At 45.0% G+C, this 232,074-nt stretch overlaps 7 protein-coding genes across 47 annotated transcripts; 3 read left to right on the top strand and 4 right to left on the bottom strand.

The window, feature by feature from the left end:
- Window positions 1-1,234: 1,234 nt before the first annotated feature.
- Window positions 1,235-36,892, bottom strand: MIGA2 (mitoguardin 2). Of its 8 annotated transcripts, none has more exons than XM_073314752.1 (17): window positions 36,818-36,887; window positions 35,322-35,456; window positions 34,057-34,305; window positions 31,726-31,936; window positions 30,190-30,302; window positions 22,463-22,580; window positions 21,897-22,030; window positions 19,947-20,061; window positions 19,039-19,139; window positions 18,496-18,611; window positions 17,909-17,981; window positions 16,821-16,907; window positions 15,967-16,065; window positions 15,165-15,299; window positions 14,137-14,190; window positions 12,764-12,880; window positions 1,235-2,069 (listed from the first exon to the last, which is right to left on the bottom strand). In XM_073314752.1, the coding sequence occupies exons 3-17, from the start codon at window positions 34,150-34,152 to the stop codon at window positions 2,046-2,048; spliced, it is 1,593 nt and encodes a 530-aa protein (XP_073170853.1). In that variant the 5' UTR covers window positions 34,153-34,305; window positions 35,322-35,456; window positions 36,818-36,887; the 3' UTR covers window positions 1,235-2,045. The 8 variants fall into 8 exon arrangements, with proteins under 8 accessions (XP_073170853.1, XP_073170847.1, XP_073170846.1 ...); XM_073314746.1 differs by lacking the exon at window positions 1,235-2,069 and adding an exon at window positions 6,396-11,978 and having other exon boundaries at window positions 35,322-35,441; window positions 36,818-36,892; XM_073314745.1 differs by lacking the exon at window positions 1,235-2,069 and adding an exon at window positions 6,396-11,978.
- Window positions 36,893-37,158: 266 nt separating this feature from the next.
- SH3GLB2 (SH3 domain containing GRB2 like, endophilin B2) lies at window positions 37,159-77,175 on the top strand. Of its 6 annotated transcripts, none has more exons than XM_073314229.1 (12): window positions 37,159-37,497; window positions 51,371-51,512; window positions 51,927-52,055; window positions 54,849-54,982; window positions 55,506-55,598; window positions 60,987-61,049; window positions 66,805-66,828; window positions 70,295-70,384; window positions 70,992-71,092; window positions 71,582-71,596; window positions 74,432-74,681; window positions 76,811-77,175. In XM_073314229.1, the coding sequence occupies exons 1-12, from the start codon at window positions 37,435-37,437 to the stop codon at window positions 76,826-76,828; spliced, it is 1,122 nt and encodes a 373-aa protein (XP_073170330.1). In that variant the 5' UTR covers window positions 37,159-37,434; the 3' UTR covers window positions 76,829-77,175. The 6 variants fall into 6 exon arrangements, with proteins under 6 accessions (XP_073170330.1, XP_073170327.1, XP_073170328.1 ...); XM_073314226.1 differs by having other exon boundaries at window positions 37,163-37,497; window positions 75,539-77,175; XM_073314227.1 differs by lacking the exon at window positions 66,805-66,828 and having other exon boundaries at window positions 37,163-37,497; window positions 75,539-77,175.
- Window positions 77,176-80,891: 3,716 nt separating this feature from the next.
- NUP188 (nucleoporin 188) lies at window positions 80,892-128,337 on the bottom strand. 3 transcript variants are annotated; one of them, XM_073314221.1, is made up of 45 exons: window positions 128,279-128,337; window positions 124,358-124,412; window positions 123,649-123,722; window positions 120,054-120,138; window positions 118,882-118,962; window positions 118,358-118,402; window positions 117,163-117,255; window positions 116,922-117,041; window positions 116,024-116,235; window positions 115,370-115,484; window positions 114,371-114,571; window positions 113,146-113,235; window positions 111,421-111,486; window positions 110,351-110,470; window positions 109,389-109,515; window positions 109,072-109,227; window positions 108,247-108,373; window positions 107,709-107,796; window positions 107,547-107,623; window positions 106,925-107,039; window positions 106,261-106,381; window positions 105,998-106,064; window positions 105,308-105,436; window positions 103,152-103,208; window positions 100,873-101,006; window positions 100,052-100,158; window positions 99,245-99,451; window positions 98,477-98,646; window positions 97,286-97,355; window positions 96,245-96,312; window positions 94,620-94,815; window positions 93,960-94,037; window positions 92,096-92,181; window positions 91,427-91,572; window positions 90,195-90,376; window positions 88,623-88,823; window positions 87,782-87,874; window positions 87,396-87,554; window positions 86,489-86,626; window positions 85,889-85,963; window positions 84,894-85,103; window positions 83,332-83,463; window positions 83,074-83,144; window positions 82,500-82,629; window positions 80,892-81,744 (listed from the first exon to the last, which is right to left on the bottom strand). In XM_073314221.1, the coding sequence occupies exons 1-45, from the start codon at window positions 128,302-128,304 to the stop codon at window positions 81,574-81,576; spliced, it is 5,271 nt and encodes a 1,756-aa protein (XP_073170322.1). In that variant the 5' UTR covers window positions 128,305-128,337; the 3' UTR covers window positions 80,892-81,573. The 3 variants fall into 3 exon arrangements, with proteins under 3 accessions (XP_073170322.1, XP_073170323.1, XP_073170325.1); XM_073314222.1 differs by lacking the exon at window positions 103,152-103,208; XM_073314224.1 differs by lacking the exon at window positions 103,152-103,208 and having other exon boundaries at window positions 105,308-105,433.
- A 51-nt stretch (window positions 128,338-128,388) lies between these two features.
- On the top strand, window positions 128,389-137,930 carry DOLK (dolichol kinase). 5 transcript variants are annotated; one of them, XM_073314665.1, is made up of 3 exons: window positions 128,389-128,446; window positions 129,417-129,906; window positions 135,666-137,930. In XM_073314665.1, the coding sequence occupies exon 3, from the start codon at window positions 135,763-135,765 to the stop codon at window positions 137,350-137,352; it is 1,590 nt and encodes a 529-aa protein (XP_073170766.1). In that variant the 5' UTR covers window positions 128,389-128,446; window positions 129,417-129,906; window positions 135,666-135,762; the 3' UTR covers window positions 137,353-137,930. The 5 variants fall into 5 exon arrangements, with proteins under 5 accessions (XP_073170766.1, XP_073170767.1, XP_073170768.1 ...); XM_073314666.1 differs by lacking the exon at window positions 129,417-129,906 and having other exon boundaries at window positions 128,391-128,446; XM_073314667.1 differs by lacking the exon at window positions 128,389-128,446 and having other exon boundaries at window positions 128,817-129,906.
- On the bottom strand, window positions 134,395-153,653 carry PHYHD1 (phytanoyl-CoA dioxygenase domain containing 1). Of its 7 annotated transcripts, none has more exons than XM_073314672.1 (12): window positions 153,496-153,651; window positions 152,161-152,319; window positions 151,461-151,536; window positions 151,216-151,263; window positions 148,253-148,308; window positions 148,022-148,084; window positions 147,903-147,924; window positions 146,910-147,038; window positions 144,475-144,591; window positions 143,967-144,093; window positions 142,768-142,849; window positions 134,395-137,703 (listed from the first exon to the last, which is right to left on the bottom strand). In XM_073314672.1, exons 1-11 carry the CDS (start codon window positions 153,625-153,627, stop codon window positions 142,804-142,806), a joined length of 975 nt encoding a protein of 324 aa, XP_073170773.1. In that variant the 5' UTR covers window positions 153,628-153,651; the 3' UTR covers window positions 134,395-137,703; window positions 142,768-142,803. The 7 variants fall into 7 exon arrangements, with proteins under 7 accessions (XP_073170773.1, XP_073170772.1, XP_073170778.1 ...); XM_073314671.1 differs by having other exon boundaries at window positions 134,396-137,735; XM_073314677.1 differs by lacking the exon at window positions 134,395-137,703 and adding an exon at window positions 153,001-153,091 and having other exon boundaries at window positions 138,486-142,849; window positions 153,496-153,652.
- Window positions 153,654-163,078: 9,425 nt separating this feature from the next.
- Window positions 163,079-194,071, bottom strand: LRRC8A (leucine rich repeat containing 8 VRAC subunit A). Of its 4 annotated transcripts, XM_073314370.1 has the most exons (5): window positions 193,874-194,071; window positions 188,541-188,666; window positions 183,441-183,561; window positions 176,143-178,306; window positions 163,079-168,819 (listed from the first exon to the last, which is right to left on the bottom strand). In XM_073314370.1, exons 4-5 carry the CDS (start codon window positions 178,297-178,299, stop codon window positions 168,544-168,546), a joined length of 2,433 nt encoding a protein of 810 aa, XP_073170471.1. In that variant the 5' UTR covers window positions 178,300-178,306; window positions 183,441-183,561; window positions 188,541-188,666; window positions 193,874-194,071; the 3' UTR covers window positions 163,079-168,543. The 4 variants fall into 4 exon arrangements, with proteins under 4 accessions (XP_073170471.1, XP_073170470.1, XP_073170472.1 ...); XM_073314369.1 differs by lacking the exon at window positions 183,441-183,561; XM_073314371.1 differs by lacking the exons at window positions 183,441-183,561; window positions 193,874-194,071 and adding an exon at window positions 193,773-193,867.
- On the top strand, window positions 193,394-231,354 carry LOC140899232 (putative methyltransferase C9orf114). 14 transcript variants are annotated; one of them, XM_073314359.1, is made up of 26 exons: window positions 193,396-193,543; window positions 194,740-194,882; window positions 197,934-198,087; window positions 205,381-205,503; window positions 209,512-209,570; window positions 210,211-210,361; window positions 211,626-211,775; window positions 213,957-214,043; window positions 215,028-215,156; window positions 215,887-216,007; window positions 216,359-216,435; window positions 216,670-216,759; window positions 217,497-217,683; window positions 218,246-218,322; window positions 219,028-219,114; window positions 222,282-222,324; window positions 222,868-222,984; window positions 223,871-224,030; window positions 225,453-225,542; window positions 226,073-226,122; window positions 226,564-226,694; window positions 227,329-227,401; window positions 227,857-227,955; window positions 228,913-229,015; window positions 230,193-230,340; window positions 230,899-231,354. In XM_073314359.1, exons 4-26 carry the CDS (start codon window positions 205,420-205,422, stop codon window positions 230,971-230,973), a joined length of 2,388 nt encoding a protein of 795 aa, XP_073170460.1. In that variant the 5' UTR covers window positions 193,396-193,543; window positions 194,740-194,882; window positions 197,934-198,087; window positions 205,381-205,419; the 3' UTR covers window positions 230,974-231,354. The 14 variants fall into 14 exon arrangements, with proteins under 14 accessions (XP_073170468.1, XP_073170460.1, XP_073170456.1 ...); XM_073314355.1 differs by lacking the exon at window positions 197,934-198,087; XM_073314362.1 differs by lacking the exon at window positions 205,381-205,503.
- The last annotated feature ends 720 nt before the right edge of the window (window positions 231,355-232,074 follow it).

The following is a 232,074-nucleotide window of genomic DNA, read 5'->3' as shown; positions in this document are numbered from 1 at the left end:
TTATGCAGATTAACCAATCAGCAGGTGGCCTTGGTCTCATTCTTAGCCAATCAGATGTTTGGATGGTGGTGGATAAGGGGTCTAAGGGGTGAGGGGGCAAGCTGGCAATTTTGAGTTAAAATGGCTTCCTCGCCCCTCCCCCAACCCAAGCAGGGCAAAAGCCTTTCACTCAATGGGGGTAGTTCTCAAAGAGCAGCCTTATGAGATATGAGGCCATGAGTACAAGAGAGGCCCAGAATTACCTCAGCTGGTAGTCCTATTGACAGAAAATGGGGGAATAGGGGCATTTAGCTCAGCCCCCGCCCCATTGATAGGGAATGCGGGGACTAGGACCAGAGTTAACTCACCCCCAGGCTCACTGACAGAAAACAGGGGAATGGGGGGTTGAGTTACCTCACCCACATCCCACAGACAGAAACAGGGGTTTGGGGATCAGGACCAGAGTTAATTCACCCCCAGTTCCATTGGTAGAAAATGGGACCTGAGAGAATGAATCCAGGAGTTGCCTCCTTCATGGGTCCTGTTGACAGATAATGGATCTAGTGGCCAGGGGCTCTGGCTTGCTTCCCTGGGTGGTCCTGTTGCCAAAAAATGGGGAGACAACAGAAGGAAATGGGGCTGTGAGTTTTCTCTCCCTGGACCTGAAAAAAAGAGAAGGGGAATGGAGGCCTCTTGCCCTACTGTCAAAATCGAGGGCTCGGGAAACTATGGCAAAAGTTACCTTCCCTCTCCAGGCCCAGAAAAGGAAGCTGGGTTAACTGGGGAATGAGCGTCTGTTTCCACTGTCAGAAAAGAGGTTGGAGAATTGGGACATGCGTTGCCCCTTCCTCTGCTGCCCAAAATGTGTCGGAGACAAGAGTAGAGAAGAAAATGAGTTGTTTTGGGGGGAAGCTGGGGTAGCTTCTACAACTCATGGCTTGCAAGTGGTGGAGACTCCCCATAAGTGCAGGGTCACAACCAGCCCTTACTTGTGGGGAAGACTGGTGAAGATAGCGCAGCTGGGAAACCTGGGGAGTGAATATGAGAGCAGTCATGGTGGTGTGCTGCACAGCTTCATTTTGATCTGAGAGTACAGTCACACACACTAAACTGCTGTGGGAACTCATGAATTAATATCATGCCAAGGAACCACCCTTTGAAACAAGAGTCTGCTAGCAGCAAGCAGGGCAGACTAGAAGCGTGGGAGGTATGTGTCAGTGGGAACAAGTAGTTAGAGCTGAAATATGCCACTCAGACTGCGGGGTGATTTTAATTGATCTATTATTTATTTTTCTGCAGAAAGATGGTTGATTGACAAATTCCTACATGTACTGAAACTACCCATTTTATCAGTATTTGGCAACATGGAGAATACGGAATTCCTCTTTATGATCAGACACAGTGGACTATAATTACATCCACATCTACTTTATAGCTTTGCAAGTAATGATAATTTCCTGAGTGGCACTAAAAAAGGAAATGTGAGCAGTAAGGGATTTAGTACTGTCACTTTAATGGAGAACAGGGTGCTGCTGCCATCATGTGCCAGCAATGCCCCTCTGCTATGTACATTGGCCAAAAGGGACAGTCTCTACGCAAAAGCCAGTCGGAGAGCATTTCAATCTCTCTGGACACTCAATAACAGATTTAAAAGTGGCTATTCTTCAACAAAAAAACTTCAAAAACAGTCTTCAACGAGAAAGTCTGGAGCTGGAATTAATTTGCAAACTGGACACCATCAAATTAGGCCTGAATAAAGACTGGGAGTGGCTGGGTCACTACAAAAAGTAATTTTCCCTCTGTTGATATTCACCCCTTCTTGTCAACTGTTGGGAATGGGCCGCATCCACCCTGATTGAATTGGCCTCGTTAGCACTGACCTCCCCACTTGGTAAAGCAACTCCCATCTTTTCATGTGCTGTATATTTATACCTGCCGACTGTATTTTTCACTCCATGCATCCGGTGAAGTGGGTTATAGCCCACGAAAACTTATGCCCAGATAAATTTGTTCGTCTCTAAGGTGCCACAAGGACTCCTCATTTTTTTCTTCTGTATTTGTGCACGTTAAACACCACTCACTTGGAAGTCCTGGGTAGGGAGAAGAATACAAAGGGTATGTGTTACATCAAAAGAGGTGTATGTACTGGAAGCATTTGCACAAGGAAACTTGTGAAGAGAAAATTTCAGGAATGGTAAGGTCACTCAAGTTAAAAGCTGCAAAGAAAATGGGCCTGTGCATGTAACGTTTCTTACTAGACTGTGGAGGAAGTCGGAAACCTAGTTAAGCCAGCCCAGATAAGAGCAGAGCGGTTTTTGGTTTATTTTTGTTGTTGTTTGATGGCAGCCAAATAATGTATGGATTCGTTCAGATCTACCCCGGATCATGTTCAACTAAATCTTTTAAATATTTTATTTAGGGACAGGAGAACTACTCCTTTCTCTTTACAGCTATAATGTAACTAGTTTCAGGTGGAGATTATGATCCTGCCCAATTAATTTAAACAGTGGATCCCTCGCTTGGCTTTCCAAGAGAAAAGGTAGCAATTGTAGATAACAGGCACTCTCTATTGAGAGTAGATGTTTACTACAAAAGTTAGGTCTTCAAAAGTCTGAATTAAGGAAGTGTGAAGGATTTTCCTTTCGCCACTAGAAAAGGAGTACTTTTGGCACCTTAGAGACTAACCAATTTATTTGAGCATAATGCATCCGATGAAGTGAGCTGTAGCTCACAAAAGCTTATGCTCAAATAAATTGGTTAGTCTCGAAGGTGCCACAAGTACTCCTTTTCTTTTTGCGAATACAGACTAACACGACTGCTACTCTGAAACCTTTTGCCACTGAAAGCCAAACAGATCCTGTTCTTCCAGAAATAATTAAAATGTTTTCCAGTCAAAGACTTGTCAGTTTATATTTACAATGTGACAAGCAGTGAAACCTCTCTTGGACATCATTTAGTACTAGAGGTACTTCAATGAGAATGTTTAGTGGAAAGGAAACTAGCAATTTTAAATCAGTAAATGATACAATAAGTGCTCCTATTCCTTATCAAGCACCTCTGAGCAGGCTTGGACACAATGGGGTTCTCACAGTAATCCAATATTCAACAGGAAAATATTAATGTTTTAGAAGTATCAAGTAATCCTCAGTATCCCTGTAAGAGGGCCTTCATCATAATTCAGCCAAGCATTATTCACAGTGTACAGATGGGAAGACTGTAGCACAGCACTTTAGGGATTTGTCCCTATCTCTAAGAAGCTAGGACTAGAACCCAATATGGGTCAACCTATAGTTCTCTGCTCTAACCTCTAAAATATGCATTGTCCTTTAATTTGAAAGCTCTGGTCATTATTATATTAATCTACCTCTGTTTAAAGTTTGGTTTGAAGGGATCTGTGTAGTGCTCATGGAGGCAGCCTATCACTTTTTCAGGCTCAGCTATGTTTCATTTGGCAGATTCACCTAAAGTGCAGACTGAATAAGTATCTTGGCAATAAATTCTAGCACATAAGTGTGAACTGACCCACAGCTAGGGTGACCATATTTCCCTATGCTGAATATTGGACATGTGGTAAAACTACTTGTATTCAAGCAAGTTCAATGGCAAATAATCAGAATTATGCAGTACAAATGTTCAAATTAACAACAAGTTGACTGAGCCCCTGTTAAAAAGAAATACTGCGTAGCTGGATTCTTTTTATTTACCTTCTTATCTTTAAGGCTTTAGGGATCACACAGGGAGAGGTGACACACACACTTCCATACACCTCTCTCGGACAGGGGGGTGTGACCGACCGACCCAGCCCTTCCTGCCTTGCGCTCTCGTCCCTCCATGCCTTGCTTGGCCCCTGGGATGGACCCAACTCTCCTGGTGCCGCATCTTCCCATGGCAAGACGTGGAGGGACACACTGGGTCATGTATCCCCTGCCCCCCTGATTTCTGTCAGGGTTCACACCAGAATGTGGCCAGCAGCAGCTTTTTGTCACTGTGCAGGAGAGAAAGGACAGGAGCTGCTTCCAGCTGAGGGGCGGGGTTGGAGGCAGTCATCTCATCTCTTCCTCTTCTGCAGAGCTCATCTCTTCCACTCCTTTCTCCCCTCCCACCCCCGCAGGTTTGAAGCAGCTTGTCCCTTCCTGCCTGCACAGCCTGGAAAGGCAGCTAACATCTCCAGGTTACTGCTGGCCACCGACATAACCCAGCCACCTCCTGTCCGCCCCCCGACCCCCAGCTACTGCACGGGCAGGAAGGGGTTAAGTCCTAAGGATGCACTGTGCACCAGAGCCCAGGGAACCTGACTGCAGGGGCTTCAGCAAACCGGGCCAGAGATATGGCTCAGCAGGGAGCGTGCCTAGGGGACGGAGCAGCCCTGTTCTCTGGGGGGGGGCCGGGGGGGGGAGTGTATGTGAAGAGGGTGTAAGCCCCTGCCTGGGGGGCTGCTATGGAGCCTGCAGGTTTGGGGGTGCGAACAGGCTGGAAATTGCTTCCCACTCCCACTCCAGAGCTCAGCTGAGGGGCGGAGGGGCTTTCCCCGTGCCAGAGCTGTCTGGGGTTTTGGCACATGCTGGGCTTGGCTCCTCCTGGCCAGTGCCCCGGGCTGAAGGGTGTTGGGCTTTTCCGGGGCACTGGCCCAGCCAGAGGCAGTGGCAGAAGGAAGCCTGCCAGCCAGGCTGTTGGTGAACTGAGCTCTCCGACCAAGGGCTGGTTCTCCGCACAGCACTGGGACGCGCCCTGCCGGGGGGGATATAAAAAAGCTGGATGAGGTGAAGGGGCAAAGCAGGGAGAGGACTGCCAGAGGGAGAATATGTAAAGGGCCGATGAGTGGGCAGCAGAGGTGACACGTAACGGGCCACTGCCTGATCGCACTCACCAGCCACTGCAGCTCATAGCAAGTGCCAGCTGGAAATGAGATGGGGAGGTGGGGCCCTGCTAGCCGAGAGCCGGCACACAGCAGGGGCTGCACTGATGAACCAGCAGGGGGAGCAGCATCTTCACCCCACCACCAACCTTGCACACCCACCCCCGTTGTCAGCCACTGGACTCCCCCACTCGCTGCTGGTGGGTGGGCGACTGGCAAGCAGGGATCTGGCAGAAGCAGGACCTGTCAATACTAATGGGGGGGTGGGGGAAAGAGACAGAAAATATGGGACAATTTGCCCATTTTTGAGAAAAAGTCAGGACACCTGCAGGAGCGCTTAAATATGGGACTGTCCCTTTAAAAACAGGACATCTGGTCACCCTACCCATAGCTCAAACCAAGAGCACAGAACAGGAGCCTCTCCACCATTTCTTGTGAAAATAACAGCATTCAGGCCTCTCCCCCTATATTCTTAAATCCACTACTCTTTCCCTCTTCCAAAGCTCTGGCGTGCAGCACCTGCAAGGCCCCCCCCCCTTTTTTTTTTATAAGGAAGATAAGAAATTGCTACACTGAAGCAGTTCGGTGGCTTATTCGTCTGGTGTCTTGCAGAACCAACTATTTCAGAGGTTGCCCCTAGACAATTAACCTATCCATAGATAAAGTTTCTTCTTAACCTCTGCTAGTGTTTGGATTACAGACTGAAGCATGGTGGTGATCTGTCTCATTTAACTGTCAATGTTCTTATCCATATGAATGTTTAATTCTTTGAATATATCTAAGCTTTTCACCTCACTGTTAGCGTGTGACAGTGTGTTCCACACATCAGAAATGTTCTGTTTAAAGAAACTATTTCTTTCTACAAATGCGATATTCTACCAAAAGCTGTGGAAGCACACGACTGTTCTGGTTCAACATAGTTGCTTCATGGCTTGAAAATGAAAGTTTTAATGTGCTGTAGTTGCCTACTGAAAGGAGCCTACACTTTTCTACAGGTCTCAGCGGACAGACATTTTTAAGTCTTTCAAAAGTATTCTGCAAATCTTTACTTTTGTCTTTCAGACCTAGTTCTCAGACACCTTTTAATGTGTGCAGTATACAAATCCACACAGACCATGAGGTTAATTGTTGAGTTTCTTTCTTTAACACAGAATTCTCCTTTAGATGAGGTCACCTTTGAATGGGAAAATCCTGGCAGATGAAGCATATGGATTATCAGCCATTGCAGAAAGTACATAAAGTGGATCATAGAATGGTCAAGAAATCAAATCTAAGTGCTTGTCTATATATGGAAGTTTGGCATTTCTATACCAGTATAACTAGAGTGATATAATAATACTGGAACATTTTCCCATGTTGATAAGCCCTAAGAATTTACTTGCTATCAGTTCTTAACACACTGATTCTAGAAATAAGCCACTGTTTGCCTGCATATTATAAGTGGATTCTCTCTCAAAAGAACTGTTCAGAGTAACATACAGGTTGGCATCTAAATCAGAAGTTACAAGAGCCTTTATCATAATTCAGGATCCACTAGGTGGAATTAGAAACCAAAACCATATATGATGAAGGAAAGATTTATTTGACTTGCATTTAATACCACATCCAAAACAGATATAAAAGTTTTAGCTGGGGGAATGAGGGGTGGGAGAGCAAGATTCAGATGAATCTTTACACATCAGGAAATAAAGGTAAAAGAAAAAAGCAACAGGCACAAGGTTACATTCTTTAGTTTCAGGTCTGGCAGAGGAATGTCCCACTGAAAACAGTTAAGGGAAAGCAGAATTTCATATCCTCTCTCCTTTGCCATGAATGTGTGGGCCATGCTCATCTTCAAAGCCATTCTGAACTCTAATATTTTGAAGCAGGTTTTTCTCTTCTTTAATTTCATACATTTGTGATTGAAAAAAATATTTGCCTGACAGACCTGTTTAGAACATATCTGTACTGCATTTAAACACCAATGGCTGGCCATTGTCTGCTGACTCGGGCTTGCAGCACTCAGGTTTTGGGGCTATTTAACTGGGTTGTAGACATTCGGGCTTAGCCTCCAGCCCAGGCTCTGGGACTCTTACAGCACTATAGCCTGAGTCAGCTGACATGGGCCATGTGGGTGTTTAATTGCCATGTAGACATACTCTAGTCCAGTGGTTCTCAAACTTAATTGCACCGCGACCCCCTTCTGACAACAAAAATTACTACATGACCCCAGGAGGGGGGACTGAAGCCTGAGCCCTGCAACCCATGGCACTGGGGCTTGGGCTTTGGCCCCAGCAAATCTAACACCAGCCCTAGCAACCCCATTAAAATGAGGTCGGGACCCCCCAGTTTGAGAATCACTGCTCTAGTCTATTCTCTAAATGTATTAGAATAGTGCACGGGCACATTAACCACTTAGTGAAGCTCATCACAACAACTCCCACTCCAGATTAACTGAAGTCAAATTTCAGTTTAAGAAGGAAATATAATCATGCATGTTTGGAGTGCTGAGTTTAAGCATCAGGTTTTTATTTTTATAATGCTCAAGTCATGTTTTTTAAAAAATTCCCTCAAGGCTAAAACCTTGTTCATTTTAGCCCAGATTGATGTATTTAAGAGATGTTATAACCCCTTGAAAATAAGGGTTTGTTATAAAAAATGCTAACACCACTTATCTCTAGAGCAGGGGTGGGCAAACTTTTTGGCCCGAGTGCCACATATGGGTATGGAAATTGTATGGTGGGCCATGAATGCTCATGAAATTGGGGGTGGGGTGTGGGAGTGGGTGAGGGTGAGGGCTCTGGCTGGAGGTGTGGGCTTTGGGGTGCAGGAGGGTGGGACCAAGGGGTTCAGAGGGCGGGAGGGGGATCACTGCTGGGGCATGAGAGGAGGTCAGGGGTGCAGGCTCCAGGCAGCACTTACTTCAAGCAGCTCCTGGAACTAGCGGCATGTCACCCCTCTGGCTCCTAAACAGAGGCGCAGCCAGGCAGCTCTGTATACTGCCCCGTCTGCAGGCACTGCCCCTGCAGCTCCCATTGGCCCTGTTTGCTGGCCAACGGGAGCTGCGGGGGTGGCGCTTGGGGCGGAGGCAGCATGTGGAGCGGAGCTGCGTAGAGCAAGCCCCTGACCTTGTTTCCTGGCAGGAGCTCGAGGGCCAGATTAAAATGTCTGAAGGGCCGGATGTGGCCCCCGAGCTGTAGTTTGCCCACCCCTGCTCTAGAGTCTAACCAAATATGTCTCACTTGCTATTAACACTGAAGTATCTTTTGCTCTAAATACAAAGTGCTGGGAAATATTTTCTGTTAGAGAGATCTCTCACTAAGCTGGAGGGTAGAAGGTTGTTTATTCATAACCCTCATGCCTGCCTCCCCATCACAAAACTGAATCCCTTAGGAACTCTCCATATAGGCATGTAGTAAGGCGGGTGCTTCATCTGTTGGACTTTCACACACACAGCATATGGTGAAATTTCACAAACACAAAAGAATGTACTAGTGCAAAAGTAGATTCTATGGCAACTAGCTCAGTTGTGCATTTACATATAGAGCGCTGTGACACTCCACAAAATATTTTAAATATAAAAACAGACAGGTCCTTAAGGTCTTGCAACTTGAGAAGTGATACAAATCACATTATCTTTCTTTTGGACCCAAATCTGCACTGCACTGAGGTCAATAAGAGCATCCCTGAATCCCTTCAGAGGTTTATATCCAAAGCAGCATACCATTTCTATCTACAGACTGTAGATCAGCACTGGTTACTCCAGGAAGAATATCTCCTTTGGATTTAACTATTTTGAACAAATATTCTTGAGGCTACTATCTCCTCATAGGTTGCACCAGGTTTGTTTTGTTCTGGGAGGCTTTTTGGTGGGGGGATGGAATGCGGTTTTGTTTTGTTTTTTTTAAAGATCTACCTCCCCTTTTAGAGCAAGAGGCAGCTCATATCAGTAGGCCTAGACTTTGTTGTGTGCATGGAACAGGTCAGTTTTGGGGAGGGGGAGAGAAGAGAAGAGAAACAAAAATAAATACTATTACATCGAGTTGCATTACCAGCCACAATCACCCTTGAAGAGGAATTCTTTGCCTTCATCAAAAGGACATCACATCAGATTATGAGTAGGGGAGTAAAGGAGTCATTTCCTATCCCCCACCTTCTCTCGACTGATTAGGAATTAACTTTTCCTAGCTTAAGAAGGACCGTACAAGTATAGGGTTGTGCTTTATAAAAAACAACACCCCCCACCCCCACCAGTTTTAGTGTCCTCTCCAGTGAGGATTTGAAAGTCAGAGCTAATATTCTTACCCATGTACCAGATGGGTTGCTTCTGATCCACTCATCTTCATTCAGGTAAAGACACTCAAAGCAGCAAATACACAGACAACAAAAACTCTAAAAACCTAAAGCGAATAGCATCAATTATTTAGAATTACAATTATCCTTCCTTATTCTATTTGTCTTCACATTCATTAGCATCTTTTCAGCTACTACAAAGCTGCTGGAGTTCATCTTTCATCCAAAATAGCCATGCAAGGGCACAAAATGGTATAAAACATTTTTTTTGGTCAAAGTAACTTGCTTTCAGAATTCAACCCACATTTTAATTCTGATCAATATGGGTATGAAAGGTTGCCAGCATCCTCTGTTTTTCTAACTGTTGTTTGGCTCCTGCCAGCGTGCTTGGAAGAGCTTTCCTGGTGTCAACTGCCATCTCTCAAATCAACAGCCCTTGTTTCATTAAGCCTAAGGTATGCCTTTACTAATGTCTACAGCTGTGCTGCTGTATTGTAGATGGCTTCCCACACTGAAAGAAGAGGTTTTTGTGTTGATGTAGTTAGTGCATCTCTTTAAGAGATGGGAGCTAGGTCAACTGAAGAATTCTAGCTGCATCTATAGTGTGGGTTAGCTTGACCTCACTACGTTGCACTGGGCACAACATTTTTCACAGCCTGAGAGATGTAGCTAGGTCAGTCTATTTTTAGGTGCAGACCAGGCCTCACTAAGGTTTGTTGCTTTTCACTTTCTCATGCCTAAACAATTGTCTTTGTATATTATGTTTGTTAGGTCTTTGGGGCACACCGTTTTGTTTTTTTTCTTGCACTTGTGGAGTATCATGATCATAACGCTACATGCGTATTACACTTGGCTTTTTGCAAGAGTCTGGGAACTCCGTATCTCCTCATTTCATATCCTCTCTCATACTCTTTTTTGCTTATTTTCTGTCTGCTTTTACTATCAGAAACTGTGTCACAGATGTCTTTGCAGAAGAACCTCTCTGACTATAGCCCAGGAAATAGAGAGGACTGGAATAATTCACAACTTTCTCAGTTCACTCACTTCAACTTCTATAAGATCTTTGTATTCTCATCATTTGCAAAACACAGCCAGACAAGGCTCATAAAGCTCCTGAACTAAAAGGAGCCAATCTTTCCCTGGGGCAGAACTGGAAAAGCCGATCACACTAAAAGCTGAACCCTATTTGCATCAATACTCTTGTTATGGTGTCTGCTTTTCCACTCTTGGATATGTCCTCTCTTTGAGGCCACTATCTTTGACTTGAACTAAACCTAGGCAAACCAAGAGATGTGTGGTAGTCTCCTGAGACTTCTCTTGTGGCTTTACAGTAGGAGGTGGCAGTATATTCAGAGCATCATCCACAACCCTTCTCAGCAAGAACTGTGGGAGTCCCAAACCCAAGTTACTTGAATGCTGCTAAACTAACGTCCAACCCCTGCATCACCAGCAGGAGCCACATTTTAACCTCAATCATAAGGCTTCCGACAGTTAATGGTCAACAATTTCACTCCAGCAGGAGAGCACTTCTGAATGTCTGTCTTTAGAACATGTATATATCCATTCCATAGAGAACTGTAAAAACCACTACATTGTTTAATGTGGTGAAACTAGAGATTTAAGAGCTTCTCTCCAGCAGCTTCAACCAGAATCCCAGCTCTTTAAATAACTGCACCATGTAATACCTTCTGCATTTCGTATCTAAACTCCTACTCTGCTCATTTTACAAGTAATGGCAGCAGGTGCCATCTTACACATCCTTCCTCCACCTGTGTATTTCATACCCTGTGATACCCATCCAGTGACAGAGACTGATTATTATTGGCTAATTCTGAAATACAGCAAGGCACTCTGATGTATATTGGAGGAAATATTTATGCATGTATAATCAGGATACAAGTCCAACCCCTTCCTACAACCACCATTCTCAGGATGCCTATTATAGGCTGCAATGGTATCTCAATGAGACCCCCAGTGAAAGGGTCTAGTTTACAAAAGCAACAACACATAGGGATGAAGGACAAACTCCCTTCCAGTGTCTGTCATTACAAAATCTGCATTTTACTTCCATTCGTTAGTCTTCAGTGCTTTACAGAAGCATTTTTCCTCCACACAGGAAACAATTATTTCTCTTCCTCTCCATCATATCTGAAAGTAGCGTTGTATACCATAAAATTTATACGTTAAAATCAGCAGTAATGTCCAGAGAGACATGGCAGAGAAGTCACTTTTAAAAATACCTTCTCAATCAAAGAGGAGGTAAGCGCCAAGGCGAGAACCTGTCACCATTTTACCTACCCACCTACTCCCTGCAAGTATCAGGGATCTGCTCCCAGAGAACACATAGTGGAGGGAAGGTTCTTGTCTGCTGCCCCTTGTAATATGGGAGGGTAGGATCTTGGGCCCAGGCAGTTTATGTCACAATTAAAGAAATTTTTTAAAAAACAGAAGATGTGGTATAGACAACAGGAGGTTCAAATCATAAGCCTGTGCGTGGTCCTGGAGCTATTCCAGCCAACACTACTGGCCACAAAAAGTAGTAGTTCTGGGCAGGTCCAGTGATGTCAGGGGATGAAATAGTTTTGTTGCCACTGATTACCACAACAGGTGGTGTAGCTACCTCTTAGAAAAAGGTCTCTTAAGAAAATGGATTTTCTCCCCTAATTCAATATTAGTTGAGCTCATCCAAGGGTCCATTTTCACTGGACAGTGTCCCATTCATTTCTGGGGTCGTCTCACTACCCAAATATCCCAGGAGGATCTCACTGCGCCGCCGTGACAGCTGCAGAATGTCTTCTGCCAGCAACTGCACTGTTGTGTATCTCACATTGTCCAGGTCAAACATGTCCTTCAAATATTGCACTATCTGGTGCTGCAAAAAGAGGGGGAATGTTTATAGTAAGGAGATGTGCCCCCACCATACCCAAAGTCAAGCTGATACATGTCAGTTGCCTAGCCCTAAGAGAGTATATTCCATATGGGATTCTGCAAGTTTCCCCCATCAGACACACAAAAGGTCTATTTCAGACTGTACCAACTCTCTTGCTAAAGCAACCCTGTCAGTTTCCTGTGAGGTCAGAAATTTTGTTTTAGGAGACAAAGATTGACATCCCTTGAAGAAAACAGGGGAGGGAGAGAGCACAGAGCAGGTTCCCTGGAGTCAGGAATGTGATCACACTCTGTGGTAATATTTCATGACAACTGTGTTGTAAGATTAACATTTAAGAAAAACGTTCCATGTTAGGCAGAGTCAAATAAGAATCTAGAAAGAACAGAGACATTTAGAATTTAAGATCAAATATGGGCCCCACATGATCTTAAGCTTCTGGCTGACCTCTGAGTTGATAAGAAATACATTAAAATGGAATATATACATGTGTGCCCTTAATCTATTCTGAAGTTACAGATTTTGTCCAGTGTCTCATTTTGTATGTTCTTACAGGAGTAGCATGGTTAGCAGCAAGTTCTAATAAGAATTCTTATAAATCTTATCATGCAGGCTGCTGATTTAAAAAAAGCAAAGACAAACCAGATTACACTAAGCCAAGTTCCTTAGTGTTACTCCAATAGAGGCCCTTCAATGAATACATGGTCACAGATGCAAGCCAGAAGATGGAACCAATATATAAAGAAGTAAGGTACAGAAGGCCAGCTTACCTTGAAGAAACCACAGACCTCAGACAGCTGCTGTTTGGGCCCCAGAAAACCAAAGGCTAGAACAGGACTGACGTGCTCCGATACGGAGTAGAAATGAGAGATAAAGCCATCTGGTACCTGTCATGGGAAAGAAATCCAGATCTCATTTTTGCTCTGAGAGAGAATTTACAAGCTAATCCACTTTACATTAGGCATCCTCATCTGATAATTTAAATGCACATGTCCTGTGTATGACAAGGCAGCGCTGTGTTACCACATACTGTTAAAACAGCTGCTACAGTCCACCCATTTAAGACGTTGAAGTTGGGAAGAGAAGCTACAAAAGAGACTTATTCAGCCACCCCTCTTGCAAAGTTAGACACCCATCATTCAGATACTTTGAGATCTTATAGAACTTCTATATCTTGCTGTTTTTAAACTGCCCTTTGATGGAGAAAGTAGTACAAGACAACGGAGGCCTGCAAGAGTCCTTCAGCTATCAGGCAACCTTCATGGTCCTGAAACGGCTCAAGATCTCTAATCTTCCACTTAACACAAGAAATTGGATGAAATAATTTAAGTCCGCAGTGGTCTGAATGATTTTTAGTACTACAGCAAGGACCTGGAGATGCTGCCACATGACAGCACCAGTACTTAATAGTTACCTAGAGCAGTACATCTTCGAGGAATTTTACAAATGTTAGTTAAGCCTTGCATCACCCCTGTGAGGCAGGCATTATCCTCATTTACTGACTGATTATGGCACTGTATTTAAATAACTTCCCAGAGACCAGGGAGTGAGTGGCAGAACTGGATTAGAACTCATGAGATCCTGACTCTCAGTCTCCTAGGCTCATCTGTGATGACAGGGCACGTTTGGAAAGCAGCAGAGAGTTAGTGAAAAGGGAAAATACAGTGAGCAAAATCTAATCAGCCAACCAGCGAGCAATGCTGCCAGCAGGGGTGCAGGTAAGTAGCCTTAGTCCATCCTTCACCAAAAAAGAAACAGCCCACATAAAAGGGAACCACTATTAACTTGGAGTCTGTGGCCATTACTATAGTATTGTAGGCAATGAATATGGAATACTGAGATTTGCTTTCAATAAGCAAGATTGGAAACCAGAATTATAGGAACTTCAGTAAGAGTGCCTTGGTATCTCAGAGGTCCCTTCAGCAAAGGTGTCAGTGGACTCCTGCTGTTTCAGATATGGGTAATAGGACAATTTAGTCTGTTCTTGTAAAAATTACATCTAGATTCATGCTTCACCAGGGTCCAGATCATATCTTGGTAACAACCAGGTGCCTTGTGTTCCTTCCTCCTTCCCCCCGCAGTATCTCCCCCCGCCATCTCTCTCACAGTCGCCCACAACACCTTATTTTTATGTTTTACTTACCATTAGAAGCCTCCTCTTTGCTTTCAGAACTGACCAGCAGGCAGTTGCTAGGGCCTGCAATTAAAAAACCCAACATCATTTAATGGTGTGAGCCTTTCCAGAGAACAGGATGCAACTTACCAATATATTGCCATCACTATGGCATGGAGCATTACTTGTTCCCACCATTCTGCAGCCCTTTACCAAGTGACAGATAGGGTCCCTGCTAAATTCCAAAGTTAAACTTATGCAAACTGAAAGCACGTTTGGTCACGTCAAATCCATTCCAGACCAGCCACAGGCTTATGAATACCCCTAATAGCATCCAGTGAAGGAGGCCCCCAGTTACTCCAGAATGCAGATCATAAACAGAATTTTAGTCCACCACTTCACCAACAATGAAACAGCCCATGTAAAATGGAAAACACCATTAACTTGTGAAGTCTGTGGCCATTGTTACTGTATAGTATTGTAGGCAGTTAATTTGGAATATTGAGATTTGCTTTCAATAAGCAAGATTGGAAACCAGAATCATAGGAACTTCAGTAAGAGTGCCATGGTTTCTAAACAGATACGCTTTTTGGGGCTCCCTGCAGATTAGACAGTCTAAGGTATGCAGGACAGCTAGATCTAAGAAAATGCATTAATACTCAGGATTCACTTTGGTAGGGTCTCCAATGGAGAAAGACCTACAAAGCAGTAGACACTGAGCCACTACCCTCCCAGTTGCAAAGTACAGGAAAGTATTATTTCCTTAACAGCTAGGAAGGTGATGGCTAAGTGTCTGCTGTCTACACACATTATTCTTTAACATAATATTATTACAGAGAATAACTGCTAAAGGAATGAACCTGCTATAGCGAACACAGATTCCCTATAAATTACTCAGATCTATCAAGAGACTGGCCAATTCATGTGTTGGTAGAGGGACAGAAAAATAGGATTGTTCCTTCAAGAGACTTCTGTGTAATCAGAAAGCCTGATTCTCTTTTTTTTGTCCTTCTAATAGTGAAATAGTCATTTGGAACAAGAACCACCATTTAACACACCGTCTCCTTGAAGCTGTCTGAGAGCCAGCGGTTGCGCAGGACGGCTAAGACAGAGGAAGGAGGGTTCTCTAGGTCCTCAAAAGCATCCATGAGAATGAAGTCCAGCACAATATCAAAGAAATTCATGCACACCACCTGCCAGAGAACAGACGAGTCACAGACAAGAGCTTATAGAAAGGAACTCAGACCAAAGAGGTACCATCTGAAAAATGGACTATGAATTCTTTAGTTAAAAAGGGCCAAACTGACCAGTGGTGTAAGAGGGCACAACTCCACTGATTTCAGTTCAATGGTTTGAAGTTTAAACCAGCAAGAGTTTGCCCTACTAGTCTTGTGTTAAGGATAAGCAGATTCAAAACCAACTGAAACCAAATACAGCTGCAAGCTTTACAATTGTAGTAGTGCCACTCAGGAGAAACAGGTTCAGAAAGAATTTATAATCAGATTTTTGTTGTTGTATTAAGTTATACTGAAGACAGCTACAGCCCTGGATAGGTATTTTCCCTACTCATTGTGTTACAGGCCTAACTACAAAGCCATTTGCAGATAAAGAGTTGGAATACTGGGTACCTTTAGTTGCCACAATTTAACTTCCTGGTGTTAAGAGCTGGAGTCTCCCCTCCCATAAACTATTGCAAAATAGTTGTAAGTTAACCACTGTAGCTTTGGGGTCCAGTGACACCAAGTGGTGAGTACCAAGGTATTTAATTTCGAACTTCTGTTCACCGTTGGGCCTTCTAGAACATTGTTTCAGGCTTTCATTTCAGCTCTATCTTTCTAGAGAGAGAATTCCTCTACAAACCCCTCGTCCTTCCAGTTCCCGCTGAGTAGTTGGCCAGGTGTCTTGCTTCAGTGCGTAATGTAGCATCTCCTCATAGCACTCCAGAAAACCTTTGGGGTTCTTCATGAGAACAGGGAAATGAGACAATGGGAACAATTAGAAGCGATACACAGTCTCAGGTTACTATAAAGCATTTCTCTAGCCTGTTGATCTGAATATGTCAAAACGATTTACACATAATTAAGTACTCGCCTAATTTTTTTGGCCAACAATCATTTGCAGAAAGAGAAGGATTTTATTTCTGGAAGGTGTGGTGGCCACAAGACCACCACCACTTGAAGCTTGTATGTTGTATGCACTTGGATACTATGATGAAAGCTATATAAGTATCTACGCAGACATCCTTATAGGTGACTAATTGATTCCAGTAACAAGCTACCATTTCATGCATTAGCAAGGCAGCATAGTCTTACTGTTCTAGAGGTTGGTTTAATGAATAAATGCCACGTTAAAGATTCCGACTCATTGACCTCTACAGAACAGATGCACTGTACAGAGTGCCTGATTCCCCTTCTCCCTCCCTCCCAGTGGGCATCAACTGGGAGCCCCCTGGAACCTCTTCCCACTGATGAACCTCAACATCAGTGATGGTGGCTTTGGAGAGGAGATTGCATACAGAGTTTCTACCAGGAAGAACCAGTGAAGAGAGGGCAAACATGGGAACTGTTTTTTCCCTTTCAAGTGGGTGATCACAGTAATGACAGGGGGAGGGGGAAATCACAGGGATTAACCTGAAATTGGGACTGAGTAACTGTGTCTATAAGGTGCTCATACAAGGTGCAACTGAGTGGTCTCCCACTCATATGCCCTCCTACCTTCTCAGCCTTTGTCATTAATCCTGTCACCATCTGCTTTCCAACCTCCCCAAAAAACAACTGGTTGCTCTCATCCTGCAGAAGGACCTATAAAGAGACCAAAGAAGAATCTTTCACTGATTTCGTAAACATAAGTCCTTATTCCACGACGGTGGAGACAGGAGACAATAGGAGGGTTCCTACATTAGTGAAAGAGCCAAATGTGGATTTCACTTTTTCCTTGGCCTGAGAGCATACATGAATTTAAATAGTGGAATCTATTCAGCCCAAGGCAATGAGCTCTGTGAAGCCTGTGCTTCTAGTTGATCTACTACCTTCAAGTCACTCAGCAACTCCTCATGTCAACTACTGATTATTCAGAGATGTCGTAAAGAAAAAGTATCCAGTACTCCCTGGCTGGAAAGAGGATCATCACAGTGCTAAGGCTTAAAAAGGTGAGGTGCATAAAAGCAAAACAGAAGGCCGCATGGTAAAGGTGAAGATGAAGTAAAAGACTTCCTTCCTGTAGGATATAGGCCTAGAATGCTGGAAAAGTCTGGGAGTGGCAAGAAAAAAAAAAGTATGTGAGCTCTTGCAGTCTGATGATGCAAGGATCTGGGAGGTACATAGTCACCTGCAGCCTAAAGATATTACTCAAGGAGCTGAGGATAGAAAGCCTTTTACGCCACAGTCACAGGTACAACTCCAGGCCAGTTACCATCAAGCAGCCTGGGTGAAGCAAGTTTGGTAGTCTCCAGACAGTTCCCAAATAACCAAGAACTTTATTATAAGAACTGCTATATGCAAACCTGGTGTCTGCCTTGGCTACAAAGCCACATCTTGAATGGGCACAGAGCCTGAACTATCCTGTCACTCCTAGAGAAAGGGTTGAAACACATTTTGGGGAAGATGTAGGATAAGGGAAGTTTGCACTGCTGCTTTCTATGCTTTACTTGTTCTGTAGAAGTGGAGGATTTCAGTGTCTAGGACAGGCTTGACAGCCCCTTTTAATTCACAAGGACAGATACTGGAAGTGACACATATTCTAACAGTCAGGAAGCCTCTTAAGTGCAGATGCAACAGAGTTCTGATAGCTAGAAAATTCCTACCTGGAATGCCTGCCTGACACAGTGCAGCTTTGCCAGGAAATCCTGATCATGGTAGCAGCCTAGAAGCTCTGTCCTAAGAGAGGAAAGCAGGATCTTACAAACTCCAGTAACAAAACAAGTTTCCTGAAGAGGCAGAGACGATGGTCCTAATTTGGGCTCCTAATTCCCTTAGGCCCCTTTGAAAATCTCAGTAGGCATTAACTGAAACTTTCATGTAAGCCACTGAGCCACTTTCAGGTAGTCATTTTGATCATTACATTCCATAGCTAGATTTGAGCCAACAACCCAGAGGTGAAAGGTGCAGTAGCTCACTGCCCCAGGAAATTAGTAATCTTAGAGTGTTTCTCACAATGAGGATGCATCCAGCCTGAATCAAGTTAAACAAACCCAAGCACCATCTGAAGTCTTGGGCTAGTTAAAACCTCCTTGGAATTTCCAAGCCAATAGAGAAGGTGCTAAAAAACTTCTCTCTCTCAAAATGGTATTCTAACCCCCATGCCAAGCCCTTACTAAGTAACCTGAGGAGTTCATACCTCTAGCTAAAGGAGTCTTGTCATACGGATTGAAGACTCCTTTTAGCACCTCACCTTCGTGTTCTGCATGAAACGCTCCCTTCTTTCACCAACTGTAGAGCTTCTTCGTATGCAGCTGCTGGCTTGGAAAGCTGAAAAGGTATTTTCCCAATCTGGAGGGAGTCAATGAGCTGCAGAGAAAGCAGAAGAGGTCAGAAGAAAATTTTTGTTATATCTGTGCAAACCCTGGACTTCAGAAACAAGAGATTACAGTCTATCAGTTTGAGACGGCATTGGTATGCACACTTTCACACCAAGACATTCAGACACCACTGAAACTCCCATTCTGATTGGATCACAACTTCCTTAGCCCAGCATGGCCCAATTCCTTCTTCTACTACATCTGTAGTACAAGCCATATTAGTGGGTGCTGCAGCTGCTTTTACAGTACTTTTCTAGCTACTACTACATGCCGCTAGATAAAGTAAACACATGGCCATCTTCATACTCTACCCAGCATTAGGAACATGGCAGAACCACCAGCCTGGGCAAGTTCCCAATGCAGCAAATTAAGTAATGTTCGATTGGTTTATTTACAAAGGATAGAGTTTGAGTCACCTCTGCAGCAGAGAAGAAGGAGTCCTCAGAAGTCAAACTGTCTTCGTCATCTGTCCGAAGTCTCAGTGACCCATCTGTCAGGGGAAGCATGAGAGTTCTCTCTGGAGGGGGCAGAGAAAAGTATATGTTTAGCACTGTATCTCTAAAACTCCATTCCTCCCACCCAGCACACTTTTCCCTATATGCAAGTCCTTATGTGGCAGCAGTGCCCCTTTGTGGCCATCTTGAAATTCCTGTTTATGCATCCGATGAAGTGAGCTGTAGCTCACAAAAGCTTATGCTCAAATAAATTTGTTAGTCTAAGGTGCCACAAGTCCTCCTTTTTTTTTTTGTCACTTCCCTGACATTCTCAACTAAAGAGATCTAGCGGGCCTTCAGGAGAGACGTATGGTACATGAGGTCTATTAAGAAATAATATGGAGCTAAGCCATTGGCTTCCTAATTCAAATACTGTTTTCCACCGGAAACCTGTATTCTCCTTTAAGTCTTTCTCCCATCAACTCTTATCTACGACTAGGAAAAGAAAAAGGGTCTCAGAGCTAGATTCATTAGTTTCCTCAGTCTAGCAGGCAAAGACATAATTTGAAACCCAGGACCAGCAGCTAGTACACTACAACGCACTGCATGTTTCCACTGCTGTTGTTCACAGGTTGCACACAAGTCAAGGTGTTTTATCTTCTTATCTGTCCATCCTATAACACCATTAAACTCAAACGCTGTTGTAACAGCCATCCCTACCCTGCCAGGAGGAATTTGTTGAGGCCTTGGCAAATAAAACATTAGAATTTCATGGAAAGGCTTGATACTCATCTTCTATTAAGATTCTATGGAGCTCAGTTCTACCCCGTGGTGTGGCTTTAGCATATTCTCATGGCTGCACCTATAGTTGACTCCCAGACCCACCTTACCCAGATCTAGCAGCATGCTGTCCGAAGGGAGCGTTGACCCAAATTCTTCCTGAAGGTGATATGCCCGGTGCAAGAGAGATTCAAGCTTCTCTGCAAACTCCTTTTTCTGGGACTCCTGCTTAAACATAAGCAGACACTATCCCTCAATAGCCAGTTGTACTGCTGACATAGCACAATTGTTAGAGATGCTTAAAGCAAAGTACTGATGTGAAATTTTGCATCAACAGTTATGATTTACCAATTCTAGTTAAGTTCATGAACTGAACTAATTAAAGATTCACTTCAGGTTAAACTTGCAATAAAACCAGGGCAGCTTGTATGCAATATACTCCAAATTACAACTTTTTCCTTATGCTGTTTATCCATTTAAGAGGAAATAGTACATTAACCTATCACCTGTAGAAACAGTTATACTGAGCTATCAGTCACAAGGAAAAATTCAATGATCTCAGTCTAGTCTCAAGTAGAGGTTTGTTTATTCCATGAAGTCTGCATTAGTTTGCTCTGTTCACAGGCCAGACACCAGAATAATGCAGATCAACTTCACTGTTATTAGACAGGAGTGAAGTCTGCTGTTAGCACAGTTGTGTAAGATCAGTGAGTGGGTGAAATAAAAGCTTACACAATGTCTACCTTCATTATACTTTGCTTAGATCTTCACTTTCATAGAGATCTAAGCCCTCAGCTAGAAGAGTTAAATAAAACGACCAGGTGTGTTTTGATTATGAAGCAACTCTTTTAATTTAGCTGTAGAAACACAAGGGGACACTTCAAGCACACACAGCAAATATCAAAAAGAATCCAGATTTGACTTGCATAAACATAATAGAACACAAAAGATAAACATCCCACATAATGAAGATACTGGGTTCTGTTTTAGAAGAATCTTAGGGTATGTTACATCACTATCCCTAACTTCTACAGAGTTCAGAATTTAGCCTCTTTCATTACCTGCAGGTGCTATCTCTTTAGCTATTTAGTCACCACTAAAATATTCTACTTTGGGTGCACCCTTTTATAAGAGCCTTTCCCAGCATGCTCCCTCCTATGGTAGTTGACCCTTTAAATCTGGGGGAGACAGCCAATTGCAGCCTTAGACTGTCCATTTTGTAGGTGACTGGATAAGCCTGCACCTCTCTTCTTCTAAGTGAGTATTTTGGCATGTATTTTCTCCTAACTTTCCCTTTCTCTAATAGCTGAGAGAAAGAGCTCTAATTGTCCATCCTCACATTTGTTTTCCTCTAGTTAGCTTTTCCATTTCAGTTCAGTACAATCTTGGCCACCAATCTAGCTAGACCCTCCATTTTAAAGGCATTAAAAAGAGAAATAACATTGGGCAAGACAAACTATTCTTAACCTAGTTTGTTGCTGTATTTAACAATAATTAATAATACATAGCTCTTTGTTAACACTTTTCATCTACGGATCTCAAAGTGCTTTACAAAGAAGGTTAGTATTATCCCCATTTTCCAGATGGGGAAATGGAGGCATAAAGAGGTAAGTGATTTGCATAAAGATGCAAAGCTGTGGTGGAGCCAGGAATTGAACCCAGGTCTCTTAAGTCCCAATGTAGTGTCATAGCCACTAGGCCACACAGGCTTCCCTGTAATGTTCTTTTCCAAGCAATAACTAACTCTGAAGTTTGACAAAGAATCTTCTGTCTTAAGTCACTGTGAGTTTTTACAACTGGTGGAAAACTCACTAGGAAAAAGATTTAGCCAAAAATGTTGGAAACACATCCTCTCTAATTCCAGCAAAGCTATATCATGAAATTACAAGTGGTTACGGATGGGTCCTAGCCATACCAGATACTCCCTTGCCTAGTTCACGCTCCTCCAAACTTGCTTTTCAATGTTTAGTCTCCTACTGATGACCTCCCCTTCTCCTGTCCAATCTAGCCCTTCACAACGTTCACTGGTTGGATACTGTAGAGGAGAGGTTGGTACGTACCTCAGGCAACTCCTCAGACATAGCTTCTTCATGTTTTTTGTTGTCCCAAGAGACTGGTGTGCTAGTATTGTTTCTCTGCCTTACGGTCAATGCCTGCTCCCACTTCTGCAGCGCCTCTTCAAATAGCTCCATCCCTGGGCAATGCAACAAAACATAAGCAGTGAAATCAGAGCCACTTACACAGCAAAAGGATGTAGAAACCAGTAAGATGCCTTGCTCATTTGTGAGGCAGAGTATTCAAGAGAAGAGGGAAGTCTCGTCCCAAACCCATTTGCAGCCTGAACCAATAGAATACAGGGCAGTATCAGATATTTCTTTCCTTCTGGAGATTGTCTCATTTGGGTTAGGATTCAATGAAATCATCACCATTCCTCATCCAAGGAGACGAAACTGATTTCTCCAGGTGAACAACAGTTTGTTGGTGGAACAATTTTGATGTTAAGCACAGGAGGAGACAGTGTTCATATCTATTGGTGGAGCAAGGACCGAATGAACATGGAGACAGTACTCCAAATCCCTTTATGTTGTGAGAGTAGTCTTTCAGGGTAATATTAATTTTTGTTTACCTTGAATATAGAGGTTTTCAGCACTAGAGTCACCAGCTGCTCCAGGATCTTCCATTGCTCTCGTCTCCCAGGGCCCTGTAGATGCTGGTGTTGGGCTGGAAGAGTTCACAGCCACTATCTATCCCGTGAAGAGAGAAGAAAGAACAGCAGCTCCTTTTAGAACTTCCTTCAAGTATGCCGTAGACTTAAGGTGTAGACATCATCCTAGCTACTGCTGCTCAGGAAGGTGGATTACTTACAGCAATGGAAAACACCTTCTATCTCTGTAGGAAACATCTACACTATGGCAGCATAGCTATGGGGCCGTTGCTGTGCTGCTGTCATGCCCATAGTGTAGACATCGCCTCAGTCTCGCCTGCAATTTTCAGGGTTGTTTTCAGTATTCTCTTGCTTTTCCAAAGTGAAAATACTGAAGATGTAGATGGCAGGGATATCGGTGCTATGCAATCCAAATCCATTCTAGTTCTGAGTGTCCATAAACTTTAGTGCAAGACATTGGTGCTCAACAGCTACTTCACAGGGAGCTGCGGAGGGCCCCAGTGCTTCACCAGATCCTAACGCAACAGACAAAATCCATTCACTAGGCAAAGAGTAGGAGTACTTGTGGCACTTCATCGGATGAAGTGAGCTGTAGCTCACGAAAGCTTATGCTCAAATAAATTGGTTAGTCTCTAAGGTGCCACAAGTCCTCCTTTTCTTTTTGCAAATACAGACTAACACGGCTGCTACTCTGAAACTAGGCAAACCCTCCTCCAGCCAGGAGCCTGATAACCTCTTTAAACATAAGAAAGCAGTGTTTTTTACAATACCATCTACCTGACCCCACTACAAAGCAATGACCAAGCCATGCTCACTTTGGGGTATGTCTACACTTTGAGCTGGGGGTGGGTGATTCCTCAGCTTAAGGAGATACATCTGCACTAGCTTTGATCAAGCTAGTGCGCTAACAATAGAGTTCAGAGTGGTAGCTGTGTTAGCCTGTATCAGCAAAAAGAACAGGAGTACTTGTGGCACCTTAGAGACTAACAAATTTATTTGGGCATAAGCTTTCATGGGCTAAAACCCACTTCATTGGATGCATGGAGTTAGAGTATTGCAACCCCCATCTTTTCATGTTCTCTGTGTGTGTGTATATATTCCTACTGTATTTTCCACTCCATGCATCTGGATGAAGTGGATTTTAGCCCACAAAAGCTTATGCCCAAATAAATTTGTTAGTCTCTAAGGTGCCACAACTATTCCTCGCTCTTTTAACAATAGAGTGTAGCTGCAGAAGGAGGGGCTAGCCACCCCAAGTAGGCGCCCATCAGAGACCATAGGCACATATGATTGGCTCCATCTCTGAAGGCTCCAAGATCTACAGTCTGGGTCATTGGACCTGGTTACTGTGGGCTAGGAATTGTTCTACTGAACTGGTTTAAAACATGGCAATAGTTTGGCTTGTCAGTGTGACAGGCCAAACTATGGAACAGCAAAGCTTAAAGAACATGCTTTACTGCAAGTACTGACCTAGGCTACATTTTGTTCATAGATGTTGTCTGACCAATGGTTGTTCCAAGCTAATTTCTACAACAGCACTTAAGCATAGCTTAAATTTGGCTGTACAGGTATATGTCTTTGAGCTGGGAATCACGCTCTGAGCTCAAAGTATAGGCATATCCTTGGCATGCTTGCCTGGAATGCTGGGGAGGGCGACGAAAAAAGGGGAGGAGAGAAACACTAAGACAGTTGCTCCAAGAAGGGGAAGGGAGGAGGGACTGCATGGAAATAAATGGTGGTCCCAAGCCGCACTTAAAGAGGAAGGCAATAGATGGGGAAGCAACTGTAAACAAAAGAGGGAGCAGGTTATCAGTGAAAAATACTAGAGAGAGAACTTGTGCCTGAGATTAACTCCATTCTGTTCTTTCCAATCACATGTTCCTGTGTGGGCAGTGGTGGATTACTGAATGGGCTCATGCCCGGGGGCCCCCTGCAAGTTGGAACTCTGCCCCCCGGCCTCCTCTCCTTCCCCCCAGGGCCCTGCCACCCTGCTCCTCCTCTTCCCCCTTGAGACCCCGCCCCCAGCCAGGCCCAACACAGGAGCTGAGATAGGGTGAGCACTGGGCATATTCCCCCTATGTGGAGCTGCCCCCCAAGCCTTCTCCTTCCCCCCCGCCCCAGCTCCTCTCCTTCCCACATGGAGCTGGGCCACCCCATCCCAGGCCCTCTCCCTCCCGCGTGGAGGTGGATCCCCAAGACCTCTCCTTCCCCACATTTTACACATGGGTATAGTGAAACACACAGAGGTTAAGTGAATTGCCTACAGTCGAGCACAAAGTGAATCAAGTATAACTGCCAGTTAGAGCACTCAAGAGCCCTAACTGCCAGTTTCCAACACTTACCAATAGATATTTCAATAAAAAACCTTATGTCTCAGCTATTACAATATTTGGCACTTAGGCAGAGTTCTCTGGCATAATGCTGTATTATGTGTATAGACAGCTGCAACTGTCCACTCACTCACCTGAAACTACAGGCTCCAAAGCTACTGACACAAGTATCAGCTAGGTTATTAATTCAACTGACAAGATGACAACTTTAAGATAGCCACATTTTTAGTGCACTGAATCATTTATTTTCATTCATATTTGTTTCTATTCTGCCTAGTTTATATTGTTTTATAGTGTTTGATTCTTTGACATCTAAAGAGACAAGGCTCCCACCCTGAGCAGCTTACAATCTCTAGTATTTTTCCAATCAATATGTAGCTTATAGTTAGTGTTTTTAAACTTCAAGCTGCTTTATAAAAGCTAACTAATTAATCCTCACTCCTTGCTGGGAGATTAAGTAAGTAAAAATCATTTTATAATGTGGAAACTCAGATAATGCAGTTATGCAACAAGCAAATGATCACCTAGCAAGGAAGAGAACTCATTTTTTTGGCTGAACAGCTTGTGTTCAGTCACTCTGACTACAACAGCTTCTCAAACCACTTAAAACGGAAGGTTTACATCTTGTATCTAAGTTAAACAGGAATAACTGAAGTATTTTAAATCATTACATGTTTTTCTTTATTAAACCAGTTGCAATAAGATAGGTAGTTCTAACTCATTTAAAAAAATAAAGGCAGTAAAATAAAGTTCAGCAACTGTACATGGTTCCTTTGTTGTCTTCAGTAAATACCTGGTTTTCCCCCATAGCCTTTTTTAAAAAAAGACTTTTTCAGCAAGCCCCATACATTATATATAAGCTATGTAGGCTTTTCTCTGCTCCCCTCTCACCCTCACTCAGACGCATTCCTTCCCTATTTGAATGGGCCTTTTAGACAGCCAAAATTCCCCCTCTCTTTTAAATATATATACACACTGCTCCTTTGCTCCCTATATTTGTAATCTTCCCTTCTAGGGGGCCCCTGCGCCCCTCCCCCCCAATGCGGAGCTGCCCCCACTCCATCCCTTTTTGGCAAAACTGGGCATTTGTACCCTTTGCTCTTGCCAACTGATGATGGACAAATGCCCAGTTTTGCCAAAAAAGTCAAGACGCCCTGGGCAGGGCTTAAAAAGGGCACTATCCTGGCCAAAACAGGATGTATGGTCACCCTCGACTATAGTAAAGAGCCCCCTCGGGCAGCTGTGAGGAGAGAGCAGCCCCTGGCCTGTGTCCCTGCCCCCCAGGGCAGGTGGAGGGTCCAGGGCTCCTCACAGCAGCCCAGACTCCCTGTGCAGCTCTTACCATGGCCTGACTTTTGGCCAGACCAGAAGGCAGGGCCATGGGGGGAAGGGGAGGAGCAGGGGACGGGACCCCAGGATGGAGGTGTGGGGGCACCCCCAATGTTCTTTGTGCCCAGGGCCTGAATAAATCTTAAACTGCCTCTGTAGTTGGGGGTTGAGCAGAAGCAAGAGATGCACGTTCTAGGTCTTAGTTCAGTGTGCCTGGCTAGTGCCATAAAAGCATGTTTAGATCTGATATTGCAAGCCATCAGGGCTGGGTTCAAAGGCTGTAGGATACTGACATTGCATGTGATTGTACAGCAGTTGTTTCTAGCCACAGCAAGTCATAAAATATGAGATTTAAAAATCACTTAATTCTGTTTACCACTTTGCTTCCCCACATGCAATTCAGATGTGATTTTAGTTGCTCATCTCTCATGAACCATTATGTTACAATTTATGTTTTGCATTACTGGAAAGTAGGGATTCCAGGTGGTTATGCTGCACTGCTGCTCTAGGGGACGCTATGTGAGGAGGAGGATATGATCTTGGGGATACGGTATGATGTTTTAGAGAAGCTAATTCTGCTCTCCTGTCTTCAGAGCTCAAGGATGGAGTTTCAAGAGCCAAATGAGTTGAAAACTCACCTCAGCAGTTTAATGATAAGGTCTCCTTAATCCCAAGGTCAAGAAAACCAGAAAGAATAATCAGTATTGCCCAGAGCCTGGCTAACACTACAGTTCCATGGAAATAAATTTAATCCTGATCTTCTGGAGGTTGCAAGAAAAAAGACACAGGTTCAACTCTCCCAGGAATTTACCAAGTATAGAACGGCTTTAGCAAGAGGCTTGGAAGACATTTTGTCAAAGGGAAATGGGGAGTGGAGGAGTCATCAAGCTTACCAGAAGTTAGGGTACGTTTTTGTCTAAAGTGAATTCTCTTCTCTCTCTGAACCTACACATCTCTTAAATCCACTTCTTACTGTGCTTTCTAACTCATCCTGCTGGTGAATCCTGATTTACAGAACAGCAGAGTAGCACTCGAAGTAACTAGTACAAAACATAAGGGGGAAATCTCAGCAGCCCTGCACTCCCCTTGCCAAAAACATGCTGGAGAGCAGAACGGCTCACTTGTTTGGAGGGTATTTGACTGTACGTGAAAAAATATATAGATTCAGAAGTCACTCTAACTATAAATCGTACGTTTTAAAGAAGTCAAACTGCATTTGAATCGCTTTTCTATTATAGATGGAGTCCACTTACCTTGCCTTGCACAAAGCTGAGGCCCAAGGTTTTGAGTCCAAGTATGCTAGAGAATATACCTGTCTCCAAATAGGTACTGCACTCGCCATGTTTCAGAAGCAGGAATGGAATCTATCTGGTGTCTCCCTTCCAGTCTACCTACTATGAAATGACTGGTGGTGAATGTGAGAGGGCAGAGCCTGCCCCTGCACTTTAGCAGCCTTACAGGAACCTACCACCAAACAATAGCACCAATGATTAGTTTCCCCACCCCTGTTCACCTTAACAAGGTGGGAACTTCTGAAGGTAAGAATAGAAACTGCTTCACCTACCATCCCCTCCCCCTCTTCAGGACCTTTGGCTAAAGCAATGCTGTCAAACCCTTGGTCCACAAACAGGATCTAGCCACCTTGCATATGCAGATTCTGAAGAATCTCCACTTCCATTTAAAAAGTGGTTTCTAACCCTCAGGACTGTAAAGAAATAACAAAGACTTTTAAAATGTGTCCCTAGTATTTAAGTGCAAGCCTGAATCCACAGGCAGCCTGAAACAGCCACTCCAAGAAGGTGTGAACTCCCTCCACGCCACCCATTAATCTTGTTTACTGTAATCTTGACTACTTTAAAGGCCAGAGTTAGCTTTATCATTGCAGATCCTTTTGTCAGATGCAATGGGGAAGGAGGTGGAAGGGAAGTCCAGAGTGTGGGAACTGGGAGTTACTGCAGAGAAGATAATGCAAAGGGAATAAAAGGAAAGAAAGACACAAGAGTGGGGAAGGAAAGAGAGACACACACAGGAGATGGAAAAGAAATAAAGGGCAGAAACAGCAGTTGTCTTAAAAATGGACATCTTCCCCCTGAGCAATGCTAAATGTGACAATAGGGTACTGAACTAATACATAATGATCACAAGTAAAAATTTAGTTACTACATAAATTCAGATTCTACGTTTGATCTCTATGCAACCTCCCCTTGACATCAGTGGGAGCTGTGAATAGAGCCAAGCATCTGATCCTAAACGTATATCTGTACCTATGAACCAGATTTAAAAATGGAATTCAGGTCTCCCCCCAAGTCAGTTTGATATCCCTAGGTTAGAGGCAAATATATACCATGTAGAAACCCCTATTCGTGTCTCTCACAAACATCAGAAGTGGATCTTGGAGCGGCTCTGTATTCACCCATTACAGAAGTGTTTCACCCTAAGTTTCCCCAACAAAATAGGTCAAGGTTCCAAAACTATCTTTCAGTGGAAGATAATTTTTCTGCTATTCTCCCCCCCCCCCCCACATCAAATTAACTAGCCCAATTGTTTGGGACCAGGGCCGTCTGGCAACATGGAAGGGGGGTTTGTTCCCACCCATCCTTTCTCTGAAACCAAGAATACCAGGGAATGAGAGAAGAAACACATCCATGGGAAAGAGGGGGGGCTACCCGCCACCCCCACTCCGTCAGTTTGCTGCTTAGCCATTGGCTTGGGTGATGGAGCCAGCTCACTGGCTGTTGTGTGCCCCCCCCCGCCCCCGCCTTGCCTATTTGAGCTAAGCCCTGACTTTTACTCACTCTCCAGTTAGCTGTGATCTGTGCAACATAACAATAAAATCTGGCAGGGGGTTATTCCCACCCACCCTTTCTCTGAGACAAAGAAAAATGACATGTACATCTATTTGGTAACCTCTGCTCTTGGCTGGGAATGGGCAAAAAGATGGAAAAGTCTTGAGCTATATAACCAGTTCTTCTCCTATGGATGAAGGGAGAGGCTGACAGGAGAATTGAAGGAGTTAGTGTGGAGCTAGAAAATTAGATTTTACAAACTAAGGTTTTACAAACTCACTGCCTAAATCTTCCTATGCTTCAGTTGGATTGGTAGTAGATCTAACGAGTAACTTCCACTTGAATGCCTTGTCTACCCTGGCAGCTTTCAGGAAGTCTCCCACTGTTTCACAGCCCCACTCATGGGAGCACTAGTGTAGACAAGACACAGCATCATTTAGACCTGTTCTGAATAGAGTTAGATAACATGGTGATAGAAATGCTGGCATCCAGACTGCACTCGCAATGGAGCTATACTGCTGGGAGATCTGACAATGGCCAGTGTAGACCTAGTATATGGTATAAGCAATGTCTACATTATTAGCTGTCTTTTTTTGAGCCTGTTTACACTGGGGAGATGTTTTAAAATTGTTTGAAGACATTGTATAGACCCAGTTTTATGAGGCTTAAGGTAGTTTGACCTGAATCATTTTTTTCTGGTCCAGGCTACTTTAAAAGGACTAAAATAGGATCTGTGCTACAGCACAAAGCAGTTTTAATGTTGGTTAGAAAGTTTCCTAGCAGAAGAAGGGTCCTAAACATCTACACTTTGTACATAAGCTGCACTGGTGCAGGCTGCAGTGATTATGTTGAACCAACATCTACTCTCTCTGCTATAAAGCTCTCCTTTTCTTACCTTGGTCATTGGGGACATCCCAAAATGGCCAGGTACAGTATCACAATTGGTTTTTAGCTCTGGCTGATCTCCAATCAGTAGCCACTAAAATCCTATTGGAATTGACATTTGGAGGGGTGAGGAATAAAGCATACTGGTAATCAGAATGATGAAATTTTAAGGGCCAATACCTCAACCTGCAGGGCTACAAAACCTCTGACATAAAACAAATTGTTTTCAGGACAAGTAAATTCCACCCACTCTGCTGGTCCTGGATGACTAATAACAATCTTGTTAAGTGTAGGCAGGTAGGTGCGACTCCTTCCTCTGCTGGCTAGAGCAGACAGCAATGGTGTTAGGGTCTCTTACCGAGGCTAGGCTGTGGGAGGAGCTGGAATGTTTGCTTGGCTCAATAGAGGAAATCCCGCTGAGTGTGTCATTGCTCTTGCTGCTAGGACTTTGTACTTTCCTGCTGGAGTATCCTGTAATTGGAAGGGTGGTAAAAACAAGCCTTTAGGTCTTCCCACTCTGTTTACAGCAATCAGAAAAGGGAACCTATGCAATCAGATGTGGTGCAGCTCACTCTAGTCTGTCCTGTGCTGCCCCAGGTTAGTACCACTGGAAGAAGGGTCTCCAGAAGGCTGCTGAGAGGGCAGTGCCATCTCCAGAAGAATCAGTTCTCAGTGAGGTGAGAAAGGTAGCAGTCACAGAAAAATCTGGTTCAAAGCAAAATGGCTTCATTGCAGTCCTGGATGATGAGGGGAACTGTGATTAGTTAGTGACAGAGCACAGATCTGCTGAGTTAAGGAATGTGCAGAAGGAGGAGGAAGCGTATTTCTAATAGCTACAGCTGGGAGACAGCTTTGTCACCTTGGGCAAGTCACTTAACCCCGACTCAGTTTCCCCATCAAATATGGAACTATGAATACTTATTCACCTCTTTGGATGAAAGGACGTACACAAGTGGAAAGTGTTATGAGAGAAATAATATGCATCAATGCCTCACTTCTCTCCTGCCATGTACAGTGCTAAAATAAGTGTCGTTAGTGCAAACACAGCAGCAAACTTGCCAGTATACGGCCAGCAAACTTGCTTGATTTCATAATTAATGTTTTTATAGAGCTTCATAATTTCACAGAGCTGTACAGACAATAATTAATCCTCACAACACCCCCTGCGGTAGCTGGGTAATTGTTAGTTCCATTTTACAGATGGGGAACCAAGAGAGCAGTGAAGTGACTTGGGCAAGTCACACAGCAAGTTAGTGGGAAAGCTGGGTTTAAAACACAACCTCCTGACTCCCAGTCCTGTCCTCATTCCTCCAGACTACATCACCTCCTTAACTGCTTCCAAGGACTGCTGAAGGTGATTTCAGGGCAGGGCTGCCAATGCCCATGCTTTGGGCAGATGACGTTAGCAATCTGTCAGAAACCCACTGCCACACCTAATAGGCATCAAATGGAGCAAATCATGGTCACCAAGATCAATACACAGATGTGGGTTGTGGATCACTGCATGCATATAGTCACACACATAGAGTGAAAGTATTGCACAGTGGGGTCGATAGTCTCCTTTTGTATTAAAGTTGATGGCAATAGCAAACTCCACTGTAAAGCCCTGCAGCCACTTTTCAATCACTTGTGCTCTAGGGTAATGATTTTGCCCATTCTATCTATTCTGCATTGTGGCTCCACTTAGGCTACTGTCTGATTAGTTTTGCCTCCCAGTTTCATTCTTCCTCTGTATAGTGTTTTGAACCATTTTAGCAACCTGATCTACCCATCTGCTTGGAACTACCTGGGCTTCTGTCCTACAGTTTTTTCCTCCCAGCCAATAATGCTTACACAAAGGTTCCTTTAACATTGCATTGCATCTTCCCCCAGCAACTGCTTTTGCAATACCAACCTTTTTTCACTGAAGGGACCTTCTTGGTTGGTAAAGAGAGGGCAGGGACTCCTCCAGGCTTAATGCCACACTTTTCTGGGGTGATCTGTCTCTTTCGACGTCGACGCCGCTTCAGCTGGTGTGCGGCAAGAGCTATGGCAACTGTCCCAAGAGCCGTAGCAAACAGCACCTTCCTCAGGCCTGGGGAGAGCCTCAGCTGAGAGAAGACAGACTTTAAACACAAGAGATATAAGAAAGCAACAATGTAACACCACCTGCACCACCCATTTGTACAGCAGTTTTAATCCAGGACAGCTAGGACCAAAAGGTGCTTTACAGGCACCGATTTACCCACCAGTGAAATGTAGACATCCATAGGATAGAACGCAGCAACTGTTCAATAGTGCCCAGCAACGCTAAACTGTTCAGGACAAGATGTGAAGGAGAGAATATCTTACTGGATAGACTGCAGATAGAATTAAAGTCCTATAGGATTTACATGCAGTGCTCTCTGTATAATCATTTCAGATGAGATCTTGAAACCTCCGGGGCTGCCTTCTCTATGTGGATATTAAAGATCCCATGGCATTTTTCACAAGAGAAGGAGTTTGGCTCAGCAATCCTGCTCAGAAGATTCTAGGTCCAGACTAACAAACCAGAAGTGAAATCCTAGCCCCACTGAAGTCTATAGCAAAAGCTCCCAATGACTTCACTGGGGACTGGATTTCACCCACGCACATATCAGTTATACTACAGATGCTACAAATTATTTTACGTCCAGCTAAAAGGGATGGGGAGTGGAGGGGACGATATACATGTCCCACTACAGTGTTCTGAATGAGTTCCATCATTTTCCAGGCAGAGGTACTCGAGACACCATTCTGAGGACTAAGAGGTGGTAGATGGCATGTTCAGGAAGGCCTAGACAGCTGGGAGGTGGGTTAGGTCTGGGCCATTTAGGGCCTGATTTAAAGCTCCTGTAGTCAAGTTAAGTCTTCACAATAAAATCTTAAATAAATGCAAAATAGCAGTACATTTATTATTAGGAAAGCACTTACTGTAATATTGATATGTGAGACAGTTACTGTTATTAACCTCAACTCTGGATTTCCTAATTTTGGGGCAGTTAGTCTTATCCCTACTGTTGCATTAGTATATTTTTCCATTTATGATAACAAAAACTATATCTGAGTGTCTCTAAAGATGACCCAAAGGTTCTGCTTGGTACAGAGAAAAGTGGGGTGAATAGCATGTGGCATTAGCAATTTTGGAGTTATGACAGTGTTACACCTCCATAATTCTAACCCCCACTTTTCCAGATGTTTATAAAACTAGCTGTTACACTTGGGACTAAAATTTCAATTTCTACTTGGCCAAAGGTGACCTTTTTTTAAAAAAAAGTCAGTACAATTGTGATCAGCCCAATGAGTTATCAAAATTTGGTGTTTCCACAAAAACTCTGGCTCTTGGAACACAGAGCAATATACACCGAATGTTCTCTACAGAGCAAAAAGAAAAGGAGGACTTGTGGCACCTTAGAGACTAACAAATTTATTTGATGCATCCGATGAAGTGAGCTGTAGCCCACGAAAGCTTATGGTCAAATAAATGTGTTAACCTCGAAGGTGCCACAAGTACTCCTTTTCTTTTTGCGAATACAGACTAACACGGCTGCTACTCTGAAACCTCTACAGAGCAGTTTCTGTACAGTGCCCATTCCTTTCCCCAGCAACTATACTTGCCTGCAAATCCTCAACTTTCCTGCTACCCTTCCCTACTTCACAGCTAAATTCCCCTCTCTGTTTGATACTTATATGGCCCCCCATCACTGCAGTAGCTGAGCACCTCACAATCTTTAAGGTACTTATTCTCACAACACCCTTGTGAGATAGGGAAGTTCTATTATCCCCATTTTACAGATGACAAACTGAGAAACAGAGAGGCTAAATGACTTGTCCAGGGTTATGCAGGTAGAGCAGGGAATTGAACCCAGGTGTCCCAAGGCCTAGATTATGACCTTAGCCACTGGACCAGCCTTCCTCTCAACACACCCCCTCCCCACTGCCAAACCCACCTTCAAAGCTTCCCCAACAAGTGTCCCCCTTCCCTCTCATCTGCAAGATGCTCCCCAAACCTCCCCAGATGACACTTGACCTCTTGAAAAAGCCTCTATTCCCAATTCCTCAAATAAGTGCAATCACCCCATAGCAACTGTTAAATCCTCCCTTTCTCTTGCCCCAGCACCACCCTGTTATTTCTGTTCATCACCCTCCAAAACAACTGCCGCAGACAGCCCTGTAAAAGAAAACCCCAAATAACTCTGCAGAAAATCCAGCTGTGTTTTTTTTTTACCTGCCCAAATGTTGTGTAAAGAAACACAGGGATTTCTGCCACTGTCATTGCCAAGGCTTGGATGATGGACATTCCCTCCGTTCTCTGAAAGGCCATGTCTGAATGAGGCTCAGAATATCCACAGGAGTCAGTGTGGGGGAAGTTATGGGAACTTATGGGAACTGCTCAGAGAGTTCACAAAGAAATCCAACTTTGTTTCAAAATGTGCCTTGGGATTCCAGAATCAGTCTCCAACTGGGAATTTTCTCTCTGCAAGGAAGAGGAAAAAATATGGTAAATAGTAGCAAGAACAGTACAATCTCCTGTGATAAAGAAATTTCCGTACAATGCATCTGAAAGCATGTTACAATCCATTTAAAATAGCAAGACAACTATAATGGGATAAACCACAGAAAAGAGATATTCAGCTTATTCTTATAAACAGTGATGTCTGCCTCTCAAACAAAACAAGGATGAGAATTTCCAATCCAAGTAGCTCTGGAGCTTGCGACCCCAAAGATTTTTAGACTAGATCAATGCCCCAATCTACGAGGGATGAGGAAGTATGTTAGCTGAATGGCTTTTATAGTAGATCAGGGTCAATTGGTTTAAATACAGTTTTGCTGGCCAATGTGGACAGCAGCCAAGTCACTTTACAACCAGATTGAAACAAAACTGCTTTAGCTCAGGCACAGAACTAAGCTACAACAGGTTTGTTTATTTTTAATAGAATACAATTATAACACTTTTTGGCCATAGCCAGAGTGCCCAACCACCCGCCAGTTCAACCACAGCCACATTTAAGCTATGCTTAAGTACAGTTGTGGACAAACTAGCTGTGAACAAGCACTGTTCAGCCGGCATGTATCACCAAAATGTGTTAAATATTATAGCCTTGGTCTGTACCTTGACTAAAGCATGTTCTTTAAATCTGGTTATTCCATTGTTTGGCCCCGTTTCACTAACAAGCCAAACTTGTCATGTTTTAAACCAGTTCAGTAAAACAATTCCTAGCCCACAGTAACCAAGTCCAATGACCTAGACATAAGATCTTTGAGCCTCCAGGATGCAGCCAATCAGATTTGGAAGCTGAGTTATGCATAAGCATAGCTTTTAAATGCAGATGAAAGTGAGAAGTAGGAAGGGTCTAGAATACACAAGTCCAAACAGATAGAAATGTTTTCCATTGCAACAGAACAATTTTGTATTAAATACAAAATTTAGTCAATATATATATCGAGAAAACAACTTGAGAATTTGAATACATGCAGGACTTGAGTACATACATCTGCTAATCCATAGAGTGATGGGTTACAGCAATCCAGCCTGCAAGTTATCAAAGCGTGGATTGCCTTCTCTGCATTGCCTCAGACAGCACAAGCCAAAGCGCAGTGGTGTTACTCGGACTGTAAAAGGAAAATCTGTTTGGAACAGCAAAACGTGACCTTCAAATGGCAGAATTAGATATAAAAGAACACCAAAAATACTGATAGCAGCAATGAAAAATAATAACTGGATCACAACTGTAACAACTGCCTAAAGGGCAACAGCATGTAATGAGACCAAAGGCCAAAAACTGTCTTACTATTTTCAAACTTAAAAAAAGCATCTGATACCCAACTCTGGAGGCTGGTAACACAGACAACAGCAACACATATTGCTTCAATTATATCAGCAGAGAAAGCATAAGCAACAAAGTATAGGACAGTTATTTTCTTATGACATTCCAGTAGAGTCCTAGACAAAAGTTAACAAAGAATGCAGTATACCCTCCTGGGCTATAAGCTTAAGGCAATTAATATGCCTTTTGAGAAAATTAAGGATTTTAAAGGGTCAGGTCTTTTGGAATTACTTTGTTTTATGGTTTGATTTATTACTATTGTAATAATTTAAGGCGATTTAATTTCTCATGTCCATTATTGCGGGATGCTGGGTTCAATTACTTATAAAGCATAAATTTAAAACTGATGCAAACTATTTTCAGGGACACAGTAAGTCAGATACCGTACCCCAGAAACCCTTTCTGATATTGCCTGAGGTGCCCTAATACAAAGCTGAGCATGGGTCACCAACCTCCTTGGGTACTCTCTTACAAGCCATTAGGTAGATACTTCCCCAGCACAAACTCCCATAAACTCTAGAAGTGGGGGGCATCTCCTGCAGTGCTCTGTTATGAACCCCACTGTGGGAACCTAACCCTGCTGCTGCCCCCTCCTAACTTTCAGTGTTGCACAGACGCTGCTCCAAAGCTGCTCCTTTCTGGCTGCCTCCTTCTAGCCCCAGAATCAATTCCACGGTGCAGCATCCACCTCCCTGCCCTATGAAGGCACCCAGCTCCCCTAGCGTCTAACCCCGGCCTCCCCACCACGGCTGCAGCGGCACAAACCCCACCGAGGCCGGCGCAAATCGGCCACCTCCGTGGCGGCTCCATGCCAAACCCCAGCGCGGCACAGCCCCGTCCCCAGGGCGCACCGTCCCCAGCCCCCCCGGCCAGCCACCGATCCCCAGCGCAGCGAGCACGGCACGAACCCCCGGCCCCGCGCTGGGCAGCCCCCGGGCAGCTGTCCCGGGGGGCCGAGAGGTGCTGGGGGGCTGCGCCAACCCAGCCCGGGGCTGCTCGCCCCGCTGGTCCCTATTGCCCCTGGCCCCATCGAGTCCCCCCTACAGCAGAGAGACAGTAACCCTCCCCTCCGCGCGAATGGAAGAGTCCGCATCCCCCGGCACCCCGGGCGCTACCACCCCCAACAGGGGGAGCCCGCAGCCCTGGCTGAGCCGTTCTCACCCAGGCACATCCCATGGCTTCGGAAGGGCAGCGTCTCCTTCCCCTGCGCGCCGCAGCCTAGCCTGACAGCCACCAGGCGGAGGAACCCGTAGGAGGCCGCCCGCCGCCAGCCAATCAGAACAGCGTGCTGCTCCGGGGCGGACCAATCAGCTGGCTGCCCTGGCCAGGCAGCGGCGGCTGCGGAGTGTGCGGTTGAGCAGCAATGAGCAGTCTTCCCTGTGGGACTGCATACATAGTGTTGATTGACTGTGATTGGCAGGCTGAGAAGGAACGGGGAGGAGCTTCTCTTAAAAGGGCAGCGTCAGCTAGCGGCATCCTGAGGTTCCTTATTTACCCCAGAGCCCACACAGCCGCCCAATAGGACTCCGGCGCTGCGTCCATAGGCCTCGGCCTGGGCTTGCACGAAGCTGCCATGGCACACAGGACCACAGCGAGGCCGCCCTTCAGGGGGTGGCGTGCCGGGCACTTTCCCCTTTAAGAGGCAGCCGCGAGGATGCCAGAGGGCGTCGATGGGCCCTATAAAGGGGCGGGTGCGCCGAGGGCTGAGTCGGCTTCGTTCTAGTTTTCTCCACCGGCTGAGGCGTTGGAGCTGAGCGCCCGCGGCGGCGCGCGGGGAGATGGACTTCAACATGAAGAAGCTGGCCTCGGACGCGGGGGTCTTCTTCAGCCGGGCCGTGCAGGTGCGCGGAGGGGTGGCGGGGCTCCCTCCGGCTGCGCATCCCCGCGGGGCGGGCGGGGGGATCCTGAAGGGGCTGTTTCGGGGCTTTCAGCTCCCCCCCGAAAACACTCTGGCGACGCCTGGGGTTTCCCGCCCCCCTTCGCGGTCCGCCACCGCCGGCTCCGCAGTCGGGCGGCGGGTCCCCTCCTCCCTGGAAAGCGGCGTCTTCACTCCTGGGGCGTCCGGCTGGCCCGTGAGGGGCTGAAGGCGGAGAGAGCCCCCGCTGCTCTGTGTCGCCTCGGGCCTCCCCGCCTCTAGGAGCGGGTGGGGAGGGGTCCCCCCTTCCCCGGCTGCCTCCCTCCCTCCCCTGCTTGGCAGCCTGGTGCGGCGTAGCCCCCTGCGACTAGCTGCCTCGCCTCGGGCTACAGCAGGCAGACCTCTGGCTCGAACCCGTGTTGTGTGGGGGGCTGGCTCCCAAAGAGAGCGAGTGTGAGGCTGAATCTTTGGGGCGGGGGGGGTGTCTCTGGGGCACGGCTGCAGCGCACTCGGGGTGTGTGTCAAGTAGATTCTCTCCTTATCCTTATGCCCCAGGGCATCCTGCTCCTGAAGGGGACGTGAGCCCATTACGCTACTCTGTCCTGCCCCTGAAGCCTAGCCTGGGAGTATGTGGAAAAATGACAGTGGACTTCTCACTCCCCATGCCTGGCATGTAGAATGACCCGGCTCTTAGCAAGACCCATAACTAGAAATGCTGGGACAGGAGTGGGGGGAAGTAGGGGGACATAAAAACCAAGAGCCTCCTGTATAAGCATCCTGACTATGAACATTGTTCTCTAGTCCTATGGCTTCTCCATCTTAGTAGGCATCCTCAATTATGGTTAGGGTTTTTGTACGGGAGACTCTTCCTGTTAGCCTCCACTACAGACTAGCATATATAACATTTACTCTAAGACATTTTGGGGGTGTATCAAAGGGAAGTGACTCCTCCCTTGTGTCAGTGGGAGTATTGGAATGACTGAGAACACTTGTGGGGGAAGCTGCCTATGTGGTAGGCACTAGCATTCCAGTCTACACCTTTCTAGGTCAAGTGTGAACTAGACAAATCCTCTTCTACCCCTGAAGAAGGTGCCTCTCTGGTTTCCCTTGAATGCCAGAAAAAGAGGGCTAGGATTGTAATGAGAAATAGGGAGGGTAACCTCAGTTTAGCATTTCCAGTGACTGTTTATTGTAAAGCAGCTTTGAGTCCCTGCATGTGAGTGGTGGTCGGACTGTGGTGTCTGCTTCAAGCAGGCAAGAAGAATTTCCCCTGCCCCAGAGTAAGAGCAGCTTGAACAAAACTCCTAAAGGCTGGCACCCTCCTTTGTATGGTGGTGGGCCTCAGGTCATTGGAGAGGAAACTGATTAATGCTAGAGCATATGAGTGAGATTTGAGTTCCTATTCTTTTTTTCTACCACCAAATTGCTTGCTTAGTACTTCCTGCTAAGTTAGTCCACTCATCAGTTTGTTGCTGTTTTTCAAACTATTATCCCACCTCTGGTCTGTGTTCCATTCTGGAAATGGGGTACTCGGAACTCAGCATTGTTGCAGGTGCAGTTGCACCAAAGCCCTATATTGCTTGTATATAATCTTGAGATTCTTGCATGGAGGGCTGTATAGAAAGGCAAAGTAAGTGACAAATCGTGCAATGAAGAGACTAAAGTGCAGGTTATGATCAGAGAGAAACTGTTAACACCAGCTTTATCAGTGATTTGCTTGTATTCTATATCTGAATTGTAACTCCACTCTCTGAATAAGGTGTGTGTGTACACACACACACACAAAGAATACCAAGCTTTGGGTAATGTCTTGAATGGTGGTGAACAAACTGGGAGCGTTGAGAAGGAAGGGCTTAAGTAAACTACATCCCCTTTGGTAGCAGGGGGCAGCAGGCTGCTGCCTTGTTTGACAAGTTTAGTAAGCCAGAGTTCTATTGTCCATGCAGGTTTCAGAGTAGCAGCTGTGTTAGTCTGTATTTGCAAAAAGAAAAGGAGGAATTGTGGCACCTCATTAGACTAAAATTTAATTCAGTGCTCAAAGAGACTAACAAATTCATTTGAGCATTAAATAAATTTTAGTCTCTAAGGTGCCACAAGTCCTCCTTTTCTTATTGTCCATGCAGTAGCTGGAAATGTGCAAGGCACTTCACAAAGACTTTTTATCCCAGAGACCTCACATTTTAAACAGAGGTGGCTTGAAAAGGGGTGGCAGAGCAAGAGGGAGGAGGATGACTAACAGTAGCTTGAGTTGCTTTAGAGGTGCTGTAGTGCAATATTAGATCACAACTCTTAAGGAGAAGCTTTAGCTCTGCAATGATGGTCTTAACTGTGCCCGTACATGTGGTAAAATGGCTGTGTTTTGCCCCATGTTCTTGGAGAGCAGTTCTAAAGCAAAGCAAGGTTGTCTGAAGTAGAGATGTGATCCCTGCTCTTGGAGTCACGCTAGATCGGTCGTGATGTTAGATCATCTCTTGTACAAGAGGTCAAATAGCAGATGCCTGCAAGTACCCTGCTGGGAACTTGGGACAATGTCTGACTTCCCTTCCTACAGCTGTAGAAGGGCTGTGGCATGCAGTAATCCTGCTTGATCTGAGTGAGCACTGAATGCTGGGGTAACTGACTGAAACATGGCCCAGCTTTGGCAAACTAGGTTTACTGTTTGCTTTCTGGCATGTTTTCAGAGTGGTCCTTAGTTGAACAAAATCTGGTTCTATAAGGGTAGCCAGTTGCACAACCCCAGTCAGTGTAGTAGGTGGTAAGACTCCATGCTTCTTGAAAAAAGAAAAGGAGTACTTGTGGCACCTTAGAGACTAAACAATTTATTTGAGCATGAGTTTTCGTGAGCTACAGCTCACTTCATCGGATGCATGCTTCTTGACTAGCTTCAGCTCAATTTGAAGATTGTTCCTTCCCATGTCCTGGCTATAGCCTTCAAGAAAGGGTCTGTGGAACTTTCTGTTCAGTTTTTAAACTGGCTTAACAGGAACTGAAACGTAATTAAGACAGTTCTGATGTAGGACCTGGGCGCTCTCTATCACTTAACTTGGGGGGTTGGGTAGGTATGTTATACTTGTCTGTTGAAACAGGCGAATGCATGCAGTGGTGTAGTTATGTTGTACCCAGGATGTAAGACAAGGTTGGTGAAGTAATATCTTTTGTTGGTGAGAGATGAAGAGCTCTTTGTAAGCTCAAAATCTCATCAGGTCAACAGAAGAATGCAGGCTCCTCAAGAAGCTAGTTGATTGTAAACATGTCTATTATGGCAATGAGTCAGATGCAGTGAGAAGACAAATAGTTCAGGTACAGAATAAGGAGCAGATGGAAAGCTTAACGATCCTGTTCTCATGCAAATATCTTTGCAACATTTCTCCTTCCCTTTGTTACCAAGATATGGCATGTTTAGATTTGGAAGGCCTTCTAAAGATCATTTATCAAAGACTTGTACAGGGTGTAGGAAGGAGCCAGCCTAGGAATCAGCAGTTCTTCACATCAGTGATTTTCAGTGCGCAAAGAGGAGTTTATAAATCATTTCTCTTGGCTACTATGCCCACTTAATATATTGAATATGAATATTCACATTAATTACAGGCATAATTAAAAGAAACAAAGCAGCATAGGGCAATTGGTACCAGGGGAGTGACTCTGAGTTTTTGGTAGGTGGGAGAGGATAGGGTGTGTTGAATAGTGCTCATGAAAAACCCTCCCCCTAAAATGTACCAGTGAGATTAGTCCCATTTGAGTTGTGTCCAAGTAGAGCCCTGGTATTTGGATGAAAAAGCTAGTCACAGCATAGACTCCTACATCATGGTGCCAGACAGGCAGATATATACACCCACCAAGGGGTAAATGGTTGTGAGCAGAGGTAGCATGTGATTTTTTTTTTATTCTCCCCCCCCCCCCCGATATCTTTGCTGTTTTGTTACGGTTGAGGGAGTGGAAGGGAGAGCAGGTCTGTAGCTGCCTTTCTTCAGCACAGCAAACTTCCTGGGGAAGGGACTCTGAGTTGGCTAGACTAGAACTCAGTTTTGTAAAGCACCTGGTGTTGCTTCCTGCTGCTCAAGGCATTTAACAAAATGTTTCTGGAAATGCAGTGGCTGGGAGGCAAATGGACTAGCCATTATGTACTCAGCTATCACTCATGTTACAGGCTGTCTGAGAGTGAACCACTAGCCAGACAGTGGAGCTTTAACTCCTGTTCCCATAGAATCTCCATCCCCAACTAGAATGTGGGAAAGGAACATTCCCCCTTAAGGGTGGATACCCCTTGGTTGTGTCCATAATGTAAAAACCATTCTTATCCGATCCTGCGTCAAATACAACCACACCATGCCCCCATCAAATTGTGTGTGGAGTCTTGTGCAAAAAGTCTGCCTCATGACATAGACAAAATTAGCTGAGCTCAACCAGAGCTGTGACCAACTTCTACTGAACTCTTATAGTGCTACAACAGGTTCCTGAACGCCATTGACCCCTGCACATAGGCAAAGTTGTTTGCTTTTTCCTCTGAAGCAAGGAGGGCTTGTAAATTTCCCAGTGTAGATGAAGCCATGGGCCCCAGATACTGCAGGTTCAAGCAGAGGTGGCTTCAGCAGTACTGAAGTTGTGCAGCATCTTGGCAGAAAAGGTAAATTTTACATGACAATTAGTCCCCTTCTTGGCATCTTGTTTTCTATCGCATCTTGGGTGAGTCTCTTCCTTCCTCATCTTCCCTATAAGGCAACATTGGGTGGGCCTCATTTGACTGTTATGCTATTGCCCTTTAGAAAGACAGAGCAGGAGGCAGCGACTAGATCTGAGTTTCAGCACAGCAGCTAGGGAGAGTGCCCTGGCCTTACCCTGGAATAGGAGGCTGAAGAAGACTAGTGGAAGGCTTGCAGGTGAAGGCAGTTGCTAGCAAATGGGGTTCCTTTCTTGAATGGCTCAGGAGCTCTCTGGCAGCTGCATTCCCTTGCTGTGAGGGAGTCCCTTATGTCCCTGCCTGCCTCCCCCATCTCATTAGCTTGACTGCACAGTCCAGAAAGGCTCCCTCCCTGCAGAGCTGAGCCCCACAGGTGTGATCTTACTCTGTTGGTGTGCAGACCAGTAAGCTGTGTTGGTTATGTAATAGGTAAAAGACTGCACTACAGTTTGACTAAGCTTTCAGTCTGAGAAACAATAAACCACTTAACACTGCAGCATAATCAACTGTTGCTCTGCTCCATAAATTGGGGGCGGGGGATAGACTGACTGGGAAAGGACTCCTCATGTAATGGGTCCAATGCACCAGGCGATCCAAAGTGTTTTGCCTATAACACATCTGTCGTCCTACCCCCCCCTTAAAATAAAATTTCTGAGCACACCAGTCCCATAACCTTGCTAGCAGTACTTATGGCTAAACTCTAGTGCTGACACAGTTCTGCTGTGGATGTTGGAGGGCCCTAACAGCGCAACACCTCCCAGTACTGCACTGGCCTCCCTGCATGAGGCCTGGTCCTGGCATGGAGTTGTACCACAGTCCATGCTGTGCTCCTGCACCACAATTGCCACCACCTGAGCTTCATGGACTATCCTGAGCTTTTCCTGCTCCAGAGACTGGATGCAGAGCACTGGGATTCTGGAGGACACTTTGGATGTGGGAGATGCTTTCTGGCACAGCTTGTTGTTGACAGTCTTCAGACAGTTCATTCTGTTAATTTTCCTTTGATCAGAATAACAGACATGCTGGTTCTCGGAGATGGTGAGGCCCTGGACTGATCTGTAAGTGGGCTCTGTTGCCATAGAAATGGGAATCTCAAATATTATTAAAAAGGGACTGTTCTGAACATCAAAGCAGACAAGTGGCTGGTGTTAGTCTCTCTGCCAGGGTAGCAAATGTGGATGTTTCTCTATTCTTATGCACAAATAGAACACACTTTAGGGTCTTCAGAGGTTTCTAGAAATAATTACTTGGGCAGATGTGCCTGGTTTTACTTTTTTTATATTCATGGAAACTGGTTATCTGTTAAAGTTCAAATAATGCATAATGTGCATCATTAACCCATAAACTCTGAGACACTAACCCTCAGTAGTACAACTAATACTAGCAGCCAGATGTGAGGCTCAGTTCTTTTTATTTTTCCTTTTTGAAAAGGGCATCCCCATTCCCAACATCAATGACATGGAGAAAGAAAGCATAGGAAGTACTTTCAATGGACAGTCTTTTAAGCAGGATCAAGTAGATCTTGTGTGGCTACTGTTTTTTGCAATTTGGTCAGCCTCTTATCTGTTTTGTTCGGACACAAATGGTCCTTCTGACAGTAACAAATATAGGCAATGTATACTCAATTAGACTTAAAAAATTGAAGGGGCATTTTAAAATGGATTTAACACTATACCAGCATCTGCAAGACTATCCTAGTGTGAATGGCTTTCATATCCTTTCAGCACAAGCACTTAATTTGGATCCCATTCTTCTGCTCTGACTCATGGTTGGCTAAGAAGGCTATGTATGAAGCTTGATGCAAACTGGGTTTAGGCCTCAGTTTGAGGGCATATTGTGAGCTGCAGTAGCATTTTTCAAAGTGGTGCTCCACAGAGGGAGTGCAGTGTGAAGGTTCTGTAATAGAACTGCCTAGGTTGGATGAAGCTTGCCTAGATTAGTTTCTTTAGGTGTCAAACTTCATTAAGCCTCTGTGGGTGGTCTCTGAAATAGCAGAGGTCACAGCAGCCAAGGGCTATTGGCTTCCACAATGCCACAGGCACTGTGTAAAGTCCACTGGTAGGACCTCCAAGATATAGCCTTGTCACATGTCTTCTACAAGCTACTGGCAAGTAGAACCACATTTTCAATTTCAGAGGCCTCTAAGCGGCTTGTTTTAAGGTGGGGAATATCACCTTAAACCTGATCTCAGTAAAAATTCAACACTAAAAGTAATCTAAATTTAAGATTCCTACATTGACTTTAACTCTGCCTTACATCTCAGTTCATCTTCCCCAGTCTCACATGGGCCTGCCCTCTTGAGTGTTGTACAGCAAGATGTTCTCAGAGCACCATGTTAAGGAGGAAAGGGCAGAAATCTTCTACAGATGCTTGGCAGTGTGGCTTTCCAAGGGATTGTAACTTCCTCAGCTAAAGCTGTAAATGTCAAGGCCTTGCATATGTCAGTGTATGACTAATGTGGTGCAGGTATAGCTCAGGGAGTAGGTGCCACTGACCCACCTTGGGAAGCTTTTAGACGCTAAATTACTTGACCAAAGAAAATGGTACATCCCATGTTTGACCACAGGTGATTGTCTTGCTACCTGAGCCATGAGGGCTGTGGACAGAACCTCTATCTCTAGGACATGGTCTAATACCTTACTCCTGAGCATCAAAAGGACTTCCTCCCATGCTGGAAGTATAGCATCTCCTCTGTCTCCCACAAGAATTGATGAGGATTCTAGCAAGCTGCAGTTCAGGTCCCCAGGGGTTTGATTGCTGTTCTAGCTGCTGTGCAGAGCCTGCTAGCCCCTCTTCCTAACCCCCATTGTTCATTCAGGCTTTCCCCAATTGAGGGGTCCCATCAACTGTCTCACTGTGCTTCTGTCTCCATAAGCACTAACAGTGCACAGATTATTCCTGCTGATCGCCCAAGCCTCCAAGAGGAAACCCAACCCCTCAATGAATTATTGAGGCCCTGGAATGCAGCATGACTCTTCTCTTCCCTGGTCGAGTGAGAGTAGCACTAAGTGGAAGACTGCACTGCATTATTCATTTACCATGTTGGCTTCCCTGCACAAAAACAGGCCCAGATACTTAAGTGGGTCAGAGGTGCATGAGCATCATCCTGGGGGACAGGAAAAGGAAAAATCTGGAATCAGCTGATCCTTATGTACCAATTGGCAATGTGCAGTGCATACAGACTCCCAGGAGGTAGTTGAATTATTTCAGGCCTGGGACCAATTCCTCTTACAATCAGGTTCCAGTAAATGGATATAGAAGGACCTAGCAGCTGGACTTCAGGAGTTGTGTGTTATCCCTAGACCTCACATCCTTAGGGAACAGTGCCAGGGCAGGGGGGAAAAGGCCTTCTGCTACATTGTAGATAATGTCTGCTGTTTTCTTCCCCACTGCTTTTGTGTAGCAGTCATAGGATACTGGCACAGCTGCTTCTAGATGCAGTTTATTCTGGGTCTTCTAGAAGTAGTCTCACATGGGAGACACTTTGGGTAGATACAGGCCCCAAAGCAAGGTTTAGATTTCTGGGGAAAGTGCAATTCTAAGGTGTTCAGAATCAAGTAAGTGAACTTACACCTTCCTCTATCCTCCTAGGAGATACACTAGTGTAGTGTATGTGCCAGCTCTGAATCTGGCCCCGTCAGTGTAATGGACTCTCAGCTGGTGTAACTTACATCCTGAGGGGCCTGAAGAGAAACATATGAGGTTTGGAGGGGGAAAATGGGACACAACTAGCAGAGCCAAGAATAGGCAAATTAAAGTAGCCACTTCTGCTGTATGTGAAGTACAGCCTCTTGGATGCCTTTTCATCCACTTAATGACAAATCATGCATTGCCTCTGAACTTGCTACTGTGTGTTGCAACACTCGGGGAAATCTGAAAGTTCACTTTTTTACATACACTTGAGTCACAGGGTCTGTCAGCTGCCCTTCTTCCTCCTTCTGTAGCAGGGGTTTGCAACAGTCATCCAGCACATGTGAGAAGGAAGACTGCAAGACAAAGCAATAGGCTGTTCAACTTTTTCTGCATGCATGAATTGAAGGACTTAGTGTTAAGACTCAGTAGCTATTGTGTGGTATGGGGCCATGAGCAGTCCATCTACCAATCTGTCAAATGGAGCAGACTGGGGAGGGAGAGAGATGTTTACTTAAGGAAGTAGCACCGGAGCTGTAAATGTGCAATGACACTTGGAGATGATGCCTTCCCTGTGGAAGTAATGGGTGAAGTCCCAAAGCACTGGAAAGCCTAGAGGAGGCAGTGCTAAAGGGAATGCAACAGCCATTCATCTGCAGGCTGTGTGAAGCCAGCTGTCTCTGGAAGAGGTCTGACTTTTCAGCAGGTGTGTAATCAACCTAAAAACCATAAATGGCTTCTGAGAGACCTCAATCAAACACACCAGCCCTCTTGGTGCAGATGCTTGGCAGGAGTTTCTAGACTGGGGAATAAGCAGAGACTGTTTTGGAAATGGAAATATGGCCCTTCCTACATAAAGCTGTTCACAGGTGTCATAAATATAAAAGGAAGGGTAAACCCCTTTAAAATCCCTCCTGGCCAGAGGAAAAATCCTCTCACCTGTAAAGGGTTAAGAAGCTAAAGGTAACCTCGCTGGCACCTGACCAAAATGACCAATGAGGAGACAAGATACTTTCAAAAGCTGAGAGGAGGGAGAGAAACAAAGGGTCTGTGTCTGTCTGTATGCTGCTTTTGCTGGGGATAGACCAGGAATGGAGTCTTAGAACTTTTAGTAAGTAATCTAGCTAGGTATGTGTTTATGATTTTTTTAAATGGCTGAGAAAAGAACTGTGCTAAATAGAATGACTATTCCTGTCTGTGTACCTTTTTTGTAACTTAAGGTTTTGCCTGGAGGGATTCTCTGTGTTTTGAATCTAATTACCCTGTAAGGTATCTACCATCCTGATTTTTACAGAGGTGATTCCTTTACTTCTATTAAGTCTTCTTGTAAGAAAACTGACTGCTTTTTCATTGTTCTCAGATCCAAGGGTTTGGATCTGAGAACAACCTATGCAAATTGGTGAGGATTTTTACCAAACCTTCCCCAGGATGTGGGGTGCAAGGGTTGGGAGGATTTTTGGGGGGAAAGACGTGTCCAAACTGTTTCCCAGTAAACCCAGTTAGTTTGGTGGTGGCAGTGGAGATCCAGGGTCAAAGGATAAAATTAATTTGTACCTTGGGAAAGTTTTAACCTAAGCTGGTAAAAGTAAGCTTAGGAGGTTTTCATGCAGGTCCCCACATCTGTACCCTAGAGTTCAGAGTGGGGGAGGAACCTTGACAACAGGTATCTGTAGCCCTTCTGGGAATGAGGGGGATTGAGACTCTTCATTCAGGTTCTTAAATTTGAGATAAGCAATTCTCCAGTTGGAAGGGAAGAGTGCCTCAGCAGGGGAGTGCCAAAGATTCCCCAGTGTTCTGATCTCTAAAAGCTCTAATAAATAAGGAGTGCTGATAGCCTAGCGCCAAATATTGGGGAAGCCCTAGTTTGCTGTTATGGTGACTCTGGCTAAGATGTAGCTAAGATTATTTAAATGCAGATAATATGGATTCTGCTATCAGCAGGAAAAATTCTTAGTCAACATGTGGAAGTGTGAATTCCTTTGTGCTTGAGACTGGGCATGGTGTAGCAGCTTTCCTGTTTAGCACCCGCTGCGAACCCCTGGGGCAGACCCCTGGGGCAGTCTGCCTTGTATGACTTGGCCCTTGTGCCAGTCACACTTTTTGTTCCCACCCCTTCCAGGCTTCTCCAGTTCAAAGTCCACAACAATACCCAAAGTTCCAGTCCCTTCAGCCTCACTTCCTGGGGTTTACCAAGATTCCCAAGTCTTCACCCAGGATCTTCAACAGAGACCACTCAAAGAAATCCCACCTCCAGTACTTCTAGTCCCATTCAACTCCCAGCACTTGATCAAACTTTGTCTTGGGCTCACTATGGCAGAACCCCATGCCTCCCACTGTCTTGGTACCTTCTGTCTCATCTCCCTATTCAACTGTCTTTCAGGCCTACTGCAGTGAGAATCATCATCTCCTGTAGTCTTTATCTCTTAGCTGCCCACACCCAGTGTTCCCTGCCTCTATCAGGACCTGGGGACCTCTGCTTTCCAGGCTTCCTTTCCAGGTTCCATACATGCCTTCCTTGTGTTTCTTGCTGAGGCTCAAGCTACTGCCTGCAAAATTCTGGCTTGCTTTTTACTTCAGAGCACTGCCTTCTGGTTAAGGCCCCTCCAGTCTGACTCCCAGCTTCAGGCTCTTCTCTTAGGCTAAAGAGACAGAAGCCTTAGAAGCAGCCGGCTACCTCACCTGGGTCTCCTCCCTGGCCTTCCTTCTCATGGTCCTGTGCTTCTATGATGAAGACCCAGCTCAGCTTGATCACCAGTTATGCCTAACACCCTTCCAGGTGCCACCCAGTGATCACTGTAATTGGGTCCAGGCTCCTGTTAACCTATGGCTAACTGGTATGGGGTTTATATGCCCCATCACACACAGTTTTGCCAGAGAAATAATGCAGAGATTTTTTGCTGCTTTTATGACTGCTTTCATTCATGAAAATCAGACATGATTTTAATGCAAAAAATCCTCCAGCTCAAGTATTACTTCCCACTTTCCTGTTTGCCTCTCAAAGGGGAGACAGCATGGTTCCATGGTTATGGCTCCAAACTGGGAGTTGGGACTAGAACACAGTCCACCCAGCTCTGCCACTGATCCCTATGTGGCTCTGGGCAAGTCACTTAATCTTTCTGTATCTAGTTCTCCCCCTCTGTAGTAATGCTTGCCCACGTTCATAAAGTACTTTGAGATCTGTGGATGAAAGAGCTGTGGAAGTGCTAGGTACTTAACTCTCAAACTCAGGTAATACAAAAATCCCCAAGAACCACTGTTGTGAGGGCTTAAAAGGCCAGCCACCTTGGATCACACAATTCAGTCTTAAAGCTTTGTAGCTATGATTGCTACAAATGACCTCCAAGATTTCTAGACCTGAAAGACTTCAACCTTGTCTAAACAGTACTAGCCTACCTTGGTAGGAGGCAATGCAAGTGATAGAGATGTGCTGAAACTGTCCCCATCCCTCAGATTCCCACCCCCACCCCCAGACTCTGTTCCTGTTGCTTTTCTGCCCATCCTGATTTGGAGGGGGTAGCTTAATTGTTCCACTGATCCAACAGATCTTGCAACACATGACAACTTCAGCAGATAGTTCTTTAAATCTAGCATGATCCAGACATAACAGGTCATTGTGTAAACAGCCCTGCTGTGGGTTTTAGGTATCTGGCCTCTAACATTTGCATGTGGCTGGTAACTGGATGCTAAAAGGTTTTTCTACCTGCATTTCCACATCACGTGCCAGTTCCACTTTGCTATTTATCACTTATTCTAGGCGGTGTACTGAAATGGCTCTAGCTGTGACAACATTCAGTATTTCTCCCTAACTCAGCAGAGTGGGACTTGCTCCAAAGACTCTCAGAACAAACCCTAACATCCCCTGTATATACTAGCATTCCTCTCTAGAGGGGCTATACAGCCCCATGTAGTACTATCCAGGAAGGGGTGGTGGAATAGGGAGGATCAGGCAGGACTTTTGTACTCAAAAGGTTCCATGTCCTTAATCTCATCCTGTGATTGTACCAGGTATTTGCAATGTTTCAAGAACATTAGCAGGTTCTGATAGCCTAGAAAGTGAATTAGAGGGCCAGCAACAGGGGTTCATACTTCTCAATAATCTGAAGTAGATATATGTAAAGCATTTCAAGTTTATGAAAGGATTAAAGGTCTCAAGGGAATGCAACCTCTATACCTTCTATAAACAGAGGATGGTCTCTTGAGCCATTCTCTATCATCCAGCTGTTTTATAGGCCTTTCTAGAGCTAATAAAAAACAGTTTCCATCAGTGCATGTTAAAATCCTGTAGACAGGCCTTTTGGGGGCTTGTTTGATCAAGTTGATATGCAGCTTTCTATCTGAATAAATGCAGGAGGAAATAGATGGGATTATTTGAGCAGGGCATTAAACTAATAGAACACTAGGCAAAATGTATGTGCCAAATCTGATGACAGTGAGTTATTACCTGGCTTCCTCTTTAGCCTGTAACACTTCTGTAGGCTCTTAAAACACTTCATGATGGTAGCTAATATTACCATTTATATAGGTAGCAAGAAGTGGGTAAAAATAAAAATGGAGGCAGAGCTGGGAATGGAATAGAGTAAGAAGTTGCTTACCTCTAGACTTGTATATTAAAAACTGGGGCTCATGTGTCCTCCAGGTGGGGATGGGGAGAGAATAGCTCAAGTGTACACACTTGCTGTGTGAAAGGCATCACCAGTACAAAAGTCTGAGAACCCTTGCTCTAAGCTGAGAGTTCTCCCCGGGCCCCTGCCCTGAAGGGTTTATTAGCTGCCCAGAATGTCTGGGCAAAGGAGCTGGGGTGGGATGCTGCACTGAAGCAGCATGTGGCATATGGCAAGTGAGTTCCCTGGTCATAAAATTAGACAAACTATTCTGTGTAAGAAATAGTTCTTACAAACTATTCTGTGTACTGTTTCTCAGTAAGAAAGTTTCCACGTTTGGGAACGTTGGCTGGTAAACTCTGGAGATGAGACTCTCTCAACCTTCTCCCCCATGCTGAAAACTTAGTGTTTAACTCTGCAAGGCACTCAGTATTAGTGGGAGTTGAGGGAAGCCTGCATGTTGCAGAAGTGGGCCCTAAATTTGGAGCGCATTAATAATTCTGCATAAAGGAATGGGATATCTGTGGCACAAACTATCTAGTACTTCACATGTGAACTGTGAAACAGTCTGATTAGACTCTAGCCTCTAATTAATTTGGATTTTAATAACTTATTCCTAAAGGGAGGTAGGCTAGTCCTGAATGCAGGTCAGACCAGGTTCTGTTTTTAGCTCTTCCACAAGTCACTCAGCAATGGCAATGCTCTCTACCATGCTGACTGTACACAATGATACTTGCCCTCACCTGTAAGGTTCTTGGAGATCTACGGACAAAAAAAGCATTAGAATTGTAATGAGGAGGATTTTAATGGGCTCATTCCCTGAACATTCCTTTAGGGGAATGTCTAACCTGCTAGATGTGGCAAGTCTCACAAAACCTCTTCAAATGGCTTAGCTCCCTGGCTTCAGTGGAGCAGACCTAATGTCTTCTCCCTCTCCCCTGCTTCTGCAGTTCACAGAGGAGAAGCTGGGCCAGGCTGAGAAGACTGAACTAGATGCCCACTTTGAAAACCTTCTGGCCAAGGCAGACTGCACCAAGAACTGGACTGAGAAGATCTTGCATCAGACTGAGGTGTTGCTGCAGCCAAACCCTAGTAAGCACGGATTCTGTGGCAAGTTTGCACAGTGCTGGTGCTCTAACTGGCACAGCAGCAATGGAGTTAATAGAAATTCCCGACAGCTAGTTGATCTCTGCTGAATCAGATCTACCGGGGGAAATCTGAGAGTGGTGCTTGCAAAGACACAACCATCATCCCCAGGGATGGGCAGAAAGCTGGAGTATGTCAATATCTGGTTGGCATTCAGTAGCCTTAACCTGCCCAGTGGATTCTGAAGAGGGCAAGAAATGAGAACTGACCTCCCTCTTTCTCCCTGTACTCACACTTATGTCTCAAGCATGGTGACCTCCTATACTGGCTATTGTCATGTGAGGGCTCTGTGGGTGGGAGCATCTCCCTCTCCGCTCTCCCTAGTTGCTTTTGTGACAGCCTGGGGCACTCTCATTCCAGGTGTCAGAGTGGAAGAATTCCTTTATGAGAAACTAGACCGGAAGGTACCATCTCGTGTTACCAATGGGGAGCTGCTGGCCCAGTACATGGTGGAGGCAGCCAATGACTTTGGGCCAGGGACTCCATATGGTGAGTTACGTGGCATTGGCAAGTGGACAACATCTTATGTGCTTGGTTCAGTCCTTACAAATCTACTGGAGTTCCTAAAATTATTCTCTCCTCCCCACCCAGCCCAAAGATATATGAGACCTGATGCCTCCTGTTTTCCAATGCCAGTTAATGCTGGCAGGCTTCTGGGGAAAGCTTATGGTGTTACTGTGTACCATCTAATACACTCTTGTGTAAGCAAGAACCAAACTGGAATGTTGACATGCTGATAGGTTCTTGGTGATAAACTCTCAAATGAAAGAATTTTGGATACTACTCAGATGGAACACATTATACAATGTGGATAAGCTGGGTTTGCTGCACCACTTCAGATGGTGATTGTGCACAGCTGCTTTTATTTCTATATTGGGATGAAGCTCTTATCCACAGAAGCTCTTGCTTTGGCTTCAGTCTCTGTTCCCCCACCTAAACACAACTGGGTTCAAGTTGCTACGTCCGAGGTGCCACAGCAGTGGTATTGGGCAAGATCAGCTGCTAATGTTCTAGTGCCTTTATAGGCAATAAGAAAGGAGTGGCAGAATCCACAGGAAAAGCCAATGGTTCTAGAAATTCGCTTTTCAGAGTGACTACCTTGTAACTAAATGCATGTTCCAGCAGCTTTGCCATGCATATTACACAGGGCCAAAGGTATCTGAAGGGCTGTGATAATGCAAGTGAATCTGTTTGCTCCATTCACTTCCCTAATAGTGGTCATGTGACCCAAAGGGTTGCTTTCCCTATCCATAGTATTAAGAACTTGATCTCCAATCTGACTGACTCTATTGGGCCATTACCAGACTTCTGAATTGAAGAGAGGACCAGTAACTGGTTCAAGCCATGTCTAATTCTCCTTGGCTCCACTGAACAAACTAATTTTTTTTTCCTTCAGCCTTTGCTCTTTTCCTCCTTCTCCGTATAGTTATCTGGTCAACATTTGCTTTCTTGTTGCTCAGGGGCTAGGGAGCCAATTAACAGATGGGAAAATACAGACAAATTGGCACAAGTTCCCCTCCATAAGGTTTAATGCTGGGAGCAAAGTCTCTAAGTAAATCTACTCTCCTCTCTGGAGCCAGAGATCTCCATATGCTGGAAATGAGCTGCAGCTCCCTGGAGCAGCAGCATATTACAGGTGGTGTCTAAAGACCATCTTTAAGATGGCATTTAAAGTTGCAGTTAGTCCTACTTGCAATCTATTCTAATGGCTCAAATTTTATTATTGGCTCTCTCCCTCCAACCTACGCCCCCACCCCTTCACTTTCTAACTTGTGCTTTGAGTAATGTGTGTCTCCTCCTTAGTGCTGGGTTTAGACACTCTCCCTACCCCCCCACCCATACTTTTAGTTAAAAGGAGGCAAGCAGGCCACTGTGGGGCACTGGCTTCCACATAGCTGGAATAGCTGAACTGAGTATCATGGATCTTATATTGCTAATGGAATCTCCTTTAGCCTAAGTGGTAAGGGCCTCTCCTTTTGCAGTAGGAAGATCTAATTTCTAGCTCTGCCTCAAACTTCTCAGAGAGGAGAGTGGCTGGGAACCAGTGAGTTCCCCATATTACTTTCTTCTCAGCTGAATGGTTTCCTGATAGGGTGGAGAGGGAGTGTGGAGACTTACCAGGGTAGCTACTGGAGTTGGCATGTCCTGGCAGGATGCAGTAAATGCAGGGCAGTAGCTGCAGATAGTACTACTGTGTTTGAACAGTGAGTAGTTGGAAGGTGAAATGTCTAAGGATATGACAAAATGGCTGCAGATAGTAGTACTTTACTTCTGGCAGAGGCTTTACAGAATATTCATTTTCACTTTTACAATTGAAAATCTCTTCACAACCATGAGGGCTAGAAAGCTTGAAACTATAAACCTTAAAGGCTCAAACCCTAAAGGGAACCATGCACAGTTCTTTTAAAAAGCTGTGTTTTTTTCTTTTGTGGGAGGTGGGGATACTAACTCAAACTCTGCATTTTGGCATTTGCTATCCTGTAGCCTTAGCTAGAAGTTCTGACAGGTTAATGTCAAAACACACAATAACACCTTTCTGCCTCTCAAAGCCAACAGAGAACCCTAAGCCTACTAGAGGGACCCAACTGCTTCTTAGGTGGATAGACTCTGAAATCAGACATTGACTTTCCCTTCTAACTTTCAGCTGTGACAGCTCAGTGAGCTCTGGGTTTTATTGCCTTCTAAATCAATAGCTTGCTCCATAGCACATCCTGTTGCAGCCAGAGCCATTGTAATTGTACCCAGTCAGCCAGCATTGCCCTGATCAGACCCCATCAGCTTGTTTATCTGCTCTGGTGCCTCTTAATTAGATGATGCTGTTTTTGTGCATCCATGAAATACACCCAGGGCTATAATAATCTGTCCCATAATACCCTTACGAAAGATTGTGGGCTGCCTCACATGCTCCTGGGCAGGCCTGATACTAAAGACTGCAGTCAGTAAGTGCATCAGCAGGCAGATATCAAAGCTGCAGCAAGAGCCAATGGTAGAGAGAGGCTTCAAACAAAGGGTGGACTGTGTTAGCATAGCACTGACTGAACATTCTGCCCCCTCCTTGGCTAGGCTAGGATTGGCTTGCGGTCAGCAAGCAGTGAGCCATAACCACCTGGTCTAGGTGTCAGCTAGCACAGCTGATCCACAGTGTACACACCTGAACAATGTACTGTGTGAGAGCATCCTAACCTAAACATGCTGGGCAACTAGGATAAGGCTAAGGCATAGTGTTAACCCGATACCTGCTGAAGCTAATGCCTCTCCCATCTGGGCTCTGGCAACTTGCAGGGAAGACCCTACTCAAAGTTGGAGAGACCCAAAAGCGCCTGGGGGGAGCCGAACGTGATTTTATGCACTCTGCCTCCATCAACTTCCTGAATCCTCTGCGCAACTTCCTGGAAGGGGACTGGCGAACTATCTCTGTGAGTAGGAGAGGAAGGGGGAGCTGACTAATGGGGTGGGAACTACCAGTGTCCACCCACCTGTGACTCTACATTCATTCTTCCCTTTCAGGAAACTGGGGAGAGGGGTGAAAACAAGGCCAGAGGACTCCCCCCACCCCCTCCAACCCTCTAACAACCCTGTCAGGGCAGGGGAATAAGAGCTACAAACTCTGGAGTTCTAATCCCAGTTCTCCCACTAGCTTCCCTCATTTGTGTGTGGGGAGGGAGGAATGGGGCTACTTGTCTCCCTTGTGGGGATGATAGGACAATAAATTAACCCTTTATAGCCAGGCTGGCCAGACCAGAAGCTGCTTCTCACTCTTGAAGGTTGGTCCTTTATCCTTATCCAGAGCTCCTACCAATGGTGCCAGTGCATCCTCTGTTACCCCCTCTTGCTGCCAAACAAATCAGCTTGATTTCTAGGTGGCTTCTAACTCTCATAGGCAGGAAAGATAATTTCTAAGCACCTTGTTCCTTATTTGTCCCTCTGCTCCTTTCCTAGAAAGAGAGGAGGATCCTGGAGAACCGCCGTCTGGATCTGGATGCCTGCAAGGCCAGATTGAAGAAAGCCAAGGCTGCTGAGGCAAAAGCATCGGTAACTTCTCCCATAAGTCCTTTCCTCCTTTCTGCACACAGGGCTTGGCTCTCATGTGAGAAGGAGTGCCAAGTGCTCTCATGGCCCAGAGTTGGTCTATACTGCCTGCTTTGTCATCAGTACTGCATCTGGTAGGGGTATGGGTGACTTTCCCACAAATGAGGGAAGAGAATAACTCTGCATGGTGAGAGGCACTGGCTGTACAGCACCTGTTGTCTGCAGGGGACATAGTGGTTCATGGGCACAGCCTTGCTGGGGAGCTTTGGAAATGGTGAGTGTCTAATCTGGTCCTTGAGAAACCCTGCTGTCTGATTAGCGGACACAGGTTCCCAGCTGTTCTGAGGGATTGCCGCTAAGCAACCCAGTCCGATCTTGGTGAAGCTTGTGCCAGTAACCAGAGACACTGTCCTGTCAGAAGGCTTGTAAAATTCCAGTCAGAAAATAGGGACTCCAAGCTGAATCTGGGGCTTCTTCCCTAGAAAATCAACTGAGAGCACTGGGGAGGTGGGGGTTAACTGTAAATTTCACTGGGAGCCTGCAGGAGTCCTGGAATCTCAAACCAGGGCTCAAAACTAAGCAGTGTTCCACCTTCAAGTTCTAGCCTGCCCTGGGCTCCACCAATAAGGAGCACGTGAAGCACACAGTCAGGAAAGTGACTGTACTTGCGCCTCTTGATAGCTGCTCCCTTGGCTTCTGAAGTCGTGTCTGCTTCGCTTGCTGATCAGACTGCGCCCAGTCTCTCTTGGCACTGCTAGTCTAGCTGCAAAAAAACCCACAGGCTGGTTGCTCCACTCTGGCTTGGGAATTAGCTGGTAAATTTTCTTAGTTCAAGAATCTCTAGTTACAGAAACAGAAAGGCAGGGCTTGACAAATACCACTCAAACTCCAGGTCCAGTCACTGGAGTGCAGGGAGCCTTGTTCTGACTCCTGAACTCAGACAGAACTATGGAAGCAATTGGAGAGAATTTCCAACAAATGTTCTTCTGACCAGATGCCTGTGCCTGCACCTGGGTCACACAATGGCTAAAACACCAGGGTGCTGGCTGCACCAATGCTCTTTGCTAGAACAGGCCAAACAGTAGCCCCATGTTGGGGAAATAGGAAGGAAAAGCTAGTGCAGATGCAGCTGTAGGTGGCCCCTCAGAATATTCTGATCAACAGATCTGCAGTAGAGCCGAAGTTAAAAGTGGACACATGGATATGCCCCACACAACTTCAAGCCTTCAGTCTTGCAGTGAGGCTTCAAACTCTACCCAGTGAACTAATGGCCACAGTCAGAACAAGCTGAAATCCTTGTCACCCAGTCTGGCTCTTTCCTGCTACGAAATACCAGAATGGGTGTCCTGGCCTGATCCATCATGCCAGCCATCAATGCAGCTAGGTTTGATTTGGCTTCTCCACATGTCCCAGATGACTTGTGTCCCAGGGACTTTTCCTTCCCTCTTTCCAGCACTGGTTCCTGTTGTGTGGCCTCATCTAACTGAGGAGCATGGGTAGCTATGGTAAAATCAAAGGCCTTCAGTCAACAGGTCTGTCCCAGTTCTAACATCTGAGAATGCATGTGCTCTGTAGCCCACTGGGTAAGGTGGTTTTGCACACACCCTTTAGTCCTGAGGCTATCAATACCCTAAGAGAAGCCAGCTCCCCTTGCTCTGCAGATTGTTTAGTCACTGAGCCTGTGGTTCCATCCAACATGGAATAACTGAGATTGCATGAAAACTTGCTCTCCGTCTCCCCGCTTCCACTTAAGGTGACTCTTGTTCTCCCAGATATACAATTTTCAGAAACACCAATTTCCCCATGTGTAGACATGCAGGGGGTGGGGTGAGGAACATGATCTTGGTTTCAAAGAGGTAAATGGTGAATACTGGTATGGGTCCAAATTCAGATAGGAGTGTGGTGGAAAGTCTGTACCACTTCCCCATCCTTCTACTCACACACCCTATCCAGCTCATCATGCCCCAGGCTATTCTGGAAATGGTACTTGATTAATAGTCAGCAAATGCTAACCCCTTCTCTTTTCCTGCCTTGTTCTCTTGGAGCAGAATTAGACTTTTCCTCTTCTCTTCAGTTGTACAGGCAGCACAAGTTCTGGACAATGACTCAGTAGCTCAGTGCCCTAAAAGGCTTTGGCTTAGGCTTTGTCCAGGACTCTGCTGGTGTGTAGCAGTAAGCCAGGCTCTGGTAGGGTGACTTTTGGTCAGGCATCTGGCCCTTAAGTGCTGCAGCTGCAACAAACCATGTTACAGGAGATCACAAACCTTGTTGCTGGGATATTGAGCTTGAGTCCCAAGTACCCTCAACCCTAGAAATGCAGATGCTCATGCATAACCCTGCTTCCTGGAAACGTAACTAGTCATCTAATGTAGATGAGCAATCCTGACCCAGGTGGCCACCTTAGATACCAGCATAGTTAAGAATCCTCTTATCCAGCCCAGTTTATGGAGACTGATTACCTGGACTCAGTAGAGCTATGGGGAGGGTTCTGTGCTTTCTTATTGTGGCTGTCACTATTGTGTGCAAGGCCCTTGTAGCAGATGGACAGAAAGTGCCAACATGGGATATGTTGGCTCTGGATTCTAGTCTGGTTTTAAATGTACGTGAACTAGCAATTGGTTCTAGTGCAATCATGTTGGTTAACATGTTTAAAACCTGACCTGAAATCCACTGTCAGAAACAACCCCCTCCATTAGTGTCCTACCTTTCCTGGGTAACTCCTGTCCCTCCCAACTTCATGCTAATGTCCCCCTCCGGATAGTGCAGATCTTGTGCATGTCAACTTTGTTCCCCTTGGCTTTTGTTTTCTCTTGGTGCTGAACCTCTGAAGCTGGTATCCCCAAATCAGTGAGTTGCTGTTCTGTCTCGTGGGTTAGCTTGTGTCCCCTCTAACCTTTGTGGGGTTCTTGCTTTGTCTTTGATGTTGATGGTGTTTTTGTTCACTAACCTTTGTTTTGTTTTTCTGTAATTTTGCTCAGTGTGAGGGAGATGTGAGTATTAACTGTGTTAATAGTGCTGTGACTTCTTTCCTTAATGCCTCTCATTGTCCCTCTCCCATTTAAAAACCACTCCACTCCTGTGTCCGGCAGCAGTCTGGGCTTGTGGCTGCCTGACAAAAGGGTGCCCAAAAAACAATGGAAACCTCCTGGTTCTCTACAGCCCCTCCAGGAGTGTGCAGTCAGTTTCCATTAAAGTCTCTTGCAAGCAGTGTTCAAAGGAGGCTGGGTCCCATGTACAAACATGACTGTGGCTCTTACCTCTGGCTCCACATTGGGTGTGGGGTTGGAGAAGTCTCCCTCCTTGGGGAAAGAAGGATGTGAAAGTTAGACAATGATGGGTGGTGCCTGAACTTGGTCTGCAGTGCTGTACTGTCCCTTCTTAAGCTTCAGGGCTCTACCCTCTTTTTTTTCCCCACCACAACATTGGGATGGGGGGAGGAGAGGTGTATTCATCCAGTCTTCATGTTCCCTTTTGATCACTGCTTGCAAATGAACCCTGCCAGTGTGCACAGGTATGACAGCTGCTTGACTCCTCCATACCATGTGCTACAAGACCAGTTCTGGGAGTCCAAGGAAGCTATCCTGGAGCCAAAGGGATGGCCATGGAGGGTGGGGGGACATCTTTTCAACTTAGCTTCTTTACCCAGAAAACTGAGGCATAAGAATCTTGGTCTTCTGGAGAGAGCACCTCTTAACTTCCACATCTGGCCAGTGGGAGTGTGGATTTGGTCAGCTGTGCCCTACTCAGGAACACCTCATCGGCAAATGCATTTCTTTTTGGTTTTTTAATTGTTCCCCCCTCCCATTTCAGCTTAGGTTATTCTCTTCTCACCCCCATAAAACCCATGAGGTAAAATCCCTTATTGATGAGAGGCTGGCTGCATCCTTTTGTGTATGGAATTGGGCCCTCACATCTCATGGAGTTGTGAATCTGCTCAGTGGTGCTGCTAATTGGAGCAAATTGGGCCAATTCATGTGAGTCAAGCTGGGTGTGCAGTAAAAAGATTAGTATGGGTGGCATGTACTCGACCCGGAAAATTATAGAGATCTAGTTGGGGTTAGAAATGCTGGATCATATGACTGTCGCACACCGACTTGCTGCATGATCAAAACTTGCTGGGCCATATTCTGATCGGTTATGCTTGTGCAAATCAGAAATTGAGGAGCTCACACTAGAGTAACTGACATCACTCAATCCATTAGAGCCAGCTGCTCTTGTTATGGCCTTCAGTTTAATATAGTCTTAGATAAATTGTGCCTTCCACCCCAATCTAAACTACAGCTGCTCCATGATGAAGTGGCTAATGAGAACATGGTAACTACGGCATGAATTGGTCATCTCTTGGCCATGTTCCACATTCCCACAAGGGAAGAATCTGCTGTTTAACCTTCCTGTCCTACTGCCTCAATAGCAGGGGTCCAGCTATGGCCAAAGATGGCTTGGTTAGTCTCCCCACCCACTTCCATAAAGTACAGGTAGAGTCTGCAAATGCTATTGAATAGAGTCCTCCGCCAACAAGGCAATGGACCAGATATGCTCCTGTGCACAATGAAGGTGGGATTCTTAAGAGGTTTTGATGTGGTGGTGGAGGAGTGATTTGTATCTCCTTCCTTTCCACTAAAAGCATGGGTCTCAAGGTGCTAATACCAGAGATGTGAGCACAATGAAGAGGTTTGGTGCCTCTGGCAGAAATAGACCCTGGAGGGAATGGAGCTGGTAGATGAGGCAGTGTCTCCACATGGTGCATGCTAACAGTATCATGGGTAGAGTAAGTGCACTTCCTCATGAACATAATGCAGGACACTAGAGCAGACTCTGCCCAGTTATAAGTTTCCTCATACCCCATTCTGTGACTGAACTAGCTGCATATTCATCCTTTGTAACATGTGATATCCATAGGTTGTAGGTGAGAAGGAACCTTGGAGTCAGTACAAGAGAAGCTAAGGCCCTGTATACACTGGGCTTGGAATTGTTTTGAGTCTTCACTCTGGGTCTAGCTAAGACTGTTTAAAATCCTCCCACATTAGTCAGCCAGACGAGGAACAAATGGCCTTCATGTCTAGGGCTAGGCTCAAAGCACTCAGACTCTGGTTTAACTTGTTGGTGTAAATGGATCTGTAACTGCTCACTTAGTTGACAGATGATTCTGGTGTAGGCAAGGCCCTCCATTCAGCTGGAAGTTTTTCATGATCTCTTCCTTGCAGCAAACACACAGTTGTCAGGCTACCTCACACCCCACTACCTTCTAGGAGACCTCAAATGTGTCTGCCACTATTTTAGGAGCTAATGTCCGGGGCACTGCCAGCCCTTTTTCCCATTCATTGGGAGGACTGATTTCCATGGACTCTTCTGTGTGACTTGTATATGAAACTCTATTCCCCCCTTCCCTAGGCTGTACCTGACTTTCAGGAGACTAGACCTCGTAATTACATTCTCTCCGCCAGCGCATCAGCGGTAAGATCACCTCTTCTTCTAGACATCTACGCTCTTACCTTGGTTTCTTCCAACCCGATTTCAACTCTGACCCAGCATTATGCTGTTTTCAACATTTTAATGTGAAATGGGCTGCCCAGGATTCCTTCCTTCCTTCATACCTGACTGTTGCCCTTAGTGGTGGGAGCAGAGATGTGCTGCAGATAAACCTTGATGGCAAAGGCAGAAAGTTGTGGGTGGAGATAGTCAGTGACTGGCAGCCAAGTATTTACTGGCCCTCTTTGTTCTTTCCCAACCCAAACTGGGAATCCTTTACCAGTGTTTTGGTTGCACTTGCAGGAACTGGAGAGGGAGGAATATAGTCCTTTGTGAGCTGGCTTCCCCCCTCCCCCACATGGATGGAATAGTCTATTGGGTGCTAATGCAGGGTTGCTGCCCTGGTGGAGTATAGTGTGTATGGCTCCCTGACCAGATCAGGACTGCCACCAGCATACTGGAGTTCAGGAGGCTTCTAGTTAAATTGATCAAGCAAGGGGTAATCCTACAATCCCACTCCTAATGCTTGTTTACTACCTGTGGTACAAGAGATGGCAGGCCAACAGTACAAGGCCTTTAACTTTGTTAGAAGTGGAAGAGAAATGGCCTCAAAACTTTCCAACTGCTTTGGTTCCCCCACATCAGGAGTCCCTGGCTGGTGGGAGATCTTGGTGGCTAGATGACAACATAGAGTTGTGCTGGGAGTGGATGAGTTGCCCACTGCCTCTCTAGCATGTTGCATCAAGTGTGGCTGAACCGTCAGTGTCCAGCGCTTTGCTCAAGGCTCCCCATTGCACGATATCCAATCTTTTGTTAAAATGTTGAAAACTTGGTGACTGTCTTGCTTTCTGAACCACTTGTGAAACAACACTGATGCCCCATCAGCCTTAGAGTGACCTAGGACTGGGAGGCTGGAAGACAGGTTGCATAGGCACCAAATGGGGAAGCCCAATGCATAAGCAAACCACAGCCCCATGGGAGTGATTTAGGTGCTGTTAATTCAGCATATTTAATATGTAATACCCAAACTGGGGAGAAGTGCCTGGGCTGAAACATCAGTGTTGGTATCACAGGGAATCTGACCTGACCTTTTTAGATCATGATGCTGGTACAACATTGTTTCCAATAGGCCAATTCAGTAACTATATCTTGTTAAGAATCTCTTATGGAAGAGACTGAGCAATTGCTGCAGATTTCTCCTTTCTCCTCTAGAGTGGCACTTCTAATCAATTCACAGCTCTGGCTCCCTTGGTGAAGGGTGAGACTTTTAATCACAGTGGAGGTATTGTGATTACCAATTTGGGTACTGGAGAGCAGAGGGCAAAACAGGACTAGCTCCTTACTAGCATTTTGGCATCTCTGATCAGACCAAAATATTGGAGCATGCCCTGTGCTTCTGCAGACCATAGACTTGAGAAGCCAAGGCTCTTGGAAGACGCAACCTATCCATGTCTTATAGATTTCCATGACTTGCAGCCAGAGATTAGACTCTAACTTCAGATTTGGCTTGCAATACCTAATGCCTAATCATGGCATTTGGCCCATAGAATTCTTCCCCACCTCAAAGCTCAGGTCAAACTCCTCTCTGATGTAACTCCATTGACTTATCCACAACATGCTCAGCACTGCACAGAACTAGCTCTGCAATGAGCAGGTCAATCCCTTTAAAAGACCAATTCTGAGACTAGTGTGCCTTGGGAATTGAAGTAATAGAAGGCTTGGTTGTAAACTCTGTACTATGTCAAATCCAAACTCCTCCTACAGGATTTTTCTTTAGGATTTGCCTATTAATAGTGGAATTGTACATGGGCCTTGCCCATAACCACTCCTAACCCAGTGAGTTGGTTGGCAAGTGTCTCTATTACATGAAGTGCTTGTAGCGGTGATAGGGCTCTGGCTGCTTGTTCTGTGCATTCACAAGTGCTTGTGACATTTTATTCTGCAACTAGAAAGTGGATGGAGAGGAAGTACCACCTTGGCCCCTGCCTGCACTGAGCAGGGATACTGGTGGTACCTCTAGGAAGGCTTAGTCCACCCTGGCTAGCTGGAGAGATGCTAATTGAGCTTCCCTGCCCAGTGCAGACAAGGCCACCTTAGTAGCTGTGGAGGTTTCTCTAGCCAGCTTGGAATACCAGCATCCATCCCAAAGGGCCTGGCATCCCAGTGGGGAAGGAACTCTTCGTGCTGTCACTCTGCTTCTTTTCTAGGCTGAATTCCCATGTACCTCTGCTGTTTGTGACCTGATGTTAACCCTTTCACTCCTGCAGTTGTAGCAGCTAATCTTGCTTTTGTTTCTCCCTCCTCCTCTCTGGAGGGAGGGATTGTTGTTGTCTCCAGAAGGTAACAGGCTTGTTTTTGTGCATGAGCAAATGAGTCAGCGTGTTCCCAGCTTCTCATGATTCTAAACTGCAGACATTCTGGGCAAGCCAGATGCAACTTGGACAGAGCTGGACTCAGACTTCAGAAGTCTATGGCTTTATTTGTGGGAGAGAAGAGGCATACAATGATCCTGGATGACCTCATCCCATCTGATCCTCCAGAGGGATGTGCCTAGGGAAAATTCTTAACTCGTAGGCTGCCCTACCCTAGTCTCTCAGCTGTGTCCTGAGCTGAAGTGTAGGAGCTAAGGAGCAGCCCTTCTCCCTTGCTCTCAGACTGCAGAATAATCTGCACTCCAATGGATCAGGTCTCCCTTCTTGGAGGATGCTGGTTTGGCCACTCCTACCATGCTCTGTACTCCTAGGACAGGCTCTAAGGAAAACCTATTGCATAGCCCTAAGGAGCATTCCTTGGGCTCCAGCTAGGCTTCTGAGAATGTCAGTTGGCGTTTTCTGCTGAAACAGCTGAGCTGTCTCCCTTCATATGGGAGGGGGTAGAGAGGTAAGGTAGCACTGCATTCTGCCTCTCCTGGTCTCTTATCAGCCCTGTGCCACTCATTGCCCATGATGGCACTGGAGGGATCTGGTGCCTTGCTGAGGCATTGTGAAATGCATGACTGCCTACAGCCACACCCCTGCTTGGAACTCTCTTATGCTCCAGAGAAGTGCAGGGTCCTAATTGGATAACTTCACAAGCTCAGCCAGTTGGGCTCCTCAAAACCTTGAGCAAATGGCACCGATTCTATCTGGTGAAGGGCAGTGGTACACTTTGGTAGTATATGGGTGGGGTGGAGAGGTCAGACCTTCCCTACTAAGAGCAGCATGAATCTGAGCGTCTGTCACTACCTCTGCTGAGGAAGTAACAGTTTCTGGCTGGACAGATCTCAGAGGAGAATGAGAATATTAACCTGTGAATTCCTGCTTAGAATAACCCTTCCCATTAGGTAGGGGATCTCCACCTAAACCCTGTAGAAGGGAGGGCTGGTGCTTGTGGAAACCTCATGAGGCAGAAGATGTGTGCTCCACAAGGCTAAACAAATGTATGTGAAATCCCACTCTAGTACAATCTACTGCCTCTTGATAGAAGCCTTTTAAAGAGAGTTTGCTAGTCTTCCCTGTGTTGCTTTAACAGCCTGCATGAGGTCCACACATGGACTCTTGCCCTGCCCACCCACTGTCTTCTATGGCTGCTGGGGTTGGGATGAGAGAATTGGGCTTGATTTTTTTTTCTCCCAAGTGTGGGGTTGGGGGAAGCTCTCCAGGGCTGGTTTAGGCAGCACAAAGCTGGATTAAAGATGAACACTGGTGACTAGTGCACTAAATACATAGGGTTAGGAGGGAGGGAGAGCACATACTTAAAGCAATGGACAAACCTGTGTGCTGAGACTAGAATGCTAGAACAGGGCACTAGAGCCCCATGGAGCTGTCAAATTTCTGGAGTCTCTCTATCACTGTCCACAAACAGCTCTGGCTTTCAATGCAGGGTATTATTGTGAGATGGCTAGTATGTGTGTACCACTACCTTCTACTGGATAGATTCAAAACTGTTATCTTTGTATCATAGGCCCTCTACTGCTGGAAATGCCAATCTAGCCCAAGCCTTTCTGTAAAAGGGCCTTCACTTCTGCATCAGGAGGATTTGGGACTTTTTGACCAGGAAATGCTAAGTGGTGACAGCATACAGTGTAGCTACAAAAGTAACTTACAAATTCCTCTACATCAAGATAATGCTATGGGTGGCCAAGCTTAAGCAAGTGCCAGGAGGAGTGTATTACATCCTAATAAGGCCAGCTGCTGCCAATTTCTCCTCATTAGGTCCTCTGAACTCAGTCCATGAGTAACCCCAAAATTCCCCTCCTGGGCTCCTGTTTTTTGGAGTCCTTACACACTGGTCTTCCATGCCCCAGTCCCAGTTCAGTCACTCTCCTAGGTAGGGAGTACTCAGAGCTAGGTCCCAGTTCAGTATTTCAGGCTTTACCACACCAGAGCTCAGACTTCTGGCTTCCAGGCCACTAGACCCTTCTCCCAGCTTGCTGCAGTTCTTGTCTCAGCTTCCTTGGTATCACCCCCCCATTAGTCAATAGTAATTATGTGTGTGGCTGTGCTGGAGTGGGAAACTCCTCATCATGGGGAAAGACCAGGCCAAGGACCCTCTGGGGTAGATCAATGTTTTTCTGCCTGGTCTCTTCCCTCTCCTTTTGCTGTGTGTTTTTTGTGTTTTTGTTGACTGTTATGTTTCATACCTCCAAGCCAGATCCCAGAGAGCAGCTGACTGTGCTACCCTACCCCAGGAGTTAGTGGGGAGGATGGGAGATGAGGCTCACCCACTCCTGGCAGGAGTCTTCCTCTGACAGAGGCAAAGCTTCAAGCTCCAGCAGGCCTGGGAAGGGGAGCTGGGGTTCAATGTTGCCTTCCTCCTATGAAGGACAAGCTTGGCTATAAACACCCATATCTGCCCCCCGCCCCATGGAATACTTTGAACTAGCCAGAACCTTGGACCAGCCTGGATTCCATGTAGCTTTTTCTGTTCTCCCAAGCTATGGATCAATGAGGTGAGGGACTCCTTTAAACTGTCACAACCACTCACTTGGCTGCACATGCCCCCCTCAGGCCATGGTGAATTGTCTGCACTAGCCTTGTCTCACTGCAGACCTTGCTCAGTTTTACACCATGCCCCACCACCATTCTGGAAGAAGCTCTCCTTCAACTCCTGCCCCACCATAGCTTCAGGGGTGCAGATCATTGCATTGTTGAGCTATTCTGACCTTGCTGTTCAGAGATTTTCACTCTATCCATCCCTCCACCTCTGCCCATCCCAGCTCTTGCATTCTGTTCTGTCCAGAGCTTCTTTCATCCTTGTGTTGTAGAAGCCCACTCCCTGTCTAGGAGCCCCATTGTGCTAGGTGCTGTACATGACAACTACAAGGATTCCTCTCACAGAGGGTCAGATTGAGACTTGGCTACATGAGGAGTCATTCTGGAATAGCTAGTCTTGTTAAATTGTTCTGGTTTAATGTAGTCTGAGATTCTCTGCAATAAGAGCATCCACACAAGAAATTAATCCAGAATAAAGTGGGGTATCAATTCAACACATTGAGTCCTGACTATCTTCCATGTGTAGACATCTCCTGAGTTTGAGGATATGGGTCGGGGGAGGTAGGAAGGAGTGCAAAATGGGCTCCTTGAGGAAGGTGTCCTGTCTGGGGCAGAAGGCTGCCTGCTGCTGCTGGGTGAAGGGCTGGCTTGTTCCTGGAGGTAGCCTGCTGCATCTGTGAAGTATCCCCACCAATTGCTGTTGTTGCCAAGTGCTTCTTGAAGTCTCCAACACTGATCTCCTTTCCTGTTGCTCTGTGGCCCACCAGCTCTGGAGCGATGAGGTGGAAAAAGTAAGTACACAGGCAAAAAAGGTGCTGGAAATGTTAATGAGTGGGAAGGGAGGCAGAACACACACACTGCAGATTTCTTCCTCCAAATGTGGAGGGGGGTGCTTGATCAAGGGTGTCTCACTGCTCTCTGCAGGCTGAAAGCAGAGATGTTAGCTCTGTCCCCTGGGTGCCTCCCACTGGGGTTAAGTGGTGAGGTGATGAAGAAAACTAGAACGGCTAACTCTACTGCTAGTAGGACTGGAGAGGAAGGAATTTGACCACATCTGCAAATCTCCAGGACCTGCCCATTTGCCTTTGGAAAAGTTAGGCTCCCTGTGTATAATAATACAAGGCAGTCTTGGGTGCTCCCTGGGCTGCCATGCTAGCAGCTGAGCCACTGCACTATAATTTCAGCTCTTTTCCTGCAGCACAAACTCCTCCCACCTCAATATACATGCACCATTAAGAGCCATCTCTTCTATTTGTTCTGGAGGAATTGAGTCTGACGAGGAGCTTTGAGTCTAGACTGAAGTAACCAAGAGGAAGGAATTCCCGCAAACACCCTAGACGGCCCTTATGAAAAGTTTTTGGTCTGGCATAGAAAAGTGAGGGGAAATACTCTGGCTCAGAGTAAAGATGGTCCTGCATAGGAGACACATACGCACCCCCACCCCCCCAAAGCCAGGATAATAAACCAGAGCTGCTCCTTTTGCATATTCAGCAGCAGAAATGCACACTCTAAAAAGGCAGAGATGCAACAGGTATGTGACCGCACATACTTGGGTATCGACCTTCTTGTATAGGGCCTCAGAATGGTAGGGTGCTGATTAGAGATATGAGCATGGTCACAGACCTTCTGATGTTTTAGGCAGGTATCTAAAGTGGTGATACGTCATCTCTTGACATCGAGTGCTCTCGTGTATCTCTGCATCTTTAACCTAATACCTAGTGAAGGTGTCCAGATCCCCAAATGGCCAGGGAGCCTGGCGTGCTATGATTGCATTCTCTAGAGAGCAGACGGAACAAGCTGGTTAGGGCTGAAATGCATTGGTAGAATTGTGCAGGAGGAGTGTTGTTAATTCCTTGGTGCCAGGTGTGGCGCAAATCAGGGCCACTGGTCTCTTCCATTAGACACATGTAACTGGTCATGTTTAGCACCAAAATATGAACTAGCTACTAGCCCCCCTAACTTTCCCTATATGATAGAACTCTTAATGTTCCTCAGATCTCTAGGCAAACATGCTGGTGTGGGAGCCAGTTCAGGATGTCCCCAAGACATCCCCAGATCTTGGATGGGGAAAAGACACCCCCCCCCCCCCAAGCCCCACTTGCTGGCAGCAATTGCTGGGTGTGAGAGCAAACCCTGTGGCTTGAGTGGCATGATGCTTCACCTCTGCCTGCCAATGAAATCCCAATGGGAATGGAGCCAGGGTTGCCTGACAGAATGCTCAGCTGTCTATAGCCAACTGTTTCCCAAAGGTCTCACTGCAGGTGCACAATACACCACTGCTGGTGCTCCCCAAAATCTAATTTATTTTCCCCTAAATCTCCTTTCACAGAGGATGCGAGAAACTGTTCAGTTGAGTTGGCTTAAACTAGAGACCAGTTTTTAAAGAGTGTTTGTTGGAGTACTCTAACCCACATTGTGCTAGTGGTTCTCAGACTTTTGTACAGGTGCCCCCTTTCACACAGCAAGCCTGTGCGTGTGGATCCCCCCCTTATAAATTAAACTCTTTTACATATTTAACACCATTGTTTGGGGTGGAGGCTGACAGCTCACAAACCCCCCATGTAATAACCTTGACCCCCAGTTTGAGAACCCCTGTGCTAGAGAGTAACATTGGATCCACAGCAGTGGGCCACAGCAATCTTTCTGCTTTAAAACCAAGCTTGATTTGCATGTATAAACACTGGACTTTTGGAGGTGGTGACCTATCCTAAGAAATACTACTGAGCTCCAGCCTCAAGCTATTAAAAACCTACTAAGGGCTTGACTAAGAGAAACTGATCAGCATAACTATCCTGCAATATCCTGTGTGGACACTTACTCCAGGGTGGGGTTGAGGAGTGGGTCTGTTCTAAAATAGTGTAAGCATAGAGCTATTCTGGTCAATTTCCCTATGTCCTCAAGCCCTAGGAGGAAACTGGCCATGGCCCAGGTAGCACTGTTGAGGTTCACACAAGACTCTTCCTGGGTGAGAATACACATGTTCTTTGCTAGCGTGCTCCACTTCTCTCCTATCAGGGTATGTCCTCCCCTCCCCCCAGCCCCAAAACAAACCCTCTGCCTGCTCTAATTGCACTGAATGCTATTTTCGCAATATCTGTTTGGACATGGTTCCTGCATTGCAAACCACCCATTAATTTGTAAGTGCGCTGTCTGCAAGGCCAATTATGGCTCTGATTTTGCATATTAATCACTCTGCCTGGCAGGGCTTTGGCCTTTACATTTAAAGCCCTCTTCTAATTGTACAGTCTCTCCTCCCACATGGGCAGCAGTGCTGGTGAGTGGGGTGTTTCCTCCCAGTGCCTCTTCTGCAGGGTTGTCTTGTAGCTGACATTCTTGGGCCTGATCTTGTGCTAACATGATCTCAGAGCAGCTCCCTGGAAGCCTCTGGAGTCTGAATAGTGGTAAATTCTTAGTTACCCATTAAACACTTCCCCCAGCAGTTCTTGGGCAATTTTAGGGTAAGACACTCCTCCCAGCTGGGCTGTGGAAACCTCTCCATCCCTGTGGTTCTCTAGGCTTAGGTTGGGGGCAGAAGGAGCAGACCTTTGAGAGATTCTCTCAGCAGCCATATCCCCGGCCAACTCCCATGGGAATGCTGAACTGCCAGGTGCCCTTCCACATAGCCGCCCTTCCACATAGCCACCCTCTCCATGAAGAGGCACTGGCTCTCCAATTCCAAGTGGAGCCCTTCTACCATAGACAATGCAGTGAGGGGGTTAGTGGAGGACTGGCCCTCTGGGTGCTTCAAGATCCGTAAGGCCTGCCTATGCTCTGACTTCAGTGGGGTGGGAGGGTTACACCACCTGCTCTCCTCCTCATCCTGGATTAGTCTCCATGGCCTCCAGGTTGCCGCTGTCCTGGGGAAGGCCTGATCTTGGCGGTGATGGGCTATAAACATACATTGCAGGCTCTGCTGGAGGCTTGGGACCTAGCTTTCAAGAGTGGCCATTGATTCTTGGAAGCCCAGTCCCACCACTGCCATAAGCCAGGTGTTTAGAGTTCTGAGCAAACACGGCTCCCAGGGAGTCCAGGGGTGCTCTGCACCGCTGCATGCCAGGATCAATGCATCTGATGTCAGGCTTCTCAAAAGGAGGCGTTCGATCAGTAGCCACCTGTAAATGTGTCCCTGCTTCTGTCCTTCGGGTGACAGGAAGGGTCTATAGCTGGTGTCCAGGTAGTTCCAGGAGAGAGAGGAAGCTGGACTCAGCCTTTCTCTCTGCAGCCTAGGAAACACCTCATGCTCTTATTGTCTTGCAGGCAGAACATGAGCTCCGGGTGGCCCAGACTGACTTTGATCGGCAGGCAGAAGTGACACGCCTCCTGCTGGAGGGGATCAGCAGCACACACGTGAGTTCCCAAGGGGCAAGTGGTCTGAGACTAATGACCTATAGTGTCCTTCTAGAAGGATACTGTGATGATGCTGAGCCTTTCTGAAGAGGGTTGGGAGGAAGAGAAACCAAATGTGATGCCCAAGTTCATGGGGTAAACTGAGGCCTTAGTGCAAACCTGGAGTGCTCAAGGCAGGGGTATAATAAGCCCTGTACATTGTGCTATTAAAAATAACCAAATTCTACCTGGCACATACAGCTCTGCAGGTGTCAATGCACTTCACCAAGGTGGAGAAGCCTGGCTCTTCCTATTATCTAGAGGGAGTAACTTGAGCTGTGGGGACTAACTAGCTGGGCTCCTAACCCTGTGCTCAGTTGGCTAGAGCACAAGGCACAGGCTCCAGTTGAAGAGACCCCATCCACTTGTTCCTACGGAGTCCCAAACACTTAGATGGAAGCCTCGGTTCAAAAACACCTCTTGATCAAATCTTAAACGCTGTCCTGCACCTTGCTGCCCATGCATCTCTGCTGCCACTTCCCTATACTGGAAATGCCTGTCTGTAGGGAGGGGTTCCCCCTGTGCCGATCACAAACAGACCAGCTGACAATCTGTCTTCTCCCTTCAGGTGAATCACCTTCGCTGTCTCCATGAGTTTGTAGAATCTCAGACTACCTACTATGCTCAGGGCTACCAGTACATGCTGGACCTGCAGAAGCAGCTGGGCAGGTAAGGGATGAGGCCGCCTTGCCTTTGAGGCATCATTTCCTGGTCTCTGTGTTCTCCATCTATGCACGCACACACAAACCTGAGGTTAGGTTTAAAAATCAGGCCCTTAAAGCTTTATTTCTGGGAGAGCTCCTCTGAGCAACCTTTGTAATGGGGAATCATGATCATGCTGCCTAGGCCCAAAGGGATTGAGGTGGTTTTATTATGTGTTTAATTTCAGGATTCACCTTTCTAAATGGATCTATAAGCAACTTGGAGCCACATTAAATTAATAGCTCTTTGGATCGCAAGTGGAACTGTTTTCCACTGAAGTCTAACTTCTGTACCTGTAGAGTGAGCTTCCATATGCTGCATGTACTGTGCTGGAGAGCTGGCTGTGGGGTGGGGGTGAGGGGTATTCCTTGGCTAATTGCCAATGCAGTCTGACTTGACCAGGTGGTCGGTCTGCTGCAGAATGACTGCAATTTGCTTTCCTTTCCATGCCTGCAGCTCCAGAGGAGAAATGTAAGTAAGATGCCCTAGATGATACAATCAGGAAAGCTCTTCATCTTCTGTTCATGTTAATCATGTATTAACTGTGGATTCTGGAATAGCTGTTAGTACACACAGGCAGCAAGAGCATCTAACTGAAATGGTGCTGAACATGACTTGGTCTTGCACTGAGCATGAATGTAAGAGCTGCTGTACTGGGTCATACCATGCTCCATCTTGCCCAGTCTCCTGTCTGACAGTGGCCAATCCCAGAGCTTCAGAAAGAGCATACAGAACAGGATGATCATGAAATGACCCATTCCTGATTTCTGGTAGTCAGAGGTTTAGGGTTGCCCCAAGCATGTGGCTATATCATTGACCATCTTGGCTAATAGCCATTGATGGACCTATCCTCCATGAACTTATCCATCTTATTTTTTTGAGCCCAGTTATACTTTTGACCATCACAACATCCCATGGCAATGCATTCAACAGGTAAGTTGTGCATTGTGCAGGAAAGTACTTCCTCTTGTTTGCATTAAACGTGCTGCCTATTAAATTAGGTGACCCCTGGTTTTTGTACCATGTGAATCATTTTATAATTTCAATAATCTTCCCCCTCCCCCAGAGAGTTGGCACTCTAAGATGAACAGCTCTAATACTTTTAGTATCCTCATTCAGAAGCCATACCATACCCTTGAATAACATTTGTTGCCCTTCTCTGAACCTTTCCAGTTCCACAATCCCCTTTTTTGGATGGGGAAACCAGGACTAGACATAATAGTCAGGTGTGAGTGCACCATGAATTTATATAGTGGCATGATATTTTCTGTCTTGTTTCCTGTTCTTTCCTAGTAGTTCCTAACCTACTTTTTAGCTTTTTGATCCATTATTCTGTATGTATAGATGTAATTCTTTCCAGTGTGCCTTTTTTAATTTAATTTGCCATTTTGTTGCCCATCCACCCAGTTTTGTGAGACCCTTGCCATCTGCTTTGGACTTCACTATTTTGAATAATTTATTGTCAGTGCACACTGCCATTTCACTGTTCACCCCCATTTTCCAGATCACTTATATGTTGAACAGCCCAGGTCCCAGTACAGATAGGGGGTTGGGGGGAACCCCAATGTTGTTCTTCCTCCATTGTGAAAACTGACGATTTATTCATACCCTCTGTTTCCTATTATTCAACCAGTTACTGATCCATGAGAGGACCTTCTCTCTTATCCCATGGCTACTTAGGCTCTGGCTATGCTAGGGAGCTTACAGTGACATAGCTGCATTGATGAGCTGCACCACTGTAAGCTCTTTAGTGTAGCCACTCTACACTGATGGGAGAGCTCTCCTGACAGCTTAATTACTCCAGCCCACACAAGTGGCAGTAGCTATATTGGTGGGAGAATATATCCCCTAACATAGGGCGGTCCACACTGGCGCTTACATCAGCATAAATTATCACTGGGGGGTGGCTAATGCACATCCCCTGAGTCTTAATTTGTCAATTTAAGATGTAGTGTAGCCATAGCCTTAGTTTCCTTAAGAGCCTTTGGTGAGGGACCTTGTCAAAGGCTTTCTGGAGGTCAAAGTACGCTGTAGTGATTGGATCACCTGCATCTATGTGCAGGTTGACTCCCTCAGAATTCTAATAGATTTGTAAAGGGAAGTCATGCCTCCCCAAAGCTGTGACTCTTCCCTGACAAATCATGTTTGTCTAATTCTGCCAATTTGCTAGGTACTGAAGTTAGGCTCACCAACCTGCAATTGCCAGGATCTCCTCTGGAGCCCTTATTTTAAAAAAAATTGGTGTTGCATTAGTTAGCTTCCAATCATTTGGTACAGAGACTGATTTCAGTGATAGGTTGCTTACTACAGTTGGTAGTTCTGCAATTTCATATTTGAGTTCCTTGAGAACTCTTTGGTGAATGCCATCTGGTCCTGATTTATTACTGGTTTTTAATTAATCAGTTCTAAAGCCTCTTCTATTGACAATCAGTTTAGGACAGTACTTCTGATTTGTTACATCAGAGCTGCTATTTTTGGCAGAGAAGCTAAATGAATTCTCTGCTCTCTAACACTTTAACAGCACAGTTTAATGGCATGTTACACATGACCAGCCATGGGTGCAGTTGAACTTTAATGGGTGTGTGGGATCCACAACCTTATTCAACCACCCCACTATTGATGATCTAGTACAGTAGAGCCTAGAGGCCCCAGCTAAGATTTGGGGGTCAGGGGCATTGTGCTGGTGCTGCCTGCACACAAGACTACAATCTAGGTGGACAAAAAGTGGAAGACAGATGAGCCAAGACCAAGTAACTTGGCCAGGGTTGCACAGTAAGCCACTGGTGGAGCCCAGGTCTCCCGAGTGCTGGTCCAGTGCTCTAGCTGCTTGGCCACACTACCTCGCTTTACCCTTTCACCACAAGAAATCTACTCCAATCTCTTAGGTTAAAACTATTGTGACGTTCTCAGTCAGTCCCTCTGGGGGTGGCTTCTGCTGAGCCTCCTAAGGGGGAGGATGGGCAGTGCTGCTGCTGAGGGCTCGGGCACATTGGCAGTGCAGACTGGAGAACCATCTGTTTTACTCTTGTAAACCTTAACACTGCTCTCCAAAGTGACTCAGTGACAAGACTGTCCCCATAAGCTACAATCGAGCACATTTTGTGTAATGTGACATTAGAGAAACAGAGCTGCCTGATTGGACGCTCAACAGAAAGTTCTGCATGTCTTTTCTGAATCTCTAGTTACCCTGGCTGATGGCTTAGAACCCCCTTAGGGAGCAGTTTCCTAGTCAGAATCATGAACCAACAGGCTACCTCTCTTGTGCAATGCTGGAGCCTCACTAACTTGCCTTTTCCTCTTACTAAGGTTTCCAGGTACATTTGTGGGCAATACAGAGTCCACATCGCCTCCCCCAGCTACCACCTCTCCCCCCACTGTTGCTGCCACCATTCCTGTTGTGCCCACTGTAGGCAGGGCACCTAACCCTGCCACAGCTGTTGAGGGGGCACTGAACCTGAATGATGTCAAGCCTCCAGCCAGCGGGACCCGGAAGGCCAGAGTTCTCTATGATTATGAAGCAGCTGACAGCAGTGAGCTGGCACTATTAGCAGATGAGGTTGGTATCTGCCCTTGAACTCTCAGCTACTTGCACTCCGTCTGGCACTGCTGCACAGCAGTGCCGGATAAGGGCTTGGCAAGGCCCTTGGTGCTGGGACTAGAGACTCCCCTGCCATTTCACTAGTGGGGCTAGTAAGTGAGCTTGGCTTCTCATTTACACCAGTGTAAATTGGGACTAATTCCTACTGCAATTAGTGGAATGACAGTAGTGGAGAGGAGAATGGGTCCAAATTCTGCAATGCCATAGGTCAACCCGATGGGTACACCCCTGCTGCTTCCTTTTGATCCCACTGAAGTCTCTTGCCATTAATACACTAAGGCCTGAATATGTTACCCAAAGAATTCCGTCAGCTGCCTTGTCTCACCTAACCAAGCCCAGGGGGTTAGATAAAAAGGCCACTCACTTGTTCTTTAACTCTCTGGTGCTGAGGACTGAATGGTCCAGTCCTCAACCACTGGATGGGTAGAAAAGTCCTGGGAAGACATTAATAGTTCAGAGCAGGCTGAAGTTTTAAGCAATTTCATGGCAGTGTCTCTGAACTCCCTTCTGCCATCAGTGAGAGGGAACATCTGAGCGCAGTGCTGTGGCCTGACACAAGTGTGCTTAAAGTCCTGCCATGACTAAACATACAAACTTGGAAGCCACTGACAGGTCCTTGGGGAATTCCCAGGCAAGAGTCTGTCTACTAGTGGGACTAACTCAAAGTGGGCTTTGGGGAAAGGTCTAGAGATGCTGGGAAACACTAGGGGGAACTAGATGGGGTACTGCAGGCAATAAAATAAATCTCAAACCTAATTCTATTCTTGGCTCCATCTGAGGCATGAGATTTCATGTAATTCTCTTTTCTCTCCCAGATGATCACAGTGTACAGCCTGCCAGGGATGGATCCAGATTGGCTCATAGGGGAGAGGGGCAACCAGAAGGGCAAAGTTCCTGTCACCTACTTAGAACTGCTCAGTTAAATGCTGCCAGGAGGGAGAATCTACAAGCAAAATGCAACCCTCCATGTCCTGGCATTTTTAATGCCAATTCCTTCATGAGACCATTGCTCTCTTCAGGGTCAACTCACAACTAACATGGGAATTAGGAAGAGATGACTAGCTGGTCGGAGGGGGAGGAAGGGTCACTTCACCTTTCAAGGCCCCTGGAGCTAAATTCATTTTAACTGTCCACACAGCCTGCTTTGAGGATTAGTTGTAAGGGTCATGTGGTGTGTTGGGATTCCCTCTACTGATCCCTTTCCCCTACCCTGCTTGTGTTAACTGGTGGCTTTCCAGGAACCAGCTCTGTCTCTTCTTCCTCAAAAGCTGCTTGTGGTGTTTGAGACCAAAACTATTTTCTTTTTTGCATTCAGCATCTTCATGCCTGTCTTCCCTCCCTCCCTTTGTCTTCTGAGAGGCTCTTTACCAGGGTACTCCTTGCTTGGGCCACATCATTGTATGCATTCCAATGGGGCAGAGGCGCTGGGTCTCCTTCAAAATGCTAACACTGGCATGCTCTAACAAGAACAGAGGCCAAGGTTATGAGGCGCTGTATGGAATATTGCTGTATTTGGATTGCATGTCTCTGTAACAGAACACAATTCCCCATCCAAAGCACTCCATGACCCATGGAGGAACAATAAAGCAGGGCTTTAATGCCAAGCAGGGCTACTATAATGGTGTTTGATGGCTGCTGCCTGGCACAGAATGACTAGTTAAACTTTCTTCCAGTTTCACTAATCTAATGACCCAAGGCCAGTACTGCAAGAACTAAACCACCTTTCAGTGCAAGGGAATGTGCATCTTGCTTGAATTTCCTCAAGCAATTGGGCATGGACTGAATTTACAAGCCTGTAAAAAAGCTTTTGCTCCCTGTGTTCATACTCACTCCTCTTCTTGGGGTTTTTTCCAGGCCTGCTTTGTGGGGGGTGGAGTTTAGCCTGCTAGTCTGTCTTAACAATGAGATTAATTTAAATGCTCTTGTCCCATCCAGCTGGTAGTGAACAGACCTGGCACATCCTAGCTCAGCATGTGGGATGGGTCCTTACACTTTGTATATTCACAATGAGCCTCTTACTACTTCATATGCCAAGAGGTAGTAATTGGTTCTGCTTTCTCATCCCTTCTTCCCATTTTGTTGTCCAGGGTGCCCTTGTAACTTGAACCATCACAAATAGCAAGGAGGAAAATGGATGAAGTAATAGACACCTTGGTCTGAAAACTCTCCCTATGAGGTAATGAGCTCAACAGCTAAGGGATTTAGATGGCAAAATAAAATTGCTTTAGCAGCTCAAACCCTGTGTAGAAGCATTCAACTGCACCAAGATCTTTGTTCACTACCCCTCCCCTGGTGTGTCTAGACAGACACTGACTTGCTTGTTTATCCATTGATCTTTTGCATTCTTCCTTGACTGCTTTGTGACCATCCTAATGTAATTGGGCACAGAGCACCTGTGTATATAGGGTTCTTGGTTTTCAGCATTTATTTGCCAATAAACAACCAGTCTGCCCTCCTGTCTCAGAATCTTGTGTGGGTTCCATACTGCTTCACTTTCCAGCTAGCAGTGAACAGTACTGAGTGGGGTAATGTAACTTAAGAGTTGTGCAGTATTGTTACTCAGATGTCACAAGAAGTTTGAGATTAAAGACGACGCTGAATCCTCTATGGCACTTCTCCTTTTTTATCTCCCACCCTATTAGCTTAAACTAAAGTTCAGTGTGAAGCTTTCCAGCTGTGCTAGTACTGTTTAATGTGTCTGCTTGTGGGAGTAGGCTATGTCCTTAATAGCATTCAGTTCTGTACTCTGCTCTGTGTGGGGTTTGGGGAAGGCACAGTCTACCCCTCCCCTTCTAGCAGATCCTGGTATAGAAGTGAACTAGGCAGGCTAACTTGAATTAACAAGTAACAGGGGCTATCTAAGCCATGTTTCCCTAGCCCAGACCACAGGTGTGGTTTATAAAGAATACAGCCACACTCTGGTCTGGTAACATTTCCAGTGTTGCTGTTCTGGGCTTGACTATTCCTTTACTGCCACTATAAGCTCTGTTTATTGCTGACTTATCCTAAAATTATCCCTTCCCCACATTGGGGAAGTTCCAAGAATACCTTTATTTGTTCACTTGGCTTCCTTACTCAAGTGTTTGGTGTCTGTCTTGCATTTAACAAATACAAAAATCAAGTGGCCAATCCAACCCAAGCTCTTCTTAGCCTTTAATGATCCCTATGACCACCATGCTAACTTCCCATCCTGGGCTGTTCCTCAACAGTAAGCCAGACTTAAAGCCATGATGTGGCTTGTAGGCTGTATTGCCTTTAGAATATCTCCTAATGGTGGCAAGAGCTTCCCCCAACAGGTACTGGCTCCTGACCCAGGTAAGTCAAAAGCTGCAGCTTCATGGAAAGCACTGGCTGAATGCTAAGAACAAATATTTGATCTTTTTCCTCTGAACAGCTTCAAGGACTCTTCCTCCTTGCCAGTGGAGCCCTAGTTCTTTGATTAGATGTGAAAGTGACTAAGCAAACCTCAATCCAGTTAACAGCTGTGCTGCTGTGTAGGAAAAATACTGCCTCTAACAGGCATACACAGAGCATAAGTTTGTGTGCCTTAAAGTTAAAAGGTTTCAGAGTAACAGCTGTGTTAGTCTGTATTTGCAAAAAGAAAAGAGTACTTGTGGCACCTTAGAGACTAACCAATTTATTTGAGCGTGAGCTTTTGTGAGCTACAGCTCACTTCAAGTGAGCTGTAGCTCACGAAAGCTCACGCTCAAATTGGTTAGTCTCTAAGGTGCCACAAGTACTCCTTTTTTCTTTTTAAAGTTAAGTTGCTTTCAGAGAAACTGAACCAGTTAATCCTCAAAGCTTCATGTGATACATGCTGGCTGTTTAGAGTGATGCCCAGGACCACTCCTGGGGGCTTTATGGCTGTAATTCAGAATCAAGGTGTGGTTTGTTTTTTTTTGGGGGGGGGGGGGAGGTGGCCACACACAAGAGAGGGCTCTAGTGCCCCTGCTTTAATGTTTCAGCTCTCAGCTTTAGAGCAGGTGCACACTACTGCCAACCTGGCAAAACTAAGGTTAATAAGTAATACAGGTTTATTTCCCCCTGTCTACTTCATACATTCACTGTTCAGTTTTCAATATTAGTTGAAGGATTAACTTTTTGTAGTGGACTGTTGCAATCTAACCTGCTATATGGCTTCCTAAGCCTTCATATCATTCCCCTATTTTCTTAACTTGACACCCTCAAACTTTGTCACCCTTCATTGCTCTTCTGAATGATTCAGACTAAGCATACTGCAACTGAGGGGCCAAGACACCATCCTATTTAAAGTAACTTCACAAGAACCTACCTCTAAATACCATTCCCAGTAGCAAACTACTCTGTCTAGTACCAGCCCTCATTACAGCTATTTCACTGACACAGGCTAAAATGAATGTTCAACTTCATTTGTCTATTAACTGTTTAAAACAGCTCCTCTTGTTCCTTTCTAACAATGCTATAAACTCCTCAGGCACCACTCTGTGTAGAAAATTAATGCTTAACTCAACAGGTGAAAGTCACTAACCACAAAGTGTGCTCTCTACTGTAAACTGACTGTCAGGTGGACTAAAAGCATGAGCCAGCTGTCATCTACTGTGGAAAAGGGGAGAAGCAAGCAGAGGCTGATCTTGCTGACTAGGGAAATACTGACAGCTGTATAACTAATCACCAAGCTTGCCCCTTTTGAGTTGAATCTCTATGCACTAGGCATGTTTCTATTGCTAGCTCCTCTTGTGAATTTGTTAGTGCTAACTCTTCCTATTCAGCTGTACCTGCTGTCAAGCACTAGTGTCTTCTAAATAAGAGTAGGCCTTAGTCTGTATGTTGCAGGACCACTCACCTAGTCTGATCTTCCCATCTTACTGGCCATAGCACTTCCCTTTTGTGAGTTATTACCTTCACACCTCTGCTAAGGCAGTAAAAAAGATCTTGGTAAACTCAGGGTGAGATGATGGCAGCAGTAAAATGCCTGGAATGATTGTCACTAACTTAGTCCAGCTATAAGTAAGGTCCCAAGTCTGTCACAGATTGGGACTTCCATGACTTTGAGAGGGGCAGTGCAGCTGGCTCTGGCAATCTCAGGCCACTACTGCCCCCCCCCCCCCCCCAGCAGTGGGGGTCTTGGGCCACTATGTCCCCTACTTCCTCCTCAGTACCCAAGGGGGTCCTGGGCAATACACTGCCCCACCCCAAACCCAAGATTTAGTCAGGTATACAGTACAAGTCATGGACAGGCCCTAGGCTGTGAATTTTTGTTTCCTGCCAGTGACCTATCCATGACTTTTAAAAGTACCTAGACACAAACATAGCCTTAGCTATAAGCTACACCATTCATGGCTGCAAATATGTTAGGACAATAGTGGTATATTAAGCACAGAACCAATCCTGACCTAAGATTTATTAATGGGATAAAATTTAACCATTTTTATTGGGTTTCCCCCTTAACAGTGACCAGAACATTGGTCAACACTGCAACTAGAAGCTGTAATTGCAGGACTGTCTAGACCGACCTGAGTTAGCCAGGGTTCTAGATGGCCAGGACTAGTCCATGCTGCTGTAGCTTCACTGCTGTTACTCAAGCTACTGGGGTACGTGTACACATGCTGCAATCACATTTCCTGACAGCAGCGTACACAGAGCTGAAGGAGGAGCAGTTTCCTGTCCCTACTACCTCAATGCAGTTGTAGGGAGAAGTTGTCTTTTAAAAGGTGCTAATTCCTGCTCACTTGTAGTAAACATCCCCCACCTTTCTGCAGGGGCCTGGGGTTAAATTAAGGAGCGATATGATGAAAAACACACATTAGTAGCTTCACCCACAAGGCTTTTTCCTCTACTTCTTAACTTAACCCAGCGTGCAGTGCTGGTATCAGTTAGCACTTATACGACAGGTATCTGAACTGCCTTGTGAAAGTGTAGGTGAGTGAGGTAATCACTTTTATGTCACCAACTTGTGGGTGAGAGGCAAGCTTACACAGCTGCTCTTCACATCTCTGTTGGTGAAAGAGGCAAGCTTGGAAATTGTCCCATGAAGATATTACCTCAGCCACTGAGCCACTCTGCTATCCTGAGACTGACACACCTACAACTACACTGCATACACCATTGAGAGTCTTAAGTCAACAGACAGCACTAGTCTACTGCAGGGAAGCTGCTGCTGTGCCCCAGACAAAGCCCCTCAAGTCCAACTGTTGTTTATAAATGTTTTAATATCAGTATAAATAGGGCACAGTTACAAAAAATGCAAGACCCGAGCTATGGAATTTTTACTTAAAAACCTTTTGGAGGAGGCTGCCTTCTAGTCTTCAGAAATGTACATATCACGCAAATCAACAGCAGGAGGGGGATGGGTGCACACGTACGCCATTTTACCTTGCTCTGCCAACCCAGCAGCAGTGCCTGGCACCCCTTTGATACAAAAATAGCAATAGAAAGCTGGTCTCTAAATTGCTGGCTTCTCACGACCCTGTGCCTCATCAGACTCGTACTGATGGGGAGAGGAAGACTGCACCTTGTACTAAGAGCAGAGTTAATGCCCAAAGGAAAATATTTAAAAACCTGCCTCCTCTCCCCCACCCGACTGCTGTGTATAAGCTATAAAAATAAAGGTTTTGACTGGTCAATACTTAAACCCAGCCAGATCACTCTAGCACGCGGAGCAGCAGGCAAGGAGCATGCATGGACGCAGCAGTTCTTCGAACAGGGCAACATTCTTGGACCTTCTTATGATCACTTGCCTGCTCAGGTGCAAGCATTCAACAAGATCTATCTCCCCAGCAGATGTTACAACTCAGTTATGAGCCCAACAGAGCATGATGCCTTCTGTTGTGGGAATGAATAGTTCCAGTGCAATCCTGAAATAGCACACAACCTATCTCTGCACATGTCTGACAAAGGCTTGTACCAGCTGAATCAAAGGCTCCTGCCCCTCAGGGCCAAGCTTGGAGGCAGACTTTCCCTGGGGGGAGGGAAGAACCCCACTGGCTGGAGAAGAGGGGCCGCCCCGGCGAAAGTAACGAGACAGGCTTGAGAGCAGCGTACTCTGAAATGAGAAGTGCACAATGAGTTAGCTTCCCCAGGACAGGAATCCTGGGAGACTGTGCCACCTGACTTTGTGACCCGAAGCGGGAGGTCTTGAGGCACTCTACTGGAGACAGGAACTGGCTGCCATTGACCAGTCAAGAACTAATGGTCCTCTGCCGATACTGCATTTTCACTGCATCATTCACAGCCAAAGGGGCAAACCAAGATAGAAGTAGGCACTGCAGAAGCACATCATAAATCCCTGTCCCATTTTCACTGTGCCTCCAATTTGAGGCTCGCAACGTGCTTTATACACCATGATTTAAGCCTCTTGATATTTGTGAGGCAAGTCAACATTACCCCTTAAAGCCTGGGAAAACTGGCATATTTAACCAGCTTGCCCCTGCTCAAAGAGTGTTCTATGATGTTGCAAATCCAGGAACAGAGTTTGTTATCCAGTTCTGGGTTTTAGTCTCATCTGTTCTTCTGCAGATTCTATGCAGCTCCGTGTATTTATCCTCCAAAGTATCACTGAGCCTTACACACAGGAGGATACTTACATGGCCTTGACAGCCACGGGAGAAAGGTCTGAATATTTTAATTGCAAGCACTAGATCTAATGGGATTCTGTGCACATCCATTAGACTGGCCAGACTATCGCTGAGAAGGGATGGCCTTTGGGCACCACAACAGACAAGTCTGCACGAGCTAAAAGGAGAAAGAGGGATGTAGCACAAGGCATCAAAGGCAGGAAACCAGCTCCACAATGCTTACCAGCTCAGAGCTGAGTTCCTGCTTCATCCGCTGCTTGTCTCGTGGATGCACCGCTGGGTCCCTCAAATACCGAACAGCCTGGGAGATGAGCAGGTAGAAACAGTTTTCCATTGTAAACATGAGCAAAGTCCTGTGCAAGGAAACACCACGAATTAGCAGGAGCAAGACAGTGCAGTTGCACTACAGCAAGAATATTGTCCTCCAGCACAGACATACCCATGAGCTACTGTCTGCTAACTGGTTACATGCTGGAGCAATAGAAAAGTCACCCTAAAGCACAGGTAAGTTAGGCTACAGTGGACTGGGTACCAAGTAACCACCACCTCTTCTCCTGTGCCCACCAACAGCTGAATTAGTATGGGATGATCTTGGATATCAGCCTCCCAAGAGCCCTGCCTGCTTTTCGGGTTATGTGTTCGGGGGGAGGAGGGGGAAAGCTGAACTGCTTCACATGGAATTGGAAGAAGGCGGACAGAAGCTACACTTATACCTACAGCTTACGCTCTGGGTCAGGCGAAGAGCACTGGGCCTCTGCTCCTCAGCCATAGGGAAGTAAAGGAACCCAGAGACTTACTTAAGAGTTTTAGTCTCCTCTTGTGTATTCAGCCCTGCAGCTTGAGTGAAGGGCTCTTTCTTCTTATCCAGCTGGAGGGGGAAGAGAAAAGTTATATTAGAGCCTGGAGATGCAGAAGGGGAGGAGAGCTACCTGGGTCAGCCCCCACTCCTCCTCAAAACAGCAGCTGAACAGAGCACAGAAAATAGCACAACTGCTCTGCCTCTTCTCAGCCCCTTCAGCTTTCACAGCCTGAATTGGGAGAACGTGGACTCCTACCTCTCCCAGCATGTTAAGGGCCACGTTGACAGTGGCCAGAAGGGTCCCAAAGGAGGGAGCAACATCTGAATCGAAGGCAGGTGTTGTAAAACTCAGAACAAAGAGAAGGTTGTACTCAGCCAGGTCCAGTGACTGGAGGGAAGAGGAGATAGGAGTGAATCCAAAAGGCAGGAATGCATTGTAACACCACCTAGCTCCTACACAGCACTTTTCATCTATAGATCTTAAAAGGACTTTACAAAGCAGGGTCAGTCTCATCATCATCTCCAGTTCACAGCTGGAAAAAGAAGCCTTGTCTACACTAACACAGTAAGTCGACCTAAGTTACGTGAATAACGTACCTGGAGTCGACGTAGCTTAGGTTGACTTACTATGGTGTCTACACTGTGCTGCGTCGATGGGAGATGATCTCCCGTCGACTTACCTTAATCTTCTCTTTCCGGTGGAGTACTGAAGTCGACAGGAAAGCGCTCTGCAGTCGATTTAGCAGGTCTTCACTAGACCCACTAAATTGACCTCCGCTGCATCGTAGACATGGCCAGAGGCACAAAGGGAAGTGACTTGCCCAAAGTCACTCAATAAATGGGAGGCAGAATCAGGAACAGAACCCAGATCTCCTGGGTCCCAGTCCAGTGCTCTACCCTCTAGATTACGCTGCGTTAGTATGGATCCATACTCGGCTAGCAAAGTGGATGTTTGGAGAATGCCTTTTCGTGAAGTGTGAGGCATGTGTAACTGCCAGAGTAGGATGTAAGACTAGCTGGAGCATTAGTCTGCTCTGGTAAATTGGGTGGGATGTGTGTGGGTGTCTCTCTCTCACACCCACAGTTGTGCTAAACAATCCCAGTGAAAGCTATGAAAATATCTGCACCTCCACCTCTCAATAGGAGAGCGCAGACAGGACTTCCTTTCAGACTGGTCTGTGTCTGATTCCTTAGGGTTCGTGGACCCTGACTTCCTGCTTTGGGCTCCACCTTTCAAAGAACAGCAGGCAGACACAGACGTGACAGCTGGGGCTACCATTTTGTTTGCATTAATGTGAGTGCTAAAGGTCTGGGTGTGGCCACTAACCCTGCTTAAGGTATTAGGGGTGAAAAGGGTGTTAGAGGGGCAATAAGAAGAGAGAGTCTCAACCTCCAGTTTATCCTGCACACTGAGACAAGTCAAGTGTCTGAGGAGGGAACACTATCATATCATCTGCATAGCACATGAGTTTTTCTCCATGCCAAACAGCTATCTGGCTACTAGGCTCTTTAGAATCAAAAGACTCATGTGGTAAATAGAGGTGCAAAGGTCCTATTTCACCGCCTGAGATGGAATCAACACACAGACATTGATGAATAGCAATAAAATGCTCATTCTGGTTGCCTAAGATCTAGGGGTGTACCTTGCAATTCAGTTTAGGTGGTCTGGGGTGCATGTAGGGACTCCTGTGTGTTTTAGGGGGAGGGATTAGTCCCCTGTATGAATGGGACAGGCTTGTGGCTCCCTTGAGACCCACAATATCAGTTAGGGTGCTTCAAACTCCCTCCCCCACAGAAATCACTCTCCTATTCCTGTACCTGATCAAGGAGGATCTGGCAGACATCGGGGGTGAAGTGGCGTAGGGCAGCTAGAGATTTGCTGAGGATTTTCAAGAGGCTATACTGCACTGTACGCAATGCCTTCTGCTCGGCTGCCTCTGACTCAGGGCTTGGATGCTTGGAGGAGGTCTGGGGGGTGCGTTGCACTCGAGGTGTCACAGCTGATGGGAGGGAGTCGCCATTTTTTGTCTGTGGAGAAGGAAATCAAATGAAGACACACACACACATACAGAGGCAATCCCTTGCAGTTTAAGACTAAGCTTTCCAGAAAAACAAGTTACCAGTAACAGGAATCCCTAAAGCAAGATACTCACGCTTTGCCCAGCTAAGGGCCATGCTGGCAACCTACTAGAAGCCTGAGGTCTATGCTTAGCTTGCATCATAAGGAGCAGCCTTGTCTTTATTGCAAGGGTACAGTGTGCAGATGTGTTCAGTGACCACATTCTGGAAAGGGCTTTTCTAATCAAAATGTTCACAGAAAAAACCTTAACCCCAACACAAGTGGTGCCTGAAGTGCATCACCTTCGCACCCAAACTCCATCTAGGGATAACACAAGAGCAGGAGCCGTATTTCACTACCACTTTAAATCAACCCAAGGACATGAAGTCCTTGCTGTCTCCCCATTCTTAGGAGGCAGGGTTGTACAATAACCGCTGGGACACAGCTTCCACCCTGCACAGCTGGTAGTTCGGAACTAGCTAATAAGAGTTCAGGCAGTGGCTACGGTTTCTTCGTCAGATACATTCTGCTTAATATGACTGGCCCACAAAACGTCCCCTATTTCAGAGCTGTTCTTTGTAGGTTTTGGTTGTGGAGGGGTATAATTAACTAAACCTTGGCTCCTGGGCTGGTCATGGTCAGCAGTTGTCACTGGAAACAGTGACTGGATATTGACTGATCTTTTGCTTGGTTGGGGTGAGGGACCCAGGGCCAGAACTCCCCCCTTCAGTTTTCCAGGGACCCCCATCCTCACCTGCAGGTAGTGCTGAAGCATTTTGCGGCTATGCAGGAGGGAGGTACAAGCCTGGCAGAGGTAACACAAGTTCACCTGAAACAAGAGGGGGGTGGGGAGGAGTTGATCCATCCATAGCTGACACTCTCCACAGCTGCAACCTAAACAAGCTCCAAATTCTCCATTATTGAGTCCCCTCACAAGACTAAATTATACTATTATACCCTAACAATTTAAAAATCCAGTCTGAATAGAACCTTTCATCCCAGAGAACGGGCAACAGCCGTGTTGTCAGATTTTACCAGTGTTTTCCTTAATTATCTTGACCCTGAGGTTCCAACCCAAATGCACTAAGACAGTCAATCCTCCAAAAGTTGTCACCTCCAAGTCCCAGTCAATTTCTCCCCCTCAACTAATTGTACCTCGCTATGTGACTGTAAGGTCCAGAAACTCTTCATGATAAAGAGCTGCCTTCCTTTAATGTCCTGTTATGATCCTCATTAAAACAGCTTCAGTGAAAGAACTATCTACAAGCTCTCTCTCTTAGCCGCATTCTCTGTCCTGCTGTGCTGGGCAGTGTGTGGGAAAATGTAGCACGCAGGGGAATGCTCTGGATCCTACCTGTATGTCCCTCAAGAGCTGTGGAAGGTGGAAATGCCACTCTTTCATAAAGTTGGAGAGCTGAAGAATGAAGCCAACAGTGTGGTCAGCTTCTTCCAGACAGGCCAGGCTCTGCACTGTCCGTACTGCATTCAGGCACTGGAGAGAGAGAAATGATCCAGACCATGATGGACAGAGCACAAAAATACTTATCACCTACTTAGAAGGAAGAGCTGAATACACACAAGGAGAAATCAGCATCAGAATTACCAGCTCCAATATGGACAGCAGTGACATTCTGAACGCATTGAGGTTTACAAGTTAGCCAGTTTCAGTCAGCAGGTGCTCCTGCCCCAAAACAAGAGAACTCTTTATCGAAGAAGTTTGCTAACACAGGGACAATTCAGCACCTACCTAGGAACAGGGCTTTTCAGCAAATTTGCCCTGACAAAATTCAGCTGTTACAGGGATTTAAGTATTCGATATTCAAGCTACCCACCTAAGTGGACACTGGACCTTGACCGCAGTATTTTCATTAACGGATGGAGTCCGAGCAAGGTCACCTCTAAGAACAGTTTTCAGTTCTCCTTTTCCAGCCAGATGGTTACAGACTTTAGGCTCTCACCCAGCACCCACAATTGTTATTGCGTTGAGTGAGTGCATGAAACAGCTGTAGCAATATTATGACCCCCAAGAGTAAGAGCGATGAATGAGTGCTAACAACCCAGGATCTAACAGCTACCAAGACATGTATCCATCACCTGCCTGACCCCTTTGCTTGTGTATCCCTTTCCCCAACTCTTCACCTATTTTTTGAAGAATGTAAGCTATTTGAGGCAGGGACTGTGTCTTCTGTGTCTAGCACGTTCTGGCTGCTACTGTTACATACATGACAACTGAGGTATTACGGGGGAAGGGGTGGACATACCTGAAGAATCCTCTCCTGATGGACACCCACAAAGTCCAGTGCCTCTGTCAGGAAGTTGTACCTTAGTGTCTTAAGAAGGCGCTCCATCAATGATATGGAGAGACGATAGACCCCAGGCCAGGATGGGGCGTCAAGAGACTTCCGAGATGAAGCAGGTGTCTGAACAGACCAACCACAACAACAAGACACAGAGTTTATTTGTTTTTCTGCTCCCTCAGATACACCCCACACTCCTCACAATGGCATCAAAGTTCTCCAGGGCCACGTGACAGTGCTTGCCTCTTCTATTCCCATGACGGCTCTACAGTACAGAGCCAGTAGAGGGTGAGCAGGCCACAGCTTTCCCAATGAGTTTCAAATCCACATTAAGAGGAAGCAGCACTCACCTGAATTGTTCCATTCGTGCTGAGCTGGTATGCGCTCAAGAGGGACAAACAGATGCTCTGTGTGACACCAGCACTAGCCACAGCTGCTGCACCCTGCACAACACAGAAAAGTTGCTGTCAAAGGTACCACCATTTTCTCTCAGCCCAGGGAGATGCCCCTAGCACTTCTGTTTTCTACACATCTACCCTTCTCTTTCAGACACTTCCCTGCAGCCCAGAAACCTGAATTCCATCACCCCAGACAGTGCCACTTTTCTTTCATTAAAATGAAAAACAACATCTCCCTCCCCCAACGTGACTGTGTGGTGAACACACCTCCTCATCTCCTGGTACCCTGTGTGTCCCCTCTGTCTTTGACTGAAAGCTCCTGTAAGAAAGGAACCTTATATACTCTTCCCCCTGTACAGTGCTGAGGTTTCAATAAACAAGTATTGCTTTATATTATGGCTACAGGGAGAGCAGATTCCTGCATTTTAGTGCTGTCTTAGTTGTACTGGCTACATTTGGATGGGAGGGGGGTGTTTGCAGGGAAAGCACTTGCTTTGAATTATAGGTTTACACTAGGGCAGGATTGGTTCTGTTCGTCCAGCACAGACATTCCATTATCCAGAAGAACAAGGAAAGGAAATACAAAGCAGCTCTTTGTACAAGACCTACAACTAACTCCTCCCCCTTGGCAGGGCTTTAATGGCACCCGTAAGGCATAATGCACTGCTCAGCTGTAGAGTGTGAGGCATAATGCACTGCGCTGCTGCTGACAAACAGTGCAGTGAGATGAACTGCATTTTAAATATAGAGCCAACAATCCAGCAAGAAGCTCTCATTTGTGTCTCTCTCTCACCTGTTGCGTCCTGGCTAAGGTCAGCAGTAGATGCAACGAGGCTTCTGTGAAGTGAAGATTTTGTTTAACTCTCAGGCTGATCTCTAGGGCAGTGAAGATCGTTGGCAGCATAGGGACCTTCCTAGTAACCTGCAGCCAGTAATCTCCATCTTCATCTACTTCACAGAGTTCCTTTGCCAGATGCAGCCCTAGAACACACACCTGCAGCAACAGGGAAGGAGGGAGAATGGGACATGACAGATCCCAGAGCAGGGGATAGGGAGGAAAGACAGACATTAAAAGACTGTCCAAAAACAAATGGGTAGATGGGATCTAAGTTGTAACTGTTCTCACATACATGAATTATGGCATCAGTAAACACTGGGTGTGGCACCGTGCACACTTACGGGGCTGCATAGTAGCAAAGTTCCTTAAAGCAGATCTGGGCGAGAAACAGTAACAATCCATTTCCTGCAGTAATGTACTCAGGGGAGACCTGACACCACCAGACTCACAGCTACAATAGTCCTTTGCAGTCAGGACCAACCCACAGTCTCTTTAGAGGTAATGGGTCACAAAGGAGTGAGGTATGAAACTTACACAGAGGCCACTGAAGACTTTCGCACATTTGAGCCCACCATTTCAAGGGTTCACCCTTCCCCCTTTGAGGTGAGAGTATCCTAACTGTTTGTATGACCACCACCACATTGCTCTTATAAAACCTTTCATGATCATTTCAAAGCAAATTTTAAGTATTAATAGTCTCAATGCCCTGGGAGGTAGTAAACATAAGATTAATTTTACAGAGTGGTTAAGTAACTCAGCCAAGGTTACAGAGCTTGTCAATAGCAGAGATGGTACCCAGGTACCCCAAGTCCCCAGCTCCAACAAAGAGACCACAATCCTCCTTGGTATCCCACTTACTGTAGTCTATAGGGCAGTTCAGACCTATCTGCTACTTGGCAAATGTACATTCAGTGTGCAGGACGGACAGATGGATACAATCAGACTTCCAGACTTGCTCTCCTGGGGTTGTTATCCCAGTAGGTACATATATTGCCACTAGTAACTGACCTGTTTGATGTATAGGAGATGCAAGGGGCTGGAGGCAAGGTCTTTGACTTGCATTATAGAGAAACAAGCCAGCCATGTACACTGTCAGCAGACAAATGGTAGGGAATATTTTTAGACACTCCCGTAGAGAAATCAGAGGGTGTTAACTAAATACTTTGGAAGAGACGCCTGCTAAGAACAGGCTCCGTGTGTTTTCAGGAACCTCGTATTAAAGTTTGAACAGGCTTGCACACAAGAAGGAGCAGACTTCTGAAGAGCACCTTCCCAGAACTTGTTGTATAGCAAGAGACACACGTCTCAATAACCTGTCCCCTATGTCTGGACATAATCACAGGGGCTCCACCACCAGAAAGTGAATAAGCCTGCAAACCCTATCTGGCAAAATAAAGCATCAAGACACTCCATTTTCTACCTAGTGATATGATGCAGACGGGGCATTTTATGGTACAGTGGACACTGCAAGTAACTTTGTTTACAAAAAGAGAACATGGCTGCAGAGCAGGCAAATAATGCCTTTACCCCATCTCGCTGGTCCTTGTGTTTAGCCCTGCAGGCATCATCTGTTTCCATGCTGTCCTTGTCATCTACAGAGTCTCCAGACGTGAGGCTGTGTCGTGTCTGATCAAAGAGCACAATTACTTCATCTTGGAGGGTCTCACACACGCTCATCACCAGCTGGGAGTACTGAGGGATCTCGCTCACTGTGGCGCACACACACAGAGCACACAATGGATTAGCTCATCCCCCTCACGCTTCCGTTTTCAGTGTAACTACTGCACTGGTAGCACTGCAGGGGCCTCCACCTCTCAGAGACAGGACTTGCTTTGCATTTCACTATTCTACAGGTATCTACTTATAACCTACCCGGGGCTGTGAGGGGGGCTCCAGAGGGACCTAAGAAAGCCAGCCAAATGAGCCAAGAGCTTAGGAGGACTCAAAAAGGGATTAGACATTCATCTGGATAATGACAATATGTACAATCATAATAAACAGGATCTCTTGGGGGGGGGGGGGGGGAAATGGCTGGAAACCTCTTATGCTTCAGAGTATAAACCAGTCATTAGCAGGGCAGTCATTCTATAATTATCCATTACAGGGTTTTTTGCACCTTTCTCTGAAGCAGCTGGTACTGGCCATGGTCAGAGACAGGATACTGGACTTGAAGGACCGTGGATGTGATCTAGTTCAGCAATTCCTACATTTCTCTCATTCAACGAACACCCAGCTCATGTTTGAGAGCCCTTAAAATATTCAATTCCCATCATATACATACTCCAACTTTATGAACTGCATCACCCTTCCTTATCATTATAGCTGACAATAACCCATTGGTGGGCACAAGTGCTAATACAACTAAAATTAAGCCCTCTCATGCTCAACCTGAATTCTTCCCCAAAAGTGCATAGAGACGGGCCTTGCAGCATTCAGATCGTGGGGACAAGGGCCATATAAAAGGATTAAGTGATAAAACTGTAAGCTCTTTGGAGCAGGGAGTGCTTTTGACTATGTGCTGTACAGCGCCAAGCAAAACAGGACTTGGGTGCTGATTGGGGCCTCTGGGAGCTACCATAATACAAATAATAAACAAGATAAATTGAACAGAAAAATCCCACTGGCTACCAACTATAGTCACTGTCCTGCACTGGCAACCAACAATGTGTGCATTCCTGACTCAAAAATGTTTGACTGGGACACAAATGTTTCCAGTGGTTGCAGCTCTGATCTTCATAACCTCTGCCAGGCCCTCTCACCTTTCATCTCCTTCATCTGCAGAACAGTGATGAGAGCAGAGAACACCTTGGCCTTGGTCTTCTCCATCACCTGCTGATCTGCCTGCAGCACTCCCTCCAGAATCTGCGTCAAGGAGTTTATGATTTTATCCACAGAACCCAACTCGCTGACAACAAAAAAGGGAGAGCTCGTCAGATGAGACAAGATTCCCCACTTATTATCTTGGCTGTGACTGATCTGTGCAAATCATTTCGAGGGGATGTGTGTGTAGGGGCACAGATACAGTTTGCTTAATTTAAGTCATCAGTAGGGTCTCCTCATGGACATTTCAGAAATGTGTGGTGGAAATACAGTGAGACTACAGGCTCAATATAATTTAAGTTTCCTTGTCCCACTTTTCCACAGTGAAAGTAAACTCACAAAAGCATAGAATCACTATTTAACAATAAAGTTCAGCAGCAGCATCCATCATCAATGCCACCCTCAATGTGAATCCCACGATTCCACAGTCCCCGAAGCCACGGCCTGGCAAGATAAAGAGTATTGTACAACAATAAGGTATTGCTTTAATTCCCAGATCACCATGACAATTCAGCCTACACAGCAACTCAAACATCTTCTTCCAAGTTCTTACATTCATCAGTGACTATTAGCTTACTTATGAAGAGTTATGCAAATAGAGCACCTACCTCTTCCATTGTCTAAGCAGGATCAGCAGAAGGGTGCACAGCATGGACCCCAGTTGCAGGCACAACACTGACATGGGGACCAGCAGCTAAGGAGAAATGTCCCAACAGTTACAATTGCAACATTCACAGATGAGAAAGATGAATAGGCTCAACACAGACATTCAGAGCACTAAGAGCTTGCTTCCCCACCCCACCCCTGCCCAGCTGCTATATTCCAAGCAGATTTGTGTACAGAGCAGGTAGTCAACAGAATATGTGCAGAAAGAGCCATAAAGAGGTTTATGGTACTATCCATTATAAAAAAGATGATGCAACTCAATATGTCCTTCCACAGAGCTATGGGAGCAGAGATCCATCCCCACGACTGCTAAGGAAGGTGTATGGAATCATAGATATTAACAGCACATTCTAAGCGCTCGCCCATTTGGTCAACAGAACTTAACTCTCAGCAGTGCGGTCACAGTGTTCTACGGATCAATTGCAAGAGCCCGTTGATAAATTCTACATCTCAATTTGCAACCTACTTGGAATGGAAGCTGTGGCACACTTGTTTTTTATTGGCGTAAAGCCGTGCATCACAGTTCCCTCTTGCTATCGCAAGAGGAAAGAGAGGAAATTATTCCCAGGTGAAACATCCACCTAAAAGAAACATCTATTATCGTCATCATCAGCCCATGCAGCGACTGAAGATCTAGCACTGGGGCAGGCAAACTTTTTGTCCTGAGGGCCGCATCAGATTTCGGAAATTGTATGGAGGGCCGGTTAGGGAAGGCTGTGCCGCCCCAAACAGCCAGGCGAGGCCTGGGCCCCACCCTCCCCTGCTTCTCACCCCCTGATGGGCCCCCCCCCAGGGACTCCTGCTCCATCCAACCCCCCCGTTCCCTGACAGCCTCCCTGGGACCACTGCCCATCCCTGCCCCCAGAACCCCCACTCCTGACAGCCCCCCCAGCCCCATCCAACCCCTCCTCTCATTCCTGACTGCCCCCCCTGGGACCCCTGCCCCATCCAATCACCCCTTCTCCCTGTCCCCTGACTGCCCCATCCAACCTCACCTCCCTCCTGACTGCCCCCCTCTGAGACCCCTGCCCTGATTCAACCGCACCATTCCCTGCCCTCTGACCACCCCAACCCCTATCCACACCCCCGCCCCCTGACCACCACCCCAAACTCCCCTGCCCCCTATCCAACCCCCCCTGCTCCCTGCCCCCTTACCGCGCTGCCTGGAGCACCGGTGGCTGGCGGCGCTACAGCCCGCCACCCAGCTGGAGCCAGCCACACCACCGCACAGCACAGAGCACCGGGTCAGGCTGGGCTCTGCAGCTGCCCCACCGCCCAGACCATTGCCGGTGGTACAGTGAGCTGAGGCTGCGGGGGAGGGGGAACAGCAGGGGAGGGGCTGGGGACTAGCCTCCCAGGCCAGGGGCTCAGGGGCCAGGCAGGAGGGTCCCACGGGCCGGATGTAGCCCGTGGGCTGTAGTTCGCCCACCTCTGATCTAGTAGGTAATCAACCTTGCCTTCAATAGCAAGCAACACCGCAGGTAGCTGGAATGAGTACACAGGGTCCAGCCAATGACCATGCCTGCCTTTCAACAGCTGGCAACGCTGCAGGATCACTAGGTAGCACTAATTGCAGTGTTACCCGCTGGCCAAGAAAATCCAATATAATTTGGAGAATAAAGACTTATGGAGAGCAAAGTAATTCTAAGAGATACCTTCTTGTTTCAGTCTAATCTCACAGAATCAGGGAAAATCAGAACCACAAACAGATACAGGACTAGAGCTCCACAAAGGAGTTGGACAATTGTGTGCCCAGTCTTGAAAGAGATTCCTTGAAGAGCTACAAATTGAAATGTAAACACTTACTAAAGCTTTGGTCCCACTTAGCACCTCCAGAAACAGTTGCTGCCGAACTGCAGATTCAGTCAGATGCATTATATCTGCCTAGAGACAGATCAGACTAATTATACACCACAGTGAAAGTTACATCACCAACACACACACCCTTGTGTTTCCAATCCAACATCAACCCCACCTTTTTGAATTTGTTATTAATTTACAAGGTGGCATAGGCTTTTGCATCTGCTGGATGATTCAATTATAGAGAAAGAAACGAAGAATTACTAGTTGTTAGAAAAGCAAGGGGCAAAAAGTCAACATTGAGTGACAGGTAATTGGGAACAGAGTGTACACAGGGCATCTTCATCACACTTTACTATAAGTATCTACTGCATCTCTCTGGGTATAGACAGTGTTATTGGCTTTCTTTACACTTATTATAGAAATGATGCAACATCCCCTCACTCCCATGCCACACACATACAGTATGCTAGTTTTGATCACTTAGCAAAACAAAACTCACTGAGGTAATTCTGCTCTATGGTATTGGTGTCCATTCAGATTGTGAGTACACATACAAGATAATGGAAAAAAAAACCAACAGCCTGATCCCTCACTGCACCATATGTGGCTTGAACAACAGGGCACGTATCTATTCAAAACATTATTAGTCAAGGTGGCTCTTACATGACTGGTGGAGATAATCAGCAGCATCCGCCAGGCCGAGATCAGCATCTGATACTCTGTCAAGGAGGTGCAGCTGCTACCCTCTGTCTCTGCCATATGCAGTGCCAAGGACTTCACATATCCTGACCAGTAAGCAAAGCGCTTTTCTGTGGAGAACTTCTTCAGAGTGTCTTTCAGGGACTGGTCCAGTGAGCCCCTGACAAAGTCAAGAAGAGCAATCAGATACATTTTCATTTATTCTCTGATCAGAGAACATGCTCCTTCTAAGATGCAGAATGGAAAGTTAGCTTGTGGGGCAAGACTGTCCCACACAGAGTGAATTCAGAAGGGGATCCCACTTATTGCATCACATGGTATGGAAGAAGGGTGACCGCTAGAGAGAAACAACTCATCTTTTTAAACGTGTGATTTTTATTTATTCCTGAATTTTCAGAACAGTAGTTACATTCAAGGAAGTGAGTATATAAGAGGGTCACATTCTTACTCAGCAAATCAACTCCCTGTCTGTGTATTCTGCTGACTTTAGGGATAAAAGTAAGTTACTGCTTCCTATTAGGTCTGCAGAACAGCACAGCTCTGGGAGAAGAACCTGGAACCCATTCTGGATCATGCTTCAGACTTAATTTTAAATCTTACTGAGAATTTTATTTCTGGTGGGCCTGTGAGAGAGAACACACATCTGAACTTCGAAACCTCAGGATATGTTTTGCAAATCTGGAAACTAGAAAATCATCCATTCATTTATAAGCTGAGGAAGTTTGATTTAGAAGTCAGACACACAAACTTTAACCACTTCAGTGTTATTTTACAGAGTTGATACACACTTCAAACAAAAAATGAGCTTATCAAAGTAAATATGTTTAATAGGGGCTATTCTATGTCATATTACCTCAATACCATAAAATACCACATCTGGCGATGCTAGACCAACAGAAGAATGTCCTTGCCCCACCCTCCAAAAAAGACACAGACAACATTACAAAAAGCTAAAGTAGTAAATTGATGTCATGCTATAATTATAGATGTTAAAATGGTGAAACTTTTTTCTAAAACACATGATTACCCCACTCTATCCAAAGAATCCTACTGAAGCAAAGTAAAAATTTCTGACAAACGTCATAGACACAAACTCAATACTATGCACTGCTACAGAGTTGGAGAAAAGCTAGATTGTCCTAATTTTAGTCCTAGCATCCAGTGTATGATGGGAACATTTCACTGTATTACATGTGGCTAGAATAGTCCCATAATGAGCTTAAAAATATTTAAAGTGTCATTATTCCAGGACAGATATTCCTCTTTTGAGATCCATACCCAGTATGTCACATTTACAGGCCACAGAGACTCTTCTCATGACACCTATTCCTCTAATAGATGGCTGCATGAAATTCAAATCAAAGGAGGCAGACTTGTGCTCCTCTCTTCTGAGCTGCAGCAGCCACAGGTAAACTATTGACTGTCCATCTAGCACTTCCACGGAACTGTTAGCTCCAATTTGCCTCCCCCTCAAACATGGATAATCTCTTAGGATTTAATCCACACACAGCGCAGGACTTTGCCCTCACTTTCAGGTGCCCCTAGCATCGCTGAAAACTCTAGAACAGGACAGATTGGCAATGACTCACTTGACCACATAGTAGATCTCCAGGCAGATGATTTTCATGATTAAGGCACAAGTGTCCAAGACACTGAGCTACAAAGAGGGAATAAAAGCAGAACATGAGCAGGTTATCTGTTCCTCCAGGTCAGATCTGGCAGCACTGTGTCCCAAGCTCTGTCTTACAAAGAGTGTTGAGGACCACAGTCTAAAAAGTCCAGTACACCTACACTGTCAATCAAGCACCCTTGTGGTGTTCAAGTGACCCCCGTTTTCATGTTACCCTTGGATTCCTGAGCATTATGCCAACAGGGCCTATGAGTAGCACAAAGGCAACCCTCTGGACCTCCTTGGGGCTGAGACAGGGATGGAAGCAAGACTTGGCCTGCTTATCACGTAGAGGCAGAGTGAATGGTATGGCACTTTCCTATGAGAAGTGTCCCTCCCATGAGAATGCCACAGCCATCTTCTCTCGTTAGGAGGGAGTAAGGATCAAATGGCCTTATGTAAGAGCAGCTGCCTCAGTAGACAGCGCTCATCTACTCTGCCAACAAGGGAAGAGCACCATATTCAAATCTGGATGGCAGTTGGATGGAGGGGGATTAAGATTTTCACAGGGAAGACAGAAGTTTCCAAAGCAGAAGAAAGGCAAAATCCTCAGGAACCCAAGTCAGTCTGAGGTAGGCCCACTAAGGAGGAGAGATTGTTCAGATGTCTGGGAACAGGAGCAAAATATCCTGTACACGTATGTACATACACTATATTGCACATCTAGTGTACTAGTTCTTTACAAACATTAAGGAGGTAAGCATCATCATCCCTGTTAGGTAGATGTTATCTCTGTTTTACAGATGGTGAAACAGAGGCAGTGAGAGTTTAGGAGACTAGTCCAAAGTTACACAGCTAATCCGTGCAAGCGTTGGAAACAAAACCCACCCTCAGAACTCCCCCTTGTGCCTTACCCAACCATATTTCCTCTGAGATGGCAACAAGCAAAAGGAAGGAAGTTGCACACACCACTCACTTCTCAGAAAAACACAGCTATTGTCAGTCCTTATAAACAACTCACCTCTGATGTTTCTAAGGGGGGAGAAAGGGTCCCAAAGAGGGGGTTGGTTAAGTTTTCCCAAAACTTTGGCCTAAAAACACATAAAAATACTGTAAGTTACCATACTTCTCCTATTGCTCTCAACCTTTCCAGACTACTGTACCTCTTTTAGGGCTCTGATTTGTCTTGCGTACCCCCCAAGTTACACCTCACCTAAAAACTACTTGCTTACAAAATCAGACATAAAAATACAAAAGTGTCACAGCACACTGTTACTGAAAAATTGCTTATTTTCTCATTTTACCATATAATTATAAAATAAATCAATTGGAATATAAATATTGTACTTACATTTCGGTGTATAGTACATAGTGCAGTATAAACAAATCATTGTCTGTAGGAAATTTTAGTTTGCACTGACTGCACTAGTACTTTTACGTAGCCTGTTGTAAAACTAGGCAAATATCTAGATGAGTTGATGTATCCTCTGGAAAATCCCTGCGTACCCCTGGTTGAGAACCGCGGACCTGCACAGCACACCTGACAGGAACAGTCTGATCCTGCCAGCCTTTCACTGCAAACTCCACTGTCTGAGATATTTCACACATGTGGTAACACTACTCACCTGGCAGTGCAGAGCACACTGAAAGAGAAGGGTTTCTTCAACAGAACCGTGCACATGTGCTTCACAACTGAAAGTTTAATTTTTCCCTAACATAAACATCCCTAACTACTGAATTTTTCCCCAATGTTTTGCCTGCAAAGCAGGTTACCAGGAGACTGGAGGAAGAGGTCTAATCAGCTATTAGCTGAGAAGACTCTGAGTCTGACCACCCAGTATTTAAGTTACAGTTAAAAGGCATCCTCCAACTTGTCAGAACTGGTGGGATATGTTTATTTCTATTCACTGAAATAGAGTTTAAAACAGCCCATTCTCAATCAGCCTGTGAATGGTACTAGGCCCGATGCTATTCAACATCTTCATCAATGATCTGGAAATAAATATGAAATCACTGCTGATAAAATTTGCCGATGACACAAAGTTTGGCGGTATGGTAAATGCTGAGGACACGGCAGTCATACAGAGCAATCTGGAGAGCTTGGTAAACTGAGCCCATTCAAAGAAAATGCATTTTGAAAACAGCCAAAGTTATATACTAGAAACAAGGAATACAGGCCACATCTCTGAAACATAGAAAAGCAATGACTCACTTGGTCCTCAGGACCAGCATGGCACTATCCCGACGGTCCTGCCACAGGGCATGAAGGAATGCAATGGCGGCCCGGTGCAAGAGGGGAGGGCACCAGTATCTTTCCTGCTGTTTGGAGTCTATCAGTTCCAAGACCACTTGGAGGCAACTCCATTCCCCTAAGCTGAATTCCTAAAGCAAGAGGGAGAAAATGAGAGACATCTACATCCAACCACTTCCTGTTTCAGTATGCTATTTAATTCCACCGACAAAATACACAAGGAAGTAAAGCTTGAGCACATGGTATAGGTGTGTGTTTCATATGCACATACATGTAATATATAATGCCTATGAGGAATTGCTAAAAAGACAGTGAAGAGCGGAATAAATTATTTTTATAAGTAGATTACTTCAAAGGGCAAAAAAAAGCTTTACTTTCCTGTATATTTTGTAGGTGCAATTAAATAGCATACTGAAACAGGAAGTGCTTGCATAGTCATTGGAGAACACAGGAAGATTTCTCTTTGGTCGAAGGGAACCTCTTGCCAATTGATCAGAAGGTCATAAGGTTCTCATCACAGAATCAGGCAACACAGCATTAAAACCAATGTTCAATATCTTGTCAGGCACCTCGGGGTGTATGACAAAGATACTCATACTGAGGACAAAGTAAAGCCTTAGAGATCTTTACTAAAATAAGGAACAAAGCCAGGAAAGCTCCAAGTCACATGAAAAGATAAGGGTTTACTGGAGTAACAGGATATTCCTATGTAGACACTTGTTGTTTTACCTTTGACCCATCACTCCCATCTTTCACTTCCAGGTTCAGGAAGAGCTCAATGAGCCCCGGCTGTGTCTCTACAGCAACAGTGAGGAACTCCAGGATCATGACTTTAATGCGCATATCCTCAATCTTACTCTGCAGGCGGGTCAAAAAGGCATCACGAATGGCAGCAGCATCACTCCCCAGGCAGGCGTAAACAGACATTGGAGCCACCTGCAAAAGGGAAGAAACACACTAAAAAAAATGTTGATAAACGCTATGATGCTTCCTCTCAATATATAAATGAGGCTTGTGATATTTGTTTGAAACTGAAAACAAGAAAATTCTCACCCTTGAGTGCAGGGACGTGGGAGAGAGGAAATCAAGAAATAATTTTGATTTTAATGGAACATATAGAAAATTGTCAAATTGTTCTGAGTTTTGGTTGCCTCTTTAGGAATTCTGCTCCATTCCTTGTCTATTTCACAAGGAAAGGGGCAAAACCTAAGAAGAAAGACAGACAGCTACATAGATTTGGGTTGAGACATGTTAAAATAAATACCCCCAAAATTACAATATTTAAATGCTTAAATAAAACCCAGAGGCGCTTTCAGATTTTAACAACCAAAAAGTGTTAGTCCAATAGGTAAAGAATAAGTCTTAATACAGGGTCCCTAGATAACTGTTAATATAGGTGCCTTTTTGACAAGGTTGGAAATCTCAAAGCAAGAACACTCACAGGTTGTATCTTGGAGGGCCATTGGAGACAGTTTAAGTGATGGAAGCAACATAAAGGGAAAGCATGGGAAAGCGCTTGTGAGAAACTAGTTTTACCGTAGCGAGTCGTTTGAGCAGCTGGATGGCAAGGCGTGGCAGTGCTGGGTCGTGTTTGTGGTAGATATATTTGGCTAAGACAGCAATCAGATTGTTCCCATGAGCACCTGGTGAGAACACAATTAAATCACAGGTGAGAAACTGGAATAGTCTCCTATGAGGGCTCTTCGAGAAAGACTATTCAGCAACTATCAGTAACAGCATTGTACTCTATACTAGAGTGGAAAGGGAGTGAGAGGGAATGAATTCAGCTTTCCAAGAGGACAACAGATGGGTCTGGCCATAGGTACTACTGGCAGCTGCTTTACCATACTGTTCAGCACTGTCTCATGTTAGAAAGCAGTAAACAAAAGAAGTGAAAATAACAGTAGGTGGCTATTTGAAAGCAGTCCTGGTGAGCCAACAATGTTAATATAGTCCAAAGCTTCCACACTGCTCTCAGAACTGCAAAGAACCAGAAGCATCAGTGCCACCAATATCCTAGCAGATGAAGAGCAAGAGAAAAACAATTCTGCTACCCTCCCAAAAGTGGGCCCAGTGTCATATACCCAGCATCACTGCATAAGAGGGTTCCGTAAAGGTATAATGCAAGGGGAAAACCTGTTAGCCTAGTCCACATTATAGGGAATTTACTAAATGTCCTTTGGCTAATCCCTTGGAGGAGGAGAATGCCCTCTGGCACCCTCCCCTCACAAGTACGCTGGATGAGAACTGCTCTGTTCAGAGAAGTCATACCTCAATCTAGTGTTAGCAAGTTACACATTATCTGTGTGCGAGGGACAGACACTACTGCCTGGGCTGGCCAACAAAGAGGTACATACCATGCTGAGTAAGTGCCTGTTCTAGTGGGGATACCACGCTAGAAGGGGATTTCAACCGGATGACGTTATTGGTGACCGAGAATGCCAGCTTTACTGTCTGGATCAGCAGCTGGCCCTGGCCCAGTGACTCATCGCTGTGTTGCCAAACAGAAACCAAAAGGAATACATTAAAATCAACTCAAATGATGCTAATAAGCTGTACAGTATTCAAATAGCAAATTCAGTATCCTGTGGTCCTATCATGCATTAGCAAAGGTTGTAAGAGAACTCCACTTACTTTCACTTATCATGTAACTGTTGCAATATAATACAAAAAACTACTGCAAAACCAATCTTGAGTTTATAATAGTAGCACAAGGGCCTGAGAGTGTTTCTGTTCTAAACCCTTGTCTTTGGGGTACATAACTGTGATTTTACTTCTTACCTAGGTTGGAGTTAAATTAGCTCATAAGTTTTTAAGTTTGAGGAGTGCAAAAAGCAGTTTTCAGACAGATCCAATAACCCAAAAAATTTAAAACTCTTGTGTCGTCCATTATTGCCGAGGAGTAGGAGGAGGGAGATTAAAACCAACAAAAATTAAGCTAAAAACTTATCAGACAAAAAAAAGTTGTTGAAATACAGTTAAGGTTGAGACATAATTCACCTAAACTTTAGAAAGCAAAGACATCTGAAGTTAAGATTCCTCCACCCACAGTAACTCTCCCCATATCGTGCTCACCCTCCAATGAGAGTTTCGCCTGTTTCTGCATGAAACATAAACCCACCCTTTAGAGTACATTTTTTTCTCCTATGATGGCTTTTTAAAAGCAGAAACCTCCACTGGCTGTTAGCACATTTATGCAGCATGAGAAGTCTCTTGTAACTGTTGTACTCCCCAAGGTTCTAAACTCTGCTGTCTATATCAGTGGACGTTAGAGGATCCACATGGCCTTTGGTTTCACAGTAGATGTTCAAATTGGCAAGGGGCTGTTTCTACCATTAGTCTCACTTATAAGGAGTCCAAACCAGTCAGACAAAGAAAAAACTGGTTCTGAATTTTATTAACCTTTTTAACCCTTATTAAAGTTCATCTGTTTAGGGACCAACTTTTTAGAGATTAATGCCACAATCTCCCAACAGATCTCACCTCCTCCTAACAAGTCCAGGCTCCCCCTTCCCTTTTGTTCTGGAACAAAGCAGAGGTGGAAGGGATGAGCCTTAAAACCTCCTAACCCTTTTCATCACAACCTATCTTTAGGGGTGAGCAGGCATGTTAAGATGGGAATGGTCATGGCAAGGAAATAGGAAGATGAGGTTGCTATACATGGGGCAGAGGGTCACTCAGTGTCTCACAGTGAAACTGGAAGTAGGGTCACACAGTTTTGGGTGGTGGCTAGATGGGATCTCAGTATGAAGACCAATATTTCCCCTGAGCTGGACAGCTGCTTTAGGAGCTGCTTAGTTTGGGACAAAGAGGGACCAAAGGTCCCCTGCTGTAACTGGACCCAACTCCTCCGCTGTCTGTAGTGATTTACTTGAGATCTCCTTCAGGCAACAGGCAGAGCTTATAACCTCTTCAAATCCCTAACTAGTTCCTCTTATGAAACTCTGCAGATACATGCCATGTTACCTACAACTGCCACAAAGCCTGTCACAGAAATCATCTTATACTTAAAGCCTTAAAATCTGACCCTTCGTCATTACGAGCTTTTCCACTTCAGCTTGTTAGTAATAGTCCTGTGTGTCAGTTCTAACTGAAAATTAGCATGTAAAACAAATGTGAAGTTTTCAGACCAAGCCATTTTTCAGTTATGAAAAGACAAAACAAGTTGTAACAATTTTGAGTCCCCTTCTTTATTTCTTCAGACTCCCATAACTAAGAAACTAACCTCAAAACTTTGCTAAAAGATTCTACTATGCAAAGAGAGTATGGAGAAGAAATTTCAGGAAGAAAGGAAAATTTACAGAAAGTTACACAGAGCAGAGCCAAGTTCAAGATCAGACTTATAATGGCAGCTGTTACAATCTGAACGATAGAGTTATTACTGTGTCTAGATAATTCCATGAAAACAAGGAGGCAATTCAGAATTGAAACGGATGCTTTATCCTTAACCCATCCTACCATGCCAACGTCATGTATGTTTCAAATTACGGGTGATCTTACCTATTACAAAGGCTATAATACACAGGGACAAGAGGATGAGCTAGTCTTCATCATAAGTCAGACACTGCATGTTATCTGAACATAAGGGTTTTTTGGAAGGGTGGGGGGGTTCTGGCTTGCACAACATTACACTTACTTCCACAAATCTGCAATGCGTGCAATTCCCTTGAAATTCTCCAATGAGTGAGTATAACTGTTGGACCAAACAAGTAAAATAAATCTAAAATTTCTAAGATCATGCTACTTCATTTTTATAGAAGCAAGTCACAGGAAGCATGGAAAGGGGAAATACAGAGGCACAGCAAGGACAATTCAAGGACTAATGTATAAAAGCAAGAGTATCAAAAAGATTAAAATGTCCTTGGCATAGATGGGTAAACAAGGCCCTGGAGCACACATAACTGCTGATGCATGCTACCTTTGATACAGATGTAGGGTAACTGTCCAAATAGCTATGTGTAAGCTCAAAAGCTTGTCTCTCTAACCAACAGAAGTTGGTCCAATAAAGCTTACTTCACCCACCTTGTCCCCCTAATATCCTGGGACCAACACAACTACAACAACACTGCATATAAATAAGTGATGGTCATATTAAGGAGACGAAAGGGAGAACACTATTGGGACACTATTGTTAAGAAACTATTTTTGACTAAACCAAACTTGGCTAGGGAAAAAGAGCCAAGCTGTATAAACAGGGTGATGAGACAGCATCAGACAGCTACTGTGAAATAACCAATGATAGCACTGTCATGTGTCTCTATGACAGACCAAAGAGTTGAGGACCTCTGAATACCACTGGTGGTCTGGGAAGCAGTTGCTAGTGATCAGTGGAGAGACAGCAAGCCACACAGTTCTGGCTCTCTTCCTTTCTTCCTGAATGTGCAGAGGAGAGGAGGACTACATGGTAAAGCAGTATGTGCAGAGGGGCAGGTGGCAGGAGGAGCAGAACAGACAGGATGGGCAGATGAAACGAAGAGCCAAAGCAAGCAGCTTGATTAACTTTCTTCACAAAGGGCAACCCACATTAAAGGCAGCTAAAATGCTTAGATACTTTCCTAATGTTACTTTTCCACATAAGCAACTGCTATACTCATGAGAGATTTTATGCTATCGTGAACGGGAGAGGATGGGGTCCACAAGGTCACAATTGGAAGGGCAGGTGTCCTCTGTGCGCGTGCGCACACACACTTGAGGTCCAGACTAAGAAGTCTGAAAGCCCCTACTACAGATTATCTGTACTGCAGTCATGTGGCATCAGTCTGTGAAAAACCTCTAATTCAATATTTCTATTTGTTTTCATTGTGTTCTAGGTTCCCTCTTTCTCCAACAGATTTGTTAAAGTATCTTAAGAGTTAACTGTCCCAGACCAGAAAGGCTAAGTGGGTCCCATGAGCACACTATTAAGGGCCAGAGAGTGTTTTTCAAAGCACAGAAGGGCCTTCAGTTACACACTAATAAATAAAGGCATTTAACCATTGTTGAAGTGTTCAGCAGTAACTGTCCTGATAACTGGCTGGGGAGGAGGTTTAAGTTGTGAAGCAGCCCCAGAACTGCCTTCAGGAATCCACATATAAGAAACTGATTAATCAAGAAACCACAAGGACTTTCTAACACTGCAACTCAAGCTTTGTAATAGTTTCTCAAACTAGTGGATTGTACTGGACTCAGGCATGATTTGGAGGCACGAAAATTGGAACTTTTGCTATAATTTTCCTGCCTTTTACTTCATTTGGTACTTTCATATGCTGAATCTAGTGATTTCTTTATAACAGCATTATACAAGCAAGTGTGAAACAATCAAGCTTACCGACATCTCATTTCCACAGTGCAATACTCGGTTAGGCTAAGCAAAATCAGAAATGAAAAGAAACTGCAGGAATTAGGGAACGTATACAAAGAGAATAAGAAAAGGAGTACTTGTGGCACCTTAGAGACTAACCGATTTATTTGAGCATGAGCTTTCGTGAGCTACAACTCACTTCAGAAGTGAGCTGTAGCTCACGAAAGCTCATGCTCAAATAAATTGGTTAGTCTCTAAGGTGCCACAAGTACTCCTTTTCTTTTTGCAAAGACAGACTAACACGGCTGTTACTCTGAAAAGAGAATAAGCACAGCAACGGAAAGCTGTGAATAAGCAGCAGGTTCTTGGTAATTTTTTCAGAATTTTGATCAGAGATGGTTGCCCTGACTGGCAGCTCCACTGAGTCCCAGCAACATGTAACCCAGTTAAGCCACATTTCAAGTATTATTTGTAGCTGCTTTTTCCATGCAAGAGTGGAACATGCGACTCACCTACAGGACTGCGAGGCCATGACCATATCAATGGTGTCCACACCGATGCCCATGATGTTAATGACAGCCTGTCCTGCTTCCGTGTTGGCCAGGCTGAAGATGCATAAGGACTGCAGGCTTGGAGCACTGCTACAAGACAAGGACACAGACAATGGAAAGCAAGGAATGAAAGGAAAGGTTCTCTGCCTGATCTGATACACTCAGCATGCATCAGTGCCCGCATCAGCCCAAACGCTACAGGGATGAGCACATTAGAAATGCGCAAGATAGAAAGGTCCTACTGATCCACCATGCACCATGAAAGTGAACACAAAGTAACTTCTTCCACATTCTATACCACTCCTTAGGTTCAAACCCTCAGAGTGGGCACACCAACCACAGAGAAGTGGATGGCAGTCTAATGGGCCCTGGAATGTGCACATCTGCAGCAATATAAAATTAAGTCTGTTTCCTTCCCCTCATCAGCGGGGATGACCATCTGGGTTTGCCCTCTCTCCCACCCCTTTCTGCATTTCCCTGGGCTCAGCGTAAGCAAGGGGGCACCAAGACTACAAAGCAGCACACTATACCCTTGCCAGTTTAATATTTCACATTCTAGGTTGCAAACAAAAGAACAGTGACTGAGATCTTCTACACTGTAAATGGGGCTGTTGCATATATATTGATGTATGAAATTCACTTCCCCCTTACCCGCTGTGAGGATCCATTTCAGGGCAGAGATTCAGAATAGCATGGATGAGCTGCAGGATTAGACACCCTGAAAAGCAGGAAGAATGGATTTAGTCTTCAGAGAGAACAGTTGTTGAGCTCAGAAGCAATAGGTACCATTACATTATAAAGTATAAATCCAAGTGCTCACTGAGCCATTTATAATGAAAGGGGAAAAAAACAGAGAAAGACACATTCTCTCTAGACAGAGTTCAACTTTGCTTCCCTTGAAGAGCTATCCTTACCAATTCGTTCTCTGACTCCATGGGAGTTATAGCGCCATTTGTGGTAGTTTGGTAACATTTCCTTCAGCACAAACACAATGCAGGGCATTAGCCCTTGGCTCTGGGTGCTGCCAAGTTGTCCCTAGAAAAAGCAGCAACATTACAGTTCCGATTCTAATTCAAAGGTGTGAAATCTTTGGTTGGAAGACATTTAATGCTCACACTCCAAAGACAGAAATAGGGGCCAGAACAGTTCTGCCAGCAGTACAGCGCAATGCAGCATGGGGACAGAGGTTTATGAGCAATTTCTATTCTCTTGCACTCAAAGCAAGTGAAGATCAGAGGTGTTAGGGATCTCTAGAAGAGGAAAAGCAGCAAAGAGCTTTCCTTTCCTGCTTACACAGAGCAATGTTAATGGGATTTGGAAGAGACTGAGCACTCCCGCCACCCTGATTGGGGAGCGAGTGCAATTTGCATCTTGAAGATGATTGTTGGGAAGACCAAAACATGGGAAAAGCAGGAGCCTCAGCACAAAAGGCGGGTATGTTGTCAAGTGCATACCAGAGGTGGCCCACCCAAGGGAACCTCATACATTCAGTACACACCTTTACCTCATCTTCACCCTCATCAGCTCGTAGTAATCTATTGCTGCCTGAAAATGTAGGAGCACTGCAGAAACACTTACACGGACAAGAGTTGTGACCAAGTGTAGGAAGGAGATGGTGACACCATACTCGCCCTGAGGCTGTTCCACGCTCATCAACAGGTTTCCATAGCCCCCAGCATTCATTCCCTCTGCACTGTGGAAGGAGCGAGAGCATGCATTGTATGTACAATAGGAACCAAGCATGATGGAGAGGTGTGCGCATATGTGCAGTGGGAAGGGGGATCCCATTAACTAATACACATGGGGGAATGATCCTGAGTAGAGAAAAGATGACTCACCAAGCTCAGGACAAATCACCCTTGCACTTAAGAAGTATTTTACTTCTCCTTAAGGGCAGTATCTTGTATTTTATAGGTCTGATTAATCTTGCTTCTGCTGCAAAGCTAAGCACATTTATGATCAGAGGGTGTGTCTAAATGTAGTATTTTCTACTTATAGAAAATATAAGGAGCTCAAACACTTTACAGTCACATGTGATTCAGTGGAACTGAATTTAGAATAAGGATTTTGCCAGTTTATTATGTAAGAATGGAACATTAGGTGTCTGGATTTTAGAAGGTTTGGAATTCACACTAATGAAACACTTACTCATATGGCATATCATCAAGGGAAGCAAAGGCACAAGAGAAAACTGAATTACCTGATCATGTGACTCATAATGGAAACTGGATTGGCAACAAATGGTAAGAACCCCGTGTGGTGAAGGTCAGTCCAAACCTAGAAGAGGAGAGAGCAGTTTATATATCTATCTATCTATCTATATCTCCATCCATTTCAGAAAAATCAGAAGGTATACCCTCACCTTAGCTGGCATGCGGGCAGCCAATACAGTCAAACAATTGACACAAGAAGCAATAACATCCACTGGGGGAGAAATCACACTTGTTAACCTAGGAAAAACCCAGAGTATTACATATAAAATCTTCAGAACTTAGATCTGGTCTACACAGTTTTTATACTGGTATAGAGAGGTTGTGATTTCTCTGTGGAAACAGTTAACTCTGTACAACCCATAGCGTGGACACAGTTATATAGGTGCCTTATACTGGTAAAGAGTATTCCCCTTCCCTTCAGGGATAGCTATATCAGGTGCCATTGCATCCACATTAGGGAGAGTTGTACTGTTATATCATTATAGTTAAAGCAATACAACGGTTGTGTGTAGGCAAGGTGGTCTAGTGGTCTAAGCACAGGACATGAAGGCAGGAACTCCAGAATTCTAATCCCAGCTCTGCGACAGACTTCCTAAATAGCCTTTGGTAAAATTTGTTGTTGACCATTTTTCCCATTTCTAGCAACTTCAGGGGTGCCTTAGCTGTCACTGCCAGTCAGCTACTTACCTCTGTAACAGCATGTAGATCCGTGATGTGATCGGCAGAAGACAATCTGCTATCGACACATCAGTGCTGATGACCTTGTGAACCAGGTCAATGACTGGCTTGACCCTCTGGCAGTGCTGAATCACATCTGGATAAAGAAAACTAGTATTACAATCTGGAGAGATGCAAAAGTAGCATTACTCTCTCTCTCCACTCCCTGGATGATCTACTATGATCTCTACAAGAGAGGTCCTAACCTTCAGTAAGTTACTTCTCAGATTACTCCACAACTCTACTGAAGGGAACGTCTACTTTCCAGGGTACAATACAGTAATTGATTAAACTGGGACCATGTCCCTCAAATGACCAATGACAGAAATGTGAGGGGGGGGTAATATTTTAAAAGGTTCATGCTCATTTTTCTCTCATCTTAAATATGCCCAGCTCCCTATAAGCACTTACCACCTCCTGATATCGTTTATGGAGGCAGTATGATACAAAAAATGAAACCTTTCCACCTCCTGCTGTATTTGACTCTCTCCTCTCTCTCCTACTTTCTTTCTCTCCTTTCTTCCTCCTCCTATCTCTCCAGTTCTCCTTACTCCTCTTCTCTAGTATTTGCTTCCCTCCCCTTGTCACAGTCACCAATGTGGTGCTAGACTCAGCCACAACGCCCTTCTGCAACATTCAGCGGCAGACTTGTTCCAGTGGAAGTGGAGAATGTGCCTAGGACCCATTTCAATCCCACTGAAATTACTCGATTTTTTTCATCTTACGTTAATGTTACTAATACGTCACACTCCTCTCTCCCCCATAACATCCACCCCAATTCCCCTCTTGCCTCACCCGCTGTCGATACAACATGGAGCAGCATCTCAATTTCGCAGGTGAACAATGTCCAGCTGCTGTAGGAATATTCCCATCGTACTAAGTATGCCTGGTCATCCAGCATCACCTGACCCACTGTTCCCTGAGGTATTCGTAGGTTTGTCTGGCCCAGCCCTAAGGGAGGGGGAGGAAAAAGTGAAACAAAAACAAAGTCAGGAGCTTCCGAATGTGATAAGAAGCCAGTCTTCACAATTAAAACCTGTAAGCAATTTGGTTAATAAAAGACTAGATCTGAAAGTGTTCCAAGGGTGAATGAACCCACCATATTTCCTTACCCAGGGGATAGAGAAGCTTTGGCACCTGCCTTCTCCAAAGGGTGCCATCTTCATGTGAGATCACATCAGGAGGCTTGTGTTTGTACAACTCAATGTAGAAGGACATTTTATCCAGGAAACTGTACACCTGCAAACGGAGAGAGCTACAGAATACAGCCAGAGAACTAGAGCGTTCTAAGGAACTATTAAGCCAGGCCATTTCTAGGGATAGGTAAGTTTACTTGAAATGCACAGTCTCCTTCCAACATGCCAACTCTTACTGAAGCAGAAATACCAACATCCTGTCCCCATGGAATTGCCCAAATAACTTCTCTCTGAACTACTGAATCAGGAAGACAGGAACTAATTACAAGTAAAGCACTAAAAGATAGCATCCTGACACAAGGGAATTGTCACAACCTATGAGTAGTGCTTCAGTTTTGGGTTCTGGCAAAGTGGCTCCCATAAAGTTGCAATGAAATCCTTGCTTCCCCAGTTTATCATCTGGTGTCTAAATTACTTGGAACTCTTGTCTACTGATTGCACGTCATAAAACAGCAACTGAGTTATACTCAGAACTTTGTTTTTTGTGTTAGCCTCCCTGAACCATCCTATTAATCATCAGAGCAGGAGGTAGTTACAAAGCATAAAATACGTTTGAGGCCCAAGCAACATTACTCTACAATGCCACGTGGGAGACCTGGGTTCAGTTCCTATTATCTTGATCCCTAGGATTGTCAGTGCTATGAAGGCAGCAAATTCAGTACTAGAGAGAGTGTGTGCCCTATATCATGCAACAGCAACCCTTCTGGCAGGCTCAGAAGAAAGTCCTGTCCAGACCTCTTTGGCCAAAAGGTTGATGGTTGTTACCCAAGGCGTCAAGGATTGGATGTGTGTACAAAGCAAAAGGAGAGGGTCAGACACAATGTTCCTTTTCTGTGCAGATATAAACTGTCTGCCAGATTTCAGGCCAGGTTCCATACCTTTTTTGCAGTAGATTTATCCGATACAAGGGCTTTGAGCAGCTGCAGAAGAGGAGAAAGAAGATGTGGGAACATCCCACACACACTGTCCAGGATAATACCCAGACCTGCGGTTGGCTCCTGGCCATGGGGAGACAAAAGAAAAACTGTTACTAAACAAAAAGTGATCAACATGATTCTTCTGCCGGGTCAATGCAGCAAAGCAACTTTAGCAAGGGATGTGCTTAGAGCTCCTGCTGCTGGAACATTCATGTTGCATCTACAAATCCTAGCATCCAAAGGTTTAGAGAAAAAACAACATTCAACTATTTGAATCATTCATTGACCCTTAGTGGAAAGTTAAACTTCTCAAATTAACAAAGCAAATTCCCAGTAAATCTCATCAGAGCCAGGTGGCGATGAGAGATGCCTGGTTTCCGCTATTTCCTGCCTCTTGTTGTTAAACGTTAAGCAAATGGCTCCATTCAAAAGACCACTAATTTCATCTCTATGGAACATACACCTACTATTAAGCATGAACAAAAGCATCACTCCAGCCCTTAGTTTTGCTGTGATGCGCAACTAGTGTTAATAACCCTGGGTGAGAGAGAGTGCCTGTTATAATTTAGGAAGGTGAAATGGAAATGGACGAGCAAATCTGTAATGAAGCATGATTAAAGGTTTTATGCAAGGGAAACTGACTTTTAATCTCTGACACCACTACATCTCAGCCATTTCCGTGACAAGAGCAATATCACCACACAGTGTTGTTCTAGCATTTAATTCTCCTGTAGCTGATTGCAATCGGAAGCAAATGTTCACCCACACAATCCCAGCCATACCTTAAATTACCATGTAAATTACAACTTGTTTCAGGATCAGCAGTGCAGCCACAGACTGTACCTTAACAGGATGGGGGGGAGGGGCTAAGGGCAAGCCATATAAGAAATGCAAATGGAAACTAGCTCTACAAGCCCTGCTAGAAACTACAACCAGGGCAATATCAACACCCCATTTCTTTCTTAAAAGGGCATATTTCAACTGGGTATGCAAGCAAGCAGGAAAGGCCAAAGAAGTCCCTATGTACTCACAGTCCTCCAGAAGAGCTGGGGAATGCTGGAAGCCGCTAGAACTTCACAGGCTGAATCAATGATGTCCTTCAAAGGAAAGGGGGTGGGGAGAAATGAAAATTACTTTATACTTGACAGTTTCCTTCCAAACCAAGTCTTGTCACCTCCTTTGGAATCCAGGGTTCAATACAGTAACATTTGTGATGCTGGCAGACCAAGTGCGAGCTCATGCCAAACTTCCAGGCCAATTCACTTGTGTATTAGTGCAGATTACAGTGGTTCTTAATTGTATAAGTATGTATTTGAGGTTTACACTTCATGGAAACTATGGGATGTTACATGTATTGTTTTCACTTATCTGTATCCTGTTACAATGTAATAGCAAATATTTACATTGTATATACTCCTGTAACTAAATAACCCATCAAATGAGAAAAAAGCTTTGTGTAATGCAGATGAAGAACTTTAGCAGGAAAATACTAATCTGTGTGCATTTGAAGGCAAGTGGTCATTGTGTGTGATGATCAGAGATCAAAGACTCTAAATGCACTCGACTCTCTCCACCAATTAAAGAAAGAGCACAGTGTCTGCTTATTTTCTGTGAAAAGAAGCTGTAAGTATGGATTCAGGGAAAGAGCCGGGATCTCTAGACCGTTTGGACTATGACAGGGAATGGTACCTGATACAGAGATCCAGAGCAATATGGGTAACCTGAAAAGACTTTTGGGAAACTAGCAGTTTATTACATCTCTACCACCATTTGGAATTAAAGACTGTGACTCACTCACCTAAATATATATTTCACCTGCTTTAGCCTCTCAGTAATGCATTTCCTTTTCTTAACCAATAAACCTATAGTTAGTTTACTACAAAATTAGCTACTAGCGTTGTCTTTGGTGTGAGAACTAGAATGCAACTTGACCTGAGTGAGTGACTGGTCTCTGGGGACTGGAAGTAACTTGGATATTTGTGATTTTTTACATAAGTGACCATATATCACTAAGTCCAGTTTGTCTGGGTGGCAAGATAGATTGTCTGTGACTTCACTGTAAGACTGTTACAGTGATCCAAGAGTTCACATTTGGTACTGAGTTGAAGTAATTTAATTACAGAACGTACCACCAGTTTGGTGTCTGTGTCCTGCTTTTGACATTCAGCCCTGAGGCAGGCACCCACAGTTGTGAGCCACTCCAAACAGTGTGGCAACAGTCATTCCCTAAATTGGAACTGCACACCCTAAGCTAAATAGGAGAAAATACACAAGCCAATTTTACCCAAATACACATCAACTCTCTCTAAAACCACACTCACTGCCAATGAACTGACTGGCATGGGATATGGTAAATCTGTTATGGAAGTAATAGAGAGTATACTGTCCTCCACACCCTAGGAGCTCAGTGCCATTATGATGCATCATATCCCCATTTCCTTCTGACCAATACTCCAGCATTTGCTCTGAAACCATTAGCCCATCAAAATGTAAGAAACACTACTCTGTATCTTTAATCAGTACCCAGCAGAGATGTTGACAGTTTTCAGAGTTGGAAGAACCATAAAGCTTGTGTTATGCATTTGGAGTAAAACACAGTGGGCCGCACTTTCAGAACGGTCTACCTAAATCGTGCAGTGGATACAATCTCAAACACAGAATTTGCACCCAGAGTACAGGTGGCCAGTTTTTGAATGTTAAATTATGATAGGTTATAATAAATAAGATAAGGGACACAATGAGCCTTTGACACTTACCTGCTGATTGCCTAACGTATGTAATTCCAGCGAGGTCAGAACAAAGGAAAGCAGCCCATAAATACACATGCAAGCTGTGCTGGCAGTACACTGTAATGCAAAAGACAGGTCAGTGAGTGATGGTGGAGACTATAAACCCTATTCAAGAACCAGGTATAGTTCATTACAGAACACATGCAACAGCCCTCAGTTTCCTTAGCACATCATGGACGTGTGTCTCTGAGCTACTGTCCCTTTCTGCAGGTATATAAGAGAGGGGATCACCAGCTTCACAGCTCCCCACCTCGGGCACTAGCCCATGTATCTATGGGAAGACAGCAGGTAGTGAAGTGCCACACAAAACCACCTACATTTTTATGAGTCAATCTGTCTAAAGCCACCCTGCCCCGCCCCACGCCGGCCGAGAATCCTCTTCAAAACAATCATATCAAGAAACACTCAATGGTCAGAAAAATGGGAGGGCTCTCCTTCCACCAGTGTATGGCTGACTGACAGCTACTGGAGCTTTGGAATAGTTCATTCTTGTAAATGACAGTGTCTGCTAAAACTGTGGAAAATGGTGTCAGAAGCCAAAAGCTGCAATTGCTGCATCTGTGGAGTCAACTTAATAAACAAGATAAGTATAATAGTACAGAACGCTCATGAAGTTATAGAGTTTAGGGCCAGAAGGGACCACCAGATTATCCTCTTTGATCTTCCGTCTCTCACAGTCCACTAAACACCACACAGCTACCTCCAGACTAATCCCAACAAACAGAATCAGACCAAAACATTACACAGCCCTTAGGAGACTAAGCAAAATTATTGTGTTCCACAGGCACAGAACAGGAGGGACCCAAGATGCATCAATGCACAAGGCTCTTGAAATGTTGAGACACACATACAGATAGATATAAAGAGCAGATTTTCCAATCACTGGCCAGACCTGGACCTTCTCCGGCCAGATCTAGTCCCAAGCAGAATGACTTGGGGAAATACATTTTTATTTTACCTTCTAAACCTACAAACACTTCGTTAACTTCCATTCTATATAGAAAAGAGCTGAAACAACAAAACTGATGTCACTTCCTGGCCAAAACCTCACCAAGCGCTCTATTCAGGGCTGGAATTAGACTTACAAAAAGAATGGCCTAACCAACCTACCGTCCCCCACATCTTCACACTACCAATACCATAGAGCCCCCTCACCCTGAAGAGCCTACAAACATGACAATGAGAAACTTACATTCTTCCCCCCACTGCTGAGTGATCGGAGCAGTTTTGTCAGATACTGGAATATATTCAGCTGGATAGCAGTACTTCCCATTCGCCTGATCACACTGGTCGACTCCTCTGGGGTTACTGTGTGACGGAGCAAAGCCCAGGCCAAGAGCACGGGGGCATGATGAGAGATATCCCCTAAAGTCAGCAGCAGATGGTCCATTTCCTGCTCAGAGGACAGAACACAAGCAAAGAAATCAAGATAGACTGAAAGAAGCCCTGACCCAGCAAGCACTCAGCTGACTGAGGTTTAGCTCCAATAATCACCTAAGTCATGCAGATAAATGTCTTGTATAAAAACAAGGATCTATAGAGTTGAACAAGTTGTACTTTCAGGAAGAAACTGCTTGGCATGTTTTTTCTGTCAGGCTGATTCATACACTTTGGGGAAGGAGGTGAGAGGGTCACAAAAATAAAGGACACACAACTCTAATGAAAATAATGGATAGCCCCTTGTTTAAATCGAAGTTTGTTGTTTTGTTATAAGTGTCACAGTGAAATTATAATAAATGTGAAATTCCAGGTCAGGTGTGCAAAGATCAGTCAGAGCACGAGCAACACCAGTGGTTTCCTCCTTAACTCAATGACCTCACTGTGCTTTTCTAGCTCCCACGTATTTTCTTCCTGAAAATCTTTCAAATATACTACAACGCAGATATTTAATTTCTCCCCATTTTGATGTCCATATTAAGACCATGTCTTAGCTCCTCCCTACCCTTCCCTAAAACCTTTAGGGAAACCCTGAAGATAAACCACTTTCTTATGAGATAAATAGAAATTAATAATTCATTTCCTTCTTACTTGCCCCATATTGTAATGTAGACGTTAGTTCAGTCGATCTGCAAGCCCAGAACATCACAGACAAGTCCTGCCTACAGAGCTCTCGCAGCTCTACCTTGGGCAATCACAACCATCTCTAACTACAGAGGAGCTCCAAATGTCAAGAGACTTATTGAAGGTTTACCTGGTGCATATGCCCATTACTGGCAAATTTATGTTCCTCTGTCCTATCATCCAACACACGCTCATGGAGGGAGTCAATTTCCATGCCCTCCACCAGGATAAGAGCACTGAAGTAGCTGGAGTGGGAGACAGGGGGAAGAAAGCAAGAAAAAGAAACTCAATTTAAAGATTCAGTAGGAAAGGGGAAAGTAAAGGCTGGATAATGGAAAAGTCCATCAGCTTTACATTTACCTATTACTCCCTTGATGAAGCAAAAAATTATGTGAAATTAAGAGCAATAATCCAAAGAACATAAATTCTTGGATCTTGATGTGCCAACAAATGACAAGTTAGGTCTTCAAAATTATCTACTGCTGGTTGAATAGTCACAAAATAGAAAAGCTATTTATTCTGATTTGAAGATGGTCCTCTTCCTCTGCCTATTTCTACCATGTTACATGCCACATGGCAGGTTTTCAATGCCCAGATAGCCACTTGCTGTGTCTCAGTCCAATCTGAAGAAACCTTTTATAAACTAAACCAAAGGTCATAACCAGCCAAAGTTTACACAAATAGCGATTTTGGAGGGCACCATCATGAAATTCACCTATATTCTGTATTGAACAAGAGATTTGTTCAATTGCACACTAATCCCATACATATACACAATACTTACCCAATACGATCTACCAGGTGATCCATGCTTTCATCAACCAAATGCCTGTTGGTCTGTCTAGAGCCAAATCCCTGTTCTTTGAAAAGCCTGGCAAAGGCCAGCAGCTCATCGGGTGCCATCTCAAAGTATGCATAGTAAAGGAAGATGACTTCTAGGAGCATGGATTGCTCGCGGAGGCACTGCACGAACCAGCGGGACACCTGGCGCTCTGTCTGTACAAGGAGTAGAGTCCTACCGTTATATGTTGAAACTAGCATGTCAGTTGAAGCAACCTGAAATGGAGAGTGACTGGGGCAAATCAGTCTGCTCCAATGGTGAGAGAACCTGCTCTTACGTCACACTGGAAACGCTGTTTAAAAGTCAACCCCTCAATGGCAGTTGCTGCATCCCACAACATATAGCATTAAGGGATTAAGGTAAAAATCAGTGACATTGGGATTATGTGATCCTTATGCAGCCCACAGAGCTGAAGACAGGAAAAACATCTACCCTATCCCAGGGGACACTACCCAAGTTGCCAGGATGCCAGGTGATTCAGTTTCACAATTCTGCAGGTTTTATTTAAAAATTAAATAAAACACTACTACGAGTAAACAGAGTTGGCTGCTTAAAACAGATTATGCACCACTCCAAAACCCTGGTGATCTAGTGACAGCTCAATGGGCTTTTTACAAAGGGGATCAGAGTTCAGATCTCAAGATTAGAGCCTAGTTCCTGAAACTAAATGTGTTCAGAGTATTACCAAAGGGAAACAATTTCCTTAAGTTCCTTAGAAGGCTGAAAATGTCCTTGTTAATTTCATTTTAGCATATTCACTTTGTACTAATTAGCCAACAAGGTAGTGAAGAAAGAACGTACAACTCTGATAAAGGATCATTTTTGATAATTTTCAAAATACCATGAGATTTCCATGCGTTTCCCATGTAGGAGCTTCTGCTTTGTATAGATCTTCAAACTGTTTCCGGTAATTAGGAACCAGTTCCTTGTCCAGCTTCTCAACACACTGCGAGTATTGTGCCTTTCAAAAAATAACCCAAACATTACACATACACATGTATAAGCTTTTTAGATGCATAGACAGACAGACAGTGTGTCACTTAACAGCGAGATCAGATTCAGGAAAAGGTTCAAGTATTCACCATGTAGGGGTGCCTCTCATCCTGAAAATAAGTGAGTAGGTTGAGGACACAGCGCAGAATGCACATTCTTTCTTCATAGTAATAGTCAGCAAGCTGTGAAAACACAATGCCATCAGCATCACTTGCTGCTGTGTCTAACTCTCTCTTCCCTCCCCTTATCTCATCACTGATGCCTCCCACCAAACTGCAGTGACTATGCTTATAAACTTACAACGCCCATGCACTACCTACAATGGACACTTCAACATAATGGCATGACTCAGTTAGATAGTTTAATGAGACGCTTGTGGATACGCATCTGGAAACAATCCCAGGTCTTAGAACCTTCACCACAAGGTGTTTTCCTAGTAGTGATTCGCAGAGTCTTAGTGGGCATGCGAACAGGTCCCTTCACTTTCAGATTCTTTCCTTTGGCACCTCTGATCAAGTCAGCACAGACCTTCTCAAGGGACTTTACATTGCAACTCATCAAGGTAATTCTAATTTGGTGAACTGCTACTTCCTGTTCCACAGGTGCTTTGCCACTAACTTTAAATGCCATGGCTGCACAGAGTCCTCCTGACCAACTTATTCCCGGGCGGGGGCAGCACGGCCCAGCGAACAGCGGTGAGTCAGGAGCGCCGAGTTTAAGTCATCTGACAAAAGCATCCAGTTCACTCTTTTGCAAGTTCACGCACACCCCCTTCATATATTAAAACAGGTTCTATAATTCCATTGCTAACTGAAAAAGAAAGGAACAAGGTAGAGCAAACAAGGAGAGATGAGATTTCATCTCTTTATCCTCTTGGATCCATAACTACATAGATGTGATCTTCAGTCCCCTTTCCAAAGTCATCTCTTACGATGACAACTAAGCACATGAATGCAAAGCTGTGGATATCCTAGGAGTGCTTATTCCTTCATGGTCCAATTTCCATCAGCACAGCCAAAAGGTCCCTGTACAGAGTAACTGCTCATGCTGTTCTAGTCTATGGCCAGCCACTCTTCTGTAAAGCATTTTGAGATGAAAATCACTATATAAAGAGCAAGGTATTACTACTACTTCACAAATGAATTGGAAAAATCCCCCCAGATTTGCTCTTGACACTGAAGGGACACTTCAGCCATTCCCAGCTTTTCCTGACCAATAGCAAACAAAATTAATTCTTTGCCAACACCTCTTTTTAAAATGAAAATAAAAATGAAAACTACTGACCTTCAGCATCAGAGCCTGACTCTGCCTTTCATCCTGCAGGACAGTCTGCAATCAAAACACAACAGAATAAGGAAGTGGCCTTAATGCACCTACACTAGTCACCAAAAAATTCATACTAAAACCAATGAAAGGCATACAAGACATAATTTCTTGTGAGAGGACAGATTTCAGAGTTACAGAGCACAGATTCTCACTTGCAAGCATGAGTTTACCTCTCACTCCTTTCATTCTTTCCCCTTTTCACCCCTACCCCTCTCTCTCAGACACCTGTCAGTACATTCCTATAGCTAAGAGTTCAGATAAATCTCAGACTCACACCAGGCAGGATATACTAGAAGATTGGACCTGGACCCCAGACAGCTCATGTTCTGTAATGTACTGAACATCAGAAATTCAGGGGGGAAAGGTCCCAAAATAATTTCCAAATCTGGATTTCAGCATCATGCACAACCATGTGTGTCAATGAACCACTGGGGTTAAGGAGGAAAAGGGACAGTAGCATGATGCAGGCACCTACTACAGACCTTAAGTGAATCCCGGGTCCCTCTGTAATCCTCTTGAAGATAACACTGCAATAGCTGCACACTTTGCTCTTCATCCAGCCCCTGAAACAAGAGAGAGACGCAGAGAGGAATAAGACAAGGCAGCTAAGTTTATCAAAAGGTGTAAAGTCACTCCAAATATTCAAATTTATATGAGCATAAGCTTTCGTGAGCTGAAAATTTCGTGAAAATTTTCCACTGAATGCATCCGATGAAGTGAGCTGCAGCTCACGCTCAAATAAATTTGTTAGTCTCTAAGGTGCCACAAGTACTCCTTTTCTTTTTGCAAATACAGACTAACACGGCTGCTACTCTGAAACCTGTCCAAATATTCAGGCATCTCTTCCCTTTGGAATAAATTCTTCCAAAAAGTGTCAGTAAACTGGTCTCCTCTGAAAGCAGAACATGTACATTTTCAAATAATGTAGGAGTGGCTAGTTCAGCTCCAGCAGGAGTATAATGGATCAATTAAATACGGGTCCTATCATAAACTGATCACCTTGTTCTATTTCTGATTAGAAGGAACCCAATTCTGTGGGTAATTAGTCAGGATTTTCCAACATGACATGGGATTTTGAGTGTCCAGTTTGAGATGCCTTTAAAAAAAAAAAAAAACGATTTTCAAAGGGCAAGCGCTAAGCACTTCCTGAAAAACAGCTTTTTAGGTAGTCACAATTTAGGCACCAAATAGTAAGGAACCCAAACGTCACTAGTCACTTTGGAAAATTTTAGCTTACTGTCTCAGTTCTTGCTTATAACTTAGTTTAGAATAATCAGGATTGAAAATAGCCTTAAATTCACTTCTACTGAACATTAAAACAGCTTATTAAACTTAACTGAGCTTCAGAATTTAATACTCTTATTATTTTAGTTAAATACCTGTGAGAAATATGACTTGATCTGACAAACTCTCACTGCACAAAGAAGTATGTGTCTAGCTGGGAATCGGAGAAGAAAAACTGCAGGCAAAAGCCTCAGCATAGAGAAAGTAACTCTTTATCCAGGTAGCAGGAGATAAATTAGAAAAGATTACACTTCAGTTATCTTTTTCGGAGATAAGATACACCACGTCAACAACAGAAAGCACAAACCCAGTCTCTGGCTGCATTCTAAGTGTGAGGGCAGGAATTAAGCTGCCTAGGACCTCTGCTCACCAAAAACTTGCTGATCCTCAGGCCCAGTTCCTTCAGTGGAGCAGCCACATCTTTATCAGCTTTTACTTTTTCAGCTGAAATTGCACTAAAGAAAGAAAGAAAAACCTTTTAGTCATGAAAATGCATTAAAGTCACAAAGAGGCAAAACAAAAAGGCTTAATTCCAAAATCCCTGGCTTTTGTCAGTTTAAAATTAGACTTTTCAGTGATTGTTCTGGCTTTTCTATATTTAATATAACCTCAGTGCAGGACTTGTTTGGCACAGTTCACTTCATGTACAATGCAAGGTACGGTTAGACCTTAGTCCATCCTATGCTTTGCTACACATTGGGCTACCCACATTTGCCATCCTTGCCTGTCAACTGCCCTTCTCTCCAAATCTTCCCATTTCATGTTTCAGAGTAGCAGCCGTGTTAGTCTGTATTCGCAAAAAGAAAAGGAGGACTTGTGGCACCTTAGAGACTAACCAATTTATTAGAGCATAAGCTTTCGTGAGCTACAGCTCACTTCCTCAGATGCATATCGTGGAAACTGCAGAAGGCTTTATATATACACAGAGAATATGAAACAATACCTACTCCCACCCCACTGTCCTGCTGGTAATAGCTTATCTAAAGTGATCATCAGGTGGGCCATTTCCAGCACAAATTCAGGTTTTCTCACCCTCCACCCACCACACAAATTCACTCTCCTGCTGGTGATAGCCCATCCAAAGTGACAACTCTTTACACAATGTGCATGACAATCAAGTTGGGCTATTTCCTCCCAGGACTGGGCTCAAGGCCCGAGAGCAAGGAATGCGGTAGACAGAAATTGGTAAATAAGAATATTAAACAAAGCCAGTGTATTCTTTTTATCTGTTGGAGTATGTAATGCACGGGGGGAGAGAAAGAATAAAAGAGAGGGTGAAAAGCTGACAGGAGCGCAGCCCGTTGGCAAACCAGCCTGCTTGCTTGCTTAAAGCTTTCCTGCAGGAAATAGCCCAACTTGATTGTCATGCACATTGTGTAAAGAGTTGTCACTTTGGATGGGCTATCACCAGCAGGAGAGTGAATTTGTGTGGTGGGTGGAGGGTGAGAAAACCTGAATTTGTGCTGGAAATGGCCCACCTGATGATCACTTTAGATAAGCTATTACCAGCAGGACAGTGGGGTGGGAGTAGGTATTGTTTCATATTCTCTGTGTATATATAAAGCCTGCTGCAGTTTCCACGATATGCATCTGAGGAAGTGAGCTGTAGCTCACGAAAGCTTATGCTCTAATAAATTGGTTAGTCTCTAAGGTGCCACAAGTCCTCCTTTTCTTTTTGCCATTTCATGTTGAGGTACTTGATGTGGTCCAGAACTATTCACGTCCATGTTATCTGCCATCTTCCTCTCTTTATTCTTGAGTTTTCTGGCTTCCATTCAAGGGTGGTATTTGGTAAGCGTTCTTTTTTCATTTTCAGCACACTTCCCAGCCACTGATGTCTTCTTCTGTAGATTATTTGTGAGAGGGTGACTTGTCCAGTAATTTTTCTCACTTCTTCATTCATCTTCCTATCTCTATATGTTATTCCCAATATTCTTCTCAGACATATGTGATGAAATGCATCCAGCTTTTGCTTATCTTTCTTGCTAAATTGCCATATCTCACTGCTATATGTTGTGATGGCGATAACAATTGCTTTGTTCAGTTTTGTGTTGAGGGAGATGTTTATTAGTTGCCAGATGTTTTTGAGTCTTCCAAATGCAGTGTTTGCCTTCCCGATTCTTCTTCAAATTTCCTCGGAACTAGGATTATCTTGGCTGATGGTACTTCTAAGATACGTAAAATTGTTCACCTTCTCCAGTTTCTCTTCTTCACTTCTGATTTCTGTCCCTGTAGTCCCCATAAACATGACTTTACATTTTTTGCATTGTATCTCAAACCTATCTTCTCCATTACTAAAAAAAGCATTGCAGAAGCTGAAAAATAACAAGGCATCTGGGTTGGATGGCATTCATCCTGAAATGCTTAAATATGGAGGTGAAGACGTGGAATCAGTCATCTGTTCACTGTGCAACAAAATATGGACAGGGGAGAAAGTACTGGAAGAATGGACCCTTGTAGCATTCATGCAAGGTTCATGCACTTGGCAACATTCAGGGCACACCCGGAGTGTTGTGTAGGAGCAGTGCACACACGGCTCCTTTCAAGGGCATGAACCTTGGAATCTCGCCCAGATGACATGAACCGTGGGAAGCCTCCCAGGACTGGGCTCAAGGCCCGAGAGCAAGGAATGCGGTAGACAGAAATTGGTAAATAAGAATATTAAACAAAGCCAGTGTATTCCTTTTATCTGTTGGAGTATGTAATGCACAGGGGGAGAGAAAGAATAAAAGAGAGGGTGAAAAGCTGACAGGAGCGCAGCCCGTTGGCAAACCAGCCTGCTTGCTTGCTTAAAGCTTTGTGCTGTCTTGTATTTGAACCGCAACAGACCCTCAGTATGCTAATCAAGTTACCAAAGAAAAGTGATCCAAATAATTGTTCAAATTGGAGGGGAGTAACACTTTTATCTATCACAGGAAAAGTATTAGCAGCAGTCCTCCTGAACAGAATGAAAGGAAAGATGGATATCATCCTACGTGAACAACAATCTGGATTTAGACAAGGGAGATCATGCACAGATTCTATTTTCACCCTGAGATGGATTATTGAGAACACAATTGAATTCCAAGGCAGTCTTGCCATCAATTTTGTGGACTTTCAAAAGGCATTCAATAGTGTAAACAGAGAAACTATGTGGAAAATTGTGGAACAATATTCCAACAAAATTAATCAACATTATGAAGGCATTCTACGCCACGTCAAAATGCTGAATTAAAATGGAAAATAGATTGAGTAAGCCATTCGGTATCAAGACAGGTATAAGGCAGGGGTGCATCCTGTCTTCATTTTTGTTTATGCTAGTCATCGACTATGGATTAAAACAATGCGACAGTTGTACACCTGGCCTAAAATGGAACAATACAACGCTATTTGATCTAGACTTTCCTGACGACATCGCTCTTATCAATGAAGATGCCAACGGACTACAAAAAAGCACAAACCAAGGTACGGTTACAGCTATAACAAACATAGATAGATAATCATTCTCACTCTTTCAATGTGAGAATCTGGATCTCATTTTGAGAAGACTAAGTATCAAGAGGAGTCATTCCTCTGCATTGAAGCTTCATCTTTAGATAACCTATAGAGGCTCTGATGCTATAGAGGCACAGTAGATTCTGGTACATGATTACTGTAACTCAGCAAGAGGCTGGGATGAACAGGTATCTAACATAGGCTGGGAGAAGACAAGAACTTGAGTTATTTCTACACATGGTATTTTCGTGCCAAAATAATATTAATTGCACTGAAGCACCCCTTCTAAATTTCTCCTCTCCATGTGAATAGTGAACCCCCTGCAACCTGGCAGTAATTGACATATGAAGGGGGTAGAATATATTTTTGCTGCATCACTGGGAAATATTCAGCACGTTCTTCTACTAAGCAGTGCCTGTTTATCTAAGGCACCTATCACAGTAGTATCTAGGCGCCTATTATCAGATGCTAGCATCAACCAATTACTGTACCTGGGAGGTTTGTAGTATAAAAGCCCCTCTAGCAGCCTCTGCCAATGTTTGTTCAATTCTGCTGCAATCTGAGCCTAGAAGAGAATAAAACAACACTGAATGGACAAATCTCCTTATTCTGCCCAATATCAGATTTGTTCAATTTAAACTAAGCAATGAAATTCCAACACCACACACAGAACAGGACAGCAACAACACAAGACCAGCATGAAGAACATCTGTGATTCAGACTCTGATTCAAAGTGTAGATTTGTATGAGAAAGAACAGCTTGCTGCTTTGCCTAACTGTGGGAAGGAGAGGGGAAGGAGGAGACAGCAGGCTCGGCTCAGAAATGGATTTGGATTTCCAACCTCTGGGAACATTCTTGAAATCATGGACTCCATCCCAGGGAGTACGGAAACAGGCTACTCCACTCATGAATACCCCGAGCCAGCCAATCTGGAAAGCAGCACTTGTGTCCACCCCAGAAAGGGAACCACCTTTGCACATATACCATTCCAGTGCTGCAGCAGCTAACGAGAGAATAAACAAGGAGTGGAAGTAGAGGAACAAAAAACTCACAGTAAGAATATTTGGGGGGGGAAGAGGGGGCAGAGCAGCAAAACATGATTCACTAGCATTCTGCCATTTACGCACAGCACAGAAGGGTTATCAGGCCACACGTCTGTTCAGTAACAAGTAAAGCTGCCTAGCAAGACCTCTACTTACAGGTTCCCTCAAAGCCGATCTGCCCAGCAGAATGGTCCAGAGTTCTCTGCTGCTCCTGTAAATAAAGAGAAAAAACACGAAGTTCTCACTGTAATTTAAACATAACTCAAGGCTGATGTTCAGCCTATAAGCTTTTAAACTTGGTTTTCACTTAGAGCAGATAAAGTGGTAAGAGATAATGAGTAAACCTAAACCAAAGGGAAAGCACATTTATATCAGCTACTGTAATTGGTTCAATCCAGTTTTGCTACTTGGATGCCTACGGTTAGTATAAGGAAACCAAACTAAGCATGTAGAGATCTTTCATTCAGTTTTGTTCACTGCTGTTCACAGCTTCCTCCTTGGGTGGAACAATATCAAAGCAAGGAGAGAAATTCCACCAGTTTCCCAAAAGGCACAAACTTTGCCAGAACTACTCAGCATAGTTTAGCTAAACTAAGCCTCTTGTTTGTATCTGTGTCCCACTCACTCACTAAGAACACAGAAGTAAAGGCAATCAGTCTGTGTTAGGAAGTATTTCAGATCAAATCCTTATCCTACCAGATCTCAGAAAGGAAGGTGCAACTCTGCAAAATGTCATGAACAAAATCTATCTATTTAAAACAGCTGTGCAAACAGCAACCTCCAAAATACCGATTTCTGGAGTTTAAGGAATTGATGTTCTGGTGGCAATGTAATCCAAGTCAGGAGTTAAACTAAACAATAAAGACTGCTATGCAATGTCTGTCTACAGATGAACAGACAGGTTATGTGAAATATGCTCATCTGACAGTTTCTCAGATTACCATCTAGAGAACCTAATCAGCAGATGAGCTCCCAAGATATTTAGAACAACAGAGAACGAAAGTGGCAGCTCTGAAGTCATCTACACCTCCAGAGAAAGTACCAAAAGCCACCAGAGGCATTATTTTGTAAGACTTAAAGAATGAAATATTTGCAGACTGATTTGCTGCCATTCAAAATAGACCTGGGAAGTTAGAGTCCTATTTTGAGTAAATTAAGGCAATGTCTACATGAACATTTACTGCATGGCAAGCTGGGGTGTTAATCTACAGCTCTCCAACATGCTGTGCACTAACTGTCTGTGTGGACCCTTCTGCTGAGTACTAAAAGTTCTCTACTGCACATTGACATACTGCTGTCAAATCACAATACATCAATGTGCATAAGGGAACTTTTTGTGCACAGCAACACAATCCACACAGACAGTTCAAGCGTGGCACACTGGAGCACTACAGATTTATACACCAGCTTGTTGTGCAGTAAGTGTTCATACAGACATGCCCTAAATCTGGAATTGCACTATAATCCATTGCTAAAGAACATATCCTGATATGATTAAGCAACAAAATATGGGTGCAATCCCTCTGTTCTATGCAGAGAACTAAATGATCATAGAGTTCTCCCAAGAAAGGAATCTTTGTAATGCAGATCATCAATATGGCTGAGCCAACTTCGACTCATTTCCACTCCTGCCAAACCTCCTCTGTGATTAAAACAGGCCTCTGATTGGAGCCAATTTACTTATTTAGACTCTATGCTTATTTGAAACACCGACTTTCTCTTACTATATATTTACATAGAGCAAAACGGTGGTTCTCTTCCAACTGGGGACTCGGCACTAGTATAATCCAAACACCACAACAAAAATCTTACTTGGAGTCAGGCTTTCTTTCCATCGACTTTGGAGGTGTTACAGTACTCATTTCCAGCAAGACTCAAAAGCATTTCCAAAAACAATGAGGACACCTTCTGTGCAAAGTGGCCCATGAGGCATCTTATTCAGAGCAAAAAATCCTATGTATATTTCATAGACTTATGGTAATGTAGTGTTCATTTAAAAGGGCAAATCAGTTCCCAGAATATCACACTCATAAAACTATCCCTGTGATGTAAAAATCTGATCTCTGGCCTCAAGCTTTTGTAAACTTCTGTAAGTTAAAGCTCTAAGAACAGACTATACTGCATCACATTTTGCAAAGCAAAGTGAATAACGTAATTTTTTGTGTCTGTCATGCACACAGGAATGTTGTGTATAGACATACAACAACTCAACCAAGGTGTCCCCTTCTAGAGATGTGCAACTTTGATGTAAACAGAGATTTCAAATTGGCAGCTAAGCCCCTTTAAACAGTAGTTCTATTTTTGTTAAATCGCACTTAGCCTTTTAAAAAAGACCAGAGAACAAAAGAAACACAAAGCTTATGCTCAAATAAATTTGTTTGTCTCTAAGGTGCAACAAGTACTCCTTTTCTTTTTGCGAATACAGACTAACCCAGCTGCTACTTTGAAACCTGTCACAAAGAAAATGTTAATTCACCGCTAATCCCTGTGCCACCTTCCCAAATAGTTCCTGTCACTTCTAAAGAACATATTACCTTTCCAAACATTTAAATTAGGAGGAACCAGGCAGATCTACACTTCATCAGCATCATTAATTATTGAAGTGTTTGCTCTCCTGTCCAGCTCACATCATAGTTGGATTGTAGTTTGCTTGGGATTTTCATGTTAGATGTTTACAAAAACTTGGTAATTGATACCATCAGGCTCTCCCATACTCCATTCAGACAACTTAATCTTGAGCCTCTGGGCCAGGTTCTCTTATGCCACCACTTCCACCTTCCATTCAGCTGTACATGCTCTAACTCACCAGACTAGGATTCAAGACTAAGATTTAGGGGAGCCCAAGATCCAGAGAATAAGTGTCCACAGCCAAATGGGAGGTCTTGCTGGTATGGTTGGGATATTAAGGGTCTAATAAATTGCTGCAGTGGCCCCAAGAGATCGGGAACCACTTGTTTTATTACAGAGAGGAGGAAGGCGGAGAGGATTGCATGACAACTGATATTCAACTTGGCCATGATCAGTTGTGGTAAAATGCTGAAATAGATTTGATGTTATTTTAGTCAAAATAGATCGTTTCTTGGGGCTCTACAATGACACCCCATCAATTCCCCTTCACACACTCACTAAGCAGGAAAAGGTCTCAAACAGGGATGTGTTCATTATATCCTGATGGGACAAATAAAAACCAAATGGAAGTAGGTTGTACCCTAAGTACACCTGGGGTCTATAGTCCTCCTCAGCCCCCATACAGCCCCAAGAGCTCCTCAATGGAATAAGTTCACAATGTGCATATAGATTTCATGACCGCAGGGAGAACCCTCTCTTTTGATATTTGCAAACAGGACCAGAGGAAGTCATTAGGTCAGCTCATCTAGGCAGGTGAGAAACAGCAGGGATTTCCACTAGCAGAGCAGCCCTGCGTGCAGGTCTCGTAAGAGCCCAGTGGGACGGAGTAACAGGACCAACCACGCAGCAGGCTGGGAGAAGGGACTCTGGTGCCAGGACAGACTCCATCTTAGGGGGGCAGAGAGCAGAGTCTGTGCCAATCTGAGGGCACCAATGAGGCCATTCAATCAGCGACCCCAACTTCTTAGAAAGGGCCGGCAAATGACCCTATCCGCTGCCTGGGGCTTGTGTGCAGGGGCCCTGGGTGAGTTTGCAGCAGCGGGTGAGCTCTGCTCCAGGGCAGGATTCGCCCCAGGTGAGAGGCGGTCACTGGAGTGGGAGGGGACTCTCGGAAGAGATGAGAGCTCTGTGGAAGTGGCTGCTAGAGCGGGTAACGGGGAGAGGCCTCTCCTGAGAAGGGCAGCTTGGGGGAGCAGTTGAAAGGGGTCAGGATGGGGGGCAGGTCACGGGGAGGAGCCTCTCGGATGGGCTGGGGGTCACGGGGAAGAGCCTCTTTTGGGGGGAAAACACCAGACCGGTGCCCTGGGGAGGGAGCAGGATCTGCTCCTGCTCCCTCTCCCCCCAACCCCACCCCGGTTGCCGTTTAATTACGAGCTCCCCGGCCCGGCCCCCATCCCCGGTGTGTGCGGGGAGTGGGGAGTTCCCTCAGTGGCACCCGCGTTCCCCTACCTCGCGCACAGCCCGCCGGCCGCCATCTTCGCTCCCCTCTCACGTGACCCGTTACCCGGCGCACCAGCCTAGCGCCTGCATCACGTGACGGGGACCCTCCCTTCCCTCGCCCCCAGGGTCCCCCATCATGTGACAGATACAGACAGCAAGATGGCGGCGTCCAGTGAGGTGAGTTTGTGAGGGAGCTGCCATAGACGGGTGGAGGGGCGGCGGGGTGTATGGTGACAACTCCAACAAGCGTCCCCTATAGGGGCCAAGGGAAATGTAGCGTGGGGGTGGTTATAGGGGGTCTTGCTGTACGCAAATGTGCAGGACCCGAGATGGCTGCTATAGAGTCGTATAGGTGCAAAGGCTCAGGGTAGCGTAGGGCTAGTGTGGAGCTAGATAGGGGCTAGGTGCGCTGCGGGGCTCCGTGGGGGGGGTGTGAGGGTAAGAGGAGTGCTCTGAGGGGGAGCGTGTCCGCTACAGGGGCAGGTTGGGGGTGTTGTGTTATACATGGGGCCCCGTGTGGGGTGTGGGGGTGAACAAGAGACGTATAGCGGGGAGGTGAGCCTGTTACGGTGCAAGCTCCTGAAGGGGTGGGGGTCGCTTTGTCTATCCTGCACCGGGTCTTCTTCCTGACCAGTAGTTTGCTACTCACTTGGATTTTAATTCGGGTGAGCAGCTCGAGTTCAACCCCAAACTCCCCTGTAGGCTTGAACTCGATCCGCTTACCCCAGCGAAAATCTGAGCTGCTGTGCCTTCGCTTACTATTTTAACCGGAGGTAGTTAGCGAACCTGAGTAAAGAACACCCCTCTTTTTGCGGGGAAGACATACCCCTAGTGAAGCCCTATATAAACCAGTGAGAAAAGACACATTATGGACTTTCCAACAGATGGGAAAGCTGAGTCTTGGGAGCTCAGTGATTTAATATAGTGATACTTTGTTTTATACCAGGTGGCTGCACCTTCCAGGTGGACTGGATTATTTTTTATGCCATTAGTCGCTTCATTGAACACATAAATACACTTCTGTTTTCCATAGTGTCTTCAGTATAGTTAACCCAAAATACCATAGTGGGAGTTGAATAACAAAGTAGAAAGTGGAGAAAGAAATTTAGTAGTATATCTAAGAATGAAATTATGTTTTCTATTTTAGCTGATGTGTGAAGTGAGATGAATATCAGAGATGGAGAGAGAGAAATTAAATCTGCTCTAGCTGTCAGGAACTGTAAAGAAGTCATGCAACTAAATGAAAGAAAAGGAGGCTTGTACTAACTGAAACAAATATAAAGAGGCAGGACCCATGAGGCAAATAGGGACAAGTCCATGGAGGGCTTTAAAACAAAAAGTAGATCCTGAAATGAACAAAGAACATGTGAAGATGTTTGAATATGAGAATAACACAGTCTGTTCTGTATGTAAGCAAGTGGGACACTCCAGTCCCCCACCCCAGCATGCTGGAGTTTGAAGAGCTCATATTTGGAGAGATCATAGAGAGGGGAATGGTGACAGTTGAGACAAGAGGAGATAATGATAAAATAGCCCTCATTACACGTCTACAGGCGTGTAGTTTTCAAATTATGTTGTAGCTGCATTAAAACAGCAGACATATGTAAATTCATACTTGGGATTTCAGCCTTCTCAAGGTGCTTACACCATCAGAACTGGTTACTTGCCCATTTGGGTGCGGTAGTTAGGTGTTGTTGCTGTAGGGGCTGGAGCTCAATGTCCATGTTGGCCAATAACTGTTCCTCTGCCTCTGGTTTGCATATAGGGTTTTCCCTGCCCTTTCCCACTGACAGGTCCTTGCCCTGTTTTCTATATCTAGAAACAGACTGCTCCAAGCCAGTATTGGCCCTGTGTGAGGGAGAATTGTCACAGATTACTTCTCCTAACCTCAATCAACTATATGAAATTAATTTTCCTCCCATTGTTTCAAAACTGAAAAATGATTTGTTGGATTGGGAAAAATACATTTAGTTTAGCTTGGCTGTATAGCAACAATAAAAACGTATTGGTTGCCAAAAATTAAATTCATATTTCAGCCGGTCAATATACATTCCAAAAACCTCTAGAGGAAACTCAAACAAGGATTATTAAATTTATAATACTAAGAACAAATAAAACTCTGCATAAACCCATTCCTAAAAGGGGATTGTCGGTCATCGTCATCATCACCACTCCCATAACTGCATTGGTCGTTGGGGCACCATCACTGATGAGCAATCAACCAATTGTCTCCACCCATGATGACTGTGTGTCAGTGCTTGAGTCTCCGTAAAGTTCATTCCTGTCCACTCTTTTATGTTGTCAATCCATCTCTTCTTCTGTCTACCTCTTCTCTTCTCCTGTCCTGTCCCATGGAGGATGATCTTGGATAGGCCAGATGACCTTGTTACATGGCCATACCACTTCAGCTTGCGCTTCTTCACAGTTGTCAGGAGGTCTTCATATGACACAGCACGTTGGGTGATGATGTTGCGGACCTCTTCATTAGTGACGTGGTCAAAGTAGGAGATGCCCAGGATTTTACGGAAGTAAATCCATCTCTACTACCTGTATTTTCCGTTCAGGTTCTGCCATAAGGGTCCATGTCTTGCATGCATACAGAAAAATGGAGATGACCAGTGCATGCAGCAGTTTCAGTCTGGATTCCAGGGAGATGTTCTTGTTCCTCCAAATTGGCTTTAGCTTTGCCACTATTGCTGTTGTTTGCAAAGTTCTTGCCAGAATTTCTGCCTTTGATCTTTCATCAGTAATGATTGCCCCAAATACTTGAACTGTTTCCCTGTCTCCAGCTCTTGTCCACTGACAGTGATATGTGAGCTGATCCCATCATGTTTGTTTGGCATCAGCTTGGTTTTCTGTGCACTGATTTCCATGCCATATTTTGTGATGGTTTCATCTAATCGTTTCACAAGGTTGGCAAGTTCATCGTAGCTATCTTCCAGGCCGTCAATGTCATCAGCAAACTGAAGTTTTGAGATTGTTCGCCCCCTAGTCCTGACTGTGCATACTTGATCTTCTAGGGCATCATTCATTATGTGCTCCAAGTAGATGTTGAACGGTGTGGGCGAAAGAAGGCAGCCTTGCTGGGCTCCAGCAGTGGTGCGAAACCACTCTCCTATTGTGCCATTGATGAGAACTGCACTGTTGGCCTTGTCTTACAGTTGTTTAATGGTAATAATAAGCTTATACTGTACTGTACATTGTACTTCTTTGTGGTTACCCAGAGAACTTCGTGCCATACTCTGTCAAATGCCTTCTTGAAGTCAACAAAGATGCGGTAGATGTCCTGCTGACGTAGTAAGTACTTCTCAAATAGAACACAAAGATTGAAGATCTGTTCTGTGGTGGTACTTCTAGCAGGAAAGCCAGCCTCTTCTTCAACGATGATATTCTTCACTTGTGGTTTTAATCTGTTCAATATGACTTTCAACATCACTTTGCTGGGATGGCTCATTAAGCTTATGGTCCAGTAATTCTGACAAAATTGCAGGTTGCCTTTCTTTGGCAGAGCGATGATTAGTGACTGTGTCCATGTGGAAGGCCACTCACCGGTCTGCCAGTTCTTGTTGCAGATCTTGGTGAGTACATCTATTACTATTTCTCCTCTGAATTTCATCAGTTCGGCTGGGATGTTGTCAATACCTGTAGCCTTTTTGTTCTTGAGTGATTTCACAGCTGTCGCCACTTCTTCATGCAGTATTGGAAAGTCATCCTCCTCTGTTGAATCTGGGCAGTCTAGGACACTAGGATCTCCATTTGTCTGTTGGTTGTATAGATCAGAGCAGTAATTTGTCCACCTATTGATGATATCCTTTTCTTCTGTAAGACTGTTCCCTTCTTTGTCTTGAATTGCGTTAGCTTTGGTCCATTTCCTTCGGCAGATCTCTTACAATCTGGAAGGATTCTTTGCTATTTTTATTATTGATACACTTTTCAATTTTAGGCCACCTTCATTCCTTCCTTAATATTTCTGCCAATCGCTCTGTATTTATCAGCTCCCTCGGTGCTGTTCTTGTCTCTCTTATGTTCCCTTCTAATGTCACACATTTGTAGTATTTCATTTGTGACCCAAGGTTTTGTCTTCTTACGGTGTTTTCCAAGGATGCCCATTCCTGCTTCATTCATTACAGCATTGAAATTGTTGGTCATTGATTATCAGTACCAAATGTAATAAAATATTATTGGATGGCTCAATTAAGATCACTTTCAGCCTGGTACCCTGGTGACACCCATAAATACTAGATGAAAATCAGATGGAAAAACAGGATTGTAAATTGTTTTTTTTTGTTACCTAAAAGATTTAAATGAACACAAAAGAAACAATCCAAATGTCATAATTACACCTCACATATAGAATTTGATACAGAAAAGAAGTAGCTCCTTTCCCCTCCCTGCTTAAACTCATCAGAAGCAATCTAGAGTTTCAACAGAGGATATCTAATCCAATGTATAATGTATGGGAGCTGACCCTTGGTCAGCTATTCCATAATGATAAAAATATGGAAATTAATACTATCAAAGAACTCAAGAGGAATATTAATATATCAGTTTGACTTATTTGCAGCCATTATAGCATATCCCATGCATGAAGCCCATTTTAGGAAACTCTTAAGGAGGGAGAAACATGAATTACAGGAAAAGGCTACTTTAAAGGGCCTGATCTCCACATGGTATAGCAAAATGTTACTGATGGATCTACAAGATAAGGCTACCTTTACGGAAAAATGGGAAAAGGATCTAAAAACAGATATTCCTTTGGAACAGTAGAAATAGAAAAGCAAAAACTTCAACTACTTTCCACTAAGGAAAACTATTACAAAATATTTTTTTCAATGGTACCTCACTCCATTTAAGCTCAAGAAAAAATATATATATACACACATAAAAGCCAAATGCTGGAGAGAATGTGAAGGTGTAGGAACCTTTCTGCATAGATGGTGGGAATGCCCTAAAATAATGGTATTTTGGAGGAAAGTAGCATATAGAATTTGCAAAATAACTAAAGTTAGGCTACCCACAGAACCTATAGTGATTCTATTAGGTTACAGTCCAAAAAAGGCCATTGAGTCAGGAAAGGCCCTACTGAGAACACATTTGCTACTAGCAGCCAAATGCATGATAGCTAGTTCCTGAAAAAGGACAGATCTCCTAACACTAGTGACATGGAGAAATAAAGTACTGGAAATCCTTTCACTGCCAAAAAATGACAGACAGCCTTATATAAGTAGATTTTTATAATCTGTGGTTACCATGTTTGAAATCTGAACAGACTTAAACACAGAGAAAGATATTAGCCAAACACAAAGGGTCTTTTAAAGGTAACAACTGCAGGTTATGAATAAGATTTGTTAATGCTTGGATGAAAAATTCATGTATGTTAATAATGACAATAAAAAGTGTTGGGTTTTTTTAATAATGGCACAGATCTGTTCAGAAGAGACTGACTAGCTAAGGCTGTGAAATGGGCAGGGAAGGCTTCAAAGGGTTCCCTTTCAGCAACTGGGAAACAGGATCTGGAGAGGGAAAGAGGCTGAGGCAAAGTGTAGGGAGAGGATGAGCTGGATAGGAGCAAATGCCTCAGCTCAGAATTGTAATGATGCGTAAACCACTCCTTAAGCATCTAAATGTAAATTTACTCAGACTGAGTTGGGAGAATATGCATGAACTGTATCTCCAGAACATTTTCTAAAGTAAAATAGAACACTGTGGCCAGTTTTCAGGCTGAGTCTGAGCTATGTTTTTAGGGTACATGCAAGATGTCCCTCTGTAACAAATGTGGCCCAGCAGTTCTTCTCTTTTAGAAACAAACAAAATTTATTAAGCAGCTTAATACAAAGGTACAGTGGACACTATGTAGTCCCTTTGTAGACAGAAATATGTTGTATTTGGTCCCTAGCTACCACTAGAACTGCCAAGATCAACCAAGTTCCAAAAAACAGTGGAATCTGTCCAGTTTAGACCGATGTGACCACTTATTTTTCTTTATGACTTTGATATCTTCTCCTGCACTCATATAATGAAAGCGTTATTGCTTATTTGAGAAAACAAACAGTGAGGTAAAAAAGGTGGTGCAATAAGTAAAGCAGTCAGTCATAAAACTAATAGCAGATGGAAGGAGAGAGACTCTGAGACAAAGGCAGACAGATGTACATTAAGATGAGTGGAAGTTTGCACCATAGTCTGGAGTATTTAATGTCTTGTTCCATCACAGAGGCTTTTTTCTCCAAGTTTTGAGTTTTCTCCATTTGTTTAGAATCTTTTGCTAATACTTATAACTGAATAGAAAGTATCAGCTTGGATAGAAGTTCCAAGTTATTTAGTACTACTAAAGAGCTTTAATTAACCAGGGGAGAAAGGCCAGATGGGTTAAAATGCTGGAGAATTGCTATTTTAAAGGGACACTAGATTTGTCACATTTATGTCTGAATAATTTTACTTACCAAAATTAGAAATAACCCCTAAGATTACTATAACTTGAAAGATTTTGGAGAAAGAACATACTATCTCTCTTCAGTTTGTTTATATTATATATATGACTGTGCTTTGTGTAGCATTAGTTTTCCCTTTTACACAGCAACACTGGGGAGAAAATATTTTTAAAAATAGGACAATGTGACTCTAAATCCTCAGAAAATCAGAAGAAAGGAGTTGGAGGCAAGGGGAAGACCTGAAGTGACCTTTAACTTTTTGTTTTTTAATTGACCAATTTTCAAGTTGACAGTGTCAATTCCTTTTAACATCATTTTGCTTCTGATTTGTTTGTTTTGTGTTTCAGTTAATTTGAACTGTGGGTTGTTTTTTTTTTAAATTATTATTGGTATGTTTTAAAAGATCAAATGTTGCTTGTAGTAGAAACAGTATTGTCAGTTCTATCAATAACATGATTGCCTATGTAAGATGCACATTTTCATCTCTTCTTTAATATTTATTTTATATAGCACCATGGCATGTGGGTGCATTAATTTCACTTAATTCTGTAACAAACTCATCACCAAGCTCTTCTGTCTTTATCTAACTTACAGAGATGTCCAAGTGCCCTTTCCAATGCAGTTCTTGTGAGTGCTGCTACTTAGTATTTGCATACACTCCTTGCAGAATATAAAGCATTCCCTTCTATACTTTTAGGAGAGAGAGGAAAAAACTGGCACTGCAAAGAAGTATTTAGTAATTGCATGTGAATAAAAATACTGTGAGATTTGGCTATGGCATTGCAAGCTGAGTTTTCTGATTCTTGAAAGCAGTAGAAAATGCTGGTTGACTTATTTCCATCTTGATTTTATTTTTCTCATGACAGGAATCAAAGCTTTCAACTGAGCTTCAGAAAATAAATAATGAGGAGGAGGCCTCAGGTGTTCAAGTAGTTGCTTTAATTTTATTATTTTGTTTATCTTTATAGGCGTTGCAGTAGGATGAAAGTGAACTTTTACTAATGGACCAAGGACTGTATTGAAAATTTTGGAATCTGACAGTAGTAAAGATTCTGAAATCACAGGATGTCGCTGACCGGAACCATGTTAAACAAACCAGTGCTTTTGGAATCCCTGATTGTGTTCATCATTGTGTTGTGTGTGCACACGGTAGTTTGGGACCGGTATTCCTGGTGTGCTATTGCTCTTGCTGTTCAGGCTTTTTATGTCCAATTTAAATGGGACCGTCTACTCCAACTGGGTGGGGCCGTATTCCAATTTCGGACGACAGCTAACAGTGGCCTCCTACCAGCTAGTATGGTCATCCCACTCCTGGGGATTGTGATGAAGGAGCGATGCAAGGCTGCCGGCATTGTGTACTTTGAACGTTTTGGCATAGTTGTGGCCTCCACAGGCATGGTGGTAGCCCTCTTCCTATCTGTAATAGCAGTTGGCATCACAAGGCCTGTGCCAACTAACACCTGCATACTTTCAGGCATTGCTGGCAGTATAATCCTCTATACCATGAAGTATTCTTTAACTGTTTCTGAAGTGATAGAGGTTCTGGAAGTGCTGCTTATTTTTGTCTACCTCAGTATGATCTTGCTTTACCTATTACCTCGATGTTTTACTCCTGGGGAGGCATTACTAGTCCTTGGGAGTATAAGTTTCATCCTCAAACAGCTCATTAAACGCTCACTGAACGTGATAGAGGGCAAAGGGAATCCTGCAGACTTCGTCCTTCTAGTGGCAGTGGCTGGGGTGGTCCTTCTTGGGATTTTCTTCACTGCTCTATTCTTCTTCATGGATTCAGGAACCTGGACATCCTCCATGTTTTTCCACATGATGACAGCAGTGCTGGGACTGGGGGTCCTTATGCCTTGGCTTTACCATCTGATCCAAAGGAATCCCTTGCTCTGGCTGCTCCAGTTTCTGGTTCAGACACAGACAAGAGTTTACCTCCTTGTGTACTGGACCCTGTTGGCTGCCTCTGCGTGCATGGTGGTTCTTTACCAGAATTCCAAGAGATCATCTGAATCTAAAAAGCACCAAGCTTCAACCATAACCAGAAAATATTTCCACTTCATTGTGGTGGCTACTTACATCCCTGGGCTAATTTATGACCACCAGCTTCTCTACATTGCTGCAGTGCTGTGTCTCGTAGTCTTTGTCCTTTTAGAGTACATACGATACTTCAGGATCAAGCCATTTGGCCAAACACTCAGGCACTTGCTCACTCTCTTTTTGGATGAACGAGATAGTGGACCTCTGATCTTGACTCACATTTACCTACTTGTTGGGATGTCCCTTCCAGTGTGGTTGTTCCCCAGGCCTTGTGCTCCGAAAGGTACCCTGTCTGGGGCAGGAGCATTGGTTCCCTACTCCGGGGTACTGGCAGTAGGGGTGGGAGACACAATAGCCTCAATTTTTGGCAGTACAATAGGAGAAATCAAATGGCCTGGGACAAAGAAGACGTTTGAAGGGACAATGACTGCCATCTTTGCTCAGATCATTGCTGTGGCTCTTATTCTGATATTTGATGGCAGAGTGAATCTGAACACCAGCTATGCCTGGATTTTGGGGTCCATCAGCTTAGTTTCCCTTTTGGAAGCCTACACTACCCAAATAGACAATCTGCTCTTACCTCTCTACCTCCAGATACTGCTCATGGCTTAGAGACTTTGCCAGGAACAGAGACTTCCTTTCTAGCTAGGGGTGGTAATGAGCCATGCATCCTTGCTGAGAGCTCAATAGAGCCAGTTTGGTACGAAATGCTATATTTGGTATAGGGGGTAGAACAGCTACTTTCAGAAAGGAAATTGTTCTTCAACTCTTAATTGACAATAAAAGTAAAGGCTTCTGTTTGTTTTTTGTTTGTTATTTAATAGCTAAAGCAGCACTAACTGTTGCATCCTCTCAGAGGAGTAACAGGAAACCATCCACGTGATACTGTGATTCGTGTAGCTGGTGATGCTGAATTAGATGTACGGTCATAGTGATTTTATTTCCAGGTCTCTTCTGGATGCACTGAAGCAGAAAGGGTGGGAAAGGTGAGTTCACTAGAAGGGAAGAGATGGGGTCATTAAAACTTCTAAGGTAGCAAAACCAGGAAAATATAAATAGTCATGGTTCACCAGTTGTATGTAGTGGTGTTGTAGCCATATTGGTCCCAGGATGTTAGTGAGACAAGGTGGGTGAGGTAATATTTATTGGACCAGCTTCTGTTGGTGAGAGAGACAAGCTTTCGAGCTACACAGAGCTCTTCTCCTGGTGACCTCAAGAAGAGCTCCATGTAGCTCCAAAGCTTGTCTCTCTCACCAACAGAAGTTGGTCCAATAAATATTACCTCACCCACCTTGTCTCTCTGTTCACCAGCACAGGCTCCTACAAAGCTTGTGCACTGTATTGGCTTGCCACCGGGTTGAGTCCTGGTATCTTGTATTATTGCACATGTGAATTCTGCCTCTTTCAATAAAAGCATGCTGTTGCAGTGAGGGTGTGCACCACCTGCAGCATAGGATCAAGCTGTATGAAGACTGCCACGTCATCTCTCATTTCCTGTTGCAAAATTAGAAGACCTCTGTCAACTAGAGTGAAAACAGCACTAATGCTTATTCTGTTTAAAGTAATTTCAAATACAGAGAATCTCAAACTTAGTTTATTGGAGGAGCATGGATAGATAGGCTTGCAGGGTGAAAACAATAGCCTTTGTGGCTAAAATTTTGATTTGCTTGCCAGTTCTCTGGAATAAACCAAGTTCTACCTTTTTCATGCTCTTGATCTCTTGAAATTAATTGAACAAAACTTGCTTTAGATGTGAGGTTTTTTTATTAAAAAAAAAACTACATTAAAAAATTAATCTCCATTGAAAAGAGTCCCATTTCCAGACACAATTTAAAGAGAGGTTAGGTTAAAACTCATTTAAAATCCTTTCTTGCATTACTACTAACAGATTATTAAAACAAAGTATTTTAACAATCCAATGTGCTTCTCTGCTACTCATACAATTTGATTTAGTTCTTGCATTTCTTTCAGCTTGAACAAAGAAAATCACTAAAGTCAGTTTCACAGCTGTTTATAGTAAGTAATGTTCTGGTTTTCATATATGCACTAGTACAAGCTGCAGTGTTTGGTCTGTAAATCATTAGGGGGGAGAGGGGGGACATTTAAATCCAGACAAATGGTTTTCATTAAAAATCATCCATGAAAGCATTTCTATTAAAATGTAAAACTACCTGCTGCTGCCCCTTTAATTAGGATCATAACACAGTACACCTGAAACAATTCACTGTTTATAGTCAAAAAACCTTTCCATTTCTGTATATTTAATCCTTTGAAACATTTTTACTTCTAGGAATCCTCTCTCATTAGCATGCAACACTTCCATTAGGACCAGATTAAGCTGATTTATATCCTGCCTCTTCCACCCTCCCATAGAGTACCTGGTAGGGTGTTTGCTTGCAAGAATTCTTGTCCAGGGAAGTTGATTCTGGTCCCTACTACAGTATCTTTATGGCATTTCTGCTGTGTAAAGGGGCCACACCAGTTCCCTGGGGTAGAATCCCAGCCATAGGGCAACATGGGGCAAACTAGGCAGCTTAGCACCATCCTGTGTGGCCCCAAGTTTGGGACTGGGAGTGTGTAGACGTTAGCAGAAGGATTGCCCAGAGAGCACTGTGTGCTCTGGTTATTCTCTGCTGCAGAGTCAGACCACCTCCAATCATGCTGGGATGCACTGGCCCCTGGAACAACTCAGAGAATATCACATTTGCCCACCCTCCTCCAACCCCCTGGGCCTTCTCTTTCTGGACCATGCCTCCTGAGACACACAGCACAGAATCTCTCCTAGGACTTTAAGAACGGTCAGAAAATGACTGTGATTAACAGAGCAATAGGCTGTGAGGCACTGCTCCAAGGAAACAGCCCTGGAGAGATGGATGGTGCAAGAGTACAGTGACCCTTAGGAACAGTGAATCCAACATGCTGCACAGCTTAGTAATTCTCATGTTCCACCTGTGAGACAGAGTAGGACATTCTTTCTACATCTGTCTTCAAATCACATTGAGCAGAGCACAGAAGGGAAAGGAGAGAGGAACCAACTTTCTTAGCAGGAAAATGCTACTTTAAAAAAAAAGTTAATTAGAAAGGTGGGGTCTTTTTCCCACAATAACTAAGAAAAAGCCTTAGCTATCACGCATCTGGTGTTCTGCACTTGGTAACAAAGCATTCAGGTGAAGGTTGATATAGCACCAAAGCCATAAAACGAAGCACCAGAACTGAAGGTTACTCTGTCCCCTGGTTATTGACATCAAAACAAGTTCTGAAAAAGGTAGGAAAGATCAGACTCTTGTTTCTAATAGAAGCCTTGGTGAATCTGAGCAAAATTACCACTGTTATCCCTACCCAGCATACTTATTCCTGCTACTGCAGTGATTTCAGGTGCATCAAAAAATCCTGTTTGACCTACAGAACCTTTTTTAGCTGCTCAGTTTAAAACTGGCACTCTTGTTCCACCCAGCAAAGTCCCAGCCATTACTTAAGAGCCGCTTTTACCATAAATAAACTCAAGAATTTAATCTATTTCTTCGTTGCAACTAGTGTTTGAGACAAATACCAGAGGCAGGCATCATGCTTAGAAAAAGTAATGTAGCAATAAGGCTTGGAGCCGTGTTGCAGAAATCCATTTCTAACCTACTTTAATCTGATACAGAGCCTGAGACAAGAGGATGTCTTGGGTCATTCAGTCCATTCCACCTGCAACAATGCAAGATCATCTGCACAATTTTGTTTTCATCTAGTTTATGAACACCATTGAGGGTGTCTGTTCTGTTGGCAGATTATTCTATTCAAGTGACCTCTTAGAAACTGTCTAAAGTTCTTCTGTGTATTTTCCCAAGTGTATTAAGTATCAGTCCAGAGATATATGTATTTTGCATAGGGACCCCATATAGTCAGGTACAGCTGTCTCTCTTTTTTTTTTTAAGGTAGATGGCTTTCACCAACTGGAAATGATAATGCTATTTAAAATAAGCAAACCATCTAGTTTTCATTTAAGATAAAGGCTTAACATTAATTTCTATAGATGACTTTAAAACTTTTAAACCAAGTTGAAATGCTGAAGATACTGCTGGGCTCTATGCATTAATTTTAGCAATAAAACCCTTGGTGTTAAGGGTTTAAACTGATCCATAATACATGCTCTTGCAATTTCTCTGAACACAAAATTCACCCATGGAGACTAATTATTAATAAAATTTACTACTGCTACTCAATCTTTTTTCCTGTTTTTGTTATATTTGCATATATGTTTCTAGAGCTCGTGCTGCCTACATAATCCCATTTATAATGTTACCACCACAGTTTTATCCACCTTCCAATCCCTCCTTCCTCTAGTCTGCATGTTGCTTCTATTGTCTCAATGTTTGATAGCTCAGCTTTAAAATAGAAAACTGATATTATGCATTCAAAGGATAATAAATAGGAGGGAATATTGTTTAGAGGGTAGAGCATGAGAATCAGGACTCCGGGGGTTTTGTTCCCAAGCCTGCTGTGTGATCTGGGGTAAGTCACTGAGAGCTAAATAGCGAAGCCCTGGTTCATGTTAGTGAGCACTTACTCAAGTAATTGGGACTTCTCCCACGAGTAAGGGCTCCACAATCAGACCTACTCCCACTTTGTACCTCAATTTACCCATTTGTAAAAATAGGATAATACCTCCAAGGGGTGTTGTAAAGATTCATTGTTTAATGTCTGTAAAGCATTCAGATCTGTGGTGGGAAAGTACTAGATAAGTGTGAAATATTATTGGTCCTTGTCACAGTGAATTCGATAACTATGAACTAAATTACTTGAGCATCCCTGTAATGAGCTGGGAAGTTGGCTTTTGTGTGTATGTCAATTATATAATATACTGGCGACGTGAAAATTTATGAAGCATATTTCCAGTCTTATGTATGGGTACTTCAAAGAGTAGCTGTTCTCTCTGTATATATTTAAAAAAAAAATACGTAACTGCATCCTTCGTTATTTGTTATAAAATATATGCCACCACAACTGAAACTGTGAAGAAAAGTCCTGTCTCTCTTCATAGATTTGCTGAAAAAAGCTAAAGTTTGACTATTCAGTGATAGTACTAGAAGGGTACGTAGGAACATAAAATGGACTCTGTCACTTTGTTTAAATGAGTTTGTTTAGAATATTCAGATTGATGTAATGCAGCCCATATATGATACTTCCTAGAAGGGTGACATTGTTATGTGCTCTTTGCTAGCATCTATTCTGCATGCTGTGAGTTAAAAGCATAATCACTGTATGTCTTTACCTTTATGTGTTGTGGTCTAACACTTTTTGGAGGTTTCAGGGACTGTCATCTTCAAACAACAGAGAAATGATGTTTGTATTTTTATTCTTGATATTCCCACATCTCATTAACTTCAATATGCATCAAAAGTTACTCAGTTCTCCTTGAAAATGTATGGAGTAAAGGTTTACAAGTCTAGGGATTGTGTTATCTCCTCACATACCACTCACCAGTAACTCTTACTGAGCATTTTAAAAAGAAAAATAAGAAATTTAGGCTCCCTGCTTTGGTCTCCCCATTCTAGACCATTCTTTTAATCTATTGCTATTGCAGCAGGGTAGGTTTTAACTTTTTTGTGGTACAACAAAACCCCTCTACATAACCTCCAAAAGACTCTGTACACCTGAGGGTAATACAACAGAGATGGAATAAACATAATAGAAATTTTCCTGGCTTGGGTTGTACAAGGGGAAAATACTGAGATTTTGAGTATCCTGAAAAGGAGGTGCCTATCAGCTGGTCCCAGAGTTGAGGCACAGTGGCTTCTTAATAGTCAGTTCATATGACTAAAGAGATTTCCCCATCAAAAGTGGTTTTTAGGTGACTGTTCCCACTATGAGTAGTGTACACGTAGCAGAGATGCTCTGAGTAAGGCCAGCGCTGGATGGGTATGGGTGAAGATTCTTCTGTCATGCACACAGGCTGAAGCTACTCCTTCTGCGCTGAGGACAAATGAATATTGGGAGATGAGAGCAGGGGGTGGCTGAGGAAGATGAATGGAATCTACTTACTAATCAACCGTTTGACTCCAATGGCCAACGTTAGTTTCAGTTGTAGAGAGGTGGAAAAGGCAGTTCAGGAGTTGGCTGAAGCCTGACAAGAGAAGAGAAAACACTTAAGTAAAAACAGAATTCCAGAATCAGCCTCAGGTCTACCTGACACAGAATCAGTTCTAGCTTGAGTACCACTGATGCAGAAATAAAGGCTTCCCATTAGAACTGTTCAACAGGCACTTCGTCAGATCCAATTCAGTATGTCCAGTCCCTTGCTAGACGAGGAAACTCTACAAAACTCTTAACGTCCCTAAGCAGAGATTCACATCTTGGTTTTCCATCTGCATTCATCACCTTTTACTCTAAGAAGTCATTACCTCTTTCCCCAGTGTGTTTAATTACTTTCTTCTAATCTAACTCTGTACCCAGAAGGTGCTTCAGACATAGGTTGCATACTTCTGTAAGGAGAATGGGTTTTGTGATCAAAACACAGGACCAGAAGCTGGATTCTATTCCCAGCTATGCTACAGATATCATGTATGACCCTGAGTAAGTCATTTCACCTCTGTCAGATGTATGCATTTTAATGCTTTCATCAGTATACTTGTTATGAAAGCTTCAGTTTAGGCTGGGAGGATCATATTCTTCATTGTTTATGCTACTTTCTTAAAAGGGATTGTTCTCCCATGCTGGCCTCCAAGAGATCCTTGCCTGTCGTTCTGCAACTCTATTACTGAGGGAAGACTTGCACAAAGAGAGAGTCTCTGCATGTGGCAGGAATCAAGCTGATCCTGTTCTGTGGCAGTGGGGAATTCCACAGTCACTAGGGATATTAGTATTTATCCTCCCTGAAGGGGTGTTATGAGCTTAATGAATGGTTGTAAGGCTCTCTGCTGCACCTTTGCTGGAGGACCTTAGAGCACTGTTATAACATGGCTAGCAGAAAAACAATCCTTGGCTACACGGGCCAGGGAAATTGTCCTGGGAAACTGCTACTGACACTGGTGTTCCAAGGTGCAGCTAGCACAGTTCTGAGCCATGTAGAGGGAACCTAGTTGTGTGTATCACCCTGTAGGTGTAACACAAAAATGGGGTGATAAGAGCTGGGGTTGTTGAGTGAAAAAAAGCTTCTAAAATGGTTACAGCTTTAAAAAGCCTCCAGTTTCCAGCAGGTTTTTTTTTTTTTTTTTTTTGGCTACTGAAGGATCTCTATATACCAGTTCTCTTTGCTCCAGGTGGTGTCTTTGGCCTCCATCAGATGGAAAGTGTACACATGGCGGGACCACTCTGAGCTGTTCAACTCACTCTTGTGGACAACTTCTCCATGGATAAGAATGAGGCCACCTGTTTGAAATAAACACACATCTGTCTTTCCTTTTGAATGTCTCCTTCCTCTGTGCCATACAAGAGGAGCTGTTGCTGTCTTTGAAAGGTTTGTCATGATAACGAAACAAAAGTCAGACTTGGGAATACAGCCCATTGATTCCTATGGTAAGAATCTGTTTGGGAAGACTCCAGGAATATATCATACTGTTGCTTTGGTTCTACGAGATCCATTTCTTTCATTGTGGACTCTTCACATTACCCTTTGGCAGCAGCTGGGGCATCAGGCCTGCATTGGCAATACATCATTGCATTCCCTCTGGGCCTGTGGTTTAAAACTGAATGTGTGTCACTGCATCTATCTCTCTTGAATTTTCACTGGTTCTACAGATGAATCTTTACCTTTGTGGATGGGCACAGGAATAAACTGGCTATCTTGATAAGTCTGCTCAGAGCCGATGAAATGTGTGCATGGTAAGGTGCCCGGCGGGGCTCGGACCATTCTACGTGTGATGCCATCTGCAATTCCACAGTAGACAAAACTTTTTTTAAAAAAACTTAATAAATCATTTGACCTGACAATAAATAAACCCCTGTTAAGATTCAATTTTAGACTATTTAATCCATCAAATAACAAAAGCTTGATCAAGTTTAATAATCAAAGATTAATTAGCACAATACAAACAGGAAAGAGTTAATACTTTACCAGTCTAGAAATCATGCTTTGCAGAAAGGACATCTCGGCTCTGTTCCAAAGCATTAACTCACTTCTCCTTATATTTATACCCCATTTGTCATGCACAGGAAACTCTCTAAATGCCTTTATTTCATGATGAACCCTACTTTTCCTTTCCTATGCATTTTGCACCTACTGTCCAAGGTTCTTGGGCACCTGTACCTAATTAGTTTAACAATCTTGCATCAATTATAATAGTTGCTTATTACTTTAACAAAGCTCAGCATAATATTATTTTGTGCTCAATAATCTCTACATACGCCAAGAATAAAAGCTTACACGCAGCTTTTTATATATATTTTAGTACAGAGCTTTCTGGGAGGGCTTGTTCAGTTAGCAGATCCTATAAAATGTGTAATATCAACTAAATACTGTTAGCTACCAATATTTTCTGGTTAACCTCTGCAATCATAGCCTCTGCACTGACTGGAAAACTTAATCCCCTCATTACATTATATATACCCTCCATCGTTTCACTAATGAAAATTCTTTCCTTGCTCATTTTCTCTTTTTATTGGAAAAAGATTAAGGTTATCTGGCAGTACAGAAACTAACACTGCTGTCTTTTGTCTGCGTTCTCATCTGTGCCCTGGCACGTTAACAAGTGTTACCCTTATCTGCAACAACATGCAGTGCTTTCTGAGCAGAGTCCTCCACTTAAGCAAAACGCATCTTTGGCACCACTCTCCTTTCTGTAACAGTACAGATGTTTAACTGCAGCTCCAGAGCCTTATGCTGAGTTTAGGCACAAATTGTGATTACAACAAAGTGCAAAGCTTGATGATTTCTCAGGGAAGAATGTCGTTTGCTTGATTTTTTTTTTAAATTTATGTATTTTTAAGAGAGACCTGAGGATTGTACCTGTTTTAAGGCACATTAAAATTTGAGATGAAATGGATTAACCGTGCCCCTGGAGCTAATTAGTTCCCATGTTAGACATATACTAAGTGTAAAACGTGCACCAATAGTTAGAAGCCCGTGACAACTTCCATCTGTCGAGAAAGAGAGGATACACAGATCTTATTTTGATTTGGCCTCATCTATGTGTTGCCATAGTCCACTGGTCACTCTCTGATCTCTTGTATGCTATCCAATTCATTCTTGTTTTCAATGTTTGCGTTTGTTTTGTATGTTTGCTGAATTTTAGACCAGTGTTGGGGGGGTAAGTGCAAGGTTTTTATTCTTCCTCCCCTTACACAGAGCAAGCTGCGGTAGCAATATTCTTAGTCTTGACCCAGGACAACAGAAAAGGTTAATGGGTATATATCCTGAAGGGATCTGTGTTTACAGCTGGGAGGTGGGTGATGGGGGTGTCAATATAAATAATTTAGTGCAGCAGCAAAGTTTTATTAAAGAAACAAAAATGAGCAAAGTGGTTTCACTGTGCTTATCCCTAACCTGGGGGAACCTGGAGAAACTGCTCCTTCCAGCCCAGGTCAGGGTGGAGAAGCATTTTCAAGGCTGCTGTAGGAAGCTCTAGAATGAAGTAAGGGTCTGTAGCACTGCAAAGAAGACACTCTTTGGAAGGATCAAAGAGTAGTTGTGAAGGGCTCAAATCTTGTTGAACAAGGAAGGGTCAGATACTTGCTGAAGGAATTTACTCAGTAATACTAAATTGAAAGGATTTCAGGAACACCAGCAGTGGATCCTAATATTGCAAGGTCTGGATTTAATAAGTAAAAATTTAATAAGATTGTGGGTACCACTGTCTCTGTACTTTAAGCAGATTGTATGGGTATAGTATAGCATTAAACTTGGGCACTTGGTGTCGGAGTCAGAAATAATGTAAAGCTTTTATTTCCAGGAATGTTTTTTGGATTTAAATCACAGATCCTTGGTCTAGTGCCCAGCAGCAAAGGAAATGAGTCATTTGAGCCAGCCTGCTAAAAGTGGGATTAAGCATTTGGCCCCTGAAAGTACAAAAGGAATGATGTTGCTTTAAACAAAGGTTCCCCGAACCATGGCGGTGGCTCCACTAGCTGGATGTGGCCACATAACCACTGAATGATTCAGAGGACGCAGTGCAGTCTGTGCTACTTTCCACCCGTAACCAGGAGACAAGGGTGCATTTCAGTGTATGGCAGAATAATATGAATCTTACTGGTGTGAGAGCCAGGGATGAACCAGAGACAGCTGTTCTCCTGTGTGGCATTCTCCAGAGCTATCCAGAGGCCCAGAACCTTGGCCAGCGGCTCTGTGTACAGAAACGTGGCATCCTGGTGGGGTCTCACTGAAACCAATAGACACCTGGTTACCTTACATTTTAAAGACTGTTGAATTAAGAGTAATTGAAGGTCTATGGGGCTTTCCTTTCTCTGCCCTCTTGTGACTGCCATATGAATCCTGCTAGAAGTGACAACAGGGAGTATGCACGCTCCTGACAGCGCTGGCTTCCATTTCAACCAAGTCAAAGGGATGCAGAAGTTCACTGGCTGCATGCCTGCTACCACCACCAGCCCCCATAGACAGACAGACAGACAGACACCATCACTTGCAGAATCTCACCGCTGTAGAGGTGGGGGTGGGTGAGTATATCTATTGATAGTGTGCAGAGAGAGACTGATACTGTCCCCTTCCCAATAAGTTCTCAGCTCATGTCCCATTTATTCTAAGGGCAGTACTGCAAGGATAACTTATTCCAAGTCACATTTGAGGCTTATGGGAATTACTTTCAGTTTACAGCAATCCCTGAAAGACAAGGAAACTTGACATACAGTTAGGAAATTCCCCCGATCACTTGTCCTTTCCCATCTGCCTGACATCTTACTTCTTTGGAAATCTCAAGTGTGTTGCGAGAGTCGCCCCCACTGCAATCATAACACATGGGAGTGGGTCACCCTTCAACCTGGTGAGGATATAAGTTAGCCTTTTGCCTGCCCATACAGAAACAGAAAGGAACCCTGGGTGAGATTTTCACACCCCATTCCCAGTAATTTCTAACAGGAACTGGGCATCCAAACCTTTAGGCAGCTTTGAAAAATCTCACTGAATGACTAGTTTATGCCACTCTCCTGTTACTTGAATTCCCTTCCTCCAAACCTTGGTATCTGTACATAATATCTGCAGCCTAGTACAGACGTAGTATGAATTTTACCTTCACCACCAATGCCAGGTTGCTGGAAGAGGACAAAAAGAGAGAAGAGGAGAATGTTAAACTGGAAAATATTAAAATGGCTTCTTTCATGAGTAAATAGGAGATTGGGGTTACTGTACCTTGAAGATATACATGCTCTGGACAACTACTGGTTTCTCAAGGCCCAGTTTTCTTCCCAACTCCTGTGGAACATCCCAAAGTTAGAACACTGCAGTTCTCTGCTCAGTATTTAGCGAATGCTTGCTGAGAATTTTTATAAATCCTTTCATGGGGAGGGGGCTCATCATACAGTTTTTAAACTAAACTATCACATAGTTGAGTTCTTTCAAGTGACTCAAGCTACTACTCACCTGCACTTTGGAGGAGTGAGTGATTTGCTTGAAGATGGGATCGTAAGCATGCAAAGCTGAGGGAAAGAAGTTGTCGCTTAGTGAAAATCCTAGAACTCCTTTCCAGAAGGGACCCTTTAAACTCTGAGGAAGCACAATGATGGGTATTACATTCTGAAGGGGAAGACTGCAGTCTGTCAGGCTCAAACTGCATCCCTCTCAGGAATCAGTTTATGTGCACAGTGCCCATCATCATGTCTGCCCTGTTCCTTTTGCTAAAATGTCTGGGTTAGACAAATTCCTTTTGTTTCAAGCTTTTTATATGGATTGTAAATTAGGCAAAATGTTTCATCAGATGGAGATAACACATAAGTGCTGTTGACATTTGCAAATCATATAATGAATTTCTTTAGAGGACACCAGAGATATACGGTAATCAGTCTCCTTTACAACAAACTGCGGCTATATGAAAATAAAGGTCTATGACCAAAAAATAACTTGGAAGAGATTTCTGGGGTATGTTCTGAAGGAAAACTAAATAGATTATACAGAGCTCCAGATACTAAGAGCTTAGATATTAGAATGGGGAGCACTATACACAACCCTAAGATAGATAAATACTACTAAGGGGTCGCACAATTTGTTGCTTCTATAGGCTGAACTCAGTGCATGCTCCAGGCATCTCGCCATTCTATCTGCAAGCTCCTTGTGTGATGCTCTCCCGTCCCCTTCTATTTCAGGCCTTCCCTGCAACACCCCTCCAATCTACCTCCTGTCAGGGTTTCTGGGTGGCCTCCATTTCCCTCCTTCTCCCATACCAGGGTCCTCCATTCTCCCCTCATGTCATCAGTTATTTTTGCAATCCCAGTCCCACTTACACCATGCCAGTGGCTCTGTGCGCTCCAATTCCCACCTTCCCCTCCATGCCAGGGTCCCCCAGTCTCCCACACCAGGGGCTGTATGGCCCCCACTCCTCTTCCCACCAATGGCAGTGGTTGTGAGCCCTCTATCTCCCCTTCCTTCCATACAAGGGTCCCCCCATTTTCCCTCCAGCAGGGGTTCTGTGAGCCCCTTATACCAGGATCCCCCATTATTCCTCCCATGCCAGGCACTGCATTCTTGCTCCCCTTTCCCTCTACACACCATTACTATTTGTCTGGGAGAGAAGTCTGTCAGGTTGTCACCATGTTGAACTATAGGGAGAATGGGCACAGTGACAGATGAAACAGACTTGTTATGGCAGAAGGCATTAGTGGGTGCCAACAATCCATTGTTTGATCTATAGACCATAACAGAAGTGCTTGAAGTTGTAATTATGCTAAAGAGATGGAAGGGGCTCCATGTATGCATTTTCCCCCTTTCAGTTTTCCAATTGTCCTCCAAATGAGTAGAGTTCTGGCAGTGGAAGCCTAGAACGTTCCTGGAAACTTTGGAATTGATCAGTTGTTGCATTCAAAAGTTCTCCCATTACAGACAGACAGAAATGCCACCAAGTTGAGCATTGAGCCTCACAAGCTCCGTCAATTATTTGAATGTGTCCTTCAGAGTATTACAGTTCTTAGAATTTGAATAAAGCATGATGAGAAAACTCTGCATAGATGAAACATGGGGCATCAAATTTTTATCATATGTAAAATTAAGAACTGGGAGCACAAATTCGGTGCTCTTTGAATGCCTTAACTTGCCCTAGCATTTTTAACCTGGAAGCAAATGCTTTGGATTCAGGTTCACTCTTAAAGATGATAGAATTTGCTGTTCAGTCAGCTTACTCAACCCAGCAGAGACTGCTACAGAGCAAGAATGTGGCTAGACAGAAAATAAGTGGATAAATTGCAGAAGAATGGGTCAAAATGAATCCTCCTCTTGGAATTGCTGTTGAGCCTGAGTGAGAAGGATGCTATTTTTGTTTTCCGTTTCCTCTTGAAGGAGCACTTGCACTACAGCAAAGGACAAAGAGAGGGTGGGAAGAATTGTTTTGGTTTTTTTTAGGGACACTGTTTTCCCTATAGAGACTGCAGGACTGTGATATCAGATACTGGATTTTCAAGTTTTAATGGAGAAAGATCTGGGCAGGGTGCCTGCGTTTGTGAGATAAAAATGCTGAACCCCATTATGTTTTCTCTGGGTATTGTTTGAAAACAAAAGGGATACAGCTAGTTCTTTAGCAGCTGGAAGAGGGGAAATAGGACACATTGGAAACCTGTAAGATTGAGAAACTGCTGGCAATGTCACAGTGAAGAATCCCAGCTTGTTGAGTGCCAGCAGTGTGCTCAGAACAGAGAAGATACAGTCTGTCCTAAGGATCTTAACAACCTAGACTGGACACAAACAAAACAGCTGAAAACAATCTGTTGCATAAGAGATACATAAGTTTGAACTTCAGCCAATATAGGTCAGTGATTCACTTTAAAAACTATAAAAGCCTTGTGGAACAAGTGGCTTTTGAAAAGCGATGTAAGTGGGAAATGAGAGGCCTTTTGGCAAAGGACAGAGAGGTTTCCTAGCATGGGATAACACAGAAGGAAGCACAAATACGAGAGTGGAAGGATTCAAAAGGGGCAAAGGAAGAAGCAAACTGATATGTGGGCAGGGTGAAGCTGAGCAGAGGCTTAGAGTTAAATCTGATTAACTTGAACCTGATTCTGGTGAGGGACAGAGACAGAGCAAGGTTGCAAAGAAGGGAGGCCACAGTGGGAGGAGAGGAGGATTTTTGCAATAATTTTCAGTGGACTGGGGCATGGCAAAAGCAATAGAACAGAGAGGAGGAGGCTATAGTCAAGGCAAGAGAATTTACATCTACGTGTCTTGTTTTAGTGGTAACAATACCATAGGCAGAGTCCATGTTTAGCTAGAACATTAATGCAGGAGAGCAGTTTCTTTGTAATGTGCTGGCATTATTCACAATAGCCAAGTCTGAAGGAATGCTTAGTTCTGGAAAATACACCTCATATTTTCTCTCCAAAAGCATCACAGCTCATCCATACCGTGGCCAATCTTGTTTATAGATTTCTCCTTTGGAACAAGAAAGTCACCTAAGAAACAAAGTGCTGAATTAAAGAGGATGTAACACAACCAAGAGTAAACAATAGCGCCTAGAATTCCCCTCACTCCCAAATAGTCATTCAGCCACCTTGTCCCTTTAAGAAAGTTCCTGGCTCACTAGCAGATTGTTTACATTTCTTCCCATCCACCCCCAAACCCATTACAGCTGATAGTAGGTAACTTTTACCTTTTTCATCAAAAACTCCTTTCTCAAAGAAGAATCTGATCTTGTCTCCACTGGTTAGAAAATAATCTGCACTGCCCTGTCAGAGACAAGAGAGACCCAGCAATGGTAATATCCTAGAGAGTATATCTCGGTGAACACTTCCAGCAAGGAGCTAGTACTTTCCTGCATCTTCTCCCCATTAAGAGAGCAGGAAGAATAAAGTAGAATAAAGACATTAGTAGTTCACACAGAGGCTTTTCACTGTGCTAAACTTCTTGGGCTCCAGCTTGCCTTTTGCAGACACCCAATATAGGGTGAACAGAAGGGTTTTGGTTTGTGAGAAGTGTTGATTTGACAGCCCTGGAGACTGAGATATTCTTTATCCATGGAACCAGTATAGTATAGATAGTAACAATAGAGACTCTCACACATTCAGCCCTTTTCTGCGGGAACTCTTCATGTTCAGCCTCTGTGACCTATTCCTCTCTTGGCCTTTCCTGAGACCACCAACAAAATGTTGCCCACGGCAGCAGAGAGGGTGGTCGTCAGAGGCAAGATTGCAGTTCAGCAGTACCTAGCTCTCAGCCACCTGCTCAGACATGCCTCCTTGCAAGAACAAAACCCTTTTTCCTGAACTGCCTAGTGATACAAACTAGCCCTTTGCTAACCACCTCAGGAGTAATTTGAGATTTAGATTGCCCTTTTTCGCCTCTATCTGTACCTGTGCCTGGAGCTGTTCCTCTTCATCGGTGGAGAACTCTGTACGGCAGTGGGGTGGCACATCCATCTTGGCTATAATCTTGTCTATTTGCTCCCTCATGGCATCACATTCTTCTGTGGTGAAAAACTCTTCCAAAACGAGGAAACCATCTTCACAGAACTAGAAGAGAACACTAGAGTTCAGATGGGGACAGAGTGGCTGGCATTCTGTGGTACACTTAGGAGACAGCAGTTATATTCAATAAAGGTGCACCTCCTGGCTGTCAGTCTTCTTCAGTTTGGTGTAATGCACCTTTTCTTGGGTTTTGCGTCCAGATGCTAGATCAGACTTACATCCATGGAGATCCTCTCTGCTAGTGGAGATGCAGTAGAGCAAGGTGCATTTTTCATACACTGTACTTCGTATCATGGACCTCTTTTAATGCGCATCTAATAATCTGCATTTTTACCTGACCCTCCAATCCCACACAAACCAGCCTCTCTCATTATACAAGTTTTTTACAGATTCATTTTAATAAATTCCTTAATGAGTAATGTTTGTATTCTCACTTTTTTTAAAAGGGAGATTTCTACTGGGAAAAAACAAATAATTCAGTAAGAGATTCACAGACTGCGGTTAGGGAGAAAGTGATTACAACTCCTACATGCAGCAGGCTCCAGGAACCAAATGAAATATGCATTTGTTACTGTCCTCATGGCTTAAAATTCTCTTCCCCAAAGGAGGAAATTAAGTAACTGCTAAACACAAACTTTACCAAAATGAACAACGCAGTTTTGTTCTATTTCAGGATTAGAACAAGAGTACTGAGAGGTTGGAAAAAGTACTTGTTCTAAACTTAACTGAGAATGTGTGCTGATTTCTTATGGTGATTGATCAATCCCTTATGAAATTAAATTAGCTCTCTGGACATTGCAGACTTGAACCGCTGCCCCTTTATTTAAAAAAAAAAACAGCAGGTTATCCTCTGACAGGCAAATTTTAAACTTCAAGAATAAGGCTGATAGTTGAGAGAGAGAGAGAGAGAGACAGAAGGGTGAAAGAAAAAAAGAACTCTTCAGATAGGAACTCTGCAGGACAAACCACATTTCTGGAGCCACTTCTAGTCCTGATAAAGTGCTCAGACTACTCCATTTTGTATACTGTATTATCTATCACCGATTCCGAAAGCAAAACTTTGCTAAACACAAGTGCTGGTTAACTGGACAGGAATGTGGGTTCGTGAAATCTGTTCCCTTCTCACAAGTACAGCACCATCAGCCTGCATCTCTCTCTCTCTCTCTCACACACACACACACCCAGCGCTGGATGCAGTACTTCCTTGCTCTCCTCCCTTACCTGTTGGATCTGTTCTTCGGTTACAAACGCCATGGCAGATTCAGACCCAGAATGATGAGATAAGTACGCAGTAACTCCTCCAGAGCCCTGCCCAGCTAACTCCCCCGCTCCCTGTGATCCTTTCAACACCATGTGATAAAGCAGGGGCGGGCAAACTTTTTGGCCTGAGGGCCACATCCGGTTTCTGAAATTGTATGGAGGGCTGGTTAGGGGAGGCCCTGCCTCCCCAAACAGCCAGGCGTGGCCCGGCCCCCGTCCCCTGCTTCTCGCCTCCTGGCCTCCCCCCTGGGACTCCTGCCCTATCCAACCCTCCCTGTCCCTTGACGGCCCCCCCAGGACCCCTGCCTCACCCACTCCTCCCACTCCCTGCCCCCCCATCCAGTCGCTCCTCTCATTCCTGACTGCCCCCCGGGACCCCTGCCCCAATTCAACCCTTGTATTCCCTGCCCTCTGACCGCCCCGACCCCTATCCATACCCCCAAACTCCCCTGCCCTCTATCCCACCCCCTGCCCCATTACCGCGCTGCCTGGAGCACTGATGGCTGGCAGCGCTACGACCAGAGCACCAGGACAGGCAGCCGCGCCGCCTGGCTAGAGCCAGCCACGCCACCATGCAGCACAGAGCACCAGGTCAGGCCACGGCTCTGCAGCTGTGCTGACCAGCAAGAGCTCGCAGCGCCACCACCCAGAGCATTGCACCGGTGGCGCAGGGAGCTGAGGCTGCGGGGTTGGGGGACCAGCAGGGGAGGGGCCAGGGGCTAGCCTCCCGGGCCAGGAGCTCAGGGGCCAGGCAGGAGGGTCCCGGGGGCCGGATGTGGCCCATGGGCCATAGTTTGCCCACCTCTGTGATAGAGAATACTTGGGAACCAGATTGCTATCCAAACAATCAGGGATTTCCCTCCCTTCTCCCCTCCACCCCGCTCAGTTCTTTGCCCAGATCTGCTCCTAACTTTCATTGAAATCAATATTTGCTGAGGTGATATAGCCGTGTTAGTCCCAGGATATAAGAGACACGGTGGGTGAAGTAATATCTTTTATTGGTCCAACTTCTGTTGGTGAAAGAGACAAGCTTCTTCAGGCTTGAAGAAGAGCTCTGAGAAAGGCTGTAACAGAGACTTGGTGGGATAACTCACATGACTGGAGTACTGTCATGGATGGATATAAGCTGTTCAGGAAGGGCAGGCAGGGCAGAAAAGGTGGGGGAGTTGCACTGTATGTAAGGGAGCAGTTTGACTGCTCAGAACTCCAGTATGAAACTGCAGAAAAACCTGAGTGTATCTGGATTAAGTTTAGAAGTGTGAGTAACAAGGGTGATGGCGTGGTGGGAGTCTGCTATAGACCACCGGACCAGGGGGATGAGGTGGACGAGGCTTTCTTCCGGCAACTAACGGAAGTTACTAGGTCGCAGGCCCTGGTTCTTATGGGAGTCTTCAATCACCCTGTTATCTGCTGGGAGAGCAATACAGCAGTGCACAGACCATCCAGGAAGTTTTTGGAAAGGGTAGGGGACAATTTCCTGGTGCAAGTGCTGGAGGAACCAGCTAGGGGCAGAGCTCTTCTTGACCTGCTGCTCACAAACTGGGAAGAATTAGTAGGGGAAGCAAAAGTGGATGGGAACCTGGGAGGCAGTGACCATGAGATGATCAAGTTCAGGATCCTGACACAGGGAAGAAAGGAGAGCAGCAGAATACGGACCCTGGACTTCAGAAAAGCAGAATTTGACAACCTCAGGGAGCTGATGGGCAGGATCCCCTGGGAGAATAACATGAGGGGGAAAGGAGTCCAGGAGAACTGGCTGTATTTTAAAGAATCCTTATTGTGGTTACAGGGACAAACCATCCCGATGTGTAGAAAGAATAGTAAATATGGCAGGTGACCAGCTTGGCTTAACAGTGAAATCCTTGCTGATCTTGAACACAAAAAAGAAGCTTACAAGAAGTGGAAGATTGGACAAATGACCAGGGAAGAGTATAAAAATATTGCTCGGGCATGCAGGAGTGAAATCAGGAAGGCCAAATCACACCTGGAGTTGCAGCTAGCAAGAGATGTTAAGAGTAACAAGAAGAGTTTCTTCAGGTATGGTAGCAACAAGAAGAAAGTCAAGGAAAGTGTGGGCCCCTTACTGAACGAGGGAGGCAGCCTAGTGACAGAGGATGTGGAAAAAGCTAATGTATTCAATGCTTTTTTGGCCTTTGTCTTCACGAACAAGGTCAGCTCCCAGACTGCCGCACTGGGCAGCACAGCATGGGGAGGAGGTGACCAGCCCTCTTTGAAGAAAGAAGAGTTTCAGGACTATTTAGAAAAGCTGGACGAGCACAAGTCCATGGGGCCGGATACGCTGAATCCAAGAGTGCTAAAGGAGTTGGCAGATGTGATTGCAGAGCCACTGGCCATTATCTTTGAAAACTCATGGCGACCGGGGGAGGTCCCGGACTACTGGAAAAAGGCTAATGTAGTGCCCATCTTTAAAAAAGGGAAGAAGGAGGATCCTGGGAACTACAGGCCACGCAGCCTCTCCTCAGTCCCTGGAAAAATCATGGAGCAGGTCCTCAAGGAATCAATTCTGAAGCACTTAGAGGAGAGGAAAGTGATCAGGAACAGTCATCATGGATTCACCAAGGGCAAGTCATGCCTGACTAATCTAATTGCCTTCTATGACGAGATAACTGGCTCTGTGGATGAAGGGAAAGCAGTGGACGTGTTGTTCCTTGACTTTAGCAAAGCTTTTGACACGGTCTCCCACAGTATTTTTGTCAGCAAGTTAAAGAACTATGGGCTGGATGAATGGACTATAAGGTGTATAGAAAGCTGGCTAGATTGTCGGGCTCAACGGGTAGTGATCAATGGCTCCATGTCTAGTTGGCAGCTGATATCAAGTGGAGTGCCCCAAGGGTCAGTCTTGGGGCCGGTTTTGTTCAGTATCTTCATAAATGATATGTAGGATGGTGTGGATTGCACCCTCAGCAAGTTTGCAGATGACACTAAACTGGGAGGAGAGGTAGATACGCTGGAGGGTAGGGATAGGATACAGAGAGCCCTAGACAAATTAGAGGATTGGGCCAAAAGAAATCTGATGAGATTCAACAAGGACAAGTGCAGAGTCCTGCACTTAGGACGGAAGAATCCCATGCACTGCTACAGACTAGGGACCGAATGGCTAGGCAGCAGTTCTGCAGAAAAGGACCTAGGGGATACAGTGGACGAGAAGCTGGATATGAGTCAGTGTGCCGTTGTTGCCAAGAAGGCCAATGGCATTTTGGGATGCATAAGTAGGGGTATTGCCAGCAGATCGAGGGACATGATCATTCCCCTCTATTCCACATTGGTGAGGCCTCATCTGGAGTACTGTGTCCAGTTTTGGGCCTCACATGACAAAAAGGATGTGGAAAAATTGGAAAACGTCCAGCAGAGGGCAACAAAAATGATTAGGGGACTGGAACACATGACTTATGAGGAGAGGCTGAGGGAACTGGGATTGTTTAGTCTGCAGAAGAGAAGAATGAGGGGGGATTTGATAGCTGCTTTCAACTACCTGAAAGGGGGTTCCAAAGAGGATGGATCTAGACTGTTCTCAGTGGTAGCTGATGACAGAACGAGGAGTAATGGTCTCAAGTTGCAGTGGGGGAGGTTTAGGTCGGATATTAGGAAAAACTTTTTCACTAGGAGGGTGGTGAAACACTGGAATGCATTACCTAGGGAAGTGGTGGAATCTCCTTCCTTAGAAGTTTGTAAGGTCAGGCTTGACAAAGCCCTGGCTGGGATGATTTAGTTGGGGATTGGTCCTGCTTTGAGCAGGGGGTTGGACTAGATGACCTCCTGAGGTCCCTGCCAACCCTGATATTCTATGATTAGAGACCTTACAGTGGCACAGCTGTACCGATGCAGCTGCGCCGCTGTAAGATTTCTCATGGAGCCGTCTATGCCGACAGGAGAGAGCTCTCCCTTTGACATAATTAAAGCCCCCCCATTGAGAGGCAGTAGCTATATGCCGACATAGCGCTGTGCACACCACTTATGCTGCCGAAACTTATGTCGCTCAGAGGGGTGGTTTTTTAACACCCCCGAACGACATAACTTTTGCCAACATAAGTGGTAGTGTAGACATGGCCTTTGAAGTCTCTTTCACCACAGAAGTTGGCCTCCTAAAAGATATTACCTCACCCATCTTGTCTCATTGAACTCAAGGGAAATTAGGAGCCTAAATACTTGTGTGGATCTGGGCTTTTGTGCAGTTCAGAAATAAGGCGTATACAAAAGTTTGTCTTTTAATGGGAAGAAAAACAGCATAAGCATAATGAGAAACTCAATTTAACTCTTAGCTTCAAAGAGTCACAGAGCTTTAATGAGTCAAACAGAAACTGCAGCGGTAGGGAGGTGACAAATGCAGATTCAGTTCCAGGTGCAACAGACATTGATGGGGAACAGGATGAAGAGAACTAAAGTCCACTGAAGAGTGGATAGTGGATTTAAATGAGTGGAAATCCAAGCCCTTTAAAGAGTTTCCTTTCCTCCTAGTGTAGTGCACATAGCACTAAAATGCACTTAGGCAGTGAAGTTCAACACTACAAAGCCTAAACTGAGGGGCTAATGCTGAGGGGCTGTTACTGAAGATTCAGCAGGCTTCTTGGTGGACAAGTGTGGCATCTTCATTCACAGCTGCTCTTTGGCTGTTTTAATTTGTGATGCACAGCCCTTCGGTGCCAGCTGTATAGGAGTAGTCATTTTAGGCAGGCCACAGAGGCTGAAACAAAGTGTGAGAGAAATATTAACTACTTCTGAGAGATATAAGAGACCCAGCATAGGCACTCACCATCAGTGCATCCTTCACTATGTAATGGGTGTCCTTTGGGTGCAGAAAGGGAGATCTTAAGCCTTTTATCTAGATAAAAATATATTTGACTCTTCTAGAAAACATTCAAGACTTTCACTGAAAGAACCTGTAACTCGCCCCTCTCGAAGCGCTGCTTGCAGCACCATATAATAAAGGACAAAATACAGGGAAGAGTGAACTAGAAAATGAAGGAGTGTGAAAAGCTTATATGCAGATGGGCCTTTGCCTTCAAATGTTTTTTTCTGTTCTTAAAAGACTGTCTTAAAGGGACACCATCAATATGAATTTTTTAAAACTAATTTAGTAAGGAAGTACTGTCTGATAGAGGAGGCCTTTAAGGACTATGCCTCTTTAAAATTCCTTTTAAAAAGAATGCGGGGAGTGGGGTTAGTTTTTATTTTCTTCCCTTTTGATGTTTATAAAGGACTCTTCAGCTAGGGGGAAGTGCACAAAGTACATAAGCTGAAAAAGAAGAATGTCGTTTTTGCTGACTTTTTTCAGTTAAGTTTCGTTGTTAACTTTAACTAGGGGAGAAACAAAAAAGGTTACAGGTAGAAATTAGTGTTTTGTTTTTGTTTTTTTGCTCTTTTCAAGTTGTCAGTGTCCCTTTCATTCTTTTAGCAGATGTGAGGGCAAAGGGGACACCAGGAGTAGAGTTTGTGGGTGGGGTGGGGGAAGAGTTAAATGTGGATTTTACAGTGATTAAAGGGTTAGTTTCCTCTCCCAGCAGTCTAACACTCAAGGCAGTGGCTGATGGAAGCTGGCTGGCCTCATTAAGCCCCCAATCCTGCAATTGATATGTGTGGGTAGACCCCTAGCCTCATGACCCAGGGGCAATTGGATCCAGTTGCTCCCTTGGATCCAATTGCAGAACCTTGCACCATTTCCCCTCACTATACTCCCACACCCATGAAAAGAAATAACAGTTTGCACTAATATCATCCCCTCCATCTGAGGCTTTCAAAGCACTTTAATTAAGGCTCACAGCACCCCTGGGAGGGAGGAATGATCGCATTTCTATAGCTGGGGGAGGCCCAGTGACTCCTGTAGTATGAACAATCTAGCAGTAGGTCAGGCATGAACATTTCAAATGCCTTTTTGACTGAAGTGATTATACTAATTTCCTCTCTGTTACAATAATAATTCCTCTTGATACCACTGGGAGGAAAGCCGATTAAACTGGCTGAGGGGAGCTTACTAAGCTGCTTAGAGCTCTGGCAGACATTGCTGCTGTTTGGACTGCCAGGAGTCTTGGGGTAAGCAGAGTGAAAACTACAGGAATAGGCGACTAGACTTCAAGGTCAGAAGGGACCATCCTGATCATCTAATCTGACCTTCTGCACATCACAGGCCACAGACCCTCACCCACCTACTCCTGTAATAGACCCCTAACCTCTGGATGAGTTATTGAAGTCCTCAGATCATGATTTAAAGACTTCAAGGAACAAAAAATCCACCATTTACTCCAGTTCAAACCAGCAAGTGATCCATGCCCCACAATGCAGAGGAAGGCAGGAAAAAAACCAAAACCCCAAGGCCTCTGCCCATTTGACCTGGGAAAATTCCTTCCAAACCCCAAATATGGAGATCACTCAGACCCAGAGCAGGTCAGCGAGACCCACCAGCCAGACACCTGGGAAAGAATTAACTGTAATAACTCAGAGCCCTCTCCATCTAGCATCCGATCTCTGGCTGTTGGAGATATTTGCTACCAGCATTCGCAGATGGGCCACATGCCATTGTAGGCAGTCTCATCATACCATCCCTTCCATAAACTCATCAATCTCAGTCTTGAAGCCAGTTAGGTTTTTGCCCCCACTGCTCCCCTTGGAAGGCTATTCCAGAACTTCACTCCTCTGATAGTTAGAAACCTATGTCTAATTTCAAGCCTAAAGTTGTTGATGGCCAGTTTATATCCATTTGTTTTTGTGCCGACATTGGCACTTAACTTAAAGAACTCCTCTTCCTCGCTGGTGTTTATCCCTCTGATGTATTTATAGAGAGTAATATCTCCCTTCAACCTTCATTTGGTTAGGCTAACCAAGCCAAGCTCCATATGTCTCCTCTGATAAGGTAGGTTCTCCATTCCTCTGATCACCCTACTTACCCTCCTCTGCTGCTTGTTTCAGTTTGAATTCATCTTTCTTAAACATGAGATCAGAACTGCACATAGTATTCTGGATGAGATCTCACCAGAACCTTTTAGAATAGTAATAACACTTTTCTACCTCTACTGGAAATACCACACCTGATGAATCCTAGGATTTTATTATTAGCTTTTCCATGGCCACATCACAGTGATAGCTTATGGTCATCCTGTGGTTGACCAGTCCATCCAGCTCTTTCTCCTCCTCTGGCACTTCTAAATGACAAGTGTCCAGCTTATAGCAAAAATTCTTCTTGTTAGTCCCTAAGTGCATGACCTCGCACTGTTAAATTTCATCCCATTTTTATTACTCCAGTTTTCAAGTTCATCCAGATCATCTTGTATCATATTCCAGTCCTCCCCCACATTGGCAATACCTCCCAACTTTGTCTCATCCACAAGTTTTATTAGCACACTCCCATTTTGTGCCAAGGTCATTAATGAAAATGTTAAATGGGATTGGTCCCAAGGCTGCTTTCTGAGGAACTCCACTAGTAACCACCCTCGAGCCCGATGATTCACCTTTCAGTATGGCCCATTGAAGTCTCCCCTTTAAGCATTTCCTTACCCACCTTTTAATTCTTGTATTAATCCCCATCTTCTCCAATTTAACTTTAATTTCCCCTGTGGAACTGTATCAAAAGCCTTACTGAAATCCAGGTAGATTAGAACTATTGCATTTCTTTGTATAGAAAATTGGTTACACTCTCAAAGAAAGATGATATGTTGGTGTAGCCCAATCTACCTTTTGTAAAACCATGTTATAATTTATCTCCATTACTGTTCACCCATATATCCTTAACTACTTCCTCTTTCAACATGTGTTCTAAGACCTTGCATACAATTGGGGTCACTAGCAGCCCTAGGAGGCAGGAGCATAGAACCTGGATGTGATCACGAACAAGTTATGGGGAGAGGGGATGATGGGGAGAACAACAATGGGGGGAGGTGGTAATAAGGGTCTGGAAATGTGCAAAGTTACAAAGAATTTAGTTCGAGTTTTGTTTTTAAACAAGTGTAACCATTTGGAGAGGTGTATTTGGAAGCTTCAGTAGCCACACAGCCCATGCTGTCTTCACTACAACAAAGGTGATTTTATACTGAGATAATTGTCTTAATGTAAAATTGTAGTGGAGACAGGGAACAACTAATTTTTACCTCCTCATAGCTAGCTGATCTAAACCCCAGCTGGTGTGGGTATTGGGTTGACCTTGACTAGCTCCAGTAAGATTAAAGCCTGCCTGTGGCCTTGCGTCCACTAGGTTTTTTACAATGAGATGAGGTTTTTTACAATGAGTTATCTAGAGGTAAAAACAAAATGCTTTTTTTGCAGTGAAGACATTATTTCAGGTTTCCCTAGGACTCCCCACCTCACGTCAGTGCAACCCTCCTACACTCCTGCTAGCAGAAGTTGTTTTCGTACCCGTCATGTTTTGTTTTTTTAACTTTTCTCCCCCTCAATCATTCAGAGTTGTAGAGAGCTACTGAATAAAGATAATCACTGCCAAAGGGGTGCTTAAGCCCCATTGAGCTTTATATGACAAAGAGCTATCTTTGTCCTCCCCTTTCTCGGCTCAGTTCTGCTCCTAAAAGCATTTGGTTAAAACCCAGCTATGCTGCTGAATAAGACAAGTTTTCATTCCAACACATTTCCCAAAAGATCTACATCCGCCTCTGAAATGGGGCCAGTAGCATGCTAGTCAACAATTTCCCTTACTTGTAAAAATGCAACAGGGCAAAACCCATTACTTTTACAAACATAACAGAAGGGGATATTTATTACACACACCCAGTACTCACTTTAACTCTCAAAGATATGGGCGGAATTTATTGTCTAGCTCTAATGTATTCCAAAATATGTTCAGCTGTTAAAGTGAAATCTACTGCTTTTGAAGCCATCAGAAAGAGTGGAAGATTATATCCAGTGGTGCTGGAACAATTGTTATACAGGGCATGCTGAGAGCCATTGAACCAAACTGTAAATCCTGTATATAATGGAAACCACTTCAAGCCAGGGAGTGCAGCAGCACCTCAAGTTCCAGCACCTGTGTGTGTGTTTGTATCAGTTTAGGCAGGTAGATATGCTACATGCTAAGGTATACAGTTAATTGGCTGGGAGCAATATTTTTATGGAGACTGGCAGAAGTTTTTTGTTTGTTCTGCAGACCTTTCCGCTGAAAGGGACAGGGAATGAAGTCAATAGGAAAAGAACAGAGAGTGCTTTTAGAAATCCTCTCCCTAAAAAAAATCCAAGTCAGCGCTATAGGATGCCACTAATAGACTGCACTCACCAATTCTACATTCACTGTAATATCAGTGATCCAGCTATTTATATTACTATCAGCCTATCGTTTAGAAACGAAGGGAAAGTATGTAAAGGACTGTGTAGTCATCCCACTCCAACCATTCATTGTATAGTCATGTGACATCTGCTCTTACATTTTCTTTTTCCACCCCCTGGAATGAGTCTCCCAACCCACAAGGGCTCATTTACTGCAGAGGGAAGTACGGAACAATCATTCCTAAACAATAGCAGGAGTCATACCTTGGAACATTAAATGCTGTATTAGCCAAAGTACTTTAGAGGAACAAAAATAAAGGGAAAATGGAAATAAAAAGTTAAAATTTTTATTTTGTTAAAGTGTCCCGTCTTACAAGTCCTTCAGAGAAAACATAGCAGCCTTCAGCACTTGAGGTGCTGTTACCTGCCTAAACATAATCCAACATACAAGGCTTAATTCAGGATTCTGAAGTGCCATACCAGCGTGTGGGGGACACCAAGCCACAACTGTGAGAGTACTTTTATAAGCCGTGTGAAGTGTTTAAGCCATGAGTTATGCCCTGAGGAAGGGGACATATCAGCTGTACGGACACTTTTACTGTGAGGTCCTGTCAGAGTTCTTTTCACACAGCCCACACTAGTTTGCTCTAGACAAGAGCAATTAGCACAGCTCACCATTTGTTCATAGGACTTCCTGAAAGAGCAGAACAGGGGAGAATGTGGGATTTCTAGAAATCCCACATTCAGCTTTTCTTGCCAGGCAGCTTCACTCCATCTTCACTTGCTAGACCCCACCTTCAGCTAGGGCTATATATAGCTACCTGCTATTTTTAAACAGTAAGTTAATGGGTCAAATTTCAGAAGTATTCCAAAGCAATATATATATTAGTCTCCAGCTGCAGCTGGAGAAAGTGGGGAGAGAATGTGCACTCCCCCTGATACTACTTGCCAAATTGGTGCTCAACTCCAAGCAGATAGGATAGACAGAACCCATTTTCTTTTGTCAGATCTAGCATTTTTTAAACTGGATGGTTGCCAGCAAGATTGCAGCATCCAGGGTGTAGCCAAAGGTTTCTGAACAGTACTAAATGAGATTAAATCCTATGTTAGTACTTGAAGTTTTCAACCTCTTGCAAATGCTGAGTAACATCTCAGCACAAGGGATGTTACAATTTAAGGCATATGACCATTTTGTTCTTCGGTGAAGAGAATAGAAATCATACTAACATTTTAAAGATTGTTGTTTGATAAGGACAGAGCCAACAGGAACAGCTGGCAACATGAATAACTCTAGTATGAGTAATCACCCTATTCCATCTCTAAAGCAGGCACCCCACATATTCAAAAGATCCATCCTACCTCAGAAGAGCTGGAAGAGAATGGAAATCAGAGACTAAATGAGCTTTCAAAATATTTATTCACTCAAGTCCCTTTCACAAAAGGAAGTGGCTGAAATGGAAAAGGCTTAACCCCTCACCACTGTTCAATGCAATAAGATTCTGGAGCCTATTTTCCCCATACCTCATCTGCTGCAAAACATGAATATGTCTTCCAGTTTCCTACTCTCATCTGTTAGAACAAAAACAGAGGACCTAAGCATGGTTCAGAGACTGAAAGTGACCTTAAAAGGTTATCCATTTTGATAATTTTAACAAAACCAAACTCTTGATGTTTAAGACATGAAAGTGAGCACAGAACAAGTGGTGGAGAAAAAGGTTCTGAGGTAGGATGCTCCAGGGGAGCGACAAAGTAGTTAATACAAAGTAGAAATAAAAATAATGAATACCTGCAACACTCATGAAACAGTTTAGAGTGGCAAAGTAAATTAGTTCCACCTGTGGGTTAACAGTGGTCCAACTGGTAAGTTCAGCAGAAGAAAAAAACCCCACAAAACCACAACTGACATTCCAGTGCATTGTTTCAAAGCACAGCAAGATTTAACACGTTCAGCTTCTGCTACCTTTGGTTGGTTCAAATTCATTAGTTGAAACTTAAACATCAGGCCACTTACCATAACAGCTAGAATTCAGTTTACCAAAAAGCTTAGAACTGTGGTTCCTATTGTGGCACAAGTGTACCTGGGATAAATAGAGGTCCCAAGAACTAGTTCAACTCAGCAGTGCTGTTAGGAGACATTTGGCTTTAATTCAAGTTCTGTTTTTAGTTTAGCAGCTAACACAGATGATCCTGGTTATTACTATTAGAATCCTTTGAGAAGACTGCCACTAACCAGATCCTCACTGGTCTGTTTAACCTGAACAGGATTCCGAGGATAGTACACAGGTCAGTCTCAGTCCAACTCAGCTTCTACATGACAGCCCATTTTAAAAAAAAAATGGAGCATTGATTCATGTGCCTATAACTGGGAAAGAATGTGTTAGCTATGTCACTCAAGAGTTGAGCGATCAGGAAAAGGAAGGGAAGGGTACTGGAAATGAGAACTTGTCCTGTTATGAGCCAAGTTCTGGAGAAGTATTGAGCAACTGTAGGTGCACAGCAGCTCAGGTTTTGACCCTATACTTAAAATTCTCAAGCTTTCTCCACCTCATGCCTCTGAGATCTGCTAGTGTAGGTCCAACATCTGCTTGAAGGAAGAGGAAAAGTGCATCTCAGCCAGTTTACCAATTCATGATGAGGCATTTCAATATAACCTTGGTTTCCATTATGACAAGTTTTCAAAAACTTTACTCATTTTGATTTTTCCCGATTGGGGAGGTATCTAGACCTCTTGTAACAGTCCTGGTTGAAATATTTAAAGAGCAGCAAGCAGCTCATGTTTCCATGCATGATCAATACTGGTCTTACATTTGCTCTGTGGAGCTGGATCAAACAGGCAGATACTTATTTTTCAAAAACAGTAGGAAATAAAACTCTAAAGAGAGGAAGTCTCCTCCCTCTAGCAGGGTGGTGGTTTGTCCTAAGGATGAGCTATACAGCAGTTCAGGAGGCCTGCATATTACCATGCAGATTTCTAGACACTTTATAGCTTACTTTCTGGAGTTCAGTATGACTATTTATACAAACACTTCAGGATGTAAATTAAATACAGTTTTATATAACTAAGAACCCACCTTCACTACAGCCAGAAGAGTCAGGTGAGCTAGGTGCAGACCCTTAGCCCATTTTCCATAAGCAATGTTATAACTCTGCACAGTCCAAGGACCAGTTAGGTCTGTGTAAGCTACAACTAGCCATGTACCATGACTGCTGTAGGGTAGATGGGTCCTAATCATACAGTCCCAGAACTGGTTCAGGGCTCAGTAAAGAATTGCAAACACCAGATCTCATCTGGCAGAGAAGGAAAGACAGACTACCTCCCCAATCTGAAAGGTCCTTACTCTGACCATGGAGAGTTAGTTCAAAGCTGCATTTGTACTGTATCTTGAAACAGCTAATTTTTTCTGAGTAGGTCTCAAGTCCCCCCAGCAGATTCGCTGCCCTCCTTGTTAATACAAAACCCTAGCATGACTGGTAAATCCCACTCTGCAAATTATCAGTATCACACTTCTAAATCCCAGTTTGATCTCTGATACAGTGAATTTTGAAATACCTTCCTTTCACCAATAGCCCCACCTCTGCTGTAATTCCAACACATACTAATACTGTTAGAAAAGTGAACCTGTCATCCAGAAGAGCTTTTACAGCACCTTTTCCTCTGGAAAGAGTCAGAGCTGGGAAAACATGCAAACAAGAGTTGATTGGGTTATCCCTTTGGATGGTTTGACTTTTCATGATGAATGGACTAAGGGAGGCAGACTTTATACCCTTCTTAGAAGCATTTCTATAAACAAGCTAAAAACTTTCCTAGTTTTCAATGTAGCTTTATTTAAACATCTGAGCATCAACAAATCCAGAGCCTAGTTAACAGACTGTTTCAGCATTTCTAGTGTGCGTATCTTGTATATTACATCTAATGCAGAAAGAGAAGCTGTAGTGTTCGTTATTGCCCAGAATATCTGAGACAGAGGGTGTCTATGCTTTGCCCAACTCAGGGCTTCAGTAGCAGCTTGCCAAGAACCCAGCTGGAACACACTGTCCCACCCCCGCCCCTTTTTTAATATGTAGGTAATGCCTGCAAATACTACATATCTCAGCAGGCAGTGCTCCAGTCTTGGAGGATACAAGTAGCTGGGCAAGGTGGAGCACTGCATACTGGAGCTGTAGGGTCTATAGGCTTCCCCTTCTAATGAACACAAGGTGGCTTTGGGGTGACTGGTAGAAATGTAAGCCACACTTTAACCCCCTGGTTTGAGGACATGATTATGAGTAGCAATCACTAAGATATGGCTGCCTCTGCAAATGCAGAAGGGGATTTGTTGAACAGTCATAAGTTAGCCTTGTTTCAACATAGATTCCTCTCCCCTCACTATGGGGCCTCCCCTCCCAGGGGGCTGGAGGAACCCAGTCCAGGGAGGATTCTTAACAGTGGGGCAGAGAGAAGAACAGGGTTACCATCCCAAGCACCAAGTTCAATCAGCATTAGCCTCTTGTGATCACATAGGCCAAGAGGAGCAGCAAGAATAACAGCTGCTAAAATCAAGAGCTGAACAGACCAGAACAAAACAAGCAGCTTTGTAGATTTTACTTATAAAAAGATGCTGGCAAAACCTCAAAAAAAAAAAAAAATATCCACAGCAAGGGTAGGGAAGAAGCTTATTGAATTTTCCTCTCTGCTACAGGCACCATCTCCCCTATTTTGAGTTGTACTTAACACTGGCTAATAGTGTGTTTGTATTTTTAAATGCCCCAGACAAAATGCTGAGAGGGTGTGTGTGTGTGGGGGGGGAGAACAACAAAAAAAAAGTAGTTCAAGACTTTAGATTTTAAAAAGTGTTTTAAGTACCTCAGTGCTTCTTGCAGAAACAGTCTTACTGCTTTCCACCCACGTCTTATCTGATGCATTGAGCTGCATCCTTCCTGTCCCATTTACTAAACAGAACTGGAATTCAGCCTACAGACAGCCCAATCTAGGTAACATTTCTGGAACTGCTAATTTAGGCAATACCTCCAGTAATACCAGCTAAGGAAGCAGGCCATGCGATCTATGGGTCAGCACAAAGGATTGGAATCTGAAAAGACTGTGCAACCTCAAGCCAGCAGATGGAAACTGGGTTAAAAAAAATTCAGTCCTGAATCCAAGTTGATCTTTGAGGTAAAAATTACCAAAAAATACCAGCATCTTTAAAAAAATTAAAAATAAAAATAAATAAATAAAAAAGCTGTGCCATCCCCCCTGCCCTCAAAGAAGCTCCAACTGATCAAATCAGCAAGTAGTGTGGAACTATACAAAGTGTCACAGCAAAGTAGAGTTGGAGTTTAAAGAGGCTCCCTGGACTTTTGTCCTTTGACTCTAAGACATCCTCAGTCCCTGATGCATGTAAGAGCCCTATCTAGGGCGATGCAGCAGTGTAACTGGATCAGCACATTTCTCTCCCCTATATTCAGAGGCAGTTACTCTGAACTAAGTTGGCTCCACCAGCAGTTCTGGTTAACTCCATGGCAGCTTTGGCATCATCCCACTTCTAATCTTGCAGAACAGCAGCACCTCTTTTGTTCCCGCTGTCTGTTGTAGAGGAGCCACCCACTCTGCCTTGGTCATCCCCTGCCCCCGAACCTTCCCCATCCTGCATCCAAGGGAGCAAGCAGCCTTGTTCCCAGTCATTGGTTATTCAAGGATCTCCTTAGCTAGTCTGGTGTTGGCTGGGGCGGTTGGGAGATGGAATTGGAATGGAATGGCCGTTTGTTTCCTGTCTAGTTGATCAGAGGTTTCCCTGCCTTCCTGTCAGCAGCTCAGGCTTGCTCTTTGTCTGCCCTCCACAGCCGCTCCTTGACCTCCAGAGGCAGGGTGTTGAACAGGTCCTCTTCCACCACCAGCCCACTGCGTTTCAGCAGAGGGCACTCCCCCAGCTCCACCGGCAGGCACTCCAGGCGGTTCCCTCGCAGCTCTATCTGGGACAGGTTGGTCAGCTCGCCCACCCGAGATGGCAGTGATTGCAGCACATTGTTTCCCAGGTTCAAGGTCCGCAGCTTCCTGCACTGGAAGAGCTCAGGTGGGAGACTCTCAATCTGAAAGGAGAAACCAGAGAGATACAAATGTGACGTGCTCATCTAAGGCAAGGCAAGCAGACGAGATTCATAAATATTAAGGTCAGAAGGGACCATTATGATCATCTAGTCTGACCTCCTGCACAATGCAGGCCACAGAATCTCACCCACCCACTCCTGCAATAAACCTCTCACCTATGTCTGAGCTATTGAAGTCCTCAAATCATGGTTTAAAGACTTCAAGGTGCAGAGAATCCTCCAGTAAGTGACCCGTGCCCCATGCTACAGAGGAAGGTGAAAAACCCCCAGGGCCTCTTCCTGTCTGCCCTGGAGGAAAATTCCTTCCCAACCCCAAATATGGCAATCAGCTGAACCCCGAGCATGTGGGCAAGATTCACCAGCCAGATACGCAGGAAAGAATTCTCTGTAGTAACTCAGATCCCACCCCATCTAACATCCCATCACAGGCCATTGGGCCTATTTACCATGAATAAAGATCAATTAATTGCCAAAATCAATCATGTTATACCTTGATGTAGCCAGACAGAGCACCAACCTCTAAATACTCACTTCTCCCTCAAATGCATTTCTGCTTTCTTCTATGTTGACCTTTATGCATGGAACGCTTTCCGCAAGATACAGTAAAGCTACTACCTTGTCCTCATACAGATCCTCTTCTACGGTACTATTTATAATAAACTGCCTCATGAAAATGGCTAGGTCAGAGCCAAATAGAGATTACTGACAGAAGCAGGGAAAGTCTGAAACCCACTCACAGCTTGTCTGTACAGTCATGTGTTCCCATCAGTGTTTCCTTTGTCCCCTCCCAGAATCCATCCATCCATTATTGGTTCTCCCACTTGGAGTTTAAGCTCTTCACATTGACAACCCTTCCATGTTTGTATGGCACCTAGCACCATAAGGCTGTGATCCTGATCAGGGCCATAGGGCGCTAGTATAATGGCCATAGGGTGCTAGTATAATAAAAGTAAAATGACAGATTGACGCCATTTTTAAAGTTTTAGTAATTAACCACCTGCAAAAAACCATCACCACCTCACTATTCCCAGCACAAGTCAGGCTATTACCTACATGGTTCAGTTCTGATCTGCAGCACACACATCCCTCCATACCCTGGTTATAATCCAGTTTCGGAACCACATCTCAGTGCATTCCACAGTACTCGTAACTACTGCAATTACTGATCATGCCAAGTATTTGAACAGCTCATCACTCTGTAGTTCTCCTACAGAATTAGAGACCAATGTATCTCTCTCTCTCTCAAATGGAGGACTCTTGCTCTCCCAGCTTTCCCCCTTCCCTGCCCCCAGAACTTCTTAACTGGCACAGCTCTGTCAGTTCCATAGGACTGACCCAAATTTCACATTGAAACATCGGAGGTAGAGTTTGAGCCTGCCAGTTTTCCTCTAAAGGAGGAAATGTAAATGACCTCTTCTCTTTCTAGCTGCTCCAAAGTAAACAGCCTGCACTAACCTACGGGAGCCCTGCCTTATGTTATTTGGACAGTTGTAATACACAGGGGGCCCCTCCCCACCAGCTCAGAGACAAGTAAAAAGGCACCAAGTGTACTATATGGACACACATTGCTAGGGTCCTCCTCCTAGCCCCTCTTCTCTCTCACTGGAGCACCTACCCTGCAAGAACAGAGATCATTTGCATTGTAACGGAGGCAGAAACCAGGTCTTATTCTTCTGTGTAGCACATAGGTCCAAACAATAATTCATGTGGCCAATGAGCTTCTCCTACAAACATCTGCTCCCTCAGGTCATGGAAGCATTAGTACTCTGATCCCATTGCTAGTATGGAAGGCAACATTCTGCTTCTTCCTTGAGCTGTCCTGCTCTAATCCTGAGGATGGCCTGCAAACAGTCTCCTCCCCTTAAAAGCCTGGCAGAAACAGGGTGACAGCGTTTTTGTCTTCTTCTGAAGCATCGAGTATTGTCCCTGGATGGGAAATGAGGAACTTGACTAAATGGAATGGTAGCAGAATTTGATATGGTGAGTTGTGTTCCTCAGAGAGATTTACTAATGAAGAACAGCAGGCTAGTGGTTTGTGAGCATTTAAGTGGCTATAGAGCCATTAAAAGAAATGGATGATGGGAATTCAGTGTAATATTTGATTTTGACCAGTACAGCCCATCTTTGATCCACAGTATGCTGGGAAAGGAGGGGAGAAGCCATGCATTACGTTTTCCAGTCGTATACATATTCCAGTGTCGATTTGGAATGCTAGATTTTGTGCTTCCCAGTCTGTTGTATCCCTCTGTTCCTTCATTTTACTTAGAAGGAAAGCTCTTTGGGCAAGCACTATGTTTTCATTGTGTGCACTCGCAGCACCTAGCCTAATGGGGCCCTGATCAGGGACCTTCTAGGCACTACCACAATACTCAACTTTTTGACAGGGTCAAAACGCAACAAGAGAAATTCAATACCCAGCACCACTGGCTCCCCCCCCCGTGCACCGATAGCCAAGTGTCTGACAGGGAGATTACCAGTCCAATCAGACTGTCATGGCATCGTAGTCTGACGACGACACTAAAAAAAAATAAGTCAACTATGATCAGCCATGCTTTCTTCCAGCAAGATTTCTAGCAATAGAAATATAAAAGCTTATGGGGTTTGGTTCAATAGATTCAGGCATCTATTCATGACCTTCCCCTTAATTCAGTGAAAGTCTCAGCCTATCCTTTGTTTAAAACATAAATTGCACTCTACTTTAACTTAATTATGCACACAAGATCTGCCTGGAGCAGTCATTGGCTACAGAGAGGCTTTAACAAACAGCCAAAGTTCTGAATAAGTTAGAGCCACCGGAACAGCAACAAACAGCAGCTTTATTCAGCCATTGTTATTTAGAACCATCGTTCTGTAAAAGCTGCAAAATTCAGCCTGGTAGTCATAGAACTAAGACACAATCACTTGTTTTCAAGTGACAGGAGTGGACTTTATCAAAGAAGAAAGTTCTGTTACAACTGGACCAGATTCCCAGAAAGACAGAGTTATACTAGTCAGCTCCAGAAGTAGCTATTTACTAGGGCTGCTGGGCTAGCAGGGGACCTTTGAGATAGAATTCTTAGGGTCAGGAAATGCCACTCTATCAGCACTTGCATTTTCTGCTGCTGCTGCTGACTGTAAATAACCAGGTTTCAGAGTAACAGCCGGGTTAGTCTGTATTCGCAAAAAGAAAAGGAGGATTTGTGGCACCTTAGAGACTAACCAATTTATTTGAGCATGAGCTTTCATGAGCTACAGCCACAAGTACTCCTTTTCTTTTTGTAAATAACCAGGCTTCCTGAGCCCAGAGGGTAATTGTGGCCTTGCCTGCATGTCTGAAGGGAACAAGAGCTGAGTAGCTGTTTCACTGGATCTCCAGGAGACAGGGGGCTAGGCAGGAAAGAGAATGTTGCTTCTAGCCTTCATGTTGCATTAGTGTCTTTGGAAGAGCAAGATGGGTGGTTCCACATTTTATTGCAAAAACAAAGCTGCCTCAAGCTTCTTTTCATCCAAAAGAAGAGCTCCACACCCACACTGCAGAGGATGCACATCTTGTCTTAACCCTGTGTGACCTGGGCTGTTGAACAATTGCCAAAAAATGGTACTGTTCAAAACCTGTATAGTTCTTCACCTTAAAATAGAGCCTTAAAAGCTTCCTTCACTTTGCTTAGTGTGGCATCCAGCAAGCGTCAGATGACAGAAGCTACACTGAAGCCTCCTACTCACGGAGGAGGATTTTAGTATTTAAACCTATCGCTGAAATGTGACTGGCTATACGATGCCTCACGCCTTCCCCAATGCCAAGGATGGTGGGTTAGCCACAGCTTAATCTGGTGTTAAGGGTGGTTTAAACAGACAGAATGGCTTCTTAAACACTAGCTGTTTAGCTTAATTTTTCTGAAGGGTAGAGATCAAAGTTAATGCAGAACGGGCACCACTTGTCTGGCTCCAGGGCTGCGACGTCACTTTTAGAAGCAAGGTGGCTACTAAAAAAACGCAAAAAGCTAGTGGGAATTTGAGAAGCTCCCTCTACAATTTATAATACAATTGTTAAGTGGTTTTGCCTCCGGAGTTTTCCCTATAAAAGGCAGCAATACTGAAGACTTTTTTGGTAACATCAATCAGACAGTATTGACTTGTCAAGATGTATCTGAGGCCTTATTTCAGACTGAAAAATCTAGGTATCCTTAAGAGAGACAGGATTTTGCTGCATATTTCCACCTGAATTTTCATAATCCTGCATCACGGCTGGTTGCTCTTTGTGGAATTATGTTACCAGACTTCTTTGTGACTTCTGGTGGGAATAAGTAATCAGATGGACTTTTAAAACTGCAAAATATTTTGTTCTCATAGCTCTAGCAACAAAGCCTCCTGGGTTTTGAGGACAGAAAGAAACGAGTATTTTTAGTTTCTGTAAGGCATCAGGGGATCTTCAAATATAAATAGGCCAAATGCAGCCTTTAATTCGACATATTTTATAAGCAATTTATAGTATTTTATGTTACCCAGGTTCAGAACTGCAGGACAATCCACTGGGAGAAGTTATTGAAGTGAAAGTATGACACAGCAACATCAGGCAGCATGTCACAATTGGATCGTCTCTTCCAAGTTTTGCTGCTTCTAAGCAATTAAGTGGAAGCTCATTAGGACCAAGGTAACTTCCTGATCCCATATTGCAATACATTTTCTGCTTGTAAGTTACAAAGAAAAACTGCAACTGTGTTAAACCAGAGCCTGATTTACATGAGGAGAGGACATCACATTTGCTGTAGTCTGAAGGTACACATGCACTTGGATCAGTCAGTGATTAGACAGGTTAAGATCTGACCTGCCCTCAGGCCTTTAACGCTGCAGTGCCGCTCTGTAGTGCTTCAGTGAAGATGCTGCTATGCTGATAAGAGCGCCTCTCCTGTCAGCATAACTACTGCCTCTCCCGGAGGTGGATTAACTATGTTGACAGGAAAAGCCCCCCTTATCAAAATAGGCTGACCTAAGACCTGGTGTAGACAGCACTACAGCAGGGCCCTGGTATATGTTGGGGTTGTGTTCTTGAAGAGGGAGACGGATACCAAAACGACATATACCAGGGACCTGCTGGTATAGCAGTGGCGTAGGTAGCAGGGGACACTTGGGTGGGCGGGCAGTGATGAAGGGACAGAGAAGTAGGAGCGATCTGTCTGCCTTTCTTCCCCCACTCCAGCTGGCCTTGCAGGGACAGGGGCATAGATGCTCTGGCCAGGGGTTCCCAGAAAAATGGGGTGCCCCATAAAAACATGCACCCCTGCACTCCCACCCACTCCATCCAGCGCGCCTGCTGGGGCAATGGGAATCAGGGGCTTGCACCTTTTCCACACCCCTGAGAGATGTAGTTATACTAATATAAGTTTGTAGCGTAAACCCGGCCTGACTGAGTGCACGATACAGGCTAAGGACGGTGCACCAACCCAGCTATTTCAGCTCCGAGTTTGCTTATGGTACGTCACACAAAAGGTCTTTTAAAGTGGTAGTTAGAGAAAAGGCTATACAGAATAATGACAGGTTTCAGAGGAACAGCCGTGTTAGTCTGTATTCGCAAAAAGAAAAGGAGTACTTGTGGCACCTTAGAGACTAACCAATTTATTTGAGCATGAGCTTTCGTGAGCTACAGCTCACTTCATAGCTGTAGCTCACGAAAGCTCATGCTCAAATAAATTGGTTAGTCTCTAAGGTGCCACAAGTACTCCTTTTCTTTATATAGAATAAGCGTCTCTAATTGTACAAGACACTAGAAAGACTCCTTCGGAGTCCGACTACTTGTCAACAGGTGGTTCTAGACTGTGTGCTGCGTGGATAGGAGCAGCCATAAGCCAACATGTATAAACAGCATCTACTGGGTTTGTAATTTACAAAGCAATTGCTGCATGTCTGTCAGTTTTTTTAGATCATGCACATACCAGTTTCCAAAGTGCTGTTACCTGCCCAGTGAGCAACTAATGAACAACAGTTACCTACAGGAAATTCCTGTGGGATTAATATTAGAGAGTTACATGATAAGAAATGGATCAAGGTCTTTGTACCATACCACACCTTTAAGTCTCTACACAGCTCCACCTTTACCTATTTTCTTTTGCAAAATACAGGCAGCTAGTTACATCTCACGTCCCCTTGTTTCCTATGCTGCTCTTTCGCATTAAGTGTTCCTTTTGCATTGTCCTCCCACTCTCAGCTTTCTACCTGTATTCATGTTGCCCCCTATGCTTGAAACAGTCACTTCCTGGGCAATAGGTAGCCCAGTGCTGTGTGGCAAGCCACTTTTCACAAAGCCTCCTATATGCTGATCTCCTAAGCAAGCTTCTTATGGAGGAAGTAGTTGATATTAGATTGCGAACTCTTCAAGGCAGGTCCTGTCTCAATGTGTTCTGTAGAGCACTATATACACTTATAGCACCATACAAACACCCTGACATCAGTCCTGTGCAGACACACATGGGTGGCTAATTGCCTCACTTTATATTACAAATGCAAATGGTTGCAGGAAATGGCCCACCTTGATTATCATGCACATTGTGTAGAGAGCTGTCACTTTGGATGGGCTATTACCAGCAGGAGAGTGAGTTTGTGTGTGGGGGGGTGGAGGGTGAGAAAACCTGGATTTGTGCTGGAAATGGCCCAACTTGATGATCACTTTAGATAAGCTATTACCAGCAGGACAGTGGGGTGGGAGGAGGTATTGTTTCATGATCTCTGTATGTATATAAAGTCTGCTGCAGTTTCCACGGTATGCATCCGATGAAGTGAGCTGTAGCTCACGAAAGCTCATGCTGAAATAAATTGGTTAGTCTCTAAGGTGCCACAAGTACTCCTTTTCTTTTTGCGAATACAGACTAACATGGCTGTTACTCTGAAACCATTCTTAAGTGTAATTTCTCAGTTCTCTATTATAAGTCTAAAGTCCCATGTCAATCCAAAGACTAAAAATCTACATTACAAATAAACCACAAGAAAAGGCCAGGATTTATTAAACAGACTAAGTTGTCTTTTAAAAGCCATTTCAGTTAAACCAGAGAAGGGGAAAAACTGCAGAAGAGCAGTCAAAACAGCTATGTTTGCAATCTACCCAAGAGTGAAAAGAGAACTGAATTGAAGATTTGGGTTTGTTTTTGCAAAGTTTCATCCTAAGAAAATTGGACAGACAAGGAACAAAGGTTAAGTATAATGGTAGTGCCAAGATACTGCACACCCCATTGTAGCAGTTAAATGCTTCCAATACATGTCATAGCAGGCAGCAGGAATCTTAGGATGCAGCTTTATCCAATCCATGCATCTCCGCCACACTCCCTCCTCACTTACCCTGTTAGCTGTCACAGCTAGGTTCTGCAGGTTCTGCAGTAGCCCAATGTCTGCCGGTATGGAAGTCAAGTTATTGTGGCTGAGATCCAAGTACCGCAGCTTCCGGCAATAGAAAAGCTGGGTGGGTATCTTTTCTATCTTGTTACGGTTAAGGTAAAGGCGCTCCAAGTTGGTGAGGTTGCCAATCTGCATGGGGATGTAGGCGATATGGTTGTACCACAGCTTAAGGCAAGTGAGACGGTGTAGGTGCTGGAAACTGATGATCTCCTCAATGGTCTTGAGGTTATTGTCCTTCAGGTCGATTTCTTGGAGGTTGTGGAGACTAAAGATAGAGTGTGGGATGCGTTCCAGGTCGCAGCGGATCAGTTCCAGCTCTGTCAGGTTGACCATCTTCTTAAGGCTGTTGAGGACGATGAGCTTGGTTCCCTCGTTGTTGATAGAGAGCTTCTGGAGGTGCACACCAACGTCCGTCACCACTTGCGGCAGCTTGGTGAGGTTGCTCTTTAGCCGAAGCACCTTGAGCCGCTTCAGTTCCCTCAGTCCGTCAATCACAATGTAACGGTTGTTCTCTGCACTCAGGTTCCCTGTCAGGTGGAGCTCCTCCAAGGTCTTCAGGCTATAAATCCACAGAGGGATTTCCTTGATGTCCGTGAACTTAATGTGCAAAGATTTCAGGTTCTCCCTCAAGAAGGCAAGGGCTGGGGCCTCAATTTTGGCAGCCGTGTGGTAGAGCCACAGCTCCTTCAGGCTGGTGAGCTGGGCAATGCTTGGTGGGATAGTGACGTCAGGGATGAGCTCCAGCTTCAACACCTCCAACTCGATAAGGTCAAAGACTGTGTCAGGGATGCCACTCAGCATGAAGAGGTGCAGCTCCAGCTTGTCCTGGGAGTTCTTTGTGATCCTCTGGCGCAGCTTCTCCAAGGTCCACTCATTATTGAGGTTCAGCTGCCGCAGCTTGTTCTCACTCACCTCAGACAGAAAGACAGCAAATCGCTTGGAGTAGAGGGGGTCGTACTGGTCGATCAGGTGCAGCATGAAAGCAAAGTCGTTCTTGACATCAGGGATGTCACTGTAACTGCTCTCCTCCCGGATGGACTCAAAGGAGTATTTCTTGAGGGATCGCCTCAGCATCCACCAGAGTGTGTACATGCAGATCAGTCCATAGAAGATCACCAGGCTAATGTAGAAAGAGGCCAGGATTTTGAAGAGAGTGGCAAGAGGGTGAGCACAGCGGTACATGCGGTAACCTGTCAGGCTCTCGATGTCCACCTTGCAGTCAATGTCAAACGTGATGTTGTTGACATAGTAGACAGTGTAGCAGATAATCAGGATGAACTTGATCACCTTGATGATGGTTTGTCTCATGTAGAGGCGATAGACTATGTCTCCCTCCTCCACGTGTGTGCGGAACTTTTTAACTTTCTCAAAAAGTGCTTTGGCCTGTTCCCCTTCTTTCTTGTCCAAGACGCCCGTCTCAGAGCGATCAACAATCCCTTGCTCAATCCGTGACTTTGTTCTCTGTAGCATGGGGACAGTGGCTTCAACATCCTCACTGACTGTGGAAGATTTCTTGTCCATGGAGCCATTCATCTTCCCAAAGGCAGGCTTGGGATCACTCTCCTCCACCACTGTCTCAGACAGTGCTCTCGTTGTCCAGGGAGAGTCAAAACACTTCAGCAGAATAGACACAAAATGCTCCAGCTTGGAGCTGGTCCGTGGGAACTTGAACCAGAAATTGCTGCAAGCCAAGAAGATCAGAGTGTGTAGCAACACCAGGTAAGGGAAATACTTGGCAAACCAGTGAAGGCGATTCTCATAGCACACTGCATCCACATAGTTATACTGGTGCCGGTCTAGGTCATATCGGATCCCTGTAGGCCCAGTGTCCTGAGATGGGACAAGACTAGAGTTATAGTAAGTGGGGTCTGGAGTTGCAGCTGTCCAACCTCTGAAAGAGTCATTGCAGGAGTCTTTGGTAACCCATTTGCAGGGCAAGCAGATCATTTTGTCCTGGGTGACCTGAAGCGTCCCTCCAAACACTGCAATCATCAGCATGACTATGGAAATGTAGTCCGTGAAGACATCCCACCATGGTTTCAGGATGCGGTATGCTGGCTGGGTATCAGCAAAATAGCGCAGTTCAGTGACAGGAATCATGGTTCACCTAAAAAGAAGCCACAGGCAGATGTTACTGGAAGAAAACAGTTTGTTTTTAAAGTGAAGACAAGGAAAACAGGGAGATCAGATTATATAAAGACGGTATCTGCTGGCTCAGTCAAAAAACCCACACAATTTCAAGTCCAATTGTGAGATAAATAAATGAAGTTCCATAATGAGCAAAAGCAGTTAGCTGCTTAGAGGTTTGTGTGAAGTTAGTAGGTGGTCTTAATTCCTGACAAATTGGTATCTATCATAAGCCACCACAACTGCATCCTTAATTAACAGTCTGAGGGACCAAGGACTCTCACCTCTAGAGATAGTCTGGCATGTAGAGGCTTGCCCTACTATTGCACTAATTCCATGGCTAAGAAATGCAGTTTCTAGATGGTGAGCCTGCCACCTTTCAGAAGCATTATGTTCACACAAAGCAGGCAGCTACTCGTTCTGAGTGCACGAACATGCTGAAAAATTAGAAAAAAAAATCAATTCTGTATGAGTGCTGCTGTCCCACAAGCTTGGAAAGGTGAGTTGTATGAAACTGCATGGAAAATGGAGAACTATTTATTAGGGTTGCCTCACTAAGGAAGTTCACTATCATCTTTGAGAAAACAGAGGAGAGAGAAAACGGGGACAATGGGAAAGACTGGATGTCATGCCTTTCCCCTCCAGTTAGCAGGACTTTGCACTTTTCCATACACTAACCCCTGCAAGAGGATTGAGTTATTTGTTCTGTGTGGGACGCAGTTTCCAATGTATAAGATTCCAATGTATATTTTCTCTACATTTTCTTGTATTGCCATTAACTTGATAAGTGAGGAAGGGAGGAGGATTAACAGAGAATTAAATTAAGTTCTCCAGTCAGCCATTCCTACCTGACAGAACACATCTCCACGGGATTTAAGCATCACATGGGAACACAAGTTCTGGGAAGCAGAGACATTAGTATGCAGCTTGCACTGTAGTTCAGTGATGTAGAGGGTTTTTGATTGAGTTTTAAGCCTGTAAACCACAAAAAACCCTGAAGATGCCCCGGGACCAGCCTGGCTAATATCAAACTCACTATAATGCCTCTTTGTCTGTCACTCAGGAGCTTTCATTGAGCTCCTAGCATCACGCTCAGTTCTAGGTGTAAGGGGAAAGCAGTGGTACAGCCATAAAATAGCTGGAAACAAGCAAAGGTTAGTGCTTTGTCACTCCTGATCTTTCAGCCACTTTGAGGGAAACTAAATAGTAAAGAGATGTGGGAGACAGGGACCCAGCCCCTTCATTCCTCCCCACAGTGAAGGCACCTTTACGAGAAGAATATTTTTTCAGAGGATCTTTATCACAGGTGCTCGGGGAGGGGGAAACAAAAAACAAAAAACAAAAAACCCAGAAGCCTCCAGTGGCAAGTTGGAAACATTCTCTGATTTATGGAGTATGGAAGCAATCCGTTTCTGAATTTAAGCTTGCATTTTAGAAGCGTTTTCAACCCAGAGAGCTGCAAAGTAAGCCTTCCAAAAGTAAACTGATACAGCACGGTTTTCCTGAGTCTGCAGGTAGAACTCTTTAGTGCCTGGTTTGCAGCTCATATCTTTCCAGAGCAATAAATGGTAAGATGCCAATTTTGATTTGTTGCTGCTTGGGAAAGCTACAAGCAGGAGCTGCAGGCTTTACCGGACCACCTTTGAAGTGCAGATTTTAGGGAAGGTGGTAGAGTAACAGATGACCCCCTTCCCCTCAGGTGGCTTTGGGATGGGAGGGATTGGGCAAAAAGACAATCCCATTTTGTTTCAAGGGCTCTACTCATTATTGTCATTGTGGTGTGACTCATGTTGCATTTCAGCCTTCTTTCCTGGATTTGATCATCTATTTTGCATCAGAGGTTTGATGTCTAGTAGACAGGCTATGAAAAGCTAGGACATAGCAATCAAGGGCCACCAAAGTTGAATGAGTCCCCCTATTGGAACAAAGATTTCTACCGGTAGGGCCACTGACTTTAAATGGCATTACATGGAAGTGGAGTGGGAGCTAGAGCCTGGAATTTCCCCAGCTGAAGCACATGGACAAGAGACTGACAGAATTTTAAAACTGGGGTGCTTTTCTAAGCCAAGTCAGTTCACTGCCTCATGTCAAAAAAAAAAAAAAAAAAAAAAAAGGTTGGAGGAGAAGGAAGCTGCCTAGCCTAAGAATGCTGATCAAACTCAGACTCAAGGGAGGGTTGAGATCAGACGTAGGGGCTGCATTCAGGACTTATTCCAAATGCATTCCAAATGTTTGTAGCTCTATGGCATGCTGTTAAAAGTAATTCCTAAAATTCATAAACCAGTCGGAGAACACTTCAATCTCTCTGGTCACTCAAATACAGACCTAAAGGTCGCACTATTACAACAAAAAGACTTCAAAAACAGACCCCAATGAGAGACTGCTGAATTGGAATTAATTTGCAAACTGGATACAATTAACTTAGGCTTGATTAGAGACTGGGAGTGGATGGGTCATTACACAAAGTAAAACTATTTCCCCATGTTTATTTCCCCCTCCCCACTGTTCCTCAGACATTCCTGTTAACTGCTGGAAATGGCCCACCTTGATTATCACTACAAAATGTTTTCAAACTCCCCCCCCCCCCGCTCTCCTACTGGTAATAGCTCATCTTAAGTGATCACTCTCCTTACAGTGTGTATGATAACACCCATTTTTGCCATGTTCTGTGTGTATATAAATCTCCTCACTGTATTTTCCACTGAATGCATCCGATGAAGTGAGCTGTAGCTCACGAAAGCTTATGCTCAAATAAATTGGTTAGTCTCTAAGGTGCCACAAGTCCTCCTTTTCTTTTTGCGAATACAGACTAACACGGCTGCTACTCTGAAACTTTGCTAAGCCAGTGTTCTGTGATTTCCTTCCACAATCCCTAAAGGGGTTAACTGAAAAACCAGAGCTCCCACAGCCAGGAGGAGCTCTGTGGGAATTTGTCTAAGCAACTGGGGCTCAGGAGAGCTGGAGCACTGGTTTCAGGGTCTAAGGTAACCGGACTGTGGGGTGCCACTGCCCAAGAAGGGTGTCAGACGACATGGGGGTTGCACCTAGGAGGTGAGAGACCCAGAGCTAGGACCAGTGACTAGTCATTACCCAGACCCAGGGGCTGAGAAGCAGATGGGATCCAGCAGCTGGGTACACTCAGACTGGCATCTGCCCAGAGAGGGAAAGTGGGGCAGGTTATGACAGTTCCAGCAGCAACATTCAGGATATATAGCTAGAGAGGATCTGAGTGTTAATGGCACCAAACAGCCTCTTATCTCATGCACTTAAAGACTGTGGATGTGAACTCCCCAGGCCACTCCAGAATCCATGTGACAGAGCCTTGACAGCCTCAACCTGGGAAGAGTTAATTAAGGATTTAAGGACAGGTTTTAGTTGTCTTATTACAGATGGGGGAGAAGTAAATACCAGTGGCAAGTCTACTGATGCAAGACAAGTGTTTCCTCCCTATACATCTCCAGTTGCAGAAGCTTCTCAGTCTAAGAGCCCAGAAACAGGGGCACTCACACCATTGTGAGTTCTGCTGATGGAGGCTAAGGGAAGTAGTATAGTGATCTCTAGAAAGTTAGTTTAATTCACATTTAAAGTCAAATTAGTCTTCACTGTGCTTGCACACTCACAGCTGGCTTGGACCCACTAGATGTCTGGTCCTTCACTTATCAGAAACAAAGCCAGAAAACTTTTGGCTGTTGGAGCATATATGCAAGGCAGGCTGTGGAAACAGCATACACTGGAGAGGGGAAATAATCTTACAAGGGTAATCTGCCTCAAAGCTGCTTTTTTTGTTTTAATTCTTAATAGTACTGCAGCATTCCCCTTGTCCCCCAATAACCTTTTCCAAAGGAACAGACTATTTCTTTGACAGCTCCACATGTATTTTGGTTGCTGCTATTGCTCACTCAATGCCACCTCACAGATTGTTTCCAGGATGCGCAGCTCTTCTGCTTCTACTAGGGTAGGGGAAAGGCTGCAGACTACATCCTCACTCAAGTGTAAGCACACAACAAGACTAATGATCCACATGCCAGCCCACCCCATAAATCTACTCCCTCCTAGGGTCCCTACATCACCATCAGCCTCCAAATTTAGATGAAAGAGCACCTTTTGCTATGGAGTCTTTTTAGCCCTCACAAATTCATCTGGATGTGGTGTCCTGTTCCATCATATTCACCTCTCTAACCAATCAGCTGTGGAAACATTTCATTTCCTTTACTAAACATTGTATTTACAATAATCATTCTAAATCTTTTAGTAACAACTTACAGTGCACCAGCCTATGATGTGTAAAAGATTCACAGAGCTGTATGGATAGTGCTACACAGACTACTATGACGGGGTTACAGCAATGATGGATTTTCCCAACTGGTTTGCCATACCACAGGGATCACTACAGACAAGTGTCACCAAATGCCATTGCCATCTCTTATCCAGAGACACACAGCAAGGCATTTATCATGGAGCACAAGAGCTGGGATGCCCTGGGCATGACTACCACACATGGAAAGTAGAATCAGTCAGTATCAACAACAAAAACCCACAACACACTGCACATCTGATACTCTGGGTGTCTGAGGCCCTACAAAGCAGCACGTAGCTAGCCTTGATTCAAGCTGACTATGTTCCTTGGATGATGTGCCAGCTTATCTCACTAGTTTGCTGAACACCTTATTGTCACTTTGGATGGGCTATCACCAGCAGGAGAGTGAATTTGTGTGGGGGGGTGGAGGGTGAGAAAACCTGGATTTGTGCTGGAAATGGCCCAACTTGATGATCACTTTAGATAAGCTATTACCAGCAGGACAGTGGGGTGGGAGGAGGTATTGTTTCATATTCTCTGTGTGTATATAAAGTCTGCTGCAGTTTCCACGGTATGCATCCGATGAAGTGAGCTGTAGCTCACGAAAGCTCATGCTCAAATAAATTGGTTAGTCTCTAAGGTGCCACAAGTACTCCTTTTCTTTTTGCGAATACAGACTAACACGGCTGTTACTCTGAAACCTTTCATTTGACCAGACTCACTCGCTGGTTACAGCTATGTAACCACAAGAAAAACACTGACTACAAAACGTGGGCTGGAAACTAGAAGTGAACAGCTGCCCCATAGGATTACTTACCTCCAAGAAGAGAAACAGGGATATAAAGATTGGTACAGACCCAGGCAGAATCAGAGGAAGATGCAGGGAAAGGACTTCTTCCTCTTAAGAGTACAGCTCTTCCTGCTGGTGAGCCACAGACCTGTTACAAGAAATCGTCAGCAGAGCACAGCTTCTCTTCCCTTCCTACCGCTTCTTCCCCTCCCCAAAATCTTGAGGACAGCAGCACAAAGCCCCTTTTGTTCAGACACCAGAAAAAACCTCCTTAGGCCAGAAGCAGGATTGGAGATTTCCCACCACCACATGTTTAGTTGCCCCAGAGTTAAAAGAAAAAAAGGAGCTGGAAGCAGCTCCAAGTTTCCAGCCATCTTTCAGAAAAGCTTTCCAAGCAGAAGGATAGCAGCGAGCCTAACTGGAGAAGCCTGAAAACTGGCAGCAGAGGAGATCAACTAAGTAACGTAATCCATCCTGTCTCAGAGCACTTAAAAAGTGATGGCTGTTTAAAGCAGCAGGAGATAAATAACCACCCCCCACCCTTCCAACTGAGACAAAAATAGACAATTCCCTCAACAACACAAGTTGTTCTGGAGGCTCCTTATCACCCTTCATTCCAGCTAAAATGAGAGGTTTAAAATGGAGTATTTTGAATTAGAGCGACTCCATTCCAAAGAGTTAGTGTTACACCAACAGCCAGGAAGTGTAAAGCATTAACAGATACTCCATTTTCAAACTCAAGGGTGCAGATCGAAGGCAGCAAGTCAGCCTTCTGCTTGAAGATCCTGGGTTTTCCCTTTGAGGATGACACCAGGTGCCAAATTTGAGCCCAGAATGATATTAAATTAATCCCCTGAACTTGTGTTTTACACTGTGGGACTGACAGACCCTTAGCTACAGCAACACAAGCCAGTCAGGTTAAAATGCAGCATTCATCTTCCCAGCCACGTAATCACCATTTCTGAATCACGTAGATGAACTGCCCTTACTAAGCAGTGGCTGCAGACACAGTATTTGCATTTTTCACAGGAGTCCTACTGCCAAGTGAAGTCCAGATGCTGATAGCCAGATGGGTAGATTCTCATGCAACCTGTCACCAATGGCATGGAACATTCAGCAGTTCCTGAGTTGTTGGTATGGTGGGTAGGAAACGGGCTGACTGAGGAGTTGCATTTCCCTGTAGGACTCCTGGGCAGGAGAGGAATAATCCCAATCCAGTCCCAGAGAGTATTTGCCTAAGTGTTTCAGCAGGACAGTTACCCTCCAGAGGGAGCACTGGCAGCAAGTTCTTGCTCCAGCAGCATGCGACTCATGGTTGACTCAGCACACAAGCAAGCCTGCCCTGACAAGTACAAGGAAGAACATCTGCAGGAGAACATAGAAAATTCAGGTTGGAGCTTTGATCACATGACCAGATTTATGCCTTTCAGTGGCATTCCACCCCATCCTGGAAGGAAGTGAGCCATGGAATTTGGCGTTAAGAGTGCAGTCCGCACTGGAGCAACAATCCTAATATCAGCATGATGCAGAGCTGCACAAACAAGGGTGACTTCCGACGACTTACTAGAATGATGCAAGCCAAAGAGACAAGCGCTAGACTGTGTGAGCTTATGAATTATAAATATACAAATCAGTGACTGAAGCAGGCTATCCAGAGCTAGTCTTTTCTTTTAGCTATGGGGATTACAAGTGCTTCAAGGGCAGTGGAATTTTTCAACCATCTTATTCCAGCAGGATACTATGGATGCTTATGCAGAGAAGTGATCTCTGCATTACTTTGAGGCTTTCAAGCACCACAGAGAAGTTTAAATATAAACCTCTCAGTTTAAATCCCATGATGTAACAAATTCAGAGTAAGATTCACAAAGTTTATCATCTCCATCCTCCATATAAATCATACACCCAAGCAGCAAGCAGGGGAACCTTGGACTGGTGTAGTGTCAACCAACGTTCAAATGCACCAGGCAAAATTATGATTTGTGCTGTTCAGATACCTAGACAGCCCATAAGTCTCCTTTTCCTGACCACTCGGAATAACTGAATGAAGAGGACTGACTGGCACTTTGTGACTAGCTTCTAGGTAAAGGACAGGATCACTAAATTGGAATAGGAAGCCTCAAGTATCAAACTTTGAGATGGCATCTCCCCAAGCAGTCATTGAATGAGACTATTCAGATCTCATAGTTCGACCACGGAGGAGATGAATGCAATGAGAAAGAAAGCAAGACTGCAACAGATTTTTAAACTATAAGCAGAGAAAACAAGCAAAAATCTCTCTTGGTTGATAGATAACATGACCAGAGATCCACTCAGGATGGATAACCAGTGGTAAACTCAAGAAAGGCTGCTACAACGGGCATGGACAGAGAAATAAGACACCAGCTATCCTGTGATATGTAACCTCAGTCTTTCAAAAACGGAGGAGGAATAATCATATCACCACCTATTTGTCCTACAGATCTTGCATTCAGAATATGGGTGTTCCAGAACAGAGATTCCAAGTATTCTAAATCCAGTAATTGACACATCAAGTTCTGATCACCAAACCTGTTCTCATTAGTGAGAAGCTATCAGAGTTCTGAACTGCCCCACATGGATCACCCAGAAGCCAATGAGGACAAAAGCGTAAAAGAGAGCATCTTACGAAGGTCAGTATCAATGCCTTGCTGTGCACAGAGCCTGGGTCTTGAGGAAAAGCAACTAGCACGGGGCGGGCAAACCTTTTGGCCTGAGGGCCACATCAAGTTTCCAAAATTTTATGGAGAGCCGGTTAAGGGACGCTGTGCCTCCCCAAACAGCCAGGCGTGGCGCAGCCCCCAACCCCATCCAACCCCCCCCCCGCTTCTCGCCCCCGATGGCCCCCCTGGGACTCCTACCCCATCCAACCTCCCTTGTTACCAGGACTCCTGCCCCATCCACCACCCCCTGCTCCCTGTCCCCTGACTGCCCCTGGACCCCCCACCGGTCCATCCAACCCCTCCTCTCATTCCTGACTGCCCCCGCCAGACCCCTGCCCCATCCAACCCCTCCTCTCATTCCTGACTGCCCCCCCCGGACCCCTGCCCCATCCAATCACCCCTTTTCCCTGTCCCCTAACTGCCCCCGGAACCCCTGCCCCTGACTGCCCCCCCAGGACCGCTGCCCCCATTCAACCCCCCTGTTCCCTGCCCTCTGACCACCCCGACTCCTGTCCACATCCCCACCCCCTGACCACCACCCTGAACTCCCCTGCCCTCTATCCAACCCCCGCTGCTCCCTTACCGTGCTGCCTGGAGCACTGGTGACTGGCTGCAGCTGCGCTGCCCGGCTGCCCAGAACATTGCACTGGCGGCGTGGCTGCAGGGGAGGGGGAACAGTAGGGGAGGGGTTGGGGGCTAGCCTCCCAGGCCAGGAGCTCAGGGGCTGGGCAGGAGGGTCGCGCGGGCCGGATGTGGCCTGCAGGCCGTAGTTTGCCCATCTCTGAACTAGCACTACCTGCAATATGTAAAGTTAATTTTGCAGTGAACATTGATGCTCAGTATGTAAGGAATAGGTGCTATTTTTACAACAGGGCGGGCATGGTAGAGTAATTTTTAGTCTCAAATAATTTGATAGCAACAACAAGAACTAAAAAGGGTTGCACAGCCTAGCTAGCTCAGTTGGATTCCGAGTCACAATACAAACTATACACAAATAGTTTAAAAGTGTCCCGAAAGTTTTTGATAGGCTCTGCCTCCTTCCTATAAAGACAGACTGTCATAACTGACTTGATAACAGTTTGTACCTATTAAGCTTGTGCTACACCTCAACTGACTCATTTGGAGAGATGTTATGCAATCAAGAGGCTCACTACATTGCCTCCAGTTACCCATTCTATAAGGTACTAATTGAGTTGGTGGTCTGTATCTGCCCCATGGTTAAAAAAACACCAAACAAAAAATGCTACTTATGTACAACTTCTATAAACTTTACTTCCTATACTGCAGTGCTCCCTTCGTATCCTTTTCCGAGTCCACCATTTATGCTTGGAACACCTCCCACAAGTGCCAAACCAATTCTCTTCATTCAATGCCCCTTTTAACAAAATCCATCCACAAAGCCCAACAAGCCACTGAAGTAGGAGAAGAAAGCTCTGCAGTGCAGTGCTCTGAGATTGGATGACGTGCTGGCCACCCAGTAATTTGTTCATCTGAACTATACTGTAATTTACTGGGCAAGGGATCATCTCTCTCACAGATTTTTAGTCCATCAAGACCACTGAGTGCTCAATATAATGTTAGAAGGGTTTAGACAGCCCATCATCCAGATCATGGTTATCACACCCTCAGCCTTTAGGAGGATAAATTAAGCAACTGTTTAATGCAGATTATTGGTAACAGTTAAAGATAAGGGTCAAGGACTTTGGGTGCCATGATGGTATTTATGGTTTATTCAGAAAGAAGCTACATGCTTTTTGATAACTAGGGTCAGTGGAACAGATATATCACTTAGGAACTACGCGATTTTGTAGGAGATGCACAGTATCTCTAACAGCTCAGAACATGACCAACATATGCAGAGGATTTTGCATTTGCTCTCATGGATGAAGAGGACTAGACAGGCAAGAACTCTCAGAGCTAATAGCTGACATTCCCTGACTGACTAGAGAGTTTGCTTGCTAAGCTGCATGGAACCATTCATACCAGAGTGGAAAGCATGCCATTGCCACAGCAGCCTCAATTCACGCCTCCACATGGAGTGCATTACCAGGAATGGACCAAGAGATGCCTGTATGGTAATGCAGTGGTTCAACACCCTTCTGCCTATAGACATCTACTCCATTAGCCTAAGGATAGGTTCAGGTTCCTATGACTGTGAGGTGGACACTTAGTTAAACGTAGCAATCAAGTTGTAACTTGAATGGTGCTCAGTTCCATTACTCTTTCCATCTTCAAGCAGTGCCTAATGGGTAACAAGCCTATAATCAACCCACTATTATGGTCTCCATCACCATCTGGCCCACACATTTCCATTTGGCCTCATACCAGGCATGTCCCATCTCTGCACTCATATTTTGAAACATCACTTGGACAGTCAACATTCAACTGGTGCCACCAGGAATTTCATATCACTACAACTCCCCACTTAGGAACTAGGCTGTAACCTTACCCTGTGGCTGGGTTCTGCTATCTGCACTTCAATTCTCTGTGCTGGAAGAAGATGATGTCCGTATGTGCTGGATCCTGACAGAGCAGAGAAACACTGCATTCCCCAAGCGCCATGGGAGCAGCTTCCCTGAAATTAAACAAAGTCTTATCAGCAGAGAAAGTACCAGTGTTTAAGAGGCCCCCAGGTTAACTCTGACAAGACCTTGAGAAAGGGTATGTCAGTATGTAAGTGCTTTAAGTGGTCACAGAGATCCAGGAAGAGACCCTCTAAGAAAGCTGGAAATATTAGTGTCAAGTAGAAATTTAGGAGGTAGCAACTTGGCTAGCTATCAGGAAGGATCCTCTCCAAGCTCTATTAGAATATAACAGCAAAAGCAGATATTACAAGCATGTTTAAGAAAATCCTGGACGTTTACTAGCATCCCACAACCTAATTGAGTCTAGTTGATGCTAACAGGTTCACCACTTTCCAGCAGCATGGACTTCGTTCTCTTCATTATAAATATTCTAGGTCACTGCAGTGACAAAACAGAAAAGGAGTTGAGGACTTCAGAGCATATCCAGCTCAAGAAGAGAGGGCATACAATCTAGGGCTGGAAGAGGCAGGATGGTGAGGAATCAGATTGAAGGAGGAAATGGGGAAGATACTCAAGAATCCAAGGATTATGTCCTGAGGGGTCTCCCTATTTCTATTCCTCAAATTTATTTTAAGAAATTCAATAATATTTTCAGCACATTTCTTGGAGTGCAGGTAAGAAACCTAGTCTGGTTCAGAACAAATCACAGCTCCTCCTATCTCTGGAGTTATTGAATTTTTCTACCTTGAAAAATTCTCTTTTTTGTTAAACCAGGCATCTTTGTGGCTGTTAGATATGACTGCCCAGACCCCAACTTGGATTCAGACTGAATGAGCATTAATACATTCTCTCCCTTTTTCAGGCACTGTATGATCAAATTAGTATAAATTTGATGGCTCCAGAGCTCCCGCAATAATAGGTGTGAAGCAAGCTTGGTCAAACTTGGCTAGAAAGTTCTGCTTCCATTCATGGTAAAAATGGTCCTACGGAGCAGTGCTATCCTTAATTGATGGCAAAACCTTGATGTGGAGGCATTGGATGGAGTGAGGAATGATAACTGTGATGCAGCTAATTGACAGCAATAAATTTAAACCATTTGTGGGTCTTCAGCAATAGTTTTGCTTGCCCTGCTTCAGATCTAGAAAAATAAATTAATTTAATTGGATCTATTTACAAATGTATTTGGGCTAGATGCATTGGGAGCTCCAGAACTTTTATTATGTTGGAGGAAACTTCCTGGATTTATTTGGCCAGTGATATCCTTTTACAACTGTCTAGCCCAAAAAACTCAGCTAAAGATTGATAATTTCAGAGTTGCTTAGAACAGAGATTTTTAATACACAGCTCTCTGATCCAATGAAAAACAATCATATCTAATGTTAAAAAAGCAACTATAAATCTGAGACTACATCTTATTCACAAAAAGACTTTCAAATATGCTGGTCCCTCCATAGGTTAACAGTAATGGGCCTCAAATGCTGACTGCTGTTGGAAGTGTAATTCCCTTGGTGCTACTTTAGTTCATATGTTTTGGGAATGCCCCATATCAAGAATTTGTAGTATGAGGTGGGTCAAAGGATCAATTTGATATTGGACACTAAATTGGAGCCCTCCTCATTAAGTTTCATTATTCAATATATTCCTGATATCTGGTGGTTATTTGGTAACAAGGCAGCATGGTTCCAATGTACAGCTTTGGTTGCTAAAAAATTAATCCTGCAAAAATGGAATAGTTGATCCCCACCAAACACTGATGCCTGACTCAGTGATATGGCTGCCCTCACTGCTAATAGACAACAGAAATTCTGTAGAAAGGGAATGCCTGGAAAATTCAGAGCCATTTGGGCTGACGTTTTTGAGGTCTATGATTATCTTTAGGGTCTGCATTAGCTATGTTGCTTCCCCTCCCTTCCTTAATCTGAAGGATTTTTCTTTATTCTGTGCATTATGATTAATGCAGGAGAGGGAGTTTGTGGGGGGGAGGGTGAGAAAACCTGGATTTGTGCTGGAAATGGCCCACCTTGATGATCACTTTAGATAAGCTATTACCAGCAGGAGAGTGGGGTGGGAGGAGGTATTGTTTCATGGTCTCTATGTATAATGTCTTCTGCAGTTTCCACAGTATGCATCCGATGAAGTGAGCTGTAGCTCACAAAAGCTCATGCTCAAATAAATTGGTTAGTCTCTGAGGTGCCACAAGTACTCCTTTTCTTTTTGTGAATACAGACTAACACGGCTGTTACTCTGAAACCTATGATTAATCTGGTATTTTGTTGTAGTTGGAAAAATATGTATGTTATTTAAAAGATAAACAATGCATTTCCTGATCCCAATTCACATAAAGTACAATCATGTATCTATAGCAGGGGTCGGCAACCTATGCCACGCGTGCCAAAGACAGCATGCGAGCCGATTTTTAATGGCACGCTGCTGCCTGCCGGGTCCCAGCCACTGGCCCCACTCAGCCTGCTGCCAAACCCAGGCTGGCAGCGGGCTAAGCAGGGCCAGGCCCCGGCGGGCAGCAGCGTGCCATTAAAAATCCTGCCCGCCCCGGCCCGCTCTTCTCCGCCCCCCGCCCCAGCAGGGGCAGGGTGAAGAAGCTTGGTCCTGCTGGCGGCTGCTGCTGCAGGGCAGGCAAGATCCCCCGCCTCTTCCCCCAGCATGCTGGATTTCTGCCCCTCCTCCTCTCCCTCCCTGCCACCAGTCAGCTGATGGCCCTTGCCAGGGAGGGGGAGAAGCAGAGCCACTTGCTGCTCTGGGGAGGAGGCAGAGAAGAGGTGGGGATGGGGCCTTGGGGAAGGGGGTTAGAATCAGGGCTTATCTCCTCCAGCCCCCTGCCGTGAGCCGCTCTAGGCAGGGGGCTGGGAGCACCCCCCATGACCCTAGCCCACACCCCCATGCCCTGACCCCTGCACTCCCCACACACACTCCCAGCCCTATGCCCTGACTCCAGCACGCCCCCACATACCCAGCCCCCCACACTCCATGCCCTGACTCCTGCACCCTCCTCACATGCCCCCAGCCCTGACTCCTGCACCCCCCCACATTCCCACCCCCAGCCCTGAGCACCAAATGGGAGCTCCTGCACCCCTCACACCAGATGGGAGCTGCCCAGGTAAACACTTCGCACCCAAACCTCCTGCCCCAACCCTGAGCCCCCTCCCTCATTCTAGCTCCTGGCCAGACCCTGCAACCCAACCTGCTCCTTCACCCCCAGCCCTGTGCTCTGTGCACCCCCACCCTCAGCTCAGTGCAGAGAGGGAAGAAGAGATGGGCTAGAACCAGGGAGAAGGTAGGTACCCACTCTATGTTGGCAGGGCTGGGATCCCAGACTGGCAGGGGGCTGAGTGGGGCCGGCAGCCGGGACCCTGGCTGGCAGGAGCTGGCGGATGGAACCCCAGACTGGCAGCGGGGTGAGTGGCAGCAGGCTGAGCTGCTCAGTCCACTGCCAGTCTGGGGTCCTGGCCACTGGCCCCACTCAACATGCTGCCAGCCCCGGGTTCTGGCTGCCAGCCCCTTGCCAGCCAGGGTCCCGGCTGCAGGCCCTGCTCAGCCTGCTGCTAGCCAAGCTGAACGGAACCCCAGGCTGGCAGCGGGCTGAGCAGGCCAGCGGCATAAGATCAGCATTTTAATTTAATTTTAAAGAAAGCTTCTTAAACATTTTGAAAACCTTGTTTACTTTACATACGACAATAGTTTAGTTATACAATATACAGACAGAGAGAGACCTTCTAAAAAACATTAATGTATTACTGGCACGCAAAACCTTAAATTAAAGTGAATAAATGAAGACTCAGCACACCACTTCTGAAAGGTTGCCGACCCCTGATCTATATGTTATTTTAATGTGGGTGTAGACCATGAATGTGGTTGCTCCTACAAAATCATTAGAAGGACTCCTCCAAAGTCTTCACCCCGTAGTTTCTTGCATTTCTTAAGCTTCTCAATTTCAGCTATGACTGGCTACCTCAAATATTTTAAAGTGTTTTACTGACCTCCATTTAGAGCACCTCCTCCCGCAAAAAAGACTGGTATGACCCCAGCATAGTTGGCAGGTGCAGCAACAGGGCACCTTGTTATTGTCATTGAGCTCTCTGCCTGGAGTACACATGATGCGCAGTTCACACAGCATCCTACTCTGCTTATTATAAGCTACTATAGCAACCCCACCCCCACCTCCCAATTCTGAGATCTGGTCTCTACAAAGCAGGTTGGAAAAGCAACGCAGTCAAGCTCTTGATGCCAGTATTGCCAAGAAAGATGTGGAGAACAGACTTCCTTCCCTCACCAAGGGGTCTTTCAAAGCCCAAGCTAAAGATTAAGACTAACAGCCACCTATATGTATTTGAATGCTCATTTGCTTAACCCTATAAATACAAACAGACTTTCCCAGTTATTTCATTTCCCTTTTCCAGTTTACCATCACCTAATAAAATGTAGATTTCACATAAGCCTGACATAGAAACCATATAAACAAGGAGAAAACAAATTAGTCAGCAATTTTCCCCCACTAACCCTGACAGTCATGACCTCAGCTATAATTTAATGGAATTTAGCCACACTGCATATTTCACCTCCTTTTCTGGTGCAAGGACCCAAACCATCTCTTTGAACATTTTTCAGACAGCTTCCTGCTCCCTCCCTGCTCTCCCCACCCCTAAACACATCAGCGGTCATTGCACCCACCCAGATCCGTACATGGCCCTAGGTGCCCCCTGACGGTACTGGAGTCCACTCCCCCACCCACAACCCTACAGCAGATAACGGGAGGGCGTGTCGCCAGTCACCACCCCACCAATACAAGAGCCTCAACCGCTAGCAGCGCAGGTTTCCAGGTAGGGACCGCTCCGGGGTGAGATTTCCCAGGAGTGCCCAGTAAGCCGGAGAGCATTTACACAGCAACCGGCTCCTAAAGAACAGCCTTACAGTAAGTCAAACCCAGAGGAGAGGGGGACTCTGCAAACTGTAGCCCTCAAATCCCCCTCTCCCCCGCCCAAAAAAGGTCCCCTTCTTCCCCTGCCCCCAGGGTCCCGACCCTTCCTTCAGGTCACCTCTTTCCCTTGCCTCAGTTTCCTTTCCTCTCTGTCACCGCCTCCCGTTTTCTCCCCTCTTTCCTCTCCCATCCCCCTTAACCCCGCTCCTTGCCCACCCCTTACCCCGCTCCCCAGGAGCTGGTCTCCTCTCCGGGCTGCGCTGGAGGGAGGAGCCCAGCCCCGAGGGCGTGCCGGAGGAGCCCTCGTCCTCCGTCCGCACCCACCTGGCAGCGCCAGACCGGCTTCGTCCCCTTCGCTCCGGCTCCTTTTGTTTGTCCCCGACTGCACCACTGGGGCTGCTCCGCCCCGGAACTGACCTCACCCAGCCGGCATAGGCGCCTCCAAAAGCGCTCCCTGAAGGTCTGGGCGGGGGAGGAAGGCTGAACGGGGCGGCGCCATCTTTATGCGGGGCCCTCGTCGGCGTGGTCGGGCTATGCAGCCATCTTTGTGCAGGGCGCGTTGGTTAAGCAACGGGCGCCATGTTTGTAGAGGGCGCGTCTTATTCTTGGCTGCGGAGGGGCTTGGGTGTAGCCATTTTTGTGAGGGGCAGCGCCAACTTCGCGTCTGTCTGAGCGGCTTAAAGGGACAGTGACTCAATTTTTCGAGATAACGAGTCCAGGTAGCTCCCAGGGATGCCTCCACTTTCTCAAGACCCTTAGCCAAAGGTTCCGAGTGTCCTGGGACTGCACTCGCAATAAGTGCAACAGGGACTATTTTTAGGGCCATAAGGCCTGGGTTGTATGGGTCAGTGGAGTCCTATAAGGGGAGAGGCTCAGGGGTTCAGATATCATGGGTTCAAATCCTCCCAGGGCCAACTCAGCCCTTCATCCTTCCAAGGTGGATGAACCGGGTATCCGATGGCTCATGTGTGCAAGTATTTCGGATAAGAGAATCAAGGTGGGAGGGCGGGAGGGATAGCTCTGTGGTTTGAGCATGGGCCTGCTAAACCCAGGGTTGTGAGTTCAATCCTTGAGGGGGCCATTTAGGGATCTGGGGCAAAAAATGGGGATTGGTCCTGCTTTGAGCAGGGGGTTGGACTAGATGACCTCCTGAGGTCCCTTCCAACCCTTGTATTCTATGATTCTATAAGGTTGTGATCTACATGGATCCCAGGGCAGCTTTCAGTAGAGCCAGGGTTTGCAGCAACACTCTTGGCTGAAGTATTTCCTCTTCCGTATGCCAGCTGCTGCCCTTCTTCCAGAAGTGGCTGCACTTCACTGGTGCTGTACACAGGTAGGAACAAATTGATCCTTGGTGTTACCCTCTTGACTTCAGAGCCACTGCAGTGGCTTCTGCAATGTCACACCAGGGATGATTGTGGCCCTATAATTTGTAAAGTATTTTATGATTAAAAAGCGCTCTATCAGTGTTAAATGTTACTATCTAGTCATAATCTGGTTTGTTACAATGATCTAATTTAATTCTAAGTGTAAGCAAATCAGGGTTAAAGCATGTATGTCTGATAAGTGGGGGATGGTGCCCAGTGACTGACAGTATATGCCAGTTTAACTCGTCATCTTTCAAAGAGGAAAAGTAGGAAGCAAAGACAGGAGGACCCAAGGACAATGTCAGAGTTTTGTTCAGACTTCTGTGACTTATGTGACATTAAGGAGGAGCTCACATACCATAGAAAACGCAGATGCAGTTGTATTATTATTTATTTGTTTGTTTTGTTTGATTTGTTATGTGCTCATAGCATGCTCAGTGCTATATAAGACACAAGGAAACAGGCCCTACCCTGAAGAGTAACCTGTTTACCTGGCTGATTTTGTCTTGCTTCCTCTTCAAACTGGTAGATGCGAGGATGCTGCATAGTTCCTATTATGAGATCTAATGGCTTCTTGGTAAATCTGTTCTTTATTGGTTTTGATTTAGGTTTAGGTTGTGCTCCCTTTAAAGTCAATGGAAGTTTTGCAATTTACATCAGCCTTAGTTCCTTCATGAGCTCTAGACGAAATCCGTGCAGATCATCGGTGGAGGCAAACCTTTATTTATTTTGAACTCTCATAGGGTAATGTTTCTTATAGCACAAAAACGTTTTTGTTCTTTATCAGCCCATTTCTTAGCAAAATGTTAGATGTCTAAAACTAACTGTATCTCTTTTATTAGTGATCATGCTTTAGGCAGTAGCTTGGCTAACTTGAGAGAGTATCAGAGTAACAGCCGTGTTAGTCTGTATTCGCAAAAAGAAAAGGAGGACTTGTGGCACCTTAGAGACTAACCAATTTATTTGAGCATAAGCTTTCGTGAGCTACAGCTCACTTCATTGGATGCATACTGTGGAAACTGCAGAAGACATTATATACACAGAGACTATGAAACAATACCTCCTCCCACCCCACTCTCCTGCTGGTAATAGCCCATCCAAAGTGACCACTCTCTTTACAATGTGTATGATAATCAAGGTGGGCCATTTCCAGCACAAATCCAGGTTTTCTCCCCCCCCCTTCCAAAAACCACACACACAAACTCACTCTCCTGCTGGTAATAGCTTATCCAAAGTGACCACTCTCCCTACAATGTGCACAAATCCAGGTTTTCTCACACCCCCCCCCCACAAACTCACTGTCCTGCTGGCAATAGCTCATCCAAACTGACCACTCTCCTTACAATGTGCATGATAATCAAGGTGGGCCATTTCCAGCATAAATCCAAGTTTAACCAGAACGTGGGGGGGGGGGGGGTAGAAAAAACCAAGGGGAAATAGGCTACCTTGGATAATGACTTAGCCACTCCCAGTCTCTATTTAAGCCTAAATTAATAGTATCCAATTTGCAAATGAATTCCAATTCAGCAGTTTCTCGCTGGAGTCTGGATTTGAAGTTTTTTTTGTTGTAAGATAGCGACCTTCATGTCTGTGATTGCGTGACCAGAGAGATTGAAGTGTTCTCCGTCTGGTTTATGAATGTTATAATTCTTGACATCTGATTTGTGTCCATTTATTCTTTTACATAGAGATTGTCCAGTTTGACCAATGTACATGGCAGAGGAGAGTAAGGAGAGTGGTCACTTTGGATAAGCTATTACCAGCAGGAGAGTGAGTTTGTGTGTGTGGTTTTTGAAAAGGGGGGGTGTATGAAAACCTGGATTTGTGCTGGAAATGGCCCACCTTGATTATCATACACATTGTAAAGAGAGTGGTCACTTTGGATGGGCTATTACCAGCAGGAGAGTGAGTTTTGGGGGGGAGGGTGAGAAAACCTGGATTTGTGCTGGAAATGGCCCAACTTGATTATCATACACATTGTAAGGAGAGTGATCACTTTAGATAAGCTATTACCAGCAGGAGAGTGGGTTGGGAGGAGGTATTGTTTCATGGTCTCTGTGTATATAACGTCTTCTGCAGTTTCCAGAGTATGCATCCAATGAAGTGAGCTGTAGCTCACGAAAGCTTATGCACAAATAAATTGGTTAGTCTCTAAGGTACCACAAGTACTCCTTTTCTTTTTGCGAATACAGACTAACACGGCTGTTACTCTGAAACCTGTCATTTTAGAATATTGACCTGCATAATAATTTTTTAAAAAATTCATAAAGGAAAGATGAAAGGTATTCATTATAATCTTATTAGTGCAAAAGATGCAATTTGGAGTTGTTAAGGGTTTGAGAGTAGTAGATATTAACTGGTTTATGCCAGCTATTATTTCCATAATAAAATGTAAGAAACCTGTAGCTTTTTAGGAGCTTTACATTTGTCACTGTGCTGCGCTAGCAGTTAGCTTTATGGGTGCTAGGATGTGCATTTGAATAGTTATTATTCTATCCAGTAGAAGGCAGTGGTGCACAGACACACTAGTTAGTTCATTGGTATTTATATCTATATCTTGTTAAAATATGACATTATGAGGGGGAATTGTTTGTGTCCTCTTTGTTTCTTTATGATGAAGCCTGAAAATATTATGTTGTTTTTCTAATTTTGCTTATTTGTTGTTGTTTTTTAACCTGACAAACTCCTGGAATGCCAAATATTGTCTTCCTTCCTGTACATGTTCTTGGAGGGCCCACTTATAAATCAGAGTATTCTGAAGTAAAATTACTTTTATTCTGGCATAGAGTGCATGCACCCAGGGACTTATAATTATTCCAGGATAGCTATGCCAGGAAATTTCGCTGTGCAGACAGACAAGCACTTAGGCACTTAACAGCCCCAGGCTCCTAATAATTTTGGAAAATGAGACTTAGGCTTCTAAGCCACATTGGCACTTCTGAAATGTTTCCTCAGATCTTCTTGCCCCTGAAAGATTTCCCCTACTTAATTCTGCCTCTGCTTCTGCCCTTCTGCAGTCTTTCCCAACAGCGCTCCAGAGCTCAGCTCCGCCCAGGAAGTCACAAGAGGAGCTGAAGCAATCAGAAAGTGGGGGTGGAAAGTGGGGAATGAGAATGAAGGAAGACTAGGAGAGTTGTGCTTATGTGCTGAGCTGTGCAGAGTAAGACAGGAGTAAGTGGATTTACCTTTCCCATTCTAAGAGCTGCTTTGTATCAGACTATCGGTCTGTATGTGTTGGCTGCTTCTCTGTGTTTCCTTCTTTGTCTTAGGGTAAAGTCGGAGTACAGATGTTTACCCTGCTGCTTCTCAGGGAATAGGAAATCATGGGGACTGAGTCCCTCATGCTGGGTTATTTATATATCGGTGCTATTTTTTACTTTTTGCTGATTCACTGATGCAAAGAAGGAGCACAAGAAACAGAAGGACAAAGGAGCAATAGGAAATAATAATGACCTCTTTCTGTGGGTGACCTTATCAGGCTCTGGGCTGCTATAACATAACCCCTTTGTGTGCAGCTTCCTAGCTCAGATTTGCACTGCTCCACTATGATAGAGGAGTCCCGTGCCTGCTTCATTCTCCTTTGGGAGCTGAGCTGACTCTCTGGTTGAAAAATATGCCTCAATTAAAGGGGAATCCCTGGGTCTTCACCCACCTAAGTAGCCTTTCCCTCTCCTCCTCTTTCACTGTCTGAGCATGGAGTAGGTTACTCGAGAGCCTCAACATTGTGTGACAATATTGGGGCTGCAATAGTGTAGCCCAATCCTCTGAATCTTTCTCCACCCTGATTTCAGCATCCCAGACATGTACTAACTTGAAAAAATTGGATCCTCAACGATATCTTTAAGTCTTTGCACGCCATCTGTGACAGGAAGCGAGGGTGCAGAGATCTGTAGACACATCTTGGGCCAGATCCTCAGGTGGCATAAACTGCATAGCTCCATTTATTACCATGACACTAGACCAGCTTACATCAGCTGAAGCTGCAGCACCTTAATGATAATGACAGGTTTCAGAGGAACAGCCGTGTTAGTCTGTATTCGCAAAAAGAAAAGGAGTACTTGTGGCACCTTAGAGACTAACCAATTTATTTGAGCATGAGCTTTCGTGAGCTACAGCTCACTTCATCAGATGTTTACCGTGGAAACTGCAGCAGACTTTATATACACACAGAAATCATGAAACAATACCTCCTCCCACCCCACTGTCCTGCTGGTAATAGCTTATCTAAAGTGATCAACAGGTGGGACATTTCCAGCACAAATCCAGGTTTTCTCACCCTCCACCCCCCCACACAAATTCACTCTCCTGCTGGTGCTAGCCCATCCAAAGTGACAACTCTTTACATAATCAAGTCGGGCTATTTCCTGCATAGATCAAGGTTTTCTCACATCCCCCCCACCCCCATACACACACAAACTCACTCTCCTGCTGGTAATAGCTCATCTAAACTGACCATTCTCCAGGTTTAAATCCAAGTTAAACCAGAACATCTGGGGGGGGGGGGGGTAGGAAAAAACAAGAGGAAACAGGCTACCTTGCATAATGACTTAGCCACTCCCAGTCTCTATTTAAGCCTAAATTAATAGTATCCAATTTGCAAATGAATTCCAATTCAGCAGTTTCTCGCTGGAGTCTGGATTTGAAGTTTTTTTGTTTTAAGATAGCGACCTTCATGTCTGTGATTGCGTGACCAGAGAGATTGAAGTGTTCTCCGACTGGTTTATGAATGTTATAATTCTTGACATCTGATTTGTGTCCATTTATTCTTTTACGTAGAGACTGTCCAGTTTGACCAATGTACATGGCAGAGGGGCATTGCTGGCACATGATGGCATAGATCACATTGGTGGATGTGCAGGTGAACGAGCCTCTGATAGTGTGGCTGATGTTATTAGGCCCTGTGATGGTGTCCCCTGAATAGATATGTGGGCACAATTGGCAACGGGCTTTGTTGCAAGGATAAGTTCCTGGGTTAGTGGTTCTGTTGTGTGGTATGTGGTTGTTGGTGAGTATTTGCTTCAGGTTGCGGGGCTGTCTGTAGGCAAGGACTGGCCTGTCTCCCAAGACTTGTGAGAGTGTTGGGTCATCCTTTAGGATAGGTTGTAGATCCTTAATAATGCGTTGGAGGGGTTTTAGTTGGGGGCTGAAGGTGACGGCTAGTGGCGTTCTGTTATTTTCTTTGTTAGGCCTGTCCTGTAGTAGGTAACTTCTGGGAACTCTTCTGGCTCTATCAATCTGTTTCTTTACTTCTGCAGGTGGGTATTGTAGTTGTAAGAAAGCTTGACAGAGATCTTGTAGGTGTTTGTCTCTGTCTGAGGGGTTGGAGCAAATGCGGTTGTATCGCAGAGCTTGGCTGTAGACGATGGATCGTGTGGTGTGGTCAGGGTGAAAGCTGGAGGCATGCAGGTAGGAATAGCGGTCAGTAGGTTTACGGTATAGGGTGGTGTTTATGTGGCCATTGTTTATTAGCACTGTAGTGTCCAGGAAGTGGATCTCTTGTGTGGACTGGACCAGGCTGAGGTTGGTGGTGGGATGGAAATTGTTGAAATCATGGTGGAATTCCTCAAGGGCTTCTTTTCCATGGGTCCAGATGATGAAGATGTCATCAATATAGCGCAAGTAGAGTAGGGGCTTTAGGGGACGAGAGCTGAGGAAGCGTTGTTCTAAATCAGCCATAAAAATGTTGGCATACTGTGGGGCCATGCGGGTACCCATAGCAGTGCCGCTGATCTGAAGGTATACATTGTCCCCAAATGTGAAATAGTTATGGGTAAGGACAAAGTCACAAAGTTCAGCCACCAGGTTAGCCGTGACATTATCGGGGATAGTGTTCTTGACGGCTTGTAGTCCATCTTTGTGTGGAATGTTGGTGTAGAGGGCTTCTACATCCATAGTAGCCAGGATGGTGTTATCAGGAAGATCACCGATGGATTGAAGTTTCCTCAGGAAGTCAGTGGTGTCTCGAAGGTAGCTGGGAGTGCTGGTAGCGTAGGGCCTGAGGAGGGAGTCTACATAGCCAGACAATCCTGCTGTCAGGGTGCCAATGCCTGAGATGATGGGGCGCCCAGGATTTCCAGGTTTATGGATCTTGGGTAGTAGATAGAATATCCCAGGTCGGGGTTCCAGGGGTGTGTCTGTGCGGATTTGATCTTGTGCTTTTTCAGGAAGTTTCTTGAGCAAATGCTGTAGTTGCTTTTGGTAACTCTCAGTGGGATCATAGGGTAATGGCTTGTAGAAACTCGTGTTGGAGAGCTGCCGAGCAGCCTCTTGTTCATATTCCGACCTATTCATGATGACAACAGCACCTCCTTTGTCAGCCTTTTTGATTATGATGTCAGAGTTGTTTCTGAGGCTGTGGATGGCATTGCGTTCCGCATGGCTGAGGTTATGGGGCAAGTGATGCTGCTTTTCCACAATTTCAGCCCGTGCACGTCGGCGGAAGCACTCTATGTAGAAGTCCAGTCTGCTGTTTCGACCTTCAGGAGGAGTCCATCTAGAATCCCTCTTTCTGTAGTGTTGGCAGGGAGACCTCTGTGGATTAGTATGTTGTTCAGAGGTATTTTGGAAATATTCCTTGAGACGGAGACGTCGAAAATAGGATTCTAGGTCACCACAGAACTGTATCATGTTCGTGGGGGTGGAGGGGCAGAAGGAGAGGCCCCGAGATAGAACAGCTGCTTCTGCTGGGCTGAGAGTATAGTTGGATAGGTTAACAATATTGCTAGGTGGGGTGAGGGAACCATTGCTGTGGCCCCTTGTAGCATGTAGTAGTTTAGAAAGTTTAGTGTCTTTTTTCTTTTGTAGAGAAGCAAAGTGTGCGTTGTAAATGGCTTGTCTAGTTTTAGTAAAATCCAGCCACGAGGAAGTTTGTGTGGAAGGTTGGTTCTTTATGAGAGTATCCATTTTTGAGAGCTCATTCTTAATCTTAATCTTAATCAGCCATGCGGAACGCAATGCCATCCACAGCCTCAGAAACAACTCTGACATCATAATCAAAAAGGCTGACAAAGGAGGTGCTGTTGTCATCATGAATAGGTCGGAATATGAACAAGAGGCTGCTCGGCAGCTCTCCAACACGAGTTTCTACAAGCCATTACCCTATGATCCCACTGAGAGTTACCAAAAGCAACTACAGCATTTGCTCAAGAAACTTCCTGAAAAAGCACAAGATCAAATCCGCACAGACACACCCCTGGAACCCCGACCTGGGATATTCTATCTACTACCCAAGATCCATAAACCTGGAAATCCTGGGCGCCCCATCATCTCAGGCATTGGCACCCTGACAGCAGGATTGTCTGGCTATGTAGACTCCCTCCTCAGGCCCTACGCTACCAGCACTCCCAGCTACCTTCGAGACACCACTGACTTCCTGAGGAAACTTCAATCCATCGGTGATCTTCCTGATAACACCATCCTGGCTACTATGGATGTAGAAGCCCTCTACACCAACATTCCACACAAAGATGGACTACAAGCCGTCAAGAACACTATCCCCGATAATGTCACGGCTAACCTGGTGGCTGAACTTTGTGACTTTGTCCTTACCCATAACTATTTCACATTTGGGGACAATGTATACCTTCAGATCAGCGGCACTGCTATGGGTACCCGCATGGCCCCACAGTATGCCAACATTTTTATGGCTGATTTAGAACAACGCTTCCTCAGCTCTCGTCCCCTAAAGCCCCTACTCTACTTGCGCTATGTTGATGACATCTTCATCATCTGGACCCATGGAAAAGAAGCCCTTGAGGAATTCCACCATGATTTCAACAATTTCCATCCCACCACCAACCTCAGCCTGGTCCAGTCCACACAAGAGATCCACTTCCTGGACACTACAGTGCTAATAAACAATGGCCACATAAACACCACCCTATACCGTAAACCTACTGACCGCTATTCCTACCTGCATGCCTCCAGCTTTCACCCTGACCACACCACACGATCCATCGTCTACAGCCAAGCTCTGCGATACAACCGCATTTGCTCCAACCCCTCAGACAGAGACAAACACCTACAAGATCTCTGTCAAGCTTTCTTACAACTACAATACCCACCTGCAGAAGTAAAGAAACAGATTGATAGAGCCAGAAGAGTTCCCAGAAGTTACCTACTACAGGACAGGCCTAACAAAGAAAATAACAGAACGCCACTAGCCGTCACCTTCAGCCCCCAACTAAAACCCCTCCAACGCATTATTAAGGATCTACAACCTATCCTAAAGGATGACCCAACACTCTCACAAGTCTTGGGAGACAGGCCAGTCCTTGCCTACAGACAGCCCCGCAACCTGAAGCAAATACTCACCAACAACCACATACCACACAACAGAACCACTAACCCAGGAACTTATCCTTGCAACAAAGCCCGTTGCCAATTGTGCCCACATATCTATTCAGGGGACACCATCACAGGGCCTAATAACATCAGCCACACTATCAGAGGCTCGTTCACCTGCACATCCACCAATGTGATCTATGCCATCATGTGCCAGCAATGCCCCTCTGCCATGTACATTGGTCAAACTGGACAGTCTCTACGTAAAAGAATAAATGGACACAAATCAGATGTCAAGAATTATAACATTCATAAACCAGTCGGAGAACACTTCAATCTCTCTGGTCACGCAATCACAGACATGAAGGTCGCTATCTTAAAACAAAAAAACTTCAAATCCAGACTCCAGCGAGAAACTGCTGAATTGGAATTCATTTGCAAATTGGATACTATTAATTTAGGCTTAAATAGAGACTGGGAGTGGCTAAGTCATTATGCAAGGTAGCCTGTTTCCTCTTGTTTTTTCCTACCCCCCCCCCCAGATGTTCTGGTTTAACTTGGATTTAAACCTGGAGAATGGTCAGTTTAGATGAGCTATTACCAGCAGGAGAGTGAGTTTGTGTGTGTATGGGGGTGGGGGGGATGTGAGAAAACCTTGATCTATGCAGGAAATAGCCCGACTTGATTATGTAAAGAGTTGTCACTTTGGATGGGCTAGCACCAGCAGGAGAGTGAATTTGTGTGGGGGGGTGGAGGGTGAGAAAACCTGGATTTGTGCTGGAAATGTCCCACCTGTTGATCACTTTAGATAAGCTATTACCAGCAGGACAGTGGGGTGGGAGGAGGTATTGTTTCATGATTTCTGTGTGTATATAAAGTCTGCTGCAGTTTCCACGGTAAACATCTGATGAAGTGAGCTGTAGCTCACGAAAGCTCATGCTCAAATAAATTGGTTAGTCTCTAAGGTGCCACAAGTACTCCTTTTCTTAATGATAATGTCTAATATATAGTTCATCTTATCCCAAAGTGTCTCTCTCTTTCTCACCCCTCCCCCCCCTCCCCCCGGGAAATCCAAACATTCTCATTCCGAAGGATAAAGCAGCTATTTAACAGTCCCCAGCAATACTATGCAACATTGTGGGCCTGAATGTCTTGTGCGAAGTGAGTGTACAACGCTGCTGTTCTTACTTGATAGCAATCTATACCCACCTTGCAATTGTGTCCATGATAATGTAAGGTGGGAAAGTAGTGGAGACTCCTGCCCTGTATTTAGGACAGAAAATGATTCTATTTGTAATTTCAAGTTAATTCCTTAGCTTCAAATCCCTGGTTTAGTGTACTGTTTAAGAGCTATGTGAATTAATCTGCATTGTATCAGTATAATGGAACTTTATTTTCTGAACAGAAGCAACCCATTTTATTTGGACTGGACTTAAATTAATTTGCCAAACCAGTGAGCCGGCCAAGGTTATATTAGTTCGTCAGTATTATACACTTAAGACAATGCTGTACAACAGAAGAGGAGATCTGACATAAGGGAACATCAGAAATGCAAATTAATTTGTTTGAGGTTTTGAGTTGAATCTAAATATTGAAACCACTGGAGCAGGAAGCAGATTTCCTATTAAATGGGATAGAAGTTGGAATTGAATAGCTAAGAGCTGCGGCACCTGGGGTGATAGGGGTTTCTCAGAAGTGGTGGGGCTACAGCCATGATTTTGTCCTTAACTAGTAGGAAGGAAGAGAAAAGGACGGGTTGAAGTAGAGGAAGAAGCATCAAGATTTGGTGAGAGCCTAGAATTGGTGGGAAAAAGGGAGAGGAGTAAGTGGCTGAACTTTACTATGTGATCCTGGCTTTGCATGTGTCATAGAACCAGAGAGCAGTCTTGTGTTTGTCGTTAAAGTGTAAAATGAAGAAGTGTTAAGCAACTCCTTCCTGCCTGCTCTTGCTCGCGCTCTCTCTCTCACACACACTCACACTCTCTCTCCCCCCGCCCTACCTCCCACGGGACAGCTGGAGCACACACAAGAGACTTTATCTGAATGTAGAATAACTAAAGCTCTAGCGCTAAATGAGAGACCTGGGCAGGTTTCCATAGTTAGATGGAGTCCTTGCTTTGTATCTGCAATGATGGAAGTGATGATCTCATTCCTTTGTTTTCTGTCTTGGGGGAAATGCAGGTTTATCTCTCTAGGACTGGAGTCAGTGGCTGCAGTGGCATGCTCAGGAGATCTGGACTGTCTCCGGGTCAGTACTTTCTGAGAAGGAAGAACCGTGCTAGATTTAGCTGGTACCTCAACAAGGTATTGAATACCCAGCACTGCGTTTCTCTGGGGGTTTTTAGCCCAATGCCAAGCTGATGCCTTCAACAGATCTACAACCCCGTCAAGCCTGTAGCACAAAGCTCAGTCCCCCAGTGAACTGGCATCAACAGCAGTGGCAGATGTGGCGTCACAGAAATAACTGATGCAAACTCTTCTTTGCCCAACTCGTTTTATAGTTTTAAAACTATCCTTTTAAAGGGAACATCTAACACGGTGATACTCAGACAGAGGCTCACAAGCCGCAAGTGGCTCTTTAATGTGTCTCCTGTGGCTCTTTGCAGCACATGATATTAAAACACCGTGTGATTTAATTATTAACCAACCTAAGTTATTAACCAGTCAGGATGCTTTTACTATGTTATTAACCAATTACCAACTTGCTCTAAGTTATTAACTTATTGCTGTGAGAATTATATATATATATATATATATATTGCTACATAAATGAAACAATGAATTCACAGTACTGTGGCTCTTTTGGGTAATGTTGATCGCTAATTTGGTTCCTGAACTACTGAGGTCTGAGTATCACTAATCTAATGAGCACGAGGTCAGTACTTCTAATTTGGAATGAATCCTTGATGTCTCTGTGCATCTAACAAGAAGATTAGCCCCTTCTTGCAGAGATGATAATACTTAGCACTTCTTTGCACCATTAAAGGATCTCTAAGCCCTTTACAAATATCAACACCCCTCTGAGGTAGGAAAGTGTTGTTATGCAGGAATACTGAGGCACAGAGCAGTGAAGTCACGTGCCCAAGATCTCACAGTGATCTGTGGCAGAGTTGGGAATAGAATCCAGATTTACGGACTCCCATTCCTATGCATTAATCATAAAACATTTTTCCCTCCCCTTTGCCTCAACTGTAGCTAAGGAAATAGGTTACTTAATTTGGGAATTGAGGGAGTTCTGAGTGATGTTGAAAAGTGATATCCACCCCTCCCTCCAAATGAATTAACTTCAGAGGCCAACGGGTAAGCTGAGCAATCCTCTCTCCATGCTGCCTCCAAAAGTGGTGGCCAGTCATAGTGAAGTTCCAGACAAGCCCTTCAGCCTAGCGGTGGCTGTGCTGAAGTGAAGAGGTCTCTGTTCCGCAGGTTTGCGGGAATGGCTGGTCTAAACTGGGGCTGGGGAAAGAGGAAGCCAGTGTAGGGAAAAGTTGTGGGGAGGGCTTCTTATCTTCCTTCAAAAGCTCAGGGGGCTTGGAGGGGATTTCTGGGACTTGGAGTTTCTTTCTTCAACGTAACGTATTCCTACTGATTGCTGATCACTTTTCCTTGCTGATGAAGCAGTATGTTCTGAATCTTGGCCAAGCACCTGCACTGCCACCAAGAACCTTCTCTTGTAAATGAGTGAAACAGGACAGAACACAAGCACTGTTAATGTTTAATCTTAAACTTACTCTTACTTGCCAGGTTATCTGTTAGTCCCTGCTCCCGTTATTCCCACTAGAAACAGCATCAGGCTTCATATCTCACCAACTCTCACGTTCATGAGCTGGTCCAGAAAGAGCTAAAAGCAACTGGACAGGAGAGGATCTAAGGCTTTCATTGGTCTTCCCCTAGGCCAGGGGTGGGCAAACTATGGTCTGAGGGCTGCATCCGGCCCTCTAGACATTTTAATCCGGCCCTCAAGCTCCTGCTGGGGAGCGGGGTCAGGGGCTTGCCCCACTTCACATGGCTCCCAGAAGCAGCGGCATGTCCCCCCTCCGGCTCCTACATGTAGGAGTAGCCAGGGGTCTCGGCACGCTGCCCCCGCCCCAAGCACCGCCCCCGCACCTCCCATTGCCTGGAGGTAAGCGCTGCCCGGAGCCTCCACTCCTGACCCCCTCCTGCACCCCAACCCCCTGCCCCAGCCCTGATCCCCCTCCCACCCTCCAAACCCCTCGGTCCCAGCTCGGAGCACCCTCCTGCACCCCCAACCCCTCATCCCCAGCCCCACCCCAGAGCCCACACCCCCAGCCAGAGCCTTCACCCCCTGCCCCACAACCCAACCCCCCGCCCCAGCCTGGAGCCCCCTCCCGTACCCTGAACTTCTCATTTCTGGCCCCACCCCAGAGACCACACCCCCAGCTGGAGTCCTCACTCCCTCCCGCACCCCAACCCCCAATTTCATGAACATTCATGGCCCGCCATACAATTTCCATACCCAGCTGTGGCCCTCGGGCCAAAAAGTTTGCCCACCCCTGTCCTAAGCCATTTAATCTTACAAAGGGATGCAGACAGCTGGTGAGTCTATAGTACCCTGGGCACTGTGCGTTAGCAGCTATAGAAGAGCTCAAAGTTCATCATAAGGCATTATTCATGATAGATCCTGAGCCCAGCGCTCCCACCAGAGGCAGAGTCATCATGATGACTATGCTGGCCAATAATTTACTTGTAAAATTCCTCATGCGGGCTGAAGCTGCATAAAGATCTTGAGACTCTGGAGTGAGGTAATAGTGCATTGTGACACTTATCAAATAATAATGCACCCCCTGGGAAACTACAGAGAGAAGGTGGTGAGGGGAAATTTATTCTCTGGCTGGGAAGCTATCAAGCATTCAGAGGCAGAGAATCTGGGTGGGGGCACAAAATTTCCCTGGCTTCCCAGCCACAAATGAATCACTTAATAACATCTCTAAGATGTGGTCTTTTCTGTCTATCCAGGCAGCTAAAACTCTTGTCCAAGTTCCCTTCATCTTGCGTCTCAGTTACTGCAACACCCTCTGGGACTGGACTTGCTGACCTCTCGAGGTGCTTTCCAGCCCTATGTTTCTGTGATTCTCTTGCATTGCTCATATCCATTCAAAATGCTGCTACAAATACCATTTTCTTAGCTCTTCACTTTGACCATGTCACCCCTCTCTTTGCAGCCCTTCACTGGTTCCCCTTTCTCCATTGCATCAAACTTAAGGTAATTGTCTTTACTTTCAAGACCCTTCATGGACTACCCCCATGCTACCTTTTGTCTCTCATACGCTATTGAAAATTCAATTCCCGCCTTTAGTCAGCTAATGATCCCATCCACCCGCTTGTTAAATTCTCAAGAATCACCTCTGTGCTACTCCTCATGCGTGGGAAGAGCTCCCCATAAACATCTACAAAGCCACCTCATCCTCCTTCGAAACCCTCCTTACAACTTTCCTTTGCCAAGGCCTACAAAAAAATTGACACTGGTTAGGCAGATGGTTTGCTGGGACCACTGCCCATCATGCTGACCAGTGCCATCTCATTGTTTCTTTGTGCTTCCCCATCTATCCAACTGCTGTCTCTTGTCTTAGATTGTAAGCTCTTTGGTGCAAGGACCATCTTTTTGTTCTGTGTCTGTACAGCGCCTAGTACAATTGCGGGCTGGTCCAGGATATGTATAATGAGGAATAAAAACAGAAGTTGTTCATGCAGAAAGGGGGAGCGTAGTGTTCCGTAGGGAACTGGAGGTTCCTTCTAAAGGATCTTCCCTACAACCTGAGGGGAGGACAGTTGAAGGTAAGAAACTGCAGCCTGTAAATGATAGGCCAGATTTGTAGCTAGTGTATTTTGGCATAGCTCCTTTCATTTCACCTGCTGATTTACACCAGCTGAGGAGCTGGCCCAATATATCTAGGCTCAGATTCCTTCTGCCATTAGGTTTAAAAGGATTCTGCCAGCTGCCTGGTCAGAATTTACATCCTTTTTTGTACATTCATGGTTTTCTAAACTCTTCTGAAACTTGAAAATAAAAGTTAATTCTCTGCCAATTTCAATCTTTCTGATCTTGCTTCCTTGTAAAGTCCCTGTACCTCAGATGGGAGGCACTACACTAGGGCAGACTATCATTGTTACAGTTTTATTCTCAGCTGCCCAGTCAATGATTATGAAAACCTGGATACGAACACACAATTTGTGGTTAACTGGGCAAAAATCTAATGTATTGGCTGCTCTGAGGGAGGTACTGGCCTCTTTGGATATGGATTCTGTCTTGGCTTTAGTGAAAGCTTTTAACACTTTTTCTTTTCCTCTCTGCAGACAAAAATGTCAAGGCCGGTTCAAGCTCGAAGATTGGAAGGAGTGGACAAGAACATCTGGTAAGTCTGCATGACTTGGGGCTGGGCAACTCTGAATGGAGCAGACCCTGAAAGTCTGATATAAGATATAACCAGCATAGACTCAGGCAAGGGAGGTAATGCTAACCCAATGGAGTATCTGGCAGAGATTATGTGCTTTGGTAATGGAGACTCAGTGGCTAAAGTATATTTCAATATTCAAGAAGCTTTTAGACAAGGTTCCATAGCAGAGATCTAAATGGCTATGGGTAAGCATCCTGGAAGGGGGGACAAATTAAGGGGCTAGATAAAAGACTAGCTTAAGAGCAGGAGAAACCAGTGCAGCCTTAGAAATAGTGGTGACTCTAGGGAATAGTTTTGGGTGGTGTTCTGTAACTCTCCTTAGCTGCAGTGTGATCATTAAGGATGCGTTAGAAAAGGCCCCTAAGTTTTCTGTTACAGCAGCTGGGCTGTTGTGGCAGTAGGTGGGCTGCTGCTGCTTTGGAGTCTCCTAAGATGGGCCCTATGCAGTCTTAGGCACTGAAATTGCTGCCCTGTATATATCCTTCGCCTGGAAGAGCTATTCCGTTAATTTATCAGACAAAGGGCTCCTGGCAAGAAGAGTGGTGTGCCAGCATGGGCAGGCTGGGACCCTCTATAAACCCTGTTATTCTCTCTGTAGGGTGGAATTTGTGAAACTGGCTGCCACTTACCCAAATGTGAACCTTGGCCAGGGCTTCCCTGACTTTTCCCCGCCAGACTTTGTGAAGGAGGCGTTTGTGAAGGCCGTCAGTGGGGAGAACATCATGCTGCACCAGTACACCCGGGCCTTTGTGCGTGAGAGATCCACCTCCTTCTTTTAGAGCAGATGTTGCTGCCTGATTGCCTTTGCCCCTTACAGCTCACCGTGGAATTAAATAGGCCCAGGCTTGAAAAACTCCCTTGTGCAGAGCAAATAGACATTTTGGCTGGGCCGAGTGGAGCTGGGGACTGGCTTCTTCTCTGGAGGGGAGGGGAGCAGAGTGGCGCAGGAGCTGAAAGTTCTTTTTGAAAAGGGGAGGGGGCAGTGGGGAAGCAAAGTCACCTCAACCCCCACTTCCCACATCCTCCTCCACTCACCATCCAAAGAGTTTCATGCTGTCTGGCAGTTGTGCAAGAACTTTGCAGGTGGGGCTGTGGGGGGGAAGGGGGATTAGCAGCACTCTCTAAACTGCCCTGGAATCATCTGTTGACTATATTGCACCATTGACTGAACAGTCCATTTCCACCTTGTTTAAACAAGAGCATTGCCTTCCACCTGTACAATATCAGAACTTACTGGAGTTATTGTTGAGGGGAAGATCCAATGGTTAAGGTGCTGGTCTGGGACTTGGGAGACACAGGTTCAATTCCTTACTCCATCACAGACTCCCTGTGTGACCTTGGGCAAGTCATGTAGTCTCTCTGGGCCTCAGTTTCGCTTCTGCAACATGGGGATAATAGCATAGCCCTGCCTAACAGGGGTGTTGTGAGGTGCTCAGATAGTACGTGATGAAGCAATATAACTACCTAAGACAGATAGACGGTAACCTCAAGTTTCATTTGGCAGCAGTGAAGTTGTTACCATGCAAATCACATGGGGCAAAAAATGCCTCCAACCCTGACCTGGTGTCAGCCCTTCCTCTAGGAAATGCCAATAGCCCAATGGAACCTCAGCATCTCCAAAAAGACCTCTGCATTCCACTGCTGCACAGAGGCTGTGGTGGGAGTCAGCAGCAAAAGGGATAATTGGCAAAGTTAATATCTGCACCCTCTTGAGAGGTTAGCGCAGCGAGTTCAAGGTAGCTGAACTGGCTTATTCTTAATAACCTGGCCTACAAGGACCCCGACCCACTTGGAAGGGAGGGAGCTCAACCAATGTTTCCTTTAAATGTTCTTAGTACTGACCGGGCTACAAACTCCAGTGAGCATTACATTTTTGTCCTTGGGCTAGGTAACACTTGCAGGGTGGGGGGTTGTGTCAGCTACCTTGCTAACAATGTCCTGCTTCTATTTGTTGCTAAGTCCTAATGATCCAGGCGGAACTGTGTGACTCTCTTCCCTGACTCCTTGCTACAGGGACACCCAGCGCTGGTGACGAACCTGGCCCGCTTCTTTGGAAAGCTGCTAGGGCAAGAACTTGACCCTATGACCAATGTGCTGGTGACGGTCGGGGCATACGAAGCCCTTTTCTGCTGTTTCCAGGCTCTGGTTGATGAAGGCGATGAGGTAATCAAGGACTCTCCATCTGTCGCACAGCTAAATCCCGATAGATGCACTTGTTCTGACCCTACCATACTGTGGAATCTGAAGGAAGCTGGAGGCTCATACTCATTTATGCAGGCCCCCTGCCACTGAGGAAGGACTGCTCACCTGGTTCTGTTTGTAAGGGGCAGCCTGGAATTCTAGTCCAAACCTTGCCTCTGGAGCAGGACACCCAAACCCACGTTTCTGTGGATCCTTGTCCCCTTCAGTCCTCAGCTGTTACACTCTCTCACTAGAGGACATATCTCCCAATGGGCACTCACCAACACTCTCATTTCCATGAGTGGCAAGTCTGCCCCTACTCAGTTTGTTCTCCTTTCTGGTACCCAGCCTCTCTGGGGTCTGAGATCCGGAGCGTAAAGTAATGAATGACCTTAGAGCTGGGAGTGAAGTCTCCTGCCCCCTTGTTACCAGATTTGCCCGTTACTTTGGGGTATGCTCATTTATTAGGGTTACTCTTTGAGGGGGGGGAGTGTTCTGTAAATCTATTAATGTACAGCTTGTGTCACTGTATTCTCATATGGAACTCTACTTCTCCCTGCTGTAAGTTCCCTCCGAATGGATCTATCCTACATGACCTAGGTTCCCCAAGGCTGGGTTCTTCCAGCCCCAGAATCAGACGAACACACACATTAAAAGAGCATGTCTGAGAGGAACGGGTTAATCAGCACTCCCAAGCTGACCCCTTATATGTCCCTGGACTCAGCAGGCTGGGTGGAGCAGCATTTCCAAACTGTCACCCTCAAAGGTCCTTGGATTCAGCAGGCCGAGTCAAACAGCACCTCCAAACTGTCACCCTCAATATGCCACGGGCACCACACCGGACTAGAGCCCGCCTGAGCAGGCTGGGTCGAGCAGCACTTTCAAGCTGCCACCCTCATATGTCCCAGGTTCAGCACGTCCCTATCCCCACTTTCATGTTACAATTGTTCTGGTCGTAACCCACTTGATGAGCAAACCCTACAGGATTTTTGGGCGCTTCAGAGCTCTTTTAGCTTAGGTATAATGAGCGAATGAGGAAGAGCGAATGAGGAAGCCAAAAAACACCCACGATTGGGAGAGAGAGAGAAGCAATCAGCTTAACTATGAAAGTTATTTATTGCCAGGTAATAACCGTAGGGGAGCCAAACAAACAAAACAGTTATAATATTAAATATAACTTAAATTTGATTATAAAAGTCAGGTTTAGAAAACTATTACTGATCACACAAGTCAGGATCAGAAGGCTATACCGAGAGAGAGAGAGAGCTGGTTTCTCACCATGCCGGGAAGCTTGAATGGATCAGGATTCCCAGGCGGTGGTGGTAGCTGAGAGTCCAAAGTGCTGGAGACAGGCAGAGCCCCCAGCACGATCAGTTAGGAGAAGACGAAGTCCCAATGGTTTCATGCAGATTTTGGATCCAGGCATCAGAACACTTACTTGAGCATGGGTAGGAGTTTTTGTAGGGAAACAATAATGGTTCAAGGGAGAACACTGGATTTGTTTGTGGGTAAACTGATGGCTCAAGGGAGTATACCAAAGTTGTTTTGTTCAGGCTAGACAAAAGGAACTGATCATTCCTAGCTATGGGCGGTGTTCCTTGGAGGAAGCTCAGAATGCAATTAGGGAGCTTCACTATTTTGGATATCAGTACAGGATTTATTACTAGAATTGGTCTGATAACTACTGAGCTGGGTGTGTGCAGGCATGGGTGTGTGCAGGTTCATTAACATCTGGAGCAGATATCCCCCATCGTGCAGTGCTTCCCTGCTTTTGTGGTCCCAGAGTTCCCTGCAGCTCTTTCCTTAGAGTCTCTGTTTTCCATTCTGTATGCTAATGGAGATGCCTCCTTGTCCCATCTTCAATGCAAATGAGGCTAGGGGAGTTTCCTTAATCCTGTCACCCTTATCCCAGGTGTTTAGGTGTGTCTCCCACTGTCTTTTCATTGCTTTTTGTAAGTCTTTCTTCTGATCGGTTTTGATTCAAGCAGAGGCTGGGTGGGAGGTGGGGGGGTCTTTTGTGAGTCAGACAGGCTGGGTACGGCTCCCTGGTTCCCCAAGAACACAGAGCTGATAGGTAACGCCCTCCAACCTCTCCCTGCATTCATCAGCATTGATCAAAGAAGGACTGTGAGTTCTCTGACACTCCCTCTGGTGCCTTCCCAGGTGATTATCATTGAGCCATTCTTTGACTGCTACGAGCCAATGGTGAAGATGGCTGGGGGCACTCCTGTGTTCGTACAACTGCGATCAGTAAGTGGGCATCAAAGCAAAGCCGCTATGAGATCTGCAGACTTTAAAAAGCCTGCTGCTCTCTTTCTCTCCAACACCTCTGAATGGAAATGGCATGCGAGGGTGAGAGGCAGCTTTACAGTATATCCTGAATGAAACTTGATGGTAGGAGTGGTAAGGTTGGCTTTGAACTGGCTTCTGCGTGATAAGAACCCAGGTCAGGTTCAGTAGGGCCTGCAGTTTCCACGATTTGTGGTGCCCCAAGTTGCTGAAAATGGGGAACCAGATCATTTATTCCTCTCCACAATGATCCCATTGTCAGGGTCCTGACATGGGGGACTTTCCTTCCTCTCTGGTCCTGCTGCCATGGATGTACTTACATCAGCCTGTGGGTTGAAGACCTTGCAGTAAGTTGAGAAGGTCCCTAAAAGAGCAGGTCCCAAGAAGCCTCTTGCTTTGTGCATAAGGCTGATCCTGAACATTACCTGGAACTCAAGACTTCAGCAACTCCCTGACAGAAAGCCCTGAGCATTGGGAACAGTATGTGCATGCTGACCTCGCTGGAGAGAGGATGGTGGATTTGTTTCCAACCTCATGACTACCCAACCTCCATTATTCTAAAACAGAGAGAGAGGGAGAGAGGATGGACTGAAGATTAAGGCACAGGACTAGAAGTCAGGCAGGACTCCTGGATTCTATTCTTGTCTGTTACACTGACTTGCTGTGTTACTGTGGGCAAGCCATGCACCTCTCTGTGTCTCGGTTTCCCCATCTGTAAAATCATGGTAATTACATCCATCTACTTCACCAGGGGTTTTGTGAGGTGGCTTAATCCATTAATGTTCACGGAGTGCTTTGAGATGGTCAGTAGGAGGGGGCTGGAGATGGGCAATGTATTATTGTTAAGAGCTCAGAGAGATTCCTAGTCAGCGCAGGGGGCAAGGCTGCCTCAGGTCCCCAACCATTTGTTGCTTTTAATCATGATTCCCTCACTGTCCTCTCCAGAAAGCTGCAGAAGCCGGAAAACTGATGTCCAGCGGAAACTGGAAGCTGGATCCAGCAGAGCTGGCTTCCAGATTTACCAAACAAACCAAAGCCATCGTTTTGAACTCACCCAACAACCCCCTGGGGAAGGTAGTGCCTCTAGCAGCTGGGAGAGCTCCCCCTTCCCTCTGCAGGGACCCTGAAAACAGTTACATGAGGAAGCCTGTGCTGGGTGTCTCCTTAGAGTCAGCGCTTGGGTGGGGTCCCACAGTCAGCTCCTTCTTTCTGAAGAAGATTCTCAGAAAATCTGGCAGCTCCAGAAGCTGGGGGGTGTTTGTGAGATGATCAACTGATGATTCCACTTCGCAGCTCTTGTATCACCAGCCTTTGAATGTAGGAGCAGGAGGGAGGGAGGGATAGCTTTTAGCCTCCCTTGGTCAGATGACCTAGCATTAGCACATTACACTCACTGCGAGGAGAGATGGGCTGCAGCAGCCTCGTTCCCGGCTGACAGGGAGCATCTCCAGAGGTGACACACAGCTGTCTGGGGGTGGGAGGGAGCACCTCAGCCTGTAGCCAGCAGGAATAGTCCTACTTGGGTAATTTCAGGAGGAGGAAGTGCCCTGAGGAGAGCCTGGTCCCTGGGTTTGGGTGGAGGCTGCTGCTGTAACAAGGATGGTGAGAGTGGCCCTCCTGTTGGTGGCGGTCCCCCCCGTTCCTGCCAATTATCTGCCTGCTCCAGGGAGAGAACATCTGGCTGAGATGCTGGTGCTGGGACCCACAAGCCCCACTAGGGCTGAGCCTGAGAACCCACCGTGGGGTTGTGGAGCTCAGAAACGCTGTGCCTGATTGTCCCGTCTCCTCTGCCTATCTGGCATAGGTGTTCACCAGGGAGGAGATGGAGCTCATCGCAGACCTGTGCGTGAAACACGATGTCCTGTGCTTCAGTGATGAAGTGTACGAATGGATGGTCTATGATGGGAAGGAGCACATCCGGATTGGTAAGGAGCATGGCTTCTCTGTGTCTCTGCCTGTGCCTCCTCTCAGTGTGCAGCTCTTTCCTTTGGGAGCACAGAGAAGCATTTATCAAAGCTGCTGTATTTGGAGGGGAGACAGTGACCAGTCACATTTATTTCAGTTGCTTTGTCCCACAACATATGAGGGTGAATTGAGTATTTAAGTGAGGTTCATAGAATCATAGAATATCAGGGTTGGAAGGGACCTCAGGAGGTCATCTAGTCCAACCCCCTGCTCAAAGCAGGACCAATCCCCAATTTTTGCCCCAGATCCCTAAATGGCCCCCTCAAGGATTGAGATCTTCCAGCTGTTTTTCTCTCTTGTTTCATTGACAGCCAGCTTGCCGGGCATGTGGGATCGCACGATAACCATTGGGAGTGCTGGCAAAACCTTCAGCACCACAGGATGGAAGGTGATGGATTCCCTGAAATCAAACCCATTTCTTCTATTCCTTGAAATTTCTATGATTGTTGGGGAATCTCTCTGTTTGTCTTTAAATTGGAGGGATCAGAGGTAACTGGAAGCTTTACAAACGGACCTGGTCTTGTGCAGAATATAGTGTGAAGTGGCAGTATGTAAATAAAGTGGAGCAGGTGTAAGATACCTGGGAATCTGAAACATCCCCCCCATCTCTGTGTTGTAACAGGTTGGCTGGACTTTGGGGCCCGATCGCCTTCTGAAACACCTCAGAACTGTCCACCAGAACTCTGTGTATCACTGTCCGACAGCGGCTCAGGTAAGGGGCCATGTACCTGGAGAGGCATTGCCTCAAATCAGATGTCTGATGCAAGCCACAGAGCCCCTCCAGGGAGAGATCTGGTAATTGTCTCCCCAGACCACAACTGTGCAGAGCCTAGAGTTAAGAGACCACTCACACATACTATCCAGGTAAGATGCAACTTCCCCAAGCAAGTGCAGAACCAGCAAGCTTGCTCAGTCCCTGGGGTGATATAATAGGTTAGGACATTGGAAGAACACCTTTCTCAAGCCTCCTGTCTATGGTTTGGAAGTGGCAAATGAACAGCTGGAGGCATAGCTGGTCATTGTCAGCCCAGGAAACAGACAGAAGATGATGCATTGTGACCCAGGGTATCTTCCTCTCAAATGACTTCACAACATGCCTGGAGGGCAGGGGACAGAGTCAAGTGACTCCAACTTGTCAAGCATGCTCTCTGCACAGTATTGGCCGTCTCTGGAGCTGGGGGAGGAGGTTTTCGGTTGAGAGGTGGGAAGCCAAGATTTTATTGATCTAGGCCTGGTGTTTTAACTCACCTGTTATCTACTATGCATCTGAACAAAAGCGAAAACCCCAGTTCATGGGCTGCTTCTAGAATTTGCAAGTAAGCCTACAGCGAACTCTGAGCATTTTGCTGCTTTCATCTGGGGAGAGGGGTCCCTCTGATGCTCTGAGTGCACACAGGGGATTCTTTCTGCCTGGGTCTTTCTCCATCATCCAGCCCCCGCTCTCTCTAGGAAGCAGTGGCTCAGGCATTCCAAAGAGAGTTTGACAACTATGGGAAGCAAGACAGTTATTTTGTCCAGCTGGCTCAGGAGCTGCAGCAGAAGCGGGATTGGCTAGTCCGGAGCCTAGTTGCCGCGGGCATGAAACCCATTGTCCCTGAGGGCACCTACTTCCTGATGGCAGACATCTCAGAGTTCAGTAAGTTCATGTGACTGTTTTGTCTGCTTCTGACCTTCACATTAAAGGGATGGAGCTCACAGCTTGGAAGTGGGTATTGCGGAGTCTAGAATAAGATAAAGCCTGGTCCATTTTCTTCACTTTGAGTGGGGAAGGGAAAGGATAGGATAGACCATGGCAGGCGGTGGTGGGGAATTTGTTGCTTAATGAAGTGATGATCTAGTAGCACTGACTTAAATTGGGCACAGCGTGAGCATGTGCTATGCCATGTCTCCCACACATCTACAAACTCACCTGTTTGTGTGGTCTGTGACCACCTCTGTGTGAGGATCTTTCCTGGCCTTGGGATTCTCTTGAGCAGAGACTGACAACTCTGTTAAACTGGTGAGGATGAAATAGCCATATATGTTTTCACCTGTGACCTGAGCCAGAGTTCGAACCCAAGTCCCTCAAGCGGACACACTACTGTGCTTGCCCACAATGGCATCTGGTGCCATGTGGATACTTGGCTCAACTGGGAAATCCATCTGTGTCCCATTTGTTCCATCATTCCCCTTGCCCATTTGCTGTGTGTCTCTTGCAGAAAGTGAAGTACCTGACCTCCCAGACTCTGATGAACCCTACGACTCTCGGTTTATAAAGTGGATGATTATAAACAAGGTAAAGGCCTCTGTCTCGCTCCAGGGTGCTTGTTTTCTGGGAAGGTTTCCCCATTCTCTTTGCTCCAGTTTGATTTGAGGGAGCTGGATTTTGTGATGGTGGAGCATTGACTTGAAATCACTGGACCTATTACTTGAGGCTTGCTACCATTGCCCCACCAGTCGAGTACACGGCCTTTGTAATTCAAATCCTCTTCCTTCTAGTGTCCTGTCTCATACCAAAGGAGCGCATTAATGGCATCCCCTAGATTAGCCATCTGGTTATATCTCCACACTCCACCATCTCCACCATGTTCCTTCAGAAGTCAGGGTATGATGCCCCCTCTGGGATGCCCCCTTCTGCACCAAATGATCATCTTGTTACACCCTGCTGCCCGTGTCATTCCCTCATCTTGCCGATTGGCTCTGTGAGCATTCTGACGCGGAGGCTGAGCCACCAATATGTCCGCCAAGGACACAGGGTGCGGGCGGGGGGATAATGCCTGGTTTGCTGGGCGGCAGGATGGCTTCTATTGAGATGTTTGAGTCTGATCTTGAAAAGCATGCAGCTGGAAGCATGGCTCATGGCTGCTCAGTAACCTGGGGTGTTCAGGAGCAATGAACTTACTGGGTCTTTTTCTGATCAGAGAGTAGCACAAGGCAATGTGCAGAAGCTGAGAAAAAAGTAACCCTGGATGCACCCTCTTTTCCCCCCACCCCTTCACAGGGTTTAGTTGCCATTCCAGTCTCCGCTTTCTACAGCACTCCACACAAGAGGAATTTTGACCATCTCATCCGCTTCTGCTTTGTGAAGGTGAGGCATCTGGGGCAACAGGAAAGAAGGGGAGTAAGTTCAGGCAGTGATCAGGGCTATTGCTGTAAATGAGGCCTATGCCAGAAAGAATAAGTGGCTAAGACTTTGGGCTTAAAACACCAAACAATAACCAGGAACCGCAGGTTCAAAGTCTGGCAGGACTGACTCAATTTTTCAGCCCTCAGAGGTAGATAAAAAAAATGAAGTCCATTGTGAATGTCTTTCCTGTGAGATCCTAATCCAGGTTCTGTTCATTCATGGTCACTAAAGATCCCAGTGCACTTTGAATAAGAGTAGAGTTTCACCTCAGTGCATCTGGCCAAAAGTTCCTCTCATCCTCTATTACTGTTTAGAGATTGATGTGCACTGGTTGGCTGCTTAGTTGCTGCCCTCTGTCCCAGCAGTGGCTGCATTTTAGTGGTGCTGTATATACAGCATTTGTGATCCTTCAGGATGAAATGGGGGATATAAATCTTACATAACTGTATTTTTTATTATTCAGTGTGGAGAGGGAGGGTGTGGGCATGGAGCCTGGTATGGCTGACAACCTGGTGTTTGCTCAGGAGGAAGCTACGCTGAAGGCAGCAGAAGACATACTGCAACAATGGAGTCTGGAGAAAACCGGCCAGTGAATGCTTTGGACAGAATACCAGGCAGGCTCACCTGCACTCTGCCCTGATCTGGTGCTATGTCCTGCTCTCCTTGATGCAGCCATCGTGGCTACAGATTCTTTGCTTACTGTCTTTATTTTAATGCTTTATTGCATCATTGGATTTCGGTCACCTTCTCTATCATGCACATGGGCAAGAGGTTTGTCAGCTCTCAGAGTTTCTCATTGCTGTCCAGTAGCAAAAAGGTTTTACTGTTCCTTGGGACTTGTGAGCCTGTATATACACTGGCAAAACTTTATTTCCTCTTTTTACTTTCAAAAGCTTCACTGACTTATTCATCCTGGGTTCCCTGCAGCTAAAAAACAAGGCAAAAATAGTTGCTGGGCTCCCCCTCCTGCCCCATAACATTCTCCATCTGCTCTGGTCATCAATAATATTTTACCTTGAATGCAGAGGGGCTGCATTGACACTGCTGAATTACAGACAATGGCCAAATTCTGCTCTTACGCCATTGCAATTCTGCTGAAGCTATGGAGGTTGCTATATCTACACTACGCACCATTTAGCGACACAGCTGTGCCACTAAAAGGTGTACAGTGTAGCTGCTCTTTATCAGTTGAAGAGCTATCCCGCCGACAAATGACTTCCACCCGCAAGCAGCGGTAGCTTTGTTGGCAGAAGAGCTCTCCTCCCCACAAAGCACTGTTTACAGCAGCACTTTTCATCGGTAAAACTTTTGTTGTGCAAGGGTGGGGGTGGGGGTTTTCACACCACTGAATGACTAAAGTTTTACCAACAAAAGTCCAGTGTGGACAGAGCTTGAGAAGAGAATTTGCCTTGCTGACCAGGCCAAGGGAGGATGACCAACTAGCTTAAAACACCTGTCACTTTCCTGTATGTTTCAAAGGCGTGAGGATAAAGGAATTGTTAGATTAGTACAATAAAAAAGAACGGGATTTAAAATTGCATTTTCTTTTGCCATTACTGGGGCTTACTTTCTGCATTGCACCCCTGTGTATGCATGGCCCTGCCCTAGAGCCTGGAGCCAGAGTCTGTGGTCACACACGAGCCCCTGGACTTCGGTACCGCTAGGGCCATACAGGCCTGCTGAGTTAGGGGGGACATTATCTCGCTGACTTCCCCTCCTCCTCCCGTGATTTAACAGTACCTGGGCGTTCACTGTCTCCCATCCACGGGTGGAACTAAACGGACCCTGCTTAGCTTAGGGGACCGGACGGGCGAGGGCGGATAGAGTCGAGTCGGGGGCGGGGCTGGCACGTGCCACCTCCCCCGGCCGCCCTGTTTATGACCCGCCTCCGCTGCCACGTGACTCATCCGCGTGGGCCGTTGGGAAGGGGCACGAGAGGCGGGGCCTGGGACGTTCCTTCGTCCAATAATAATCCGCGGAGGCCGGAGGGAAAATGGCGGGTGGCGCTAAACGGCCGCGAGGCCTGCAGGTGGGTCATGGCGGCGGGGGGAGGGGTGTGCCTCAGCGCGGGCCCGCTGTCCCCCTTTCTGTGCGCCGCGGGGGCGCCACGTGCTGGGCTGTGTCCCCGGGCGGGGTCCGTATGGCGGGGGGGCTTCCTGCTCTGCCACCAGCCCCGGAGTGACGCGGGGGTGGGATGTGAATCGGGCCCAGGCCGGTCGTTCCCCGCTGAAGGCTGGCCAGGGGCTGTGCTGGGGTGAGGGTGCCTGGTGCTCTGGGCGCAGACACGTGTGGGTGTGTCTACACGGCGGTGTAAACCTCGGGCTCAGCCGCTCAGCTTTGAGCCCAGCTCCACCGCCCACCTTGCTACTGTTCACACGCAAATCTGCCTGACTCCGGTCAGCAAGCTCCCAGGTCCCAGCGAGTCCTGGTCCAAATCCTGTCATCTGGTAGTGTGGATGCAGCTCAAGCGACGGACCCGGGTCAGAGGGTCTGCATAGTGCAGTATGGATGCCTTCGCATGGTTGTCAGACCTGGGTCCAGCAATTGTAAACCCAGATTTACAATGTAGTTAGGGTGCTCAAAGCGAGGGCTTGGAAACACCAGAAGTGCAGGTCCCACATGCCTGGGTTGACAGTGCAATGTAGACATGTCCTAGAAGGGCCAGAAATGAAAGTGTTGCCCTGTCTATACTGTGTTTTGTTTGTTGGGAAGGAAGAGGGGGTAAAGGTAGCTACTCTGTGCAAACCCTTGGATTGGATGCAATACACCATTGTAAAACGGGTATGTTTACATGCCCTGTTTTGCACTAGTACAGTATGCCTACCATAAAAGTTTATACTGATGTTACTACATCATGAAAATGGGTGCAAATTTCACTAGTGTAGAGGAGCCCTTGAATGCTAGAGTGCACAACCTAACTGGAGTAAAGGCCTTAATGCGGCTTCTGTAAACAAGGCAGAGAGGGATCTCTGATTCTAGAGGCACCATCGCTTCCTTAACCTGTCTCTCCCAATGCCTTGCTTGTTGAGAGAGCTCTACATCTGGATGAATTTTTGTTGTACTGATAACTTTTGTGATCCTTGTTAGCCAGCTGATGGAATGTAAATAGTTCACTGCTTCTTTTTTAGGAGAAAGAGAAAAAGGTTGACTGGCGTAAATGGAAACAAGAAAGTAAGGAGACACTTTTTGTACATATTATGTGTATAATTTCCAGTGCTTTTAGAAAGAAACCTTCAAACATCCATCAGATAGCTTGACTAGCTGGAGGACAGGCTCTTAATGAAATCCAGAGCCCTTTTACTTGTGGGTCATTGGTTCAAAGCCAAACTAGGCTGGCTCATGATAAAGAAGTTGCCATCCAAGGACTGGCATGGTAGCATGTGTGAAGTGACAAGCATGCCAAATTTCTACTGGATGTGTCTTCACATTACAAAAAACTAGCCCTGATTAGCATTTTTGTTGATTGTCTCAGGAAAGAAGACAAACACTCCTTTCTCTCTTACTATTGATAGTGTGGCACTCAGGTGTACAACCTCGATGTCATATTTGATTCCTATTTTCCTTCCCTGTCTCTCTCTGTCCACATGCTGTCACCAGGTCCTGTCTAGTTGCCCTAACTGTAGTAGGTTTTTGAATTTACTTGAATTCTGGTGATAAACCATTACAATATTGTGTCTCTTCTTATTTAAACCAGATGGTTATTCTCCATTTCAGAAAAAGAAGAGAAGAAAAAATGGAGGGAAATAAAGCTATTGAGAAAACTGGAAAAGAAAAGAATGCAGGAGGTGATAGAAAAACAAAAAGAAGAAGAAAGGGCAAAGGAAGACAAAGGTAACAGCCTTGAGTTGATGGGAAGGGCTGTGTGTGAGGGCTGGAAAATCTAATGTGTGAGGTGCAGATTTTAGCTGCTTGAGATGCATCTCAGCTGTATAGGCAGAAAAGGATATATTATTACTTAACTTTCACAAATTGGTATAATCACTTACGAGTTCAAATACACAGGTAGGCAGTAATGCAGTACAGTGAGTAGTGTATGTGAGACCACTCAATAGACAACCTGCTGTCTTAAGACATCTCCTAAGTGTCTTCAAGTGTACAGAGTGCAATTCTGCTTCACCTCTAAGAAGTGGCCACTAAAGAGACCAGCAAAAGTCTGTTGCTAAATATAGGTTTTGTTGTACTCAGTCGCAGTATCCCATAATCCCTCCTCATTTGTATCCTCCTTCCATTCTTGTGCCAAAAAGAGGAAGACAAATGTGTATTCAACAATACAATATGATGAAGCATTTAGTACTCATGTAGGAAGAATGTAGCAGTCCCTGTTACTTTTAAATTAGCTAGCCTGTTGCACAATCCTCTATAAAATTCCTGTGTGTCCATTGATCAAGTCTCTAGAGTCTAGTCAATACTTCAGACTTGGTGCCCTCTCCTGCTCCTTTTAAGCCCAATGGCAAATGTCCGATTGACTTCTGTGGGAAGAGGAGTGGGGCCCTTATTCTGTAAAAGGCACTATATTGGAGTGCTTTGGAATCTTATTATTTGTAGTGTGGAAGCCTCAGTATGAACTGAGGCCCCTTGGTACCAGGTTCCATGAAAACACTGGGCAGTCCTTGCCCCGAAGAGCTTACAATTAAAATGAAAGAACCAAAAGCTAATACTGTCTCTTTAGCAACACAAATGGGAGTAGAACTGCCAACCTCTGGCTCTTGTTTTCTAGGACGTCATTACACAGTTAGCATAGCTCTGCCAGGTTCCATCCTGAACAATGCACAGTCTCCAGAGTTGCGGACATACCTTGCTGGGCAGATTGCCAGGGCCTGTGCCATCTTCTGTGTGGATGAGATTGTGGTGTTTGATGAGCAAGGAGAAGATTCGAGGTAAGGGTGACCCATTGTCTTCCCTGAATAACCTGTCCCTCAGTGTTTCCAGTTTCGGTGTATCTTGTCTCAAATGAAGGCCAGCAGGAAACAGAGCTGTGGCTTCTCCCTGTCAAATGCTTTGTCTGATGAGATCTCCCTCATTAGTCTTTTCCGTTTGTGTGGGGGGGGGGCAGGCACTGGGGTGCAGCAGTGGCTATTCCCCAAACAACAAGATTAATGACTGAAATAAAATAAGTTGGATGGTTCTAGAGGGTTGTTAATAACCATTTTGCACTGAGCCCACAGAAGTAGCGACCCAAAACCATCACCTGGTGACTATTCGGTTACCTGTGAGATGAACTGGTGGTGTGTCCAGTTGCTAGTGGACAGGTGTCCAGACTGCATTTGTTTAAACAATTGGCGTCTTTGTTTACAGTCTCAGCAAAAAAGCCAAAGGACTAGATGGAGCAGTTCCAGTCTGTGAGGAAAATGGCTCTGGAGACTGACACTTTGCCATCTTTGAGAAGCACTAAATCCATTCAGATTTAGGTTCTTTGTTACTACTTTACTTAACCATACAGACCAAGTGACAAGGCATAAGTAGCCCAGTGCCCAGTTTATAGTTCAAATCTGTGATAAAGGTAAAAATGCACAATGTTGGAGCAAATTTGGACCTTGTATGTAAACCAAGAAATAGCTTGGTTCCATAGGACACTTAAGTCCCATAAGAACAAGTAGGTTTCATGTAAACGCTGAAGTGTGTGGATCTCACCAGCATGCAACGAACACACACTAGATGTACAGGAACCTGAAGAAGAGCTCTGCAAGCTTGAAAGCTTGTCTCTCACCAACAGAAGTTGGTCTAATAAAAGATATTACCTCATTCTCCTTGTATCTCTAATATCCTGGGACCCTCACAGCTTCAGAAACCCTGCATATAGGTTTAAAGGAAGAAATTTTGTAGTGCTGAGAAAACGTGCTGTCTTGACAGCCCTGGAAACTAACAATCTCTGTTTATCCCCCAGACAGACTAGGTAGCAGAATGTCATGCTTTCCCACAGTCCCTTCTCCCTAACTGGGAGGGTCCATCTGTAATCCTGCTCCATGACCCATCCAGTCATTGGCCTAGATTAACAACAAGGATGCCAGTTCTGTGACCAACGACCATCCAGTCGGAACTGGTCTGATATCACTTACTACTTTCACAGACCATCTAGCATCTGATGGCTGCTTTATAATGTAAGTTCTTTTCTGACCTGGGTCAGACTTGAACTGGCACCCAGGCTAAGGGACTCTATATCCTGAATCACTTTTTCCTGTTTCTAGCTGTATACATTTTAATTAAATAGGACTGGAATGTGGCCTCATGTAGAGGTCTGCTTACTCTAGGGGCTGTGTAAATGTCTTGGAAGATCACAGACTGCATTCATTTTCTTTCAGGACTGTGGAAGGGCAGTTTGATGGAATTGGAAAAAAAGGACAGGCCTGCGTGCAGCTGGCTCGGATTCTACAATATTTGGAATGTCCTCAGTAAGACCAATATGATAGCTTTGCACACCATGCAGATTCAGTTTTAGTTTAATGCTGTAGCTTATTAACATGGCATTATGGAACACATCTGTCAAAGATTGCAGGAGCAGGTGTTGGGTAGTGGAGGGCCAACATCATATACACTCCTGTATTGTGCTATCTGGAGATAGATTCTGTTCTGATTCACTTATGTTCACATGCTTGAGTTCAGGTATACCTTTAGTATATGGAAGAATGAGATCTGTATGGGGGAAAAAGGGCTACCGTGCATTACCAGTGTTGGGATGCCATGACTTCTGCTTAGAATTCAGATCTAAACTCCAGGAAATAAAAGATCTTGGCAACTGAAAGAGCTGCAGGAATGTGTAGGGTGAAAATGATCAGTATTAATCCCCCATTTACATTCCGTAAGAGCTTTTGCCTTCCAGGGTATATGGTACCGATTTCCTGATTAAAGCTGGAAATCTGAAATTAAAATGAAGCCTGAAATCAGCTTGTTACAATTTTGAGACTTGAATCTCTCTGAACAGATACCTGAGAAAATCATTTTTCCCGAAACACCAGGATCTGCAGTTTGCAGGTAAGGATATGATTATGTCCCCTTAACACCTAGTTCCCATCCTTAAAGCACAGGCCGCCTTCTCCCCCCCCGGGTGAAGTAAATAGACATGGGGTTCCCACCACTCTACATACCTACTCACTTACCTGGGCAGCCCACTCGCCATTCCAGTTTGTGTGATCCTGGCCTTAGTGTTCTTATGGTCTGTAAGGAGTGGCAGTTGCTAAGGCTTTTCCTTGTCCAAGAGAGTACACACTCATGTTCCTCCTCATAACTAGGATGCTTCTCTGCCCGTGCGTGCATGTGGACCATTTCATTGTTTTTCATCAGTGGGGAAGGAGTGATGAGCATGGGGGCGGGGACTGGAGAATCGGGATGAATCCCTTTATAATCTGCCTCCAGGTGCAGTCTGTCCTTCAATGTATCTTCCTCCCTCCCCCACTTTTCTCTATACTGTTTCAGGGCTCCTGAACCCATTGGACAGCCCTCATCATGTGCGGTTAGATGAGGACTCAGAATACCGGGAAGGAGTGGTGTTAGCCCGGCCCACCAAGCCAGGCAAAGGCTCCTTTGTTAACTGTGGGATGAGGAAGGTATGGCCTGTCTGCCCCTTAGATACCCAGAGTAAACTCCTTCCACTTATCAGTCACTCCTTTCAAGGTCAAGTACTATTAGACTAGAATGGCAATAAGCTACCAGTGAGTTTCTTGAAGGGCCATGTCCCACCATGGAATGGGACACAGTTTCTAGCAGCACATGCTTCCTGATCCCCATTTTTATTTCATTCAGTCTCCCCTCTGATCAGGGTTTCTGTGTTAATGTTGATAGCGCCCTCTGCTGGGTCCTGGTAGGGGTGTCAGTGCCCCTTAGAGTCCTGCAGTAGGGCAAAATCCTCCAATTAGCATTTGCCTGAATTAACAAACACTTATTCTGTTATCCAGCATATTGAACTGGAAATGGATCATCCATTGCAATTGTTCTAAGCCAACCGAGTGTCTTGGAGGGCTGTAGGTTTTATAGAGTCCATTTTGCCACTATATAGGGTGTGGAGTCTCACTGCACAGCTCTGCTCAGTGGTAGAACTTGTGGTCTTGGCTGATAGTGTAGTTTGCTTTCCCAAAAGTGGTTTGGTGTGTGGTTTTTTGTTTTTGCTTGTCGTCTGTAGCTTTCTTGTGGGTGGGTGTCCTTGCATCTAAAACCCTTTGTGCTGGTGCTCTATTGTTTTAGGAGGTACAGATAGACAGACAGCTAGAGTCTGGTCTTCGAGTCACTGTTCAACTGGACAAGCAGCAGAATCCAGGTAATCCACTACCATCCTGCCTCTGGACAGGCTAGACGTGTAATACTACTAATGTGATCTGTAGAATAGCCTTAGTCCTGCAGAAGTTAGTCTTCGCACTGAACTCCCTCAGCCTTCGGGCATTGCCATGTGGCAGACACGATGTCTTTAAACATGTTCAGGAATCATCATACCCAGTTATAGTGAATAATTACTAGCCCCCATGCCCCTCAGTTTGAGAGTTAATTACTAATTTATTCTATCTTAATGTTGCAGTGTTTTGAGCTTCATCAATGTATAGACAGTGCTGAATGGACGAAACTCTTACAGGCTTTTTTTATAAAGTTAAGGAGTGGAGCTTGTTTATGCCCTAGGGAAGAGTATTGGGAACATGGCACAGGGTGTTGCTGGTTGACTTCCAGCAGTGTCTGGAGAACTGCAGTTCTCTAATGCTAACCCACTGGCTTTGCTTTCAGACAGTAAAATACAGAAAGGCACTGTAGTGTCCTCGAACCATCCACGGACTGTGTCTGGCCTGTACTGGGGTTACAATATCCGCTTAGCCTCCTGCCTGAGTAAGTATTTATACAGCATTCTGTCACCTACCTGCTGGGGCCAGGGCAGCAGTAGCTGATCTACTTTTTCTGAGTTCTCCATACACACTTACATTGACTTCTACACAGATTCTAGTTGTACTTGCTGCAAAGATGCAGCACAAGCCAGATGCTTGTTTCTTTAACATCCTCTTCCATTTTCTTGGGGCCCGTGTGCTGCCATTGATTTAATGGGTATTTTCCATCTCTAGTTTCCTTGACCCTATAAGGTAGTATGGTAATGGAGCCTGTACTCACCTGCTCTGCCCCCTGGATTTAGAAACTTCATTCACTGATGCAGAAGATGGGGAATGATCCAATATCTGAACATTGATAGAATTTGACTGTTGGGAAGGGAAACTAATTGCCATCATAGTAATGCAGGCAAGAGAGAATGCTCTGCACTGGCCCTGGCTAGTTACGCATTCCCACCCTTAAGCACCAATAGCTCAGGTGTCACAGCTTCCTAAGACCCCTCGTAATTTTCTGCTTTCCCTCACTAATCAGTGGGACCTTCCCGGGCAGACCAGGTTCCAAAACTTACAAGATCCCTGTAGAGTCCCCTCAGAAGTAGGAGATTTGAATACTAGAGGTACCACCCTACTGTATGTAACTACTGAGTGATTCCTGGCAGACATGCCAGCCGGGGGCTGGTTCAGCAGTTGATGTAAGAGCCAGTATTTTTCAGGAAAGATATTAAGATTGAAAGAGAAATTATGGTGCCATTCTGCTGATGGAATTTGAGGCATCTTGGTGAGAAAGATGAGTGATTTGTACACTAACAGTGCAACTACTAGATACCACTAAAATGTAGGAGGCAGTAAAAGCAATTCTTAGTTATTAACCTTCAGGGGTATAAAATGCCTAAAACTACTGTATTTAGAATCCTCTAAAGAAGGGGATGCCACCAACTACTTTCCTTTTATGTTTGTTTCCCAGGTGCTGTTTTTGCCGAATGCCCTTTTAAAGAAGGCTATGATCTCTCTATTGGGACCTCTGAGCGAGGGACCTGTGTGGACCAGGCAGTTCTCCCCTCCTTCAGGTAACTGGATTGATTCCTTGCTGTTCATCCCATCCCTTCGCTGTAAACCAGCCCCACGAGCAAGATGCCTGCGGTAGAACAACCAGTGCATTTGAGATAACTGCAGTAGCCAGTGCTGCTGTGTGAATATTCTCCCTGGCAAGGCTTTCCTCTGCAGCAGTAGGATTCATGTCCTCAGATGTAAGCATGTAACTCCCATTCACTCTGGTGGGATTTGCACCACCCTGCTCTGTTGTGTAGATCAAGCTACAGAACAGACGTATGTCTATATAACTGTCGCTCAGGGATGGATTTTCCACATCCCTGAGCAATGTAATTATACCCACCAAACTCCTGGTGTAGACAGTGCTATGTTGATGGAAGGGCTTCTTCTGTCAACATAACTACTGCCTCTTGGGGAGGTGGATTAACTATGCCAACAGGAAAAGCTCTCCCATTGGGGTAGGTAGTGTCTTTGTGAAGCACTACAGCAATGCAGCTGTGCTGGTGCAGGGCTGTATGTGTAGATAAGCCCTGATTTACCTGCTCTGATATTCTTTCCATACATGTGTTCCCCATACACCAGGCCAAAACTAAACTGTGAGCATTTCCATGGGTTGGATCTTCTGATCAAATTTGCCAAAGCAAGAGTTAAATTTAGTTCACTGGATGCTGTCATTATGGAGTACAGTTCAGGATATTTTTGCAGCTGTTTGGATGACAGTTGGGGCAAAGGCAGCTTTAGTTCCAAGGCCATCTGTTCCCTTTTTTTCTCTGCTTTGGTTATGTAGCTGAACGGTGTTTTTGTTCAGTGTATTGGGAGAACTAGACACTATTTATGTTCTAAACTTATTCTACAGCACATTCAAAGAACCAGAATCATCACTTGTGCTGGCCTTCAACAAATTGTATACAGCTCTTACAAGCTGTTACAAGCTTTTAACTAGCCTGCGCTGGGTGACCTTAGTCAAGTCGCTTCATCTCTGTGCCTCCATTTCCCCATCTGTAAAACGGGGATGATAACATCAGACCTTTTTTGTAAAGCGCTTTGAGATCTACTGATGAAAAATGCTATGTAAGAGCTAAGTACGGTTGTTAAAGATTACAGGGGCAACACTAGTTCCTTCTGACCCAGTACTGCTGTTAGGATCCAGGATTCTTCTGTCCTATAAATCAGTGTGTGTCTGCTCTCTTCCAGCCATGTTCTAATAGTATTTGGAGGTCTCCAAGGCCTAGAGGCTAGTGTGGATGGTGACCCAAATCTGGAGAGCACTGACCCAAGTGTCTTGTTTGACCTTTACCTAAACACATGTCCCAGCCAGGGCAGCCGCACCATCAGGACAGAGGTATGTCACATGAATAATAGCATGATGCATGACAGCTGGGTGACGGCACCTTCCTCCTAAAGATCAATCCCCTATTAGTGTTTCCCTTTAAGAAAGGGAAGCTATGTCTGTTAGCTGTGAACTAAGTGGTTTGGATAGTACCCTCCTAGCTCCAGTTATACAAGTGGTCTTTCTAAAATACATTTATTTATTTTTAAAACAGATCTTTAGGTGCAGTGTTTGAATGGGGAGATATTTACCACAAAAAATAGTTATGTGGCATCTAGGAGGCCCGTGTGCTAGGTGCTTTACAAACTGCAAACAAAAAATGATTCCAGGCCTGAAGAGCTTATAAACTGCCCTTTAGCAATGAAGCTCTTTGTAGAGGCTGAAGGTTCAGTAGTGAATCTGGCTTGGCTAATGTATTTTTGCAGCCATATCTGCTATAGTTACAAGCACATGAATCCCCCTACTACCCTTCTGCAAACAATCATTAAACTTGTTTGTGTTAAGTGATGGGTGCTGAAGTGTCACTCTTTGAACAGTGGATCTGATCCTACTTTCTGTTGTTGGTTCCAGGAAGCACTACTGATATCTCTGTCTGCCCTGAGACCCCACATAGATGAGGCTGTGAGGAAAGCCCGTGGTAGCTGAAGGGGAAAAAACACTGATCTACAGAACTGAACCTACCTTCTCTCTTGCTTTCACCTGCATCAGCACTCTTCCTTGTTCTCAGATGGCTCATTCCAAGTTACGTTAACCCTAAACCTAGGAAGAGCTGTTGGGGGTGATGGGTAAGTCACCAGGGCAGCCTGCCACACTCCAGCCTCTTTGAGAGTGACCACGAAGAGCACAGTACCCTTACCAAAATGGCTACAGCTCTTTCACTGACTCAAACCTGAGACTGAGATTAAGGACTGACTGTACACTGGCTGTGGCTTCTTTGGGGGCACAAACAGCATGGGAAGCCTGTCAGTGGATCATGCAGCACCAAGAGAGGTATTAGAAAAAATAAAACAGAACTGTCATATTTAATGCATTGGAGTTTTTAAAAGTGGGGGCAGTGGCAAAGGCATTGAATGCCTGCTGAAAGCTACTAGGAGCTGTTTTCTCAGCACTGCTAAAGAGCATGGTCTAAGTGGCTAATGAGCCTTTTGGACCTTTCAAGAGTAGAGTGCTTCTGGATGCTGTGGGGCAGCTCTAAGTTAACTGATGCAAAATGGTGCTGTGTAACTTCTGTGGCTAGGAGGAGCCCCTTTTTCAAGTCACTCTGCCTGCCTGAAGAGCAGCTCTCTTGCTGCAAGGCTGAATAGTAACCTGACCATTTAAACTTACAGCAATTGGTACACTCACCTCCTTTGTTAGTGAGTATGTCCGTTTCTAGAGATCTAGCCAATGCAAGGAGTGCCTGGGACTTTCCTCCTAGTGGACATGAGTGTCACAACTAACCCTATGGCTGTACTCCTGAACCTCATATTGATGTAAGTCTTTCACTAGTGCTAAAACTTAACTCTTCCTTGCAATCAACATTGGTGCTGTTGGGCCAAATACAGGAGGTATACAACCTATTACACTGTACTGTAAATGCTCCTTCCTTTCTCTTCTGTACAGGTAGTGTCTAGCTCCCTTATGTAAAAGATGTAAATACTATAGCTGCTTAGTCAAGCCTAATCTTTTTGGGAGGAGGCTGATGCTATTACAAAGTTAACTTGCTTACAGAAAGTGTAGTGTCCTTTTAAAGCTGCCATGCCACAC

The sequence above is a fragment of the Lepidochelys kempii genome, chromosome 16, assembly GCF_965140265.1.
Source record: "Lepidochelys kempii isolate rLepKem1 chromosome 16, rLepKem1.hap2, whole genome shotgun sequence".
In the NCBI taxonomy this organism is placed as follows: Eukaryota; Metazoa; Chordata; order Testudines; family Cheloniidae; genus Lepidochelys; species Lepidochelys kempii.
The sequence above is the reverse complement of the archived record's forward strand: the minus strand, read 5'-3'. Positions and strand labels throughout refer to the sequence as shown.

What these genes read in the sequence shown, in the direction of transcription:
- MIGA2 (XM_073314746.1), bottom strand. Translation starts at nt 34,152, where the DNA reads ATGGCCTTTCAGAGAACGGAGGGAATGTCCATCATCCAAGCCTTGGCA. An exon ending in TGAAAACCTCTATATTCAAG is followed by an intron (nt 22,031 to 22,462) that starts GTAAACAAAAAT and finishes TGCATTGCCCAG; the next exon opens with GGATGGAGCTATTTGAAGAG. An exon ending in GTTTCATGCAGAACACGAAG is followed by an intron (nt 17,982 to 18,495) that starts GTGAGGTGCTAA and finishes TTCCTCTCTTAG; the next exon opens with GACAGAGCTTCTAGGCTGCT.
- SH3GLB2 (XM_073314226.1), top strand. Translation starts at nt 37,435, where the DNA reads ATGGACTTCAACATGAAGAAGCTGGCCTCGGACGCGGGGGTCTTCTTC. An exon ending in GTTGCTGCAGCCAAACCCTA is followed by an intron (nt 51,513 to 51,926) that starts GTAAGCACGGAT and finishes CTCTCATTCCAG; the next exon opens with GTGTCAGAGTGGAAGAATTC. An exon ending in TCTCCGCCAGCGCATCAGCG is followed by an intron (nt 61,050 to 66,804) that starts GTAAGATCACCT and finishes GTGGCCCACCAG; the next exon opens with CTCTGGAGCGATGAGGTGGA.
- NUP188 (XM_073314221.1), bottom strand. Translation starts at nt 128,304, where the DNA reads ATGGCGGCCGGCGGGCTGTGCGCGAG. An exon ending in TGGAGTCAGAGAACGAATTG is followed by an intron (nt 106,065 to 106,260) that starts GTAAGGATAGCT and finishes CCTGCTTTTCAG; the next exon opens with GGTGTCTAATCCTGCAGCTC. An exon ending in CCCTTAACATGCTGGGAGAG is followed by an intron (nt 83,145 to 83,331) that starts GTAGGAGTCCAC and finishes TTCCCCCTCCAG; the next exon opens with CTGGATAAGAAGAAAGAGCC.
- DOLK (XM_073314665.1), top strand. Translation starts at nt 135,763, where the DNA reads ATGTCGCTGACCGGAACCATGTTAAACAAACCAGTGCTTTTGGAATCC.
- PHYHD1 (XM_073314672.1), bottom strand. Translation starts at nt 153,627, where the DNA reads ATGGTGTTGAAAGGATCACAGGGAGCGGGGGAGTTAGCTGGGCAGGGC. An exon ending in AGGAACAGCTCCAGGCACAG is followed by an intron (nt 151,537 to 152,160) that starts GTACAGATAGAG and finishes TGTCTCTGACAG; the next exon opens with GGCAGTGCAGATTATTTTCT. An exon ending in CATCCCTGGCTCTCACACCA is followed by an intron (nt 144,592 to 146,909) that starts GTAAGATTCATA and finishes GTGGAATTGCAG; the next exon opens with ATGGCATCACACGTAGAATG.
- LRRC8A (XM_073314370.1), bottom strand. Translation starts at nt 178,299, where the DNA reads ATGATTCCTGTCACTGAACTGCGCTATTTTGCTGATACCCAGCCAGCA. An exon ending in TAGCTGTGACAGCTAACAGG is followed by an intron (nt 168,820 to 176,142) that starts GTAAGTGAGGAG and finishes TTCTCCTTTCAG; the next exon opens with ATTGAGAGTCTCCCACCTGA.
- LOC140899232 (XM_073314355.1), top strand. Translation starts at nt 194,826, where the DNA reads ATGCCAGCTGCTGCCCTTCTTCCAGAAGTGGCTGCACTTCACTGGTGC. An exon ending in GCGTAAATGGAAACAAGAAA is followed by an intron (nt 222,325 to 222,867) that starts GTAAGGAGACAC and finishes TCTCCATTTCAG; the next exon opens with AAAAAGAAGAGAAGAAAAAA. An exon ending in GCAGTTCTCCCCTCCTTCAG is followed by an intron (nt 229,016 to 230,192) that starts GTAACTGGATTG and finishes GCTCTCTTCCAG; the next exon opens with CCATGTTCTAATAGTATTTG.